Source organism: Canis lupus, chromosome 7 (assembly GCF_048164855.1).
Source record: "Canis lupus baileyi chromosome 7, mCanLup2.hap1, whole genome shotgun sequence".
NCBI classification, from domain to species: Eukaryota; Metazoa; Chordata; class Mammalia; order Carnivora; family Canidae; genus Canis; species Canis lupus.
Window position 1 is genome coordinate 71,290,005 of NC_132844.1, and position 237,569 is coordinate 71,527,573.

The window sequence follows — 237,569 nt, forward strand, 5'->3', positions numbered from 1 at the left end:
TGTCCCTGTTGTCTTCCCAGCCTGTGGGTCTGGGCCACCCCTTGCCCTCTTTTTGGCCAGGTAATTCCTGGTTACTACTCAGAGCCCAGAATTCGGTCTTCTGCACTCTCCCTGTTGCTAGTAGACCGTCCAGCCTTTGTATTTTTATTTTTTTTAAAGCAATTCTTTTTTTTTTTTTTTAAGATTTTTAAAAATTCATTCATAGAGAGGCAGAGACACAGGCAGAAGGAAAAGGGAGCTCCATGCAGGGAGCCCGACATGGGACTCGATCCCACATCTCCAGGATCTGCAGGCGGCGCTAAACCGCTGCGACACTGGGGCTGCCCTGTCCAGCCTTTTTAAATGAAATGTAGAGGATGGGGAGCCAGCGAGGGAGAGGAGAGGATATTCAGTCCTCCTTAACAGCATTAGAAGCCACAGCTGTGATGGGGGAACAGAGGACTGGCTGAGGACAAAGCACAAGCCCAGGGCAGCACATTGACAAGTCCTTGAAACAGGCAGAGGGACCTTCCTCTACAGACTCAACTGCCTGGATATTCATACTTTGCTAAGGAGAAAAGGGAATCTTAGCCCGACCCCCAGGATCCTGTAAGTCTACTTTAACATGTAAAAATTCCTTTAGAAAGTTCCTTTATCTCTAAATCCCCAAGATACATGTTGGCAATCATCCCCCAAGCACATAGCCCACCCATACACATCTGAAGGGTCTCATGACTCAGGTTTTATTAGGCGGTAATAAGTGACCTTTTCCCAACAATAGCTGGTCCCCTCAAGGTCCTGGAAACCTTGCTTCCAAATTCCTTAGAGAGTACGCTATCCTCAAACCCCTCCCAACTCCCAGGTATATAATCAGCCACCCCTCATGGGCCGGGGCAGCAGCTCTTCCTGCCCACGTGTCTTGTCCCCCTCCTTTAAGAAGACGTCTTATTTTGCCCCCAAGACATCTCAAGAATTCTTTCTTGGTCGTCAGCTCCGGACCTCATCCCACCAAACCTCACCTATATTCCTAAACCTCATCAGCTGGTTGCAGGTAGCCCCTTTTATTTATTTTAAAAACTATTTTAGGGATCCCTGGGTGGCGCAGCGGTTTGGCGCCTGCCTTTGGCCCAGGGCGCGATTCTAGAGACCCGGGATCGAATCCCACGTAGGGGTCCCGGTGCATGGAGCCTACTTCTCCCTCTGCCTATGTCTCTGTCTCTGTCTCTCTCTCTCTGTGACTATCATAAAAAAACAAAACACTATTTTATTTACTCATGAAAGACAGAGACAGGCAGAGACATAGGCAGAGGGAGAAGCCGGCTCCCTGCGGGGAGCCAGATGCGGGACTCGATCCCGGGACTCCAGGCTCGCGCCCTGGGCCAAAGGCAGGCGTGAAACCGCTGCGCCACCCAGGGATCCCCTATTTATTTATTTTTAAATATTTCATTTATTTATTCATGAGAGACACACGAGAGAGGCAGAGACAGAAGCAGGCTCCACCTGCAGGAAGCCCGACGTGGGACTTGATCCTGGGTCTCCAGGATCAGGCGCTGGGCTGAAGGTGGCGCTAAACCGCTGAGCCACCAGAGCTGCCCAGGTGGTCCCTTTTAAAACAAAGTGGTGGGGAATCCTGATGCTGGATGGTGGGAGGGGTTGATCCTATTCAAGTTCTACTTACAGCTCTTTTAAAATTTGTCATGCATTTAATTCACCCACTTAGTTTCTTACCCTGGCTTCCAACTCCTTGCATGCTATCCTACTTCCTGCTTTGAATACAAACACATTTGATCATTCATTTAGGCCTTTTTTTTTTTTTAAGATTTATTTATTTATTTATTTATGATAGACACAGGGAGAGAGAGAGAGAGGCAGAGACACAGGCAGAGGGAGAAGCAGGCTCCATGCTGGGAGCTTGATGTGACTCGATCCTGGGACTCTAGGGTCACGCCCTGGGCTGAAGGCAGGCGCTAAACCTCTGAGCGACCCAGGGATCCCTTGGCTTTTTTTTTTTTTTTTTTTTTAATCCTTTGCGGGCATAGAAGAAGACCACGTGTTGGGTGCTTGATTATGAAAACATAAGGGACATTAAAGCAATAGCACCCGGTTCACAACCCACCGAAAATAGACTTCATTGCTGTACACAAATAGTCGAGCACAGAGAACAGAGGGAGAAGACAGTTTTTGTGTGTTTGTTTTTATGAGAAGACAATTTTTGATGAAGGGAAATAATCTTGCTTTTGAACATTTTGGTCAATTGGAATTGCATTCACAATCCCATGTGTGTTTGTGCAGGCAAGTGATAACTTTTTTTTTTTACCCTCAGATGTAGCTCCCTAATGAGTCATCTCCTAATCTAGTCAAACTGGTCAAACTGAAGGAATTTTCCATTTCTTTATGCAATCTCTGGAAACTCCCCAAGCTTCGGTCTTCACTCCCCAATGTATCAACACTTCTAGGGACCCTTAACCTCACCTCCTCCTTTTGGAAGCTTCCTTGTCATTAGCTGCTACTAGAGGCAGTTCTGGATTTACTCCTTTCTCTCCACATCTGAAATTTAAAATACTTTTTTATTGGCCGGAAGCAAAGGGTGTCACCGTACCCACTGCCTGGCAGGTAAACATGGTGATAGAACCTCAAATCTTGCTGCTGTTGGTGTAGCAAAAAAAGATTCACTAGAAATGCTGTTTTCCATGAATCATCAGCTACGCCCTGTAGTTGACTTACCTTTTGAGTTAAAATCTCTCTGTGGACTGGTCTGGAAACCCAAACATCTATATTCCTTACCCATTTCCTGACAAGAAGAGAGTCTCCTGAATTTTGTCTTTTACACTGGATGCTTCCCAAAGCAAAAACCCAGTCACGGGTTTAATTGGTTTCTAGGGTGACTGTAAGAACCCCAAGAAACTTTCCAGAATTTTAACTTGACTAATTTTGTAATTAAGTTTTTATTGGGTTTGGCATTTGAAAGGATCAGGTCTCAAGTTACCCAAGCTGGAGGGGTTGTCCGGTACTTATTTAAGGGTGGGGAATGGAAGAGGCGGAGCCTAGAACTTGGCAGTGCAGAAGTGAGGAGGAGGGGAGCTCATCACCCTGAAGCTGCTGGAGTTTTGGTGTTTTTTTTTTTTTCTTTTCTCCTTTTTCCTGCATTTTCTCAAACAGTACTGCTTTCTCCTCAGTTCTTTTCTTTGTTGTTGTTGTTTTTAGATTATTTATTTGAGAGAGAAAGAGGGCGTGCAGGAGCAGGGGGGAGGGGCAGAGGGAGAAGCAGACTCCCCGCTGAGCAGGGAGCTGAGGCAGACCCCATCCCAAGACCCTGGGATCACGACCTGAGCGAAGGCAGCCGCTTAACTGAGCCACCGAGGCGCCCCTGGTTCTTTTAGTTGTACAGGATGGTATCATTCTAAGGTTAGAAAAAAGCAAAGGAGAGAACTCATAGGAAACCTAGAGCGAGGCCTTTCTAACAAGTCAGTGGCAAATAACATAGTGGCTGGGGAGCACAGCAGATTTCCAGCAGCTTGGGAAAACCTGGGGAAGGATGCGTTTGGAACTGACTCTACTTCCTTAAGACAGTTTTTCTTTTCCTCTGTGTCCTTCTTCACAGTGCAGTACTTGTAAGTGAACCAACACGTCTCTGTATCTCTAAAATAGAATTAACAATATCCATCTTGGGACAGCCCGGGTGGCTCAGCGGTTTAGCGCCGCCTTCAGCCCGGAGCGTGATCCTGGAGACTCGGGATCGAGTCCCACGTCGGGCTCCCTGCCTGGAGCCTGCTTCTCCTCTGCCTGTGTCTCTGCCTCTCTTGCTGCGACTCTCATGAAAAAATAAAATCTTTTTTTTTTTTTTTAAGATTTTATTTATTTATTCATGAGATACAGAGACAGAGCCCTGGGCTGAAGGCGGCGCTAAACCGCTGAGCCACCTGGGCTGCTCCAAACCTTTTCGTTTTCAAAGAGGAACACAAAGGATCAGAAGTTCAGTGGCTCAGTCCGGCCACCCAAACTGCTCATTATAGGACCGGTGGTTGAACCTGCATGTCCCCATATTCACTGGTTTGGACCCCTCTCACTGCTGGCACATGCATCCTAGCCTTTCATTTTCTGAAGAGAAGGAAGACAAATGGCCACAAAAGGGAGTGAAGTGAATGTCAGGGCTCTGTGGGCTCCGTGACCCACCGCAGCTCGCCTCCTGGCTGCACTCCTGACTCCTCGCCCTCGCCTTGCTCCTACCTTTCCCACCTTCCAGATCCCCCAGCCCCGCCTCTCCTCTTCGGTCAGGAGCAGGGGAGCCCTGTGACTCGGGCTAGGCTGAAACAGTTCACAGAATCTTCTGGAAAGTAAATATAGAGCCATGACTAAGCTTGATGTCCTAGGGCGGGGTTGGGGTGTTGGATAGTTGGTTAAAACGTGTTCTTACGAGTCCGTCCCCACCCCCAAACGGAAAACTCCAGAAAGCTCCGGACAGGAGTTAAAAAGGGCCGGAGCGTCAGCCAGCGGGCTTCGGGCGGGGGCGGCGGGGGCTGCGGGGGCGCGGGGGGCGCGGGGCTGCGGGGGTGCGGGGGGCGCGGGGCTGCGGGGCTGCGGCGGCGGGAGGCCGGTCAGGAGGCGAGCGGGGAGGGGCGGAGCGCGCGGGCGGCCGCGGGACCTCACGGGTGGCCGCAGAACTGCCTGGCCTGGACGGCGTTTTCCGATTGTTTCCAAGACGGGGTGAAAAGAGGAGAAAGGCGAGATGGCCACAGTGACTCTCACACCAGCTAACCGGTGCGACGAAAGCCCTGAAAAGTCTGGCAACCCCTACAAGGAGCGGGAGGCACCGGTGGCCGGCGCCGGAAGGGGAGGCCCCAGAGCCCGAGGGGCCGCGCGGCACTGAGGTCCCTGCCGGCCTCGCTGCTCGCCGCCGGCGGCGGCTCCCGGTTCCCGTGGGGAGGCCGTGGGAGGTGCTTCTCGTCTTCTGGACCCCGTCTTCCCGCCGCCCTGAGGCCCCCGGGCCGCATCCTCCCTGCTCGACGCGGCCGGCGGGGCGGGGCGGGCGGGGCGGCCTCAGGCCGAGCGCGGCCGGGGAGGGGCGGGGTTGGCGGCGCCGCTAGAGGTGACCCCGGGCCCACCTAGGCTTTGCGGTTAAAGGTGCAGGATCGTCCTCGTTTCTCATCCTCACCTAAAATAACCCTATCTCCTATTTTAACCGAAAGCTGTGATCCCTGCCCACTTCTCTCATATAAACTTGTTGTTTTGGTTATCTTTGTCTTTCTTTCTTTTTAAAGATTTTATTTATTTATTCATGACAGACACAGGCAGAGGGAGCAGCAGGCTCCACGCAGGGAGCCCACGTGGGACTCGATCCCGGGTCTCCAGGACCACGCCCCGGGCTGCAGGCGGCGCTAAACCGCTGCGCCACCGGGGCTGCCCGTTTTGGTTATCTTTTCATTTTGGATGACAATCCAGTTAAAGGCCAGAAGTAACAGTATAAATGTTCCTAGTAAAGCGGTATCTTGGGTTCAAAGGGCATATAAAGCCAGTCGCGCTGACCTAGCCGCTGGCCTTCCGAGAGCTGCCATGGAGGGAGAAGTGGGATTGTAAAGGAATTAGGGAAAGTATTCTATTTTAAAAAATTATTCCCCTACCCCCCACGGTTACTTTCCCTCCGTGTACCTCCCCTATGGCCAGTTTATTTTCTTACTTGAGACAGCACTTTCTCCAGGATGGCACTGCATTCCTTTTATTTATTTTTTTTATTTATTTATTTTTTAAAGATTTTATGTATTCATTCATGATAGTCACACAGAGAGAGACAGAGACACAGGCAGAGGGAGAAGCAGGCTCCATGCACCGGGAGCCCGATGTGGGATTCGATCCCGGGTCTCCAGGATCACGCCCCAGGCCAAAGGCAGGCGCCAAACCGCTGCGCCACCCAGGGATCCCTGCATTCCTTTTAAATATATAGTTTCATTTGCATGATTTCCTTGACCTTACAAAGTGATTTCAGTCCAAGGAGTGAGGAGATGCGGACTATAAGGTCTTACATTGTTTTCTTAATAAAACACCCATTCAATAACTTGACTAATCTGGCCACAGGAACTTATTTTCTCCAGGCTTATTTCTGGAGATTTCCCTCAACTCTCTTATCAAAGGTGTTTGGTAGGTCCTTCCCAATCTCCACCGTTTTCTATCCACCCTCCCTGTCCTCTACCACCTACTATTGGTAGTGGCTGTTGGCTTGAAGAGTCACTCTGTTATCCGCAAAGGACAGTGACAAACGTTCCTGCTGCTCTAAGGGAAATGAGGTCCTGTGGCAAATGCATATCCTCGCGAAGACTGATGTACATCATGGCAGGAGTCCACACCCCTAGAGTTCAACTGTCTTGAAGGTTAAAGGTGCCTTTATAAGCTGGCCTGGAAGCATAAACATCTCTTGAATCTCCATTTCCATACTTCGGGACAAAGGATAGATAGATAGATAGATAGATAGATAGATAGATAGATAGATAGATAGATAGATAGAGATACAGATATAGATATAAATATAGATATGCCATTCCCATAACACTGATTTTCTTCAGAAGCTATTTACTAAAAGATTTAGTGGGCTCTGAAGACCACCACATAAACTCCGAAAAATGCTCTTATGGAATGTTGACTGAGGCCATTTTATTGATCTATTTAAATATTTTACTTATTTGACAGAGTGAGAATACAAGCAGGGGGAGAGGCAGAGGGAGCAGCAGGCTCCCCGCAGAGCAGGAAGCCCAATGCAGGGCTGGATCCCAGCACCCTGGGATCATGACCAGAGCTGTAGGCAGACACTTAACCCACTGAGCCACCCAGGTCCCTCTAAGTAAGACCATTAAAAAAAAAAGGGGGGGATCCTTGGGTGGCGCAGCGGTTTAGCGCCTGCCTTTGGCCCAGGGCGCGATCTTGGAGACCCGGGATCGAATCCCACATCGGGCTCCCAGTGCATGGAGCCTGCTTCTCTCTCTGCCTATGTCTCTGCCTCTCTTTCTGTGTGACTATCATGAATAAATAAATAAAATCTTAAAAAAAAAGAGATTAAAGAATAAAAAATTAAGAAATTTTAATTAAGACAATTGAGTAGAATTCACAATGATCTATCCAGTATATTCACAATGATCTGCAAACACCATCTCTATCCTGTTCCAAACAACTTTGTAACCTCCAGGGGTTACAAAGGTTAAAGGGGTTCACTCCCCAAGCCTTGAGGATTACTGTAGGGCCTTTTCCAACAAGGGTTGTGAAGGGGATTATTTCTAGAATGCTAGCAGCTAGGATGTGATGTATCTCAAAGGGAAAGTACGGCATGGGAAGGAAGCCTGTAGTAGGTCTTCTCTCTTCTAAGTTGCCCCTGTTGTCAATCCTAGTGTTTATCTAATTGTTTAGGATCCTATATAGACCAAGGGGTACTGACTGTGAAACCTAAGATGGAAACAACCCAGAACTAGGCACATTAAAAAGCAAAAGCCTAGTTTACCTGGGACAGTCTGGCAGAAACTGAAAACCAGAGTTGGAACCCAGGATTAACCCCTTTGCTGAACTGGAATTTTTTTTTTAACTACTTAGGTAATTTTATTTAAAAAAATATTTTATTTATTCATGAGAGACAGAGAGAGGTGGAAACATAGGCAGAAGGAGAAGCAGGTTCTCTGTGGGGAGCCTGATGTGGGACTGGATCCCAGGATCCCGGGATCATGACCTGAGCCAAAGGCAGACCCTCAACCACCAAGCCAACCAGGTGCTCCCACTTAAGTAATTTTAGTTAAGCCAGTAACATTTTTTTCAGGCCAAATGGGAGCATGCATTTATTATATTTTTTAGGATTTTAAAAAATTGTATTGAAATTCAATTAACATCTAATGTATTTTTCGTTTCAAAGGTAGAGGTCAGTGACCCATCAGTCTTATATAATACCCAGTGCTCATTACTTCACATACCTTCCTTAATGTCCATCACCCAGTTAACCCGTCCCCCCACCACCACCCCCAGCCTTGCCCTCCGGTGACCCTCAGTTTATTTCCTATGATTAAGAGTCTCTTATAGGGCCGCCTGGATGGCTCAGCGGTTGAACATCTACCTTGGGCTCACGGCATGATCCCGGCGTGATCCCAGGGTTCTGGGATGGAGTCCCACATCTGGCTCCCTGCAGGGAGCCGGCTTCTCCCTCTGCCTCTTTCTCTCTGATGAGTGAATAAATAAAATCTTTAAAAGTATACTTAAAGGAGGGATCCCTGGGTGGCGCAGCGGTTTGGCACCTGCCTTTGGCCCAGAGCGCGATCCTGGAGACCCGGGATCGAATCCCACATCAGGCCTCCCGGTGCATGGAGCCTGCTTCTCCCTCTGCCTATGTCTCTGCCTCTCTCTCTCTGTGACTATCATAAATAAATAAAAAATTAAAAAAAAAAAAGAATAAAAAGTATACTTAAAGGGGATCCCTGGGTGGCTCAGCGGTTTGGCGCCTGCCTGTGGCCCAGGGCGCGATCCTGGAGTCCCTGGATCGAGACCTGCGTCGGGCTCCCGGCATGTAGCTTGCTTCTCCTTCCTCCTGTGTCTCTGCCTCTCTCTATATATATCATAAAAATAAATAAATTTAAAAAATATACATATATTTTAAAAAGGAGTCTCTTATAGTTTGTCTTCCTCTCTAATTTTGTCTTGTTTTTTTTTCTCTCATCCCATGATCCTGTTTTATTAAATTCCACATATGAGGGAGTTAACATAACTGCCTTTCTCTGACTTATTTTGTTTAGTGTAATATTCTCTAGTTCCATCCACATCTTGCAGATGTAAACCAGTGACTTTTAAGTCTCCTGTGTTCACCTGGACAAGTTAAACACTACCTCACCTCCGAGTGGTGGAATAAAGATTCATAAACACATAAAAGGCCCTAAAACAGCGCCTGGGACATAAAAGCACTGAAATATTGGGTCCTGGGGCACCAAACTAAATGACACTTCCTTGCAGATACTCACTGGATATTTAAAACATAAATAACTTTGGGAGAAATGTGACATTTCTCAGTAACCTCTCAGAAATGAGAACTATAGACTGCGGCATCAAGCCAGACTCTTTCATTTTAATATATGAGAACTAGAGGTCAGAGCGGCCAGTACATAACTGGGCAAGCCAGTGCTCACAGTTCCTCACTACTAATTTAGGACTCACCTGGTTTTTGTTTGTTTGTTTTTAAGATTTTATTTATTTGTTAATGAGAGACACACAGGCAGAAGAGAGGAGGCGGCTCCATGCAGGAAGCTGGATGTAGGACTTGACCCCCCCAGGACTCCAGGATCACACCCTGGGCAGAAGGCAGGCACTCAACAGTTGAGCCACTCAGGCGTCCTGTCCTTCACCTGTTCTTTCATGCTGAAACCATTATGGCTTTGACACAAGTGAACTTACAGGAAAGGGCAGCCAGGAGCTTCCACCTCTGCCTCTCCCTTTTGCCAGCTTGTCCAGGAACATTCCTCATACACCCTTTCCCAGACACCCTTACGAAGGGTCAACACCCTCCCTCCCCAACAAACTTGAGAACACTAGGTCAGTAGCCCTTAAATTTTTCTATACCCACAAACCCAACCCACTCAAAATAAGCTGTTTTTTAAAAATCTCTCAAGAATACCATTTATCTAAAAGAAAGGGATTACAATGGGCTTTACTTCTCCAGATCCCTGGCCATTATCTAAGATACAAAGTACACCATTCAATTTTAAACCAAAGAGAACCTATCCAGACTCTTCTAATCTCAAAATAAAACACAGAAGCAGGCAAGACAAATGATTGAGTTTATTTACTCTGCAAAAATCAGTTATAACAAAGGCCCAGGTTCAACGTCAATACTACAAAAAAGAAAAAAAATGGCAGTATAAATTCTTCCTACATTTGGACTCTAAAAAAAAAAGGAACTTCATAACTTCACCAAAAGACAGTTGAAACTTTGCAAACAACTTGCAGAGTTGAGACTGATGAAACACAGACATATAAGGCAATGTTAGAATCCTTAATCCTAACCGTTTCTGACACAAACAGGAACAATCTGGGGAAGAAGTCCTAATCCACCTCCTCGATGGTGGGGCCAGACCCAGAGCCCCCTTTGGGAGCCTGAGCCCCAAAGCCACCAGCCCCAGGACCACCCGCTCCCTGGTACAGTCCGGTGATGATGGGGTTACACACCTGCTCCAGCTCCTTCCTCTTGTGCTCAAACTCGTCCTTCTCCGCCAAGGTGTTGGCGTCCAGCCAGGAAATCACCTCCTGGCACTTGTCCAGCACCTTCTTCTTGTCGGCCTCGCTGATCTTCCCCTTGAGACCCTCGTCCTCCACCGCACTCTTCATGTTGAAGGCGTAGGACTCCAGGGCGTTCTTGGCAGACACCCTGTCGCGCTGCACCTCGTCCTCGGCTTTGTACTTCTCGGCCTCCTGCACCATGCGCTCGATCTCCTCCTTGCTCAGGCGGCCCTTGTCGTTGGTGATGGTGATCTTGTTGGCCTTGCCCGTGCTCTTGTCCGTGGCCGTGACGTTCAGGATGCCGTTGGCGTCGATGTCGAAGGTCACCTCGATCTGGGGCACGCCCCGCGGCGCCGGGGGGATGCCGCTTAGCTCGAAGCGCCCCAGTAGGTTGTTGTCGCGCGTCATGGCCCTCTCACCCTCGTACACCTGGATCAGCACTCCAGGCTGGTTGTCCGAGTAGGTGGTGAAGATCTGCGTCTGCTTGGTGGGGATGGTGGAGTTGCGCTTGATCAGGGCGGTCATCACGCCCCCGGCCGTCTCCAGCCCCAGCGACAGGGGCGCCACGTCCAGCAGCAGCAGATCCTGCACGTTCTCAGACTTGTCTCCCATCAGGATGGCTGCCTGCACGGCCGCCCCATAGGCCACCGCCTCGTCGGGATTGATGCTCTTGTTGAGATCGCGGCCGTTAAAGAAGTCCTGCAGCAGCTTCTGCACCTTGGGGATACGGGTGGAGCCCCCCACCAGCACCAGGTCGTGGATCTGGGCCTTGTCCAGCTTGGCGTCGCGCAGGGCCTTCTCCACGGGCTCCAGGGTGCTCCGGAACAGGTCGGAGCACAGCTCCTCGAACCGCGCCCTGGTGATGGACGTGTAGAAGTCGATGCCCTCGAACAGGGAGTCGATCTCCAGGCTGGCCTGGGTGCTGGACGACAAGGTCCTCTTGGCTCTCTCGCAGGCGGTGCGCAGCCGCCTCACGGCTCGCTTGTTCTGGCTGATGTCCTTCTTGTGCTTCCGCTTGAACTCCTCCACGAAGTGGTTCACCAGCCTGTTGTCGAAGTCCTCCCCGCCCAGGTGCGTGTCCCCGGCCGTGGCCTTCACCTCGAAGATGCCGTCGTCGATCGTCAGGATGGACACGTCGAAGGTGCCCCCGCCCAGGTCAAAGATGAGCACGTTGCGCTCCCCCTTGCCGGTCCTGTCCAGGCCGTAGGCGATGGCGGCGGCAGTGGGCTCGTTGATGATCCTCAGCACGTTGAGCCCCGCGATCACCCCCGCGTCCTTGGTGGCCTGGCGCTGCGAGTCGTTGAAGTAGGCCGGCACGGTGATCACCGCGTTGGTCACCGGGTAGCCCAGGTAGGCCTCGGCGATCTCCTTCATCTTGGTCAGCACCATGGACGAGATCTCCTCGGGGTAGAACGCCTTGGTCTCCCCCTTGTAGCTCACCTGCACCTTGGGCTTGTCCCCGTCGTTGACCACCTGGAAAGGCCAGTGCTTCATGTCCGACTGCACCACCGGGTCGCCAAACTTGCGGCCGATGAGCCGCTTCGCGTCGAACACGGTGTTCTGCGGGTTCAGCGCCACCTGGTTCTTGGCCGCATCCCCGATGAGCCGCTCGGTGTCGGTGAAGGCCACGTAGCTGGGGGTGGTGCGGTTGCCCTGGTCATTGGCAATGATCTCCACCTTGCCGTGCTGGAACACCCCCACGCAGGAGTAGGTGGTGCCCAGGTCGATGCCGATGGCCGCGCTCTTAGCCATGCCGGCGTCCCGCTTCCCTGCCCGCGCTCAGGCTCACGTTCAGGTTTCCGAAAGGCGGTCGGGCTCCGCGACGAGGAGGAGCTCGGTCTCTTCTCTTCGGCAGCTGCGGACGCAGCGGGTCTGCGAAAGGAAAGGTGCTGGGGCGGACGCCGCCGAGACGGCCGCGGTGCCTGCGCAGCTTCGCTGTGTGGCCCCGGCGGGGCGGCTCCGCGCTTATAGCGCTGCCCAGCCCCGCCTCTTCGGTCCCCAGCCAATCACGGGGCTCTGCGGGGCGGCCGGTCGGGAAGATTCCAGCGGTTTCGGCTGGCGTCCCGCCTCCGGGCTCCCTGGGGCCAATGAGCGTCCAGGACGCCGCCCTCCCAGAACTCTCCAGACTCTTCTAGGGCTCGCTGGAGCTGGCAAGGCTTGGGGAGGTGGGAGGGGCTGGAGGGGCTGGCAGGGCTGGAGGCGGGGTGGGGGCGGTAGTGATGACGCCGCTACCCCAGACGCGTTACAATGAGGGCGCTGCCTCTGACCTCATGGGCTAGCGAGGAATCAGGCTGGTAGGACAGGACCGAGTCCGCTCAAAGTTGTAGGGCGGGGCGGGTGGGGGGTGGGGGAACACCGGCTGCGCAGTTTGGATGTTGACGGAGCCCCCACCGAGAGGGGCTCCGCAATCAGGATCTTATCAAACTGGATCGAAGGCGGCGGGACAATAGGTGAGCCTGGAGGGCTCTCCTTGAAATGGAATGGCAATAGGCAAGATTAATAGATCCATTTGAGAAAGTGCTGGAGGGTTCTGTAGTTTCCGTCTAATACGGGGATATTGACCAATCAGGGTAGGGGAGTCCTTTGGTAAGTGCCAAAGTGCGTGGAACTTGTCAGAGCTGCTGGAAAGAGGTGGAGGAGCTGAAATGTTTGTGTCTTCAGATGGGCGTTTTATCCAGAGGAGACTGGGGAAAGAGATTGCCTGTCGTGCTCAATCTCATTTGAGAAAATTTGTGAAGGGTTTGATCGGGTTCCTAGCAGCCGTTTCAGACTGGCCCAATATTACTCCCAACAAATAGAGGGTGAAGGAGCTGTGGAAGGCAGCGAAACCAAAGGGTGGAGATCAGTGTCTCTTGAAGAGACCAGAACATAATATAATCTTAGTTCTGCAGGAGACAGGTACAGTCTCAGAATAAAATGTCGCAGAAAAGAAATGGGACACTTGAATTAGTGCTGTGGAAATTGAACACAATGTATGCCAATTGCCTCCCACTTACTTCCAGCTTGCTAGGAATACTTTAGTCCAAAAAGCACTGTGTGAAAGAAGGAACTGGAAAAAGATACTTGTACACCAGGAAAATACCTGTACTCCGATTTTATGGCAGCATTATTCACAGTAGCCATAGGGTAGAAGCAGCCTGAGTAGTATTCATTCCCAAGGAGGGCATATGTATTATATACATATAATATACATATAATTCTTTTTTTATATACATATAATTCTTAAGAAATAAACACTGATACATGCTGTAACACAGATGAACTTTGAGGGTATCTTTTTATTTTTAAGAAATTTTTATTTCTTTATTCATGAGAGACACACAGATAGGCAGAGACATAGGCAGAGGGAGAAGGAGGCTCCTCACAGGGAGCCCGATGTGGGACTCGATCCCAGGACCCCAGGATCACAAGCTGAGCCAAAGGCAGACACTCAACCACAGAGCCACTCAGGTGCTCCTGAGGATATCTTTCTAAGTGAAATAAGCCAGGCACAGAAGGTATTTATTATATAATTCTATTAATTTGAAGACTTACAGTAGTCAAATTCATAAAGAGGAAGTACAATAGTGGTTGCCAGGGATTGGGGGGAAGGGGAATGGAGAGTTGTTTAATGAGTATTGAATTTTGGTTTTGCAAGTTAGAAAGATTTCTGGAGGTTGGTCAACAATGTGAATTACCTTACTGCTGAAAACTGTGCTTAAAAAATGGTTAAGATGGTAAATTTCAAATTATGTGTATTTTACCACAATTGAAAGTAATTTAAAAAGCACTCTGCCAAAACTGTATCTCACTTTTTTTCTCAGGCCTCGGAAGACCATGGCTGTTGCTAAGGGAATGGCAATCGGCATCGACCTGGGCACCACCTACTCCTGCGTAGGGGTGTTCCAGCACGGCAAGGTGGAGATCATTGCCAATGACCAGGGCAACCGCACCACCCCCAGCTATGTGGCCTTCACTGACACTGAACGGCTCATCGGGGATGCGGCCAAGAACCAGGTAGCCATGAATCCCCAGAACACTGTCTTTGATGCCAAACGTCTGATTGGCAGGAAGTTTAATGATCCTGTAGTGCAATCAGACATGAAACTTTGGCCTTTTCAAGTAATTAATGAAGGAGGCAAGCCCAAGGTAATGGTATCCTACAAAGGGGAGAAAAAAGCTTTCTATCCTGAGGAAATCTCTTCTATGGTACTGACAAAGATGAAGGAGACCGCTGAAGCTTTTTTGGGCCACCCCGTTACCAATGCTGTGATCACTGTACCAGCTTATTTCAATGATTCTCAACGCCAGGCCACCAAGGATGCAGGTGTGATTGCAGGTCTCAATGTGCTAAGAATTATCAATGAACCCACAGCTGCTGCCATTGCATATGGCTTAGATAAAACTGGTCAGGGAGAGAGACATGTCTTGATCTTTGATCTAGGTGGAGGCACATTTGATGTGTCCATTCTGACCATAGATGATGGAATTTTTGAAGTAAAGGCCACAGCCGGAGATACACACCTGGGTGGTGAGGACTTTGACAACAGGCTTGTGAGCCACTTTGTGGAGGAGTTCAAGAGGAAACACAAGAAGGACATTAGCCAGAACAAGCGAGCGGTGAGGCGGCTGCGCACCGCCTGTGAGAGGGCCAAGAGGACCTTGTCGTCCAGCACTCAGGCCAACTTGGAAATTGATTCACTTTATGAAGGCATCGACTTCTACACGTCCATTACCAGAGCCCGGTTTGAAGAGTTGTGTGCAGACCTGTTTAGAGGCACTCTGGAACCTGTGGAGAAGGCTCTTCGGGATGCCAAGATGGATAAGGTTAAGATCCATGACATTGTGTTAGTAGGGGGTTCCACTCGTATCCCTAAGGTTCAGAGGCTGCTGCAGGACTACTTTAATGGTCGTGATCTCAACAAGAGCATCAATCCCGATGAGGCGGTGGCCTATGGGGCGGCTGTGCAGGCAGCCATCCTGATGGGAGATAAGTCTGAAAAGGTACAAGATCTGCTTCTGTTGGATGTGGCTCCCTTGTCTCTAGGGTTAGAGACAGCTGGGGGTGTCATGACTGTCCTGATCAAGCGCAACTCCACCATCCCCACAAAGCAGACACAGATTTTCACCACCTATTCAGATAACCAGCCTGGGGTATTGATTCAGGTGTACGAGGGCGAGAGGGCTATGACCCGAGACAACAACCTGCTGGGGCGTTTCGACCTGACTGGAATCCCTCCTGCACCCAGGGGAGTGCCCCAGATTGAGGTGACCTTTGACATTGATGCCAATGGTATTCTCAATGTAACAGCCATGGACAAGTCCACGGGCAAGGCCAACAAGATCACCATCACCAATGACAAGGGCCGCCTGAGCAAGGAGGAGATTGAGCGCATGGTTCTGGATGCTGAGAAGTATAAAGCCGAGGATGAGGTTCAGAGAGAGAAAATCTCTGCAAAAAATGCTTTGGAATCTTACGCTTTTAACATGAAGAGTGCTGTGAGTGATGAAGGCTTAAAGGGCAAGATTAACGACTCTGATAAAAAGAAAATACTGGATAAATGTAATGAGGTCCTCTCGTGGCTGGAGGCCAATCAACTGGCTGAGAAAGAGGAGTTTGATCATAAGAGAAAGGAATTGGAGCAGGTGTGTAACCCAGTCATCACAAAGCTCTACCAGGGAGGATGCACTGGGCCTTCCTGCGGGACGGGGTATACTCCTGGAAGGGCTGCCACAGGCCCCACCATTGAAGAAGTAGATTAATCTTATCTGAAGATGGAGGGTTCTAGGGTGCCTCTAAGTTGAATTTTGTTCCCCTCATCTTCAAATATTGTTATGATTCTTGAATTGACTGGTTTTGAACCTAAGTTAACCATCCTTTTCGGATGCTGACAAAAGAGTCTTGTATACCATCTTTTCACAATCCCTGTTTCTGACTCTTAAGAAAACTAGGCCGCCCTTTGAACCATTTGATGAATTTGAATGTCTGTTATTTATTTCCAACCTCCCCATCTTTCTTCTTCTTATGTGGATGGTTATTTGTCACTCAGTAAATTTGTTCCTAAAACAAATTTCTTCTGGTATCTTGATTTATTAATTATTATTATTCAGATTTTATTTATACATGAGAGACAGTGAGGCAGAGACATAGTCAGGGAAAAAGAAGCAGGCTCCCTGCAGGGAGCCTGATGCGGGACTCAATCCTAGGACCCTGGGATCACCACCACTTGAGCCAAAGGCAGACGTTCAACCACTAAGCCACCCAGGTGCCCCAGGTTTTATTATTATTATTATTATTATTATTATTATTATTATTATTATTTAGGTTTATTATTTTTAAAGTTTCTTTTTGTTTTTTTTATTTATTTGTTTTTAAAGACTTTTTATTTATTTGTTTTTAAAGACTTACGAGAACATATGTACATGCACTAGTATGAATGAGCACGCTGAAGGGAGGGGCAGAGGGAGAGAGAAACCCTAGCTGGAGCACACTAGACTCAGATCCCGAGGCAGGGCTTCATCCCACCACCCTGAGATCATGACCTGAGCAGAAACCAAGGGTCAGCCACCCAATTGACTGAACCCACCAAGAGCCACTCTTTTTATTTGTTTAAGTTTATTCATAGAAGTCATCTCTAGACCCAATGTGGGGCTTGAACTCGTGACTCAGAGTTGAAGAGTTGAGTGTTCTTTCGACTGAGCCATCCAGGCACCCCTCTTCTGGTATCTTTAGACTTTGAGTGTAAGGATCTTTATTTATTTTTTTTTTTAACTTTTATTTATTTATGATAGTCACAGAGAGAGAGAGAGAGGCAGAGACACAGGCAGAGGGAGAAGCAGGCTCCATGCACCGGGAGCCCGACGTGGGATTCGATCCCGGGTCTCCAGGATCGTGCCCCGGGCCAAAGGCAGGCGCCAAACCGCTGCGCCACCCAGGGATCCCTTTTTTTTTTTTTTTTTTTAATTTTTTTTTTTAACTTTGTAAGGATCTTTAGACTGAGTTTACCTTGAAATGTAAGGCAAAGAAGAGCTAGCTCATGGAGACAGTGCGTTTGTGGTCTGATTGTGATGATTGTAGATGATTCATTAAACTGGTAAGGGGAAAGTATTCAAATTTTCATGAGCTAATTGTTTCAAGCAGGAAAGGAATTTTTGATCATCAGGCACCTTTAGCTCTGGCCACAGCAATTGCTAACTATAGTTTCTGCTTACACTCGGTGATAGACTAGTTTAGGGGCTTAGGGCTCAGCTGGGGGAACAAACTTCTGCCTGATGTCCTTATGCCACTTATAGGTGGGGCCTAGGAGATCCAACATCTATCTGTGCGCTCAGAGAGTCTGTTATTACATCCTTGACGTGCCAAAAACAGTTTTACGACAAACTGCTAAGGAATGGGTACTTTTCTGCAAGATGAGAAAGGGAGGATTTAGTAGTCATATTCTTGAAAAAAAATTTTTTTCACCTATTGTGTCATAATATCACATATTTATAAAACTCTTAGGGGTGTGAATATAGAAGCCTGTGTAACTCTGCACTTGTGTCCCTGTGTTTGAGGGGGCATATTTGGAAGTGAAATGTTAGAATAGGAATTTCTACCCAAGCAAGCTTCTGTTTGGTTTTATTCAGTCCTTTCCAGGGTAGCCTAGGTATGAGGGTGTAAGAAATATGGACTGAGAGTGCATCCTTGGGAGAAACAGATTTATCGGGAACCTCTGACAAAATCAAGATTAGTGTTCAGGCTCCTGATCTCAGGGTTCTGCAACATTTTATTTTTTAAACTTTTTATCCAAGTGTAACGGATATAGAAAAATGTACAAATCAGGAGTTTTCGCAAATTCCTCGACAGTTTTCTTTGTTTTTTAAGGATTTATTTATTTATTTATTCATGATAGACCTAGAGAGAGGCAGAGACACAGGCAGGGAGTGAAGCAGGCTTCTTGCCGGGAGCCCGACGCGGGACTCGATCCCGGGTCTCCAGGACCACGCCCTGGGCCAAAGGCAGGCGCCGACCTGCTGAGCCCCCCAGGGAGCCCCTCCTCCACAGTTTTCAATAGCGAGTCCGCAGGGGGTGAACACCCTCGACGGCCCCGTCAGAAAGAATCCCCCGAGCACCGACGCGCCCCCCACGGCCCCCGCGGCCGCTCGGACTCGCGCCTGCGCGCTGGGAGCCCGCCACTCGGGAGGAAGCGGGAGGGCAGGAAGGCCCGCCCCCTTCCCGGCTCTCCCCTGCCGTCTCTCCTGGAGCTGCGAGCCAGCCGCGCGCTTCTGTCGCTGCTCGGAGCTCCCGGCCCTTCTTGCTGCGCCTGCGCGGCCCCGTCCGGCTCCCCACGTGGGTCGCCTCCTGGTTGCCGCCGGCCCCAGGCCCGCGGGTCCCGGCCCTCGCCTCCCCGGTCCCGTCGGCGTCCCGCGTCTGGAGCGCCATGGTAGGTGTCGTGACGTCACAAGGGGGCGCCCAGGGGCGCGCGGTCCGGCCGGCCGGTGGGAGGCGGGCGGGAGGGAGCTAGGCTGAATCCTCCGGGGGCGCCGGGGCTTTCCCTCCCTTCCTAGTTCCAGCGCTTCACATTCGGAGGGGCGGGGAGACACGTGGGAGCAAGTGGGATTTTTTCTTTTCTTAAGCGGGAACGAAACAATGAACGCGCGGGAGAGTGAGGGACCGCAGGGGAGGGAAAGCTAGAGCTCTGGGAGTGTTCCCGGGGCGGGGCCGGGCTCCGGGAGGGTGCGAATGGGCTCCTTGAACAGCTCTGCCCAGTGCGGCGGGTGGGCAGGACCCCAGGACTGCAGGGCCATTGAGAGGTGCACCCAGAGCGCCCAGGGCTGCAGGGCACAGCGTCTCTCGGGAGCCTTAAGTCGGGGACTCAATGAAGTGTCGTCCCTGTCCGCACTTTACTGGGAAGTTTGAGAACTGCCGGAGACGGCGGGTTCCCACAGAGGGTGGGACATTCCTCCTCGCTGTGTATCTGCCCGTATCATGGTTTCCCCCCTCTCGCCCAATAGCTCTTCTATTCCTTTTTCAAGTCCCTGGTGGGCAAGGATGTGGTCGTGGAACTCAAGAATGACCTGAGGTAGGTACCTTTTCCACCAAGTCGGTAGGACTTGGGTATATGCCGGTCTCTGGAACCTCTTCGACGAGTAGTATTTGAGGGCTGGCCCAAGTGGAAGAGATAGAGAAGAAATAAATGACCTGTGCCTTAAGCTTAAAGTAGCAGAGAGCCGTCAGAGGGCAGAGGCATCAATAACGTTTTGTTTTGTTCTGTTTTTACAAAAGGAACATAGTTTTTTTTTAATATTTTTTAAACTTATTTATGATAGTCATATAGAGGGAGAGAGAGAGGCAGAGACACAGGCAGAGGGAGAAGCAGGCTCCATGCACCTGGAGCCTGACGTGGGATTCGATCCTGGGTCTCCAGGATCGCGCCCTGGGCCAAAGGCAGGCGCCAAACCGCTGCGCCACCCAGGGATCCCCTGTTTTGTTTTTTCTGATTAAGCTATTTACTCCTTTGACCCAGCTTATAGAAATGTACGAACCCGGCATCTGGATGGCTCAGTCGTTGAGCATCTGTCTTCCGCTCAGGGCGTGATCCCAGGATCCTGGGATCGAGTCCCGCATCAGGTTCCCCACAGGGAGCTTGCTTCTCAGTCTGCCTGTGCTTCTCTCTGTCTCTCATGAATAAGTAAAATCCTTTTTAGGAAAAAAGAAAGAGGGCAGCCCGGGTGGCGCAGCGGTTTAGCACCGCCTTCAGCCCAGGTCGTGATCCTGGAGATTTGGGATCGAGTCCCACGTCGGGCTCCCTGCATGGAGCCTGCTTCTCCCTCTGCCTGTGTCTCTGCCTCTCTCTCTTAATCCTCTCTGTGTGTTCTCATGAATAAATAAATAAAATCTTTAAAAAAAAAAAAGGAAAAAAGAAAGAAAGAAAGTGTATGTATCAGTTCCACAAGTAAAGCTGTATTACAGAGGTGTTTGCAGTTTTATTTGCAGTATCCAAAAATTGGAAATAAATAGCCATCTATAGCAATTGGGTTAATGAAATTAATTAAGTTGTGGCACTTCCATAATACACAGCTGTCACATAGGAGTAAGGTGTATTGGCATGGCTATTCCAGAATAGTAAATGTGGCACAATCTCCATTTTAAAGAAAATGTAAAGGATAAACCAAAGACCAATGCAGTCCCTTATGTCTATTGTTTTTACATCCTCTACCCACTTGTATCATTAGCTCCTAATTATCATCTAGGACTTGGAGCAAATGCTGTATTCTTGGAGAGACTTTTTTCCTGGTCCATTTAGCCAAGTAGTGTCTGTCATGAATTTTCTTCCTAGTGAGTGCTTCTCAAATTGTGATTTTTTTTTTTTAAGATTTTATTTGTTTATTCGTGAGAGGCACCAAGCAAGAGAAAGCGAGAGGCAGAGACACAGGCAGAGGGAGAAGCAGGCCCCATGCAGTGAATCCGATGTGGGACTCAATCCTGGGTCTCCAGGATCACAACCTGGGCCAAAGGCAGCAGCAAACCGCTGAGCCACCCGGGCTGCCCTCAAATTGTGATTTCATAGAATTATGTTTATTGCTTACAGCCTGTCCTCCCTACAGGGCCTCCCTACATGTTTAAGCTCACCTTTGTGTACCTAATGTCTAGCATAGGCCTGGCATATAGTAGGTGCTTAATAAATGTGTGCTGAAAGAAAGAAAAAGAGCCACACCTGGGTGGCTCAGCAGTTGAGCATCTGCTTTCAGCTCCTGGAGTCCCAGGATTGATTTCCATATCGGGCTCCCCACAGGGAGCCTGCTTCTCCCTCTGCCTATGTCTCTGCCTCTCTCTCTGTGTCTCATGAATAAATAAATAAAATCTAAAAAAAAGAAAGAAAGAAACATTGGCAACATTTGAGAACATCCTATCAACGAAGCAATATTCTGAATACTTTACACTTATTAACTCATTTGAACAAAGCACTATTCTGAATACATTTATTAACTCATTTTATTTTCATAACATAGGATATATACGATTGTTGCTATCTTACATATGAGGAACCTGAAGCACGGATGGGTAAAGAAACTTGATCAAGGGATCCCTGGGTGGCGCAGTGGTTTGGCGCCTGCTTTTGGCCCAGGGCGCGATCCTGGAGACCTGGGATCGAATCCCACATCAGGCTCCCGGTGCATGGAGCCTGCTTCTCCCTCTGCCTGTGTCTCTGCCTCTCTCTCTCTCTCTCTGTGACTATCATAAATAAATAAAATTAAAAAAAAAAAAAAAAAAAAAAGAAACTTGATCAAGTTCAAGTCTACAGGGCAGCCCTGGTGGCTCAGCGGTTTAGCGCTGCCTACAGCCCAGGGCGTGATCCTGGAGACCCGGGATTGAGTCCCACATCAGGCTCTGCATGGAGCCTGCTTCCCCCTCTGCCTGTGTCTCTGCCTCTCTCTTCCCTGTGTATTCTCATGAATAAATAAATAAAATCTTAAAAAAAAAAAAAAAAAAAAAAAGCTCAAGTCTACACAACTAGTGAATGAGATGGCCAGAATTGAAGTCCAGTTCTGTCTGGTGTGCGCACATTCATACACTCTCTCTCTTTTAAATGAAAAATGGTCAGTTAGAGAGAGACAAATACCATCTAATTTTGTTCATATGTCGAATTTAAGAAACAAAACATGAACATAGGGCGGAGAGAAAAGAGGCAAACCAGAAGACAGACTCTTTAACTGTAGAGAACAAATGGGATTGCTTAAGGGGAGGTGGGCAGGAGCATGAATTAAATGGGTGATGAGTGTTAAGGAGGGCACTTGCTGTGATGAGCACTGGGTGCTCTATGTAAGTGATGAATCACCGAATTCTACACCTGAAACTAACATTACACTGTATGTTAACTGGAAATTTAATAACTTGGAAAAAATAAAGATAGGGTCATATTCTTTATGCAACTGTGAAACTTGCTTTTCATTTGGCAGTATGTTTTGAATATTTTCCATGTCAATAAAGCTGACCTTTAACATTCTTTTTTTTTTTTTTTACCTTTAACATTCTTTTTTTTTTTTTTTTTTTTTTTATTTATTTATGATAGTCACAGAGAGAGAGAGAGAGGCAGAGACACAGGCCGAGGGAGAAGCAGGCTCCATGCACCGGGAGCCCGATGTGGGATTCGATCCCGGGTCTCCAGGATCGCGCCCTGGGCCAAAGGCAGGCGCCAAACCGCTGCGCCACCCAGGGATCCCTACCTTTAACATTCTTAATGTCTGTATGACATTTCTATTAGCTGGCTGGAACTAATCTAATCAAGACTTTGCTGTTGGATATTTAGGCTATTTCCAGTTCCTTTTACAAATGATGCTGCCCTGGACATCCTTGTGTATGCATCTTTGTACACATTTCTTTCTTTAGAAAAAAAAATCCTTAAAAAAATCCTTTAAATGGAGTATACATTTAAAGTATTGTTAGAGGATCCCTGGGTGGCTCAGCGGTTTAGCGCCTGCCTTCAGGCCCAGAGCATGGTCCTGGAGTCCCCCAATCCTGTGTCGTGCTCCCTGCGTGGAGCCTGCTTCTCTCTCTCTCTCTCTTTCTCTCTCTCTCTGTCTCTCATGAATAAATAAATCTTCAAGAAAATTAAAAAATAAAGTATTAGTTATTATTTGACTGTCCTTTTAAAACTTTTAATTTTTTTCAATTTTTTAATGTAAATTGCAGTTAACATACAGAGTAATATTAGTTTCAGGTATAGACTTTATTGATTCATCACTTTCATACAACTCCTGGTGCTTATCACAGTGTCTTCCTTAATATCTAACTTTTTTTTTTTAAGTTTTCTTTTTTTAAGATTTTGTTTATTTATTTATTTGAGAAAGAGGCAAAGACACAGGCAGAGGGAGAAGCAGGCTCCTTGTGGGGAGCCGATGGTGAGACTTGATCCCAGGACCCTAGGATCATGCCCTGAGCCGAAGGCTTAGATGCTAAACCACTGAGCCACCCAGGTATCACTTTTAAGATTTTATTTATTTTATTTTATTTTATTTTATTTTATTTTATTTTATTTTATTTTATTTTATTTTATTTTATTTTATTTTATTTTATTTTATTTTATTTATTTTTTATTTATGATAGTCACAGAGAGAGAGAGAGAGAGAGGCAGAGACACAGGCAGAGGGAGAAGCAGGCTCCATGTACCGGAAGCCCGACGTGGGATTCAATCCTGGGTCTCCAGGATCGCGCCCTGGGCCAAAGGCAGGTGCCAAACCGCTGCGCCACCCAGGGATCCCTAAGATTTTATTTTTATTTTATTTTTATTTTTATTTATTTTTATTTTTTATTTATTTATTTTTTTACATTTTTATTTATTTATGATAGTCACACAGAGAGAGAGAGAGAGGCAGAGACACAGGCAGAGGGAGAAGCAGGCTCCATGCACCGGAGGCCCGACATGGGATTTGATCCCGGGTCTCCAGGATCGCGCCCTGGGCCAAAAAGGCAGGCGCCAAACCGCTGCGCCACCCAGGGATCCCAAGATTTTATTTTTAAGTAATCTCTACATCCAGTGTGGGGCTCGAACCCACACCCTGAGGTCAAGAGTCATATGCTTTACCTGACTGAGCCAGCCAGACATCCCTCCTTTAGAAACTTTGAATCAGTGTATCCTCCCCTCTCAACAATGTCTTCCGCATTTCTTTGTGAGTTAATTTTTTAGTGTGGGAACATTGATATGGTGTTGATGGCATATCAATTGGGGCCATATAGGGAGAGACAAGTATGGAAGCCAAAATCACCTAGGCAATTCTGTGAGATAATTTTTTTTGGTTTTCCTCTTTTCTTTTTCCTGGGTTTTCTTTTCTTTTTTTAAAAAAATATTGTATTTATTTGTTCATGGGAGACACACAGAGAGAGGCAGAGGGAGAAGCAAGCTCCTCGCAGGGAGCCTGATGCGGGACTCGATCTCCAGACCAGGATCATGTCCTGAGCTGAAGGCAGAGGTTCAACCGCTGAACCGCCCTGGCATCCCTCCTTCATGGGTTTTCTACATGGCAAGAATAACTTATATTATAGCCTCATGTCCTAAAACAGGAACTTACAAGGTTTGAAGGTAGTCTGTTGGGATGGGAGAAGAGCTCTTTCTCTTGCTTGTTGTCAGACCATTGTTGTGGCAGATCTTGTTAAGGGACTGAATGAAAAGACCCCACCTATGCAGTTCCAGAACTTCACTCCTGCAGATGGTAGCAGGGTGTTGTGAAAGTCTTTTCAACAGCTAGGGATGTGGGGAAACCACCCACTGAGGCAGTATGTCTCTCAGTGGATTGTATTTTATTTTTATTTGTTTTTAAATATTTTATTTATTCATTCATGAGACACAGTGAGGCAGAGACTCAGGCAGAGGGAGAAGCAGGCTCCCTCCAGAAAGCCCCATGTGGGACTCAATCCCAGGACCCCAGCATCACGACCTGAGCCAAAAGCAGATGCTCAACCACTGAGCCACCCAGGTACCCTCTCAGTGGACTTTAAATACTTGGAATTTAACAGAAATTGGGGTCCAGCAGAACTGCCAGTTTTATTTTTGGCAAGACAAGGACTCTTTTCTTTTCTTTTCTTTTTTTCTTTTCTTTTCCCCCTCCCCTCCCCTCTCCTCCCCTCCTTCTTCTTTTCTTTTCTTTCTTTTCATCCACAAGAGAGGCAGAGAGAGGCAGAGACACAGGCAGAGGGATGAGAAGCAGGCTCCATGCAAGGACTCGATCCCAGTATTCCAGGATCATGCCCTGGGCCAAAGGCAGACGCTCAACTGCTGAGCCACCCAGGTGTCCTGGCTTTTTTTTTTTTTTTTTAAAGAGAGCAAGAGAGTGCACAGGAGAGGTTTTGTTTAGAAATGGGACAGGAGGAGGAGGAGGGAGAGAAGGCTCCACACCCTGTGCAATCCCCATGTGGAACTTGATCTCAACCTTGAGATCATGACCTGAGCGGAAATCAAGAGTAGGACACTTGACCAACTGAGCCACCCAGGCACCCTAGGGAGAGTGAGCCTTAAGCAGATTCCATGCTGAGCACAGAACCTGACACAGGGCTCCATCTCACAACCCTGAGATCATGACCTGAAAGTGTCCAAAACCAAGAGTCTGACGCTTAACCAACTGTGCCACCCACACAGCCCAGAACATTGCAATCATTTCATTTAAAAATTTTTATTTATTTATTTATTTTATTTATTTTTATTTTATTTTTTTAAATTAAAAAAAAATTAATACCCCCCCAAAATTGCAAGGGCAATTAAAGAGTTATTCTTAGGGAAGAAAATATGGACAACCTTTAGCTTAATATATATGCACTCAACACACTATACTAACCTGTGGTTCTTTTTTTTTGGTCATAGACTTATAAAACCTTGGAGCATACCTCTGTTTGAGAACCACCATTCTTTTTCTTTTTTTAATATTTTATTTATTTGTTCATGAGAGACAGAGAGAGAGGGTCAGAGACACAGGCAGAGGGAGAAGCAGGCTCCATTCAGGGAGCCCAACGTGAGACTCAATCCCGATCCCGATCCCGTGTCTCCAGGGTCAGGCCCTGGGCCCAAGGCGGCGCTAAACCGCTGAGCCACCTGGGCTGCTGCCTGAGAATTGCCATTCTAAGGAATGTAGAATCTGCTGATGACCTGCAAGGTGGTTAGGGTGGGACAGCCAGGATGGAGGCTGCCTTGGATTGAGGTGTAATTAGATCTTGGCTTGTAGAAATCAAACTAGAGGGTGCCTGGTTGGCTCTGTAGTTGAGTGTCTGCCTTCTGCTCAGGGCTTGATCCTGGGGTCCTGGGATTGAGTTCTACATGATGCTCCCGGCATCGGGCTCCCTGCATGGAGCCTGCTTCTCCCTCTGCCTGTGTCTCTGCCTCTCTCTCTCTCTCTGTCTCTCATGAATAAATAAATAAAATCTTTAAAAAAAATTAGAATTATAGAGATGTTAGGAAAATGTCACCAAATGATGGGGACTTGGGTCATGGAGGATTTGAGGTTGTGAGATAGCGTTGAAGCCATTGACAGAAATGAGAGAAGCTGGGAGAGAGGTAACATGACTTGGAGCCCTTCTGAGAACATTGCTTATTCACAGTTCAGAGGGCCCTGGGACGGAGGAAGGGGGAGGACATACATCCCTGTGCCTGCATCAAGAACAGTGTGCAGCTACTTTGTCTAGTTGACATATGGGGTCCCGAAGCAACAAATGTTTGAAAATAGCTGATGGTTTAGGGGATCAGACAGATGTGGATGCAAGTCCTCTAAACTCAGGCATGTTACGTGATCTCTGTGCCCCCTGTTAGTAATAGCTGCCTTGTGAAGTAGCTGTAAAGGTGGCAAACACTAGGTGGACCACGGGCCTAGTCTGTGCAGTTGTTTCATGCTCACTGGTAAGAGTGCAATGGTTTTAGGAGAGGAGATGTGAGGTCTAAAATAACACGCTGCAATAAAAACTTCATCTTCCTTGCTCCTGGGCTTAGGAATGCCCCCTTTTGGTTCTCCTTTTCTGGCTTCCTCAAGTCCTTGACTTTCCCCAACTATGTTCTTACCCATGCTCTGAAGTCATCTCTCCATTTGATTTTGGTGTAAACTGATGTGGTCTTTTCCTCCCTCTTCCCCGACAGCATCTGTGGAACCCTCCATTCTGTGGATCAGGTGAGATACGTAGGAGCCCAGAATGGGGTCTCGGGGAAGAAGAGGGGAATTTCAGGGCTGGGTACCTGCATCTAGTCTTTAGAGCTAATGATGGTGTTCTTTTCTTAGTATCTCAACATCAAACTAACCGACATCAGTGTCACAGACCCTGAGAAATATCCTCACATGGTGAGTTGGCAAAAGTGAAGAGGAAACAAAAGGACATGCCTGGGTGGATAGCTATTTGTTTTTTAAGATTTTGCTTTTATTTATTTGAGAGAGAGCTCATGAGCTGGGCCAGAAGCAGAGGGAGGGAGACAGGTAGACTTGGTGCTGCAGAGTGCAGCATCCAACTCTCCCAACCCTGAGATCCCGACCTGGCAGAAATCTAGAGTCAGATGCCCAACCGACTGACCTGCCCAGATGCCAGATAGCAGACATCCTTAAGGATGTTTTCTATTTATCTCTCTTGTTCTAGTTGTCAGTGAAGAACTGCTTCATCCGTGGCTCAGTGGTCCGCTACGTGCAGTTGCCGGCAGATGAGGTGGACACACAGTTGCTGCAGGATGCAGCGAGGAAGGAGGCCTTGCAGCAGAAACAGTGATGGTTCCTTCTCCCTTCCCTTTCCCTCTTCTGTTAGTGACCTTTCACCTCAAGTCACAGCCTGGGATTCCTCCCTCCCATATTTGAGGGGGATTTTTTTGGTCTTTTTTTTGTTTGTTTTTAAAGAGTGGAGGCTTTTTCTTTAAGGGATGAGTGGATGAGAATATTAATAGTGGGGAGTAGCTCTCCTCTGTTGAGGAGGGGACGATAATAGGCTAGGGAACTGCAAAGCCTGCCTTGTCCTCAGCACCTGCCTTTCTCACTCCTTCCCTGGATATGGCAGGAGAATCTCCTAGATCTCTCCAGGGCAGCATGTGATTCATTTGGGGGATGGAAGGAATCTGTCCCGCATCGGGAATAAACTTATGATGCACATTTGAGTTCTGGTTCTGTGTGTTTTGGGAAGGGGCCCGGAGGGTGAATTCATCTAAACTCTGCTCCTTTATTACCGCAGTTAAGAATCCCGCCCAACTTCCCAGCATTATCTGTCATTCTTCTCCATGGTGTACATCATAATACCTCACCTGGGCTACACCAGGTTTCTTGAACATTCCCCCACCCGTGTGGCCTGCCTACTGTGGTCTTCCTGCACTGGACCCACAAGGAGAACTTGCTGCCTTTCCATCTCTGTCCCGTTCACCTGACAGTTAATCTTATGAGACACCAAAGTGCATTTGCTGCTGCTGGATTGGTTCCTGAACCCAGCCAGATCACTACACTCTTTTTGAATATAACAGATCAATGCAAGTGGTATATATATTTTTAAAGATTTATTTATTCATCAGAGAGCGAGAGAAAGGCTCCATGCAGGGAGCCGGATGTGGGACTCGATCCCGGGACTCCAGGATCACGACCCAAGCCAAAGGCAGCTGCTCAACCGCTGAGCCACCCAGGCGTACCCAAGTGGTATATTTTTATTGCGGAGTTAGGACTGGGAACTAACCGGCTCACTTGGCAAACAGGAGTCTCCTCTAGAGACGAGTTCTCAGCACCAAAGGAGCTGACGGCCGACAGGCGGGACGCCTGCTTCCGCGGGGGGAGAGGCCTCGGGAGGAGGCTGCGCGCCCCAGGCCCCCGCCCGCCGCTTCCCGGGCTGCCCGCTGGGCGCCGCCCTCGCTCCCTCCCTCCCTCCGCCCCTCCCGGCCCGGCCTGGCTCGAGGACCCGCGCGGGCTGCCCGCGGAGGCGCCTGACGGGAGCGGGTCCGGGGCGCTCTCCGCTCCCGCGCCCGCGCCCGCGCCCGCCCTCGTGCGCCCTCGTGCAGCCCCTCGGGAGCGCGGCGGGCGGCGCGGCCGCGAGGGCTGTCGGCGGGCATCGCCCCCGCGCAGGCGGAGCACGGCCGCCCGCGCCACGACCCGCGGGCCCGGAAACGCTCGTTGTCACAAAGGGGGACACGTGGGCGCGCACGGCCGGCGGCGGTGCAGGGAGCCGGGGGCGCCCCGAGAGCCGCCCACCTCGGCCCCGGCCGCAGGTGGCTGTCCGGCTCGGCGTGACCGCCTTTCTCCAGTACGTACCCGCGGATCCCGAGGGGCAGCCCCGGGCGCGCGCCGTTGTGGAGCCAGGCCCTGGGCTCCCGAGGCCGGGTGGGACCTCCGGCCCTGGGGGACCCCGCGGGGTCCCCTCTGCTCGGGTCGCTCAGCCGCCCCCGTCTCTCTGCCCCTAGGTCTCCCTCCACGTCGTTCGGACCCCGGCGTACCCATGTCCGTCCTGTACGTCTCCCCTCATCCCGACGCCTTCCCCAGCCTCCGGGCCCTCATAGCCGCGCGCTACGGGGAGGCCGGGGAGGGCCCGGGCTGGGGAGGAGCCCACCCGCGCATCTGCCTCCAGCCGCCCCCGACCAGCAGGACCCCCTGCCCCCCACCGCGTCTGCCCGCCCTGGAGCGGGGGCCCGGCGGGCTCTGGGTGTGGGGGGCCACCGCCGTGGCCCAGTTGCTGTGGCCGGCGGGCCTGGGGGGCCCCGGGGGGAGCCGGGCCGCCGTGCTGGTCCAACAGTGGGTCAGCTACGCCGACACGGAGCTGATACCGGCCGCCTGCGGAGCAACGCTGCCCGCCTTGGGACTCCGGAGCGCTGCCCAGGACCCCCAGGTGAGCGGGACGGAGGAGGGGAAATGCAGAAGAAGAAGATGAGAAGGGGTAAGGAGCCCCGGAAGGGCGCGGGCCAGGCGTGGAGAGACACTGAGCAAATCCCCGGTGGTCATCTGCAGTGATAACCTCGGCAGGTCTCTTAAATAGCCTTGGTCTTCGTCTTGGAAAGTGGAAGTTTTCCTGTTGAGGAACACGCTGAGATGAGAAGAGCTGTGCGGAGCGCCGACTGGTGCTCGGGGTTCTAGAGTCTGGGAGGAGAATCGAGGAGTGGAAGGCAGCGGAGGTGGAGGTTACTGCCTAGTGGGTTGAGGGAGGGAGGAGTGGCGGGGTGCTGGGGATGGAGGAGAAGGCAGGGAGAGCAGAGAGTGCGCTAGCAGGTTGAGGCGGTTGAGTGCAGGTTGAGGCACTTCCAGAACCATCACCTCCTTGCACAGTTTTGAGCACATGGTGGATCGTTAGTATTCTTTGAATGAATGAATGAATGAATGAATGAAAGCAATGAATCCCTGGTTTACACCCTGGCTTGCTCCCTCATGTCCTACTTACACCGCCTACCATAGAGGGCCCCTCTCTGGAATGCCTCATCTCCCTCAGCCTGATTTGTTTTTCTTCACAGCACTTACAGAGAAAAATAGGGTGATGTACTCTATATTTGCGCATTTATCGTCTCCCCCGCTGAAGTGTAAACACTGGAGTGTGAACACGAGTCAGGGTCTGCTTGTCTCCACATTCCTTAGAGAAGTGCCTGGCCTGTAGTAGGTGCTTAATAAACACCTCTGGAGGCAATAACTGTGTTGCCTCATGCAGTCTTTAACTTCTGGTGCTTAACATATTCATGTGACACATAGTAAGTGTGCAGCAGGAATCTGTTGAACAAATGGAAATATTTTTATTATGACCATTTGGCCTCAGAGGTGGTGATTTTTGGGAGCGGAAGGACTCGTGGATTGAGTGGGTTACGGGATGGGGAAATGAGGTGGGCCAAGCCTAGTCCCTTACCCCTTCCCTTTCCCCATAGGCTGCCCTGGGGGCCCTGGGCAGGGCCCTGAGCCCCTTGGAAGAGTGGCTTCGGCTGCACACCTACCTGGCTGGGGAGGCCCCCACACTGGCTGACCTGGCAGCTGTCACGGCCTTGCTCCTGCCTTTCCGTTACGTGAGTCACAGGGGCCTGGAGAAGAATGGGGACGTGCAGCTCCCATCAGACCTCACTCTAAGGTGATTAAGGATATTTTATTTCTTTTCACCGTCGCAGGTCCTGGACCCTTCTGCCCGCCGGATCTGGGGTAATGTGACTCGCTGGTTTACCACATGTGTCCAGCAGCCAGAATTCCGGGCAGTGCTGGGAGAGGTGGTTCTGTACTCAGGGGCCAGACTCCTCTCTCAACAGCCAGGTGAGGAGGGTTAGGGAGGGAAGGAGGCGTTCCTCTGGACCTTCTGTGGGGCTCATGTTCCTGACAGAATCGCTAGGGAAGGACCCTGAGGGTGGGGGGGGGGTGGGGGGGAGGCCAGCATGGGGAGCCCTTGGGCCGCTGGAATGGCCCGAATGAAACAGTAGTATGGTTCACAGAGGATCCCCAATGGGCTAAGCTGGCATTTCTGTGCCTCTGTCCAGGCCCCGAGGTCCCTGCACCCCCAAAGACGGCCTCTCAACTCAAAAAGGAGGCAAAGAAACGGGAGAAGCTAGAGAAATTCCAGCAGAAGCAGAAGACACAACAGCAGCAGCCACCGCCGGTGGAGGTGAGAAGCTACGGGGAAAACTAGAAGGTTGGTGCCCCAGTGGGTGGATGACCTCCCTGCCTCTATCTTTTCCCTCCCAAGCAGAAGAAACCAAAACCAGAGAAGAGGGGAAAACGGGATCCTGGGGTCATTACATATGACCTCCCAACCCCAGCTGGGGAAAAGAAAGGTATGAGAGGCGGGAAGGGACCCCCCTCCTTAGCTGCTGCTGTCTTTGGCATTGTCCCTTCCTGCACTGCCCTTGCTTCCACTTGGCTTTGGAGGATTTGCACAGCCCCCCGGCTGCTCCCAGTCTCAGACACTGCCCCCTCCCCGTCTCTCCCCCAGATGTCAGTGGCACCATGCCCGACTCCTACAGCCCTCAGTATGTGGAAGCTGCCTGGTACCCATGGTGGGAGCAGCAGGGCTTCTTCCAGCCCGAGTATGGAGTGAGTGCTCTGCTGCCCAGGCCCAGGGGAGATATGGGAGGACAACAACAGGGCCGAAGGACACACTGCCTGGGAGGGGGCCAGGAGGTGATGTGAGGCCTTAGCACGTGCCCATCCTACCCCATCAGCGTTCCAGCGTGTCAGCGCCAAATCCCCGGGGAGTCTTCATGATGTGCATCCCACCCCCCAATGTGACAGGCTCCCTGCACCTGGGCCACGCACTCACCAATGCCATCCAGGACTCCCTGACCCGATGGTGAGCTCCTGCCCTCTTCCACCCATTCCCTCTGTCTCCTTTGCCTCTTCACTCCTCTCCTCCCTTCTGTCCCCTGACCAGCCCTCCGTCCACTTTTTTTCTTTATGGGACCTCAGCTCTGCCCCCTGGTGGTGCTCCTCCTCTCCTCACGTCCTTCCCAGATCCATCATCCATATCCTCCCCTAGTCAAGCAACCAGCACCCCTCACTAGTAGACGCTCTTGTCTCCTTTCTCTTGTTATGAAAAATAACATTATTTTGAATTAAACAAACGTAAATATACTTTTGTAAGAAATGCAAAGCTTCAGGTCTCTTTGACTATGCCCCTGTAGACCTACTCCCTTGCAAAATTTAGCCATTACTACCACTTTTATGTGTGTCATTCCAGGTCTTTCTTGTCTGTTTACTTAAAATTTGTGTATCCACAGTAGTTTATAATTTTCATTTTGGATGGGCTTTTCTTTTTTCTGTCCTTTAACATAAACGACTTAACATCAAACACGTTACTCCATGACTTTTTTTTGCACTTAGTAGTTTATTTTGGAGATGCTTCCTTGTTCTTATGCATAGACTGACTTCATTCTCTTCCTTTTTTTATTTATTTTTTACTTATTTTATTTTTTATTTATTTTTTCATTCTGTTTCATTGCTCCTTAGCGTTCAATAGTGTGGCTATACCTTAAAGGAGTCACTTTCCTATTAATGGTCATTCCTAATTGTTTTCTCTTGAAGATCTGGCTAGAATGCACATTCCTGTATGTGCTCTCTCAAGTGCAAGTGGAAGATTTCTCTGGTGTACTACCAGGAACTGAAACTGCTAGGTTGGAGGGGCATGCTTATATTAAGTTGTCTCCAAATAGCTTCAGTAATTTATACCTCCGTGAATTGCGGGTGAGGATATTCATTTCCCCATGTCCTTTCCAACCCTGGATATTATCAGTGTTTGTTTGCCAAACTGAAGGGCAAAAAAAATGATGCCTCTGTTATTTGTGATTACCTTTTCATGTTTCTTGGCCAGTCAGGTTTCTTTGTGTATGAATCGTCTGTACCTATCTTTGTTTTTCTATTGATTCTGTTTTTTTTCTTTAATTGGCTTGTGGAAGATCCTTTAATATTCTGGATATTGATGTTTTGGTTTGTTATGTATATTATAAATGTTTCTTCCTATTCTAGCACTTGTTCCTCCCCCTGACGTGTTAGCAGTGTTAACAAGTATATAAACTAATATTCCAGATGACAATTTTCTTTAAAAAAGTAATTTTTTAGGGCAGCCCAGGTGGCTCAAGCAGTTTAGCACTGCCTTTGGCCCAGGGCCTGATCCTGGAGACCCAGGATCGAGTCCCATGTCAGGCTCCTTGCATGGTGCCTGCTTCTTCCTCTGCCTGTGTCTCTGCTTCTCTCTCTCCTCTCTGTGTATTCTCAGAAATAAATAAATAAAAATCTTAAAAAAAAAAAAAAGTAATTTTTTAAAGATTTATACATTTATTTGAGAGAGAGGGAGAACAAGCAGGTGCAGGGCCAGAGGGAAAGGGAGAAGCAGGCTCCCCACTGAGCAGGGAGCCCCAGGCTCGATCTAGGACCCTGGGATCATGACCTGAGCCAAAGGCAGCCACTTAACTGACTGAGCCACCCAGGCACACCTATGACCTTTTATTGATTTTTTTTTTTTGTAGCCAACTTTATATAAACCTTAAGAAATGCTTTTAGTGAAACTTTCGTTCCTTGTGTCTTATTTCTTTAATAATACCGAGCAAATACTAGGATTCGTAAAAGATGTTTATGTCCAGTACAACTTATAAGCAACACTCCTGAGGATCTGTTATCTGCAGGAGAATGGAGTCGCTCTAGTCCCTGTCCCCAGGGAGATTTAAATGTAGCAAGGATAAACAGACCCATAAAGTAATGAATATGATATAGTTTGATGAGTTTTTGAAAGTGATGTATGGATACAGTTTTTTTTTTTTAATTTTTATTTATTTATGATAGTCACAGAGAGAGAGAGAGAGAGAGAGAGGCAGAGACACAGGCAGAGGGAGAAGCAGGCTCCATGCATCGGGAGCCCGACGTGGGATTCGATCCCGGGTCTCCAGGATCGCACCCTGGGCCAAAGGCAGGCGCCAAACCGCTGCGCCACCCAGGGATCCCTGGATACAGTGTTTCTATAATTTCCTCTCCACTTCTTTAATGCCCAGTTCTTCTAAAAGTTCACAGTAAAGGTCATTGGGATTTAATGCTTCATGTGCCTCATCAGCAAAGAGCTTAAGCGTCAACTGCACATACTTGAACCAATGTGTAGCAGACGAAGCCTTGCAATACTACCGTCTTCATTTCTCTAATTCATTTTCTGATTAGTTCCCTAAAACATTACTAGCTTCCAGTCATTTCTCCCCAGATGGTCTAGCACTTGCTTTTTACTTGGGGGTTTTGTTGTTTTATATTTTGATCTAGCTGGTTTGCCAGTATTATTATTATTTTTTTAATTTTTATTTATTTATGATAGTCACACAGAGAGAGAGAGAGAGAGAGGCAGAGACACAGGCAGAGGGAGAAGCAGGCTCCATGCACCGGGAGCCCGACGTGGGACTCGATCCCGGGTCTCCAGGATCGCGCCCTGGGCCAAAGGCAGGCGCCAAACCGCTGCGCCACCCAGGGATCCCGTATTATTTTTTTAAATCCATTTTATTTATTTTGGAGAGAGAGCTTAAGTGTGTGTGTGGGTCGGGGGAGGGGCAGAGAGGGAGAGAATGAATCCTCGAGCAGACTCCCTGACCCAGGGCTCCATCTCCCAACCCTGAGATCCTGACCTGAGCTGAAATCAAGAGTCAGCTGCTTGATCGGCTGAGCCTCCCAGGTGCTCTGGTTTGCCAGTGTTCTTTATCTCTGTGTCTTCTTAAAGAAGGCCTCTTCTACCTCAGAGTTACAAACCTTTTCATCTGTGGTCTTTTTTTTCTTCCTTCTTTTTTTTTTTCTTTCAAGTTTTGAAAAGTATGTCACTTTTTTTTTCTAATGTATTTCTAGTAGTGTTGAGTTCATGGATTGGACTAGAATTTTTCTTCATGAATATTGGAAAGTAGGGAACTAATTAGCTAATTGTCCCAGACAGATTTATTCAGTAGGTTGTCCTTTCCCTACTGATAGGAAATGCTACTTACAACAAATATGAATTTGCTCAGATATGTTTCCAGACACTGTTTTTGTTTTCTTAATCTGTAACTCTGTTCTTATGTCGTAACTTATTGTTTGGATGAGAGCTTCTTCTCTGTTCTTTGGTCAAATTTCCTTGGCTGTCCTTGTGCTTCTCTCCCTGACTATAATTTCAGAGCTGGGAGGATCTCTCCCCACCTCCTCTTTATTTCCTGAGTCCATTGACTCTGTGCACAGGAGCCCCTTCTTCCTTTGTTGTCAGGGCCAATGGCCCAGTCACCTCCAATCCTCTTGGCTCTTCCAACAGGCATCGCATGCGCGGGGAGACCACCCTGTGGAACCCTGGCTGTGACCACGCAGGCATTGCCACCCAGGTGGTGGTGGAGAAGAAACTGTGGCGTGAGCAGGGCCTGAGCCGGCACCAGCTGGGCCGAGAGGCCTTCCTCCGGGAGGTCTGGAAATGGAAAGAGGAGTGAGTGTGCAGCGCCCGGTCCCCTGCCCAGAGGGGACCCTCTGTGGCTTCTGGCCTGGGCTGCAGGGCCAGATCCTCACAGAGAGAGGGTCAGAGGGATGAGTGACCCCCATACTGCCCCGTCAGCCCTCATGTCTCCCTCCAGCCCAAGCCTGAGTGCTGATCTGGGCTTGTCTGTCCACTTCCAGGAAAGGGGACCGGATTTATCACCAGCTGAAGAAGCTTGGGAGCTCCTTGGACTGGAATCGAGCCTGTTTCACCATGGACCCTGTGAGTAGGAGGGGTCTCGGGCCTGGGGCAAGCTCCCCAGAGCCACTGACCCACGGATGAGAGTACCTGTGCTGTGGCCCTCCCCTAGGAGGGGAGCTCAGCACCCGTGGGGAACCATGGAGGGCTCAGCTGCAAATAGCACTTCTCGCCCTTTGTCGCGGCCCTTTGTTACCTACCTGGAGCTCAGACTCTTCCTGGTGGCCCATGATGGGCCTTACTCTCCTGTGGAGCCCAAACTCCCAAGATTCTCCTCATCAGCCCCTGTCCTGGCCAGGTGGCTTCCCTGCCATCCCCAGAGGCCTTAGGCTTTGTTGGGCACCTTTGCACTCTCACAGCTCTCTCTCCTCTTCAGGAAAAGTACTTACTCCCTCCGGCCCTCAGAGGGGTCTGTGTGATGGGTGGTGGGACTCCAGGCAGCCCAGGTCTCACCAGATCCTGCTGCCTTGGCAAGTCTGCCTGGATCCCTGGACATCTAGGCCTCCCTCTGACTCTCCCTGCTCCCCAGAAACTCTCAGCAGCTGTGACAGAGGCCTTTGTCCGGCTCCATGAGGAGGGAGTCATCTACCGCAGTACCCGCCTTGTCAATTGGTCCTGCACCCTCAATTCTGCCATCTCCGACATCGAGGTGTGCCCCCACCCCCACCCCCACCCCAGGCCCTCTCCGTCGCCAGCCCCAGCCCCAGCCCCTAGGCCACCTCTTTTAATCCACACCTCACAGGTGGATAAGAAGGAGCTGACCGGTCGCACTCTGCTCTCTGTGCCTGGCTATAAGGAGAAGGTGGAGTTTGGGGTCCTTGTCTCCTTTGCCTATAAGATCCAAGGCTCAGGTAGGAGGCTAGGGGTGCCAGGGGTCCTGGGTGGGGCGGGGTAGGGGGTGAGAAGGGGCCGGAGCTGAGACCACAAGGCTGCGTGTCACTCCAGACGGTGACGAGGAGGTGGTGGTGGCAACAACTCGGATTGAAACAATGCTGGGAGACGTGGCCGTAGCTGTGCACCCCAAAGATCCTAGATACCAGGTGCGGCAGAGTGCTCCCCACAGCTGGGGAGGGGTGCTGGTTGCAGGGTGCTCCCACACTGTGCATGAGGGTGGGACGGACACTGAGCCCTGTGGCTGAGGAGAGAAAACTGGATTAGGAACTCCTCTGCAACTGCCTTCTGGCCCAGAAGATGGTTTTTGTGTTAGGGACAGTAGGGTCCCAGGTAGGAGAGAGCTGGGCCCAGGCCTTCTGGAGTGTTTGATGTCTCCCTCTGTCCCCAGCACCTGAAGGGGAGGAGTGTGATCCACCCATTCTTGTCTCGGAGCTTGCCGATCATCTTTGACGATTTTGTGGACATGGAGTTTGGCACAGGTGAGCAAGGGGCTGTCCTGGGAGAGAGAGGGAGGCCACAAGGTGCACTCCAGTCATTCATCTTCCTTCCCAAAGAAAAAGAAAACAAGCCTTTCCTGGACCAGCAGGACTTGGTCTAGGTCTCAGGGGACGGTACCAAAGAGGTGGGAGATAAGGCTGGTCAGGGAGCCACATCTTTCACCAAAACGGGGTGTGTGTAGAGAGAGGCGCTCCACTGAGTCCCTCGTGCCTCGGGCACCCCTGCGAACACCCCAGGTGCGGTGAAGATCACCCCTGCCCATGACCAGAACGACTACGAGGTCGGACGGCGGCACAGGCTGGAGGCCATCACCATCATGGACTCCCAAGGGGCCCTCATCAATGTGCCCCCGCCTTTCCTGGTAAGACTGCCGGGGCTGGGGTGGTGGCTGAGAGACCTTGGGGTGTCTGGGCCTCGCCGTGATGGAGCCTGTCTCCCACCCAGGGCCTACCCAGGTTTGAGGCCAGGAAGGCGGTGCTGGCAGCGCTGAAGGAGCAGGGGCTGTTCCGGGGTGTTGAGGACAACCCCATGGTAGTGCCGCTTTGCAAGTGAGGCTGGAGGCCTGGGTGGGTGGCGGGGGTGGGGTGGGGTGGATGGAACAGCTCCTTGGGGGCTCGCCACCTGATGTCCCCACCCACGTGTCCTGCAGCCGGTCCAAGGATGTGGTAGAGCCTCTGCTGCGGCCGCAGTGGTACGTGCGCTGTGGGGAGATGGCCCAGGCCGCCAGTGCCGCTGTGACGCGGGGAGACCTCCGCATCCTGCCCGAGGCCCATCAGCGGACTTGGCACACCTGGATGGACAACATCCGGTGCGTCAGGCCCTTCCACGTGGGGTGGGTGTTGGCCGAAAGGCTGTCCGGGGCACACCTCCTCACCCCCCACCCCCCACACCCCTTGACTCACGGCCCCCTCCCCCACCACTTGTAGGGACTGGTGCATCTCCCGGCAGCTGTGGTGGGGTCACCGCATCCCAGCCTACTTTGTCACAGTCAGCGACCCGGCTGTGCCCCCGGGGGAGGTGAGAACCAGGCCAGAGCTAGACCCTCGCCAGTGGGAGGGGTCAGGGCCGAGGCAGAGGGCCCCCCTTGGCACTCACTCCACCTGTGGCAGGACCCCGACGAGCGGTACTGGGTGAGCGGGCGCAGCAAGGCTGAGGCCCGGGAGAAGGCAGCCAAGGAGTTTGGAGTGTCGTCTGACAAGATCAGTCTCCAGCAAGGCAAGGGCGGGCTCGGGGTGGAGGGCAGCGCTGAGGCGTCCCTACCCGCTCTGACCTCTGACCCCTGGCCTCCCTCAGATGAGGACGTACTGGACACCTGGTTCTCCTCTGGCCTCTTCCCCTTCTCCATCTTTGGCTGGCCCAACCAAGTATGTTCCTGAAGGCCCAGCCTGGGATGGGGTGGGGGTCGGGGGGGGGGGGGCTTGGCCCCCTGTCACGCCCTGCTCTGCCCCCAGTCAGAAGATCTGAGTGTGTTCTACCCGGGGACGCTGCTGGAGACGGGCCATGACATCCTTTTCTTCTGGGTGGCCAGGATGGTCATGCTTGGCCTGAAGCTCACCGGCAAGCTGCCCTTCAGAGAGGTGTGAAGACTGCCGAACCCGCCCCACAGTCCCTCCCATCCCGTGCCACAGCTGCAGCCGTGGGTGGGCCTCAGCCAGGGCCTCCTCACAGTGATTCTGTGCCCTGGCTTTGCAGAGGAGGGAGTGCCTCTGATGCCCACAAAGGTGCTGAGTGCGCTGGTAGGGACCCCGAAGCCCCGAGGTTCAGAATGGGGCCGACTAGATGCAGGCCCTGGGCAGGCACTGGGTCTGGGTGAGGGCATACATTGTCACGGGCCCTCCCTGCTCTTCCTCGCCAGGTCTACCTTCATGCCATCGTGCGAGATGCCCACGGCCGAAAGATGAGCAAGTCTTTAGGCAATGTTATCGACCCCCTGGACGTCATCCATGGAGTCTCCCTGCAGGTGGGGCCGCGCTCTGGGCCAGGCCTGGCAGGGCTATGGGGCTGTGGCCACGACTCCTGACCACTCCCACCTCCTCCTCAGGGCCTCCATGACCAGTTACTGAACAGCAACCTGGACCCCAGTGAGGTGGAGAAGGCTAAAGATGGCCAGGTACTGAGGCTGGGCTCTGGGACTAGAGGGTGGGCCGAGGAGGGTGCGGCCACCTCACGACGCCCCCCCCGTTGACTCCTTCCTACAGAAGGCAGACTTTCCGGCAGGCATTCCCGAGTGTGGCACCGACGCCCTCCGGTTTGGACTCTGTGCCTACACGTCCCAGGGTATGGCCTCCAAAACCTCTCATCCAAGTCCTTCCTCCTTCCCTGAGGCCCACCCTTGTCCTTCTACACCCTGGGCACGTGCCAGGAGGGAGATGGGGAGGACTCACCCTTCACTCCCACCCAGGTCGTGACATTAACCTGGATGTGAACCGGATATTGGGGTACCGCCACTTCTGCAACAAGCTCTGGAACGCCACCAAGTTTGCCCTCCGGGGCCTGGGGAAGGGTTTTGTGCCCTCAGCCACCTCTGAGGTGAGGGCCTGGTAGGCGGCGAGGTGGGCAGCACCTGCCCAGGCAGCCACAAGCATGGCCAGTGCTGTGTCAGGATCCTGACCACTGAGTCAGGTGGCCCAGGCCCTGCTTTGGAGGATCCTTCATGTAACTGAAGGGACAGATGGACACAGGTACAGACAGTTACAGTGTAAGCCTGGGGCATTGGGGTCCTCCCTCAAGGAGATGGGGGGGTGCTGTCCTTTCTTTTTCATGTACTTGGCACATGGTGGCTTCAGACCTGGCAGGTTCCTGGGATGTAGAGCTGCCCATGGTTCCTGCCCACCCCCGCCATGGGCTTTTGCCTCCCTGCCCCAGGCGTATGGTACCTCCCAGCTGATAGGCTCTTTCTTCCCAAGCCTGGAGGCCACGAGAGCCTGGTGGACCGCTGGATCCGCAGCCGGCTGACTGAGGCGGTGAGGCTTAGCAACCAAGGCTTCCAGGCCTACGATTTCCCAGCTGTCACCACTGCCCAGTACAGCTTCTGGCTCTATGAGCTCTGTGATGTCTACCTGGTGAGAAGCAGGGTGGGTGTGGGGCGGCACAGCCCTGAGCCTCACTTTGCCAGTGGTTGGCACTGAGACCAGAGCCAGCCTCACAGGCACAGTGGGGGCTGGAGGTAGACGTCCCTGAGGCCTATGTTTCCCGGTCCCCTAGGAGTGCCTGAAGCCCGTGCTGAATGGGATGGACCACGTGGTAGCCGAGTGTGCTCGCCAGACCCTCTACACCTGCCTGGATGTTGGCCTGCGGCTGCTGTCACCCTTCATGCCCTTTGTGACAGAGGAGCTGTTCCAGAGGCTGCCCCGGCGGACACTACAAGCACCCCCTAGTCTCTGTGTTACCCCCTATCCGGAGCCCTCAGAGGTAAGGGGTATGGCTGGGGGGGGCCTCTGGCCTGCCCCCCCAGCCTCCCTCACCACTCCTCCACCCTGCAGTGCTCCTGGAAGGACCCTGAGGCGGAAGCTGCCATGGAACTGGCCCTAAGCATCACACGAGCCGTGCGCTCCCTGCGTGCGGACTACAACCTGACCCGGATCAGGCCTGACTGTGAGCCTCGTATCCTCACGCCTGCCTTGTGCCCCTGTCCCCTCAGCCCACTCTGGGACCATGGTCCTGTGCGGTTGCCTCATGTCCTGTCTCCTTGGGGCCAGATCTCTCACCTTCCTCCCTTCCCCACAGGTTTCCTGGAAGTGGCTGATGAGGCCACAGGCATTCTGGCATCGGCAGTGTCGGCCTACGTGCAGGCGCTGGCCAGCGCGGGTGTGGTGGCTGTCCTGGCCCTGGGGGCTCCTGCACCACAGGGCTGTGCTGTGGCCCTGGCATCTGACCGCTGCTCCGTCCACCTGCAGCTGCAGGGCCTGGTGGACCCGGCCCGGGAACTGGGCAAGCTGCAGGCCAAGCGCAGCGAGGCACAGCGGCAGGCACAGCGTCTACGGGAGCGCCGCGCTGCCTCAGGCTACCCTGTCAAGGTGCCCCTTGAAGTCCAGGAGGCCGACAGAGCCAAGGTATGTGGTGTGGGCGGGCACCCCTTCTCCATTTCCCACACCATGTGCTCCCTCCATCGTCAGACCCCGTCCCGTGGCTGCACTCCACCCAGCCCTGGGCAGTGACCAGGGAGCAGATAGCCCGGACCTCCTGAACCGGTGGGGTTCCCTGAACCGGAGGGGCTCCCTCCTCTTACACAAGGAACAGCTAGGAGCCAGGGCACAGCCCAGGGTCACACCCGCAACGTGAGGACGGAGGCAGACCTAGAATAGGTATCCTGCCTCCCCGCCAGAGCCCTTGCTCCCCATCCCACATGCCAGGGGCTGGTCTGGGGCCCAGTACAATCGGGAAGCCCAGCGGGCTCACCTGGGATCTCCAGGGAGGAGCAGTGGGGTGAACCACATGGACACAGAGAGAAACGAATGGAGGCTGAGTGGTGAAGCCGTAGTGGCTGAGCAGAGCTCTGTCTATCCATTCGCCTGGAAGCCCGCTCAGGGCAGTGGGTATGGCCATTGCCATTTTACAGACGAAAACCCAGTGCCTGCGTAGGAGCCTGCGTCCCTAACTCCTGTGTCCTACTGTCCACCTGGGGGTGGGGGCTACTGGCTGGGGCACAAGGCCTCTGAGGCCCCTTTGTGTTTGGGGACTGAACACTGGCAGAAGGCCAGACCTGAGAGGCCAATGATGCTGGGAGGGAGGGCAGGTGCTGATGGGGGAGGCTGATGAGAATGAGTGGGGGATGGGCTGGCCATGCTCTCACAGTCCCCAGAATACTCACTGTATATGGCCCTCACCCATCTTTCCAACCTGGACCCCCCTGCCATCGTGGGCATTGTGGGTCACTTGTGTGACTCTGGGCTGTGCCCCCATTCCTTTTTTTTTTTTTTCTTTTTGTTGCCCCCATTCCTGACATTTGTCTCCTCTCTTGGGCCTGGGTCCTCATCACCCACCACCCCCTCTCCTTGTCCAACCGGCAGCTCCAACAGATAGAAGCAGAGCTCAAGAAGGTGGATGAAGCCATTGCGCTATTCCAGAAGATGCTGTGATACACCCGACTCCTCATGACCCCCAGTGTCCACCATGGGGTGGCAGCAATAAAATATTTTGCCGCAAAACCCATGTCTTGTCTTGTGTGATTGGGGCTGGGTGCCTGCACCCCCAAGGGCCGCAGGCTAGGCTAGAGGCACGGGGTGGGCAGAGAGGTGCTTCTGTCTGGATCTGCCTCTGGCACTGGGCCAGGTCTGAGTCATGTTGCTCACGCCCTTCCCCCTCCCAGCTCTTCTCCATTCACCTTTGTGCTGCTGCTGAGGGAGGCCCGCCCTGGTGCCAGCTGCCGCTCGCAACCTTGGGTGGACATGAGTAGAGGGGCCAGGGGCTGCCCGTCCTGCACCACCGTGCCCCTGCCTGGGCCTGCCCCACCCCCCTCCACTGAATCCTCCTTAGGTTAATTATAACTCTGACCTAAGTGCCCTGTGACACCGCGCCCCAGTGGCCCTGCCGGAGACCCAGCCACCAGGTAGGGGAGAGGCCTAGAGAGGGGTTTCAGCCTTCCCTTGGGTGTGTGTGTGGCGGGGTGTCCTAGGGGAGGAGCCTCAGTCCCTCTCCTGCGGGTGTCTGTACCTCTATGGCCTCCGGTTGACACCCGAGGGGAGAGGGCAGGGAAGGCAGGCTGGGACCCATCTGGGGCCTGAGGCAGAGCAGGTGCCCCTGGAGACACCGCTGGGCCTGCCCTGGACTCGCAGCTGCTTCCTCCTCCCGAGAGCCTTCTGTCCGGCAGGTGCACGTGGCAGCCATGCTTCCTACAGACGTGCCCCTCTCCCATTTGAGCACCTCCCTGCTGCTGCTGCTGCTGCTGCAACTGCTGCACCCCGCATCTTCCTTCTTCCCCAACGTCTGGAGCCTCCTGGCTGCCCCTGGCTCCGTCACCCACCAGGACCTGACTGAGGAGGCGGCACTCAATGTCACCCTGCAGCTATTCCTGGAGCAGCCGCCCCCAGGCCGGCCCCCGCTGCATCTTGAGGACTTCCTGGTGAGCATCCCTGGGTCCTCCCATCCCAGCGGGATTCCCCAACTCCCTGGGACTTCTCCTCCTGAGGGCCATCCTCTCTTCCATGCCTCCCCACCTCTACCCCCTGCAACAATACCCAAGAGTCCTGATCCAGAACTGCCTCTCTCATATAGGGACCAACACCTTCAATTCCTTGCACGCTTACCCCGAGTGATGGTGGCTGAGGAAACATGGGCAGTGGCCTAATCCAGGGGCCCCTGCCCCCTAACCTGCTCTCACCAGGGCCGCACCCTCCTTGCTGATGACCTCTTTGCTGCCTACTTTGGGCCTGGGTTTCCTTCCCGGCGGTTCCGAGCAGCCTTAGGTGAGGTGTCTCGTGCCAACGCAGCCCAGGACTTCCTGCCAACATCCAAGAACGACCCTGACCTGCACTTCGATGCTGAACGGCTGGGCCAGGGGCGCACACGCCTGGTCGGGGCTCTACGGGAGGCCCTGGTGGCAGCCAGGGCCCTGGACCACACCCTGGCCCGCCGGCGTCTTGGGGCTGCACTTCATGCTTTGCAGGTGAGAACAGCGTGAAACGGTCGGGGGCAGGGGGGTGGGGGCAGGTGGGTGTCTCCACTCTGGGTCTTCCCATCCCCCGGGTAGAGACCTCCCTGCTTAAGAAAGGATGGGGGTGCTGCTTGCCAATGCCCTGAGGCTGGTCCCCAGCTCCCCACCTCCAAGTTGGCAGCACTTCCTGTGGCTGCGGAGAAGCCAGAGGAGGTGAGAGGGAGACGTGGTGTCAGTGGTGGGCCCTGTAGGCCACTGGAGGGCCTTTGGGTGGGCTCTGAGTGCGAAGAGAGGAAACACTAGGAGTCTCCCACATGGGGAAAGCTCCGTTCTGGGCAACGGGCAGAGGGTGTGGAGGGCACTTGGGTTATCTGACAGCAGCAGGGAGGGGGAAGGGGTGGTAAGAGGAGGCTTTGCAGATGAGGGACTCAAAGGAGTGGGAGTAAAGGCTGGAGATCATGACGACAGTGCTTCATCTCCCTTCCTCCCCACAGGATTTCTACAGTCACAGCAACTGGGTGGAACTGGGGCGGCAGGAGCCGCATCCTCACCTCCTCTGGCCGAGGCAGGAGCTCCAGAGCCTGGCACAAGGTATGGCCGTGACCCGGGGCTTGGGGGGAACCCATAGAGCCATGTCCTGGCAGCCCACCCAGCCACTGTGTCACATCCTCAGGTCACATAGGATGTGCCATTGCTTCTTCTCTGGAATGACCTGTGAGGTCACCCAGCTCAGCCAAAGGCCAGGTCAGCTGGATAGCCTCCCCAAGGTCACCCGGGGAGACAGAGCCAGGACCAAGGTCAACAGACCTCGAGTTCTCTTTCATGTGGCTTCCTTCCCCCAACATGGGATGGAGCAACCAGGACTATCCGTCATAGTCGTCTCTTCTTTCCACCTGAACTATGACCGGAAGCTGCCTCCTGTCCGTTACAAGTTCGCCTCCTGTCCTCGGCTCACAGAGGGCTCAGTCCCCGCAGTACTGGTCCGCATGCTTCTTGGTTTCCTAGCACAGTCCCCGTCCCAAATACTTGGTCTCATCACCAGACCACCTCCAGGTGTTTGCTCAGAAAGCCTAGAAGCGTGCCCATATGCTTTGGGCAGCTGGGGGGTAAGCCCAAGTTCGGGTGGACGGGGCTAAAGACCAGTGGTGGCAGAACCGTGGACTCTAGGTTCCTGTCCTCCCTTCCAGTGGGCGATCCTACCTGCTCTGATTGTGAGGAGTTGAGCTGCCCCGGGAATTTACTGGACTTGACGCTCCTCACGTCCGGCTACTTTGGATCTCATCCCTCCAAACCGCCAGGTACCAGGTGGAAGTAAGGGGAGAAAGTCACAGCCTTTCCCCTGAGGGATTTCCATAGGGATCTCAGAACTGCAGGCCCTTGTCCCACTTCCTGTGGCATCAGCTCCTGGAAGAAGGAGGATGTCAGGAATGGGGTGGGTGGATGGAGGCCTGCTGAGGTGGCCGTGAAGGTCAGGTGGGGAAGAGCTGCTCACTCAGCTGGGAGGACTTCCCCATTATCCCACGGCAGCTTTTGGGGACTGACCAGAGAGATGAGGGGATCCATTGTACACCATGATGATGGACCCCTCCAGATTTCCTCCAGATTTGGCCTCCACAAAATGTCATCTTTCTTGCTGATCCTTTGCTGAAGAGTGAAAGGTCAGGCCAGCTCAAAAAAGGGCCTCGTTTTCTTAGGAGGCAGTGTTTTTTTTACATCCTCCCTCCAACTGTCTTTCCTCAACCCAGGGAAATGCAGCCATGGGGGCCGTTTTGACCGGAGCAGCTCCCAGCCACCACGGGGGGGCATCAACAAGGACAGCACATCCCCGGGCTTCTCTCCCCACCACATGCTTCACCTCCAGGCTGCAAAACTGGCCCTTCTGGCCTCCATCCAAGCCTTCAGCCTCCTGAGAAGCCGCCTGGGAGACAGGGGTTTCTCTAGGTGAGTGGCCTCTGTGAGATGTGCTCCCCAATGGGTAGGCGCTCTTGGGGGAGCTGAGAAGACAGGGTTTGGGGGCAAATGGACAGACCCTTCACCATATCTCCAGCTTGCTCCCCAGGCTGCTGGATATCAGCCCAGCCTCCAGCCTGAGCTTTGTCCTGGACACCACGGGCAGTATGGGTGAGGAGATCAGTGCTGCCAAAATCCAGGCTCGCCACATTGTGGAACAAAGAAGGGGCAGCCCCATGGAGCCTGCCCACTACATCCTGGTACCTTTCCATGACCCAGGTAACTGGTCTGGTGAGCAGAGTAGAAGGAAGGAAGTCCAGAGTGAGGGGTGAATGCCACTGGTGGAAAAATGGGCCTCATGGTTCCACTTCCTTAACAAAATGGTGACACTTCCTGTGGTTGAGTCTTCACTGGCACCTGTGTGCATATCGGAAACAATCGGCACTTCTGGTGTTTCCAAAGTGGTAGCACTTTCCTTATGAGGTTAATCATGATCTGTGCTTAGGCAGGGTCCTCTGCCTCCATGCTAATCAGCCATTCTCAATTCTCGCCGCTTCCTGTAGACCGAGATTGGGATGAAGATGGGGGGTTCGTGGGTGCAGGCTCCTGTGAAGCTAGTTATAATTTATTCCCTTCCCTGTTGGGCTGGAAGTCAGACGCCCTGACCTGGGTCGACCAGTCACTGTGCATCCTTAGGCTGATCATTTCACCTTTTTTTGCCTCAATTTCATTATCCATAGAATGGGTCAGTACTTGTCTTATCCTGCCTATCTCCTATGGTTGAAATGACCATCAAATAAAATACCTTTAGGACTGAGAATTAGGGATCCCCGGTTTGGCGCCTGCCTTTGGCCCAGGGCATGAGCCTGGAGTCCCAGGATCGAGTCCCACAAAGGGCTCCCTACGTGGAGCCTGCTTCTCCCTCTGCCTGTGTCTCTGCCTCTCTCTCTCTCTGTCTCTCATGAATAAATAAGTAAAAATCTTAAAAAAAAAAACTCAGAATTCCCTAAGGGTTGGTGTTGCATCCTATTTACCTGTATAAATCTAATAGCTGGCATTTAAGAGGAGCTTAACACATATTTGATGAAGCTTTGAATAATTAAAAATTTAGTATGTCTTATGGATCAATGCACATTCTAAGATTCACAAAATCAACTCATTTAGTTCTAATGACACCCTGAGGTAAGTACTATTATTTTTCTGGCTTTTCTGGTGAGGAACTGAGGCCCCAGGTACTTTTTATACCTACACACCTACCCTGTAAAGGTCCACTCAGGACCACAGGAGATGCTGCCATTTTGCTCTGGAAATGAGGTCCACTTTCCCCCCAAAGGTCACTAGCCTCTGCCCTGCCCTGTGCATATAAGTATAAGGGAATACTGTTGTTTCAATAGTCATTCACCCCTGGAGCGTAGCAGGCCTCTTGACTGGGGAGGTAGGCCTAGGCGGGGATGAGGGGATCCCTCTCCTCACTTGCTTCCTTTCTCCCTCCCCAGGATTTGGCCCTGTCTTTACAACCAGTGACCCTGACAGCTTCTGGCAACAACTCAATGAGCTCCATGCCTTGGGGGGTGGAGATGAGCCTGAGATGTGCCTGTCAGCCCTAGAGGTCTGCCTCCCCCACCCTCCGCCCCTCCCCTTCTTCCTTCCTTTCCAGATCCCGCCACCAAGGGGAACTGGAGCCTTCCTGGGACCTGCACCTCCCTCCCCACCTTCAGAGCCTAGTGCCCCTAGCTTCCCTCCAGGGTTCCAGGGTCATATTTCCTTCAATTCTGTCCCCCCTGGTTCTACCTGTCCCCCTGCCGCTGCTGCCATTTTTAATACCAGTGCTTTCCCTTTCTGCCAGCTGGCTCTGCTGCACACACCTCCCCTCTCAGACATCTTTGTCTTCACTGATGCCTCCCCCAAGGATGCCGTCCTCACCAACCGGGTGGAATCCCTGACTCAGGAACGGCGCTGCAGAGTGAGCACACTGATGGGAGACGCAGCGTCAACTGCCCAGGGATACGGGGAAGCCCATGACAACCACCTCATAATGAGGATCACGCCACGCTCTGGTGGCTGAACCAACTTTGGCAAGGGGTGGGACAAGAAGACAATGAGTATAACATTTGCAGATCCCTTGTCTGATCTGAATTCATATTTGAATCTGTCTCCAACAAACCATTCAAAGAACTGGAGATCTAGTTGCTAATAATCCACTATGTGGGTGACATAGGGTGACAGTTACAAGGGAAAAGCAACTACTAAGTGAAGGCCTAGGGGCTGTGTCACTGGGAGACCCTGCCGTAGAGTCAGAGGCTGACAGAGACCTTACCATTAGTCATCAGCTCCATAGTGCACTTGGGCACAGGAGACCCCCAATTCTGATAGTAGACGGCACTGGGAGTACTCAAGTACTGGCCTCTCTTTTGGGCACAGGTGACATTCTTCGTGACTGAAGACCCACTGAGGGTTCAGGGCCGAGCTCGGCGTGAGGTCTTGTCCCCTCTGCGTTTTGAGCCATATGAAGCCGTGGCCCTGGCCTCAGGAGGAGAGGTCATCTTCACCAAAGACCAGCACATTCAGGATGTGGCGGCCATTGTTGGGGACAGCATGGCAGACCTGGTGAGTATGGTGGCCAGAGGGACTAGTGCTTCCAGCTGAGAACTAAGGGCATGGGCGACATGGCCTTTCTCTTTCTCCTAGGTTAGTGGTTTAACACAGCTGTGTTGCCTCAGCAGTTAGAAGGGTGGGAAAGGAAGTTTCTCTCCCTCTGAGATCCATGGCCCCCCACCTTCCACATTGCTCCTTCGGTAGTAGTACTGCCCCGTCCCCCAACCTTGGCCTCCAGGAATCTGTCCTCGGGGCTACCACAGGAAGTCCTGCCATCTTGTAAGGAGGGACAAGAAGCGATTGCCTCACCCTTAATCCCTTGCCTCCACTTTGTCATTTACTGTAACTTCATCCCTGGTCCTGTGCCCCTCTCTTTCACCGTAGCCCTTCACGTGTGACTTCGTTTCTTTCTGTCTCCACCTTTCTCCTGTCTTTGTTTTTTGCCTTATCTGTGTTCACTGCCTTATCTTCTCCTTCATTCTTTGGTTCTGCACATCCCTCAAGGTTACCCTTCCCCTGGAACCTCCTGTTGTGGTGTCTGGGAGGCCATTTGGCTTCAGTGTGGATGCGCTGCTCCAGAGGGTCACAGTTCGGATCCATGGGGAGGTCAGCAGCTTCTGGATCAGGAGCCCAGCAGGTACACCCACGAGTGTGACTTGAGGCAGTGGGAAGGATGGAGAGTGAAGGGTGAACTACTAAGGGACAGGAATCATCTCATGTGCCAATCTTGCTCTCCCACTGCCATCAGGAGTCTCCCAGGGCCAGGAGGAAGGCGAAGGGCCTCTAGGTCACACGCGCCGCTTTGGGCAGTTCTGGATAGTTACCATGAATGACCCCCCACAGCCAGGGACCTGGGAGATCCAGGTCATAGCGGAGGGCATGCCCCGGGTTAGGGTGCAAGGTAAGGAGGGAGATATTCCTGGGAAGGGAGGACAAGGCTGCAGAGCTCAGAGAGCACTGTCAGTGACATTTGTTTTGGCAAGGTCTCTGATTGCCTTGGCCCTCCTCAGCCCAGACAGCCCTGGACTTCCTCTTCTACTTTGGAATTCCCATGGATGAAGGCCCCCACCCTGGCCTCTACCCCCTGGCTCAGCCAGTAGCAGGTACATCTGTCCCCCCACCCCTACTTTCCCATTATCCCATCTATTTAGCTATGAAATTCTCTATTTAACTTTTTATTGTTACGGCTTACATATACAGAAGTAACTAACTGAAGTAAACAGCTGGATTTCATAATGCACCCATGTAACCATTCCTCTCTCAGTTCAAGATTTAGAACATTTCAGGCATCCCAGAATCTTTCTTCACCCTGCCCAACAATGTCACTCAGAGGTAGCACCCTTTCTCCATCCATACTCCCAGGGGTAACCCCTGTTTCCAAAACCATTCATCCTTTTCTCCCCATGACCGAATCTCCTGTGGACCATCATCCTCCCCTCCCACCCCCGGTCCCAGGCCTCCAGACCCAGCTGCTGGTAGAGGTGACAGGGCTGGGTTTCAGAGGTGACCCCAGAGATCTTCGGTCGCATTTCTCCCATGTCGTCCTTCGAGGGATTCCAGAAGGGGCTGAGCGGGGCCGGGTGCCCCTGGAACCCATGGGACCACGGGAGCGAGGTCTCCTGGCCGCCTCACTGCCACCCGCACTTCTGTCCACCACGGGCCCCTTCTCTCTGGAGTTGATCGGCCAGGATGGAGAGGGGCATGGCCTGCACCGAGTGGCCCCCCAGCCCTGCACCGTGGTCCCAGTCCTTCTGGAGGTGAGATGCCAGAGGAAGGTGCGGGTGGGGCCAGAGGGAGCTGCAGCAGCTCTCCCCTAACCCGCCCTCCTCTGCAGCTCAGCAGCTCCCCAGGGTCCCTGGCCCCCGGCAGCAAGGCCCCACTTAGCCTCCATATTGCCAGCTTCTCAGGCCCTCAGGATCTGGACCTTAGGACATCTGTCAACCCCAGGTTCCCTCTCACCTTCAACCTCTCCAGGTACAACCCCCGAACCCTCCTGCTCAGTTCTGGCCCACCTTTTGGTCCCTCCCGCTCCCCCTCGCATGGTGGCCTGGTGCTTTAAGCCCCACCTACACGGCCTCCTCCCAGGGGCATTCAGATTCTCACCTGGCCTGAGACCCTGGGCTCAGCTCTTCAGAGCCTGGGCCTTCAGCCCACTGTGTGTCCACTCAACAGGGTTCGCCTGGAACCGAATGAGTCTGTGTGGGGCCACCTGTGGTTGGAGGTCCCGGACTCAGCCGCCCCAGACTCCGTGGTAATGGTGACTGTGACTGCGACAGGTCGAGAAGGCAGCCTAGTGCCCCCGACCCATGCCTTCCTCTGGCTTCTGGTGCTGGCTCCGGCCCCGCAGGTGAGGTACCCCCACTTCCCATTGCAGGCCAGGCAGGGTAAGGGGAGGGTGTTGTGGGCTTAATTTGGGTAGAGACAGCCTGACAACCTCTCTCCCCTTCTCCCCAGGACCCACTGGCTGCCACTGCCCACTCATCTGGCCCCATCCTCCACTCGACCAGCTCTGTGTCCACTTTGGTGACTCGGGGAAGGGCTGCAGGAGGGCGGATAGGCAACTGCTGGTGGGGCACAGTTGGAGGAGTACTGCTCCTGCTAGGCTTGGCCTCCTGGTAACACTACAACCCCTAGAGGAACGGGTCTCCAGTGCTATTTTCAATCTTATCCCATTGCTGAGAAGGTGACATGGGCCTCTGGCCCCCACCTCTCCCAGATGGGATGAAGGTTTTCCTTCTCATGCACTTGTCCCTCTCTTCCTTAGTGAGATTGAGATAGAGAGCCATGGATTCTCCCATAGTACACTTTCTCTAACTCTGGTGGGAACCAAAGCAAATACTCCTTTTTGGAGAAAGTTGGTTCCTATTTCTCTGTAGCATCTCTTTTTTTTTTTTTTAATTTTTTTTTTTAATTTATTTATGATAGTCACACAGAGAGAGAGAGAGAGGCAGAGACACAGGCAGAGGGAGAAGCAGGCTCCATGCACCGGGAGCCCGACGTGGGATTCGATCCCGGGTCTCCAGGATCGCGCCCTGGGCCAAAGGCAGGCGCTAAACCGCTGTGCCACCCAGGGATCCCGCATCTCTTTACTCCATTATTTATTCATGCTTTCCCAAGCTCAGGAAAAGGAAAGATGTATGGGGAGGAAACTAAAGTTGGGAGTGGGGTTTATGTATAGAATTGTTCTTATTTGAAATTCTGAAGAAGCTCCTATTTTATTTTTGTATTTAAATTTGAAGGACAGTTTCAGTAAACATATCTGCCCTAGAGAGAGATTCCAAAGAGAGATCATTTATGGATACGGGGACATATCAGGGAGATCAACCTATCAGGGAGAGGAAAGATGAAATGGAAGTTTTCAGTTGCTGAGAAGAAACTTTATACCAAGATGTTTGGACTTCAGTTGGCCCATCACCTGGAGCCATTTATCTGTTAGGTCAAGAGGCAGAATAAGGAGACTGGGGGCTCGGGCCCAGGCCTCCCACCACCACCACCACCTCACCAAATGAGGAAACCCAGAGGAACCTTTAGACACGGGTTGGGCCCCCCCGCATCTTGGGGCAGCCAAGCTGGACGGTCTCCCCTTTTGGCTGAATGCCTGCCTTCTGCCTGGACAGCTCCTGGAGAAGAGGAGAGAAACCGTGGGCATCTGTGCTCCCCGCTCCACTAGGGGGCCAGGCTCCGCCCTCCTGCCACCCCCTACAGCCTACCTGTTGCTGCCAGAGGTTCTGCTTCCTTGGCCTTCCCTTCCAGCCCTGGGCAGCATGGAAATCAGCCTTATTTAAGGGATGTGAGGAGAACTGGGAGGGAGGGGTGGGTGGGATTTACTTTTTCCTCTTAAACCAGTGTTGATCCTAGGTCCCCTCTCTACCCCCACTTCCCAAAAATCTAAGCAAAAACAATAAACTCACCTTCTCCTGAACCAGACTCCGCAAACACATGGTCATCTTTTGAATCTGGGCTAACTGGGGGCCATGAGGCTCTGAATGTAAATCTGCTAGGAAATTCTAAAGGAGGAGTTGGAGGCTGACAACATGGTGAAAACTTGAGGTCCATCTGCTACTCTTCTGACACCACAGGTCATATTTCTTCTCCATCGGGATTCCCTTATCTCAGTAGCCCTCAAGGCAGGTGGGAAAAATCCCCCACTCTCCACTCCCATCTCTTTAACAATCCAGTTCCTCCATCCCCCTCAAACAGCACAGTACCCTTTTCCTTATTTTTTATGGATCCTCCCTGTCTAGTCCTGATCCATTGGAATGATCCAGGCCACTCCCCCATCTCAATGGAGTGATCCTAACCATGTCCCTCTGAATGGAATGCAGACCAGCCTCCTCCAATCCCGACAATGAACACCAACCTAATACTTGGTGGCATCCAGTCATTACAGTGCTTCCAATTCATGATCCCTGCCCATTAACTCTTGCCTTCCCATGGTGGTGTCTGCCGTGTCTGCATCTCCCTGCTCCCCCACACCGCACATCAGCCCCGTACCTCACCAAGAGCCCCTAGATGCAGCTGCTGTTGCTGTGCCTCCCTCAAACGGCCCTCAAACCAGGCCTGGCCATGCTCCAGCAGCTCCAGCCCCTGCCACAGGGCATCCTGCTCCCTCTCCAGAGCCTGCATCCTCTGCAGCTGGGAAGGCAAGAAGCAGAGGCTGACTTGCTCCACAGCAGGGCTCTGGGCCGTGGCACTTCCTCTCAACTCTTGGTTGGGTTCACTGGTCACTGAGTGTGAGCCCAGACTAACCACTGAGCACCTGGAAGGCAAGGGGAAGCAGGGGGGAAGACAGGGGCCCTCAAAATTGGCTGGAAATGGACAGATCTAGGCAGTGGGTTTCTCTGGGGCCTCTTGCTGGACTAATACTCACCCAGAGGAAGAAGCTCCGGGCCCCTGGGTCCTGGCGGCTTGTCCTGAGTGGTAGCAGCATAACTGTGTAGGGAGCACAGACGAGGGGCAGCCCATTGGGACCCTGGCTCCCCATGGCTCTGGAGTGGGAAGAGTGGAGCCACGCCCAGTGGCATGCAGGGCTGGGCCCTCCCCTTCCCTCCTGTGCCCATCCTACCTTGTTTTTCAGCCTCTCAGAGCCTTTCCTGCCATGTCTGAGGCTGGGGTGTTCCTACTTAAGGGGAAAGATCATCTCTGTTGGGGCGTAATCTCTTCCTTCTCATCTGCTTTTGTAGGGTCTGTTAAAACAGCTGTGGCTGGTTCTCATGAAGTCCCCCTGGGTGGAACCCAAGGGTCTCCCTACAGCATAGTTATTGTGTGTGTATGTGTATGTGTTGAAGTTGATTTGTTTTTAGTAATCTCTAAACCTAACATGAGGCTTGAACCCATGGCCGCAAGATCAAGAGTCACACATGAGGTGTGGCTTAGTGGTCCATGTCCCTGTGTTTTTATTTTTATTATTTTTTAAAGATTTTATTTATTCATGAGAGACACAGAGCAAGAGAGAGCAAGTGAGGGATCCCTGGGTGGCACAGCGGTTTGGCGCCCGCCTTTGGCTCAGGGTGTGATCCTGGAGACCCGGGATCGAATCCCACGTCAGGCTCCTGGTGCATGGAGCCTGCTTCTCCCTCTGCCTATGTCTCTGCCTCTCTCTCTCTCTGTGTGTGACTATCATAAATTAAAAAAAAAAAAAAAAAAAAAAAGAGAGAGAGAGAGAGAGAAAAAGGCAGAGACACAGGCAGAGGGAGAAGTAGGCTCCATGGAGGGAGCCTGACGTGGGACTCAATCCTGGGACTCCAGGATCACAACCTGGGCAGAAGACAGTGCTAAACCGCTGAGCCACCCGGGCTACCCATGTCCCTGTATTTTTAATGAGGCAGGGCAGGACCCTCTGGATGCAGACTGCTGCTTGATGTTTCATCTCATTTCTCTTCTTTTGTTTTGTATTAGCTGGGTTAAAGAAACAATAACATTCTCTGAAGTCAACTTTATTCCCAACATGGAACAAAATTTCCAGGAAAACAGAACTGTGGGTCCGAGGGAGATGAGGAAACAGCTAGAGTGTATGCAGCAGGGCCAAGGAAGGGGTCTCAGAGGATGGCAGTGCCAGCAGGCAGCACTTCCTGACTCATGAAAAGGTCCAGGTCCAAGTTGGGATCTTCCAAATCCAGCTTCAGAAATTTATCCACTAACATCTGGCAACTGATGGGAAAGAGGACAGTGGGATTTATTTATGGCAGAATAGAAAACTGAGTCCCCAGGCAGTAGGAGAGAGGCTGCGGCCCAGGGCCCCAGGACAATTTAGGGATTTTGGGAACAAATCATGGGTGTTTGAAGGGCAAAGAGGCTGTCTGGGGTCCTGAAAGGGGAGAAGAGCTGCAGAACATTCTGGAAAGAACCAAGACACTGGGCCACACACTCACTTTTCCATTTGCTTCTCCTTTAGCAACTCCTTGACAGGCTTGATGGGTTTCCCACTGCGGATCAAATCTGAGACCTAGTGATAAGAAGGGGGTGGGGGTGGGGAAGGTGGGTAAGAGAACCAGAAATAAGGATCAGAAGTCCCATGGACCCAGAAACCCAGGCCCCTGAGAGGAGCAGGGACAATAGTAGGGAGCCCTGATGGAGGGTTTGACCTCTGGATCTCACCTCCTTGCCACGAGTAAGGAGTTGGTCAGGAAGTCCAGCCTGGGCAGCTGTGTGGGAGGCATGGCTGGCCTTGGCCAAACCGTCACACACCTGATAGAAGAAAACGAGGTCGTCCCCATCCTCACAGGTCTCCATGGTCTTAAAAGAGACAGAAGGGGACAGAGTATCATCAATCACTCTGCATCTGGCCCTGAAACCCTTGGCCAATCCCTGTGGAGAGCGAGAGAGAGGAAGGATGCAGTATTGTGCTCCGGGCACCCCCATTCTAATGGAGGAGTCTGTTTTGGATTCTGGCAACTGCTCCTCTGAGGGATCCCTAGAGAGCTGGATAGGTATCCTTACCAAATATTGCACAAGGGGTCCCTGTGGCAGCAGCTGGAGCTGAACAAGGCTCAGAAAGTTGGTGGCCACAAAGATGTGGGGGCACGTGGGTCCAAGTGCCAGCCAGTGTCGAAGCACGGCAGCTAGGAGTGCCAACCCGTCCACCTGCGCACAGGGCAGGCATCAGGGTACTGAAGCACAGGCACCCCCGTGTTCACCTGTCCACCTGCCCTAGCCGACCCCATCTTGCACTTCTCTGTTTCTTTTCTGCCCACACACGCCCACTCCTCTCCCGTGGCCCAGCGTCACCCTCACGCCCCTTTGTCCTCCTCTCCTTGGCTTCTCATCAGTTTGTCTCCTCACCGTGTTAGTTCCCTTTCCAAATTCATCAATGAGGACCAGGGACTGCTTGGTGGCATTGTTTACTGCCTTCGCTACCTGCTGGGCAGCGGGTGGAAAGGGAGAGTTTCAGTAGTACTCAAGGCCTGTAAGGAACCCGCTGACCACAGTCTGCCTGTGAGGGAAGCCGCTGTATGTGTGTCCACCCGTCTGGACTGGCGAGACTCGTTTTGTGCATCCCTTCTTTGCCAACAATGCCTCATGCAGAGCAAAGGTTCAGTAAAGTTTTCTGGTATTGATTCTCCCAGTCTCTGAACTCGGTGCTCCCTGCCCCTAATGGAGAAGCATGCAGCAGAGGGAATGTTTTTTGGTTCTGATCGTTTTTCAAGGATAGAGTTCCTTCCTCGTTAACACCCTCCCCCAGTCCCACCCCCCTTTGCTCCCTTTGACCTGGTTGAGGTCGATCATGAAGGTGGAGAGGCCCAGTGAGATGGATTCACAGCTATGGATTCGCGTGAAGATGGCATCTACAGCTCCAATTTCGGCTTCCTCTGCTGGCACAAAGCTGCCCACCAGGGCCATGAATGTGATCAAGCCTACCTAAATATGGAGGAGACAGGGTCTGGCACCTGGTGGTATGGGCCATGGTGAAGGTGAGGCGAGGCTGAGGGGTGAATTACAGATCAAGGAGGGATGGACACCACTTAACAGAAGAGGATGGCCCCCTCAGCTCTCTTTAGAATCAGGCGAGAGGGTGGGGGCGTGGGCAGAGGCACACTTGGGGACAGCATGGACTTATCGAGAGGTGAGGAGAGGCTTTCAGGCCACAGAGAGACCCGTTAGAGCACGACTCTCCCTCAGGTAAAGGATGAGGACATGTGAGGAGCAGGGGGTGTGCACCATCGTCTTTCCATGACGGGTCGGGTTGGAACACCAGGGAGGAGTTGCAGGAACCTGTGTCTGCAGGCCAGTGGGAGATGGAGACAATGCAGAAGATGCCAGAGGCCTAGTGTGCCGGGATTCTCCTCACCTGTTTGAGGTATATGCTCTTCCCTGAGGAGTTGGGTCCAGTGATGACTTTGACTCTCCCTCTGTCCCCACCACATTCTGCAGAGTTGGGCACGAAGGTTCGGGCACAGAGTTCCATCAGAGGATGTCTGCAGTGGGTAGAAAGTTCCCTCACACATGGCCTGTGGATCTAGATGAACCAAGCCACCGGAAGATAGGGCCTTTGGGCTCCATGTGCCCCTGCTTCCACCCCCTGCTGCTTTTACCTGCCATTCTGGATCCGGACCCCGAGGAGTTGGGGTGAGTAACGAGGTCTTGAGTAGCCATAGTCGCGGGCAGCACTGGCAAGAGCCAGCAGGACGTCCAGGCGGGAGGCCAGGTCCAACACCCGGGTGAAGACAGCAGCCCGTGCCAGCACCTGACACTGCAGCTGGTGCATCAGCAGGGTCTCCTGGTCTAGGGGTGGTGGGGGCGGGGAGGGAGCCAGGCATCAGCTCCAGGGGAAAATGAAGAAGAGGCAGAGAAGCCAGCAGAGAGCCCTGGAAAGAGGCTTGCAGATACTGAGTCACCCCGAGACATTCAGAGGAAAAGGTGCAGAGCCCAAGTGAAAGAGCAGGAAGAAATGAGCCTCTGAGCTGGTCACTCCCCTCAAGACTTTGCTTCTCCTCACCCCGGATGTCACAGTGCAGGTCCCCCAGCAGTGCGTCCAGCTCCTTGGTTCGAGCACTACGATAGTGCAGCTTCCCCTCTGACAGAAACTGGAAACAAGAGCTCAAGTGGGCTTTGCATCCTTCATCTCCATCTCCTCTAACACCCCCTTCAGCCCCAGCCTGACTTCTTTTTTTCTTTTTTCTTGTAAAAAAAAAAAAAAAGAAAAAAGAAACCTTTTTATTTAAAAACAGCAGACAGGGACGCCTGGGTGGCTCAGAGGTTGAGCATCTGCCTTTGGCCCAGGGCATGATCCTGGGGTCCCGGGATCGAGTTCCACATCAGGCTTCCTGCAGGGATCCTGCTTCTCCCTCTGCCCATGTCCCTGCCTCTCTCTCTCTGTGTCTCTCATGAATAAATAAAATAATAAAATCTTTTAAAAAATAATAAAAATAGACATAGGAAATTACATAAAACAAATGTATACCTTAAGGAATTACAATGAGGCAAATACCCTTGTAATCAACCACGTAGGTCATAAAGTTGGTTAAAAAACTAAAATTTTGGTGGCTACTCCAGAGAACCATCCTAATCACACCCCTCTCTGACTCCTCAAAATTAACCTCTCTTCTGACTTTTCTGGGAATCAATTCCTTATTTTCTTTATAAGTTTCTCTCTTAAATATTCATTCTTTTTTTTTTTTTTTGAGAGAGAGAGAGAGAGAGAGGGAGAGAGAGAGAATAGGGCAGGGGAGAAGGAGCACAGAGGGAGAGAGAATCTTAAGTAGGTTCAACACACATTCTTTTGTATGTAACTGTCCTATTTTCTCAACACCATTGTTGAAGAGACAGGCTTTTCCCTACAGCGTATTCTTTCCTGCTTTGTCAAAGATTAATTGGGCAGGGCAGCCTTATTTTAATTATTATTTGAGAAAGAGAGAGAGAGGGAGACAGAGTATGCACATGCACGCACAGAAGTGGGGCAGGAAGGGCAGACAGAAAGGAGTAGCACTCTTCACTGAGCAAGGAGTCTGACATGGGGTTCAATCCAAGGATCCTGAGATCCTGAGATCATGACCTGAGTCAAAGGCAAATACTTAACCAACTTAGCCACCCACACACCCCAATAAATAAAATCCTTTAAAAAAAAGATTGACCATATATTAGTGGGATTATTTCTGGGCTCTCTGTTCTGTCCATTGATCTATGTGTCTATTTTTGTGCTAGCATCATACTGTTTTGATTACTACAACTTTGTAATATAATTTGAACTCTGGAATTGTGATACCTCCAGTTGTTTTTTTTTTTTTTCAAGACTGCTTTGGCTATTTTGGGTCTTTTATGTTCCATATACATTTTAGAATGGTTTCTGCTAGTTCCGTGAAAAATACTGTTGGTATTTTGGTGGGGGATTGCATTAAATCTGTAGATTGCTTTGGGTAGTATAGGCATTTTAACAATATTTGTTTTTCTAACTCCAGAGTATGCAATGTCTTTCCATTTCTTTGTGTCATCTTCAATTTCTTTCATCAAGGTTTTATAGTTTTCAGAGAACAGGTCTTTCATTTCTTTCCCACCCTGACTTTTTTTCCCATTTATCTTAGAGCTGGTAAAGATCAAAGTAAAACTATAGCAGAGACATCCCTCATTGGGCAGTGCTGATAGAATACAGCCCTCTCTCAGCTGCGGACTTATTTCTATTAGCACTCCACTACAGAGGTCAAGGGTCTTACCATGAAGTCCAGTCCTTCAATCTCAAAGTCACTGGCCTCTGCCATGGAAGGCAGGCGGGGAATAGAGAGAAGGAAGCCAATCTGAGGAAAGTGAAGAGGAGATAAGACAGGGAGTAAAGTACTGGGCACCCTATCTCTTTGGAAGATGCCAGAGATCCCTGTATTCTCCAGGGCTTCCCTCAGGGGCCTAAAGCTATCATAGGGTGTTCATATTCTTCAGACTTCTCTAGGAGTTTTTCTTATCTAGCAGTGTGTCCTTCATAAGCTTAATATCTCCCATAAAAGATCCATGGGGGTTATGCCCACATTTCTGCCCTCACCAGAGGGATGTAGATGACACTGCATGAAGGAATACGGGAGTCCAGATTCTCTAGCTCCTTCCGGGCCACCTCAGTGAGGAAACTGGGAAGTCCCATTAGCCTTCGTTTTTCTAGGAGGGTAAAAGACATGTGGGTATCAAAAGCAAGGTTCCTGCCCTGTTGGCCATGGTTATCCCCAGTTGTAGTGGCCACCTACTGATGATGGTCCCCAATCACTGGGCTCACAGGCCCAGCTGCACACCCAACACTCACTCTCATCAATGTCAGGATCTATGTTGGGGAGGACTGTGAAGTGATTTTCAGCAAGACTGCCCTCAAAGTCCACCTGAGGAGATAAAAAATCCAGTTGCTCATTGCCCAGAATCATCTGAAGTCCAGTCCCTCACCTCTCCTTGCACCCCTGTTCTCCCTGCATCTCCTGCTTTAACTCTAACTCTCCAAATGCATCTCTGATATCCTGCCACCTCCTCTCACCATCCCATTCTTTGGTCATCCAGGTGACCCTTAACGTCTCCCAGATATGGCTCTCGCCATGTTCCCCAGAGCCCAGGCTTCCTCCATCTGCCAATCCCACCTCCCTCCCCTGGGTCCCCAGGGGCTCTGCCTCTTTCTTCCACTCACCACCTTCCCAATGAGGCTGGCAATATGGTGCAAGTCATCAGAGAACTCTTGGGCGATGTCCTGAAAGAGCTGGATAGACTGGGGCAGGGAGCGGCAGGCATCCCTCAGGCCCAGGGCACTATACACAGTCTACAGCAGAAGTGGACAGAAGGTGGGCTGAGGCGAGGGGACAGGGACGGACTGAGGAGAACAGACAGCATCAGGGGAGAACAATAAGAAAGACACAAGGTCTCAAGGGCAAAGAAGAAATAGTAAGCAAGGAAATGGCATCTGTAAAACTCTGTGTCAGGCACTCCACACAGTAGTGAGGCCACAAAGAACTAGAATGTGGCCCCATCCCACATGAGCTCATAGTCTGTTGAGGGAGAAGAAACAAACCCACAGGATTTCAAAATAAAGTGATAGGTGCCTTAATAAAGGAGAGAATTTCATGTTGAGGAAGGAGAAAAAAACGGGGCAAGAGATAGGCAGGAAAGTACTTGAGCAGAAGAGGCAATACAGCACTGGGGTGAGGGAGCAGGAGGAAAGAAGGAGCGAGAGCCACTGACAGCTAAGTCCCCAGGGTGAAGCCCAAGTTAAGACAGACACCTACTGAGCTTTACTCAGAAGCAGAGCACATACAAAGCATATAAATAAAAGGGCTTATAATCCAGCCCTGATGATAACAAACGAGCAACATAAACAATGCCTACCCACAAAACAGACTGATCAAGTTATGGAACTGACTAAAATTAGTAAGGAAGGGATGCCTGGGTGGCTCAGGGGTTGAGCGTCTGCCTTCGGCTCAGGGCATGATCCTGGAGTCCTGGGATCAAGTCCCACATGGGGCTCCCTGCATAGAGCCTGCTTCTCCCTCTGCCTGTGTCTCTGCCTCTCTCTCTCCATGTCTTTCATGAATAAATAAATAACATCTTTTTAAAAATTAGTAAGGAAGTTCAGAGAATAAGACTAATAAAGGCTAACATCGTTGGGGATATCTTTACAGAGAAAAGGAAATGAGGCGCCCCGGGTGGCTCAGTCAATTGGGTGTTTGACTCTTGAGTTCAGCTCAGGTCATGATCTCGGGGTCCTGGGATTGAAACCCAAGTCAGGTTCCACACTGGGTGTGGAGCCTACTTGAGATTCTCTTTCTCCCTCTGCCTTCCCCTCCCACCTTCACAGGGGCACATGTGCATGGATGGCCCTCCGCACCCGCTCTCTCGAAAGAAAGAAAGAAAGAAAGAAAGAAAGAAAGAAAGAAAGAAGAAAAGAAAATAGAGAAAAAAAAAGAAAGAGAAAGAAAGAGAGAGAAAGAAAGAAAAAGAAAAGAAAGGAAAAATAAAATAAAAGAAAAAAGAAAAGAAAGGGAAATGAATTGGGTCATGAAATGATTAAGGCTATTCAAAGGAAGGAGGGTATTCTGGTTGAGAGCAAGAGCACGGATAAATAGCAGTAGGAATAAGAAGAGCTAACACTTTCTGAATGCTCACTAAGGGACAGGCAATGTTCTAAACTCTTCACATATGTTAATTTCATTAGCTTCTTAAAATAATCTTAGGAGATAGGGACTAGCATTATCTCCATTTTACAGACAAGCAACCTGAAGCACAAAGAAATAACACAATTTGCTCCAGGTCTCACAGAGAGTAAATAAAAGAGCTGGGATTTGAACCCAGGTATCTGGCTTTTAAGCACCACACTATACTGAGCAGAACACAGTGAGTTTCCTCAGCAGAGTGCCCAAATGCATAGCCCACCCTGGCTGAAACAGAGGATCAATGTTAAGTAGTGGCAATGGAATATACAAATAGTTACATATACCTGTTCATGTTCAAATAAACCTGCTATAGATAAGGAGAAGCAAGTTTCTCACTGTTGGAGAAGGAAGTTACAAATGAGGAAAAGAGGAAGACACTTGGCATTGACCTGGGATCAGAGGTATGAGTATGAACTTACGGGTTGTTTAATATATAGATAGATGGATTCAGGAACATGGATATGAATGCATGGGTTAGCATGCATTTAAGACATTACATACATTTATTTCTTTTTTTTATTTTTTTTAAATTTTTATTTATTTATGATAGTCACAGAGAGAGAGAGAGAGGCAGAGACACAGGCAGAGGGAGAAGCAGGCTCCATGCACCGGGAGCCCGACGTGGGATTCGATCCCAGGTCTCCAGGATCGCGCCCCGGGCCAAAGGCAGGCGCTAAACCGCTGCGCCACCCAGGGTTCCCTATATACATTTATTTCTTAGCTCTGTCTGTGGTGAGAAGAACTGACAGATACCCCAGTAGCAATAACCACATCTAGTGTCCAGATCTTGGTTTCTAATACTATTCTTCAAATAGAGTAACCAGGACTTCTTGGAGAAATGGTTGATTCCAGGGCTGGGGCAAGGAAACTACAAGATGAGCCTGGAGCAGCATCTTGTAGTGCTGGAAAGTTAGAAGATGCTCAAAAATGAACTGGGGGCCATGTCAGAAGGGCATTTCAAAAGCCAATCTGAGGGGCGCCCCTAGGTGGCTCAGTTGGTTAAGTGTCTGCCTTCAGCTCAGGTCATGATCCTGGGATCCTGGGATACAGCCCCACATCAGGCACCCTGCACAGTGGGGAGCCTGCTTCTCCCTCTCCCTCTGCCCCTCCCCCTGCTTGTGCTCTCTTTCTCTCTCTCTGTGTCAAATAAATAAATAAAATGGTGGGGGGGAAGCCTATCTGAATCTGAAAAGCCAATCTGGGCATATTAAAAGTCAATCTCAGAAGAACTCTCAAGGATCTAAACTAGAGAAATCCGAGCAAAAATAAGCATTGCATTATAACTCATGAAATTAAGTAGTTATAAGGTAATTGTACTATGATTATATAAGATGTTAACATTTTTTTAATTAGATGTTAACATTAAGAGAATCTGGTTGAGGGGCGCCTGGGTGGCTCAGCAGTTGAGCATCTGCCCTCAGATCCTGGAGTCCCAGGATTAAGTCCCACATCGGGCTCCCTGCATGGAGCCTGCTTCTCCCTCTGCCTGTGTCTCTGCCTCTCTGTGTCTCTCATGAATAAATAAATAAAATCTTAAAAAGAGAGAGGAGACAGAGAGAAGCTGGTTGAAAAGGTATATTAGAACACCCTGTACAATTTTTGCAGCTTTTCTTCACTTCTTGTTTTTTTTTTTTTTTAAAGATTTTATTTATTTATTCATGAGAGACACACACAGAGAAAGAGAGAGAGAGAGAGGCAGAAACACAGGCAGAGGGAAAAGCAGACTCCATTCCATGCAGGGAGCCTGACGTGGGACTTGATCCCAGGTCCCCAGGACCACACCCTGCCTGATCCCAGGTCCCCAGTCCACCCACCCTGGACTGAAGGTGGCACTAAACCACTGAGCCACCCAGGCTGCCCCTTATATTGTTTTTTAAAAAAGAATTCGGGATCCCTGTGTGGCTCAGCGGTTTGGCCACCTGCCTTTGGCCCAGGGTATGATCCTGGAGTCCTGAGATCAAGTCCCACATCAGGCTCCCTGCATGGAGCCTGCTTCTCCCTCTGCCTGTGTCTCTGCTTCTCTCTCTCTCTCTGTGTCTCTCATGGATAAATAAATAAAGTCTTTAAAAATTAAAAAAAATTTAAAAAATCTTTAAAAATTAAAAAAAAAGAATTCATGTGTCTCTCATGAATAAATGAATAGAATCTTTAAAAAAAATAAATAAGAAATTAAAACAAAACAGAATGATAAAGCTCAAAAAAACTTTTTAAAGATTTTATTTATGAGAGAAAGAGAGAAAGAGGCAGGCAGAGACACAGGCAGAGGGAGAAGCAGGCTCCCCACAAGAAGCCTGATGTGGGACTTGATCCCGGACCCCGGGATCACACCCTGAGCCAAAGGCAGGCACTCAACAGCTGAGGCACCCAGGCATCCCAACCTCAAAAAATTTTTTTAAAGAAAATGTTACCTATAGGTAGAAAGGGGCAAAAGATAGAAACTAGAATTAGTTGCCTATTCCTTGTTTGGGAGATTACATTTGGAATTGTGTAAATATTTTACATAATTATACAAGTAAATTAAAATGTATATGTGCTGCTGAAGCGAGTACAAAAGTAAATTAAATTGTAAAACCCAGTCTCTAAGAATCAAAAACAGAATGAAACAAATGAATGTAAATGTATATTCAGATAGTGACACAACCACACAGAGAGGAGCTATTCCAAGTGACTAAAACACAGTAATTTGACTCTATCCTTAGTGAGGACAAAAAGAACTTCCCTCTTCATCCCCAAAAATCTTAAATTACTTTCAATAACAATATCATCGGTAGTAGTGCTGGTACTCCTACTAAGATTGTTGTGGAAGTAATATAAGAAAAGGCAAATGAGTGATATTCTAATCTTACCATTCCTAGTGTTATTGAGAACCAGAATTCCACTATGGAAGAAGGGATGTTGAAGAGGATAGTAAAGGAATATACAAGGTAAGAACCCTGTGCTTCTGAATTTATTTTTTTAATTTTTATTTATTTATGATAGTCACACACACACAGAGAGAGAGGCAGAGACACAGGCAGAGGAAGAAGCAGGCTACATGCACCGGGAGCCCGACATGGGATTTGATCCCGGGTCTCCAGGATCGCGCCCTGGGCCAAAGGCAGGCGCTAAACCGCTGCACCACCCAGGGATCCCTGTGCTTCTGAATTTAAATTGTTGATATCAGTACCAATTTATTATGTATTTTACTTTTTTAAAAAGATTTTATTTATTTATTCATGAGAGAGACAGACAGACAGACCCAGGCAGAGGGAGAAGCAGGATCCACGCAAGGAGCTCAATGTGGGACCCAATCCTGGATCCTGGGATCAGGCCCTGAGCCAAAGGCAGATGCTCAACCGCTGAGTGAACCACCCAGGCATTCCCATATTTTACTTTTTAAAAATCCTAGGGATCCCTGGGTGGCGCAGCGGTTTGGCGCCTGCCTTTGGCCCAGGGCGTGATCCTGGAGACCCGGGATCGAATCCCACGTCGGGCTCCCAGTGCATGGAGCCTGCTTCTCCCTCTGCCTATGTCTCTGCCTCTCTCTCTCTCTGTGTGACTATCATAAATAAATAAAATTAAAAAAAATAAATAAAAATCCTAAATCTGTTTGCAGAAAAGCCTTTAAAGCAATAAAAAAAACATGCTGTGCACCCTCTGGTATTCAAACTGTAATAGAGAAATACTATTTTTTACTAAAAGGAGTCGGGGATCTTTGGAGAAATGTCTGGTTCTGGTTCAGAACCAGATGTAGGGGCGCCTGGCTGGCTCAGTCAGTAGAGCATGCAACTCTTGATCTCAGGGTTGTGAGTTTGAACCCCATATTGGGTGTAGAGATTACTTAAATAAATAAAATTTAAAAAAAGAAGCAGTAGATGTAAATGATATATCTGGTACATAGCGTCAAACCAGAGAGCAGGAGAGAAACTATCAAGTGGGGACACCTACTGGGGTCATGTTTAAAAGGACTCAGAAACCAACATGAAGAGGCTCCCATCGGCCACAGAGGAAATAATCTGAACACGTATAAAGATTAAAAATGCCGTGGATTGAAACACATGTGTAAATCTGAGTTTGTGATGATATAAAAACAGCAACAAAAAACACACTGGCTACCTTGGAGGATGTTAGAGAACTAATAATTTCCTACATGCAGAGAGCTGGTAAGTGAAGGTGGGGGGGAAATCAAGCAATTTCTTTAATATGAAATGTACCACTGGGTAACCAAAAGGCAGTTGAGAGGAAGCTTCTCTTTACAGAAAACATTCTGAATAAAATACATGGGGAAAGAATGATGGAATAACATGACCTTGCAATCCCTAAGGAACTTCAGTATCAAATATCAAAAGCTGCTAACATCGCAAAAGGAGAGACAGACATATAAGGCATTATATTCTTCCACTTATAAAACAGTATTGAAAAAATCAAACTTGGATTTGCTCAATCTTCTAGATTCAACTGTTAATTTATAGAAATGTAATCTTCAAAATCCAAGTTAAGGAAAACTCTACTGGAGAAACAATCCAGCTTCTTCACCACATAACTTGCAAGGGAAGAAAGAGAGCTAAAGATGCAGGTAGAGATGGAGAGAGAACAGTGAAATGAAAAGGAACCCACAGAGGAGGCTTCAAGAGACATCATCCCATCACCATATGTTGAACACATTTGCACTCTAATTAAACAAAAAGTAATTTTTAAAAAATGATGACATTTAAGAGGATTAGAAATGTGAACATCAGATAATTGATGATATTCAAGAGCTGCGCTGTTAGTAAGATCATGGTATTGTTCTTTTTTAAAAGTAATTTTCAAAAAAAAAAGTAATTTTCTTTTTTTTTTTTTTTTTAAGATTTCATTTATTTATTCACGAGACACACACACACACAGATAGGCAGAGACAGGCAGAGGGAGAAGCAGGCTCCATGCAGGGAGCCCAACATGGGACCGGATCCCTGGCCCCAGGATCAGGCCCTGGGCCGAAGGTGGCGCTAAAACACTGCGCCACCGGGCTGCCCCAAAAGTAATTTTCTTGGGACACCTGGGTGGCTCAGCAGTTGAGCACCTGCCTTCAGCTCAGGGCCTGATCCCGGATTACTGGGATCACATCTCGCATCAGGCTCCTTGCATGGAGCCTGCTTCTCTATCTGCCTGTGTCTCTGCCTCTGTGTGTGTGTCTGTCTCTCATGAATTAATAAATAAAATCTTTAAAAGAAAAAAGTAATTTTCTTTTAGAAATTATACTGAAATAGTTATGGGTGAAATGATATGATGGCTGGAATTGCTTCAAAATAATCCAGAGAGGGGAAAGAGGGAGAAGATGTACATGAAACAAGATTGGTATGAGTCAAAGTGTTCAGGCTGCATGGTGGGCATGTAGGGGTTTGTTATATTATTCTAAATATTTTTTATGATTTCTATGATACAAAGTTGTTGTTGTTCAAATGTTGAGATAAAATCGGACCTGGTGAGTAAAGTGCAAAGGGCCTGGATCGCCTGCTGAGGGGCTTAACTTGGAACTCTGGGTTTTGAAGGGGAGCCTTACCTTGTACAGAACCTGCCAATCACTGGTCTTGGTGTGGGACAGCTTCATGCGTTTCAGAATCAGCTACAGTCAGACAAGGGGATGGCCACTGTCTTCTCTCCTCCATTCTAATGCCCCCAAGAATCCCAGTGCTCCTTCCCTACCTCCCTGCCCTGGCCTGGGCTCACAGGCACATTCTTGATATGACCCAGAAGCCGATGCAGCATTTGAGCCATGTCCAGATTCTGAGGTAGGAGGAAAAACTGAATGACATCCAGCCGAGAATTTAGCTCTTCCAGATCCTGAGTTGGACGTGTGAACCACAGCCTGGAAGTGAGGGATGAAGTAGGGAGGGACCAGAAGTTACATCTGTTCTCATCATTGTCTTGATTTCAATTTGTGAAAAATGTGTGTTTGGAAGTCCCTGGGGATTGGGGTGAAATGTATCTGTACTGGCAAGTACGGTGTCCTATCCACATGGGTATGTTTACACATATTCACTAAAAATCTCTGCATGTGAGCATGACTCTGTTTATCGTGGTTTTGATGGATGTGACCATGTGTCACTCCATGTGGATATGCGACAGAGCTTGTCAATATTTAGATGGAGAGCAGCATATTGAGGTATTTGTGTGCCAACATTCTAGCTCTCTCTGCGGCTGAGTAAGAGAGGGTGAGTCAGCATGAGTTTATCTGCATTTGGCTGTAAGTGTCTCTGGGTGTGACAGTACAGACATCTTTTCCTGTTCTGTAAAAGTATATAACCATTCCATGGGGAATGATAAGTCCTCAATTCATGATAATGGTCACTTCTGCAGAGAAGAAAGGGTTGGGAAGGGACACTTAAGAGGTGTCAATAACATTGTCTTTTTTTTTTAAGACTCTTTAAAACTTTTATTTATTGATTTATCTGAGAGAGTGTGCACATGAACAAGGGGAGTGGTAGGGGGAAAAACAGCCTTCCTGCAAAGTGAAGAGCCTGATGCAGGGCTCCATCCCAGGACCTGAGATCATGACCTGAGTCAAAGTCAGACAACCAATTGAGCCACCCAGCGACCCCCTCCCCAACCTTTTTAAGTAAGCTCTATGCCCATCGTGGGGCTTGAACTCACAACCCCAAGATCAAGAGTCACGTGCTCTATCAACTGAGCCAGCAGCAGGGCACCCCTTTAGTAACATTGTTATATTCTTAAATATGCAGGTGCAAACATAGAGGTTTATATCATCATCATCATCATCATTACTTCTACTATTGTGTGTCTGAGGTATTTTCTACTAAATTAAATTAGTATACGGTAATAAATCTCTCATCTGGGTTTGTCTGAGTGTCCTTGTCTCTCTATGGCTATGAAGAGTGTGACTCTGCAAGGACCTGTGAGACAATGAATTCTTTTCTGCATTAGAGCAGGACATTTAGCCATGCTATTTTATATAAGAAGCAACCTGAGGAGACACTGGGGCCTGAGGATATGTATCTCACACTATAGCCTAAGGCCAGTTACCCTGGGTTAGAACACCGCAGGGAGTGAAGCGGAGGGCTGGGTGGGATTCAAGGGTGGGTTTTAGGCACCTCTGCTCCTCAGCCACAGACAGCTCCACCTGCAGCAATGTAGGCCAGACTGTGAATACCTGTCCCCATTCTGGAAAGCACAACCTTCACCAAGCCATCTATCTTGTAAAATCCTGAGGTTTTTCTGACTCATGTACTGCTAGTGCCAGATATCGTAATCAAGCTAAATCTCCTAATTTTACAGCCGAGAAAATGAAGCCCTTAGAGAATAAGCAGCTTGTCCAAAGTTATTGTGCTAGTAAGAAGTATAGCTGGGTCTCCAACTCAGGTCTCCAGACTACTAGGGCAGTGCTTTTCAGAGCACACTGTGACATCCAGTCACCTTCCTGGTGCCCCGTCCTGCTGTAGGCCAATTGGACCCCTAGTTCATAATTCAGGTTATGAGTCCATGCCCTACTGGATCCTACCTGGGGGATTGGCATTCCTTTCTGCATTTAACTCTGTTCTTCTCTAAGAATTCTTTTGCTCTCATCACTGGCTGAGATGAGAGATCTGCACCTGTAGAATGCGAGGGTAATTAACTCATCCCAATTACCTGGAGACAACCTCAGACATTATCCTAAATTAACTGCCAAAAGACACAAAGTGCAGGGCACATGAGGTGAAGAAAGAATTGTGCATCTGTGGGCTAGCAAAGCCTTCAGCTCTGAGCTTGTAGAGACAATGGGACCAATGTGCTTGCATCTGTGTACCGTGCTCACTCGCTGGGTGCTACTACATCCAAGGCCATGTGCTAGACACCGACATTAACAGACATGACCACTGTATGGAGCTCACAGCTATGAGTGAGCAGGTTCACTGACCGCTGACTCCAACCTAATGGAACAGTGCAGCCAGGAAACATAAACAGGCCCTAAGCACGCAGGAAGGTGCAGGTCAGTCTGCTTCCAGGTGCCTGTGAAAGTTTCCCCGAACAGGTGACAGAGGGCTTGCCACCTTGAAGAGGAGGACAGATTCTGACAAGTGAAGAACAAGGGAAAAATCTTTCATAGAAGGAACTGCATAAACACAGGCATGGTGTATTTCCATGGTAGAAAATGGCTCAAACGACCAGAATATAAGGTGGGTCCAGTGAGGAGGGATTTAGGCAGGGCTGGGAAGATAATCCTGGAAATTTAAGTTGAGGTGAATGGGAGGGGCCCTGAACATCATATGGCTAAAGATGCTGATGCTCATCTGACAGGGAATGGGGAAGCCTCCTGAGGTTTGTTATTTTGTTTCTACTTAAGGTTTAAGAAAAAAGTGGAGTGCATCTCCAAAATAGAGATCCACTTTAGAATGACAAGTATTTTGGAATGAAGGGCAGATTAGAAAAAGAAGAGATTAGAGGCAGAGAGACCAATTCAAAGGTGACTGCAATGCTCCAGATTGGAAATGATTAGAGCCAGAATTAGCAGTGGAGAGAGATGGCTGAAAGACATTTCAGGGTGGAATCAATAGGCCTTAGTGAATAATTGAATATGAAGGATGATGGAGAAGCATCAATCAATCCAAGATTCAGTGCTTGAGAAACAGTATTGCAAGCAATGCCATTAGCCAGACAAAAAGGATGCAGGAAGGGGAACAGGCCCAGTGGGCATCAGTTTAGATGCTTTGAGTTTGAACTGCCTATGGAAATTACAAGTGGTGATGATATGCAGTGAGCATTCCACATATGGAGGTCAGAGCTAGAGACACAATTTTGAAAGTCATTAGAGAATAGCTCAAAAAAAATTTTTTTAAGAATAGCTCAAATTTGAAGTATGGTTTTTATAATTAAAGATAGTACCATAAGGGATCCCCGGGTGGCTCAGCGGTTTAGCGCCTGCCTTCAGCCCAGGGTGCAATCCTGGAGTCCCGGGATCGAGTCCCACATCGAGCTCCCTGCATGGAGCCTGCTTCTCCCTCTGCCTGTGTCTCTGCCTCTGTGTGTGTGTGTCTCTCTCTCATGAATAAATAAATAAAATCTTTTAAAAAAATAAAAAATAAAGATAGTACCATATGGGGTGCCTGGCTGGCTCAGTTGGTATAACAGGTGACTTGATCTTGGGGTTGTGAGTTCAAGCCCCACAATGAGGGGTATACTGTACTTAAAATTTTAAAATCTTTAAAAATATACAGCCCTACCATATGAGGTAGAAACTTCTAGTTATTAAAAAAAAAAAGACAATATACAGCCTAAGAAATAGTTAACAATATTGTAGCAACTTTGCATGTGACAGATGGCAGCTAGATTTGTGATCACTTCATAATGTGTATAAATGTTGAATCACTATGTTGTATACCTGAAACTAGTGTTTATCAACTACACTTCAATAAAAAAAAGATACCACCACGTATGCATTAGTATTCTGTGGCTGTTTCTGTTGCCTGTGTATGCAAGTCTGTATGACCAATGGGCATATGTGTATCTGTGCTGACAACATCAAATGAGGATAATACTAGCTACCACATGGGGTTGTTGTAAGGATTAAATGCATTTAGCTAGCATTTGAGAAATAGCAGTTGTTTTTATTACTACTAGATGGAGTGGTGTGTGGTGAGCCCGTAGACTGCATGCATGAGCCTATGGCAGGTGAGACTCACCTGAGCAGCTTCTCTCCCCACTTACAGCGGCATCTGTTGAGGATTCCTGTGGGGAAAAGCAAGGGCAGGGAGCAAGTTTGTTACAAGGCAGGGGCAGGGAAAGGAATGTGTGGATGTGTATAAACCAAGGCATCTGGGCCAGAGGTTTCAGGTGTTGGGCAGGCTGACCTGGGGGCGTTCCCCAGATACAGGACACAAAGGCAGCTAAAGCCAGCGCCTGGCCACAAGTCTGAGCCAGGATTACCTTACATGGGCTTAGGGGAGGAATGGGTACTCACAGGAGCAGTCAGCCAAAAAAATACACAGAGTGGTTGTAGTTGGATTCAACAAAGAGCTCAACACATATATGTAAACATTAGACACAATCCACTGAGATATGCACAGTAAAACCATGTGGAAACTTGGGGTGATGTCCCTACTATACCCTAAAGCCAGAGACAATTGATAAAGACTCAGTGCCAATAAAACATGCAGTTATGCAGTTATGTAACTCTCCTCTATACACAGGGCTTGGACAGGTGCACGACTGGCAGAAACATCCATACAAGCCCAAGGAACAAACATAGAATTGGCAAAGTCAGTGATGATATGCAAATGACACTGGACAATGGTGGGTGAGGGGAGATGCCCAAGCTCAGGGAGGGTACAAAGATGATAAGACAGCTGGACTGGAATGGAAGAGACATCTGGCAGTGGGAGTGAAGTGGAAAGAGAGGGGCTGGGACACATATTTGGAGGCAGCCGCTTTTCTGGCAGGCTTTGTAGTGTGGGATGAAGGAAGGGACATACCTACCAAAGAGGCTGAGCCCCTCCTTCAGCCCGCTGGCCACTTTGTACACCGAGGGATGGGGCTCACTCTTAAATATCTGCAGAACACTGTCAGGGAGAAATGGGGTACCTTGTTTTTTTTTTTTTTTTTTTTTTTAAGATTTTATTTATTTATTCATGAGAGACACAGAGAGGCAGAGACATAGGCAGAGGGAGAAGCAGGCTCCCTGAAGGGAGCCCTATGTGGGACTTGATCCTAGGACGCCTGGATCATGCCCTGAGCCAAAGGCAGATGCTCAGCCACTGAGCCACCCAGGTGTCCTGGTACCTTGGGTTTTTAAAGGGAATTGAGAAAATGGAATGGAGGTGGGGAACGCACTCCGAGATCAAGGGTTGTTGTAAGGTCTGTCCCACACTCCTCTCTGCTTCCATTTTTCTCTTCAGGATAAATGACTCGGGAAGGTAGGATACCTATTTGGCACCTTTGTGATTTTCTTCCTTTATCCTCACTCTCTCTTCCTTTACTTCAAGGAGACAGACTTTAATAACCCCAGGATTAAAGAAACTGGAGCCTCATTAGGATTATTAGAGCATTAAACTTAATCCTTCTCCCTCCCACGAGACAACAGCCTGCTTCCCCTTACCTGTATGTGTCTTGATCTATGCTCACCAGATGGGTCCTGAGGACAGAAAACAAGCAGAAGGGAAGGTGGATGGCGTAGGGGCAGTGTGAATTCACTGCTAGATTCCACTCCTCTCAGTATTCTCCCCAGAGCTCCACCCCCTTCAGGTGCTCTTGTGTGTCCTAGAGCACTTTACCTGATGGGTCACTACCCACTCCCCCACCCCTAACCCTGTCTTACTATTCAGGCCTCCCAATCCCACCTAACTTTGCTTGAGGTTAGAGTAAATCACCTACAATACAAATTTCTTAAAGCCCAGGATGGGGACGCTGATGTTATAGTCTTCCAGTTCAACCCCAATTCTTCTTCGACCCAGGAACTTGAGCAGCCCTCCAAGTGCCCGAACCTGGGAGGGGATCGGGAATGGAGTTGAGGTCAATTCCAATGTCCTCGAGGCTGGATAATGCCAGGGGAAGCTATTATTTTCCAGGACTGGACGAGTATCTCCCAGGACTCAACCCTAGGAATGGATTTCTCCATCCTGCTGCATCCCAACCCTCATCTCCCAGGACCTTTCTCACCGTGAGGAGGCAGTCAAAGGGAATAATGGAGGAAAGGAAGAGGATTTTCTCAGTGGTAGTCATGGAGTAGGGAATGAAGGTGTAGTTTCCTGAAAGGAGGCGCTGTTTGCTTATCTCCAGGCCTATTTGGGGGGAGGCATAGGAGGGAAAGGTCATGTAGCCCCAATTTTCCACCCCATTTTAAGAACAAGACAATAGAAGCAAGAGAGATGATGTGACCAAGCTGCCACAGGCAGCTAATGGAAAGCTGAAACAAGAACCAAATCTTCAGACTCCATCTAAATCTCTTTATTTTTACATTTAATATAAAGATCTTTGGCTCAGAGCACAACCTGAGAAAAATAAGTGACTCAGGAAGGTAGGATATCTATTTGGAATTTGAGATTTGGAGTCAAAAAGATCATATTAACTATTGTCTTAACATCTAATTAGGAAAGAACATTCCCTATTCTTTCTGCAAGCCTGGGAAGCTTATGTTAGTGCCTTAGGGATCATCAGAGTCAGCCTTTTTCTTCCTTCCTTCTTTCCTTCCTTCCTTCCTTCCTTCCTTTCTTCTTTCTTTCTTCTCTTTCTTTCTTCTTTCTTTTTTTTTTTAAAGTTTTTTTTTTTTTTTTTTTTTTTTTTTTTTTTATGATAGTCACACAGAGAGAGAGAGAGAGGCAGAGACACAGGCAGAGAGAGAAGCAGGCTCCATGCACCGGGAGCCCGTCGTGGGATTCGATCCCAGGTCTCCAGGATCGCGCCCTGAGCCAAAGGCAAGCGCCAAACCGCTGCGCCACCCAGGGATCCCTCTTTTCTTTCTTTTTTTAAGGGACAAGGGGCTTTGTCTTAAAAGTGAAAATTCCAACAATCCAAGCTATCCACAAAATGTCACCACTCTTTCTCACGGAAGGCCCTCATCCCTAGACGTGTCTATGTGGAAATTTCACTAGGATTCAGGTTATTAAAGGGTAGAGAGCAGGAGAGATCTTAAAGACACTGGTTATGGGGCTTGGAGAACACAAAGGGTTGGGATGAGATAAGGCTGGGGGAGACTTCTGATGATGGGGCTGGAGTAAGGAGAAAGGGTAGGGAAGCTGGGATGGGGAGCTGGGCAAAGCAAAGAAGTACCAAAATCCACACTTGGCAGAAATATGATTTCAGGTCTCTTAGGCTTGCTGTGCTCCTGGGATGCTGTAGGGGAAGCAAAGAAAGGGCCATCAGTCTGGACATCTCAGTCCCCTGCTTCTGTCCCACTCTGCGCTCACCCAATTCTAGCCTCCTGGCTGTAGCTCCCTCCAAGACCCTTTAGCCTCCTGGAATATTCCACAGATTAGTCTTTCCCCATTTTCATTTTTCCCCCTCACCCAGTCCTTACCAAGCTTCCCTAGAAACCGAGTCATATTCTCATCTTGTTTGGCAGTTGTAACAATAGACCGGGGATTGATTTCATCCAATACTTAGGAGGAGAAAGGAGACCAAATGAGTTAAAGGATCCTTATCCTCTAAGAGGGGAGCCCATAGCCCTCCCCTTATTATCTCTCTCTTCCAAGCCCCTCCTCAAAACAAACAAACAAAACACCCTCACTTCTTCTCTCTAAAAGTAAGGAGTGCTCTGCACATTGGCAGCATAGGTAGGAGCAGACATGAAGTTTTGGAAAAGAGTAGTAAGATGGGCAGGGTGGCAGGAGGGAAGAGAAGTGGCCTGGAGATGTCACTAAACTATAAACCTCTGAAGGACAGACATGACTGGTTTGCCTGGGACTGTATCTCCAGCACCTGATACACTGTAAGTAAACATGTAATAAACGTTCGTTGAATAATGAAATGCATTTCTATAAATGACACAGAGAGCCTCTAGGAGTGAATTGCTAAAATAGATGGAGTCAAGTGAAGATACGGGAATGAAATATACATTCAGTCCCAAAGTAGAGGAACTCAGGCCTCTGCCCCCACCTCTCTGGAGAAGCTTGAGACTCTCGTTGTCCGGAGCATCTGGCATGAAGTGGATGGTGGAGTCACTGGTGTCATAATAGGCAATGCCTAAGTATCCTGAATTCCACAGGATGCACAGATGGATCTGTCCCGGGGGGGGGGGGGGGAACAGGCTTGAACTGCCGGTAAGTGCAGGGTTATGTCACGTCCTGCTTAATTTTAATCATTTTATCTAATCCCTGAGATAGGCATCATCACCCCCCATTCAGTCAGTGTGTAACTGAGCAGAGGCAGCGACTAGCTAGCCCTTTCCAGCCCATTTATTCCAGCATCCCGACGGTCAAACCGGCGCCCCGCTCTTGGGATCCAAGCTCCCGCATGGCCGCCCTGAGACCTCCGCTGGCTCCTGCTCCTCCTCCTCCTCCTCCTCGGCCTCCCCGTGGCCCTGCACGGGGGCTGGGCTGGAACAGGTGGCCAAGGCTGCCTGGGGCCGCGGGCCCTGCGGCGTCCTGCCTGGGGTCGCTCGGACGGAGGCCATGGCCTCGGAGGCTCTGTGGGTGCAGAAGACGAAGTCAGTTCAGGGGCGGGGAGGCCGAGGTCGGGGTGCGCAGGGACGCAAATCCACTCAGGACTTCTGGGCGCGGGCAGAGCCCAGAACTTCTGGGCTGAGGCGCACGGCTGCGAGGGCCGGGCCGGCTTGTTTTTAACACGCCGGGTGGTTTTGACCCGGGACTTCCGAGCTACATCACTGAATCCACTCGCCCCGCCTCCCGTCCGCCACGTGGGGGTGGTTGCTTCTGGCTGGAGGACGGGGCGGGGCCTGCACGGCTCCTCTCTCCGCCATTGCCAACCACACACACCCACGATCGCAGCCCTCACCAAGTGGCGTTCCCACCCCGGCCGTGGCCGACTAGCGGCGTTTTCCCGCGTTTTCAGTCACCTGGGTCGCTACGGGAGCGAGAGTTCGTCACCACAGCCTTACGCGGCCTAGAGGGGCGTCTCCGCGTCAGGGCGGGGTGCGCGTGCGCACGCACACGCCCCGCCCCTCTAAGCCGCTATTGGCCCGAGGGATCCGGATTCTGCCTGGAGATGGAACCGGGGCAGAGCGGCGGTTGCTGGGGTGGCGGGACGCTGATTGGCCCGTTCGCATATGGGGCGGTGCCAGAACGTTCAAACTTCCCGCCGCCGGTGCCGCTGGCCTTCCCCGGTTCTGGCCTTTGATTTTTTTTTTTCTTTCTTTCTCAGTGACTGACATTTATTTAGTACATATAGTTTACCAGGCTGTAGGTTGAGCATTTTACCAGATTTTTTTTAAATAAATTTATTTTTTATTGGTGTTCAATTTGCCAACATATAGCATAACACCCAGTGCTCATCCCGTCCAGTGCCCCCCCCAGTGCCCGTCACCCACTCCCCCCCACCCCCGCCCTCCTCCCTTCCACCACCCCTAGTTCATTTCCCAGAGTTAGGAGTCTCTCATGTTCTGTCTCCCTCCCTGATATTTCCTACCCATTTCTTCTCCCTTCCCTTCTATTCCCTTTCACTATTATTTATATTCCCCAAATGAATGAGAACATATGTTTCTCCTTCTCCGACTGACTTACTTCACTCAGCATCATACCCTCCAGTTCCATCCACGTCGAAGCAAATGGTGGGTATTTGTAGTTTCTAATGGTTGAGTAATATTCCATTGTATACATAAACCACATCTTCTTTATCCATTCATCTTTCTTTTTTTCAATTTTTTTTAATTTTTATTTTTATTTTATGATAGTCACAGAGAGAGAGAGAGAGAGAGAGGCAGAGACACAGGTAGAGGGAGAAGCAGGCTCCATGCACCGGGAGCCCGACGTGGGATTCCATCCCGGGTCTCCAGGATCGCGCCCTGGGCCAAAGGCAGGCGCCAAACCGATGCGCCACTCAGGGATCCCTCCATTCATCTTTCAATGGACACCGGGGCTCCTTCCACAGTTTGGCTATTGTGGACATTGCTGCTATAGACATCGGGGTGCAGGTGTCCTGGCGTTTCATTGCATCTGAATCTTTGGGGTTAATCCCCTCTGGCCTTTGATTGACACGACGTAGAGCCCGCTAGAAAGTCCGAAGCGGAGCTTGAGCACAGGGAACTGGTGTAGGGGTGTTGTGTGGGGCGGGCCAAAGCGGCAGAGGGGAGTTGCGTTTTTTTCTGGAGAGTGGAGATAAGTTACATCAATTAAACCTGTGCCAACAGCTCTAAATTAATATTTGCACCCACTAAGTTAATATTTGTTGAACAGCTTAGGACAGTACCTGGTAAACTGGTAAGAGCTACTACGTGTTTCAAATAAATAAGCAGAAATAAGTGAGACTCCCATCTTAGTCCTCCTTTGCCTATTTCCTTGGTGCAGAGTATTACCACCCCCGCAAGGGCACTACTGGGCCTTTTTTTTTTTTTTTTTTTTAAGATTTTACGTATTCATTAGAGACACACAGAGAGGCAGGCTCCATGCAGGGAGCCTGATGTGGGACTCGATTCCCGGACTCCAGGATCATGCCCTGGGTTGAAGGCAGGCACTCAACTGCTGAGCCACCCAGGCATCCCAACTGGGCCTAATTTTGATTTTGGTCTCCCCAGAGGAGGTAGAAGCATTCAATGGAGAGAAGTAGACCTGATAAGAACACCTACACCCCCACTGAGACATGTCTATACCTCTTCTCCGCAGGTGCACACATACACACACACACCCCTAAAGACAGGGGTGTCATTCATTCACCCAGCAACTATTTAGTGCCTACTCTGGGCCAGGTGGCAGAATCAAAGTACTGAACATTTAATTATGGACTTCATGAAGCTTATTTTTTAGTGTGTGTAAGGAGCGGAGAAGCAAGGAGATTGTCAGGGGGACAGAAATCAATATATACTAAAAAAAAAAAAAAAAAAAAATCCCTTAAAATGCATCTTCCTCTCTAGCTTTGCCTTAGGTACCCTGAGATGGGTAGATCCCATCCAAGAGGTTAGAGAAGATGGTGGGGTAACCTGGCTCTTCTAAACAATGATTGGAAAATCCCCTCTAGCAAGAAAAGTAGGGGAGGGAGTTAAGGGCTAGGTTAATGGTTACCCCTGGCAAACTGTTGAGCAATGAAGCTATGGAAACCTGGAAGAGACCATCACAACTCTAAGGCGTGTCAGGGAGGGACACACCTTCCAATCTGGGGTGAAAAGAGATTAGGGACTGGTTTACCAAGACAAGGAAGGGGAGAGAGTGAAAAAAGAAGCCATCCTTCGAAGGAAAGGGTAGATACTGAGATAGGAGAAAAGCAGGGATAAGGAGATGAGACCAGAGAGAAAATTCTCTGAGGCAGGATTTGGGGGTGCAGCCCAGGAGGCACTGCTGGATAGTACCAAGAGAGGGCAGCATTATCTGTCATCTGGGAAATTAAGGCAAAATACCTTGTGGGTAGCCATGCCAGCCAGCCAAAGTCAATATTGATGATCAAGCCAGCTCTAGCCATAAAGCTGTAGGAGAGGAAAAGCGGCAGAGAAAAAGCTGCCAAAACCTGTTTGAGCTCAGGGCTGGCCCCATTTGTCTGAGGCATCTCCCAGAAGGGAGATCTATGTGGGGCAGATTCTCTGATGGACATCGATCAACTAGAGCAGAAGAGGACCCTAAGAATAGGGCTGCTTTGGCCTCCTTTCCTCAGACAAGGGGTCCTGTGTGCAGAAAATGAGGGTCACCCATGGAGGAGAACCCCCCCCCCCCATGCATACACACACTCAAGGAATCATTCTACAACCTTATAGGACTTTACTATTCAAGGGAACAAATACAATATATCTCTTCTCTGGGGAGGAGAGAGATAGGCCTTCTCCCAGGGAGAAGAAAACCCACAGAAGAGGAAGTAGGAAAGGAAACCACTAACTGCTGGCTTCCAGCAGCACGTCTCTCACTCCACCCAAGTCCTGCCCCAGGTCTCCCTTCCTTTACGTGTCAAAGCCTGTTTTGCTCCTCTCCGTCCTTGCACTCCACCATGTTTTTTCTGGAGCTGTAGATCTCTTGTTAGACAGCAGTGGTGAGGAAGGAAGAGAAGGTATGGTAGGGTAGAAGAGAGATTCAAGATATGGAGGCTGGAATATGTCCAGTTTGGAGGACATATCATTAAGCCATTTTCAGCAGATCATCAGGAGTTGCCAGAACCTCCAAAATCAAGCTACTCTTCCTCTACCTCCCTACTTCTGTGTCTGTGCCTCCGGGGACTCCACTTACATTATTCCGTTTGATCTTTGCTTTTTTTCTTTCATGAAAGGACTAGCTACCATTCCCATCCAGGATCAGTGCAGCTCCTATTCTAGGGCTACAATATCCCTGTTCCCCCCCCCCCCATTCTATCTTCAACCTATCAGTGAGAAAAGGGCAAGGGTCACAGGAAGGGGCCTGGAATGGGGGCAAGAGTGGAAGTGTTCAAGCTAAGGAGGCCAGTGAGGAGGAGCAGACCTCCCCCAGCGATGAGGCCCTTTGGCTTGTTTCCCTAGCAGAAGGCCAGGCGGTCTCTCTTCCCATCCCCTGCCCTAACCTTTCAATACTCTCTTCTCCCAATCTCAGTCTCCACTTCCAAGTCCCTGTCCTGCTGGAGTCTGGAAGGACCATGGAAAAAGGAATAAACAATCATCTTCATATTCTAAAATTCCCTCCCTGGGCCCTCACGGGCTTGACCAAGCTGTTGGTGTGGTTTCTTGGGTGAGGGTGGAGTGGGAGTGTCTCCTGATTAACGCAGCAGGGAAACTGAGGCAGTAAAAAAAAAGTCCTGTGTTCAAGGAGACTGGTGGAGAAACACGGAGGTTCCAGGATTCCCTCTCCTTAGCACCCCCATCTCTTACTCTCTAGGAGACCCAGAGGCTCTCCCTCTCGACCCACTCCCTAGATCGTTGAGTCCCGCCCCCCTCCTGTCCCCTCCCCAGGTTCAGGGCGGAGCCGGTCGGTGAGTCAGCGGCTCCCTGATCTACCCTGGGAGGGGATAGAGCCGGAGGGGCTGGGTGTGGGGTGCGCTGGGCCGTTGGGGAGGCCGTGGGTCGTGTGAGCGGGTCTCATCGGGCTCGTGTGGCGCTGAAGGGACTGCCCTAGGTCTGGGGGACAGACTCCCTGCTTGTGAGACCCGCCTTCCTTGGCCCGGGCCCCTCCCAGTTCCCCCAGCGCCGCCGCTTCCTGGTCCCCGTCGCAACCATGGCTGAAGAACAACCTCAGGTTGAACTGTTCGTGAAGGTAGGAACACTGTCTCCCTCCTAGGCCAGTGTCCCGATCCCTGGAAGGCACCTCTCACCTCTCCCCAGTTCCAGCTTTAACTCCCCAGTCCCTTCCCACCTAGACCCCCTTGCCCAGCCTCAGGTGCAATCTTGGGTGTGCCTGTATCGCGGGGGTGGTCGGGCCGGGAAGGCGATTGTGCCAGCGGGTGATGAGAATTCTGTGCACAACCCTGAAAAGTTTGTACGAGTGCAAGTTTCCAGCAGCCTAAAGGGCCGGAAGGTAGGGAGAAGGGAGGGTTCCCAACAGTTGAGAATATTGTGGAGGAGGTGGGTGGGAACCAGCTGATGGGAAGACAGAGAGAAGGGGGCACTGAAACCCAACAGGATTTGGGAGGGTCAGAGGGAAGGAAACATTGGGACAGGTGGTCCTGGGAGAAGACCAGATTGTGTGTCTTGGGGGAGACTTGGAGAAATGTGAGTGTGTGTGTGCACGCGCCTGTGTTTGGCAGGGCTGGTTTCAAGGAAGAGGGTGTGGTGAGAGAGGCCGAGAGGAAATCCTCGGGGGTGGACTGGTGAGGTGGAAGGAGATGGGAGAATGAGAGTGGAGTTCTAGCAGCGGGGCTGGAGAGGGGGTGGGTGGGGAAGGGTCCCCGGGACTGGGAAGCGAGAGACTGGGAGGTGGCAAGCTGGGAGTTTAGCTGGGGCTATCATGAGGGTAGGTGGGGGAGGGATCAGGAGGAGATCTGGGCTAGGTTGTTGAGGGCTTGGGGTTTTAGAAACAGGAAAAAGAGAGCCACCCCAACTCTGTCCTCTCTCTCTGGGTGTGGATGAGGAACAGTGGTCCTTTGGCCCTTGGAGATGAAAGCGCAGACAGCGGACTTCACTCTTTCTGCTCCGCTCCCCTCCCTGCTGCAGGGGCGTTCTTCCCCAAGCCTGGATCTCATCTCTGTACCTCCCTCTCTGTGTAGGCCTCCTGGTTTGCACATTCTCCCCACCCTTTACTTTCCTGCCGCCTTTCTTTCCACTTACCCCCCTTTGTTTGTCCTCCTTTGTGCGGTCCTGCCACTTTCTCCCTCCTTTCTGCTTGGGGCTTCTAGGGAAGCCTTTCCCGGGCCCAGCCTTGCCTGGCGCCTGGGTCCACCCACCCCCCCTTAGGTGTGGTCCCCACCTCACTCACACTCAGCCTCAAGGGCTGTTTTTATTCCTGGGTGGGGCTGCGCTACAGATTCTGGCCTTGGGTCCAGTGTGAGGAGAGTTATCTGGAGCTGGGGGCTGTGTGCTGGGAGACCCCACAAGTAGTGCGTGGGGAAGAGGAAGGTGGCCCTCCGTTGCCCAGGCCTCTCAGCCTCCCTGGTCCCTGCCCCCACTCCTTGCCAGGAAGGAAGCTGCTGAGGCCAGAGACTGCGAGACAGCCTGAGATGAATCACCCTCAGCCTAGGGGGAGGTCCCTTGGGGGATGAGGTCACCACCTGCCAATTAGAAGGCAGCCCCCCTCTGCAAAGCCCACTACATCTTTAGGGTGAGGCTCTGGGCCCCTTGACTCCCCACCCAGCTGCCAAAAACAGCTTGAGTGGAGGTGTAGAGAACCAGAACTCTGGCTTCCAAAGCGGTCATACCTTGCCCATTCACAGGCTCTATTCAATTCAGGAATCCAGGCCTCTCTCTAGCCTACAACCCTGGCCTCACCAAAGTCTCTCTACAGACTTTAGGATTAAATTTTTGTGGGTAAAGTGCTTAGAATAGCATGTAAAACTACATTACTATTTGTCTGCTCTCTCTAGGGTCCAGATCCTCCCAAGTTCTCCCCAACCCAGTCCCTCTGCCTACTTCCCACCTGTCCTGAACTCTCTGGGGAGCCAGAAGCTGACCTCTGCCCTAGGTTTGCTCCACCTCCAGAGTGGAGAGCCCATGTCTGGGGGGTGGGGAGCTTTTAGTAGTGAGCTGCTTGTCCTGACTAGGCAGAGAACGCTAGATCTGGGAGTAGGCGGTGTAGAGAATGGCCTGGGGTAGGTTGGGTGTACCAGGCCTAACCTTGGGATGGGGGTTGCTTTTCAGGCCGGCAGTGATGGGGCCAAGATTGGGAACTGCCCCTTCTCCCAGAGACTGTTCATGGTACTCTGGCTCAAAGGAGTAACCTTCAACGTAACCACTGTTGACACCAAGAGGTGGGCCAATTTCTGTTCCTCTGAACACCCCTCATGTACACACATATGCACACACACGCTCACCCATCCTCCTCGTCCTTTCATCCTGCACTGTTTTGCCCTCCCTCCATCCAGAGCTCCTTTTTCTTTCCACATCCCTCCATTTCCCCTCTCTGCTTCTCCCTGACCCCCTTTTCCTGTCCTGATGCCTGACCTCTTCTCCAGGCGGACCGAGACAGTACAGAAGCTGTGCCCAGGAGGGCAGCTCCCATTCCTTCTGTATGGCACTGAAGTACACACAGACACCAACAAGATTGAGGAGTTTCTGGAGGCAGTGCTGTGCCCTCCCAGGTACAAGGGCACTTGAAAGGAAGTGGTGGGTAGCTGGGAGACTGTAGGAAAGAGAGAGGTTGTAGAACTGGAAAACAGAAATGGTGGTGGGGTGGAGCAGGGGAGCTGAGGTTCTCAGCAAAAGATATCTTATCCTGTTTCTCCCACTGGCTTTCAGGTACCCCAAGCTGGCAGCTCTGAACCCTGAATCCAACACGGCTGGGCTGGACATATTTGCCAAATTTTCTGCTTACATCAAGAATTCAAACCCGGCACTCAATGATAGTGAGTCTTAAGGGTTGGAGGCCAGGGTCCTAGGAGGAATGGAGAAGATCCAAGGATTGGATCTGGAAATCCCAATATCAGGGAGATGGAGCAGCTATTGGCACACTCTCCCTGCCTCCCACCCCAGCCCCCTTATTTTTGCTTTAACCCCATATTTCCTTGCATTTTCATTGGCTGTGACGTAAGCTTCTCTCGTTTGTCACCTAGCCTCTCCTCCCCCACTAGGACATTAGTTAGGTTGGTTGATGGCCTGTTTTCATGCTTAAGAATAGTAACTCTTGATCCAGACGACCTGAGTACAAACACTACAAGCTATGTAACTTTGGGCAGTTCATTTAATCTCTCTATAAATCCATTTCTAGATCTATAAAATGAGGATAACAATGCCTGTTTATTTCATGGGTTGATTCAGTGAGTTTCTGTATGGGAAGTGCTTAGAATAACTCATGGAAAACTAACTGTGTTTTTGTCAGATGTTATTAGTTTGGTATTAGTATTCATTAGTATTCATTTGGCTCACCATTGGTATTCATTCACCACCACCCCCCCACACACACACACTCCCCAGGCCCTCCTGGACTATGTCACTCCCCTAATGTTCTTACCAATTCCCCTTTCTTGCACAGATCTGGAGAAGGGGCTCCTGAAAGCCCTGAAAGTTTTAGACAATTACTTGACATCCCCCCTCCCAGAAGAAGTGGATGAGACCAGTGCTGAGGATGAGGGCATCTCACAGAGGAAGTTTCTGGATGGCAATGAGCTCACTCTGGCTGACTGCAACCTCTTGCCAAAACTCCACATAGTACAGGTGGGTGGTCATTGTAGGAGCAGAGAGTGGCCACTGGAATGGCTCCTTCAGAAGCTCCCACACTGGTTTCCCATGACAACCACTCCAAAGGTGGTTTCTTTCTTAGGATGGTTTCTAGGGATTGCTACCAATAGCAGACATCCCATTCCTTCTCACCAGTCATTGCTTGAGAGAATTGAACCAGACCAGTGTTTGAGAGAATTACATTCTGTGATATATAGGCTGTGGGTGCAAACAGACTGGCCAGGAGTAACATACCCCTGCATTGCTGTCAAGAGTGTGCTTCCTGTCTCTATCACTGCCAAATCCCCAGATCAGACAAAGCAGCCTTTTCCTAAAATCAGAGCCTTAACTCTTTTTCGAGCATCCATCTTTACTTTGTCTCGTGATGAAAAATGAAAACTACTGGTTCCCATGTTTTTGTCTTAGCCTCAAAACTATGGTTTACTTTATAAAACCTTGGCCTAATGTCAGTTGGCCACAGACCTCTGTACTGAACATCTGTGTACTAGGCACTGAAAGATACAGAGATGTATCACGATTGGCCCTTGTCCTCAAAGGATTTGAAATCTAGCTGGGAAGATAAAACAGTCACACAAAAGTTAAGTAATAATGCATGACTAAAAGCCAAATGAAAAATAGGGACAAAAGTCACTGGAAATTCAAGTGGAGAATTTTATGATTTATGAATTATATTTCAATAAAATCAAGAAGAGAGAAATGGCACCATGGAACAGGTGGTCTGAAAAGGAGCTGGTTATAAATGGCCAGGATTTAAGTAAGTGGAAAGGAAGGGCAAACACCGGAGAAGATAGTGAGGAGTTAAGAAAGCCCTTTGGAGGGGATCCTTGGGTGGCTTAGCGGTTTGGCGCCTGCCTTTGGCCCAGGGTGCAATCCTGGAGTCCCGGGATCGAGTCCCACGTCGGGCTCCCGGCATGGAGCCTGCTTCTCCCTCCTCCTGTGTCTCTGCCTCTCTCTCTCCCTCTCTATGTCTATCATAAATAAATAAATAAATAAATAAATAAATAAATAAATAAATAAATAAATCTTTAAAAAAAAGAAATCCCTTTGGAGAAGATGATTCATATGGGAGATAAGAATCACAGGAAAAGAAGTTAGATAGTGGAGGTTCTTGAATGCCTGGACAGGAAGGCTAGATTTTATCCCATAAGTCTTGGGAGAAGGGAAAGACCAAGAGCCTAGCAGCTAGTGTGGCTTCCTCGAGGCTAACATAACATGTTGGTCCTTCTTCTCTCCCCACACCCAGGTGGTGTGTAAGAAATACAGGGGATTCTCCATCCCAGAGGTGTTCCGCGGAGTGCATCGGTACTTGCGTAATGCCTATGCTCGGGAAGAGTTTGCCTCCACCTGTCCAGATGATGAGGAGATCGAGCTGGCTTATGAGCAAGTGGCCAAGGCCCTCAAATAAGTCCCTCCTGAGGCTCCGTCTCTCCTCTCCATTTTCTCCACAAAGACACCAGCTGGTTTTCACGTGGCTACCCAAAGGACACACTTCAAAATGGCCAGTGGGCAGAGAATCCTGAAGCGCTTCTACAGGGCTGGCTGGGGGGCTGGAGGGGATGATGGGGAATCTAGGTAAGATTTTTATTGTGGGGTGGTGCGGGTAGGGCAGTGTATTTCAGTAATAAAATACAGATTGGAAATACAGTGTCGTTTTAGACAAAGGGGGCTTGAGTAGTGGGTAACACGGAATGAGAAGTGGGTCGGTGACCTTGAGCTCAGGGCAGAAGCCAGGAATTTCGAAGCGGAGTATTGGTGGTCCGACTTCCATTTTTCGCGCCGGTCCACCGTAAGGCCGTCTTGTGGTCCGTGTCGCATTTGCAGCTCAGCCCTCAGAGCCAGCCAGATCTGGATGGGCCTGGACAGCACTTGGGGCGGGGCCGAGTTCGGAGGCGGGGAGCGCAGTCCGGGCGGAGCCGGCGAGGCCTAGCGGGGCGGAGTGGGCGTGGTCTCGGGGGCCCCGCCCCGTCCCGCTTAGACAATGCCCGGGAGCCGCCAGACCGTCGCGCCCCCGCCCCACCGCAGCTCTTGAGCTCGCCTAGCCGGAGACCCCTCAAAAGCCGAGAGGTCCAGTCCCCGAGGCTTGAAGACTAGGACTCCCTTCTCCAACCAACTCTGTCCTCAGGGGGGTGGGGCCCAGCCGAGATCACAGAGCGCAGGAGTCCCGGTAGCCGCGGGAGGTAAGTCTAGGGATTGGAGATGTCCCCTGGACCGTGTGGAGGGCTGGAGTTTGAGGGTGCCGAGCCCGTGCCCGCAGTGGACAAGAGTGCAGGAGGCCAAAATTTGGATGCGGAGCTGAGCGGGGTAGACTTTGGGGAAGATGAACCAGGAGACCGGGTCCCGGAGCCGGGAGTGGCGCCCGCTCCCTGGGACCACGCCCCCGGTTTCCCCGCCCCTTGGATTTCGTTTTAGACCTCTCCCGGTCCTCCGGGACTCGGTCTGGTTTATACTGGGTCGCGCTAGAGGCAGCACGGCCGGCCGGGGTGGAGAGAGGATATTTAACTCCTTAGATTCTAATTCCTCGTTGCCCCTCTCTGCCTCTCCGGTTCGGGCGTTCAGGACTTCCATCTTCCAGACCCCGACCCTCTCCGCAGCTGTCTCCTCCTGGCCCATAACCCCTTCGGGTCCCTCGCCACACTTCAGGTCCCTACAGCAGCGAGCAGCTAAGGGTTAAGGGGGCGGGGCCGTTGCATTTTTGGGGAGTGAGCGCATCCTAGCGGCTGCCAAGAGGGGCGCCTAGCAGGGACCTCGCGAAGCCCCCGAACAGGGGGCAACAGGTGTTTCGAAGATTAGGGGTCCCGATCTTGTTCCTCAGACTACATCCAAAGAAGCCGACCCAGAAGGGTGCGGGGTGGAATGGGGTCGGCAGGAAAGGAAGGTCTGGAAGGGGTGGGGTAAAGTGGGAGGGGCGCCCGGAGGTGGCAGAAGAAGACCCAGGCGCTCTTAACCATCCCCCGATGCCCTTCTGTGCATGTCTCTTTCTCTGCCTCCTCCCCTTTCTGTCTTTTCTCCCAGACAGGTGAAGTAAAAGAGAAAACTAAAGAAATCAGCGTGGCCGGAGGGGGAGACGGTGTGGATGGGATGGGGACGCCAGGGGAGGGGCTGGGCCGCTGCTCCCATGCCCTGATCCGGGGGGTCCCGGAGAGCCTGGCTTCGGGGGAAGGTGCGGGGGCTGGCCTCCCGGCTCTGGATCTGGCTAAAGCTCAGAGGGAGCACGGGGTGCTGGGGGGTAAACTGAGGCAGCGATTGGGGCTGCAGCTGCTAGAACTGCCTCCTGAAGAGTCGCTGCCCCTGGGACCGCTGCTTGGTGACACCGCCGTGATCCAAGGGGACACGGCCCTAATCACGCGGCCCTGGAGCCCCGCCCGCAGGCCGGAGGTGAGGGGGGGCGGGATAAAGGGAAAGGAGGAGCTGGACTTGCGGGGCTTTACGAATTGTGGGTGGGAATGTCTGTGCCCCGCGCCCTCTTTCCTGCCCTAAGGTCGATGGAGTCCGCAAAGCCCTTCAGGACCTTGGGCTCCGGATTGTGGAGATGGGGGATGAGAACGCGACTCTGGATGGCACTGATGTTCTCTTTACCGGTGAGGCTTAGGTGCCTGCATCCCTGGGCTTGGCGCTGGGAAGCAGAGTTGGGGAGTCTGAGCCAGGTGGGGCCTTGTTCAACTCACTGTGGTTCTCAAACCTCCACGGCCTCCCTGGGCTCAGGCCGGGAGTTCTTCGTAGGCCTCTCCAAGTGGACCAACCACCGAGGAGCTGAGATCGTGGCAGACACGTTCCGGGTGAGGAGCGGGACAGGCTTCGCGCTGGGGAAGCGGGGGTGGGGGGGCTGGAGGGGTGGGGAGGGGGGGCAGCGCCGAAGAGGGAGAAGCCCCGAGCAAACGCGGGAATCCCCTCACCTCTCCCGCGTCCCCGAATACTTTCTTTTGTTGCCCCTAGGACTTCGCTGTCTCCACTGTGCCGGTCTCGAGCCCCTGCCACCTCCGCAGCCTCTGCGGCATGGGGGGGCCCCGCACTGTGGTGGCCGGTAGCAGCGACGCAGCCCAAAAGGCTGTCAGGGTGAGGAGGGGCGGGGCTGGGTGCGCGCGGCCAACAAGTAGGCTTGGCTTCTGGGGGTTGGGGGATGCGGAGAGCTGGGAGGTTTGGGGAATTAACTTCAACCCTTGCCCTCACGGAGCCGTCCATCTAGTGTGAAAACGCATCAGAAAGCAAGACGCTACTAAGGACAGAGACAGGGAGTACAGTCGATTACCATCATCTTCCCAAGTTTCAAGAAACTTCCCAAAGGGGGCGTCTAAGCTATGACAAAGGATAGATGAGATTGACCCATGTGGGCTGGAGAAGGGGACAAGAGGGTAGAAAGAACTGCATGTGAGTCCAGGTCGGAACTTAACAAAGGTTACTAAGACCTTTGTCACTAAGAGCAGTGCCTGACACAAACTGAGGGCAAGTGCTTGAGCTCATTATTATACAACAAATGTAAATGTGTCCCCAGCCCTTAATGGTGGTAGGGCCACCAGACTTGGTTGTGGAAAGGCTGTTAGACTTGACTGCTTCCTCCTTCCTCTCCCTCAGGCGATGGCAGTGTTGACAGACCACCCCTATGCGTCCCTGACCCTCCCAGATGACGCGGCTGCTGACTGTCTCTTTCTACGTCCAGGACTGCCCGGTGTGCCCCCTTTCCTGCTGCACCGTGGAGGTGGGGACCTGCCCAATAGCCAAGAGGTGAGGGAAGGCAGGAGCTCCACCAACAACAACAATCAGAGAAAGAAGTCTTAGGCCTTCCTAGTGGGAGGAAGAAGGGGTACCTTCTCTAGAAGCTTGGGTGGTGCCACTCCCAGCTGGCTAGAAAAAGGGCCTGGCTGTGGCCTCAGGTCCTTACTCCCCTCTTCTCACTTCGTGTCCTCCCTGCAGGCACTGCAGAAGCTCTCTGACGTCACCCTGGTACCTGTGTCCTGCTCAGAACTGGAGAAGGCAGGCGCCGGTCTTAGCTCCCTTTGCCTGGTGCTCAGCACACGCCCCCACAGCTGAGGGCCTGGCCTCAGGGTCCTGGCTGGCCATGGGTAGGGCAGCAGAGGGAGTAGAAGGGGAAGGAAGCTTAGATAGAGGACAGGGAATAGGTAGTAGTGGGGAGAGGGCCCCAGGATTGGGGGAGGGAGGGCTTAGTGTGGGAAAAAGGAATAGAGTCCACTGGGTGAGTCCTCTTCCTCAGAACTAATAAAACAACTGACCTTTTAGACTGGGATGTGGCTGGTGTCTTATTGGAGCAGAGGGATAGGGGCAAGTCTGAAATCGGAGGTTGAGGTTAGTGTTTGGGAAAGAGGTCTCTTTCATTCATCAAACCCTTATTAAGTACTTCCTGACTCATTGGCCAGCCCTATCAGGTGTTTGGGCACAAGATGGGCAGGATAGAATTTCTATTGTGGGGAGCATATACAAGGTAAAGAGATTATGGGCAGATCACTCAATTTATCTAAATGTCAGATGTTTCAGAGGCTGCGAGATTACCGACCCACCCCTAGTGGATACAGAGGAAGAAGTGTTGCTTCCAGGGCTCGTGAATTTTCATTCACTCGTTTACTGAGGCTTAGCAGTAATATAAAAAAAGAGTCAGTCTCTTGATATCAGGGAACTCAACAGTACATTGAAATTGAAATACAGGTTGTGATAGAACAATTCACAGGGTGTTGCTATGAGATGAATAAGGAGACTTCCTACAGCATCAAAATATATGCAGGGGTAGGCAAAGAGGATCAGGAATGCCTTCCCAGAAACGGCTATATTTCAACTGAGTCCTGGGGATAAAGAATTGGCCAGGACGGTAGTGGGGAGGAGGAAAAAGGGTGATCCAGGAAGAAGGACTTGCACTGTGTTAAAGGCATATTTGGAGGCTGGGGAGAATCACTCCAAGGTTGGCATGTTGTGTGAATGTGGAGTGACAAAGCAAGCCTGGAGAGTAGGGAGAGTGCTGCCAGCACCTTGTACCCAAAGCCAAGGCCCATGGGTCCCGAACTGAAGAAATACCACAGCTCTGGAATACAGGCTGTGAGAAGGTTAACATTTGGGGAGGATCTCTCTGGCTTCAGGGAGGAGGGCACGGACAAGAAGATGAGGTGAGGCAATGAGTAACCCAGGGAAGAAATGAGGAGAGTATATTCAAGTGGCAGCCAGCTGAATTGGTGTGAAGAAGGGTATGGATTTCAGGACTTGGTTCATTGTGTGGGAGTGAGCAGAAGGAGGTCTACATGACTCCCAGCTTCTGGCTTAGGCAACTGGTTGATTAAGGGAGAATGCAGAGGAGGATTAAGTGAGTGACAATGCTGTGTGCAAAATGCCTACTGCTGACTAGGCAGGGATGTCCCAGGGATAGATAGGAAATCCCATTACTCGAGATCTGAGCTGGAGAGAATTCAGAGGGTTGTTTGCAGAGGTAAGGGCTGAGGACTGGCTGTGGATGACAGGTTTCCAGGAGAGAGGAAGTCAGATAAAGGAAAGGACAATCCTAGAATGGTGGAGAATAGCAAGGCAGTAGGGAGCGAGGAAGAAGAGTTTTTCCAAAAGGAAGACACCAGCCTTAAAGAAAAACAGCTTAAAGAAGAAAATAATCGAAGACCAAGCCCATAAATCTACTGGGTGTGACCATTAGGACCTGACTGGCAACCTCAGGGGGAGTGGAGTGACGGGGAAGAAAAGGTGTAGGCTCCTGGCTCAAAGAGCTGGACTGGAGGGAAGGGAAGAAACAGGACATCTAGAACTTGTTGATTGATATCTTATGGGGAGACAGGGTTTGATCAGGTTTAGAGAGGGCACTGGTGGTGAAGGAGACGTGAAGGTTATAGGAGAGATGAGGTAACTGAAGGAGCAAGATCAGTGGCAGAGAGATAGCCTGGAACTCAGGGTTCCTGACTCAAGCTAGTGCTCAGTTCTATCTCGCGGTGCATTTCTTTTCCAGGTGAGGGACCAGGAAGGGGCCGGGAGTTGTGGAGAACCTCCAGCTTGTGAGGTTTACAATAAGGGCTTCCCTTCAAACTACAACTGCATAGATGGTGGAGGCATCAGCAGGAACCACTGGCGACAACCGTAGTGGCCTTCTGAGGGCCGAATGGTCCAGGTCTGCGTAGAGCAGGCTCTGAAAGGTGGAGAGGGAGGCAGGGGGTCTCAGAAGTCCGACTTGCTGGGAGATACAGGACTCTGTCCTTCTTGGTCCACTGCTCTTGGGGATTCTGGCCGGCCCCCTTCCAATCCCCAGGCCCTTACCGGCTCCTGGTCCAGGTCCCCTGCCATCTTAGGCTCCTCCTCCTTTACTGGCCTCTGGGAGTCGACTTTCACTAGTGGCTCTATATGGGGGAGACAGAGCTGAAGAATTGAGAGAAAGTGACCAACACTGCTCCCAGCAAGGGCTCAGACTCCATGAATTGGGAGGTGGGAGGTGTGGAAGAAGGAAAATGGGGTGGAGTTAGTCTCACCAAATCTGGGGAGTGGTCGAGGCGGATGCGGAGGTGATCGTCTGTAACGGATGTACAAGTCTCTGAGGGCCACCAGTTTTGTCTCGTCCTCCAGCAGCAACCCAGCAACTCCAAGGCTCAGATCCGCACAGTTTAGGCTCCACCCCCACAGACAGTTCCGCCCACGCTCTGACCCGGCTCGGGCTCCGGCTCCGGCTCCAGCTGCGCCTCCCTAGCCGCGGCTCCACCTACCCGCCCCGGGCCTCCGCCCAAGCGCGGACCTCGCCCATTCCCCTCTAGGCCGCACGGCAGGGCTCTCGGTCCAGCTGCGGCCCACGGAGGCCCTGGTCCTGCCCCTCCCGCGGACCCGGCCCGGGTAACCAGGCCCGCCCATGGTGCTCACCTGCGCCACCACCAGACCACGCCCAGCGCCCCGAGTCCCAGCACCAGCCCAGCGCCCAGCAGGGGGATCAGGAGTTGGGGATACACGGACCCTGGGGGAACGGAGGAAGGGGTGGTGGTGGATGCCGAGGTCGGGGGTGCGAGGACAGACAACTAGCTGTCCAGCCAAGGCCTCTGCCCACGAGGGTGTGTGTCCGAGTTAAGTCCGGAGCGCGGAGCCCTGGACCTACCGTGGTCTGGAGCCTTGCAATCTGCCCGGTCCCCTAGCACGTGAAGCACCGTGCGGCTCTCTTCCTCGTGGCGGCCCCTGCAGAAAAAGGTGCCTGAGTCCCCCGCGCTCAGGAGCAGCTCTAGCCACCGGATACCAGGGTCCAGGGCACGTAGGCGACCAGCAAATGGCTGGACGGGAGACACAGTGGGGATCCCGCTCGATGAGGCCCACAGGATTGGGCGGCGTCCCTTGGACAGGCCCTTGCAGGCAGGGAAGCTGGGCGCCCAGACCCAGCGGATGGGATGCGAGACGCCTACGCAGGAGAAATTCACTCGGTCTCCAGGGCGGCCGTCCAGTGAGGCTGGAGTTGGAGGGGGCAGGAGTTAGGGCGAGTCTGCAGGGCGGACAAAGCCCACTCCCACGTCCTCTCTCTCTCTCTCATCTCCTCTCTGCACTTCTGCCAGCCGGGATCTAACCACACTCATCACCGCCCCCCCCCCCCCCCCAGTCTTCCCTCGAGCCCATCCCAACTTTCCTGGGGCGGGATGGCTTACCCCCGGGGTCCCCCTGGACCCTCAACAGGAGCAACAGCAGCAGCTGCAGAACCAAGGCCATGGCCTGGGTGTGGTGGTGAGAGAAGGTGAGTGGATCAGTGGAGGAGGAGACCGGAGGGAAACTAGGGGGAGTTGTGGGGAGGCCTGCGGGTCTGGGGGCTCTGATAACAACAGGGCGGGGCTCCCAGCTGCCAGGATCCTTCTGGGAGTCCTTGCAGGATCGCTCACAGCCCTCAAACCATACTCAGTTGAAAGTGGTGCTCAGACTGGTTACAGAAGCACTTTCGAATACTTTACCCCCCCACTCCTGCCCCCCTCCCCCCGCAGGCAGAGTAGCAGTGGCCTAGAACATCCTGGAGGTCTGAGTTCAAAACCTGTCTTCAGGGGATCCCTTGGTGACTCAGCGGTTTACTGCCTGCCTTTGGCCGAGGGTGTGATCCTGGGGTCCCGGGATGGAATCCCATGTTGAGCTCCCTCCGTGGAGCCTGCTTCTCCCTCTGCCTGTGTCTCTGCCTCTCTCTCTCTCTCTCTCTCTCTCTCTCTCTCTCTCGTGATTAAATAGATAATATCTTAAAAAAAAAAAAAAAAAAAAAAGACCTGCCTTCACCATCTCCTAGCCAGTGATGTTGACAAGTTGCTTAACTTCTCTGGGCCTGTTGGTTCATCTATAAAACAGGGATAAAAGCACCTATGTCACAGAGTATTGAGACATTTTTTTAAAAAAGGAATACACCTAAAATGCCTAGAACAATGGCTGACACACAGGAGCACTCACTCAGTGCTCATCACTATTATGATCATTACAATTTCTATTCTTATTTTAGCTTCTACTTCATCTCTCTATGCCCATCCTGTCCCTCCTGGCCAATGGTGTCCCCACCCAGACTGGCAGGGTTTGATTTGGGAAGCGCCCTGGAGCAGGTGCATATGCCCCACCCTGGACTTCATTGGCCCTCACTGAACTAAAGCAGGCCAGGCCAGGCCTTAGTTTAGCCAGGACAAGTTCTAAGAACCTTCTAAGGGCCTGAGACAGCACCTCAGTGGGCAGCTCCAGCCTATGCCTCTGCTGTTGTGATATCACAGGAGCCCTTGGTGATATCACAAACCCTTCGTCCTTCATCCTGTGGCTGAGCAGTAGTTGGGAAGACCATGTCAGGGCTGAATACAGATTAAGTTGTCCTCTTCTATCCTAAGTTTCTGCTCAGGAGCCCCTACCAATGCCCCCCAGGAAACCCAAACTTAGCAGTTAGTGTGGGCTTCACCCCATTGTCCATTTCCCAGGGTCCAGCAGGCCTTGTGCCCACAGCCAGTGTAACATCACAGGGGCCTTGGTGATGCCTTTTCAGAGGACTGGGCCAGCAGGGATGTCAGCTGGGAACTGGGAGGGGTGTCTTGGCCTGAAACCAAGAACCAAGATGGAGTTGGCCGCGAGTGTACCTACCCTCCACTCTCTCTCTCTCCTATCTCCTATCCCTACTCCCTCACCCAGTTCAGTTTAGTCCCTCCCCATCCCTGGTCATCTGTGTGTAAATGGGGAAGGAGGGGCCACCAGGGGCAGGGAAGGGAGGGACCGTTGGGATTATAAATTCTAAAAAGGCCTCACAACGCCCGCCTGGGAGCAGGAGCTGGGTGCCCGAAAACCTCTGTCCGCTGCTGCCCTCACTACCATTCTCGGGACCCTCATCATGAAAGGTCTTCTGCTGCTCACCCTGTCTGCTCTGCTCTGCCGGGTCTCAGGTGAGCACTGGGGGGCCCCAGGGACTGCTGCACCTTGCCCCCTCCACTGCCCTCCATTGCCTACTGCTCAGGATCCCAAGCACCCCTAGCCCCAAATGCGGCAGCTCTCCTGTGCCTCCAGAACCAGACCTCCTTGTGACAGGGTCCTGGCTCCATTTCTCGAGGACTCATATCTCACACTTCTGCCCACCTCCAAGATCCACTCTTCTAACCTGCCAGGGCTCCAGATCCCCTGTCCCCCACTCCACTACCAAACTCTTTGGGGCCCAGCTTACTGCTTTCTCCTCTCACCACCTGCGCTCAGCAGAGCTCTCTCAGAAACCTAGGCATCCAGCCTGGAGCTTCTTGTGCGCCCCACCCTCCCCATCTACTCTTCCGTATTCTATTCTCAGCCCTTCAAGCAGTGGCCTTTACTAGCTCACCCCTGCTCTTCCCCAGGTATCTGCAGGGACACAAGCTTTCTAGAGGTTCCCAGTGATCTCCTAGAACCTCCTGGGGAACTAGGGAGATATCCCAGCCTTCTAGGGAGGGAATGCCAGGGCTGCCCGCCCCCAGGATGAAGTGGATTTGTTTCACAGAGGTGCAGTCACCAGGTTGCTCTACCCTTGGATTGAACCCCTCCTTCAACAAACTTTGCTCACTCAAACCTGGAATAAGCTGAGGTGGGAACTTGGAGGGTAACACTTTCTGCATCCACTGTCTCCATTCTGGTGAGGTGCTCACACAGCATCTGATGATCTGCTTCCCCGATGTTATTCCTTTCTGTCTGAGAGCTGCCAGAGTGAGAGGATCCCACTCACTCAGGTCTGGTTCCTCTTCCCACACCATGGTGGTTCCAGGTGATGAGAGTAAATTGCTAAAGCCTGCTACAGGTGGCTTTCTTGCCAGCCTCAAGTTCCAAGCCATTCATGCAATGTTGCAACAATGATTTTTATTTTATTTATTATTTTTTAAAGATTTTATTTATTTAGGGATCCCTGGGTGGCGCAACGGTTTGGCGCCTGCCTTTGGCCCAGGGCGCAATCCTGGAGACCCGGGATCGAATCCCACATTGGGCTCCCGGTGCATGGAGCCTGCTTCTCCCTCTGCCTGTGTCTCTGCCTCTCTTTCTCTCTGTGTGTGACTATCATAAATAAATAAAAATTAAAAAAATAAATAAATAAAATAAAAATATATATGGCAGTTCTATAAAAAAAAAAAAAAGATTTTATTTACTTAGGGACTCCTGGGTGGCTCAGCGGTTGAACATCTACCTTCAGCTCAGGGCGTCATCCCGGGGTCCTGGGATCAAGTCCCACATCAGGCTCCCTGCATGGAGCCTGCTTCTCCCTCTGCCTGTGTCTCTGCCTCTCTCTGTGTGTCTCTCATGAATAAATAAATTAAATATTTTTATATTTTATTTATCTGAGAGAGCACAAGTGAGCACATCCATTCCTTGATGTGGGGCTCGACATAGGGCTCAATGGGACCTGAGGACCCTGCGGTCATGACCTGAGCCAAAGGCAGACGCTTATCAGACTGAGCCACCCAGGAACCCCAACAACCATGATTTCTATTTGTAGTATTTCTTCTAATTTGAAGTTTCCATCTGTGACATTTTCTGAATTCTTTATCTTTTCCCACACCTCCTTCCTTGCCTACAGTATCCCCACATTCCATCTATCCCTAGCCCCATGTTTTTGTTGGTATCTCTGCCCCTCTTGACTCATCCCCAAATGGGGTGGGGTAAAAGATGATATTTAGGGTGTAGGTATTCACAGAGTAATGACTCCACCCTCACCTACTTCCACTTTTTCTGCTGCACTCACCTGCTCTGTCACCAGCAAAGCAACCAGGTCAGAACACCTACTTGATTGGCTCTTGTCCCTACCCCCCAGCTTGGCTGGTCTCCAGGTGAGTCAGATTCCCCATCACCTCAGCCTGACTTGTGTCTTCCCAGCTGACATTCGCTGTCACTCCTGCTACAAAGTCCCTGTGCTGGGCTGCGTGGACCGGCAGTCCTGTCGCCTGGAACCGGGACAACAGTGCCTGACAACAAATGTGTACCTCGGTAACATCTTCCTCTGTAGTGGGGAGAGGGGGCTGGTGGGAGACTATGGCAAGGGCTGGGGCCCAACTGTGGCTCAGACTGAGATGGTCACTGCAATGATGACAGTCACAGCAATGATGACATTTGGCCAAGGATTCTTACGTATCAGGCACCTTTCTATGACTTTATGTGGATTGCTTCACTTCATGCTCACAAGAACCCTGTGAATGTGCGTGCTTTTATTATACTGAGGATACAGCCTCAGAAAGAGACAGTAACAAGTCCAAGGCCTCACAGCCAGCGAGTCCTAGGACCAAGACTGGGGCGAGCGGGTGGGGAAGGAAGTGCAGGCAGACAGTCAGACTTACTGAGAAGAGATAAAGAGGGGAGGGCCCTGGCAAAGTCGGAAAGGAAGCCTGGATGGGTGCCTGAGGAGGGGAGGTGGACACAGGCACACCGGGCACCCGTCCCAGCTGACCCCACGGCCCCCTCCTGCCCTCAGGTAAGATGTGGGTTTTCTCCAACCTTCGATGTGGCACACCAGAAGAGCCTTGTCGGGAGACCTTCAACCAAACCAACCACAAGCTGGGTCTGATCTATAATACCACCTGTTGCAGCAAGGACAACTGCAATAGCCCAGCCCCTCGGCCCACCCCGGCCCTGACCCTTGTCCTCCTCACCTCTTTGGCTGGCCTTGGCCTCTGGCTGCTTCACTAAGACTCACTCCCTGGCTGCCCCTCCTTGGCTACCTTGAGCTTAGCCGAGTCTCCCTGTCCCCGGGTTCCCCATACTCGTCTCTCCTTAACTCCCTTTGCTCAGAAAAGCATTTCTCCAGGCTCTTCACATTTCTTTAATTAAGCAGTGGGCTCCTCACCCATCCTTCCACCTTCCATACTCCACTCACCTTTTCCTGAATCCCTTCCCATATCCCTCCAGACCATTCCAAATCTCCCACTCGTCGCCAGAAGAGCTCCTTGCTTTGCCTCCTACACTCCACCATGCCGACTAGGGGAGGGATGGGGATCTGGGCCTGAAATGGGGCTTCTGTCCTGTCCCCCACAAAGGCTCCCAGGAAGGACCCGATGACCTCACTGTATGGGGTTGATTCCCTAAACCCTGGTCCCCGTACATACCTCATCCTCATGCTCACCTCTTTCCATTTTGAGTAATAAATGTCTGTGTCTGATTAATTGTGTGTTTATTGTCAAAAGACCTGTTGTCAGAAGCTCCCTCTCAGGAAATAATACTCTCGGTTCCTGCCCACCCCCAAGAATCCTCCAGGGAGTTTCCCTGGGAGGCTGGGTTGGGGCAAATGGAGAAACGGGTTTTTCAGGCCTCCATCCTTCCTTCCTGAGTCTGGGGAGTCTGGGGATGGCACACAGGTCCCAGTGTTTGGAGCAACAATCCTTATCCCAAATTTAGGCCACACCTCTGATGTACTGCCAAGAAGGAGGTGCAGCCTGGCTTGAGGGTGCCCCCCAAAAAGGATATGCTTGGGCTGAGTCCCAGTCCTTCATGTTTGAGACAAGGGCCTCTCTTGGCCAGGTTGGTAAACAGGGCACTAAGCAACCCACCTATCTCAGTGCTTTCCTTTCCTTTCCCAATCCTATAGGGTCACTTCAGGAACCGAATTGCAAATGGGAGTAGGAGGAACAGATCCAACAAGGTTCTTTGATTCCTGGTGACCCTCACTAAGCCCAGAGCCTACTCCCCTCAGTAGTCTTCACTGCTAAGGAAGATTCTCCCTAGCAGTAGGATCCAGGAGTCACTTGGGGCAGATTCTCCATTGTTCTTTGGGGTTTCATTGGTCAAGGAGAACACTATTGGAACAAAGTCCATGGATACTTGATAAGTAGAGCATGGGCGTCCCCATAATTCTCCTGCAATTCTCCCATCAACCAAAGAGAGATGGCACTTTCCAGTCAGTGCTAAAGTGGCAGACAGATTTTAATGGCTCACAGAGGGGTGTTTGTCTTCTCACCTCAGATCTCCTTTGTTCCCTTACTCCTCCCTCCCGCCCTCCCCACAGCCTACTAGCCTCTCCACAGTGCTGGCAGGAGCCAGGCCAGGGCAGTGGCTGCTGCAGCCACAAATCGTGGTGGGGCCACCATTCTTGCCATGGCATTGTTGCACAGATCTCCGACGCAGCAGTCCCTGTGGGTTGTGTAAGTCACGTCTCCCACCAACTCGGTTTCCACTTGATTGCAATGATGGGCTGCCATGCAGGCTGGATAGTGATGAATCAAGGTTATCGAGGCTAAGAGAGAAAACAAGACTGGGGTGTTGGATTCTTGGCTGGAGGACTTGCCTTCTAGGACAGAGCAGATGTACTTCAAGGAGCCCACATGGATTCTCTGCACCCCCCAGAAAACCACCTCCATGAAACCAAGTGACCAAGATTAACTTAAAAAATGTGAGCCACTGAGTGAAGTAAGTCAGTCGGAGAAGGACAAACATTATATGTTCTCATTCATGTGGGGAATATAAATAATATTGAAAGGGAATATAAGGGAAGGGAGAAGAAATGTGTGGGAAATATCAGAAAGGGAGACAGAACGTAAAGACTGCTAACTCTGGGAAACGAACTAGGGGTGGTAGAAGGGGGGGGGGGGTGGGAGTGATTGGGTGACGGGCACTGGGGGTTATTCTGTATGTTGGTAAATTGAACACCAATAAAAAAAATTAAAAAAAATTTTTTTTTTAATTTTTTTTAATTTTTATTTATTTATGATAGTCACAGAGAGAGAGAGAGGCGCAGAGACACAGGCAGAGGGAGAAGCAGGCTCCATGCACCGGGAGCCCGACGTGGGATTTGATCCCGGGTCTCCAGGATCGCGCCCTGGGCCAAAGGCAGGGGCCAAACCGCTGCGCCACCCAGGGATCCCCAAAAATTAAAAAAATTAAAAAAAAAAGTGAGCCCTCTGATTCAATGCACTGAAAAGAACCAACCTCTCCTTTTGTGGTGTTCTGGTTAAAAAAAAAATTCCATGACTGTAATATAATTATGAGAAAATATTAGATAAACCTAAATTGAGGGATGGTCTCTAAAATAACTTAAGGGGACTCTTGAAAAATGTCAAGGTCATGGAAGACAAAGATGCAGGACTGTCCCAGATTGGAGGAGACTAAGAAGACATGAGACCTAAATGCAATTGCAGGGGACACCTGGGTGGCTCAGTGGTTGAGCATCTGCCTTTGGCTCAGGTCATGATCCCGGCCGGGGTCCTGGGATCGAGTCCTGTATCGGGTTCCTCACAGGGAGACTGCTTCTCCCTCTGCCTATGTCTCTGCCTTCTCTCTGTGTCTCTCATGAATAAATAAATAAAATCTTTTAAAAATAAAACAAAATAGGGATCCCTGGGTGGCGCAGCGGTTTGGCGCCTGCCTTTGGCCCAGGGCGCGATCCTGGAGACCCGGGATCGAATCCCACGTCAGGCTCCAGGTGCATGGAGCCTGCTTCTCCCTCTGCCTGTGTCTCTGCCTCTCTCTCTCTGTGACTATCATAAATAAATAAAAATTAAAAAAATAAATAAATAAAAAATAAAACAAAATAAACGCAATTGTGGGATCCTGGTTTAGGTCCTGGACCGAAGCCGATGTCCCTCTTGTCAGTTCAGGTGGAAAAAGGAACACTACAGGTCCCATCACCTGCAGGCACAGGTGCAGCCGGGTGGGCCAAAGGACACATAGGCCTAGGCTCAACGGATAGGGATGCTTGCTTATCACTCAAAGGAACCTGTAGGACACGTAATTAATCAGCACTATCCTAAAGAGATAATCATAAGATGTACCCAATGAGGGATCCCTGGGTGGCGCAGCGGTTTGGCGCCTGCCTTTGGCCCAGGGCACGATCCTGGAGACCCGGGATCGAATCCCATGTCGGGCTCCCGGTGCATGGAGCCTGCTTCTCCCTCTGCCTGTGTCTCTGCCTCTCTCTCTGTCTCTCTTTCTGTGTGTGTGACTATCATAAAAAAAAAAAAAAAAGATGTACCTAATGAGATCTCTAACATGAAGAATGAAGACATTTCTTTAGATTCCAAGTCTCTGGAGATGGAAAAGACCTCTGGGGGACCAGACGCAGTGGCACCAGAACACCTGCTAGCATGACCTCATGGGCCTCCAATCGATAGTGTCCACCTGCTCAGAAGACCACTATCCCCAATTTTGCCCTCAAAAACTCTCACTTGCAAGCTGTCAGGTGGTGGGGGTGGGACTTTTGAGCACTAGCTCCCTATTTCCTTGTTGGTACCACACCAAGAAATAGCTTTTCTTTACTGCAAAAGCCTGATGTTGGGCAGCCCAGGTGGCTCAGTGGTTTAGCACCGCCTTCGGCCCAGGACATGATCCTGGAGACCCGGGATCGAGTCCCACATCGGGCTCCCTGCATGGAGCCTGCTTCTTCCTCTGCCTGTGTCTCTGCCTCTCTCTCTATCTGTCATGAATAAATAAATAAAATCTTAAAAAAAAAAAAAGCCCGATGTTGGTTTTTATTGGCTTATGCACATTGGGTGGATGAACTCTCATTTGGTTTGGATACAGGACTAGACAAAAAGACATAATTAGAACAGCTAGCTAAACTGAATAAGGTCTGTAGATTAGTTAGTAGTATTTTTTAAAATATTTATTTATATATTTGAGAGAGAGAGAAAGAAAGAAAGAGAGAGGAGGAGGAGGGGCAGAAGGAGAGGGAGAGAATCCTCAAGCAGTCTCCCTGCTGAGCACGGAACTCCATTTAGAGTTTGCTCTCACAACCCTGAGATCATGACCTGAGCCGAAATCAAGAGTTGGATGCTTAACCGACTGAGCCACCCAGGCACCCCTTGTTAGTAGTATTGTACCAGTGTTACTTTCTGATTCTGCTGATCATACTATGGTTATATTACATGTTAATGCTAGAGGAAGGGAGGTGAAAGATATACAGGAATTCTAATATTTTTGCAACTTTTCTGTCAGTCAGAAATTATTTCAGAATCACGCATGCATACACACACATACACACACACACAACACACTGGTTCTTAGCTAATGTCTGCAAGTTTGGTTTAATATTTTGGTCCCAGGTCCCCCGGGTGGCTCAGCAGTTGAGCCTCTGCCTTGGGCTCAGGGCGTGATCCCGGAGATCCAGGATTGATTCCTACATTGGGCTCCCTGCATGGAGCCTGCTTCTCCCTCTGCCTGTGTCTCTGCCTCTCTCTTTCTGTGTCTTTCATAAATAAATAAATAAAATCTTTTTAAAAATATATTTTGGTCCCTGCCTTCAAGGGACAGAATTTTTTCAACCCCTTATGAGTGAATGGCCCTATGAGACCCTGGAAAGTGAAGCAGAGGAGGTGGGAGTATAAGGACCATGGGCTGCTAAGAGTGCCAGAGCCAGAAGAGGCCTCAGAATTCTTTACTCTGCTGTGGGACCATCTGTCCAGAGCCAGACTGGGACTGGAAGGTTCTGGACACCAGAAAGATGGAAGTAGAAGCTGGAGGCAGGAAAGGGCTAAGAGAAGACAGAGAAACTGAGGACTCACGGTTTCTAGACAGCTTGCTCTGTCCCAGGCCTGGTTGGGGTTTGCGCTCCAGGAAGCCACAGCGTTTCCCCTCCCCGCAGGTGGCCACTGTCTCTTTGCAGGAGCTGCTGGGGTCTCCTCTGCATTCATAGCACCGCATGTGTTTTCCTGGCAGGAGAGAAGAGGTGCTTGACCTGGACTGATAGGGAGCCAGTTGGCAGAGGGCAACAGGCCTTGGCTGCCTCCTTACCCAGGGTAGACCCCAACAGAGTGCTGAGCAGGACCCCCATGAGTAGGGAGTTCATTGTGTCTGCCTGCTTTAGTATCATCTCTCTCTCCTGCCCCCCTCCCCTGGCCCTGACTGCCAGCTTTATATCCCCTTGCCTTGGGCTTTATAGGGCAATAAAAAGGGAGGAAAGAATCTCCCCCAGCAGGCACTTGGGCCCCAGTGGGGACAGGGAGGGGCCTGTGAGATTAAGAGCCTTCAGTGTCCTCTGAAGTCCGCAGCAGCCAGCAGCAGCTATAGAGCTGTCGCCCCAGAATTCCTGGCCCTAGACCCTTTCAGAGGGTCCTCCCTGGTCTTCCTTTTCCAACTATATATCTATACGTGGTTGATTTTCTCCGTGTACTTCAACCAAAACAACATATCCCAAGAGACTGAGCCGAGAAGCAGATGTGAAAGTCCAGTCATCTTCTATTAAGCCTGACTTTTATGTAATTCCCCAAAGTGTAGAGCGATACTCCTTTTCTGTGTTGTGGGAGAGAAATGACTTCGCAAACCATATTTTGTTAACACGTAATAGGTTTATTATTTTTATTTTTAAATAAACCAATTTAAAATCCTCTGTTTGGATTTCAAATCTAGTAAATACTATAGTAAATGCCTATATTAACTCACACAAAGAAAAACTCTTCTGGGTCTTCAATGATTTTTTCTTTTTCTTTTTTTATTTATGATAGGCACACAGTGAGAGAGAGAGGCAGAGACATAGGCAGAGGGAGAAGCAGGCTCCATGCACCGGTCCCGGGTCTCCAGGATCGCGCCCTGGGCCAAAGGCAGGCGCCAAACCGCTGCGCCACCTAGGGATCCCGGTCTTCTATGAGTGTAAAGAGGTCCTGAGATTTAAAAAAAAAAAAAAAAAAAAAAGGATATCTGTCTCCTCTCTCTTCTATTTAACCCCTGGTACACCCCTGCTCTGATTCCCCAGATCAGGCTCTCCTCCTCAATGTCTTAAACCCCAATTTTCCAGAATCTCTATCACTTCCTAAATCTTTTCCCTGCATTCCTTCCTAGTCTTTCTGACCGCCCCCACCCACCCAAGTGGAAACGCATCTGTCCCTCTGGCCCCACCCGTGGTTAATTCCTTCCTCCACAATAGTAAATCTGGGAGAGATAATTATGGGGTACAAAAGTTGAGGCTTGGAGGGATCAAAGGGATGTGAAGCTGGGTGGGGTCCCGCTCACGCAGCTGAGCTTTGGGTGGAGGGGCGGGTGGGAGAGGGGATTGTTGATTCCATGTTCAAATGCTGCGCTGGACCAGTTCTAGGAGGGTGACCTTGAGAGACTCCAAAGCACAGAGAGGAGAAAGATGGAGCAAACAAAGACAGGATGCTGAGCTGCCAGAGCAGAGAACAGCTTGAGACAAGGGGAGGTGCAGAGGAGTGCGGGGGAAGGTGACAGACAGAACCCAGAGCGGCAGACACAGCTGCAAGTGACAAGCACAGAACAGAGAAGACCCGAGGCTCAAGTCGACTCAAGCAGGGGGCGGGAGGGTGTGAGAGATGTGGGGCGCAGGAGCGGTGGCCCTGGGCCCCTGCTGCATCAGGCTGGTGGATCTGGTCCCGGTTCCACCCCCCAGATTAACTCCCTAGGTGTGTTTGTTTACTCGTCCCTCCCTGCCTCGCTCAGATGCTCCAGCTCTCGATCTCGGGTGCAGATCCCATTCTTCCAGACGCCTGAGTCCTGGGGCCAGCCATGGGCACCGCCAGCATCTTCCTGGGCCTCCTCTTCCTCTGTGGGGCGCTGGGTAAGGGTGGGCCGGTGTGCAGAGGTGGGGAAGATGCAGAGAGGAGAGTTGGGCTTTTGAGAAGAGAGCTCCTGGGAATGGCCTCAGGCCAGGAGAAAGTGGAATCAGAAGTTACTTTTCTTTTTCTTTTTCTTTTCTTTTTCTTTTCCTTTTTTTCTTTTCTTTTTAAATTTTATTTATTTATTTATCTGAGAGAGAGAGAGAGAGAGAGAGCCAGAGATAGCAACAGAGAGCACGAGTGGGGAGGAGCAGGAGCAGCAGGCTCCCCACTGAGCAGGGACTGGGGCTGCACCCAGAGATCGTGACCTGAGCTGAAGGTGGACGCTTCAAGGACTGAGCCACCTGGGCACCCCCAGAAGTTTCTTTTCAAAGGCATTTGAGAATAACTCTCTCTCTTCTTGGTAGCATCATGACAGGCCTCTGTCCTCTATTGCCCCTGTCTCACATCTTGCTTCTCCGGGGTCCCCGTGGTCAGTGTCAATTCTTATTTGCTCTTCTGTCTGTGGCACCATCTGCTTAATTTCCTCACTGCCACCCTGCCTTCCCCTGTCTGACTTTCTGTGTCACTCTGACTCTTATGGCTTCTGTCCCATCTGTGCATTTCTCACAACCTCTGGATCCCTTTGCCTCTGGGTCTTTTTCTTTTCCTGCATTGTTTCCCCTCCGTTCCCTGCGTCTCTTTTTCTACTTCTGTTTGCCCCTTTCCCTTCCTTTCTTTCCACTTCCTTCTCCCCACTTTGTGTGTCACTTCTCTGCATGACTCCCCATCCTGGATCAGGGCTGGAGCCTCTCAGCGCAGCAGCCCATTTGCCTCACCTGATCTCTGCTGACCCCACAGGTCTCACCACACCCCCGCCCCCTACCCGGGGTGGGCTCCGCTGTTACACCTGCAGCTTTGCCAAACCCTGCTTCCCTGTTCCCACCGAGTGTCAGGAAGATGAAGCTTGTGGCATCAGTATTGGCACCTCAGGTAGGACTCTGGTCCAATGGCCCTTCTCCAGGCCCATCTCCATCCATTTATTCTGTTTTTCCTGCTGCCCCACAGCCCTTGCCTCCTTCCTGCCCAGGCCTTAGCATTCTCTTTGTCCCACAGAGCAGAATGAGATCATCGAACGGAAAGGCTGCCTCCCAAGGGCCCAGTGCCCTCTGCAAGGCCACGCTACCTACTGGTCACGCTCCTACACTCTGCGACACCACTGCTGTGAGCAGGACCTGTGCAACACAGCCACCACGCTGCAGCGGCTCCCCAAAACCCTCCTCACTACCCTGCTCCTCCTCCTCGCCACCAGCTTCACCTGGGGAGGCCGCCTCCTCCACTAGCTTCAAGCCTAACTGCAGCCTTCAACGGAGAACTCTGGCCCCATCATCACCACCCATGGAGACACTTGCATTTGAGAACCAAGAATCTGATTCTGTAGAGACCTCAGATCCCTGGCCTAACACCTTCCCAGACACCCTCCGGAGGCCTGGTTCCTGCGGGCATTGCTCTAAGCCCCTGTAAGCACCTGCCCAGAGTTCTGCCTCATAAAGAACAGCTGTTCTAGGTCTTTTATCTTTTCTAGATGCCCACTGCTGATGCCCTATCTCAGCTCCAGGTCTTGGGCAAGGCGGGTGTGTTGATGGAGCTGGGGTTTCAGGCAAGGGGATTGATGGGGCACCAGATATGGTATGGAGGACAGTCTTACTAGGAAAGATTGATTTGGCAGATCAGGAACTTGGGAAGGAGGTTCTTGGGGGAACTGTGAACAATAAACTATGAACAGTAAAAAGGTGATATCTAGGAGTCCAGGACACTGCACTGTGTGTGTATGTGTGTGTGTGTTCTCTAAAAGCAGACTAGAGCTGTTTGGTGGGTTGTGTTGGGCTGCTGGCCCACCTCATCCTCTGTCTGTGTCATCGAGTCCTCCTTCTTGCTAATAGCTTAGTTTAAGCCACTGTAGCATGAAGGCTTTTGGTGACACTTCAGAGAAAGCTTTTCTCCAGTGAGGCCCAAGCTTGAGCAGACACACAAAAGGTGTCTGGTAGAGTTGCTTGTTAGGGTGTGGTGGGGAAGCCAGCTCCTTCCTGCCTGAGACCAGGGAATGGAGCAGTTAGGAGCATCAGTGCCCTCCCCCGCTTGACCAGCCCAGACTTGTCCATGGTTCTAAGACAGCCTAGCACACACCCCAGGGGGGAATCCACCCACCCTGTGGACACTCCCTCTACCCAGGGAGATAGCATGTGATTCTTGGGGCTCCCAGGATGTCAGGATGTTGATAAGCCTCTCGCTGCTCCGGATACCACCCGAAGTGTTAGGATAAGGATGCTGGCTCAAGGGTGAGGACTGAGCACAGCCACCCCCATCCTGACTCAGTGCCCTCCCTGTCCATGAGAGGAAGTCTGAGGTCTGATTAAAGGTGCTTGTTCTCCCTCAATTTCTTCTCTGTGGGAATGAGACTAGGCAGGGAGGGATGTGGGGATGGGGGGGGGCAAGGGTGAGGGGTTGGGCTTAATTTAGAGACACCCGAGTCTTCTCTCCATTCTCAGCCATCCAGCATCCAGCAGTGCTTCTGTTGTCTAGCTCTGCCCATCTCTTTCTCTACTTCGGGTCCCTCCCCATTGGTTTGTCCTTTGGTGTCTCCAAGACTGAGTCTCCACAATTGCTCAAGTCTCTGGGTTCTTCTGTCTCCTCTTTGCCCACTCCTACTCCTCTTCCCTCCCTGCCATCCACCCCCTCCATCCCCCCAAATCCCATGGTTGCTCAGAGCCGCCTCTCTCAGGCTGCTATGGAACAGGAGACCACACCTTCTTGCAGGTAATATCAGAGAATAATGCTTCTACTTTCCTTCAGTGCACCCTCCCCCGCAATGCGCACATGTGTGCTCGCACCCCCCCCCTCCAAGCTTGACTGCTGGAGACCGAGCTGCACTGTGAAGTAGCACTCTCAGCCCTTCCCCTTTTGCCAAGGTTTTCAGGCGAATCCTTCAGGTGCCAGATGGTGGGAGAGACAGCAGGTCACACTTCCGGCAGAAGTCATGGAGATCATCTGATCTTGGGGGCAGGTGGGCTGTGGGGTTTGTGAAGCACAACGACAGACTAAGCGTACTTCCATTCTCCACCTCCTCAGGAACCCAGACCCCATACCCACCCTGGCCCCAGTTTCCTCTGGGATTTAAATCTTTACCCCCTTGAGTTCCTCACCTGAGTTGGGCCAAATGGATATTCTCATAGACCTGGATTTCAGGTTTGAACTGAGGAATCGAAGCATCTGGGAAGAAGGAGCCATATGGGGTGCAGCAGAGAAATCACCAGATAACTCAGAGAAATCACCAGATAACTCAGAGCTATAGTCCTTACACTAACCTCCTCCCCGAGAGAAGATAGGGCATAGAGGCAAGATGTGAGCCCAAACCTCTGCCTCATACCCACATGTTCTCTTCTTCCCTCTGGCAGAGAGGGACTTACCTTTGCACTGAGCACCCTGGGCCCTCTGTCTGCAGAGCATGATGCTGAGGGCCAGGATGGTGAATCCCTGACCTGCCATGAGCAACAGCATCAGGATCCAGGACACATCCCAGCCCGTGGAAAGGGCACAGAGGGCAGGAGAGGCATCCGTGGAGGCTAGAATAGGGATAAGGAGGGAAGTGGTAAGGAGTCTATTCCTGTTCCCCAAAGAGAGGCTTCCCCACATAGTCAGGTGGGCTCTTCCCACCAGAAGATTTCATAAGCTTCTTTGTCCCCAATTTCCACCAACCCACGTTGCTCATTTTTAAGCCGCTCATGCTGACCCCATCAACCACCATTGGCAGGGAATAGCAATCTACCCCCACCCACATTTGGACAGCTAACTCCAGAGGAGACAGTCAGCCATAACTGCAATCTTTCCTCATATCCTTAACAGTCACCCAAACTTTCAGGAAAAACTAAAGTGTCTTCCATTCATTCATTCTTTCACTCATCTACTCCATAAGCATTCCCTGAGTGCCCGCCAAAGGCCAAGCACCATCTTAGGTGCTGTAGGTATAGAAGGAAATAAGACCCAGTCACTGCCTCACTGCCCATTAATTGGCCTTTGGTTACCAAAATAATGGCCACTTGCCCCTCCCTCATGCCTTATCAATGAGTTATTCAACATCCAATAGCATTCTTTCTGTGTATGACAGACTTCTAGTTGTAAAACAATTATATATTTTTTCTCCTTCTATTTTCACTCTCAGTAGGCCATTATAACAACACCGCATATATCTTTTCTTCAAAAGACAGTTAATTCGACCGTCAATAATTCTTTTCTTCCTCTCTGCTATGAGATATTTCACAAAAGCCATAGATTGCCCTATTTCTAAGCTATGGTATATTCCACCAGAAGCCTTCCCATTCCTCTTGGCCAATGGTCTATTCCACCAGAGAATTGGCTTATGCAACCCCTCTATGTTAGGGGAGTTAGTCAATGAGGACAAAAGCCCTTTTCCTACAGGTGACGGTCTGCTCCACCAGAAATCATCCCTGACCCAAATCTGACTGATTACAAAGTCACATCCTTTTCCCCTAGGCAGCAGGCCCAGAATGTGCCAGAGGCCATATCTTCTCCCTTATTCTCCCTCAGTTTACCTGCCAGGCTAAAGCTGACCCCTTTGTTATGAGGCATGAGACAGCGAATGATTCTTGGTCTGTGTTCCCTGGACTCAGAGAGCCCCTCCCCAGGACACACCAAGAGCAGGGTTGCCCCATCACCCCAAAATGATTGTACATGGCCCCTCACAGGACCACTTCCCTCTAGCCAGGTCACAGAGTCTAGGCGTCTGGCAGGGACCACAGAGCATAAGAGGACAGAGCAGGGGGATCCATCTGCAGCCCTTGCGGATAGCTGGGATCCTGTGGGGAGAGAGGGACCTTAGTTCTTTGCTGGACTTCCTGCCCCCCGCCCCCCGGCCCCTGAGCTGCACGCCTTTGCTCACCTCTGAGTATGGAGACATCATATATCCTCCAGTTCTGGTAGTTGTAGTGCTGACCCAGCACGGCACACCAGTACCGACCGGCATCTCCCTCCTTGGATCCTTCCAGCCACAGCGAATAGTTCCCCAGCAGTTTCAGCCTGGATGCCCTTATGGGCTTCCCGGGGTCTGGGGCTGGCCTGGCCACTTGGACTTGAACTACCAGGGTGGTGGAGGAGCCTGCTGCGGGGCTGTGGAACCAGGACAGGAGTTCATCTCCACTCAGGCGGGGTGGTAAGGGACACGGGACCTCCACTGCCTCTCCCAAGGCTACATAGATGGCTTGGATGTTGTCTGTGGGGAGAGAGTTGTATGAGGCCAGAAACCTCCATCAGATCAACAGCTCCCAGTTGACCTCTAACCCCCCCCCCCCCCGTTTCTGCCTCTTCTGGGGTCTCCCAGCATGGGTCTGGCTATGAGCACATTTCTCAAGTGACAGCTACAAAAAGTGAGGAGGGGAGGAGACAGTAGGGTATTCCTCTCTCTCCTCCAGTGGGTGAGGGAATATGAAGACAAGAGGACAAAAAAGGTTGGAATGGTTGGCAAAGGCCCCTTCTCTCTCATTTCTCCTTTTCTGGACACATTTTCTCATCTATTCTTATTTTCTAAAGAAAACTATATAACCAAAGGAAAAAAATAGACTCTACAAAACAACACAAAACAAATTAAATATAAAACAAACAAACAAAAAAGAAACTGTACATGACCTGGACCCTTATGGTCTCTGGGTCTTCCCCAGAATTAGAGTCTGAGGGCGGGGAGTCAACTGGGGTAAATCTATTTTCTTGAGTCAGATGCCTTCCCCAGGCCCCTAAGGAGAAACATTAGTAGTTCCTTACAATTTTAAAATCATTGACGACTCCCCCACCTCCTGTTTCTTACCTGCAGCAGCCCAGAGGGGCCCACATGGGAACAGAAGGAGGAAGAATAAGACTGCCATGGGGAGAGCCTGCTAAGTTCTCCTCCCCAGAGCCTGGTGCCCCACGGAAGAAATAGAAGCCAGATAAAGTTCCATGCTCCCTGGTCTAGAGTGACATGGGCCTCTGAGGGGATGGAAATGCTGGAGAGATAAAGCCCAGCTTCATGTCTACTAGGGAAAAAGTGACCAGCACCTTGCAGTCCCACGGGAGAAAAGACCCAGTCCAGGTTGTTCTGAAGATTATCTCTTCACAATTCTGACTCTATATCAGCTGAAGGACACAGAGCAAAGACTTCATGATAAAAAGCCTGCTCAGGCAGCCCGGGTGGCTCAGTGGTTTAGCACCGCCTTCAGCCCAGGGCCTGATCCTGGAGACCCAGGATCGAGTCCCACGTCAGGCTCCCTGCATGGAGCCTGCTTCTCCCTCTGCCTGTGTCTCTGCCTCTGTCTGTCTGTCCGTCTCTGTCTCTGTCTCTCTCTGTGTGTGTCTCTCATGAATAAATAAATAAAATCTTAAAAAAAAAAAAAAAAGCTTGCTCAGAAGAGGGCACAGCTATCCACCTATATGCAGTCTGGAAGTATATTCTGTGCTCTCTCCTCCACCCTACAAGAGATGCTAACAAGTGAAGAAGCTGAGTCTTCATGTTGGTCTCCACAGAACCCAGCACAAGACTGCACGCTTTGTCAATACTCCATAAATAATTTAGAATGACTTTCCCTGTGGCTGCCTGGCCCACCAAACCTCTTCTGAGCCCCTGGTGAGTGTGTTGCTACTAAAGGAAAAGGATAAAAGAGGCCTGGAGAACTCACCAAATCCCTTTACTCCAGGCAGGATTCTCAAAGCAGATCTTTATAGAGCTGTGATAGTTTTTAATGTGCTATTTATTTTTAAAGGTTATTTTTTAAAGATTTTATTTATTTATCAATGAGAGACGAGAGAGAGAGAGAGAGAGAGAGAGGCAGAGACACAGGCAGAGGGACTCAAACCTGGGAATCCAGGATCATGCCCTGAGCCAAAGGCAGGTGCTCAACCGCTGAGCCACTAAGGTGTCCTGATTCAGCACTTCTGTACATCACCCAGGGCTCATCATAACAAGTGCCCTCCTTAATTCTCATCACCTTTTTCATCCATGCCCCCCCTACTCTGGTAACCATCAGTTTGTTCTCTGTAATTAAGAGTCTGTTTCTTGATTTCTCTCTCTCTTTTTCCCTTTGCTCATTTGTTTCTTAAATTCCATATATGAGTGAGATCATCTGGTATTTGTCTTTTTCTGGCTGACTTATTTTGCTTAGCATTATACTCTCTAGCTCCATCCATGTCATTGCAAGTGGCAAGATCTCATTCTTTTTAATGGCTGCATAATATTTCATTATGTATATACATATATATAACATCTTTTAAAAAATATTTTATGTATTTATTCGTGAGAGACACAGAGAGAGAGAGAGAGGCACACACAAGGCAGAGGGAGAAGCAGGCTCCACGCAGGGAGCCTGATGTGGGACTCGATCCTGGGTCTCCAGGATCACGCCCTGGACTGAAGGCAGGTGCTAAACTGCCGAGCCGCCCGGGCTGCCCCCACATTTTTTTTTTTTTTTTAAGATTTTACCCACAAGCAGGGGTAGCAGCGGGCAGCGGGAGAGGGAGAAGCAGGCTCTCCATGGGGCAGGGAGCCGAATGAGATACTCAATCCGCAGACCCTGGGATCATAACATGAGCCAAAGGCAGATGCTTAATGGACTGAGCCACCCAGGTGCCCCATATATCATTTTCTTTCTCCAGTCATCAATCAATGGACACGTGGGCCACTTCCATATCTTGGCTATTGTAAATAATGCTGCTTTAGAGGGGTGCATGTATCTCTTTGAATTCGTGTTTTTTAAAAATTCTAAAAGTTTTTTTAAAAGATTTTATTTATTTATTCATGAGAGACAGACAGAGAGAGAGAGAGGCAGAGTCACAGGCTGAGGGAGAAGCAGGCTCCATGCAGGGAGCCTGACATGGGACTCCATCCCAGGTCTCCAGGATCAGGCCCTGGGCTGACACGACGCTAAACCGCCAAGCCACCTGGGCAGCCCTCTAAATGGTTTTTGATGAAATATTCCATGCATACCAAGGACTGTATCGAATGTAACATAATGAGTAAAAGAAGCAAGAAACAAAGGGCATCATTTGCATGATTCCATTTACATAAAGTACAAAATTAGTCAAATCTAATCTATGAGGTTAGAAACTAAGATAGTGGTTACCCCTTGGCGGGGGAGGTAGTGATTTGGGGTCTTGTAGATGTGGTATAATGTATTCTTGATCTGGATGCTGATTACATGGATATATTCAAAAGGTGCACTTTTCTGTATATGTGTTTACTGCAATAAGAAGCGAAAGAATTTATATATCATGTAGGTGTAAGGTACAAAGGAAAATAAACCAAACCTGAATATCTATTAAATGTGTTACTGGGATCCTTGATGGCTCAGTGGTTGAGCATCTGCCTTTGGCCCAGGGCATGATCCTGGAGTCCCAGCATTGAGTCCCACGTCGGGCCCTGCATGGAGCCTGCTTCTCCCTCTGCCTGTGTCTCTGCCTCTCTCTCTGTGTCTTTCATGAATAAATAAATAAAATCTTTTAAAAAGTATTACCATTTCAAAGATCCTCTATGCTGTGTTACACTATTCTAAATTTGCTCTTCAACTTTCACTTGATCATTAAATTTTCTTTTCAAATGTTATACAGATGCATATGTATCGTGATGGTTGCGTGTAATCAATCTGTGGCTTTATTTTTCCCACTAAACAATACATTTGAGATTTGTCTACGCTTAGGAGCAAGAATTCCTCCTTTTTTTTTCTTTTTTTTTTAACCGGTATTTTACACACCCTGATAATACTTAGTCCTCCTATCCATGACTGCGATGTAGCTCTATATTTATTCAAGCCTTTGGTCACCTCTTTCAAAAACTTCTGTAATTTTCTTCATAAAATCGTGCATTTCTTTGGTTAGATGTGTTCCTAGACACCTTTTCTTTGTGTTGCATCTTATCCCTCGTTCCCATTGTCGTTCAAGAGCCTGCCAATATTAAGGGATGGGAAAAAGTGACTTAATCCTGATAATCCCCTACCTCGGCGCGTTCCAAACGCCTCCAACTAATTTCTGACCACGGCTCTACCCGTAGGTCCAACTGCGCGAAATCCGTCTCAAGCAGCGCGGAAAATGTCTCTACAGGGCTCGAGGCGGAGCCGGTACGTGCTGACGTCAAGGGCACGCAATACCTTCGAGGCCGGGGAAGGGCGGGGTCGGAAGGGGGACTTGCTGCTGGGAGAGCAGCGGCGGGAGCGGGGGCCATGGCGAAGCTGCTGAGCTGCGTCCTAGGCCCCCGGCTCTACAAAATCTACCGGGAGAGGGACTCGGAAAGGGCCCCGTCCGGCGTCCCCGAGACTCCAACTTCAGTCACTGCCCCCCCTTCCAGCTCCTGGGTGAGTCGAGTTCTCCCCGGGTCGGAAACATGGTACGGCCCAGTCCCCTTCGCGGCCTCTGCTCCCCGGAAGCGCCCATTATTGGAAATCGGGGGAGCCTGCTTGTCGAGCCAGGTGTCTGCGGAGCGCTCCCTGCGCCTCCTGGGTTAAAGTCACGCCCGCGGATCGCCGGCCTCCTCTGTCGCTCTTCGCCACCGCTTTCCGGTTCCCACTAGCGCTCCTCGCCTTTCCCTCTCGCTGCCCCCACCCCGTCTGTCGTGGTTCGTGCTACTGCCAATTGCCTGAGCCCCGGAAGGGACCCTGCGCCAATTCCAGAGCTGGGTGATTTCTTCTGACTCGGTGCCTTCCCCAGTTCCGTTTTATCTGCCTTCCACACTGTCCGTGAAGTTAGATGGCTTCGACAAGTCACGTACGCGCGGCCTCCCACCCCGCCGCCCAGCCAGCCTTGGAGACCCCAGGGTGGTCACATTAGGGAAAGCTGGGGTGGTGGGCGGCTGTGTCCCTGTAGGCGCTCTGCCTTTTCACGGGTAGTCTCAAGCTGTTGATTGCGCCCCGGGACGGCCCGCCCTCTGCCACATTCTCTTCCTTAATCACCCTGTTATTTCTGGTCTTATTTCCCTCTTAAAGTTGTCATTGTGTCTTTCCTTTCTTCTCTCACTCCTCTCCCCGTTTGCACCTGCCCACGGCCCATTTGAAACTGGGTTGTGAAAAAGGAACACAAATCCTTCGGTGAGGCTTTCAATTTTGCTCCCAAGTCCGGCCTCCTATGTTTTCATGGTCTGGGGTAGGAAATCAGGCTTGGAGGAGGGGTTAGTAAGAGGGATTTCTTTGGGAGCCAGGAATGTCGCAGGAGGGACAGCTTCAGAGGCTAGAACCAGAGGACACAACGTCAGGGCTTTCAAAAGGGAAGGCGAAGGACTGGTCAGTGGACATGGTCCTTGACTCCGCCATCTGTTTTGGCAGGATACGTACTATCAACCCCGTGCCTTGGAGAAGCATGCTGACAGCATCCTGGCACTGGTATGTCTGCCCTCGCATCTGGGACTACTGTGTCTTTTCCCACCCAGTTGCCCTCGGAACTTTCTCCTCCCTAGCATGGGAGAAGGCAGCACCCCTGGGGTGGGGAATGCTCCAGCCTCTGCTGCCAACCTCTCCAACCACATGGACCCACTCTCAAGCACCCATACTTGGCACTCCACCTTGGTGTGTGCACTGCTTTCTCTGGGGCAGCCTGAGCCCTGAGGAGAATGCGTTTCCCCTTGGGACCATCTGCAAGTGCTGAGTCCTGTGGTCCCCAGTGACCTGTCCTCCCTGGCTACAGGCAACTAACCTCCTTGGCTGCAAAGACAGCTGTTTTCTCTGGCAGGGTTCCTATGGTGACGTTTGTGCATCTCTTGGAGACCAGGCCAGGCGCTGTGCTGAGCAGGGCTGATTGGAAAGGTTTGATTGACTTGAGTAGAAAAAGAAACTGGCCTTTAAAAGCGATGAGATTATGTCTGGAGATAAGAGGAAGAAAACAGAACCTGTACCTAATTTCCCCAGCCTCCTTTCTGCTCTGATACATTGCCTTTCAACAGATATTAAGCACCTACTGTGTCATCCACAGAATAGGTACTTGATGTGATTGATCTCCCTCAGGTCCTCCACTTTGCTCAGAGCCTAGGCCTGGAAATGGCAGACTTGTGTGTGGGTGCGTGCGTGTACATGTGTGCACATATGTGCATGTGTGTGCATGTGTACTGATTGCTTGTCCCTGTCTCTCTGCTGCAGGCTTCAGTCTTCTGGTCCATCTCTTATTACTCCTCTCCCTTCGCCTTCTTCTACTTATACAGGAAAGGTCAGTGTGGCTTCAAAGGTGGTGGGCAGGTTGTTGGCAGATGAGCCAACCTCTCCAAAGAGGAAAGGGGACCTACGGACATGGCTTGGCTTTCCTCTTCCATCAGGCGTCTTCTTCCTCCAAGGGCATGGATGTCCCAAAGAGAGAATATGGGGCGGAAATTGGGCCTGACCTGGGAAGAGATGCCAAGGGGCAGTGGGGAAATTTCTCACATAATGCCTCTCCCCTCCCAGGTTACTTGAGCTTGTCCAAAGTGGTGCCATTTTCTCACTATGCGGGGACATTGCTACTACTCTTGGCAGGCGTGGCCTGTCTCCGAGGTAGGTCCAGAGGGAGCCTGGCTTGGATCTATATTTCCCGGGGTAAATATTTATTAAGTAATTTTGCAAATATATGGTTTGGGCCCTGAAAGGGAATAATTGGGAATGGTGAAGACGTGATCTTTTCCTTAAAGGGCTTGGTTGTAAGTATGAAAAAAAACACTCATTGGCAGAAAACTGCTGTTATCTGAAGAAGATGCATATACCCTACAATAATTCCATACATGTCCATGTAGATGTTTGTCATAATCTGAAACTGGAAACAAGTCCATGGCCACAAATAGTAGGATGGATATGTTAGAGGTCTAGTTGTGCAACACAACACAACACAGCATGCAAATGAGCGAATTTAAACTACGCTCAGCAGCAAGAACGGGTCTCACAACTGTAAGGTTGAATGCAAGGAGCAGACTTCCAGAAACCGTATGTGGTTTGTTCCCACTCACGTAAAGTTCACAAGGGATGCATATGTCGGTAGCAGAATACAGGCGTGACTATCTTGAAAGTCAGGGGAGTGATAACCTGGGAGAGGGACGGTCGGGGCTGTGTGGGGGGACGTGACCATGTTCGCTTCCTTGACTTGCGTGATGGTCACATGAATGTTTGCTTTGTATCTTTTAAACTGTGTTGCAGGTGTGTATGTTATAGCTCATGATTTAAAAATGAAGAGATGGTTCAAATCATTGCCCCTTGGCGAGTGCACGTGACAAAAACTGGGCGAGGGGATGCCTGTCTAGAGGGTGGGCGGGTGGGTGGGTGGTGGCAGTGGTCAGGGGTGCGGACCTTCTGCTTGCGGTGTTCTGCCTCCTGATCCCCCATGCTCTGGGCTCCCCCCTCAGCGAGGCCTTCCCTGAGTGCCCGGTCTAAAAGTAGCTCCCACTCCTCAGTTTTGCCTTACTTTTTTTTTTTTTTTTAAGATTTTTACTTATTTATTCATACAGAGAGAGAGAGGCAGAGACACAGGCAGAGGGAGAAGCAGGCTGCACGCAAAGAGCCCGATGTAGGACTCTATCCCAGAACTGAGGGATCATAGCCTGAGCCAAAAGCAGATGCTCAACCACTAAGCCACTCAGGCGTCCCAGTTTTGCCTTACTTTTAAATTTTATTTATTTTTAGTTTGGGTACAGAAATTAAATACAGTATCATAAAGAACTGAAATGCTTGTGTTCTGTGATATTGCTTCAAATACCTTTTATCAATAAAATACTGAAGCATTGCATTCAGAGTTGACATTCCCATTGGAATCTTCCCCAGTCCCGTGTTCCTCTTTTCCCAGAACTAACCAGTGCCACTTGGCGTAGTTTCTTTCCTGGTTCCATATTTGTATACTCTTATGAAAGATATGCCTCGTCTTACCAAATCTAAGCTGTTATGAATTGTAAAATGCATTCCGATTTCAGTTTTCAAATGTAAATAAAATAGACATTTTAGAATCTATGAAGTATGGGAAGTATAAATAATATATCACCTTTTCTTTGTGAGTTTTACATTTTTGGCACAAACGGCATCATTCCACACAATTCATTTTGCTCGTTGCTTTGTTCGCAGTACTGTCTGGGGTCTCTACTCCTGATGATAGATACTAGCCTTCTAGTTCATTCTGGTTTTATTTTCTTTATAGCACTTACCCCTTCCTGAAAAGTTCTTGTGTACTTGCTTCTTCTCTTTCTCCAGCCCCACCCCACCCCGGGCCAAAGTACCAGCTCTCAGGGCTGGAGCCTGTGTGTCTCATTTCCTACTGTCTTCGTGTCAGAATGGTGCCTGGCATGTGAGTGATACCTATCAGATTAGTGGAAGCAGAGAAGTCAGGGCTTGAGACTCCTTTACAGTGAAGAGGGAGCAGATGTGATTTCCGGAAGGGTAGCTCTCCGAGAAGTAAAAGGGAGGTCGGGGGGGTGGGGGAGAGAAGTCTGGGACTCGGAAGGTGGCAAAGATGGACCCAGGAAGCAGAGGAGGATGGAGTCTGGAGGGAGAGGAAGAGTGCTGAGAGGCACCGTAGGAAGAGTGGGGATGGAGGAAGGGGCTCAGTGTCAGTGAGGAAGTGATTCTGGGGCAAGAGGGGGAGCCAGGGAGCCAGATGGCCGGGAGTTAGACCATACAGAAAAGAGCTGGGAAGCGAGCAGCAGAGAATGCTGGCAGGGAAACCCATGTTCACCAGGGTGAATAGTAAGGTTGCATGACGCTTGTAGTAAGACCGGGAAAGTGAACATTCTGGAGGGTGGGAAGTCAATCGCCTATCAAGAAACCAACTGAAGAGGGATGCCTGGGTGCCTCAGTGGTTGGGCACCTGCCTTCCCCTCGGGTCATGATCCCTGGATCTGGGATCCAGTCCCCACATCGGGGTCCCTATGGGAAGCCTGCTTCTCCCTCTCCCTATGTCTCTGCCTCTTTCAGTCTGTCTCTCATGAATAAATAAATAAATCTTAAAAAAAAAAACAAAACAACTGAAGAAGCTGGATAGGAGAAGTATGAAGCCAGTTGCTAGATATGGAGGAAGGGGGTCAGCCCGACTCTCCTGTTTCCCCAGATCCTGGGCCATCTGTTCCTTTTCCTCCTGCTTCTCTTTCCAGGGCCTTTTCCTTGCCCATCTCCAACCCTCTTCCTGAAACCCACTCAGCTTGCTCTTCCCACTTTTCCTAACACTGTTTCCTGTCCTCTTTCTACCAGGTATTGGCCGCTGGACCAACCCCCAGTACCGGCAGTTCATCACTATCTTGGAGGCAACACATAGGAACCAGTCTGCAGAAAACAAGGTGAGCGTTTCCAGGAAAGGTGCCAGACAGGTACCCTGGTAGCAGCTTCCTCAGCTGCCTCCCCAGAGCACCGGGCACCAGCTTCTGTCCTGGGGGAGGCAGTGTGTTTTGCCATCCAACACCCTGGCTTTTTGCTTGCATATTGCTATGTCCCTCCTCCTCTGTGTGAGGAAACCATCTACCCAAGGAATCTTCCTCCCCACCACTTCTAACAGAATATTTCACAGTGTTTTAGAAGGGGGTCTTCTCTCCGAGCAGCTCAGTTCTGTAAATGTTGTTTATTTTGGCCGTGTGCATCGCACACCATGCTAGTTTTGTTCAGGGATGGGACAAGATGGACAGGTATGTCCACTCTTGTGCCTGGAAGCACAATGTGGTGCCAAGAGGGAGAAAAGCCAGGGCACAGTGTCCTTGGAGTTGTGCCAGCTCAGCTGGTGCTGGAGTGTGATTGTCTTTCAGAAGGGGCTTTAGGCCCAGTTGGGCTCCTGTGCGGAGCCTGCTTCTCCCTCTGCCCGTGTCTCTGCCTCTCTCTCTCTCTCTGTCTCTCTCTGTGTCTCTCATGAATAAATAAAATCCTTAAGAAAAAAAGAAGGGGCTTTAGGGCCCTATATAGCTCTTTCCTGTTAACAAAGGGGTTCCTGGGATCAGAGATCTGTGACCGCCATCATCATGTTACTGGCTGCTCTGGCCGCATTTGCAGAGCTATGCGATGATGCTCTACCACCATCTGAGGCATATTTTTTTTAAGATTTTATTTATTCCTGAGACACACAGAGAGAGGCAGAGACACCCGCAGAGGGAGAAGCAGGCTCCCTGCAGGGAGCCTCATGAGGGACTAAGTCCCCTACCGGGCAGGGCAGGGGTATCCTACCGAAGGCAGCCGCAGCCGCTCAACCACTGAGCCCCCCAGGGACCCCCCCTCTGAGGCATTTTGCATATGCCCTTCCCAGTCTTCACAACAATTGCATGAGGTGGTATTATTGTACCTCTGAGGAAACAGACAAAGGAAGATTAAGTGAGGAACAGAGCAAAGGAAGTGGCTGGGTCTGGATCTGAGTCAGGGTCTGAGCAGAAGCTGCCTGAAATGTGCTTTTCTTCATTTTGTCTTGTTTTGCCATTTACATTTTTGTACAGTGTTTCTATTGTTCTCTCTTAGTCAAGTTATTTTTGAAAATGTCAAAAAATTTCTGTGACGGAAAATAAAAAACAGTTCTCAAGATAGAGTGCCAGGTGCTTCGAGGGTGAGGGAGGGAGTACAGCAGAGAAGACACAGCTCCCGCCACCCTCACAAAGCATGTGGATGGGCTCGGTGGGGTGACTGGAGGCATAGATGGTCTGGCTGCAGAAGTTGAGGGAAGGAAGGTGGCCATAAGGATGGAACAGTGAGAGAGGGCCTCATTCAAGAGGTGGGCCCAATGCGAAGGAGCCACTGTAGGCATGACTTCCCTCCATCCATCTCACTCAGCCCTCCAGGACAGCATTGTATCAGGGACCCAGTAGGGGAGGGGGGCATGAACAGCCAACAGACCCCCACTTCCTCCCTCAGAAGCACCAGTACCTACAGCCATCCCTTTTGGGAGTGGGTCAGTTTTATATTTTGGGAAAGCAAGGAGTGTTCTGGAAGCAGCTGGATAGCTGATAAAGGCATCCTCTCTTGGCTGATTTTTTCTTCACTCTGAGAAGGGAGTATGGGGGTGTTGACCTCTCCTTGTCTCCCCATGACGTGTGGGGGCCAGTCCCATGGCTGATTAGGGTGGGTAGGTGGCCTGCCCCAACTTTTCAGTTCCTCTTTACCTCTCCTTGCCCACCACAGAGGCAGCTCGCCAACTACAACTTTGACTTTAAGAGCTGGCCGGTCGACTTCCACTGGAAAGAGCCCAGCAGCCGGTGAGGTCCCAGTTCTCTCATTCCATCCCTGCTCTGTCCTGTCCCCATCTTGGGCCCCAGGGGCTGCTCTCCAGCACCATCTCCTTGTTCCTAGACAGCATCCTCCCCCCTCTCCTGCAGACCTCCGCTGTTCAGCTTGCTGCTCCTGACTGTCCTCCCCTGCATCTTTCCATCCTCAGGAAGGAGTCTCGAGGGGGCCCTTCTTACCAAGGTGTGGCCCTGCTCCGCCCAGAGCCCCTGCACCGGGGGACAGCAGACACCCTCCTCAACCGGGTCAAGAAGCTGCCTTGTCAGATCACCAGGTGGGAAGCAACAGGGAAGAGAGGCCAGCTGGGATGGAGGTGATTCGGAGTGAGGATTCCAGGACAGGGTGCTCCCTTGCAAGATAGGGCCTTGTGCTGCGTAGTTTGTATTATTTGTGGTAGTTTTTTTTTCTTTCCAAAGATTTTATTTATTTATTCATGAGAGACATAGAGGCAGAGGGAGGAGTAGGCTCCCTGTAGGGAGCCTGATATGGACACTTGAACCCAGGACCCCAGGATCACGACCTGAGCCAAAGGCAGATGCTCAACCACTGAGCTACCCAGGTGCTCATATTTGTGGTTTTTAATCTAGATTTATAGGTGAAGAAAAGAGGCCCAGAGAGCTCCAGAGTCTCATAGACAGTGAATGAAAGACTGGGATGTTCACACAATTCTATCTGACACAAAAGTTCTTTCATGTTACTACTCTTTTTGTTTTTGTTTTTTTTAATTTATTTATTAAGCAAGCTCTGCACGAAACATAGGCCTTGAGCTCACGGCCCCAAGAGCAGGAGTCACATCTTCTACAAACTGGGCCAGCCAGGTCCCCACAGAAGCTCTGTTAACCAGGCTGGGAGGGAAGAATGAGGTTGGAGGTGTGGTGGAGACACATAGCCTTAGCTGGAGCAGGGTCTGGTGGCAGCTATCCCTGTCTTGGCCCCTCTGCTCCTAGGCTATCCTACCTTAGCGACCTGCAATCTCTGTGTCCATGATTAACCCACTTCATAGGATTGGCGAGATTAAGTGTAGTAACATCTTCACAAAGCCTTCTACCTTGCCTGGGTGCCTGAGAGCATATGGCAAAGCCCAAGTAAATCATAGTTGTGGACACGGATGGTGTTGGAAGTAGCAGCAGTAATCATCCATATCTTACCGTGGTGCAGATGTCGTGGGAATTTTCTGTTGCTGTGGCCTGGGACGCAGTTTCTGGAATACCGAAGAAAGGGGAGGGCTTAGTGGTCGGTGTCTACAGTATGCTGATTGGTCAGAGGGGCAAGCCAGATTTGCAGTTTTGAGAGGATGCTGAATGGGGTAGTACAGTGTTTTTCTGTGAACAAATCCTACTTCAAGATTAACTGGAAATGGTCTTTCAGGAACAGCACCTACCACAGCTTATCTGTCTAGATTAGTGCATTGGTTCAGTAAATATTTATTAAGCCCCTACTCTGCATTAGGCTCTAGCCACCAGCTACATGGCAGATAAAAGGCATATTGCAGTGAACAGAACAGCCAGGTCTCTGCTTGGTGGAGTGTGCAATCTAGTTTGGTGTCTTTCAAACTGTGGATCTTGGGGCACCTGGGTGGCTCAGTTGGTTGAGTGTCCAACTCTTTTTTTTTTTTTTAAGATTTTATTTATTTATTCATGATAGAGAGAGAGGCAGAAACACAGGCAGATGGAGAAGCAGGCCCAAAGTCGGACTCGATCCCGGGTCTCCAGGATCACGCCCTGGGCCAAAGGCAGGTGCTGAACCGCTGAGCCACCCAGGGATCCCCAAGTGTCCAACTCTTGACCTCGGCTCAGGTCACGATCTCAGGGTCATGGGATGGGCCCCACCTTGGGGTCTGTGCTCACGAGGAGTCTGCTTCACTATGCCTCTGTCTCTTCCCCAGTTCATGCACACACACACATTCTCTCTCTCTCTCAATCTCTCTGCCCCCCTTCCTCCCCCTCTTGCTCTCTCTCTCCTCCCCTCCACTTTCCCTCTCTCAAATCTCAAAACAGAAAGCAAATTATGGATCTTGACCCACTCATGAATCTTGAAATCAATTGAATAAATTATAGCTGTTGTTTATTTAAGTATTATTTACTTGGGGACTTTTAATAAGTTGCATTTGTTTAAGATTTATTTATTTATTTGAAAGAAAAAGATTTATTTATTTATTTGAGAGAGAGAGTGAATGAGCAGGTGCTCATGCGGGTACACCAGGGAAAGGTCTGGGGGAGGAACAGGGAGGAGAGAGAATCTTTTTTTTTTTTTTTTTAAGATTTTATTTATTCATGAGAGACACAGAAAGAGAAAGGCAGAGACCCAGGCAGAGGGAGAAGGAGAAGCAGGCTCCCTGTGGGGAGCCCCACGTGGAACTCAATCCCCGGACCCCAGGATCACACCTTGAGCCGAAGGCAGATGCTTAACCTCTGAGCCACCCAGGCATCCTGAGGAGAGAGAATCTTAAGCAGACTCCATGCTGAGCCTGCAGCCCCATGCAGGGATCCCAGGACTGGAGCTGAAACCAACAGTTCAGACGCTTAACTGACTGTGCTCCCGAGGTGTCCCTAAGTTGTATTTATACATTAAGAGAATCATAGTTAATAACTTTGCTTTTACTTTTACGTAGAAAATATTATTTCCTGAAATTTTCAGTATTATATGTACAAATGCGTGTACTGGGCCACAGTATAAAATGTGCATCTTAGAAAGGCTGTAGTAAAAAAAAAAAGTTGGGAAAACACCAGTCTGGTCCATACAGCATTTTGTTAAATCTTCTAAAAAGAAAACAAAAATGTGAAGGTCAAGGGTGCATCAGGCCCCAGAACCTCTGGGTGCAAGGGCTGGGGTGGTCCCTGGGCCCCCCTGAGGTCAAGGGTTTGTTAACCTTGAGTTCCCCACAGCTACTTGGTGGCACACACCTTGGGGCGCCGGATGCTGTATCCCGGCTCAGTGTACCTGCTCCAGAAGGCCCTCATGCCTGTGCTGCTGCAGGGCCAGGCCCGGCTGGTGGAAGAGGTGAGGCGCCCCTGCCCTTGCGCCCCGATGCTCCTCCCCCCACCAGGGATGTGACTTCCCACTCCTCACATCTCCCTCACTTAGTGTAATGGGCGCCGGGCGAAGCTGCTGGCCTGCGATGGCAACGAGATTGACACCATGTTTGTGGACCGGCGGGAGACATCAGAGCCCCAGGGACAGAAGCTGGTGAGTGGGAGCCAGGAATTCACAGGTCGGGGAGAGGGAAGCAGTGGAGGCTCTGGGGATCCCAGTCCTCCAGCAACCCCAAAGAAGGACAGCTGGAGAAAAGCCCATCTCCTGGCCCCACCCTCAAGACCTCTTGGTGTCAGAAAACCCTGCCATAGCAAAATGGAGGAAGCAAGAGGTAACATACAAGGACCAAAAAACAATCTTGTGACAGTCACCACGTAGCATTTATCACATAGAAGGCATATATTTAATCCTCACCACAACCCTGTAGAATAGGTACTATTTTTATGTCAGCCCATTTTACAGATATTAAAACTGAGGCCAAGAATCGTTTTCCCAGATGACACAGTAAATGAGAGCTGGGATTTGAACCTGGGCAGCCTGGTCTCCAAAGCAGCCTGCCTCCAGGAAGCAGCCCTGGAAGGAGCACTGAGCCAGCAGTCTAGGGAGCTGGCTTCTGGTCTTGGCTCTACCCAACTGCTGTGAGAGTCCATGCAAGCCACCCTATCTCTGGGCTTGGGGTACCATAGAATTAGTGTTTATCTGACTGTATAAGTCTGGAGCCCAGAGATGGAAAGCAGTTGGCATACCACACAGAAGAAACACTCATGGGCAAAGATAGAGCCAAAAACTAGAAAGGAAAAAAGTATCCCTAACCCCATTTCTGAAAGCGAGCCCCCACTGGTCTTCCAAGGAGAAGTGGACACTGTGCTGGGTGGTTGACCAACTTCCCCCTCCTCTGAGGGCTCAGTTTGCTAAGCATTTGCATCCACTTTGCTTCTCTCTGATGAACCTTGTGAAAAGAGAAATTTCCATTCTCCTTAAAGAGAACAGGCCCATTCCTCTACCCTACAAAGCTCCTACCTCTAGCCACATGGGGGATTTTCTGGCCCAGCTTGGCTCCTCCCCAGCCCTCCTCCTGCCTCCCTCCATAGGTGATCTGCTGTGAGGGGAACGCGGGCTTCTATGAGGTGGGCTGCATTTCTACGCCTCTGGAAGGTAGGCCTGGGCTCAGCTCTCTTGTCCTGCCCTTTGGAATGGAAAGCCTCTACCTTCCCACACTGACATAACCTCCCTGGGCCTGATCGCCTTGTCTGTGTGAAGTTTAAACCTCACATTTGGGGGAGAGTGTACTCCCCATTTGCTTTGCTAACCTTACATCCCTCCCCTTGGGCTGTGTCCCTAACATGTTGGCCTTCATTCTGTCCCCACTACACAGTCACGTATCTCTCCCTTCTGCTGCCTCAGAACCTCTGGTGTCCTCGCCTCATTCTGGGAAGGCTTGGGGTTATTCGCCTCTGAGTTTGGGTTGTTTAGAGCTCCAGTGTTCTGTTGCTCTTTCCCCCTGGGCTGGAGTAGGGGAGGTGTGGGTCATGAGGTCCTAGCTCCTCCCCCACTGTTGCAGCTGGATATTCAGTCCTGGGCTGGAACCATCCAGGCTTTGCTGGAAGCACGGTGAGACCCTCTGAAATCCCTTTCTTTTCCTGAATTATGGTGTGTCTCCTCCCTGGTCAGTCACTGGAGTTAGAGAAAGGGGTATATATTTCTGGGGGTCTCCCACTCACCTGTCACCTGGGCGCCAAGGACAGGGACCCAGGTTCCCTCCTCTGGCAGTGGGGAGTTGCAGGCAGGCTGCTTTCTGGAGAGTGCAGCCCCTCCCACCATGCTTTTCTTCTGCACTCCCTGGCTGTTGCAGGGGAGCTAAGAGTCCACACCACAGCAAGCAAGCAACAGGCTTGCAAGAGGGGGGTGGAGGTGGGGGTGGGGGGGTCTGGCCCTCGCCCCCTTTGTGCTGAACCACTCCTGCCTTTGCCCTTCCTCCTGCAGGGGGTGCCATTTCCTCAGAATGAGGCCAATGCCATGGATGTGGTGGTGCAGTTTGCCATCTACCGCCTGGGCTTCCAGCCCCAGGACATCATCATCTATGCCTGGTCCATTGGCGGCTTCACTGGTATTAGCCTACCTCCTAACCACCCCCACAATTTGCGCCACCCCCACCCCACCCCCAGGTGAGGTAGGGAAATGTACTAGGGGCCTGATAGTGGGGTCAAGGCTTAAGGGAAGAGATGATAGAGGTGGGTTATCTATGTGGGTCTAGAAGATGGTATCCTGTTTGTGCATATTTGCATTTCCTTCCACTCTTATGCCCATTATTATTATTATTATTATTTTTTAAGATTTTACTTTGAGAGAGAGAGCAAAGGAGAAGGGGAGAGAGTCCCAGGCAGACTCCCTACTGAGTGCAGAGCCTGACACAGGGCTTGATCTCACCCCCGCCCCTCCCAAGATCATGACCCAAGCTAAAACCAAGAGTCGGATGCCTGACTGAGCCACCCAGGGGCCCCTCCTATGCCCATTATTAAAAGAAGTAAACCAGGGTCCTGGAGGGGGATCAGGAAAGTGAGTCTTTCCCCTGCACATTGTCTCCCATGCACATCCTCTCCAGATAGAGCCCTGGCCAAGTGAAGTGAGAGGTTGAGGGAGACCAGGGGCTCACCTAGTCAGGAGCATGGCGTCAGCCTGCAGGGTCAGTGGGATGAGGGTGGGGCAGTGGACAGGAGGCCAAGGATGTCACCCTTCTTCCCTGTCTTGATCCCAGCCACGTGGGCAGCCATGTCCTACCCAGACATTAGTGCCGTGATCCTGGATGCCTCCTTCGATGACCTGGTGCCCTTGGCCTTGAAGGTCATGCCAGATAGCTGGAGTGAGTGAAGCTCCCAGGCCTGCCTTCCAGGGAAGGGGAGGCGGGGGCTGGAACTGGGAGCTATCTTGACTGGAGATGGATGGGGAGTGGGTCACACCGTTGTTGAGAAGCAGGAGGGCTCCCGTGTCTGGAGCCTTAGTTTTCTCTTTCTGTGGACAGTGGGGACCATTATGTTGGGCAAGGGCTTTGTCTTTGTTATCCCTTCACTTTTATCTCGCTGCAGGGGGCCTGGTGACCAGGACTGTGAGGCAGCATCTCAATCTAAACAACGCAGAACAGCTGTGCAGGTGAGGGCAGGCCTGCCTCTAGCATGAAACACCCTTTCCCGCCTCCCCACTGTACAGGCTCTGCCGGGTGTTCCAGAAGATCCAGTAAGATCAGAGTTTGGGCAGTGCCTATTCTTCAATATTTTCTCTCCCCTGAGTGATGGGCTAGCTCCTGGGCCCCTGCTTAGTAGGGGCTGGGAAGGCAGGGACAAGACAGGCGGGGTGGCCACTTGTCACCTGTCCCCCTCTGAGCACTCCCTCCCACCACGCTGTCCTCTGAAGGTACCAGGGCCCTGTGCTGCTGATCCGAAGAACCAAGGATGAGATCATCACTACCACGTGAGTGCCTAGGAGCCTCTGCCCTCCTGGATCCCAGACAGAGCTAGGAAGTTGCCCCACCCACCTCTGCCCGCCAGAAACCCAGGTATCCAAACCCTTCCTCCCCAACCTCCAGCCCTTCCAGTGCATATTCCTCCCACCCCCAGGGTTCCAGAGGACATCATGTCCAACCGAGGCAACGACCTCCTGCTGAAGCTCCTGCAGTATCGGTGAGCCAGGGTGTGTGTGTACATATGTGTGCTGACACCAGCACCGCCTTGCGGCAGGGGGTGGGGAGTTAGAGGGTTAGGGATGAGGAGTGAAGAGAACTGAAGAGAATGGGGTCCTGACCTCCCACCCCGGTGCTCCCCCTGTAGGTATCCCTGTGTGATGGCAGAGGAGGGTCTTCGAGTGGTGAGGCAGTGGCTGGAGGCCTCCTCACAGCTGGAGGAAGGTGCGAGTAGGATGCGGTGAGGCCTTTGGGTGGGGCCCTGGCAAGGCCAGGTGGCTGACAAGTGCCTCTTCCCTCCCTGCCCCCACTCCCCCAGCAGCCTCGATTTTCAGCCGTTGGGAGGTGGAGGAGGACTGGTGCCTGTCCGTCCTCCGCTCCTACCAGGCAGAGCGTGGGCCTGACTTTCCCTGGAGTGTGGGTAAGGAGGGCCTGGGGCAGGATAGGGTTTTGGGGAGGGGCCGGGGGGGCCCAATACCCAGATGTGCAGCCCATGTGTGAGCACCCCCCTCTGCAGGGGAAGACATGAACGCAGATGGACGACAGCAGCTGGCCTTGTTTCTGGTGAGCAGGAAGGGGGTGCTGGGATGGCCAGGGGGCACCTGTGGGGCTTGAGGACAGCGTTGGAAGTGGCAGCTCGTAGAGAACATGTGGTGGTTTCACGGGGGCGATTGGTGGCTGCTGCTCACTGCATGTTCTACGCACCCTCCCCCGTCCCCATCCTGCGCTCTTTCTTCAGGCTCAGAAGCATCTGCACAACTTCGAGGCCACACATTGCACCCCGCTCCCGGCCCAGAACTTCCAGATGCCCTGGCACCTCTAGCGACCACACTGGCACTTGTTTTGAAAGAGTGGGATGGAGGGAGATGTGAGGAAGGATCCTCGTATTTGTGATTCTCTGTGTTCGTGTTGCTGTTTATAGTTTGTGGAAAGGTGGGGACTGTCCCCCTTCTCACTGCCCTCTTGCACGTTTCCCCTCAGCCATCTGGCAGTACCTAACCTTCCCCAATACACATCCTGCATTCAATGAATGGATTATTCCTAATAATTAATAAAAAGGTATTTTTTCTACAGGCTGGTTAATTGTTTGACTTCCCAGATGTCCACAGGAGCCTGGAGCTGGGAGTGGGGACAGCTGAAGCCACAGAAGGCCGTGCTTTGGGCAACCCAACCCCAACCAGCCAATGTAACCCTCCTCATCCTCACTGTTCCCCTAGGCCTGCAGCCCCCAAGCCGATCTGTCTGCACGTGGTGGGTCCCCAGGCCTCCCCGTTTGCTGGTGTGTCTAGTAGTATCACCACGTACAGCCTCCCCAGGCTGCAACACAGTCCTTCCTGTGTAACCCTGCTGCCACCCCAGGAACTCACGGTTGCCCCCTTTGCTTACAACTCCATGGGTTTGTCACTTACACAGTGTCTTCTAGTACCTGGTTTCCCCTACTTGAGAATCTTCTACAGATTTCCAGATTCAACCCCACATGGCTTCACCATCAGTGTCCGCAGGGTTCCTTGCTCAGCTCTTGCTATTCCCTGGGGCGTGGGGGGGTGGTGAAGATCAGCCCACTCCCCACGTCTCATGCAAGCAAACCCTGCACACCTCAGTGTCATCAAACCTCTCTTCACACATCGGTTGCAGTCTAACAACAGGCCCTGCCAGGGACCTGGCACCCCCTGCCTGGTGCCCCACCTGCCTGGGCACCAAGGGCTTATGTTCTTTTTTTTTTTTTTTTTGGGCTTATGTTCTTTCAGAGCCACCCTTCACCTTTCTGGACAGCTGTCAGAAGAAAATCCTTAGGTTGAACCTGAGGAAATCGGTTTCCCCTAATTCTGTCCTATTTCCAATCCTTGGATTTCATGGAACAGAATGGGCCCCACTTCCACCCATCTGTATGTTGCCTGGCCACCTTCCCCTTTGAAAACCCCTTTTCTAGATGAAACTCCCCCACATATGTGCCCCTTGGTCTACCAGGGTTTGAACAGGCTTAACATGGGCCACTAATAATGCTCTGATGTCCTAGATGGCCTCTGGCTAACTTGAGTGTCTCCTGGAACCCCAGGGCATGAGGCTTCTCTGCAGTCTCTGGGGCAGAGGCTGTCTGCCCACACCAGCTCAGCAGCTCCTTAGGCAGGGGCATTCCAAGTCTTCACTGGAAGAGTGATCGGAGACTTGTCAGGTGATACGATACCTGGTACTTGGGGTTAAAAGAGGAGGTGGCCACAGCTCCAGAATGCTCTACCTTTAGCAAATACTGGAGAGTTGATACTGGCACTGCATTCCTCTGTCCCTGTCCTTGGTGTGAACAGGGTGCAAAGTGTGGAGCATGAAGCTATAGGACCAGCTGCATGGTTCTGAACCTCACCCTCCCTGATCCACCAGAACACTTAGTTATTCCCTTGGAAAACAAGTCTGTTCAGTTAACCACCTCCTTGAATGCAAATAGGGGGCACCTGGACCCACCTTCCACACCCTGGAGACAAAGGACTCTCCCTGACCAGGCTACTAGGGACTCTGGACTCTGTTGACCTGCCTCTACCACCACTCCCCCCACCCCCCTTCTTCCTGCACATACTATAAAGAACAGTGGATAGCATGAGGAACCCTTGGATATTGGAAGTTGGTGAGGAGAGGGGAGGTTTAACATTTGAATCCTGGACCCCCCTCCACCCATGGGCCTCAGTCTACCTCCTTAAATTACGCCCCACCTGATAAATCTCACATCGGGTGTTTGTTTTCAGAACACCCATCAGAGTGGGACCAGCTGCCTGTCCACTCCTCACCCTATACAGATTTCGGAAAAGAACAGCTGAGATGCAGACCGCACATCTGCTGGGGCTTTGGACCTTGCCTTACAGGGGAGGGATAAGGAAGGCCCAGACGGCCAGGCGTCCCCGAGGAGCTGGGCACACTGGAAGGGGGGGGGGGGCTGGGACAAAGAAGAATTAGCGGGAAACCTGGGAAATGGTGGGCCCCGCGCTGGGCTGTCCCCCATCCCTCCCCGTCTCCCAGGCCCAGGCTCGCCCCGGGAGCTGCGGGAGCGGGCTCTGGACTCGGCGTCAGGGCCGAGGATTTGCTCCGCCCCCGCCCCCGCCCCCGCCCCCGCCGGCTGGCTCGAGGGAGGCCGGGCACCTCTGCCCCGTCCGCCCGCTCAACGGGCCATCCCAACTCCCTCGGGAACCGAGTCCGTCCTTTTTTCATTCATTTGCGTTCGGGCTAAAGATCGCTCCTCCAGCCGCTCCCGCCCCTGCTGTCCCGCCGCGGCCCGACCTCGGCCTTCGGTCCTCAGGCCCCACCTCCCTCGCTCGGCCCCTCGGGCCCCGCCGGCGTCCCCACGCGGCCACAGCAGCGCCCCGCCTCCGCACCCCGGGAAGGCCGCCTCCGCAAGGGTCACGAGGCCACCGAGGCCACCGAGGCCACCGACACACGGGGCTCTGCGCGCGGAGCCGGGGGAACAGCACGGAACAGGCCGGAGCGGCGCGGACGGCCCTGAGGCCACGCGCTGCCGGAGGACACGGCTCCGGCCCCCCCCGGCCGCCGAACACCAGCCGCGTGTTCCTCCGGCTCCGCGCTCGGCCTCGGGTCTCTAACTCCTCAGGGTGACTCCGTGGGCGCGCAGCTCACTTATCCCTAACTCCCGAGAGCTGGGACCTTCAGCGGCGATTGTGTTCCAGAAAGGGGTTCCGAGGACTCTGTGAAACTCCCTCCTGGCTGCCCTGGGCCCCTTCGCTCCAAGAGGAGCCGGCGCGGATTCTCCTCTACCAGTCGTTCAGTCCGCATTTAGGCTGCTGCCAGGCGCTCCTCCCCGTCTTCATTACTCTTGAGTTTCCAGCAATACCATTTTCTTCCTTCGTACATCCCAAGGCTCCTGGAAGCGCAGTGGTGTGCTTTCCTTCCGTGTTTCTTCTTTGCCGAGCGTCTTCCTTGGCGCGAGTCTCCGTCCATCTCTTCCCATCGTCCCCATCAGGTCCCCGAGGCCGGGGGGCTCTGGGCTGGTCCGGGACTGTAAGGAGGCAGCGCTCCCTCCCGCAGGGCCGCAGCCCGAAGCCCCAGACTGGCAACGGGAGCAGGCGGTTCGCTCCTGTACTCCCAGCTCTTCCCAGAGCTCTGCACCCCTTAACGTGCAAACCCCGAGTCTCCGAGACACTGACCTGGAGCGGCAGGCGGTGAACCGGCAGGTGGAGGAGCCCGGCCGGCTGCGCCCCCGCCTGCGCTCGCTCCCGCCGGGCGGGCTCCGTAGCGCCGCAGCGCCGCCTTCCGAGGGAGCCGCGGAGTTCTGGGCGCCCGTCGGGGGTGCACGCCTGGGTCCGACGCCGGCCGGTGCTTCCCAGGGTTTCTTCCCAGCCACCCGGCGGGGACCGCAGCTTGGCCTGGGGGCCGCCCCCGCATCCTCCCGGGGGCCCCGAGTGCAGTCAAGCTCGGAGGGCGAGCGCTCGGCGCCGGGCCTGTGGGCGCGGAGATGAGAGCCACTGAGCTGCAGTCGAGCTTCGGCGGAGCGGAGTGGGGCGGGCAGGAGAGAGGTGCGGGCTCCCCGGCGCCCACAGGCCCCTGGACGGAAGAGGTCGCTGGGCACCGGGGTGGCCTCGCTTTGGGATTTCTGACTGTCCCACATTCTCCCCATCTTGGAAATGGTACCACCAATCACCTCCTTGTGCAAGCCTATCCCCGACCTTCCCTCTTTCTATTTTCAGTCTAACTCCAAATCTGTCCAGTCTTCCTTCTAAGGATGCCGGAGTCCTTCATTTCTGGGGGGGCCCTGCCTCCCTTCCGCTAGACCAGGCTGCCGTCTTGTGACTGGACCCTGCAATAGCTTCCTAGCCGGTTTCCCCGGCCTCCGCAGTCTTGGACCAACAGAACAATGATCTTGCCACTCCTTTGGTCAGTGCGTTGGACGCCCCAGGAGCTCCCTTTCCCCCGTTATTCTTTGTTGTCTTCCCCACTAGACTGCTCTGCGAGGGCAGGGATCTTGTGCAATGTTGTATCCCAACACCTGATACAGTGATTCAATACACTTCTGTAGGATGAATATGAAAGTTTCCCTCCCATTCCCCTCTTGCCAGAGTTCTGTTCCCAAGCCAGGATGTTAGGCCTTAGAGTGGCCGTGGGTGAGGACACTCTGTCCCTCTGGCTATTTTGGCACTGATTTCCACCCCAAATGGGTGTTACCTGTTTCCTTCCTCTTGACCAATTTCTCTTCCACTAATATAAGCCCCCAACTGAAGGCTGTTAGGCAGTCATGCATTTTACCGCAGGCCTTGAAGGTAGCCGGAGTATGGGCGCGGAGTATGGGTGCCTTCCCAGCACCTCTCAAGCCCTGTACGTGATCCTCTTAATAGTGCTGGTCAGGATGAGCTTGGTGTTTGGTAAGTGGCTGTAAAGACCTCCTGGTCGGCTGGATAGAGAAACCCACAGACACCAGGTGTCTGGGTACATCTGCCCAGGATGGTCAGGTAAACCCAGGCAGGAGGAGAGGTGGGATGGATGGGCTTGGTGGGATAATGCCTAGGGACTGGTGATGGGCTGATGTTCACTCTGAGGGAGATTTCTTGGTATCACTCCAGGGCTGTCTCAATAGCAGTGACCTGGAGATACTGAAGGAACCCCATTCAAATGTGGGGCAGTGCAGAATAGGGAGGGTTCCGGGAACATGCTAAATGACAGAACCAGGATGGGATCCACAGAGTAGAACAAGCCTCAATCGAGCCTGATAATCTCTTGTTCACTTGGCTGAAAAACAGGACTTATGTAGAAACAGGATTCAAAGTGTTTGTTCTCTATCTGCCTCGCACCAAGTGCTCCGCTGGGCCTGGGGATTCAGTAACATGTGGTCTGGGCCTGGAACCAGAGAAGAGGGAGGTGTACAGACATGTGGTTGGGGAGGGCCTTGGTAGACAAAGTTTAATAGGAATCTTTCCAGTGATAAGACCACCAAAGAAAGAATGTGGCGGTAGGTTGCTTGAAGTCTGCTGTTGGCACAAAGCATGGATTCCTCCTGTCCTGTGATGATGCGATCTTGTTTTCACTTCTGAACATTACAGATTAAGAAAGCATATTCAGAAGCAAGTCCATAGGAGTGGGGGGTCCCAGAGGAAGAACCAATCCTCACAGAACTTCCCAAAGCTGGAATGAGCTGCCCCTGCCTAACCTGTGAATGTAAAAGCTTACAGGGTGCTGGGCACACTTTAGTACCTCAAATATATTGAATGAGTGAATGAATTTTTTATTGAGTTCTTTATTATCCCAGAATGGAGATTTTAACAAGGACTAAAGTCTCTGGTAGAGGATTAAGCCAGATTTTTTTTTTTTTAAGATTTATTTATTCACAAGAGACACACAGACCCTGAGGCAGAGACACAGGCAGAGGGAGAAGCAGACTCCATGCAGGGAGCCCGATGTGGGACTCGATTCCAGGATCACGCCCTGAGCCAGAGGCAGACATTCAACGCTGAGCCACCCTGGCATCCCAAGCTGGATGCTTTTAAAGAATTGGTGGTTTTATGGTTTTCTGAGATGGGAAGATAGAGGGAACAGTGGGGCGATGAGCCTGGAAACTAAGTGGGTTTGGAGTCAGTGTTTCTCTGTGTTCTAGGTAATTTTGATCCTGAATTCCCTCATCCAGTTCAGTTCCCCAAATACCTGCGCTGCTATCGATGCCTCTTGGAGACCAAGGAGTTGGGATGCCTTCTGGGATCTGACATCTGCCTCGCCCCGCCTGGCAGCAGCTGCATGACTCTCCTCATAAAGAACAGTGAGCTGCTTGCCTTTGGCTCAGTCCATTACCAAATTGCATCTCGGCTGCACCTCACCTTGGGGGTCCTGCAACCCCTAGACTCTGTTCCATCATTGTTTCTCTTTCCTTACCTTCAGAGCCACTCACTCTCTGTCTCTGCTTCCAACCTCTTGTTCCTTCAGCCTGCAACCGACTGGCTTCTGCCTTCCTGACAGCACGGAGCCTTGGTGGGGGACCCTTGTGATGACCAGGTCCCCCAGTCTGTCCTCAGGCTGCCTTCTCCCTGCCTGTCAGCCACCGTTGCTACAGACATCTCTGCCTCGTCCACGGCTTTTTCCCAATCTCTTTCACTGGGTCTCGCCTTATTCTCCTTGACCCTTCAGGGTTCATGTTCGCCAGAGTCTGGGCCTTAGCTATCTTGCTGCTCGCTCTCCCCACAGGATTTGCTCTGCTTCCTCCTGAATTTGAATGTTAGGCCAAACTGTCATGTCGAATGGCCTCTGGACAGCTCCATTTCATTTTTTTCTTTTTCTTTTTTAAGATTTATTTATTTATGATAGACAGAGAGAGAGAGGCAGAGACACAGGCAGAGGGAGGAGCAGGCTCCATGCAGGGAGCCTGATGCGGGACTTGATCCCGGGACTCCAGGATTGCGCCCTGGGCCAAAGGCAGGCGCCAAACCGCTGAGCCACCCAGGGATCCCCCCCGCCCCCCCATTTCATTTTCAACTTGCTGAAAATTTACTATATTTCCCTGTTCCTCATGCCTGTTCTTTTTTTTTTTTAATGATTTTATTTATTTATTCATGAAAGACACACACACAGAGAGAAAGAGGCAGAGACACATGCAGAAGGAGAAGCAGGCTCCATGCAGGGAGCCCGACATGGGACTCGATCCCAGGTCTCCAGGATCATACCCTGGGCTGAAGGCGGCACTAAACTGCTGAGCCACCTGGGCTGCCCCCCCATGCCTGTTCTTCCACACAATCCCTCCTTTTTTCTTTTGTTCATTTTTTTTTTTTTTTTAAGTTGGCTCAACGCTAACTGCAGCTTAACTCCCAACCTCTAGATCAAGAAGTCACATGCTCTAAGACTGAGCCAGCTGGGCACCCCTCCCTTACCCTTTTTAACAACCACAAAACATGTATTATATGCGAGCACTGTTCTAAGCACTTACAGCCCTCTGAGATAGGAATTGTTATTATCCCCATTTTACAGATGAGGAAACGGAAGCACAAAAGGTCAGTTACCTTGGCCAAGTCTCTTAAAAGCTGAGTCACAATGTGTGGTGATCCCAGAGATGGTGCTCTCTTTCACTGCATGAAATTGCCTTCAAATCAAAACTCAAATCTTTTTATTATACTTTAAAAAAAGATTTTATGTATTTATTTTATGTATTTATTTATTAGAGAGAGAGAGAGAGGCAGAGACACAGGAAGAGGGAGAAGCTGGCTCCATGCAGGGAGCCTGACATGGGACTGGATCCCAGGTCTCCAGGATCACGTTCTGGGCTGCAGGCGGCGCCAAACCGCTGAGTCACCCAGGCTGCCCCTTCTCTTACTTTTGATCCATAAAATGATGACAAACACCATTTCTTTGCAATCTGACCACTGATAAATACATCTCCCAACTTAGATGGTCCTGAAGTGCTGGTTCTCCCTCAGCAAAACCCTACTCAGCCCCCTCCAACCATCCAACCATTGAATGGCTCTTTCCCACCGACCTTCCACGGAATCCATTGCTGGTGACTCCCGGGCATTCCCTGCCCCCTCCCAGTTTCAGGAATCTGCCTTTTGGGGGTCCAGGGAAGGGTGTGGGAGCAGTGATGGTAAGTCCATGTGGAGTGAGGGGAAGGAGGGGTTTGAGGCTGTGCCCGGGAACTGGGACATCAGTTATCACTGGATGCTGCCATCCTTCCCCACAGGCAGCAGCGGTTCTGACATCATGGTGAGTGACTGCCGCCACAAGGAGCAGATGAGTGATTGTTCATATACCCGCTCTTCTCCAGTGTTTGGCTTCTGGATATTTTCTCGATGCTGCCTCCGGGAGTTCTGCAATAACCCTCAGAACAGAGTCTTCTACATTCCTTAGAATTTCTGCAAAGACTTGTGGAATAAAATCCTGCCAGTTGCCATCCATCTTCTTGATTTCCAGTTGGCTGGCACAGCCAGGACAACTTCCAATCCTTTTTACCAGCCCTCCCTGCCTCTCTCAAGTTACTGGCCCCCAGCCCTGTCTCTTAGTTGACACCCCTCAAGCTCCCCGACTCCCACTCTGCCCCTCCCCCAGGCTCCCTCTCCAGAAGTCTGAGTTTTCAAGTCCTCACGGTCTGACAGCTTTTGTCCTCTTCTCCCACCTCTCAGCTGCTTCTTTGCCCGGCTTTGCCCCATCTCCCACCACAAGCCAGTCTCGCCTCAAGTCCCCAGGTGTTCCTCCCAAATAAATTGGTGTACAAACTCTATGGCTTGTCTCTCTTCTGGTAGTGGTGGAGGCTGAGGTCCTGCCTGACTGCCCCACTGTGGCAGCAGGTAAAGGGCTCCTGCTCTGCTGAGCTCTGCTCCTGCCTGGTCTCCACATCTTGGATTCAGTTCTAGGCACAAAACAGTGAAAAGGAACTGGAAGCTCCACACCGCAGTAAAGGCAAAAAGGGCAGTGGGGTGAAACCCAGAGCTGTGTGAGGATTGGAGGGGAGGTCCACAGGAGGAAAACAGGGATGCTGGTGGGAGCGGAGCTGAGAGGCATGGGCCCAGGCAGAGGGTAGGGGAGGCATTCTGTGGAAGTCGCTAAGTCTAGTGGAGCCCAGGCCTGATCCTGGGCTCAGCTTCCCACTTCAACGGTGTGAGAAATTACTGCAGAATTTTGGGCCTTGGGCTCCTCAGCCTGAGACTGTCCTCTAGTTTGACTTGCTAGAGTTGTGTAAACCCAGACTTCTTTCTACACTGAGGTCAGAGGTGATGAGGAAAGGTGCACCCAGGTTTTTGTACCTCCAACTTCTTCCTGACCTTTCAAATTATATTGGCACTTCCTGCCAGAGCACAGGCCATTAAGGAGCCATGAAGCTCTGTTAACATATGTACAGAATGTTGTGTAAGTGTATGCTGTAGGATGCCATTTGTATCAAATGCCAACCAAATTCCTCTAAGCAGCTATTACTCAGGACAACAGCAACCAGGCTGAATTGGGAGAAGTGCCTGGGAAGACAGGATGCACAAGGAAGCTCTGGGTGGTGATAAAGGCCTTTATACTGACGAGGACTGGTAACACAGCTATGTGGTTTACAAAAACTCAAGTTATAGTATGTGGAAGCTTCTGTACGTTTTGCCAAAAAGGTTTAAAGATCGGCCACAGGGTCACCTTGCCTGGCTCAGTTGGCAGAGCACATCACTCTTGATCTTGGGGTCGTGAGTTTGAGCTCCATGTTGGGGATAGAGATTACTTTAAAAAGTAGGGATCCCTGGGTGGCGCAGCGGTTTGGCGCCTGCCTTTGGCCCAGGGCGCGATCCTGGAGACCCGGGATCGAATCCCACGTCGGGCTCCCAGTGCATGGAGCCTGCTTCTCCCTCTGCCTGTGTCTCTGCCTCCCTCTCTCTCTCTCTCACTGTGTGCCTATCATAAAAAAAAATAGTAGTAGTAATAATAAATATGTACATATACAAATGCCACAATCCATATGTACCTTTTCCCCCAAGGCACGTATCTATTTTGGAGGCTCTAATTTTCACTTGTACACACACTACATGCATTCTTTCAATCCTGAGGTACTATCCCTCCTTGACAGGTGACCAAAGTGAGGCAGAAACCAACTTGCCCAAGTGTCAGAGGAGCTGGGATTAGGCCTCCCAACCACAAAGCTGCATTACTTTTCATAAAAAGCACATCCCCAGCACTGAGTTAGAGATTCAGAATGGCAGGCACCTGGCTGCCCACAGCAGTGTGTTTACCAGCTGTATGGAAAAACTTATGAATATTCATTATTGCTTTCTGTATGCTTGTGCTTTTTTTTTTTTTTTAAGATTTACTTATTTATTCGTAGAGACAGAGAGAGAGAGAGAGAGAGAGAGAGAGAGAGAGAGAGAGAGAGGGGCAGAGACATATGCAGAGGGAGAAGCAGGCTCCATGCAGGAAGCCTGACGTGGGACTCGATCCCGGGTTTCCAGGATCACGCCCTGAGCTGCAGGCGGTGCTAAACCGCTGCACCACCGGGGCTGCCCGTTTGTGCTTTTTCCAAAAATAAAATATTAAAATGAAAGATCTAACCACTGCAGCTCCATCTGTGTATCACCGAACAACGTCCACCCTAACTCCTTACTGAGGGGTTCTGGGTGCCAGGATCCTAAAAAGAACAGCAGGCAAGAAGCCAGGTCCCTCAGTACCAGGTAACTCAGATACCTGGGCTGTTTGCTCTGCTCCTGAATTTTCCTGATTTAAAAGCATTTTTCCTCCTCTCTTAGATAGAAAAGCCATCTAAGGGGTTTAACTTTCTAGGTTTTGTAGGGCAAATTTGTTTTCGTTTTTGATTGAAGATTTTATTTTGAAGCAATCTCTACACCCAATGTGGGGCTTGAACTTAAAACTCCAAGATCGGCAGCCCTGGTGGATCAGCGGTTTAGCCCCGCCTTCAGCCCAGGGTGTGATCCTGGAGACCCAGGATCGAGTCCCATGGGCTTCCTACCTGGAGCCTGCTTCTCCTTCTGCCTCTCTCTGTGTCTCTCATGAATAAATAAATAAAATCTTTTTTTTTTTTTTTAATTTTTTTTTTTTATTTATTTATGATAGTCACACAGAGAGAGAGAGAGAGAGAGAGAGAGGCAGAGACACAGGCAGAGGGAGAAGCAGGCTCCATGCACCGGGAACCCGATGTGGGATTCGATCCCGGATCTCCGGGATCGCGCCCTGGGCCAAAGGCAGGCGCCAAACCGCTGCGCCACCCAGGGATCCCAAATAAAATCTTTAAAAGAAAACAAAACAGGGATCCCTGGGTGGCGCAGCGGTTTGGTGCCTGCCTTTGGCCCAGGGCACGATCCTGGAGACCCAGGATCGAACCCCACATCGGGCTCCTGGTGCATGGAGCCTGCTTCTCCCTCTGCCTGTGTCTCTGCCTCTCTCTCCCTCTCTCTGTGTGACTATCATAAATAAATAAAAATTAAAAAAAAAATTAAAAAAAAAAAAAAAAAAAAAAAAAAGGAAAACAAAACAAAACAAAAAAAAACCCATCCAAAATCAAGAGTCACATGTTCTATTGACTGAACCAGCCAGGCAGCCCTGTGGGGTAAGTCAAAGGCTGAGAGAAGTCATAATCCTCATAGCTGAACAGACCTCTAGCTAAGTGGAAGGTGGGATGGATATAGGCTCTTTGGGAGCAAGCCATGAGGAAGCCACAAAGGCCAAGTGGAGTGGGTCAGGCTGTAGACGGTTTGATCCCCATGCCCAATCAACTTGAACTGGTCTATACTTGCCCATACCTGAGCCTGACCCCATAAACAGTGTGACACAGACTTAGCCCAGTCCATTTATTGTGGAGTTTGTGGAGAACAAGCAGGAGATGTGGAGCAGAGCAGGGGGGACCCTCTCCTCTCCCCTGGCATCTATGGAAGCGGGTTTCAGGACTCAGTGATGCGGAGTGGGACTGAGACCACGGACTGCAACGAGAGGAGAGAAGCAGGTGACCAGGGCAAGGTGACCAGAGAAGCAGGTGGGAGTAGACACAGTGAGGCAGGGACACCACAGTGCCTAGTAAGGAAACGTGCACATTAGTCTACCCTTCTTACTGCAAGTTCAGTCTGGGTCTCAAGGTAGGCGTAGAATGTGATCTACAAACAGATCTGAACAGAGGCAGCAGGGGACCAGATTGGCAGAGGACTGGGAAGATGAGGGGCATGGCTGACTCTGGTGACCAGAAGGGGACCAGGAAGCCACTGTGCCTTCCCCAGGCCAGCCTGGGCAGACTCTGAACTCATTATTTTCTAGGAGGTGCAGCATCCCAGTTTCTAGGAAGAAAATGACACTAAAGCCAGAGACACTGAAAATACAGGGGAATGGAGACCAGAGAAATCACAGAGCAGAGAAAGTAGGTGTTCTAGGACAGCACAGGGAGCTGTGGTGTTAGGGGAGAGATGCTGTAATGGAGTGAAATCCACAAGGCTCAGGCATCAGGGCTTAGTCCAGGGAAGAACCAAAAGTCCCGAACTGTTGAGAAACAAATATATGTGACGCAGGTCAGCAATGGATAAGCTCAGATTCAGGGGCAGGGTGGCCAGGTTACCCAGGCATTCAGGCTCCCCCCCAGCATGGAAGCTGCGGAGGGGAAGCGAGAGGTTCAGGGCCCGGTAGAACCACTGGATCTGGGACTCAGAGAGGGGCAGGCCCCAGGTCCCAGCAGGGGGGTCAAGAGGGGAGCTGTGGAGCTGGGGGCTGGACCAGGAGTTGCAGTAATCATACTGGCAGCACTGGGCCTGGTACCAGTACTCCGGGAAGTAGGTATTGCGTTTTTCTTGGCAGCGGTAGGAATTATACTGTCCACAGCCTCGGATGAAGAAACGAATCTTGGTATCTGGAGAAGAGGGAACAGCTAATAACCCCCACTGTCTCCCACAGTCCCCAAACCTGATATACTCACCCTAAACTCTCCCAATCCCTCACCAAGACCTGACTTCCATCCCAGACTCCTTCAGAAGGGGTCAGAAAAACTGGCTTAGTGGAACCCCCAAAACCCCAGACTCCTCCTTCCGGGATCCTGCTGTCCTATTCCTGTACCACAGGCCCTAAGCAGCCCTCATTTAGGAGAGGAAAGGAGACTGGGCCATGGGCTATCCCACCAGCAGCCCCTTCCTGGGGCTTGACTTACCATAATAGATGGTGATCACCATGCACGGTGACGTGCTGCTGATGGTACACTTCTCTGACCCTGAAATGCACCCTGTAGAAGGGTCTTCTAAGAGGCAGAGGTGGCAGGTCCGGACTTCAGGACCAGGAGCTGCAGCAGCAGAAGACAGGAGGGACGGGAGTGTTGGCTCATTCCAAGTTCTCTGCCTTGCAGGCAACCCGTGAACCAGGGCTACAACCCCACCCCTCTCAGACTCTCAGGACTGTCACCCTTCTCTCCTTGCCCCTGGGCCCCCACTTACCTTTTCCCACTGCGAAGCCCACCATGACCAGCACACCTACAAGCATATGGGCTTTCATGATGGAATTCTGGGGAGAAGGGCAGTCCCTGAGGGGTATTCTGAAACCCCACCTTCCTGTGACCATGCTCCTTGATCCTGAGCTGCAGAGTGGTTTTGATAGACAGTTTGAGCAGGAGCTGCTGCAGGGGCAGAGCTATATTCCTTGACTGGGGGAGGAAGTTATTAACTTGGCTGGAGGACAGTGCGTCCTCACCCACAAGCGTCGGGTTCCTGAACGTGGGAACAGTGGCCCAGACAAAGGACACTTGGGCCTTTATCCAGCTATTGTTGTCCCTCATGTCCTGAAAATATCTATTCACACACCTCAAGGGTCCATGGATCAGCTTCTACCTCTGGTATCACCTGCTGTTCTCCCCATTCAATAAAACCAGTCCCTACAGTGCTGGGAAAACCTGGCCAGGTACCTAGGATCTCCATTCTTCAGAGATGGGCATGTCTTAGCTCCCCCAGCAGGGGGCGAACAGACACCACCCAGCAGCAATTCTGAACCTCATTCTCTCTCCACCCCTTAGAGTTCTGTTTGCCAGAACCAGGGCCCTGTAAAATAAAAACTGGAAGATTTTTGTTGTTGACTATACTCCTTACAGTACAAATATACAGCCATAGGTGGCCAAAAAAGAACAAATAGGTCTCTAGTTTTTGAAATCTGATCTTCCCCTGGGTCTTTTCCTTGTGCCTTGCACATCTCCACATCTGATACTAGAAATTCTGCTCTACTGCTAAGAATATCACCCAAATCCAGTGGGCACAAATCTGAATCTGTGCTGGTTTTCACGTTGAGGGTGGGCTGGGCCATGAGGGTCCCTGGAATGAAGCACAGCAGTACCCTCCCGTCCCCCAACCCCAAGCACCAGCAGACCAGCTCATGGCCTTTTCTTCCACTTTATTTCATATTCCCACCACAATAATGACTCCTTTAATTTAAACTAAAAACCATAGAGGGTTCCTGAAAGGGTGGCAGCAAAGGATCGGAGATGTCAAAGACTGAGGGACAGGTAGGGTGGGGAATCAGCGAATCGTCTTGACTGGGCTCTTGAAGTTGCTGGCGGCTTGGAGCTGCAGCTGGTAGGCCATTGGATGGATCTTGAAACCGTAGAGCCTGGGAAGGGGTAGAGGTCAGAGAGGCAGCAAGGTGAGCCCTACCCTGGCCTTGTCAGCAGCCTGTATTTCCACCTCCCCACCTCAGCTTCTCCATGAGTCTGCTCAGTGATTAAGGACAGTGGCTCCCAAACATCTTCCCTCTAGAATACTAGGAAATGTACCTTCAACAACCATTAAAACTCAAATTCTAGCCTACTTTAAACACACATACATACATGCATGTAATCGCATCTATGTGTGTGCGCATATTCATACTTGTTTCAATATGATACCAAACTGCACTTTTAAACTACTTTCTCCTGGCAAAAGGTTGAGCACCCAAGATGATGACAAGAACAGTTATCATTTGAATGGTGACTTCAAGTGCCAATATGATTCGAAGCACCACACTACTTAAATGTGCCCTGTCAGTCAAGTACTGTCATCACCCCCATTTCATGGATAAGGGAACTGAGGCACAGGCAGGCAAACACCTTCCCCAAGGTTACTCGCTCTGGGAGAAGCAAACCTCAAGAAAGGACCATGCCCTGTCCTCCCTTCTCTCTGGGGAATCCCAAACCTTTCCTTTGACCCTGGGTAACTCTATCCCTGCTCCCCACCTGGGCACAAACTGGTTCGCGGGCCGCTTGGGCCGGTACTCGGGGTGCACCATGAAGAGCATGTGAGGGAAACCGGTGCCGAAGTAGGCGCCATCCGTGTGATGGTGCCTCGATGACTTGGGTGTGTACACGTCCATGCACTTGGGGCAGTAGAGCTTCACCATGGCCTCACCTGGGATGTCCGAAAGGCCTGGGAGACAGCTAGACTCAGCAGGCCAGGCACCCCCGAGCCTGCCCCACCACCCTCCCAGACTCAGGCTCAGACTTGCTGAGCCCCATTTCCTTCCCAGAGGACTGGCCATTTCATGAGGCCTCCTTTCCCTTCTCCAACACTCACCGATGGGAAGCATTGGCTGGTTCTCACAGTACACACGGGGACAGTAGCCAAAGTCTCCCTGCTGGTACTTTTCCAACTGAGGTGAATAAAATGAAAGGGGCCGGTGGGTAGGTATGAAAAGAAGAGGCAATCCCCTCCTCAGTCCAACCCACATTGCTCTGTCCTCCACTCCTGCCTCCTTCCGTCCAGATGCCCATTTTAAGCTGGCCAGATGGGCCCTCCTACTCCCCTGCTTCCTTTTCTCCAGGTAGGCAAGTTACAGACCATCAGAGCCATTTGCTGTTTGTTCCCTGAGGAAGAGGCAGACTGCAAAAAATTCCTGTCCAAGGTCACGTCTCCCTCCCTGAAAATACCTCAGTCAGCACAACCCCAATTAGGATTTAATCCCCAGGCCCAGGTTCTGGGGTTCTTCCCCCTCCTTTTTTTTTTCTTAAAGATTTTATTTATTCACGAGAGACAGAAAGAGAGACAGACACAGGCAAGAGAAGAGGCAGGTTCCCTGCGGGGAGCCCAATGCGGGACTCAATCCCAGGACCCCAGGATCACAACCTGAGCCGAAGGCAGACGCTCAGCCTCTGAGCCACCCAGGCGCCCTCTTCCCCTCTTCTTAGCTATAATCTGTGACAAGTTTGAAAACGTGACTCCTTGCTGCAAGAACCTGTTTCCCTTACTACCTCAGAGGAGTCAAGTGGGAGCAGAGAGGCCTCACCATCTGGGCGATGCCACGGTTGGTGAGGATATAGCGGGCGTGGATCAATCCATAAAGCATCTCGGCTGCCTGCTCAATCAGGTCGCTCTGGTTGGGGTTGTCTTCCAGCTCTTCATCTGAAACATGGCCGCAGCCAATTGCAATCACTTGTCTTACAGCTTTCTTAGGTGCCCCATCCACCTCCAGGGGCTGCTGGCTACTCATCTTTGCGCCACCCATCACCTGGGCATTTGACCCAGAAACCTGGGCCTCTGGCCCTTCCACCCACCCACCCAAGGCAGCTCTGCCTTCTCTCTATACCTCTTCAGCCTTTACTCTCTTCTCTCCCTCCCAACTCTCTCAACACATAAATGAAAAAGATCAACATAGAAGCTGGAACTCTAGACTGAAAGGTGCAAGGCAAGACAGGTAAGCAGGAAATGAGATCCATGAGGAAACTAACATTAAGGGAGAGAGCCAAGTTACAGGATCAGAGTGTAGAATGAGGCTGTCACAAATCCAGGCAAAAGTCAGATGAGAGAGCAAAATAAAGTACAGAACTTAGGACAAAAGCAATCAGAGAACCAAAAGGAAATTTAGAAATTCAAGAAGCAGATCAACAGGAATTTGGGAGAAAAAAGAAAAACCACACACACACACACACACAAAGATAACCCCGAGGATGCCTCACCAGGCTCCAGGTCCAAGATCATGTCTAGAGCTTGTCGATAGTGAGGCACCTGCTCATTGAGTCCAGTGAGATTGAATTTATCCTGGATGTAGTCTTCATCCACCTGTCAGGATGTGGAAGTCAAGAAGAAACCCATAGCAGAATCCTCAGCTTTGATCTGGGCACATTGCTCTAATTGGTGCCTTGTTTCCAACACAACTGCTTCTGTTTTCCCTAATTCCCCACACCAACTCAGCAGAAATCCTTGAGTCTCTCTCCCCAGTTCACATACACTGCCTTCCCATAAAAGCTCTGGCTTTTCTTTCCTAAGGATAAGCAGCTACAACAATCTCTTCCTTAACGAGACACTCCTTTTAAAATCCCTGTTCCTATTCTTGATCCCATCTCTACAGACCAGTTTTGTCCTCTCCTTACCGGCAGCTAGAACTCTAAGAAAAGCAGCGACTAAACAGCTTGGGTCCTGTGGGCAGTTATAATCCATTATATCATTAGCACAAAACTTTGCCTGTTACAAAACATTTTGATAAACGGCATTTTAATCCTAATAGGCTCCCAAATTAAGCACTACTAGTACAAGCCTAGCAATAATAATAAGAATAACAGTAGTAGTAGTAGTAGTAATAAAGTTGACTTTTCCAATATTACACCGCTGGACAGTAACAGGCTTGGGATGGGCAAGTCTTGCCACTTCACAAATTAGTGAGGGGAGTTACTGAAGGGACTCTTCCTTGACAGGAAAAAGTTTCTATGACAGCCTGTAAGAGAAGTAGAAGCTAAATATGTGGAAAAACATACAGCCAAACTTTGTGCGGACATAGCTGGGAGATTGAGAACTCACTTCACAAAAGAATTCATTGCCACGGAGCCCACAGAACCAGGATATCCAAGACACCTCCTCTGAGCTGCTCATCTTCACGTCAGCTGGGAAAAAAAAAAAAAAGAGGGTAAACAAAGGCCAAGCTCCCCCACCCTGTCTCTGGTACCTTCCCTCCTCCCCACACTCTGCTCCCCGACCATGGAAGAATTTGGAGCCCCCTTTTCTTAAAGGATCCTAGACCCTGGCGCACCTGCCTCCAATTCCTCTTATTCACTAGAGGCTCTTTGGAGTCCCACCACTTCTGAAAAACCGACAGGTCTAGGCTCACCCGTCCTACCCACACCCCTAACAATCCCGAAAACCAGCACCCTCTCCTCTTTACGTCAAGTCCCTCCCTCGCAGGGCTCTCGGCTCGAGATCCCTACCCCGCAGGTCTCCGCATGTCCCCGACACCTTTCCCAAGGGTTCCGAAGTTTATCCTTTCCAAGCAAAAGCCAGGACCCTTTCCCCTCACGACCTGGAGGTGGCCCTGGGTCCCTCTCACAGGAGTCCCCACACCCCGCCTCTCAGGCCAACCCTCCCTCCCCCGGTGCCGGACCGGGTCACTTCCTTCCCCACCCCCACACCAACGCGCGGAGACCCCATGTGCCGCGCCTAAGGACGGAAGACTCGATGCGGCAACGACCTCAGACTCACCGGCTGGGCGGGGACCGGGACCGGGACCGGGGTGGGGGAGGGGAGTTGCTGCTTCCAAAGAACCGCGACGGCTACAGCGCAGGCCGCGGACCCGACCGCGGCAGGCGAAGTAGCGAGGGGGGGGGCGGGGGGCGGTGTGTGTGGAAATTGGGGAGGGTGGGGAGAGGGCAACGCGCAAGCGCCAAGGGTCGGGCGCCGCAGTGAACGCCGGGAAATGGAGTCCCAGGTAAAGAGAAACTGGCGAAGCGAAGAACAGGCGAACTACGAATCCCAGGATGACCCACGAACGACCCTGGCGTCGCGAGGCCCAGGAACAAGACGCTCGGGGGTGGGGAGCAGCGGGATACCACCGGAAGCGGAAGCGCAGTACCCCGTTCTGGGCCAGGGAGTATGGGAAATAGAGTCGTAGGGTCGCGCAACTGAGGGGCCGGGAGGGGGCGGGGAAGGAACGGGGCTGGAGGGCTGGATTCCTGCAACTCCCCTCACACAGCGAGGCTCTGCCCCAGGTGTTTGCCGGCAGCCCAGGGTGCTGACCTCGTCCCCGACTACCCCACCGGGTCCTTGTTGCCTGCGGAGCCTCTCGCCAGAGTCAGGCCCGCCACTGGAGGCCCCACCCGGGCCGGTGCTTCACCCCGGGGTCTAGTCTCCTCAGGCGGGAGGTGAGGCCGGGCTCCTTGCTTGCGGGACGTGGGAAGAGTGGGCTGGGCTGAGGTGAGCGGTGTGAGAATTGGGACGGCCTGTGCGCTAACCTGAAGTGGCGCCAGCCATTCTGCTGCTCGTCCCCTTGCACTTTTCCATCTCCTCTCAGAGCTTGAATGGGGCCTTCTGCTGCGGGCACTAAGTGTGACCTTCGAACCCTGCTCAGAATAATGGTGAGGGGTGGCGTGACGTTATTTCACTTCACGGCTTCGGGGCATTCCACAGGTTTCCTCCCGCCTTCTCAGAGCCCTCCTTAACTCGGTGGTTTCGCAGGTCCAAAAACTGCGCTCGGAGTGGGGGGCCACGTTCCGGGAGGCGAAGGGCATTGTGGGGCGTTATGTAGAAGTAGGACCCCAACCGACAGAGCCTCTGTCCTCGCGCTGCCTGGGCACGTGGCATCCTGGAGGGTCCCACCGTGCGAAGGCTCAGCCTGGCGCTTCGCACACGCCCGCACCCTCAAGTTCTGCTTTGTGGTGGTTGATTTTTTTTTCAGTCACACATGTGTGTCTGGGTCGTGTGGCTATTGGACTGGCAGCACCTTTGCTTAGATAAAATTTTTGTGGTACAGAGACCCTGTGGGGTCTCCACAGAGACTGGAGTTTCTCCCCCAAATCTTCTTCTTGCATCCGGAGAAGGTTAAAAGTCTGTTTTTGTTTGGAAAGACCCTACCCTGACATAGGATCAAGGAAGATTTAAAGGGCTAGGCTGATTGTTTTCTTAACTGCACGTCTTACCTGGTGATCAAGTAGTTTGAGAGAGAAGCTGTTTTTACTTATTGGTGAGGATAGGGATGGGCCTCTGGGCAATTCTCATTAAATCTTTGTTAAGTTAACCTTTACGAGGGATATGGGCTGTTATTGTATGGCTCCCTGTTTTTCCACATGACCTATGGTCCTTAGGCCCTGTAGGGTCCTAGGTTGTGGGGTCACTTAGAGTATAAGACGGGTTTTTGACTTGGAAAAGGCTACTTTTCCTCATCCCAGCAGATCTGTGGAGGTGGTTCTGGTCAGTGCAGAGCCACCAAGGGATTGGCTTGCTTGTCTCATACGCCCTTTAATTAGTCTCATTGTCTCAGTTCTCCCAAAAGCCATGTCCAGGCCCTCCCTCATCACCTTCACCCCGGCCACCAACCCCAGTGACCTCTGGAAAGATGGGCAGCAGCAGTCACAGCCTGAAGAGCTGGAGCCCACCCTGAATGGGGCTGCAGCCCGGGCTTTCTATGAGGCCCTGATTGCAGAAGAGAGCAGCATCCCTGCATCCCAGAGATCTCAGCCTGAACCTGACAGGAAAAGAAAGAGGAAGAAGAGAAGAATGATGGGGGAAGCTGCTGTAGGAGCCTCAGCAGGACATGGACAAAGGAGATCCCTTGAGGCAGAGGACAAGATGACCCATTGGATACTGAGGGCAGCCCAGGAGGGTGACCTAGCAGAACTAAGAAGGCTCTTGGATCCCCACGAGGCAGGGGGAGCGGGGGGCAATATCAATGCTCGGGATGCCTTCTGGTGGACCCCCCTGATGTGTGCTGCTCGAGCAGGCCAGGGGGCTGCTGTGCGCTATCTCCTGGGCCGTGGAGCTGCCTGGGTGGGTGTCTGTGAGCTGGGTGGCAAGGATGCTGCTCAGCTGGCTGAAGAAGCGGGTTTTCCTGAGGTGGCGCGCATGGTCCGAGAGAGCCACGGAGAGACGAGGAATCCAGAGAACCGGTGAGAGGAAGCCTTAACCCATGCCCATCTTTCAGTGTGTTCTGCCCTTCCTAGTCCCTCCATGCCAGAGGCTCCGGAACAGACTCAAAGATTCTCTCCCTGATCCCCAGTGTAGGTTGATATGGCAATGGAATCGAGTAGTAGTAAATGTGAGCTCCCTGTTTTTTTTGTGTGTGTGTTTTTTTAAGATTTTTATTTATTTATTCATGAGAGACACAGAGAGAGAGAGAGAGGCAGAGGGAGAAGCAGGCTCCCTGCAGGGAGCCCGATGTGGAACTCATCCAAGGTCTCCAGGATCACACCCTGGGCCAAAGGCAGGCGCTCAACCGCTGAGCCACCCAGGTGTCCCAGCTCCCTGGGTTTAAATTCTGATTCTACTTACTTGGTCAAGCAACCTAATTTTTATGTGCCTCATTTTCCTTATCTGAGAAATGGGGGGTAACAAGAGCACCTGTTAAAGAATTGTGAGGATTTAATGGGTCAATATATGTAAAGTGTTAGGATGACGGTTTACCATATATATATATATATAGTTAATATATATATATAGGGGATTAACTATATACATATATATAGGGGATCCCTGGTGGCGCAGGGCGCGATCCTGGAGACCCGGGATCGGATCCCACATCGGGCTCCCGGTGCATGGAGCCTGCTTATGTCTCTGCCTCTCTCTCTCTCTCTTTCTCTCTGTGACTATCATAAAAAAAAAAAAAAATTTTTTTAAACTATATATATATAAATATACATATATAAATATATATATAAATTGTAGTTATTATGCCTTGCCCAAGATCTTGTGAAGCCTGGTTGCTATTTCTTCTAGCTGTTCCCCTCTGGGTCCCTCATTGCTAAGTGGGTTGGAAAGCAATTTCTTTCTTAGCAGAAAGGCTAGAAGGACTTCCCACCTTGCCACCCCGCTCTGCCTGCCTCCCTCTCCACTCCCTCCACTCTTCCCCTGCCCTCATCTCTTTCTCTTTTTCCCCTACAGGTCCCAATCCCCTTCCTTCCAGTACTGCGAGACCTGCAATGCTCACTTCCAAGACTCTAATCATTGGACATCCACTGCTCACCTGCTGTCACTGCCTCGTGATCTCAGGTCCCCCAACCTGCCCCTTGGGGTGCCCGCCTCCAGCCCAGGCTTTAAGCTGCTGCTGAGGGGAGGCTGGGAGCCTGGAATGGGGCTGGGACCCCGGGGTGAGGGCCGCACCAACCCCATCCCCACTGTCCTCAAGAGGGACCAGGAAGGATTAGGCTACAGATCGGTGCCCCAACCCCGAGTCACACACTTTCTGGCCCGAGATACTCGGGCCATAGCTGGGAGGGAGAGAGCCCCTCGGGTGACCACACTGAGCTGGAGAGAGGAGAGAAGGCAGGAGGAGAAAGACAGGGCCTGGGAGTGGGATCTGAGGACATACATGAACCTTGAGTTCTGACCTTGGTAAGGTCTGATCCTGATCTATTGCTGAAGTCTGAACTTGGACCTAGGCACTTTAGCTTTTACTTCTGGGGGTCTGTCCAGGTTCCAAACACTCAGATTGTAGTCAGTGGGCTCTGCCTTTGGGAGAGAGAAGCTGAGAGCTGAAAAATAAATCAAATTTCTTCTTTTGTGTTTTATTCACTTTTCTGGAAGCTATTGTGGGAAAGGCCAAACAAGTCTGGGGGCCACATGCAAATCCTACCTGAGCCAGAAGGGGTAGCCCTTTCTGGTGGCAGGATAGGGTCACCTACCCGCCCGTCTGGTTCACTTCCAGGTGCTAGCCCCAGCCTGGAATGCCCCCAGCTATTCTTTCAATCCCCTGAACCAGGAATTGCCCAAGCTCTATGCCAGGCTTGCCTGCACCAGTAAGTGTCCCCTGACCACTCCAGTCAATTCAATCACTGTTTTATTTTTTCAAGTACTGACTTTTTTTTTATTTTTAAAGGATTGTATTTATTCGTGAGAGATGCAGAGAGAGGGAGAAGCAGGCTCCCTGCAGGGAGCCGGATACAGGACTCCATCCTGCGCCCGCCCCCCCCTCCCCTCCCCCGTCATGCCCTGAGCCAAAGGTAGATGCTCAACCACTGAGCCACCCAGGTGTCCTTTTGATTACTGATTTTTGTTTTAATTTATTTATTTATGGTAGTCACAGAGAGAGAGAGAGAGAGAGGCAGAGACACAGGCAGAGGGAGAAGCAGGCTCCATGCACCGGGAGCCCGACGTGGGATTCGATCCCGGTCTCCAGGATCGCGCCCTGGGCCAAACGCAGGCGCCAAACCGCTGCACCACCCAGGGATCCCCTGATTACTGATTTTAAACAAGTTCAGATACTATGTGCTAAGAGGTGTGAGACATAGTCCCAAACTTCTAATTGCTCACAGCTGGGGGAGGCAGCTACATGATCAAATACACAATGCATAGTGAGGGGAAGCTTGGGCAAGCTCTGAGGTGATGAGAGTAGGCAGGGTCTTGCAGGAAGAGGCCAATGGGCTGGGAGGGCCTAGGAATTCTCCAGCCTCAATGGTGTTAGCTGAACTAGAGCCAGAACTCTGGCCTCCCAAATGTAACCTTTAAATCAAGGTTCACTTTATTACCTGAAACTCCAGAGGTAGGAAGCACATTATTTGTCTACACTTGTCTCCTCCGCCCTCCTGCTGCTCATACCAGGTTCCTGGCTGAAGGAGAGCTTAACTGTTGTCCGACTGACCCCGGGAAGTAGAATCGGCCTGGAGGGGTCAGGAAGATCAACACGGGTACCGGAGAAGCAGCTTGCTTTTCCGGAAAAGCCTTTCATGAAGTCATGGCCATGAAAAGCTGGCGTTAGGGGGGGCGGGGGGGAGGCAGGGAAGAACCAAGGGTCAGGGAAACACTGGCGGCCCAGGGACCCTCGGGCAGTGAAAACTCACTGCCAGGTTTCCCCTCCTGCCCGGGCCCGGCCAAATCTCAGCGGGCACCCTGCAGAGTGGCGCGTACAAACGCGCGGGGGCGCGGGGGTGGGGGTGGGGGGGTGGATCCGCAGGGCCCGCCCCGCGAGCTGCAGGCTCCGCCCCCGTCTGTCCCTCCAGCCCTGGTGCAGCTGCTTCCGGGCTCTGCGGCTCCAGGCGGCCTGGGGAGGCCGCGGCCCGGGAGGGGTCGCAGTGCACAGTGCCCGGACGCCTAGGTACCCCGGCAGGCCCGCGCTTGGCCTCGCGACGACGATTTCCCGAGACACCTCTGGCCTGACCTTGTGGAGGCTGCGTCTCAGCTGCCGGTCGGGCCGCTGTGTAGGATTCATAACCCTCTGAATCAAGGGAAGAACGCTGCTGGCTGGAGTTTGCTCAACACCTCTCTCCTAACCCCCAATAGGAGATTGATTGCCTGTTGTTGAGCTCCCTTAGGTCAGCAGTTCAGGACTCTCCAGATTGGGATTACCTGAGACCCAGGGCCACCTGCCTTCCTTCCTTCCCTCTTGGATGGAGTACCGCCTCCCCAGTTTCTGGGGCACCTTGGGGCGTGGCCTTGGTGAGTGAAACTTGGGGTGCTGCCTGCAGGAAAGGAAACCCAGAAACCCAGGGAGAACACCGTGGGGGTAACCCAGGCCTTGTCAGGTCCTGGGATTCTTGTCCTGCATCTTGGGTGTGGGGTGGTAGTGGTGGTGGTGAACGAATTTGGATGTGCCTCTCTTCTTTACCTCAAAATTGAAAAGGAAACAAGCCGCTTTCCACACTTGAGGCTGCACAGCATCCCGAGAAGTGGAGAGCCACTTCTGAGTTCAGAGTAGAACTCACAAAACAGATAACAGTTCTTCTGAGCTGGAACAGACTGGCTTCAGAGGAGACACTCAGGCCCCAAACCTGAAAATCTAAGCGGTGCCAGGAAGCAGCCCCAGAATCTAGGGACTCACTACACATCCCAACCATGTTCCTGCGACGCCTCGGTGGTTGGCTACCTCGCCCCTGGGGCCACCGGAAACCAACGAAGCCTGACCTGCCTACCCCAGAACTCAGACGAATGGATAGCTCCTCTGAGAATTCAGGGAGTGACTGGGATAGTGCCCCAGAAACCATGGGAGATGTGGGGCCTCCCAAGACCAAGGACACAGGGGCACGGAGGAGCTCTGGGGCTGCTCCAGAACCAAGCAGAGAGTACCGAGATGAGCAACTGGGGAGCAACAGAATGGATTCCTTCAAGTGGAACAAGACTGCTTCTAACACTCAAGAGTCTGGGAGACTGGAGACTGGAGGGACCATTCCCAAACTGGGCTGGGATCCTGTGGACTCAAGTGGCACCAGACTTGGAGTGTCCCCTGAAGAGGTACTGAGCCCCCCTGTGCCTGAAGCCCCAGTGGAGAAGCCAGGGCAGCGTCAGAAGCTGCTGGGCTGGCTGCAGGGGGATCCAGGTGGAAGAACAGGGGCTCCCTTGCAGTACCTGGGGAGCCCAGAGGAGAGTCTGCAGATATCAACCAACCTGACTCTGCATCTGTTGGAGCTGCTTGCCTCAGCCCTGCTGGGGCTGTGCTCACGCCCTCTGAGAGCAGCTTTGGACGCGTTGGGCCTGCGTGGACCGCTGGGCCTCTGGCTGCATGGGCTACTATCCTTCCTAGCTGCTCTGCATGGGCTCCATGCTGTGTTGAGCCTACTTACTGCTCACCCTCTGCACTTTGCCTGCCTCTTTGGTCTCCTACAGGCCCTGGTGCTGGCAGTCAGCCTCCGGGAGCCCAGTGGGGAGGAGGAAGCCACTGACTTGGAGGATGAGAAGTTGGAGAGGGAGGGTAAGGAATAGAGGAGACCCAGGAGAGGGGTTATGCCTGCAGGATAGGGTGTGACCTAGTGACCCAACCCTGAGTGGGGTGGGAGAAAGAGTAGGTGTAGGAGAGTGGGGGCCATGACCCAGATGTAAGCATAGGGACCTCAGGAATGGGGAAGAAACCCCAGAGTATGAGGGCATGGCCTTCCTTCACACACAGGAGAGTAGAGCTATTTAGGGCATCTGTTTATGTACAATGGGGATATGGCCCTTGAATTCACCAGCTGTTGTTACTTCTTGCTTTTACATTTCTCCCATTTCGTTTATTCTTTCCACCTTTACTTTTTAAAAGAAAAAAAAAAAAGCATAGTGATGAAAAATAAAGACTAAAGAGTCATCGTTACCTTTCAAAACTACCCAGAGGTGGAGACCAGAAGCAGGACAGAAAGGCTTCTGACTAGGGTAAGAGGGTGGTTGGAGACCCAAGGGATCCCTTGGATCCTAGGATCTAAGCCATGTAGGGAAGAATGGGACTGAGGCAGGTGGGTTAAGGGGTGTGGATAGGGGCCTACAGTGATTAGGAGCCTGCAGGAAGGATCTGGATCTTCCCAGGAGCCAGGGGGAGTGGGTATGGTGCAGGTCATATAGGCAGGAGGACCGATTCAGAGGGGTTGGCAGTTCAGACAGGCAGTATGGGGAAGAACTGGAGCTTGGAGTTCCCACTCTGGGACTAGGTGTTTGCACAGTCAGCAATAAATGTGTCACATCAAATCCTAAATATACCACTACAAAGAGAGTTACCACCACTCAGTGTCATTTCCTGACGCCGTCCAGCAGGGGGTTTAGGTAGTAGAAAGTGCAAGGAAGTACTGAGATAGAGGTGGGGAAGACTGATGTCTGGAGACAAACCCGAAATGAGATGAGGACTGAAAAATCATCTTTATTACTCTTGAAAGGGAGTTGGGAGTCTCCAGCTTCTCCTTCCCCCAGCACAACTGTAGCTCTCACCATATCCATTTGGGGCACAGATGAAGCCACAGGTCAGTTACTGGACAGCTCACAGGCCTCTGGTGGGAGGAGGGAGAAAAGAAGAGAATGGAAAGGAAGGAACTCCAGGGAAAAAAGCAAGGTTGGTGATGGTGGGGTAGAGGAGAATGCATTTCTGCTCTTCCCCACATCAAAGAAGGGGTCTCTGAGGTCTTTTTCCCTGTGTCTGACCCCCCCCCCTCCTTTTATCCACCACAAACTCAGGAACCTCTCTTTTGAGTAGCCCAGAGCCCAGCCTGGCTCCCTCAGGTGACATCACAGCCTATGACACAAATGGAGGTGTCAGCACAGCCACTCTAATAATGTCAGCCTTTGGCCTGCCCTCCAGTGACATCACTTGAGTCCCTTTCATCCAGCACCTGCAGAAGACTTGGTGAGTCCTAGTCCTCTTCTGTGGGACTTTACCCCCTTACCTTGATTCCTGGGAGTCCGTAAGAAGGCCTTAAAGTCCAGGCAGGAGGTCAGGGACTGGAACTCCTCCACGCATGTCTCATGAGGGTGTGGTGAGCGATCTGGAAGAGCAGGGCAGGGCCAGGCCCATCAAAGTCCCAGCTTCTCAGCACTGCCCTGGTGAGGGGAAGCACCCAGTCCTTCCTGGGATGATTTCATAAGGCCCAGAGTGAGAGGCTCTTCCGCCCTCCTGTGTTTCTCTCCAACCCTTCCTGTCTGGCATCCCCACTCACTATAAAGGAGGAAGCGCTGGTAACCGTGGCCTGACTCTTTCAGCATGATTCCACCGGGGCATGAGCTAGAGAAGAGCATGGTCCTCATGTCAGGGCGGCCTGTTGGGGGGGGAAGTGTGAGGACAGAGATGCAAAACCAAGCAAGCCCAGGGGACATGGGGAGAGTGAAGGCCGGAGTACACCAACCTTCAGTTCTGAGATCTGTGCTCCCCTCAGTCAAGTGGTAGATCCATTTCCGGGGCACACAGTGTCCATTTTTCCTACAGAAGCGGTGGCAAAGACAAAAGACAGTGACCTCCCAGCCACACAGTACCAGCCTCTATTTATCCCATCTTATTTCTCTCTGAAGTTTCAAACTACCAAGGGATGGTTGGGTAGGCTCATCTCTTTTCAGAGGGAAACTAACAGAATTGTTGAACTTAGTGGGCCAAAAACAGTGGATATCCCAAAGAGCCTAGCTCTTGGTGGGTGGGTGCTCATATTTTGGGCAGAGACTGCACCTCCTGGTGCCCCTGCCTCATCACTCACATGCGGATGGTAGCACGAAGCTGGAGCTGCATGGGGGCAGAGCCTGTAGCCATGCTGAAGACAATGTTGTCTACAGGGTCAAAAGTCACCAACTCCTCCTTGGTGGGAGCTGCCCCTGCGATGAAGTACCACCTGCCCAGGTGTGGCTCTGGGAACTGCAGAGAATGAGGGGATCAGAAGAGGGTGGGTCCCCACCACAGGGCCCATTCAACCTCTTCATCTTTACTCTTAAGACAGCAAGACTTAGAGGAGTGGCGTGGCAGCTGCTTTGTTCTGACTAGGGGTGGGTTATGACATGGAGTCATTAAGGAATTTTTCCTTTTTAGCCCTCTCAATCAACCTGAGTAACCACCCAGCCCCCAATTCTACCGTGTTTCCACATTGATGGCCACAGTACTGTGTTTTTTTTTTTTTTTTTCCACTTGTTCTTGCATTCATTATCACGATACTCACAGCCTTTCTCCCTTTCGTTCCCAGCATGGCTTCTGGTCATCCAAGGCCACCCACTCAAGTCCCTCAGAGCTCCCACCATCAGCTTTCCCCATTCTCAGTCCATACCTCTTTCCCATCCACTCCCTGAGTTGTCAGTTGACTGTACTCAGGGCACTGGTAGATGGAGTTAAGGAGAATACCAAAGAGATAGAGCAGAGCTGCCCATACTTGGTGGAACATCTTCAGGTAGCAGGGAGCTGGTGCTCTTCGTGAAGTGGCTGGTGCCTTAACTGCTCTCCCCCCACCCCCTTGTTACTTAGTCCACTCTGCTTCCAGCCCCCTTGCCTTGACCCTTGACCCTTTCACCTGCTAATGAGTAACTTCAACCTTGTTTTCCAACCCAATCATAGATTACTTACAGTGTTCAGGCCTTCCTCCCCCTCTTCTAAATGCCATCACTCCATAATACACCCTGGCATGTCCAGAGTCTCTTATGAATTAATGGGAGCTGAGCCCTCCAGGTAGAAGCCTGTGGCCCTTCAACCTGTATCCGAGCTGGATATCTGCTCAGTTGTATAGCACTGAAAAGAGGCAGACTGATTCTTTCATTGATTCACTTAGCAGACTGTTGTGAGGCCCAGCTGTGTGCCAGCTAAGCCCCTAGGGACATAAAAATGAATGACAGTCCCTGGCCTTGAGAGCAGTAAAAAGAAAAATAGCTGAGTAAACAAAACAAATCATTGCAGTACACAGCCTGGTAAGTTCTTTAAAACAGGTATGAACCAGGTGCTGGGGCCTAGTGGATGGGAGGCCTTCTTTCTGAAGTAATTGGGGAAACAGTATGTACACCCCTGAGAAAAGTTCACTCACTTAATGTTTATCATTAGAAGAGAATACATGATGTAAGGGTTAGAAGATATTGGTTATTAGGCAGAGTGGGTGCAAACCCTAACTCCACTATGTATTAGATCTTAGATCTTGCAGTTTTATTAATCTCAGTGCCTTTTTTTTTCCATTTTCATTTCATTGATGACCAAATCGTCAATCTCACAGGATTAAACGAGATTATGCACATAAAGCCCTTGGCAAGGGCCTGCCTGTTGTTAAATCCGAAGGAAGTATTTGCTATAATTAATGTTTGTAAAGGCACTTAGTTTCTGGTGGGCTCCAGGTTCTCAAATAGCAAGAAAATAGTTGTCAAGAAGCAGTCATTTGATAGTGCCAAGGGGGTGGGGCAGTTAATGCAATGAAAGATGGGGCTTCCTAATAGATTATGTATAAACCACAGACTGCCAATTTGTTCTGAGTGGTAGGGTTTGTTATGGGATTGTGATTTAGTTAAAAGAAAATTTGGGTAACGGGTATATGAGGGCTCATTATAACATCTGGGAGTAATGTTTGCCATTTCTTTTTTTTTTGTTGTTTAATGTTTACCATTTCTTATAGTAAGAAGCAAATATATATAAAATACAGTAGTTTATTGGGGCAGTAAAGTAGACGTGCTTGACCCGGGGGCTGGTAGGCCGGGGTTTGTCGGTTCTGCCTTAGTTTTGCCTAAGTGTACTCACCTATAAAATGGATGTAATGACCATCTCCGGTATTGAAAGGCTTTTAAACAGGACAGTACGCAAAGCCCTGAGTATATTCCTGTTACAAACCAAGTGCTCGCTAAACAATTATTTATTAGGGCTCTTATGAATCAGTACTGGGAATCGAGTAGGAACGACAGGCCCCACAAAGGCCGTGGGCCCGGAAGGGAGGCAGGCAGGCCTACCCGAGGCCGAGGTTGGGGGCTCAGGCGGTGAGCACTGCCCAGTCCGCCGGGGGACCCCGGCCTGCGGAAGCCCTTCGGTGGCCCCTTCAGTGCTCCAGGGCCGGAATCCTGTGTTTCGGCCCAGTCCAACTCCACTCCCTTCCAATTCCCAAACTCGGAGGCGCCCTTTCTGAGGAGAGTCCTGTGAAGCAGTGAATCCGTAGTTGCTCCACAACATGGCGTGTCCACCGGCCGCACGCTGCCACCGAGGAACATGGCGCCCGCGTCCAGCCAAACGCCCACCACGCAGCGCCGAGGTCGGCCGCAACCACGCGGCGGCACGCCCCGGCTGCTCGCGAACCACCTCCAACGCCTAGAGAAAGGAGGACTTCCGGAGGCGCCGAAGACAGAATTTTAGGAGGCCAGCGCAGTGCCGCCTCAAATTCTCGGCCGGCCAAGACTTTAACAGAGATTCACGAGGCATAATCCCCAGTCGCCAAACCGCTAGAGGCACACAACTGTCCCAAGCCTCTTGAAACATAGTCTTTCACCTGGTAATTATTTTCAGGCATTTAAAGTAGCCACCTCAACCACCTACAGCTCAAGCCCGTACACAGACAAGAACAGCGTTAGCGGGGGTTGGGCGGTGCCTAAAGGTGTACGCATGCGTAGTGCGACGCGCGCAGGCGCAGGACGGCCCCCCGGGCGACGGTGGCGGTGGCTCCTCGGGGTGTTCGGCTCCCTCCCATCCAGGCCGGCCCCGGCCCGTCTGGCCCCAAGGAACTCACTGTTTGGGGCCGCGAACTTCCTCATCGTTCCCAACAAAAGTAAAACTTCGGGACCTGGGGGGAGCCGGAAGTACCGCCTTGCGATCCCCAAATACTATCGGGGAAACGGAAGTGACCATCGGTGGCAAGTTGGGGGAGACCGGAAGTGACGGTACCGTGGGGAAGTCGGGGGCGGAGCCCGGGGTGGTGGTGTGGGTTGCGGTGGGGTTTGTGCGTGTGTGTGGTGTTGATTGCGCCGCTCTCCTGGAGCATCGAGGGAAGGCGGAAGAGGGGGGCAGTCAGCTAGCCAATCTGGCCCCCCGTGCGTGTCCGTCATTTCGGGTCTGTCGTGATTTAGGCGGGTTCGGTGGGCGTGGCGTGGCGCGCGTGCGCGAAACCACTGTCTCCGCAAAATCTGGCGCGACTCCCCCCTCCCCCCGCTCGCGTGTGCTCCCGGGGGTTTGCCGACCTTTGGGGCCTTTGTCGTATCGCGACTGGTGATGACACGAGTCTCCTGCTTCCTACTTTGCCGGCTTCCCAGCCTGACTGGCCCTCCCTTACTGTGATTGGCATTGCGGAGCCCCTCCCACCTGCCCGTCCTCCAGCTCCCTGTGCCGTCGATCTCCTGCCCTTTGTGTTTCTCTCCTGGTGCCTCGGAATCAGAAGGGGAATGGGGGCGGGTGTGAGTGTGTAGGCTCGTGCGGGAAAAACTCTTCAGATATTAGGGCGGAGACTCAAGCCGGTGAGGCTTCCGGGTATATAAAATCAGCTCTGGGCGACAGGAGGCTTCCCTCCCTCTATTCTTTAGAGATCTATCTGCGATGGAGCCCACTGATAGTACCAGTACCACTTCCAGTATGGAGGAGCCTGACAGCCTGGAGGTGCTGGTGAAGACCTTGGACTCTCAGACTCGGACATTTATTGTGGGGGCCCAGGTGAGACCCCAGTACTTTTGGAAGACACCCATTAACTCTTTCTGTTGTAGGTCTGTTATCCTGAGAGAACCGAATTTCTTTGGTCCTTAAATCTTACTTCATTGGTTCCTTTGTTCACGTTCTAGATAGGACGTTTTCTGGTGTTTGTTGTTGAGGGAGAAGGTATGGATTCTGTCGAATGAGGCAGATTTTGTTCTGCCTTTTCCCACCTTGAAAGAATTCAGTGCAGAGGAAAATACGGAGGGAGAAATACGTATGCCAGCATCATGAGTGAACCCCAGCCCAAGAGGACAGACATGGCTCCTGCCTTTGGGAAGGGAAACAGAACAGAGATCCAAAACTCAAGTCTTAAAAATTGGTCAGGTCTGTTTTATGTCCTTTTTTTTTTTTAATTTTTATTTATGTATGATAGTCACACAGAGAGAGAGAGAGAGAGGCAGAGACATAGGCAGAGGGAGAAGCAGGCTCCATGCACCGGGAGCCCGACGTGGGATTCGATCCCGGGTCTCCAGGATCGCACCCTGGGCCAAAGGCAGGCGCCAAACCGCTGCGCCACCCAGGGATCCCTGTTTTATGCCTTTAAAGGCTAGAAGTCAGAGCCTATAATGCAGGTAGAACTCTAACACACTGCTGAGCGGAATCACTAGTGTGTGTGGCATAATTTGAATCTTTTGTTTTTAGCGCCACAGACATGGCTGTTATGCCATTAATTCCTGTGATATTTTGAGACAAAATCATGAGGGGTTGTTCCGTAGCTTTTAAAACATATAGAAAAAATCATATAGGTCCTTGTGATTAGATGTATGTAAACTGGTGCTTCCCAAGAATCACTACTACAGTTAGGAAAGTGTTTGCTCTTTTCTTTCTGCTCTGTTGAACCTTCCTTTCTTGATTTTCTACTCCCGCTTCCTTATCATTGCATTTGTCTTTGAGATTGCAGAGTTGTAGCATTTTGTGTTTGGGGAGGGGTCATTGGTATCTGTAGACACATTCTTTTGGGAGCGGGGAGAGAAGGATATGTCACTCAGTATTTCTGTTTCTCAGCCACATATTTTTCTCTGGGCACATAATCTGAACTTTGTTAATGTTTATTGTCTTTTTTGACAGGTGTTAAAATGTCTTAGTTTGGGGCTTTGCATAATAATTACCTCACAGTCAAGACAAATGGGTAGCGGTTTTATGGTTGAGTGGTTTTTACCCCTCACTCCCAAAAGTCACTTGTTCCCCTTCCGTACTCCTCTCCTCCAATCGCTGCTAGTTTTTTGTCTCTTTTTCCTTGTAGATGAATGTAAAGGAGTTTAAAGAGCACATTGCTGCCTCTGTTAGTATTCCCTCTGAGAAACAACGGCTCATTTATCAGGGACGAGTTCTGCAGGATGATAAGAAGCTCCAGGAATACAGTAAGAGTTTGGGGGAGGCAGTTCAGAGGTTGTTGAGGCAGCTGTCTAGAGAGATGAATTGAGGCATTGGGCTTACCTGATTATATAATGCTTTGGTGTGTGTGTGTGTGTGTGTGTTTTTCCTGCAGATGTTGGGGGAAAGGTTATTCACCTGGTGGAACGGGCTCCTCCTCAGACTCCGCTCCCTTCTGGGGCATCTTCTGGGATAGGATCTGCCTCAGCCACCCATGGTGGAGGACCCCCGCCTGGTACTCGGGGGCCTGGGGCCTCTGTTCATGACCGGAATGCCAACAGCTATGTCATGGTTGGAACCTTTAACCTTCCTGTAAGCTTGTGTTCCACATAGTACAGTTTTTGTGGGGAGGGGTGGTTTGGTTGTGGTAATAGCAGAGAGCTCATAAGAAAGGTGTCTTGGTCTTTAGATTGGGTTTCCAGGGTCCTGCGGTCTGATACGGCCTCAGTCTTTGAGAAAAAGGGTGGGGCTCCAGAGAATGAGTTGGAGGTGTGGGGGCCTTAGTATTTGGCTTCTCCCAGAGCAACTTCCCTTACCCTTTTCCCAGAGTGACGGCTCTGCTGTGGATGTTCACATCAACATGGAACAGGCCCCGATTCAGGTATCACGGGCCTGGGAGGGTCAGGGAAGGGGATCTGGGAGAAGGAGGCCATGAGATGGGATGGACCTGGTGAGGAGCCCACTCGGCCCTGGTTCAGTGGGTGGTAGAGTGCATGGCTTCATCTCAGACGTACCCTGATTGTACTTCTTTTACCGTAGAGTGAGCCCCGAGTACGGCTGGTGATGGCTCAACACATGATCAGGGATATACAAACCTTACTATCCCGGATGGAGGTCAGTGGGCAAGGCTGGCTAGGGTCTGTCCGTTTCTTCATTCTTTCTTAATGGTTTTGTGTCCACCTGGTGGCGAAGGCATGACTGGCCATATCAGCTGGATTCTTCCTGCCTAATCTGGTCTCTTCTCTTCAGTCTTCACTCTTTGGGGTGAAAAAGTATCTTTGTTGGGCTATCTTGTTCCTGCCAATCCTCTGGGTGCCTGGTATCTGGGAAGTTTATTTCACATTGGTCAGATAACTCTCATGGCATCTTTTCTCAATTATAGTTTCTTAATTAGCATATTTGAGCTGAGATGGCCCAATTCCATTCGTTTGTGTTGTGATTGTAGCTTGTGACATTTTTTACTCTTCTTGTGGAAGCTTAGGGAACCATAATTCTTCTATTTTGTTAGTAACCCTTAAGCATTACAGCTTTTTATTATGTGTCTTGTTAAAAGTTTTGCATGGTTGCTAGGGAGTCAGACCAGTGCAAAGCCCTGCCTTCAGGGAGCCTAGTTAGAGTTCCTTCTCCACTCGTTCTGTGTTGACCTGAGTAATCTGCAGCAGTCTCCTCTTCCTCTGGTATCCCGAATCTCTCCACTTCAGTGTCGAGGGGGACCCCAAGCACAGCATAGTCAGCCGCCCCCCCAGACACCAGCTGTGGCCTCGGAGCCGGTAGCCTTGAGCTCTCAAACATCAGAAGCAGTTGAGAGTGAAGTGCCTCCTCGGGAGCCTATGGAGGCAGAAGAAGTGGAGGAGCGTGCCTCAGCCCAGAGCCCGGAACTCACCCCTTCTGGCCCAGCCCCAGTGGGCCCAGCACCTGCCCCAGAGACAAATGCACCCAAGTGAGAACCAGAGGGACCCTCTGGGAGAGTGGTTGGGAGTCCTAAGTGAAGTGTGAGAACCAGGAAGGGGATGATAGGAGAAGAGAATTGCTGGACAGTCTTACCTCTGGGGTTAGCATGGCAGGGCAGAGAGAGTTCCGGACCAGCTGAATGAGGTTGGGGCTGGCAGTTGAGCCAGAAGCTCTTCTCTCGGCTGAGGAAATACAGATGCTGTTTCCTGAGCCCAATCAAGGTTCTCTCCCCTGAGTTCACATAGATTATGTTCCTTTCTGAGAGTTAAGTTTCTTGCCATCGTAGGGATGGGATTGTGCGGCAAGAAAGACAGACGCAATTATTTTTCTTCTTGTCTTCCCGTGGGTGCAGGTGAAGGATAGGTGTTCTGCTAGTGCTAGAAGGGATGGGGCCAGAGGTCTGGGAGGCTGCAGGGGGACAGGGCAGGTGTAGTCTGTCAGCTTGGAGGTTGGGGATCTAAGGAAGGCCTCGGCTCACTGCCTCTTGGGGTTGCCCACAGTCATCCTTCCCCTGCGGAGTATGTCGAAGTGCTTCAGGAGCTACAGCGGCTTGAGAGCCGCCTTCAGCCCTTCTTGCAGCGCTACTACGAGGTTCTGGGTACTGCTGCCACCACGGACTACAACAATAACGTGAGTGCCACCCACCCCCTCACCCCCAGTTGTGTCCCACATGGAACAGGCAGAAATACATCTAACCCTTTCTTCCAAAAAAATACTGTCTGCAACAAAACAGTTCTATAGACTTGTGAGTAAATGACGTGTTCTTTTGTATAGGGAAGGTGATGATCTTTGCGTAAATCTACTGTTTCTGTCTCTTGATTCCTTGATTCAATTACTCAGGAAGCTTAGGTAGAGTGAGGGAGATTAGTAGATGATGCTGTACTGATTTTCTGTAAGGCCTGTTGTAATAGGGAACTTTCTGCGTATTCGATATAGAAGTTATTTGCCGAGACCGGTCTACCTGGAACCTTCCAAGGCTATAGCTGAAGGTATAGAGATAGAGAGTATGGGGCTTTTCAAGGGTGTTACCTGCTTTTGTCGTCAAGGTTTATTGCAACCTAATATGTCTTGCTTTCTTGTCCTCGGCCCTGGGGGTTACAGCAGGAGGGCCGAGAAGAGGACCAGCGCTTGATCAACTTAGTGGGGGAGAGCCTGCGGCTGCTGGGTAACACTTTCGTGGCGCTGTCTGACCTGCGCTGCAATCTGGCCTGTGCGCCCCCACGACACCTGCATGTGGTCCGGCCCATGTCTCACTACACTACCCCCATGGTGCTTCAGCAAGCAGCCATTCCCATCCAGGTGGGTCCAGGGAGCCTTGGAGGGATGGCGCATGACCCAGAGTAGCTGTCAGGCTTGAATTGAGAAGGGGTAGAGACCTCGGAAACACAAAGTGGTGGAGAACGGGGAGACTGCAGCAGTATACCTCGGGATGCTCTGGGTTAAGCTCTTGTTTTACTTATTTCTGACTTCTGTATCTGTCTCTTCCAGATCAATGTGGGAACCACTGTGACCATGACGGGGAATGGGACTCGGCCCCCCCCAACTGCCAATGCGGAGGCAGCTCCCCCTGGTCCTGGGCAGGCCTCGTCCCTGGCTCCCACTTCTACCACTGTCGAGTCTTCAACCGAGGGGGCTCCCCCGCCAGGGCCAGCTCCCCCCCCAACCACCAGTCACCCGAGGGTCATCCGAATTTCCCACCAGAGCGTGGAACCCGTGGTCATGATGCACATGAATATCCAAGGTGAATGAGGGTTGGTTGTCGGTAGAGAAGAGCAGCACGATGTGGGAGGTGGGTTGGCACAGAGATGTGAGAGAGCGAGGGTGGGGATGGAGCAGAGGAACCAGGACAGAAGCTTGAGTGCACATGTGCTGGGAAGGGCAGGAGGGACTGCTTGTCCCTGCAGGTTTGTTTGCGTGGCGAAGGGAGTGCTTCCTCCCTTCTAGGTGGAGGGAAAAGCGGGCTTTCTCATGGGGACGGTAGGGGCCAGCAGGATGCTGGTCACAGGAGGATGTGGTTAAGCCTTGGTGCCACCTGCCTCAGGGCCACTCTCTCTGTCTCCCTGCTCAGATTCCGGCACACAGCCTGGTGGAGTTCCGAGTGCTCCCACTGGCCCCCTAGGACCCCCTGGTCATGGCCAGACCCTGGGTAAGAGTGAGGGTATCAGAGCAGGCAAGCTCTGGGTAGAGAAGGGGTAGGGCCGACTGGGTGGGTTGAAGGGGGTCCAGGTTCAAGGTTACATCAGACCCGCCCCCCAGGCTCCACCCTCATCCAGCTGCCCTCCCTGCCCCCTGAGTTCATGCACGCCGTCGCCCACCAGATCACTCATCAGGCCATGGTGGCAGCTGTTGCCTCCGCGGCCGCAGGTAATAACCCGGAAGGGGAAGCTTGGGAGGTGGGGCACGGTCCATGGTGGCGGGTGCTGTCGGCTAGCAGGCCAGGGCCCGGCCCTCAGCCCTCTTCGGTCTCCCCTCTGCCACCCACAGGACAGCAGGTGCCAGGCTTCCCTACGGCTCCGACCCGGGTGGTGATTGCCCGGCCCACCCCTCCACAGGCTCGGCCTTCCCATCCTGGGGGGCCCCCCGTCTCGGGTACTCTAGTGAGTAAGGATGGAGGAGCTCTCGTTGGGGGGAGTCTGGGGAAAGAATCCTCGTGGGGAATGGGCAGGGCAGGACTGAAAGCTGTTTCTGTCTCCCTCCAGCAGGGCTCCGGGCTAGGTACCAATGCTTCTCTGGCCCAGATGGTGAGCGGCCTTGTGGGGCAGCTCCTGATGCAGCCTGTTCTGGTGGGTGAGTCCTTGTTCTTGCCCGTCTCAACCTGAAGGGATGTCCACCACCCTGGAGGCCGGTGCTCCTCAGTCTCCTGACGAGCGCTTCCCAGTTTTCTCCACAGATCCTTTTTCCTTGCCTTCCTGTTGACAAGACCAGAATGAGATGCTGTGGTGTCTCGTTTCTCTACAGAGTTCAACTTTTCTCTTTTGGTCTCTCCAGCTCAGGGGACTCCAGGAATGGCTCCACCTCCAGCCCCTGCCACTGCTTCAGCTAGTGCCGGCACTACCAACACCGCTACCACAGCTGGCCCTGCTCCCGGGGGGCCTGCCCAGCCTCCTCCCCCTCAGCCCTCGGCCGCCGACCTGCAGTTCTCTCAGCTCCTGGGGAACTTGCTGGGGCCAGCAGGGCCTGGGGCCGGCGGGCCTGGCATGGCTTCTCCCACCATCACCGTGGCCATGCCCGGCGTCCCCGCCTTTCTACAGGGCATGACTGACTTTCTGCAGGTGAGTTGCTGGCTTGCTCTTTGGCTCCCCCCCACACCTGCTGGTCCAGCCAGGTGCTGGTGCCTTGTTTCTGTGATGTTGCTGCTGGGCTACGGTCCCTGGTGGCCTGTCGATGGGAGGGAGCCCTGGGACCTCATTGATTCCGATTCCCCACCTATCCCCATTTGGGAGAAGCAGCAGCTGAGGCTATGAGGACATAGTACTTGGCATTGCTGTTTTGTAACCTAATGCGTTCAGGGGGAGAGGGGCTGGAGCCCCACCTAAGTCTGCTGCTATGTCACCACATGTGTTCATTCTGCTCCAGGGAGGAAAGACCACAGTGGGGCTCTCCTGTTGGGCTTCTCTCAGCCTGTGCCTTTCTGGTGTCTCGTCCCCGTTTTCACCTTGTCTTCTGTTGTGTGTTCTCTGTTTGCCAGGCAGCACAGACAGCCCCTCCACCCCCGCCGCCGCCGCCGCCCCCGCCCCCAGCACCGGAGCAGCAGACTGTGCCCCCACCAGGGTCCCCTTCTGGTGGCACAGGGAGTCCTGGAGGCCTGGGTCTTGAGAGCCTTTCACCGGAGTTTTTTACATCTGTGGTGCAGGGTGTGCTGAACTCCCTGCTGGGCTCCCTGGGGGCGCGGGCCGGCAGCAGTGAGAGCATCGCTGCTTTCATCCAGCGCCTCAGCGGATCCAGTAACATCTTCGAGCCTGGGGCAGATGGGGCCCTCGGTGAGCCATCGAGGGTGCCTTGGTCTTCTCCAGGGAGGGGAGGGGAGGGGAGGTTGATGACCTTTGTCAAGGAGTGTTGCTGGAGCTGGATGAGGTCGATGGGTTGGTGGTGCACAGGCAGGGCAGGGGGTAAAGGCCACTGCTGACTTCAGCCCCTGTCCCTAGGATTCTTCGGGGCCCTGCTTTCTCTTTTGTGCCAGAACTTTTCCATGGTAGACGTGGTGATGCTTCTTCACGGCCATTTCCAGCCACTGCAGCGGCTCCAGCCCCAGCTGCGGTCCTTTTTCCACCAGCACTACCTGGGTGGCCAAGAGCCCACACCCGGTAACATACGGGTAAATGAAGGCCGGGGGCCGCCGCATGCTCCTCTTCAGCTTCTCTTTCTTGACTCCACTCTGTCACCTAAAGTGCCGATCGCTCCAGCCTGAGCCCTGCACTTACTGGAGGTGGAGGGGAGGGCATGTCTCACAGGCCAGGGTGGGGGATCTGAACTCCTGCTGTTTTGCCCTTAGACGGCGACCCACACATTGATCACGGGGCTGGAAGAATACGTGCGGGAGAGTTTCGTGAGTTCCTCATCTCCCGGGGGGCCGGGGTAGCTGCTGTTCCTCCCACCGCCTCGGAGCGAATGTAGTCTTCCAGGCTCCCTGATTTGGGGGTCTCCGTGTGTCTTGGTTTTCAGTCTTTGGTGCAGGTTCAGCCTGGTGTGGACATCATCCGGACCAACCTGGAGTTTCTCCAGGAGCAGTTCAACAGCATTGCTGCTCATGTGCTGCACTGCACAGGTGAGGGCGGCCAGGCGCACAGGGCTGGGGGTGCGAGGCGCGGGGTGCCAGCTGCCAGCATCCCCACCTCTTGTCTTGTCCACAGATAGTGGATTTGGGGCCCGTTTGTTGGAGTTGTGTAACCAGGGCCTGTTTGAGTGCCTGGCCCTCAACCTGCACTGCTTGGGGGGCCAGCAGATGGAACTCGCTGCTGTCATCAATGGCCGGATAGTAAGCACCGCGCAGCCCCCGGGCCTTTGTTCTCTCTGCTGTCCTGCAGTTCTTGTTTTGCCTTCTCCAAATTGCTGTCCTTTACCTTTTGATACTTTTCAAAAGCTGGTTGAAGGTGTTGTGTTCCAAGGCTGCTTTCTGCCCTCAGCGTCGCATGTCTCGTGGGGTGAACCCGTCCCTGGTGAGCTGGCTGACCACTATGATGGGGCTGAGGCTTCAGGTGGTTCTGGAGCACATGCCTGTGGGCCCCGATGCCATCCTCAGATACGTCCGCAGGGTTGGCGACCCACCCCAGGTAAGGGCCTGGATGGGCAGTGTGGTCAGGGGACTTGCAGGGACGGGAGAGGCTTGAGAAGGCCTTTTGTGCTCTTCTGCTTTTTTGTCCAATTTCCTAGCCACTTCCTGAGGAGCCGATGGAAGTTCAGGGATCAGAGAGGACTTCTCCTGAGCCTCAGGTACCAGGGAGAGGTTGAGGGGCCAGATAAGGTGGCGGGGAGGGCTGAGGGTGGAAGGGCTGGAGGCTGGGGATGCTGAAGCCCATGTTTTCCCGCTCCAACTTGCAGCGGGAGAATGCCTCCCCGGCCCCAGGAACAACGGCAGAAGAGGCCATGTCTCGAGGGCCTCCTCCTGCACCTGAGGGCGGCGGCGGCGGCTCCCGTGAAGAGCAGGACGGAGCTGCAGCCGAGACTGAGCCTTGGGCAGCTGCCGTCCCCCCAGTAAGTGTCGGGAGGAGAGCTGGAGCACCAGGGATAGCTGGACGTGGCGCCAGCTCCTCGTCCTCTTTCCCTCCACAGGAGTGGGTCCCGATTATCCAGCAGGACATTCAGAGCCAGCGGAAAGTGAAGCCGCAGCCCCCCTTGAGCGATGCCTACCTCAGTGGTATGCCTGCCAAGAGACGCAAGGTTGGTCTGCCTCTTCCCTGAGGATCTCGATTCATCCAGTTCCCCCCGGGTGGTTAGAATCAGACTAGTTAGAGCTGGAAGGACTTCTTCCTACTTTTGTCCTATCACTTATGGGGTGAGGAAACCTTCCTGGGACTTGATTTGCTCGTGGTGGTTGCGGCACACCCTCACGCTAGCATATGCCAGCAGTGTGGTCGTCCCTCAACAGCCTGACTCCCCTGTGTGGCGAGGGCCTGCTTCCTCACAGGCGGCTTCCTCTCACTGACTAGCCGAGTGCCGATGGCTCCACTTACCCTGTCCTTCTGGTATTGAAGAGTGAGTCCAGGATGCGCAAGTGTCGTGTTTTGGTCAGAGCCAGATAAAATTAGGGAGGTGTTTTTGCCGGCAGAACCACTCGTGAACTAGTTCCCTTCTCTCCACTAGCTTAGAAACTCAGTGGTTGGCTCCTGGAAAGGGTGAGCTGGGTGGTTGGCACTGGATCTGACGTCGATCCTCTTTTCCCTCCCGACCCCCTGTCCCCCAGACGATGCAGGGTGAGGGCCCCCAGCTGCTTCTCTCAGAGGCCGTGAGCCGGGCAGCTAAGGCAGCCGGAGCTCGGCCCCTGACGAGCCCCGAGAGCCTGAGCCGGGACCTGGAGGCACCAGAGGTTCAGGAGAGCTACAGGCAGCAGGTGCCCCCACCTTGAAGCAGAATAGGGATGGTGTAGTGGGAGGGGTCGGGCTAGGGCCTCTCTTTTCTAATTTCTTCAGAGACTAACTGGTCAGTCTGGGGCTACTACGTGATATTTTGAAGTTTTCCCCTAGTGGCATCTGGGAAGGCTCAGTGATGCCGTATTCGGCTTCTGACAGCGTGGCTGGTGGGAAGCGCTAGCTCCTAGGGGATGGCCTCGCGTGCTTGCTGGGATCCTAGGGCCCTGGCCGGTGCCCCTCCAACCTGCTTGTTCTCTCTCTCTAGCTCCGGGCTGATATACAGAAGCGACTGCAGGAAGACCCCAACTACAGCCCCCAGCGCTTCCCTAATGCCCACCGGGCCTTCACTGATGATCCCTAGCTGTTTGCTCTTTGGCCCTCCCTCATCAGGGGACCATTTCCCCCATCTTCCTTCACAGTATTTAAGGAATAAAAGTCAGATTTTCCTGGCTCTTTTGTCTCGGAGTTTTCCTAAGTAATCTAAATACTTGTCTTCTCTAAGTTGTCTAAAATGAATAAATAGTCCCTAGAAACCCAGCTGTGTAAGACCGCTGTCAACCTTGCCGAGTAAGGAGCTGCACGCTACCACATATTCATTGCTCGTGTAGCACAATGCTGACAAGCAGCCCAGCCCAGTGGTTTTCAGAACACACTTTCATGCAAAAGCGTTTTACATGTAAACGAAATGGAGTTCAGAGATGGACAAAAGTGGTTTCAGTGAAAAACGATTTCTAAGCAGCTGCAGACTTCACACACTCTTGGCATGACTTGCAGAGTGACTGGTAGAACTCTGCTGCAGCCACAGCAGCTTTAAAGGCACGTCCTCTCATTTGCAGCTGGAACAAAACCATGAGGAGGCTGCAAATTCTTTGCTGCTCCCTCCTGAGACACACGCCTGCTTGCAGTCCCGTTCCCGTTGGCTAGCTTAGTGCTGGGCTGAGACTGTGTGGCAGAAGCCACACTAAGGCCAGGTCATAGGCTTCACAGTTTCCGCTGGGACCTCTTGGAACACTAACTCGGACGTAGCAGGCCCTGGGACTCTACCACCTTTTTTTTTTTTTTTTTTTAAATATTTTATTTATTCATGAGAGACACAGAGAGAGAGGCAGACACAGGCAAAGGAAGAAGCAGGCTCCATGCCGGGAGCCTGATGCGGGACTCCATCCTGGGACTCCAGGATCACGCCCTGGGCCAAAGGCAGGCACTAAACCACTGAGCCACCCAGGGATCTCCGGGACTCTACCACCTTGCTGGACAAACCAGACACTGGTTGACAACCCAGTGGGATTTTTTCTACCCTTGAGATAAACACCAGAGCCCCAGACACACGACGGTAGACCTGTGGCACCAGCCTAGCCACCAGCTGCAGACTGGTAGCCAGCAGACCTCACTCAATGGCATACGAATCATTCACCAGTGAAGGCCAGCTCTAATTCCCAGCCCGTGAGACTTCAATATACAACAGAACAGATTTGAGACCGCTTGTTAAAACATCATTGGGGGGAGTAAATTCCCTAAAACCTCTCTACAGATCCCTGAGCACTATACTGCCAGAAGAGATCAAAAACCAACCCATCCCCAAAATCATTCCAGAAATTTTTTTTAATCCTTTTATTACTCTTTTTTAACAAACGGCCCCAGGGATAGGGGACCAGGGGAGGGGGGTGGAGGGGAAGCGAGGCCCCAGCCCCACAACCCCTCCCCACCCACCCCATTCCCCCATTCCCCCTTATATATTTATAATCTATATACAAGCCCCGGGGGGTGGGGGGCAAGGGGAACTCCCTCAGCGGGATGGGGGCAATCCAGGCTCCTTGTCCCCTCGGGACCCAGGCTCCTCTGCCCGTCGGGAAGGCCCCTCTCGAGAAGGTGGCCCCGTCCGCTCCCAGGGCTTCGGCATCCAGCGCAGGGCATCTGGTGGAGAGGCCTGGGGAACAGGCACATGTGCAAAAATAAGTCCTACTGGGATGCCAGGGATGGAAAGACAGGAATTCAGATGGTAACTCTTGGATTCAGACTTGGGGCCACAGGGGTCTTTCCTTCACCTGCTGGTAGAGGTCGATGCGCTGGGTGCGGAAGACTCCACTGTAGGTAGAAGGCGGGGCCTTGAGACGGGAATTCAGGCCAGAGAAGGACCTAAAGGAGAAGGGTGTCTGAGGCAAGCCTAACCTGCTCCCTGGTCCCCTAAGAAAGCCATATGGATGGGTAATCTGCATCCCCACACCCTCCTCTTGCCTTCCAGATGGGGGAGTACGTGATGATCCAGGTCCTGCAAGGTTGCTGCTCAGTTTCCGATAATCCTGGAAGGGCTTTAGTTCCACTGGGTGCAGCTGAAAGAAAAAAAAATTCATGAGCCTCCTGCCTTTCAACCCAATTGATCCTGAGATACTGAATCCCCACGCCTAGCTCTTGGGAGATCCCTAACACTTCAGTTCCTGTACCTTACCTCTGCTCGCCCCAAGCTAGGGGCAAAAGGTCTCGCAGGTGAAGGCAGCACCCGAGTAGCAGGAGCAGGTGGGGGTCGTACAGCCAGGCTGGGGGGCTGCAGAGCAGGGCCCACAGGTAACAGAGAAAGGGGCGGTGGGGCAGGAGGTGGCGCTGGTGGCAGGGAGCCAAAGTTCACCACAGGCAGCTGTGAGTCCACCATGGGTAGAAGCATCTACAATAAGAAATACAGGTGATGAGGGAGGGGTGTCGAGGGCAGGAAAGAATATCAGAAAACCAAAAATACAATCAGACAAATAAACCAGAGATTGAATAGAGAAACAGAATGAAGGGTGAGTGGCAGGACAAAAGTTACCTGCTGGGCAGGGGCCCCTGAGGGGAGGAAGCCACTTTGGCCACTGGGTTGCAGAGGAGTAGAATAAAAATCCGAAGGGGATGGCAGATCCTGGCGCACCTGCTGGGGACAACAGGGAGCAATGTCAACTGCCCCAAAAGCATCCCCCCGCCACCCCTAACCCCCCAAAAGCCCAGCACCTGCCCATCTCTCACCTGAAGCAAAGGTGGGTCGGGCAAAGGGCTGGGGCAGAAAGCTGGAGAGTACAGGAAGGAAGGTGGAGGGTACAGGATTCCTCCAGCTGGCAACTTCCCCAGCTCTGTTGCTTGCAGTGCAGAGAAATCCAAAAACTGGCCCTTGACAGCTACCCCAGAAAGCAGTGCTGAGGGGGGCGCTGGGCCCGGGGGGAGGTACAGGGGCTGTGATCTGAAGGGAGGCAAAATTTAGGTGCAGAGGAAGGAGTCAGGAAGCCCGAATCACTTACTCCTTTGTTCTGAGCTAAAAGTCTACCAGCTTCTGGTACCCCTGAAACAGGCCTCCCCACTGAAACACAGTTCATTTCCTTCTGAGATCCACAGGCATCCAATCTTACCTGTAAGGGTGAAGAGAGGGTGTCCCAGGACGAAAACCTCCATTGTTGGGATGTAACTGAGAGTCTATGGCTCCTCCCGAGACCTGCGGGAGGGGCAAGGCTGGAATAGCTCCAGTTTTTCTGGTCAAGAAAAGACTGCCCACCCCACCTACTACAGTAAAAGCAAGAAGCAAAACAAAACTATAAATGTTTTACAACTACACAAATTGGAAGATTGGATTTTGAGGGACAGCAGGCAGAAGGGGTTCATGGGATAGGAAGCAGGCAGGTCACTTACCTGGGAAACGGGAGGCCCGGGACTGCTATAGAAGACCTCTGGGTACAAGCGCTGGCCTGAGGAGCTGGGCTCTGGGCCACAGTGCCCAGAGCCCAGGTTCTTGGATTGTGGCTCAGCCGAGGCAGAAGCACTGGGGAGCAGCTCCCAGTCTCGGGATATGGGGATGGCCTGTAAAGAAGCCTGGTCAGAAGCAAAGTCAGCTTCCCTGACGTCCATCGAGGTCACACCCAGCCATCATCTCCATAACTGAAGACCTTTCCACCAAGCTCTCATTGTCCCACTCACCTCGGTAACTGATGCTGCTAGCTCCTTCTCTGCTTTTAAACTGTCTCCTACCACTAGGCGCAACTCTGAGTCCTGTGGTAGTGATGCAAAGGAGATCATTCTGTGGTTCAAGATGCATATCCTCCACATCCCACCTCCAATCCTTTCCTCCTCTCCACCCAAGGTGCTCAGATCCTGCCCATGCACACCTTGTCACTGGTGCCAAACTGGACGGGGGGACCAGGTCGATGGGATGGCCGGAGGGAGCCAGTCTCTGGGCCTCGGTCTGTACGTTGCAATCGTTCTGTGCCAATGGGGCCGGGGGGCAGAGGCTGCTCCCGGGGCAGCTCCTGGGTTGGGGAAGTAAAGGAAATTTGGGCAAATGAAGGAATGTCCAGGACACACAAGAACAGGAAGGAGGAGAAAAACATAAGGCCAAATTCAGAGTCTCAAGAATATTCCTCTTTTATCTTTTTTTTTTTTTTTTTTTTTTTTTTTTTTTTTACCTTTCTGTCCCCATCATGGGGAGCAGGTGGCCGTCTCCTAGGAGGTTCAGAGGGTTCAGAGCCAGGTGGACCCTCACCAGGAACAGCATTCAGGGATGAGGGGCCTCCAGGCCGCTTGGGAGGCCCCTCTGCTGCCCCCTTGAGTCCTCCATCAGGGGAACTTCGCTGGCTGCAGGGACCTGATGACACCTGAGAATCCCCACTCAGGTCCACCCCACTGTCAGACTGACTCATCTGAGAGGAGTGGAGAAGGAATCAGTTAAGTCAAGGTGGAAAGCACCCTAATACCTGACTGATGTTTGACAAATAACACAACTACGTGACTGCATAGCCCGGACACCCAGAACAGGTGGAGAAGAATCCCAGCTCTGATACTCCCTCCCATTGTCACTTACTTCTGTTCCAGCCACGTCCTCGAAAGGGCTCAGGGGTTCCATCCAGGGTTCCAGGGAGCCAGGCCGGTAACTATTCCGGGTAGTGGCTGGGAAGAGGACCAGACAGAAGTGAGAGACCATCCCGAGGCTGCCCTCTTGGCCCTCTGACAGAGCCCTTCCCCTGCTACCACTCCATCTTACCAGTATGTAAACGGTTCCAGATGTGTGGGGTCAGGGCCTCTGTCCCTGTATCTCTGCACTCTCCCTGAGGGCCTGGGCCCTCAGGCTTGGGGCCCAAGAAACCAGAGCTATGAGAAGGTGGCAAAGATTCCTAAAGGTGAGGAAAGCCAGAAACAAAACATGAATGAGGTGGGGGCCGGGGACTGGAAGAGCCTGGGCCGGAGTGAGGTATGGGGCAGAAAGGGACTAATACTGAGAATCTGGGGTGAGGACACAGAGATGAGAACAGGACAATGGAGAAAAGACAAAAAAGGACTATAGAGCAGTAAAGCACAAGCTCAAGCTTCATCCCTCACCTCCTGCAGCAGCTCTGGTTTTCTGGGAGGCCGCTCCCGTCGTTTTGGGGGGAAGGGATTAACCCCGGCAGAGTCCCGGGGAGTCCCGCTCACCCCCCTCACCATCAGCCCTGGCTCCTCGAAGTGGGGGTCTGGGAAAAAGGCAGTATCTGTCAGCTTCTACTCTGCGCTACCACTGAGCCTAGCCTTTCCTGCTACTTGGCTCCCAATCTTTCCACCCTTGTCCAGTACAGGCACCCAGCGTCAAGGTCCCCTGGCCAGACTCTTCCCCCTCTGCCACCGGATCTTCTTCCCTGGGGATGGAGACATTCCTGCCCTCGGCCCCTCCAGCTTACCTGAACTAACGCTGTTGTTGTTAGCGGCCCTCTCAGGGTCATATCGGGTTGGGGGCCGAGTGGAGGGGCCTTGAGGGGTCTGGGAAGGCCCAGGCTTGGGCCTTGGGTGGCCCACTGGTGCAGCTGCACTCCCCTGGCGGCTGCTGAGTTGGGCCAGAGCCTGTTGGATGCCAGCGGGGTTGCTGTGGATAACTTGGTCCAGGCGGAAGACAGCAGAACTGCTGGAGGGTGGAGGAGGCAGAGGAAGCCCTGGGGGCCGCTCCTCTGGAGGTCGGCTGAAGAAAACGAACAGAACTTTAGCTAGGATATTTCTGGAATTGTTAACTCCTTCCCTACCAGTCAATCTTATAACCCCTTCCTCTTGCCTGTTAAAACCCAGGTGTTCCCAACTACGTCTAATGAAATCCTTGTGCCTGGAGCTATACGGTGAAAAACAAAGAACAGAAAAGACACGGTTGCTCCTGACTCAATCAACTGCTTTCCAGTTACTTTCCCTAGACACAGGTGTTTGGTGCCCAGCAGCCCCTGTGCCCTCACCCTCACATATCAAACTTCACCGCAATCAACTGAACCTTCCCTTCAGGTTCTCTCCCCTCTTCCACCTTAAAAATAAACTGAACAGCCTGTCCCTACCCACCTCCGGTTCTTGGGAGAGGGCCAGCTCCTCTTATCCCCTCGCCCTGGGCCGGTCCTTCCTCCAGGTCCCCCACCACCTCCTCCACTGCTGCTGCCACCACTGCCAGCTTTGTTGCCTGGGCCCGGGCGCCGGTTCTGCCTCTCCATGCCTGGCCGCTGACTTGAGAAGCTCCGCTTGCTCAAATCCTTGGCTCTCTGGCTCAGATCTCCACGGGACACGGTTGAAATGCCTGGTCCGGTTCCACCTCCGCTGCCCCCAGGAGTTCCCACACCTTTGGGGGTCAGCAGTGCTGGTGGGGGAGCCTCCTTGTCCCCCCGGCGCTCACCGGCAAAGTCGCTGCTCTCTGATGCAGTCTCCCATTCCTCATTAGCTTGATCAGAGTTCTGGTTTGACAGATCAGGAGATTTGGCAGCTGCCCGGCGAGGGGGTGGGGGCACAGACACTGTTGTGTGTGTCTCCTCTGCTCCAGAGCTGGGGGCTGGAAGGGCTAAGGAAGAGGCCTTGCCCTCTGCCCCTCTGGCAGCATTCTCTCGTTCCTGTTTCAGCCTCCGGAACCGAGGCGGTTTGTCCTGCTGCTGAGCCCTCCCATGCCGCCTCCGTCGGGGCCGTTCTCCGTCTTCCACACCCATACCCATGTTGCTGCCTCCACTGCTGCCTCCCCGGGTCACGGGGGACAGACGCCCTGGGATCAGCTTCTCTTTCAAAGGCTCCTTATTTGGTGGCAAAGGAGCTGCTGGAGGCTTCTTGGGAGCCAGGGACTTGGTTGGAGGGCTCCAGCCTGGACAAATGGGTGGAGGGGGCCGCCCTCCCCCTCGCCCCCGGCGTGATGGCACTCCTCTGGGAGTGAAGACGCGCCCACCTCGGGCAGTCGAAAAGCGGGCTGGGGCTGGTGAAGGAGGGGCTCCTGATGGTGGAGGAGCAAGAGAGACTTGGGTGAGCACTCTTTCCTTGGTGGGGGGAGCTTCCTTGTCTGAGGGGGCCAGATCGCTCTCGTGGGTCTCACTGCCCGTTTCTGAACCCCGCTGTCGGCGCCGCTTGGGGATCTCTTCGTACTCTGAACCCTCGCTTCGCGTCTCGCTGGCAGTGCGACCTCGAGGAGGATGGTTCAGTCCCCCTGCTCCACCTCCACGCCCATCATCTCCCCGGAACTCTCGGTAACTGCGGAACTCTCGGCTTCGGGCTCCCCGTCCCCGGCCCCCGTAAGTCCCCCGAAAGCCCCTCCCCCTGGCAAAATACTCGCCTCGGCCCCGGCCCCGACAAGAGGCAGGACCCACTCTTTCATAGGAGTAATCCCTCCGAAGCCTAGGGGCAGGGGAAAGATTCCCACTAGGTGGGGTCTCCTTGGGGACCCCCATCTTCCCCTTTGCCGTCTTAAGGAGCTCTGGCTTTGGAACCTTGGGGCTTTCATCACTCTGCTCCAGAGGCTTGGGAGACAGCTCTTCAGCTTTTGTAGGTGGTAGGGGTTTCTTTATAGGCCCAGCCCGGCGGGGAGGGGCCCCTGGTTCCTCTGGAGGGATCCCACGACGACTGCTGCCTGGGCGAGGGCCCCAGCGGGTCTCAGTGCGGCTCTCTCTGCGAGGTGGGGGGGGGCCTTGGCCTCCAACTCCTCGGGCAGGCTTTCGGCTGGCTTCTGTCCCCATCAGCTGTGGAGTCTCCTCCTTGGGGGTATCCTTTTTGGGTGGTGGAGCCTGTATCTTAGTGGCTTCATCACTGCCTGGGGGCCAGGGGAGTGGACGGGACCCTGGGGGAGTGGGTTCATCCAGAGGGAAGCGAGGGATTGGGGGCCCAGTGGCTCCATTCTCAGGAAAGCCTGGATAACTGGCCAGATAGGGTGGTGGGGGAGGTACTGGAGGGGTCTCACTCCTAAAAAGGGACACGCAAAAAAATGAAAATTAAGTAACTTAGAATGAGAAAAATCAGAACTAGGTAGAGAAAGAGAACACTATTAGTACCCCAACACTCCTCTAATGTTTATTCCTGTCACCTAACCAATAATCCCAAGGTCCTCTTTTCCTAGCCCAAATCCTTTCACTGGCAATGCACCCACTTCCACTGCTCAGACTCACCGCATCCCCTTGTCATCCTCATCGGCAGCCTGGCGCAGTGGGGAGGTAAGCGGGCGGGGGTCAGTGGATGTGGTGGTGAAGACATCTCCTACCCAGGCCAACTTTGGATCCACTGGTGGGGTGCCCCGATCCCGTAAGAGGGGAGGTGCATGACGCTCAAATGGCTCTGAGTTTGAACCCCCACTGTCTGAGCGCTCTCGGGGAACTAAGCCTAAGAAAACAAGACGGACGAGAAAGCTAGCCCTCTTCTATGTGATAGGCCATCCAGCTCAAAAAGCATCTCTCCCCCCATCTACTTCTGTTAGTCACGTCGACGTCTACTCCTCCAGCTCTTACTCCCTGCAAGTCTGGTCCTGACATGCTCCCCTGAAAGTGTTATCTGATACACTCAGCTTCCCTATGAATGAATTGATGATCACTTCTTGGCCTTCTGTCTAAAATCAAGTGTATGAATGAATCAATGAATTGCCCCCCCCCCCAATAAATCTGGCCAATGAAAGCCCCCTTTTTCCTTCCTAAGGCCATTCCTGAAACAAAGAGCAATCTCAGCAACATTAAGCACACACCCTCCCTCCTTACCCAGGGGCCCTTCGTCCACAGCAATTTCCTGGGACTGCAGCGTCCCCTACCCACCCCTCAAAGGCCCTTACCAGAGGGATGCACACCAGGAGGGTAGAAGTCCAGAGGGGGCCGGCCCTGGAGGAGCCGGGGATCCACATAAGGAGGTATCATCATCCAGCGGGGATCAAAGTTCATCGGGGGCATGGGTGGGGGCCGGCCCAAAGCACCTGGGTACAGGGCCTTGGGGGGTGGTGGCGGAGCCTGTGGAGCTGGCACAGCCCCCATGGTCACAGGTTGCGGTGGTGATGGTGGTACCGGAGCAGGTGGAGCAGAACCCTGTTGATGCTGCTGCCACTGCTGCTGTTGCTGCTGCTTCAAAAGCTGCTCCTGGGGAAAGACAACAGAGGCCATCAAAACCCTTGCCTCGCCCCTAACAGAAAAAACCAGCCCAGAAACAACGCTAACACACAGACGTAACAAAGATCAGGACTCAAAAAAATAAAAAATAAAAGATCAGGACTAAATAAAAGCCAGGATGACACACTGGAGACAGTAATAGTAGAGGGATTCAAGCTGACACCTTAGAACAGGTACACATGGAGCAGGGAGGGAAATCGCTCTTACCAAGGGAAAAAATGCTCTCACCTGCTGCTGTCGCTGGAACCGTGGTGGCAATGACTTCTGGTATTTGGGGTAGCCCAAGCCCTGGCTGGGGGGCTGTCGGGTGGGACCGACCCCATCACCTTTGGGTTCCACCTTTGGGGCAGGGGTCGTGGCAGGAGAGGGAACCTCTTCTGGTTGTTCAGAACCCTCTTTTGAGGATTGTTGCGGTTCAACTGCATCGACAAAAAGATAATCAGAGTGAACGAGTTTGTGGAGAGACCTGCCACAAAACACCTCCAGGCACTCAACTCTAGAGCACCCTCTCTAAAGATAAGCGCTTACTTCAAGAGCCAATGATGATGGAGTGAACTTCCCAAAAAACCGCCAAAACAGACACTGTCTTCAGTCTCACTCCATGCTAACCTAATGGCAAGTGCTTCAGACCACTACTCATCCAGGAATGCAGATAGTAAAACCTTTCCCACCTTAGATAGATACCCACACGCGCAAAGGGACTCCTTTTCTCTGCCACTGATAATCCAATAAACTGAAACAACTGCCTCCCATCCATACCACCTGCACCCTCAGCCCCAAGAGAAAAGATGTGACACCTGGTAGTACCCTATCCCCATCACCATACCTGGGCTGGCTTCGAAGCTGCCACTGCTGGCGCTACTGGTACTGCCACCACCACTCACCAGGGTGGGAGCTGGAGCCACACCTGGAGTGGGGGTGGACTGGAAAGGGGGGGACTGTGTCGGCTCTTCTGGTTCTTTCTCTGGTGTCGGGGCTGGTGCGGGTGGAGGAGCTGGAGGTGCAGAATTTTCTTTGGGGACTGCAGGTGGCTGAGCTGGGGCAGGAGCAGCAGCAGCAGCAGCAGCAGCAGCAGCAGCAGCAGCAGGTGGGACAGCAGGCTCTGCTTTGAGCCGCTTGTCAGGTGCCCCAAACTTCTCATCAAGTCGCTTGAGCTTTTCAGCGCAGGCTGCCCGGCGCTCCTCCTGCATGCGACGCTCTTCCTCTTCACGCCGGCGCCGGGCCCGCTCCACGGCCAAGGAGATCTCAGATGAAGATTGTTTTCGCCGCTGCCGCCAGGCCTCATCCTCATCTTCAGGTGCTAGGGGCTTGCAAGGAGGGCCCCCCCGATCCTGTCAATGGGCAGACCCGTCAGGGCCAGAGGTATCAGTCATCAAGTTTCTTATCTTTGTCACATACTGATCAACTGTCTCTAGCTGTAGGGGCAGGAACTGGCCTTGGGTTGGTGGCCTTTTTGGGTAGGGACCAACTTGTCCTATTCTTACTTCTTCGCTCCTTTCAGAGACCCAAATACCCAGGCCTCGTTTTTCCTCACTAGCATCCCAATTTCTTTTAATCCAGAATCCTCTAACACCAAAGAGGCTCCAAACCTTTTCAGAGATGCTCCACTGCTTTACACTTCCTGTAGCCCATTCCTGACCCTCCCTCCAGCTTTCTCAATTACTAGTGCTTCAACTTCTCAGCCGACACTCCTCTCCCACAACTGACCCTTCTCAACCCCTCATTGTAGACACTCACTGGGTAGTCCCCAGGGGGGCCCCAGTTCCCGGCGGGGCCCCGGTGAGGTGGGGGTGGGGGAGGCTTTGGGGCAGGAGGCCCCGGCTCTGTCTCTGGAGGCCGAGAGGTCTCTGCCCAGGCCGTCTTGGGAGGGGGCAGTTCGCTGCCGGGGGAGTTGCCCTTTTTGCCATCTGCTTCAGGGGGCCGTTCCTCACCAGCAGCTGATTGGGACTCCTTGCTGTGAGGAGACCAACAGTGGAATTAAAATCAGTTAGAAACCAGCTCCTTTAAGAGGGTATTACTGCAAGAGAAACTGAGCCCCCTAACTCACTGGCCCTCAGCTCCCTCCTCATCAGAGTCTCGCCCGTCTTCCTCATCGCTGAACTTGAGCTTTTCAGTGTAGTCAACCTCTTCGTGGGCCCCTGTGGGGGGAAAGTGAAAACTGATAACCCAAGCATTCTGTTCTCTAATCTCATAACTTTCGGAACACAGGAAGGGGTCTAATATTACACAGTGCGATGCACTCCCAACACCAAACCCCTCTGAATGAAGCCACAGTGTGGGTCTTCGCGTTCCCATATCTCAGTTCTTTACCAGAACTTGGCTTTCCGCCATGTGTCTGCCCTACCCTTCAGCGTCTCTTTTTCTCCCACACAATCCCCTGTTTACTCATCAGATTTTGCCTTTTGAAACCAAAACGTTTCATCCTTCATATGTACTAACCTGCCCAACCATCATCATTCTCCTGGTCCAACTGGTCAAACTCTTTGAGATTATCCTCTTTGAGAATCGAAGGCCGACCCACAGGCTCTACAAGGCGCATTGGCGGCCCTGAACCCCGAGGACCCCCCACACGGGGGAAACGGCTGTGTGTGAAAAGACAAATGGAGAGAGAGTAAAAGATGGCATGTTATAGAACCACATACAAGACTCAGCCTCTAGGCTAGAAGACCATCTTCCTTCCTAAGAGGCTTCCCTTGTCTCCAACCACAAGCCCAGACCTGGATTACTCACCTGGGCCCATCAGGAGTAGGGTATCTGTAAGGCCCCTGGGGTCCATAGGGCGGAGGAAACGGGAGATATGGGGGATACATCTGCAAAAAGGCCCAACAGTAGCTGCTTAGAGGGACAAATACGCAGCCAGCTCCCTAAACCTGTTATCCTCCCTGTCCCCTTCAAAGGCTAAGTCCTAACTGCTAACTCTCCAGCTTCAAGTGCAACCACTCCAAAATAAGATATGCACACTCACGAAGGGCGGCATCATTCCGCGGTAGGGAGGGAACTGGGGCGGGCCCGAAGGCTGTAGCGCCCCCCGGGGATCATGGCTGTGATGAAGTTTGGAGTCTGGGCCCTCCAGCTCATCAGGGCCACGCCCGCCTCCGTCCCTCCAAGTTGTAGAATCTGTATTTTGAAGAAGACAAAGAAGAACATAGCCAAAAATGATGAGGAACAAGGTGAATAAGCCAACACTTAGCTCTGAGATGGACTAAGGTATTGTTCTGGGCAAAATATAACCACCCACCCCCCAATTCAACTCCCAAATGGCAACCACTCACTTTGGGGGCGGAGGCTTGGTCCGGGCCCAGACAACTGTTCGGCAGACTCCCTTTCCTTGGCAGCCTTGTCCTGGTCGCCAGCCGCCTGCAGGGTCGGAAATTCCTCTCGAGAGAATCGTGACAGTAGGCTTGATGCCCTTCCACCTGTTGGCGTGCAGAACAGCAAACCAAAAAAAAAAATCACATTTACTGAGAAGATACTAAAAAACTGAAGGCTGATCAGTACCAAATCATCAAATTTTTTTCAAACTCATGCACTATTACACTGTGTATTCATTCCCCAAGAAACAAGGTCAGTCCTGGGATACCCTCACCCTCGGCTTACGTGATCCATGAAACTGAACATGAGGACCAAAATTTAGCCAGAGGACTGAAAACACTTTGCTAAAGTGAGTGAACACTCCTGCCTACCACAGTGCACAGAGCAAGCTCCCCAAGCAGCCCTGCACTCACCATCTCCATGTGCTCCATGGGTGACGCTGGCTTGTGCCCAGGACTTTACCCCGCTTGGAACCGAAGGAGTGTTCTGAGGAAGCAGAGAAATAATAAACAGCGATGTGGGTATTGGAACTACAAACCGTTCTAGCCACCAGCCCTTTGATGCCATCCAGTTCCTCATACCTCGGGGGCTGCTGCGGGTCGTTTCTGTTGGTTGGAGGCAGGCGTCTGTGAAGCCGGCAGTGGCTGCGATTCCGGCGGCTGAGCGGTTGAGGCATCGGAACTAAGAGGATAGTAGAACAGAAAGATTATCTGGAACCTGAGATGCCTCCCCTACTTCTCCAATTGGTGGAGGACAGAAAGTAGACCCAAGCCCATGTGTTATTATTCGCAAGCACTTGTGACAAAATACTATAACCTAGTCACCCCACATACAGTGTCATCTGTTTGTTGTTTTCCTTCAACCTGACACAAAGCTAAAAGTGTCATTCCTGAGACCTCTAATGGGAGCCCTCGCATTGCCAAGAAAGGAGCTTCCCTCAGTCTCTGGAGCTTAGGTGGCTGGGCTAGACTAGTCTCCGATCCATCCTGAAGTTCAAAGTTAAAATACTTATCACTCTGGGTCCCCCAGGCCTCTGTCTACCTCTTGGGGTCGGACTGCTCCTGTTTGCTTGCCCATCCTGTTCCGTCTTTCGGCACTAGTGAGACGTTGGGGTCATTGCCTTTGTTCTCAGCTTTCAGGCTTGGAAGGTTGGCTGGGGGTGGCATACGCCGGGCAATGGCAACTTTCCCGAGACTCTGCAGGCCATGGCGAGGGGCAACTGGAGAAAAGATGGGGAGGGTAAAAACACCCCAGGTGGGTGATCTGACAGTTTCCTACCCTAGGCCCCATTTATACCTCAATATCGTTACCAACTTCTCTTAGAAACCACTCCTGCCTCTGTCCTCAGCAATCTCTGAAATTCCAGTGGAAACACTAAGATGCATTACACTTGATACTTCTCTGTTGGATGGTTCATCTTGAGCCTGCAGGGAGCAAGCTGGCCCCAGACTTCTCCAAGTCCACATTTCTTTGCCTCCAATTCTTACATGTCCAAAGACAAGGAACTACAGACATGCCTTTGTAGGAGGGTAACTGGTGTCCATCCAAAGCCCAATGTCCCCTATGGGACCCAAGATAAAGCTGGAAAGTCTTTAGTAATCCTCTAGTCTTCAGATACTTGTACCTCAACCGTTTCCCTTCAAAGAACTTTAAAATGTATGCCCCATTCATGCCCAGCCTTTGGGAATTAGGAACATCTTAGGAGGACCCTCACCAGCAGGTTTCTGGATCTCTAAGGACTTGCCCTTATATGTATCAAACAGGTTGAGCGAGGAATACTTCTTTCCATCCTTCCCCTTGGCAGTCGGCCCCGAGCGATCGGACATTGCGCTGGAAGCTCATTGAGTATGTTGGGTCCTGCAGGCACCTCCCCCAAAACGTGCCGGAGCCTGTGGGCCAGACACAAGGTGTTTCAGTCTCTGCTTCCTTTACTGACTCCAAGAGAAATCCAGATGCTCCTTTTCATTTTTCATTACGGGCCCAAATATGTGGCCCTCTGTCTTTTCCTCTAGCCTAATTCAAACTCCCCAGTCCCTTAAAAGCAACTCCCACAGAGCCCAAATGCCATGGTTCCTCTTCCCCCCAGATACCTCTTGCCAAGGAAATCCAAATAAAAAATCCAATATCCTCCTAGTAGTATACACTCTTTTTTGGTGCCAGCCTATAAAAAGTAGCTGCTGCTTCATTATCGCAAGTAATAATCCCTTCTCCCTCCACAAAAAACATTCCAGAGATGTATGATAAAACATGGCAAGTCCCAGTCCCAGAGAAAACCAGAAAGAGGCATAGGAACTCCATCCTGCAAGGAACAGAGCTTTCAATTTCTGACTTATCAGACACCAGCTCCCTAACTGTGCCCTTTCCCAGCAGCCTCACTCCCATCTGGGGAGGTTTGCACGAAGGTATGCCAGGAGTTTAACGATTTTACAAGCTTGCTCAGTCAGACTGGGGGCTAGTGGCAGAAAATTCCTCATGGAATTGGGGCTCTATATACTTCCAAGCTACAGAACCCCAAGTATTTGGAATATTCACTCCATCTTTTCCCACTTGCCCCCATCCCAGCTCTTGGAAAAAAAAATCTGGTCTCCAAACGAAATAAACACTGGTGGGCTCTGGCTTACGCTATGCAGATTTGAGAAAAACAATACATTATGGAGCCACCTCAAGCACATTGTAACCATGGGGCCAAAGCCAGAAACTACTTCATTTTCCTACCCTCAGTAAGAATGTCCATCAGCAGTCATTTCTCTCCCCACTATCCCTTCCTCCCTAAGCAGGCCGAACTCTGCATCGTCAGTCGGTTCCTGAGTGACCAGGCATTCATTTATAGGAAGGAATGATGTACAGGAAAGACATGGGAGGTGGTGTTAAATCCAGGCAGGCCCACGATAAAAACTCGGTAAAATCAGGATGAAAACCAAGAACTTTAAAATAGGTAAGATGAAGGAATGGGGGTTGCCGTGTAGGTGCTGAAAGACTCCAATCTTTGGAGATAAATACATGATGGAAAAGGTTAGGAAAATGGTGGAGTAACACTAATAAAAGATGACAACACGAAAGCAGGTGAGAAATCATACACTCAACCAGAAATGGTAAAGAAAAGATACAAAGCAAAGTAAGAAGGCAATGTCAAGAGACCCAAGAAAAAAAGGGGGGTTCAAATAGAGAAGAGAAAGGAAAATAAAAATAGGGAAAATACAAAAGCAGAGAAAGGCTGAAGAACGTAGAAAGCAACGATGTAGGATAAAAGCAGGGTTTTAGGGTGGGAGTGACTCGAGGCGAAGAGGGGCGTCAAGAACGGGGAACCCGAGCACTGGGTGATGGGAGGGTGGCCCAATATGGAGGAAAGGAGACGCTCCGAGGATCGTCGGGCGCGGCCCACCAGAGTGGCGGCGAGGAAGGGGACCCACAGATTGGGGTGAAGAGGCTAACAGTGCAGCTAGGAGAGGGGAGCCAGGGGCCCAGGAGAGGGGTCGCCCCATGAACCCGGGAAGGCGGGTGGTTAGGGGCACGCCACGGACTCTGGGTGAGGGGTTGGAGGTGCGGGTACCAAGCTGGGGTATCAGAGGGGGAGGGGCAGGCAGGCCCCGGCAGCAGGAGGACAAAATGGCGGCGGCTAATGGCAGCTTCTCCTCTCCCCCGGCCCGCCGCCGCCGCCGCCGCCGCCACCGCCACCGCTCCCGCGCCGGAAAGGGGGGTTAGCACTCGGCTCCCCAGACTCACCTGGCCGGGTGCGCGGGGGTCGGGGACCGGGGCCTAGGGGCTCCCCGAGGTGGGATGGCGGTGGGGCGGGGGCGGATGGCGGCGGATGGCGCCGGGTTCGGCTCCTCCCGTCTCCCTCGCTCACTCCGCGGCTGGGCTCCGACTAACGGCCCATCCGGGCAACCGCCGCCCCCGGGAGCACCCCCCCCACCTCCCGCCTCCCTCGGCGCATGGCACGCCCCCTGATTTGCATAAAGGGCGGGGCACCATCTTCCCTAGCCTCCTTTACTTCGAGGGCTGTCCTTAGTTTTTTTTTTTTTTTTTAAAGCAAGGCGTGCGGAGCAGGCACAGGTTATTTGCATAAAAAGGAAGGACTTTCAGGCGCTAGGACGCCGGTTGGCTAAAGAGACAAGCCCCCGGCGTCAGCCGTTAAGAGGCGTAGAGGGGGCGGGAATGCAGTGCCGGTCGTCCCGGCGGTTAGGGCGCAGGATTTGCACGACGAATTGAGGAGGGGAAGGGGCGGGGCATACGTCGTGTGTTCGTGGAAAGATGAGAGCTGAGAGACGTAGGGACGCGGAGAGTGGAGGGAAACGATGCAAGGGTAGTAGAGCTTTCGGCGGAGTAGACGGAGCGAAAGCACCGGGCGGAAGGGATTAGCAGCTGGGGGGCGGAGCTTACGTAACCAAGGAAGAGTCCCAACTCACGCGTCCTTTCGCGAGAAGTGAAAGCACGGAGAGGCGGGACCTTGTAGTTATTAAATCACGTCATGCAAATGAGGTGGCTAGACGGCCAATCCTAGGGCCCAGGGGCGTGGTCGTCGGCCCCCGGCTTGGGAGATCTTCTTTTGCTAGTTCTATTTATTTGCATAATACGTGCAAATCATTTGAACAAAGATAGGATTGGAACGACCTCTTAATCAACAAATCGGTAGCCCATGAATAAGACACATTTAATTTTATAACAGTTTTCCTGAATATATTTGTATATCTGGTACTGCTGGCAGTTCGTATTCTCTTCACAATGGGTTTCATTCTACGAAATGTGCTAGTTCCCTCCTTTGTCTTCTGTTACTGTACCCCAATCAGACCTGCTACCCATTCCGCAGATGGTTCGGCAACTATGTTTCGAAGGCCCCGGAGATACCCGCAATATGTTATGGAAGTAGAGGAACAAAACCAGATCCTGCTTGGAGAGGTTCAGAGATGATTCTAGAAAAACGTGACTCTTACTAAGATATATGAATAACTAGTTAGGATTTACCCAAGTTTGAGGAGACAGTGCACAGCTCAGGCCTAGTGAAGTGGTGATGAGAGGCATGGTTTTAGGGTCCCGTGCCTAGGCTGGTGTGACTAGATTAAGAGACTGCCTGAGAGGAGAAAAATTAACAAGAATCAGATAAAGAATTTTATCTTGAGGCTTATTAAGATAGTTGAGATGACTTCAGTTCTTAAGCATTCAAAATCATTCCCTTTTCCCCTCTCCCTGGTCACCTACCACAGCAAAATTTCTTGCAAGAGTTATCCATAGTCACTGTCACCAATTTCCATCCTGTCATTCATTCTTAAACCAACTCCAGTCAAACCTTCACCCCAATCTTTTACCACTTGTGTGTGGAGGATATCAGTCTCCTGACTTGAAATAGCATTCATGTGGTAATGACTCCCCACATGCATACCTTCACTGCAGACCTCTCTCCCAAACTCCAGACTTGGATACACAGCCATGTACTTGACACCTCCTCTTGGGTACCTAATAGATCATATCAAATTCAGTACGTCCAACACTGAACATTTCATCTCCAGACCTTCAAAACATTTTATTTTTAAAAAAGATTTATTCATGTGAGACAGAGAAAGAGGCAGAGACATAGGTAGAGGGAGAAGCAGGCTCTCCCCAGGGAACCTGATGCAGGACTCGATAGATCCCAGGACCCTGGGATCACAACCTGAGCCAAAGGCAGATGCTCAACCACTGAGCCACCCAGCCATCCGGGCCCTCTGATTTTATTACTCTCCCTACCTCTACCAGGCATATCACATCTTGGAGCCCTTTGATTCTCTTTCCTCCACCAAGTTGACTCTTCCCCCAGAAACCCCCATGCCTCACTCCTTTACCTCCATGAGGTCTTTGTTCAGTGTTGGTCATCTTCTCAGTGAGGCCTACTCTGATTGCTCAAAATTTTAATTTTCCCTGCCCATCCTGTTACCCCTGATCCCCTTTAACCTGCTCTACTTTATCTTCTAATATCATACACATTTTATTTTTTATTTTTTTATCATATACATTTTAAATGATGTTTGTCTGTCCTCCTCCCACACCATTTTCCACAATAGTATGTAAACTTCACAATGGCAAGGATCTTTCTTTTTTGATTTATGATAGTCACACACACACACAGAGACAGAGGCAGAGGCACAGGCAGAGGGAGAAGCAGGCTCCATGTACTGGGAACCCGACGTGGGACTCGATCCCCGGTCTCCAGGATCGCGCCCTGGGCCAAAGGCAGGCGCTAAACCGCTGTGCCACCCAGGGATCCCGGCAAGGGTCTTTGTTTTATTGACCCTCATATCCCAAGCACCTATGCCCAGTAAACGATTTTTAAAGTCTTTTTTATCAAAAGCATATTTTATTGATCGATTGATTGTTGATAAATTGTCACAAACTAAGCAGAGCATGTAGCCGAAAATAGAACCTTAACTAGTACCATGGAAGGCCTCCAGAGGGCCTCTTCCCGTCACTGCCCTCCCTCAAAACTAACTACTATCTTGAATTATAACAACATATATTAGTTTTACCCATTTTTGTACTTTATACAGATGGAATTATATCATAAGGGTCCTCTTGTGTCTATCTTCTTTTGCTCAACATTACACTAAGGAGGTTCATCCACGTTGCTGCATGTCGTTGTAGTTTCTCGTTGCTGTATAATAATGGTCTGATGTATGAATAGAACCTAATGTATTTATGCTGAATGAATGAGTGTTTTAAGCTCCAGGTCCTTTGTATCCTCCTTGGTATCACCAGGGTTGTTGCAAAGATTAAGAGAATTAATACATAGAAGGCATTTAGGATAATACCCAGTATAGAGTGGACTCTCAATAAGTTTAGCTATTGATTTCATTATTTTCAGATATTTTACCCAACTTGCAGTGATCTTTTCCTCATCTGAAGTCCTATATAGTTACTGTAGCACTTTTTAGGAGGCCAACCTGGCATCACCACTGAGAAGAGCCAACAGTCTGTCCTCAGTATGTGAAACAAGCTGGGCTAATTGGATTATCTCTTTCCAGAATGTCAGGAAATCTGAATAGTATCCAGTGACTGGAGATGGCTAGAGTTAATTCATCTGGACCTGTTGGAGGAAAGGTCCAGGAATAGCTTCACTGAAATTTTAGGAACTCTGAGGTTCCTGCCTTCCCTGAGATTGGCCTTTTAATTCTTTCTGCCATCCAGGGTTTCTTTTTTTTCTTTTTTTTTTTTTAATTTTTATTTATTTATGATAGTCACAGAGAGAGAGAGGCAGAGACACAGGCAGAGGGAGAAGCAGGCTCCATGCACTGGGAACCCGATGTGGGATTCGATCCCGGGTCTCCGGGATCGTGCCCTGGGCCAAAGGCAGGCGCCAAACCGCTGCGCCACCCAGGGATCCCATCCAGGGTTTCTGTATCCCCAGTATCTGTTCTCAATATCCTCCAAATACAAGCCCCCTCTCCCTTCATTAGATTCAGTTTCTGCAGCTTGTCCCCTAAAAGGACCTCCATGACTTATTTAACACTTGAATTATCAGGCTTTACTCAATAACATTAGTTCTTTTTTTTTTTTTTAATAACATTAGTTCTTTTTTTTTTCATTTATTTATGATAGTCACACAGAGAGAGAGAGAGAGGCAGAGACACAGGCAGAGGGAGAAGCAGGCTCCACGCACCGGGAGCCCGACGTGGGACTCGATCCCGGGTCTCCAGGATCGCGCCCTGGGCCAAAGGCAGGCGCCAAACCGCTGCGCCACCCAGGGATCCCATCCAGGGTTTCTGTATCCCCAGTATCTGTTCTCAATATCCTCCAAATACAAGCCCCCTCTCCCTTCATTAGATTCAGTTTCTGCAGCTTGTCCCCTAAAAGGACCTCCATGACTTATTTAACACTTGAATTATCAGGCTTTACTCAATAACATTAGTTCTTTTTTTTTTTTTTAATAACATTAGTTCTTTTTTTTTTCATTTATTTATGATAGTCACACAGAGAGAGAGAGAGAGGCAGAGACATAGGCAGAGGGAGAAGCAGGCTCCATGCACCGGGAGCCTGACGTGGGATTCGATCCCGGGTCTCCAGGATCGCACCCTGGGCCAAAGGCAGGCGCTAAACCGCTGCGCCACCCAGGGATCCCGTTTTTTAATAACATTAGTTCTTTCATCCATCCACCCATCCATCCATTTATTCAAGTTTTAAACATTATTGAGGGCTTATGATATGTCAGTCGGTGGTGTGAGGTCATATCATCCCTATTTTCTGATGAAAGACTCAGAGAGGCTTAGTGATTTGTTAGGTAACAAAGACTAGTGATGGAGAATATTGGTTCAAGATAATCCTTCTTTGGGGTGCCTGGTGGCTCAGTCAATATAGCATATGACTCTTGATCTTGGGGTTGTGAGTTGGAGCCTCACGTTGGGTGTAGAGATTACTTAAAAATAGTAAAATCTTTTTAAAAACAGAGATAAGGGCAGCCCGGGTGGCTCAGCAGTTTAGTGCCACCTTCAGCCCAGGGTATGATCCTAGAAACCCCGGATGGAGTCCCACGTCGGGCTCCCTGCATGGAGCCTGCTTCTCCCTCTGCCTGTGTCTCTGTCTCTCAGTCTCTGTGTGTGTGTGTGTGTGTCTCTTATGAATAAATAAATCTTAAAAAAAAACAAAAACAGAGATGATCCTTGCTCTTCCCCATGGGTCTGGGCAATATTTTTTTTGTCTGTACATGTCCTTTTGTCCCATCTAAATTCCTTGAGATCCAGACTATCATATATCTGGAATCTCCCTTGGAGTATAAAACCATCTACTGTAGTTCACACGTTACAAAATTGTGGATGGATTGCTCATATCGGCAAATCCTTGCTGCTTTTTCGTCAAAGGTGCTTCACTTCTTCCCAAACCCAGGAAAACTATCCCCGCCAAATGGAGACCAAGCTAACTTGATCTGAAGAAGGATAGTTTATTTAATTTAGTGTACCTCCGGCTCACAATTCTGTGTCCTTTTCTATGTGGAAGTCATTAGAAGCCCCATAAATCCCACCACATCTCCCCTACCACAATTCAGGGCAACTCAGAGATATCTTTCTTAGCTGGGGGACCTGCTGGCTTCTCCTGTTCTCTTGCTTTTTCCTCGTACATCAGGATTCTGGTTGAGATAGAAAGAGACAGAGGGATCAGGGGTCAGTCTTCTCGGGATAATAAATCTCAGGCTGCTGTGAAAGTCTGGAAGAGGATAGTGGTCATTATGGTAGGGGGAGGGGGAAGAAGAGCAAGGATGGCAGTGCTGGGGGTGTGTGGAGACCAGAACAACAGATAGGGACAGGAATGTGGAACGGTCCCTCAAAGAAGGAAAGAAATGGACACTGAGTAATGTGTAGGTGAGCCTGGGGATGGGGGAGGGTGGAGGAGAAAACAGGTAAGCATAGTAGAGGTTGAAACTGGACTCTCACATTTTTAGGATGGCAGATTTCTTGCCCAACATCATCTTGAGAAAGTCAGAGTAGCTGAAGGTCTCCCCAGAGCTGCTGGAGACCTCCCTGATTAATTTCTTGAGCTCCAGATGGGTCTTGGGGACACCAAGTTTCTCCAGCATTCGCTTCAGGGCCATGATATCTAGAAGCGCAAAAGGAGGGTGGAAGAAGGGAGTCCCTCTCTCTCTCTCTCTCTGTCTTTACCCTCACATTTCCATTCTAGTTCCTCTTCTAGGAGCTGGACCCTCTCCCAAACCACCAGGAATGTAGCACTCCAGGGGAGACCTCCCTCTTCCTGGGTCCACACACTTCCCTGGAACACCCTTTTCTCACCGATATCTCCGTCTCCATTTAGGTCAAACTCCATGTACTTCTCTGGGTGAGGGGAGAAAGCAGATAGGGTAAGTGCTGGCTGGAGGGTCTCAGGCAGGAGCAGGGCAGGGACTTGAGAAAGGGGCTGCTGACCTAGCACTAGGTAGGGGAAGACATGGAAGGGGGAGATGGGGCAGGCAGGGTAAGTGCTGGATGGCTTGAGGGGCCCTATTAAGATACAGGGAACCAGAGAGGGTGCTGAGAGGGGCAGCCCAAGGGAAGAGACTGCAACCAGGAAGGCAGGAGAGGCAGCCTCTCTTTTCCCCACCATACATGTAGACTCTGTCTCTGCTGTCCTTTCTCTGTTCTTGAGGAAACTGTACCCTCCTCACCCCCTACCCCCCATCTCAGCCCCTGCAGTTTTCCCCTCACTCTTGAAGGCTTCCAGTTTGGAGGGCAGATCCTCATCACTGCTATATTTGGGATCATCCAGGAATTGCTGTGGGAGAAAGCAAGAGCCAGGATAGGTCCCCTGGTTCCCTCCCCCCTCTGGCCCCCTTAGATCTTCCTTTTACCTTGTTGATTTCATCCAGTCTGTCTTCCTGCTGGGCCTTCAGGAGCCCGAAGGCTTTTCCTCCTGAGGGGGCACAAAGGTTAATGTTTCCTTACCACCCCCCATTACCCATCCCTCTTCTTAGCCACACACTGGCCCAGGGTCATCACAATTCTGCCCTCCTGGGCTTGCTCACAACCTTCCTGCCCCCGCCCCCCAGGTCTGTCCATCTCCTTGCCCTCATTTTAGGTGCTGCCTCTTCTACTTTTCCCTACCCTGTAAATCCCTGGTTTGGCTCATAGCTCAGCAGATGCTGATGGAGAGGCCGGTAGACAGGTGGATAGAGATCAAGCCAGTGCTCTCCGTCTGCTGGCTTTCCTCTCCCATCAGCCTGCTTTGAGCCCTCCCCCTAAACTTCCCCTTTCTCCTCATTCCCTCCTCCTCCTGTCCTAGGCCTCACTTCCCCCTCAGCTTCTGCTGACAGAGCACCCCAGGAGCAAGCGGCCGGGAGGGGGGCTCTAGGATGGAGATGAGAAAATAGCATTCTCCCTGGTTCCTCTTAAGGAGAGCCCAGTCTGTGCAGGGGAGGAAGAAGCCACTGGAGGTATGGGGGAGGGGTAGTTACTCTCAGGAACAAATAAATGATCTTTGAACAAGTCAGGAGGGCAGGTAAGTCTTAAGGCTTGCATTTTGTTGGATGTCATGAGTCTGGGCACACAGGTTTGGATACACAGCCTAGGAAGGACTGACTGGGATTTTTCTATGCCGTGAAATAGGAGAAAAATCTGAAGTCCACTGGCAGATCTAGGAGGATGGCAAGATGGTATAGGATCAGAAAGGGAGACAAGCTTCATTCCCAGTCTGGGAGCTCCCCAGAGGCACTCGGAAATATGGAAATGTCTAGCACATTAGTTGTATTTGTTTGCTTTAGAGTGTGCAATGTAATCCACTCATCATATATTCCTTGAAATATTTAGTGAAATCTACAGAGCTCAGGAATTAGAGAATTTAAGTAGATTCTTTGGAAGAAATGAAAGTGGTGCTGAGACAGGCAGCATTTGTGGACACAAAAGCGTGTGTGTGTGTGTGTGTGTGTGTGTGTATAAAGCCAGCCTTAGAGGAGGCAGTGTGTGTGTGTGTATGTGATTTGGTGCCAGTCACCCTGGGTTCAATAGAGTGGGTAAGTAGCCTCTAATAAATGTCTTCCCCACGCATATCATTTTTCCTTTTTTTGTTGCATGGGTAGTACTTCCAGGGGAGGTGAGGATAGCATGTTCCCCTCAAATGTTTGAGACATTTTTGTTCAAACTCCCCACCCAGGAATGCCTGGGTGACTCAGTTCAGTGACTGTCTGACACTTGGTTTCTCAGGCATGTGAGATCCAGTCCTGAGGGGGCTCCCTGCTCAGTGTGGAGTTGGCTTGAGAGTCTCTCTCTCCCTCTTCCTCTGCCCCTCCATTCTCACTCTCTCAAATAAATCATCTTTAAAAATAAAATAAAATAAAAACAAACTCCCCACCCAGAGCTCCACCTACCCTCCCCCAGCATAGATGGAAACACTTTTCCTTTCCCTCTCCCCCCCACCTTACTTCCCCTTCTGCAACTGGGAGTGTTCACTTCTCACTGCCCTCTCCCTGACCCATGCAGGTGGGGGAAGATGCTGGGGTAAACTCTGACTTCTGGACTTCTCTTTACTGTAACTGCTTTGTCCCTTTCAGAGAAAGCTGCAACCCTGCACTCAAGTCTCAATGCCTGGTGAGGAGAATTCATTTCCTTACTCATACATTCATTCATTCAACAAATATTTATCAGATGCGTACTATATGCCACCTCAGTGATCCAAACAAATGTCAATTCTCATCCTCATGGACAATCTAACTGCAGAAGACAGACTATAAACATAAACATATTTAGGCACCTGGCTGGCTCAGTCAGTGGAGCATGTGACTCTTGATCTCGAGGTTGTGAGTTCAAGCCCCAAGTTGGATGTAGAGATTACTTAAAAATGAAAAATTCTTAAAATAATAAACATATTAAAGGTGGCAGGTACCTATACAGAAAAACAAAGTAGGGAAGGGAGGATAGAACGTGCAGTGGTGGACTGCTGGTTTATTCTATTTTAATATTAATATTAATATTAATATTATTTTAAAGATTTATTCATGAGAGACACAGGGAGAGAGAGAGGCAGAGACACAGGCAGAGGGAGAAGCAGGCTCCATACAAGGAGCCCGACATGGGACTCGATCTCAGGTCTCCAGGATCAGGCCCTGGGCTAAAGGTGGTGCTAAACTGCTGAGCTACCCGAGCTGCCCTATTTTTATTATTTTAAAAAATATTTTATTTATTTGAGAAAGAGAGCGAGTGGGAGCATGAGCAGGGGACGGGGCAGAGGAAGAGGAAGAGGGACAAGCAAACTCCCTGCTGAGCAAGGAGCCTGAGATCATGACCTGAGCCGAAGTTGGATGCTTACCAGACTGAGCACCCAGGTGCCCTGGACTGCAGTTTTAAAGAGGGTGATCAGAGAGACTTCTCTAAGAAAATATTTGAGCAAAAATTTCAAGGAAGGGGTGTCTGGCTGGTTCAGTCAGTGTAGCACATGACTCTTGATCTCGGGGTTGTAAGTTTAAGCCCCATGTTGGGTGTAGAGATTACTTAAAATCTTAAAAAAAACTATTTCAGGGAAGTATGGAAATAAGCCATGTGGCTATATGAGAGAGGAGCATTTCAGGCAGTGGGCACAGCAAGTGCAAAGGTCCTGAGGTGAGAACATGTCTGGCTATCTGGAGTATTTGTGAAGTAGCAGGATGGCCCGTGTAGCTAGAGCCAGGTGTGTGAGGGGAAACAGGCAGGATATGAGGCCAGATTGTATAGGGCGTGATAGGCCTTTGGGAAGGCTCTGGCCTGTATTCGAGGTGAGACTGCCTCCCGGACTCTTCTTTCTATCAAGGATGGTTTGGCAGACTACCATAGTGGGATAGAGCTTAGAGGCTCAGAGAAACTTCCTGAGATAAAGCAATAGCTGCTCTCACACAGGGCAAACGTGAAAAGTAAGAGTATCTAGGAGGGCAAAAGGGTGGAGAACAAAACCCAGCATAAACACAAATGTGGAGAAAGCCTATGAAAAGTAACAGGCAAGACATGGCCCATCCAGACCCAGGGGCCCGCCCCCTGGGTCATAGACAAGGCGGCTCCTAATAGTAAGGGTGAAGGGGATGTAGGACTTCTAGGCCAGCAAATTGCTTCAGGGGTGCATTAGAGGGCAGCTGTGAGGAATCCACTGAGAACATGGAGATAAAAGAAATAGATGGTTTGCTGACAGGCTGCAAAATCTAGATCTGAGCACAGATATGTAGAAGCTCCTTAAAATAGCGGCTCTTGGGATCCCTGGGTGGTGCAGCGGTTTGGCGCCTGCCTTTGGCCCAGGGCGCGATCCTGGAGACCCGGGATCGAATCCCACATCAGGCTCCCAGTGCATGGAGCCTGCTTCTCCCTCTTCCTGTGTCTTTGTCTCTCTGTTTCTCATGAATAAATAAACAAAATCTTAAAAAAAAACATGGACATAAACAAACAAACAAAAAAAAGACTTCTGGTTGGCTCAGTTGGTAGAGGATGTAACTTGATCTCAGGGTCCTGAGTTTGAGCCCCACGTTGAACATAGAGTTTAAAAAAGAAAAAGAGCAGTTGTTGGGTGGCTTAGTTGGTTAGGCATGGGCCTTCAACTCGGGTCATGATCTCAGGGTCTTGGGATCAAGACCCACTTAGGGCTCTTTGCTCAGCAGGGACTCTGCTTCTCCCTCTCCTTTTGCCCACTTGCTCATGCTCTATCTCTCTCTCTTAAATAATTAAATAAAAATCTTTTTTAAAAAGGAAGAGAAAAAAGAAATGAACAACGATTCTGTTCTTTGAGAAAGAAGATAAAAAGAAGAAAGATATCTTCTATGAGAAAGAAGGTAAAAAAGAGCAACACAAAAATCTTGCCATTTGCAATGACGTGGATGGAATTAGAGGGTATTGTACTAAGAGAAATAAGTCAGAGAAAGATAAATATCATTATTTCACTCATACATAGCATTTAAGAAACAAAACAGATGAACATAAGGGAAGCAAAAGAAAAATAAAAAAGATAAAAACAGAGACTGAGGCAAACCATGAGAGACTCTTAACTGTAGGAAATGTTGGAGGGGAGGGGAGTGGGGGATGGGGTAATTGAGTGATGGGCATTGAGGAGGGAATGTGATGTAATGAATACTGGGTGTTATATGCACGTGATGAATCACTAAGTTCTACCCCTGACACTAATATTACACTATATGTTAACTAAATTGAATTTAAAATTAAAGAAAAAAAAAAAGAGTGGGGCACCTGGATGGTTCAGCCAGTTAAGTGTCTGGCTTAGGCTCATGGGTTCAGGTCATAATCTCAGGGTTTTGGGATTGAGCCCTGCATCTGGCTTCCTGCTCAGGCGGGAGCCTGCTTCTCCCTCTACCTCTGCCCACCCCCCTCTCTCACTCTTTGTCAAATAAATAAATAAAATAATAATAATAATAAAGGCAACACAATTTATTGACAGATGACAACTCACCAGAGATACATTGCCAAAAGCTGGTGAAAATTGCAGTCTAAAATTCCATCATAAATTGAAAAGCAACAAAATTTGGTGTAGCTTTTTAGCAGTGAAGGAAGGACACATATCAGAAATGCAAGTAATCAGGGACACCTGGGTGGCTCAGTGGTTGAGTGTCTGCCTTTGGCTCAGGGCGTGATCCTGGAGTCCTGGGATCGGGTCCCATGTCGGGCTCCCTGCATGGAGCCTGCTTCTTTCTCTGCCTGAGTCTCTGCCTCTGTCTGTCTGTCTGTCTGTCTTTCATAAATAAATAAAATCTTAAAAAAAAGAAATGCAAATAATCAGAAAACATGGTAGATAACAAGAATGGGAACAGGAAGAAACAAAAAAAATACAAAACTATTTCAAAAATGAACACTACATTTCATGGAAAAACATAGACATAATACATATTTGTAATTTTTATTTTTTTATTTCTTAAAGATTTTATTTATTTATGAGAGACACACAGAGACACAGGCAGAGGGAGAAGCAGGCTCCATGCAGGGAACCTGACTTGGGACTCGATCCCGTGTCTCCAGGATCACGCCCTGGGCTGAAGGCAGCGCTAAACCACTGAGCCACCCTGGCTGCCCTACGTTTGTAATTTTTAAAACAATGAATGACTTGTGAACTTTTCTTCCTATTTTTAAAATCTGAGTAGTTACTATCATGAACAAAAGCAACTAAATGCTTTTACTGTATTGATTGAGAGTCCCATGGATTTTTCTCCTAATCTCTTAATGCAATAAATTGTATGAACAGAATTAGGAATTGCATGAACAGTGAGTTACTTTCCTAGGATAAAGACTGCTGTTTGGGATGCCTGAGTGCCTCAGTGGTTTAGCGTCTGCCTTCTGCCCAGGGCCTGATCCTGGAGTCCCAGGAACCGAGCCCCACATCGCGCTCCCTGCATAGAGCCTGCTTCTCCCTTTGCCTGTGTCTCTGCCTCTGCTTGGTTAAGTTGTTTTATATTATTTATTCAATTCTGGTTTATGTTTGTTAATCTTTTTATTAAGTTCTTTTTTTGTCTTGCATCTAATTATAAGTGAAATTGTTTTATCATTTTACTTTATCAGATTGCTTTTGCCTGGCTTCCATTAATCTTATGAAATAAATTGAGAAACTTTTCCTGTTTCCTGATCATTAGAATCACTAGAACAATCTTTATATGATTGGAATGATCTGTTTTTCTTTTTATTTTTAAGATTTATTTATTTATTTTTTTTATGATAGACACAGAGAGAGAGGCAGAGACACAGGAGGAGGGAGAAGCAGGCTCCATGCCGGGAGCCCGACGTGGTACTCGATTCAGGGACTTCAGGATCACACCCTGGGCCAAAGGCAGGCGCAAAAACGGTTAGCCACCCACGGATCCGCCTGATCTGTTTTGTTTTGTTTTGTTTTTTTAAGATTTTATTTATTTATTCATGAGAGACACACAGAGAGAGAGGCAGAAACGCAGGCAGAGGGAGAATCAGGCTCTACTCAGGGAGCCCGATGTGGGACTGGGTCCTCGGACTCCAGGATCACGCCCTGAGCCAAAGGCAGGAGCTAAACAGCTGAGCCATTCAGGCATCCCTGGAATGATCTGTTTTGAAAATTTCATAACTATCTGGGCTTGGTGATTTTTTTTTAATGGCTTATTTTTTTTCTAAGTTTATTTATTTATTTATTTATTTATTTATTTATTTATTTAACTAGTCTCTACATTCACTGTGGGGCTCAAACTCACAAGTCCTCCTCCCCTTCAGATCAAGAACACACACTCTTCTGACTTAGCTAGCCAGGCACTCCATTGATGATGGCTAAATTTTAAACAATTGATTCAATTTCTTTAATGGTTATAGGTATATCAGGCTTTTAATTTTTTTCTTAAGTCAGTTTGGTCATATGTTTTTCTAGAAAATTATTCATTTCTCAAAATTTACAATGTAAATATTTACTGTTTCTGACATTATATTCCCTTTAAATTATTTATTCGTGTGTGTGTGTGCCCTCTCTCCCTTTCTCCTTTTTTTGTGTAATCAATTTGGTCAGAGATTTTTTTTTTTATTTTTATTTATTTATGATAGTCACACACAGAGAGACAGAGAGGCAGAGACACAGGCAGAGGGAGAAGCAGGCTCCATGCACCGGGAGCCCAACGCGGGACTCGATCCTGGATCCCCAAGATCGCGCCCTGGGCCAAAGGCAGGCGCCAAACCACTGCGCCACCCAGGGATCCCAGAGATTTTTTTAATATTAGTAGTCTTTGTAAATATGTAGAATATTACATATTTTATATATATGTAAAAATGTTTTCTGCTCTATTGTATATTTTTTATGTCCCTAATTTCTAAAAGTATCTTTATTATTTTCTTCAATTTCTTAGGATTATTATGTGCTTTTTTTCTAATTTCTTGAATTATCTGTCCAACTCAAAGATTTTCAAACTGTCTTTTTTTTTTTTAATGATTTATTTGCTTATTTGAGAGTAAGAGACAGGGCGTGTGCTAGAGCATATGTGCATGGGGAAGGGGCAGAGGAAAGGAGAGAGAATCTCAAGCAGTCTCCCTGCTGAGTGTGGAGCCAGACTTGGGTCTCCATCTCAAGATACCAAGAACATGACCTGAGCGGAAACCAAGACCAGACACCCAACAGACTGAGTCCTCCAGATGCCTCACAAACTTTCTTTCCTAATATACACCTTTATTTTCGTCCATGAGTTGTTGTAGCTCATTCCACAGCTTAGATAGGCAGTATTATCACTGTCTTTCAGTTCAAAATATTTTGAATTCTATTATAATATTTTCTTGAACATTTGAATTACTTAGGGTTTCTAAAGCTTAAAAATACATTAGAAAATACTTTTAAAAAAAGAAAATACTTTTAAAACTTTCTAGGCATGTAATAAATATTCTTTGTTATTGCTCTTAAATTGTTATGGCTTTTGGTCAGCAATTGTGTTCTATATGATTTTGATTCTTTTTCTAAATGTCTATGTTGTACCTGAAAAGTGCATATTTTCTAGTTTTTCTAGGATTCTATATATTTCCCTTAGATCAAGCTTGTTTACTATCTGGTTTCATTTTCTTTGTCTTTAGTAATTATTTACCTGTTTGATTTACCAGTTTCTGATGGATGTGAATTAAAGTTTTCCTTTAGGGGCACCTGGGTGGCTCAGCAGTTGAGCATCTGCCTTCAGATCAGGTCGTGATCCCGGGATCCTGGAATTGAGTTCTGCATCAGGACTCCCTGCAGAGAGCCTGTTTCTCCCTCTTCCTGTCCCTGCCTCTCTTTCTGTGTCTCTCATTAATGAATAAATAAAATATTTTAATAAAATAAAGTTTTCTTTTAATAGCGTAGGTTAATTTTCTTTTTTCTTTTCTTTTCTTTTTCTTTCTTTCTTGTTTTTTTTTTTTTTTTTTTTTTTTTGAGTAAAGAACCTGGCACAGAGAATCTGAGGGCATCTGGGAGTGGTCCCAGCCAGCCTGATAGAGTCTGGGAAGGCTTTCCTTGGCTCCCAGAGGAAAAATGCAAGTGCTTTGCCAGCCTTGACTCATTCTCCCACCCAGAAAGAAATGGGGGAGAAAGAGAAATGAGAGATGGGCTGAGGGAAAGAGAGGTGCTGGGAAAATGTAGGGAAAGATGGGGAGGTGGAAAAAGATGTAGAGAGAAATGAGGTAAGAGAGAGGGTTGGAGAGATAAGTGCCTCACAAATAGAAGGTGTTCACCAAATATTTGTTGAATGAAAGAATTAGTGAATAAGCAGATGTACCTGGGGGGACAGAGTAAAGATGTGGAGAGAGACGTGGGTTGTGGATAGAGACATAAGGAAAAAACAAGTGATATGAATAAAGATGTGAGAAGAGAGGCAGCTGGATGGCTCAGTCAGTTGCGTATCTGCCTTCAGCTTAGGTCATGATCCCATGATCCCGGGGTTCTGAGATCAAGTCCCCTATCCAGCTCTCTTCTCAGCAGGAAGGCTGCTTCTCCCTCTCCTCTGCTCACCCGCCCCTCGCTCCCATGCTTGCTCTCTCTTAAATAAATAGATAGATAGATAAATAAATAAATATCTTTTAAAATTTTTGGTGAGAAGAGTCATGTGCAGAGATGTGGGAGATAGGACCAAGAAGGGGAAAGGTGAAGAAAAACATAAAAGAAGAGGTAGATGGAAAGCCTAGCATGTGGAAAGAACTCAATAAAAGCATTGCTGAATAGATAGATGAGCCTCAACACTTGGAACAGAAGGTATGGAATGGATATTGAGAAGAAACCACACTATCCGTCAGAGAAGCAATTGTACTAATTTCATCCTGAGATGACAAGGGCCTTAACTAGCTATGAGAATTAAGAGGTGGGAAGATGCTTGAGATATTTCAGAGGCAGGGCAGCCCCGGTGGCGCAGCGGTTTAGCGCCGCCTGCAGCCCGGGGTTGATCCTGGAGATCCGGGATCGAGTCCCACGTCGGGCTTCCTACATGGAGCCTGTTTCTCCTTCTGCCTGTGTCTCTGCCTCTCTCTTGCTCTCTCTGAATAAATAAAACTTTTAAAAAGAGAGAGAGAGAGAGATTTCAGAGGCAGAATCGACAGGACTTGGAGACTATTTGGATGGGGCAATTGAGGGAGAAGGCAGAAAAATAGAAATCCCAGGTTTTTGCCTTAAGTGATTTAGATGGATTGTATTTCCATTCACTGAGATGAGGAATACCAGGAGGCTGACCCAGTTTGGGTGGACACTGATAATTTTGAAACACCTGTAGAACACTCTGGAGGAGATGTCTAGAGGACAGCTAGATATTCTGGACTTGGCTCAAGAAAGAGGCCTCAGGGGAAGGTATAGACTGTGATGGAGATATAGATTGGAGACTGGACAGAGAATAAGTGGTGGTTAAAACTGTCTATGACAGGATTGCCTAGGTAAGCCTGGTAGATGCTCAATATTTGTTGAATGAAAGTGGGAGAGAAAGAATACAAAAATCCATCAACAGGGATCCCTGGGTGGCGCAGCGGTTTGGCGCCTGCCTTTGGCCCAGGGCGTGATCCTGGAGACCCGGGATCGAATCCCACGTCGGGCTCCGGGTGCATGGAGCCTGCTTCTCCCTCTGCCTATGTCTCTGCCTCTCTCTCTCTCTGTGTGTGTGACTATCATAAATAAATAAAAATTAAAAAAAAATCCATCAACAGTGGAATTGTGTGAAAGCACATATACAGGGTATAGGAGTCTGGAGGGACTCAGACCTAATTGCTTTTATGTTCCTAGGAAAGAGAGGGAAGATTCCAAAGTGAAACAAATTCCATGGTCACATGATCTAAGGTGCAGGCATGTAGAATCAAGGTGATGGCTGGAGTAGACAAGGTAAGCAACTGGGACATTAGTATATTGAAAAATCATTTGTTGGAGTACCTGGGTGGCTCAGTCCATTGAGCATCTGACTCTTGATTTCGACTCAGGTCATGAGTCGTGGAATTGAGCCCCCACTTGGGCTCAACATGGAGTCTTAAGATTCTCTCCCTCTGCCCTTCCCCTCATCTTACACACACTCTCTCTCTAAAAAAAAAAGAAAAGAAAGGGCAGCCCTGGTGGCTCAGCAGTTTAGCACCTGCCTTCAGCCCAGGGTGTGGTCCTGGAGACCCCGGATCGAATCCCACATCGGGCTCCCTGCGTGGAGCCTGCTTCTCCCTCTGCCTCTCTCTCTGTGTCTCTCATGAATAAATAAATAAAATTTAAAAGAAAAGAAAAGAAAAATCATTTGCAAGACATGTACAAGAATGTTCATAGGTGCCTGGATGGCTCAGTCAGTTAAGCATCTGCCTTCAACTCAGGTCATGATCTCAGGGTCCTGGGATGGAGCCCTGCATGGGGCTCTCTGCTCAGCAGCAAGCCTGCTTCCCTCTCTGCCACTCCCCCTGCTTGTGCTCTCTCCTTCTCTCAAATAAATAAATAAAATCTTTAAAAAAAAAAAGGGAATGTTCATACCACCCATTTGTACATCATCAGGTGAGTGGATAAACTGTAGTACACCCATATTATAGAATACCACTCAGCAAAAAAAAAAAAAAAAAAGAAAAGAAAAGAAAAGACAAAAAAAAGAGCAAACTACTGATACATGCGAAATAGATGAATCTCACAGACATTATACAAAATGAAAGAAGTCAGATACAGGAGTATATACTATATGATTACACTTACATGAAGTTCAAGAATAGAGGTATAGAGGTATAATATAGGGGTATGAATCTATAGGGGTACAAATCAGTGATTGCTTCTGGGAGAAGAGAGGGATTGACCAAAAAAGAAGCATGGGAGAATTTTCTGGGGTGATGGAAGTGATCTGTTTCTCACTTGCAATGTTGTTTACAGGGGTGCATAGACATTGAACTAGACGCTTAAGGTCTGGGCGCTTAAATTTTTTTTTTAAAGATCTGTGAATTTTACTGCATATATTTATATCTCAGTGTTTAAAACATAATTTACATGGATATCGTCTCCCAGAAAGATGGCAGAGGTTGAAATAGATAGGAAGCTGGGAAGTTAGGTGCCTGCTCTTGATGAATGGGAAGGAGATTAGTCTGTGTCAGCAAGGAGACTGAAGGTGGTGAGGTCTGATGCAGGAGCCTCAGAGAAGCTGTGGTTAGAGGTTAAAAGTAGAACATGGGAGCTGCTAATTCTTTGAAAATGTTTATAAGGACTTGGCTAAAGGAGAAGGCACCCACATCTCAGCACTACTAACACAAGATCACTGTACTGGGATTCCAGAGTTCCTTCTGTGTCTTCATTTCTGTTCCTGCTCTGAACTCTGAGTTGTGTTTATTGGTCCTGACCACCCACAAGGCAGCTCATAGGGAGATGTTTAAAAAGTTAGACCAGATGGGCACCTGGCTGGATCAAAGAGCATGTGACTTGATCTTGGGGTTGTGAGTTCAAGCCCTGTGCTAGGTGTAAAGATTAATTAAAAATAAAATATTTTTTAAAGTAGGTTTAGAAAGAAAGGAGTTAAATTCAAGATGTGTGTGCATCCACTTCACAACTTTATTGGTTGCCTTTCTTCTTGAGTCCCCAGTAAAAGTTTCTTTGAAAAAAGTCCATCCTTGGGCTAATTAGTGCAACAGTTACCATCCTGCAGGTTAAAGTTCCCTAGAGATCTCAGAGCTATTGAAAAGGACCCCAGGGGCAGCCCAGGTGGCTCAGTGGTTTAGTGCCACCTTCAGCCCAGGACCTGATCCTGGGGCCCTGGGATCGAGTCCCACGTGGGGCACCCTACATGGAGTCTGCGTCTCTCTCTGTCTCTCTCTGTGTCTCTCATGAATAGATAAATAAAATCTTTAAAAAGAAAAGAAAAGAAAAGGGTCCCTGAATCTACACAGTATACTAGGATTTATTCTAGATGGACTTAAAAAAAATCCAAGTACAGGGTTCCTAGGTGGCTCAGTCAGTTATGTGACTGCCTTCAGCTCAGGTCATGATCCCAGGGTCTGGAGATCGAGCCTCATGTCAGGCTCCCTGCTCGGTGGGGAGTCTTTCTTTCTCTCCCCCTGATCTTTCATCCCACTCATGTGCTCTCTCTCAATTAAATAAAATCTTTTTAAAAAACCCAAGTACAATCTTTGGAATCCACATTTTTGGAAATTGGAAATCTTAGGTAGAGACAAGAGGTGGAGAGAGCAGGATACACTTGAGTTCAGACACAGCTGTAACAATGGTCATCCTAGCCCCAAACTGAGGAGGAACTGGGAGCTAACATACACAGAGCATCCCATACAGTGGAGTCTGGACATTGACAAGATATTACTCTCATCGCACAGGTGTGAGTAGTGCAACCAGGACTCCAACTTCGGCTGACTTTACTTCTAAGCCACATTGCCCTAGGACATGGAGCAGTGCCATGTGTGTGTACTGTGAGAGTATGGAAGTTATATCTTTAGGCCAGGTGCCCATCCCAGCCCCACACCCCCATTCTACTGGTGACGATCTCCACTCCCTCCTCAAACTGCAGGCTTCTCATACATAGGTGAGTAGAAGAGACAATGGCCTCTACATTGACTCTTTGGGGGTGGAGATGGGCTGTTGATAGGACGAGAGGGGGCAAGGCAAGGTAACGTACTGGGCGCAAGGAAGCTGGAGTTAAGATCCATCCGAGAAAAACCACCTTTCTGCATCTCAGAGTGAGAAAAACCACCTCCCCCTGCTCCATGACCACCAGGGGGCAGCCCTTGCCTGACCATGGCAGGTCCATTTCCCACCCTCGGGTTAGAGGCCCAGAAGAGGAATGGCTCTACTCTACAGATGGAGAATGGCTGAGACAGTCCTCCCCAGATGATGAGGCATGTGTGCTTGAGCAGGTGGTTTGGAGAGGTTAAATAATTTATTCAAGATCATATAGCTAGTTTGTAGAGAAGCTGGTATTTGAACCCAGGTTGATTCCAAGCTAGTATTTTTTTTTTTTAAGATTTTATTTGAGACAGAAAGAGAGGGAGAGGAAGAGGGAGAAGCAGACTCCCTGTGGAGCAGAGAGCCCGAGACCAAGACCCTGAGATCATGACCCCAGCCAAAGACAGCCGCTCAACCAACTGAGCCACCAACTGAGCCACCTATGCATTCCCAAGCCAGCATTCTTAACCATGACACTGCTGCTTCTCCAAAAGAAAACTCCAATCACTACAGTGAAGAATAGGAATTGGAGTTTACCGATGTATTGTGAAACAGAGCTAGAAACAGGGACACAAATGATGATGTTTTGGAATATAGGTGAGGTCTGGAACTGATGACCAAGAAATAATTCTTGAGACACTTTTGGTGCAAAATGGTGTTTTTTTTTTATTTTTTTTATTTAAGATTTTATTTATTCATTCCTGAGAGACACACACAGAGAGAGGCACAGGCACAGGCAGAGGGAGGAGAAGCAGGCTCAAGACAGGGAGCCTGATGCGGCAATCAATCCTGGGACTCCAGGATCACGCCCTGGGCCAAAGGCAGGCGCTAAATGGCTAAGCCACCCAGGGATCCCAAAATGGTGGTTTTATTAAAGCAGGGGGACAGGACCCATGGGCAGGAAGGGCTGCTGCCCCGGCCCATGAGGGGTGGCTGATTATATACCTGGGAGTTGGGAGGGGTTTGAGGATAGCATACTCTCTAAGGAATTTGGAAGCAAGGTTTCCAGGACCTTGAGGGGACCAGCTATTGTTGGGAAAAGGTCACTTATTACCGTCTAATAAAACCTGAGTCATGAGACCCTTCAGATGTGTATGGGTGGGCTATGTGCTTGGGGGATGATTGCCAACATGTATCTTGGGGGATGGAGATAAAGGAACTTTCTAAAGGAATTTTTACCTGTTAAAGTAGACTTGTAGGATCCTGGGGGTCGAGCTAAGATTACCTTTTACCCTTAGCAAAGTATGACCATTGAGGCAGTTGAGTCCATAGAGGAAGGTCCCTCTGCCTGTTTTAAGGACTTGTCAATGTGCTGCCCTGGCCTTGTGCTTTGTCCTCAGCTAGTCCTCTGTTTCCCCATCACAAAGGGAAAAGATGCGTTAATATAAAAAGAGCCAAAGAGAATTGTATGGTAAAGGCTGGGCCCATACCTCATCTAGTATTGTGCATATAATCCTCCTCTTCTAGGTGCTGTGCTATCTCATATAGGTGTGTAATACATATACAACAATGTGTGGTGTATTCTTTTTTTAAAGATTTTATTTATTTATTCATGACACACACACACACACACACACACACACACACACACACACAGAGGCAGAGACACAGGCAGAGGGAGAAGCAGGCTTCCTGCAGGAAGCCCAACATGGGACTTGATCCCAGGACCCTGGGATCATGCCCTGGGCCAAAGGCAGATGCTTAACCAACTGAGCCACCCAGGGGCCCCTGAGGTATATCCTTGTACCAATCCTTGTATAACCTTGGAGTTACGAACTCAAAGGCTTTCCTTTGTGTCTGTAAGAATATTTTTCATGTAATGGGCACTTGGTAGTTTCTCAAGAAATGCTAGCTAAATAGTGAATAAAATAATAGAGTGGGTTTACCAGTGGGTGACAAGTGCTTGCAGAGCACCACAAGTAGAGTAGACCCCAGCAAGGGGTATATTCCTTTAATGGAGATCTGAATATGAATGAATCCAGACCTCTCCATCCTTCGCAATCACCCAGCCAAACCACTCAAGTCAACAGGATCTAAGTAAAACAGGTTGATTGCTATGCAAATGAAGCTTCCAAGCAAAGACCCTAGCAACCGCCTGCCACCATCACCAATCAGCTTGCTTCTCCTAATCCCCTCAATTATAGAATTTCTAGAGCAGCTCTGGGGACGGCCCAGCCTAAAGGGAAGGGAACAGATGGGGTGGCCTGGGCACCACTGAACTGAGGCGAGGTGGAAGTATGTTAGCTCTGAGCACAGGAGGGTTTCTGGAAGCTTATTATGGTCTTCTTGAACCTCAGGAGGTAGGGGAACCACATCCTGGTCTCACAGACCCACCCTACTGTGAACAGCGATCTAAGCCCCCCTTTCCCTCAAACACTTAGGCCACTTGACCATGTGTTACTTCCGCCTCTTAGTGACCCAGATACTGTCTTCAGCAGCATCCTCTCTCCTCAGTGAGGCATGCATTTGATGCCTGAGGTCCCAGGCAGTCGAAGTCCTTGATAAGAGATATGTGAGTCCTGTGTATCATAGGAAGCTCCTAATCTCCATCTGGTGACCAAAGGCTTGGCCACAAGCAGTAGGTTGCTCTTTCTCCACCCAGACCTTACTTCTCAGGTCCCCTTTGCCAATTGGAATACCCTCTGACATGACCTGGATGCTGTTGCTCATCTTCATTGTGGTCCATCCAGGTGAGAGAGCTTTCTTCCAGAACCCTGGGAGTGTGTGGGCCTGGGAAAAGGGAGGATGGAAGAGGCTGACATTGAGGCCTGAGGTGGGTGGCTGGGAAAGAATGGGAGCGGGTGGGGTCTTCTGGAAGTCGAAGCAGTGTGGACACCCCCAGTTCACAATTTCCTCCATTTCTCCATGTTGCTACTGGGAGAGTCACACCCCAGTTTCCATCCCAAACATCCTTTCTTCCCAGCCACCATCTTGGTAAGATGAAGTTGAATAACCAGTATAAAGGGCTGGAGGGGAGGAAGAGGTGAATTTTTTTTAAGGGGTCAATTTTAATTCGATGAGCTTAATAAGCCTATTAAGCAAGGCTTATTATCTAGAGTCTAGATGTAATTAGGAGTTTGGAAGACCTAATTAACTCTAAGGGAAGTTTTTTAGTGAAACTGATTTTAATTAACTGAGAGACATTAACTATCAGCCATATCCATGAACTTAGTGTGGACATCAGGCCCACAGCTTTATTATTATTATTATTTTTTAAGATTTTATTTATTTACCCATGAAAGACACACACAGAGAGAAAGGCAGAGACACAGGCAGAGGGAGAAGCAGGCTCCATGCAGGGAGCCTGACGCGGGACTTGATCCTGGGACCCCAGGACTACACCCTGGGCCAAAGACAGATGCTAAACCACTGAGCCACCCAGGGATCCCCACAGCTTTATTATTTTTAAAAGATTTTATGTATTTGAGGGAGAGCAAGCAAGTGGGCAAGCATGAGCAGGGGTAGGGGTAGGGACCGAGGGAGAAGCAGACTCTCTGCTGAGTAGGGACCCTGACACAGGGCTTCATCTCAATTGAGACCCTGGGATCTGACCTGGGCCAAAGGCAGACAGATGCTTAACGGACTGAGCCAACCAGGGGCCCCATCAGACCCATAGCTTTAGCATCAGCTGGGAACCTAGGGCAATTTCTCAGGCCCCCCACCCTAAATCTACTGAGTAAAAAACTCTGGGGGTAGGGCCCAGGAACCTGTGTTAACAGACCCTCCAGGTGATTCCAATAGGCCCTCAAGTTTAAGAACCTCTGAAACAGAAGAATGACAGGTAAAATTCATGAACTAGAGAATCTAATCGGAGATTTTACTAATTGCCTTAATTAATTTGGATGAGTTAAACAGGGATTTCAATCAATTATAGCTGTGTCTTCACCCGAAGACTTTATTAGTTTATGTTCTTTAACAAAAAAGCAAAGTAGCCAGGGTGGTGTACTTATAGAGTATGCCATTGGTATGAAAAGAATACCTGGAGTAATATAGTTAATTATTAGTTAACTAGACAGCCACATTCATTAATGAGCTCCAATTTCAATGTAACAGGTTGAGTTCCAGCAAGATACTACGAGTGAATGTAGTTGGAGAATGATGGGATGGGGTGAGGATGAGAGTTGGTATAGGAAAGGATTTGAGAAACTATTTAATAAGCAGTGTTAAGAAACTAGGCTGGTAGAGAGAAAAGGGTTTTATGAGGTACCAAAGTGCTTGTTCCTCTGGATACTCCGTGGGTGGGGACACAGTCGGGATGTTCTACTGCAAGCTCTATTGTCCTTTCCCACCCTATATTGTAACCGGGGAGGTTTCTCTGGGTCTTCTCTCTGCCTGCCAGGATCCCGTGCTCTCTGGGTGTTCCAGCCCCCTGAGATTCATACCCAGGAGGGCACTGCTGCCTTCTTGCCGTGTTCCTTCAATGCCAGCGAAAGGAAATTGGCCATTGGCTCTGTCACGTGGTACCGGGACAAGGTGGCCCCAGGGAAGGAAGTGAGGAATGGGACCCCCGAGTTCAGGGGCCGCCTGGCCCCTCTTCCCTCTTCCCGTTTCCTCTGTGACCATCAGGCTGAGCTACACATCTGGGACATCCAAGACTGTGATGCTGGAGTCTATGTGTGCAGAGTGGAGGTTCTGGGCCTAGGTGTTGGGACAGGGAATGGGACACTGCTGGTGGTAGAGAAAGGTGAGGTGGGAGGCCCCCCTCTTCCTGGAAGTTGGGAGTGTTTCCCTGAGGCCCTAGCTCTCTGTCCCTCCCTGGGCCTGTGCGTGCTTCTTCCTTAGGGCCCCCTCCTCCCCTTCCTTCTATGGTCCCCATGCAGGATCTCCTTGGCTAGGGGCCAGCACAGTCCTCTTCCTTCGGGCTGGATTCTATGCCTTCAGCTTTATCTGTGTGGCCATGGGCAGCACCATCTATTACCAAGGCAAATGTAAGGAATGGGGCCAGGGCAATGGTGGAAGAGAGCTGGGGGGTGGGGACGGAGACCAGCAAGAGGGCTGCGGTGCCCAGCAACTCCTGTCCTCTCTCCTGCAGGCCACGGTCACCTGGGAACACGCTGCCATTTCTTAGGTGGACTCTGATGAGTGATTCCAGACCCCAGACATCCAACCCTCTTCAAGAGACCCTAATAAATCCTCCTCTGCCCCACCACTAATGCCATCTTATGAGTCTCCTGTACTTCTTTTTCCATTCTTGATACCCAAATATGCTCCTCCCCGGGGTCCCCCCACTCTTTTTTTTTTTTCCCTAAGGTTTTATTTATTCATGATAGACAGAGAGAGAGAGAGGCAGAGACACAGGCAGAAGGAGAAGCAGGCTCCACGCATGGAGCCCAATGTGGGACTCTATCCTGGAACCCCAGGATCATGCCCTGGGCCAAAGGCAGACGCTCAATGGCTGAGCCACCCAGGCGTCCCAAGGGTCCCCCGACTCTTTACTCTCCCCTCACCAAGCCTGGCCTGGAAAGGTCCAAGGAGCAAGCTTCCCAGCAGCCATACCTGGAGCCCCTTCCCATCACCATCCCAGGGCTCAACACTTCTACCTCTTTGGGGCATGGAGACTGAGTCTCCTGAGGAATGGGGGCATCAGATCTGGTGAGCCCTATGTGTCAACCCCCACTCCATCCAGGCCCATATGTGTACTCTTTCTGGCCTCCAGGAGAGTTTGGGCCCCTCAACACCGTTCTTTGCCCGAGGAATCACTCCTGGACCACCGAATGGGTGGGGAGATAAGTTGCTTAGGTTTTGACGGTGGTGCTGTTTGGTGGGATGGAGTTGAATTGGACTGAGAAGACTGAGACACAGAAGGTGGCGAGATCATGGTGTTTACTGCATGGACCACAGGGTCCTCCTGGGTTCAGGGAGGCGGCTGGGGGAGCTCGGGGGGCTTAGTTTTTGGCGATGCAGGCATATTCAGTGCCGGGGTCCTCCTTGGAGCCTTCCCTGTGGCTGAGGTCGGGTCCCTCACGGCAGGGCACGGGCAGCAGAGATGCGTAGTGGAGCTCTTGCTCTGAGAGCTGGGCCTGGGGCCAGGGACAAGGTGCTGCTGGGAGGTGGTTGGAGGAGCCCCCTGGGCCGGCCCTCCCCGCCTCCCCGCAGGCTGCTGCCCAGCCCAGCGCGCCTCACGGCCCCCAGCGCCCCCTGCCCCGCCTCGGCCGCCTAAGGCCCCGCTCCCCCCCCCCCCCCCCCCCCCCGCCTCTTCTCCCCGCAGCTCCAGCTCCGTGGCCCTTACTCTCCCTCTCGTTCTCTAGCCCACTCTCTCTCTCTCTCTCTCTCTCTCTCTCTGGTTCTCTGTCTCTCTGACTCTGTCTCCTCTCTCTTGCCCCCTTTTCCTTTCCCTACACCAGTTCTCTCTTATGTCCCTCTGTCTGCCTCTTCCTCTCCCGCCTCCGCCTCCTTCATGCCCCTGCTTTCCCTCCCCTGTGTCGCCTCGCCTCGCCTCGCGGCCCTCGGCCCGTCCTGCCGCCGTCGCCGCCTCCGGTCCGGACTCACCCAGCTCCTCTCCAGCCTCCTCACTGGAAGAAAAGAAGAAGCTCAGCAGGCCGGCGCCCCCGCCCCGGCCCAGAGGGTGTTTCCTCACTTGCACTCTCCGTCTCGGGGCGGGTGGGATGGGATGGGACAGGGACTTCTGTGAAAGGGGGGGGGGCGAATGAGGGTAAAGGTGGGGCTCACCTTTCCGATGAAGCCGACACAGACAGGCGGACAGAATGAGCACAGCCAGGAGCAGGAGCCCCCCCAGCCCCAAGCTCCCGCCATATAGGTAAGGGCATAAACCTGCAGGGAAGGGGAGACCCGTTTGTCCCTCTGGCTTCCCCCATCCTCCTGCTCATCCTCCTGCTCAGCCTTGGGTGTCTCTGCAACCCCCCCAACAGTTTAGAGGCAGAGAAACATGCTGGGATTCTTCAACCTGGATTGGGTTACCTCACCTCTACCAGAGGTGCCCATCTCTCATGGGTTACCTCAGGCCTACGACCTCAGGCCTACGCATGACGACCGCTCACCCCTCGAAGGCTTCCCACTGCCACCCCTGCTGTCCCTGGGTCTCCCCACAGAGGTCCCTTGCCCACCTACTATGTGTAAAAGTACACATACACTGCCTTTTATCCTCTCTCCCCACCACCCTCCCTGGGCAGAGGGTTTCCTTACCCTCTCTCCATTTCTCACAAACTGTCATTAGGTCCAGCACTGAAGACTGACCCGGAGGTCAGGAAATGTAGCCCTGCTCTGCTCAGCTAAGTGGCCTGGGCCACATCACGTGCCTCAAGTTCCTCATGTGTAAGACGTGGGGCCCTTCATTACAACTGTCCCAAGGCTGAGGAGCCCCACTAATGTGTCAACCCTGATCTGGGCACTTTCCATTTGTCACTGCTAATCCCCACAACATAGGTATCAAAAGGTGCCCCTTTTGCCTGATGAGGAACCCAAACTTGAGTCCAGACTCTTAGGAGCAGGTCCAGCCCAGAAGTGGCACAAATGGCCTTGAACCCCAGAATCTAGAGCACACCCCCCTTCCTCTGCCCTAGACTGATGAGGTGGTTCCTAGGGGCCTCTCCAGCACTGGGTAGTTCTAGGTTCTGGTGAGGGGCTGATGGAAGAGGAGGAACAGGGTTTCCAGTATATGTGTGGACTAGTGAAAAGTGGGGAGGGTGGTATCCAGTGCTACCTGGCAGCTGGGGCCGCCCCTCAGCCAGAGCCACTGAGGAGAGCAGGGCCCCACTTGGCTGGTGTGGAGAGCCACTTCCCACGGGCAGACCCTGCAAGGGCTGAAGTGTGGCATGGAGGAGCGTGTGGGCCCCATAACTTCCCCTCAGGCACTTCCTGCCCTGCAACCACTGGTTCCTGTTTGAGGGCAAAGAGGGGATTGCTGACTTCATGCCACCAGAGCCAGCTGCACTGACCAGGGTCTGGCAACTAGGACCCTCCTAGGTTCAGGAGGAATTGTGGGGTGTGTGTGTGGACTGTGGAGCAGAAACACAGGTGGAGAGGAGGGCCTGAGATAGACATGAGAGGAAGTGGGAGCAGAAGTAGATTGTATTTAATTCTTTGGGGAGCAGAGACAGAGGCTGGACAGCAGGTGCCTCCAGGGCTCAGGGAACCTCAAAAGCCATACTCTCTTCCCTCATTTTAGCTTCACTGTGGGGTGTGGCTGCCCCCCCCCCCCATTTTCCCTACCAGGGTGCCTACTCTCTCCCAGCTTATCCAAAGCTGTGGCCTGCGGGTAGAGACTCCAGACTGGCCAGAGCTGTCTGGGTGGAGAGGTGTTGCCACTTCAGACATTCTTGCCCCTCCTCTGGCTTTACCGTCTCCCCCAGTCTGGATACCTCCCTAGCTTTGTCAGGAGAGGAAATTTGGCTTTGAAGGTTGGGGTTATGACATCTTTCCTTTCAGACTCCTAGGACCATAACCAAGCCTATAATCCCCCTCAGCTCCAGCCAGCCTGCTGAGCCTGCTAGTAGTCCATGAGTGTATACCTTCTCTAGGTACCTTTCCTGATTAACTTTCCCTCAATTACTCCTCACACTGCATCCGCTGTGAGCTCATGATCCCAATGTATATGTGTAGACACACCTCCAGGCTCCCACACCAGAATGGGAGCACTGGTAGTTTGGGGGTAACTTGCCTGGTGTTCTGAGGCTGTATCTAGCAGGGCACTTGACTGACTGATTGATGGACAGAGTCAGAGGCAGCCAGACTAGATGCATAGGAGTACCTCAGTACTGCTGAGAGTCTAGGACAGAAAGCTGATGACAAGTTGGGGTTGGAAAAGAAGAGTAGGCAATCTAGGTGGATTTCCTGTAGGAGGCAGCATTCTGATGTTGAGCACAAAAATAAAAGCCGTGATCTGAGAACTTCTGGACAGTAACCTGGATGAAGGCCTGTTAGTGGCACTGAGATAGAGAAGGAGATGGGTGCTGGAGTCCTTAAGGAGGGTGGAGACTAAAAAATAAAATAAAATAAAATAAAATAAAATAAAATAAAATAAAATAAAATAAAATAAAATAAAATAAAATAAATTAAATTAAATTAAATTAAATTAAATTAAAAAAAAGGAGGGTGGAGACTGGAGAACTCATGTTGAGGGAGGAGGTAAGGTGCCATCCATGCCTGCGTTCATATGCATGTACATTTCCTCCTTCACATTCAGAAACTTTCTGGCATTTCTTCCCTCTCCCCCCATCCACAGTGTCCTCCGTGTTGGACAGCAGGATAAGATTCAGGGTTTTATTTCCCCACACATTTTATTATTAAGATGTTCAAACAGAACAAAATTGAAATAATTTTACAGTGAACATATCCCTACCACCTATATTCTAAAATTGACAGTTTTCTATATTTGCTTTATCACATACCTATCAATCTATCTCATTTTTATGGATACCTTTCAAAGTTGCAGACATCAGTACACATCTTACCTCTAAACCTTTTACCATGCTTATCAGTGATTCGAATCCAGCTTTTATTTCCTCATTTCTTTTTTGGGGTTCTGAGGAAGTTAAGATTTACATACATTAAAATGTAAAAACTCAGGGTGTGTGTGTGTGTGTGTGTGTGTGTGTTTAACTGTCTTGTGGTCAAATCTGTGGAGCCAGACTGCCTGGGTTCAAATCCTGACCCTGCCACTACAGCGTGGCTTTCTATAAGTTCCTTTACCTCTCTGTACCTCAGTTTCTTCGTAGAGTTTTTGTCAGGATTAAAAGAATTACTATATATAAAGTGCATGGATCGGTGGCAAGCACATGCTACGTGCTATTTGTATAACAGCTACATTATTATTACTATTACCTAATTGCAGAGATCTTATTTTTTTTTAATTTTTATTTATTTATGATAGTCACAGAGAGAGAGAGAGAGGCAGAGACACAGGCAGAGGGAGAAGCAGGCTCCATGCACCGGGAGCCCGATGTGGGATTCGATCCCGGGTCTCCAGGATCGCGCCCTGGGCCAAAGGCAGGCACCAAACCGCTGTGCCATCCGGGGATCCCCAGAGATGTTATTAAGAAGGGGACATGATCTGGGACCACCTCCAACTTCCTTGGACCTGGTCTTTCCTCCCTTCAACTCCCACTGCACTGTCTACCATACCATTCATTGCTGCTCTATTTTGCTTCCTCATTCATTCATTTGTCCTTCCTTCATTTATTCATAAACATGGATGGGGCCCACTTTAGACAGTGAAGCTCTTAGGAGTTGGGGCCATGCCCCCATCGCTCTCCTGTCTACACTCTGTGGAGCAAGGGAGGTAATACTCATTTCCATCACTCCTCAGTGAGTCAATAGTCAGTGGGGAGGCTGAGGCCCCTTTCACCTACTATTTCTGTGGATTGGCTTAACTCTGCTTCTCAGCAAGCTCTGGGCGTTAGGGGTAAGTGAGGGGATGGAAGGGGGCATCAATCCAGTGCGAGCATAAGTTCTTCTCAGGGACCCAGATATCCATCCCTCAAGACCTCAGTTTTTGTCCTCCTATTGCAGCGCTTGACCTCAAGGATGTGGATACAGCCCTCCCTCCAGCACCCATCACTGGGGTGTAGAAGAATGCAGACTGCCCTAGAAATGCAGTTGGGTGTTCTCCTCATGCAGCTTTCCTTCCTGCCTTTCTGTAAGCTATCATCTCTCCCCGCTGAGCCAGAAGATCTCTAAGGCCCCCTCCAGCTCTACCCTGCAGGCCTGTCTCTTCACCCCAACTCCTTCCCCAGTTCAGAGAACCTGACATCCAGCTGCCCCACCCCAGCTCTGGGTAAACAGGAAGCTGGGTGAGGGGAGCAGGGGTGTGGGGAAAGTCCCAGCCAGGTGTGTGGGTCTATGGGGAGGGGGTGGCCCCACCCCTTAGGTATGAAAGCCCCCCTGCCCTGGCCCTAGCTCAGTCTCAATGGGGGCACTGTGGCTAGAGGGCTGGGGTAGGAGGCCCCAGGGGAAGGGCTGCCTCCTGCTGGCTGTGGCAGGAGCCACTTCCCTGGTGACCCTGCTGCTGGCTGTGCCTATCACTGTCTTGGCTGTGAGGGCCTTGGTGCCCCAGGAGCCAGGAGGAGGACTGGTGAGTAGATGCAGCCAGCCTTAGAAGGGCTGTATGCTAATGCCCACTTACCTCTCTCGATGCCTGGGGGTCTCTTGTGTCATCCTGCTCAGTTGGCTTGGCTGTGCCTGGTGGGGATGCCTTGTCTGTCTCTTTGCTGGTCCTCCTTCCATGTTCTGTGACGCTATTGTGTCCTGCTAGCTCCAAGCTCCTTCCTGCTTGTGTGGCTATCTCCTCTCCTCTCCCCATCACATCCTCAGCCCTCCATCTCTGACCAAGTCCATATGCCTCACTTGCTGGCGCTCTCAGGGAGATGTGTGCTGGGGATAGGACTGGTGGGAATCCACCTCAGGCCTGGAGCTTGAGTCTGCGATGGGAGGGGTGGGGCTGGCGTCAGCTAAAACTGAACTTTGGGCACTGTGACCCCACCTGCTCAGGTAACCAGGACCGCTGACCCGGGGATGCAAGCCCAGGCCCAGCAGCGATTGGGTAAGAGCAGACCATCTTCCCCTCCCCTGCTCCAGCCTTTCAGGGATGCCCAGGTCCCATCTATCTGCACCCCGATGTACTCTTCCTCTGGAATCCCACCCGGACACCCTGTCCTCTCAGGGGCACCACGCATGGATGACCACCCCGGGCCCCAATAGTGGACTCTTCCCCTCTTCCAGGGTCACAGGAGCTGCCAGAGGAGGAAGCAGAAGCAGATTTCAGTTCCAGGCTCCCCGCCGCCCACCTCATAGGTAAGGACCTCATAGGTGGTCCCAGGGGGCCGGTTCTGCTCGTCACAGTTAGACTCCCTTTGCTCTGCTGTTGCGGGGCTCGGAGTGGGACCTGCATCACCCCCCTGGGCCCTACAGCGCCCACCTTCCTCTCCTCCCGCATCCCAGCCTCTCCCGTCCTGGAGCAGGCAAAACGCGGCTGGGTCTCCGCGCCCCGCCCGGCCCCGCCCCGCCCCCGGGGCCCCAGCCCCTGCCCGTCGTCGCCGCGGCGGGGGCGCCCACGCGCTCTCGGGCCGGCCGCTGCCTGCGGGGGCGTAAACGCCCGCGTGCTGTCCCGGGCGCACCCCGACGTCCCCGGCCCGGCCCGCTCCTCCAGGCCGGCCCCGGGCGCCGACAGGCCCGTCTCTCCGCAGGCGCCTGGACCAAGGGGCAGGGCCTCGGCTGGGAGGCGAAGAAAGAGGAGGCGTTTCTGAGGAGCGGGACGCTGTTCTCGGGCGCCGAGGGGCTGGCGCTCCCCCGGGACGGCCTCTACTACCTCTACTGTCACGTCGGCTACCGGGGCCGGGCGCCCCCTGCCGGCCGGGGCCCGCCCGAGCCCCCGGTGACGCTGCGCAGCCGCCTGTTCCGCGCGGGGGGCGCCTACGGGCCCGGGTCTCCCGAGCTGCTGCTGGAGGGCGCGGAGACCGTCACCCCGGCCCCCGGCCCGGCCCGGGCGCGCGAGTACGGGCCGCTCTGGTACACGAGCGTGGGCTTCGGCGGCCTGGTACAGCTCCGCAGGGGCGAGCGCGTGTACGTCAACATCAGTCACCCCGATATGGTGGACTACCGCCGGGGGAAGACCTTCTTCGGGGCGGTGATGGTGGGCTGAGGCCGGGGAAGTGTAGGGGCCCGTCTGGAATCTGCTGGCGAGCCCCAAGAGAATAAAGTCCGTAAAGCTCTAGTGCTGCCAAACACAGGTGCCGCGCTGCGCCCGGGTCTTGTCGGGGCGCTACACAGGTGTCCCCACAGGCTCTCTTTTTCTGGTTGCTTGAAACAATTCGTATCCCTTCCTCTGGCCTCTGCCCTCTGAGAAGCCCATCTGCTCGGTTCCCACCCACCTCCTGCCTCTGAATGAACTTGCCCCAGCATTACTAGCCCAGTGGGAAGGGGGAAGAAGGGCATCTCCTCAAACCCCGAAGCATCTCCAAGCACCTTCTTCTCAGAGCCACCTGGTCCTCCCCAGACTCCACAGGGCAGGCTTTTCTCTGGCGTCCCTCTCATCAGAGAGCAGGATGGTGACAGGGGAAGGTTAGCAGCTTCCCCAGAGCAACAGGGCTGGGGGAGAAGGAATGAAGCCCTGAGGGCCTAGCACTTCTTCCCTGCTGCCCAAAGGCCCCTTCAGCCACTACCCAGTCAACTGCCCTCCAAAGAAAAACTTATAGCTCATTGGGTGTGAGGGAGGAGGTGGAAAGATAGGGGCTGGGTAAGCCTGGAGAGGAAAGGGAGGAGGAAACTCTGGGACCACTGGCCCTGTCCAGGGTGAGATGGAAAGTCCTCACCCCTCGTTCACACTTCAGGTCTGCTTTCCATATATCATTGGCAAGTGTGGGGGCCCCAGGGCGAGTAACAGCAGTCCCCTCACCCCATGCACCCCATGACCGACTTTCAGCTCTCGGCTGGAGGAGGCCCTATCTAGGTCACTCCAGTGAGCCATCCCACCCCTGCGTCATACCACACAGTTTTCCCCTTCCTGCCAGAGCTGTCGGGCTTGAATCCAGTGGGGCTCCCACCCTCTGGATCTTCGACTGTCTCCAGAAGAACCAGGAATTCCTTTTTTTATTTTTTAAAGATTTTGTTCATTTATTCATGAGAGAGAGAGAGAGAGGCAGAGACACAGGTAGAGGGAGAAGCAGGCTCCAGGCAGGGAGCCCAACATGGGTCTCGATCTCGAGTTCCGGGATCACGCCCTGGGCTGAAGGCGGCGCTAAACCGCTGAGCCACCTGGGCTGCCCAGGAACTAGGAATTCCTGAGGAGAGAGGGCCCTTTTCTCTTTCCAGCCCATCTACCTCATGACCCTCCCTCATATTCACCAAGAACATCTGTGAGAGCTGCTATGTGAGTCCTTCACCCGTATCCTATTCCTGTTTCTGAATTTTCTTTCGTCTCTTCAATTCCACTCACTGAGAGATGAAAGCAGATAGAAAGTCAGAATTCACTGAGTGGTTACTATGCCAAGTGCTATGCTACGTGCTCAGATGTAGCTTGGGCCTTCTCTTCTTTTGTGGACCCATTTGCGGGATGTGTTTCTGTCTTTGGTGGGTAGATGAGGCAGAGTAACTGGTTCATGTTGTACAGTTAGGGCTGCTGGGGAGCCTAGGATCAGGCGATCTGAATATCTGGAAGTCCTTTGGCTGTGATTCAGATGCCTGAGAATGTGGCCCTTCCCAGACTCTCCTACAGGCAGCAACAGCAGGAAACCTCACCTGAGCATTTCAGGTGCAGGACTTCCCCATTGGAATTCCCAGAGTTGGAAATTCCCACGCCCTGAGGGAGAGGTATTAGGTTCAGGCTTCAGTTTCCTGGGGGAGGGGCCTGTTTGACAGGGCTTTGTTATACGGAGGGTCTCCTGAGCCTCAGTAGTCCTGTGAGTGGGGACCGTGTTCAGGGATCATTTATTTTTTATTTTTTAAAAAATATTTTATTTATTTATTCATGAGAGACATAGAGAGAGACAGAGAGAGGCAGAGACACAGGCAGAGGGAGAAGCAGGCTCCATGCAGGGAGTCCAACACAGAACTCGATCCCAGGTCTCCAGGATCACGCCCTGGGCTGAAGGCAGCACTAAACCGCTGAGCCACCTAGGTGCCTAGGGATCATTTAAAAAATAAAAACAAAAACAAACTCTTCTCTGCATTTTTTATATGGATTCAGGGATTTAAAAAAAATTCTTCATCTATTTGAGAGAGAGAACGCACACGTGTGAGTGAGCAGAGGGAGAGGCAGAGAGAGAGGAAGAGAAGCGGACTCCCTGCAGAGACATGGGGCTCGATCCCACCAGCCTGAGATCACAACCTGAGCCAAAAATCAGAAGTCAGAGGCTCAACCCACTGGATGAGCTACCTAGGCGCCCCAGGTTCAAGGATCTGAAGGCTTATAGAGAGAGGACTTCAGGGAGTGGCCTCCCACCCCGGAGGAGAGGAAGATTCAGAATTAATTCCAAGAAAGAGACTGTGTTTCTTTTTCAAGCACATTTTATTTCTCGCCACTGACCAGTAGGGCGATTACAGACATAACTCCCCTGGGGAGCAGAGGTTCCACGATGTAGCGACAGTCAGTCACCAAATCAGCATTGTTTAGATAACTCTATCAGATAAATATTTTTGAAAAACATAAGCAAAAGGAGGCACAGAGGCCAGGAGGCCAGGTGGGAACAGCCTAGAGTTCAGCTCCGTTTTCACAGAAAACACGTCTGAGCCAAGGCAGCCCCTACGTTCGGTCTTCCAGGACACCCCAACTTCCCAAATAAATACATCCATCAGTAAATAAATAAATAATAAATAAATAATAAATAATCACAAGTGCAAACATAAATAGGAAGAGCTGGCTCCACGTGGGAGTCACTGGGCTTTCCTTCTCAGGAAGAGTCTGGGAACATATGACGAAAGGGAGGTGTGAGATCCACTCATGTCAGATTCTAGTTGAGATCTTCTCAAGGGTTGTTCTGAAGTGTTCTAGCCAGAACTGAAGGTTCCCTGACCCCTACATTCCAAGAATTCCAAGTTGCATTCAGGGATCCAAACCTGAGGTCTCCAGTGAGTGCTGGAAGCCCTGGTTTGAATTCTTGGTGGTGGCCAGTGCTGTGTCATGTCATCGGGGTCTCACATCCCTGGATCTTAGGTTTCTAAGTGTCGTTTAAAGTTCTAAGCTTGAGGCCCAGCCCTGAGCCCTTAATTCTCTTTCTAAGCCTGAAGGGGGTGAGGGGTCAGAGGAAGTGAGTGATCAAAGGGTCGGTTTGGGCAAGAATGGACGTCCTACCCCCTTACAGGGCAATGATTCCAAAGTACACCTGCCCGGACTCGGCAAAGTCCAGATAGTTAGGCAGATTGATCTCAGCGCTGAGTCGATCACCCTTCTCCAGTTGGAAGACCCCTCCCAGGTAGATGGGCTCGTACCAGGGCTTGGCCTCGGTCCCCTCTGGGGTCTCCCTTTGGCAAGGGCTCTTGATGGCAGAGAGTAGGTTGACCTTTGTCTGGTAGGAGACGGCGAAGCGGCTGATGGTGTGGGTGAGGAGCACATGGGTGGAAGGGCACCCTTGGCCCTTGAAGAGGACCTGGGAGTAGATGAGGTACAACCCATCTGACGGCACTATCAGCTGGTTGTCTGTCAGCTCCACGCCGTTGGCCAGGAGGGCATTGGCACGTCGGCTCAGCCACTGGAGCTGCCCCTCAGCTTCGGGGTTTGCTGGAGGGAAGAAGAGAAGGAGAGAGGGGTGAGTCAGTGTGACCCCTGTCAGTTCCACTCTCCACATCCTGGCCCTCGGGTTCTGCCCCCCCCCCCCACATCCGGTTCCTGTCCCCTCTGCCTTCCCACATACCATCTGGCCATGAGATTCTGAGTATCCGCCTCAAGGCCAGTGAGTCCCTCTCATACCATCTCTAAGGTCTGTTTACCCTCAGCCTGGGGTCAGCCCCCAAATCCTATCCCTCAATAGCCGATGTGCTTCCCCATCCCCCACCCAGTTGCCTCCGCAGAGCTCTTACCTACAACATGAGCTACTGGCTTGTCACTTGGGGTTCGAGAAGATGATTCTGAGGAGGGAAGAGGAAAGAAAATGGTGAGATCCTTAAGCTTCCTGGAAAAGATCCCACTACTTTGACCTCCATGCCTCCTCCCCTCAAACAAGTGCCTGAATCTCCCTCCTGCTTCTCTCCCAGGATTCACTCCCACACAAGGTCAGAATGAGGAGAGAGGCTTTGGAGATACTTACTGACTGTCTGGGCAAGAGGGCTGATTAGTTGGAGGCCATTTGGGAGCTGTTGGGGAGAAGAAGGAGGTTTAGCATCAGAGCAAGTCACCCCTGTAGGAGAAACAGCTTATGCAGCTCAGACTTTAGTTTTCTCTCCCATCCATCCCTTGTCCATTCATCCATATCACAACACTTTCGCGGAGTGGCTTCCATGAGCCAGACACCTTCATCTTTCCTTATCTCTTTTCTCACATTTTTCCTTATCTCTCTCTCATATTGTCCATATCTTTCTGTCTCACCATCTTTATTCATATCACTTGTTCTGTCCCCATCTCTCTACCCACACCCCACATCTCTCCACACATCTCTCTTTACATATGTCTGTCTGCATGCTCATTCATTCATCATTCATTCATTCATTCATTCATTCAAGAAGCAATCCATGAGCATCTTCCATGTGCTCCTCGCTCTCCCTCTTCCATCTCTCCCCATATCTCCTTCTGCCTCCCCATCTTTCTCCACATTTTCCTCTCTCAATGGTCCCCACCAGCACCACCACCCTCCCTGGCGGGAGAATGAGCCAAGTCCTCCGTGGGGCACTCACCTCTTCCCTCTGGGGGCCGATCACTCCAAAGTGCAGCAGGCAGAAGAGTGTGGTGGCCCCTGCGACGAGGAGGAAGGAGAAGAGGCTGAGGCAGAAGCACCTTCTGGAGCCCGGGGGGCCCCCCGCCTTCTTGGGGAGCGGCTCCTCGGCCAGCTCCACGTCCCGGATCATGCTTTCAGTGCTCATGGTGTGCTTCTGAGAGGGGCTCAAGTCCAGTGGGGAGACGGTAGAGCCCTGGGGCCTTGTATATTAGAGGGAGAGAATCGCCTGGCTGCTTGTCTGGGGGGGCGTCGTCTGAGAAGTTATTTCCAGGGGCCTCTGGAGTTGCGTGCTCTCTCCCCGCTGGTCCCCTGGTGTCCTCGCTGAGGGAGCTCCTGCTGGCTGGGTGTGCAAACAGCTGCATTTATATACCCGCGGGGCGAGAGGAGGGCGGGGAAAGGCTCTCAATCAAGCAGCGGAAAACTTCCTTGGTGGAGAAACCCATGAGCTCATCTGGAGGAAGCGGTGGGGCCCTACACCTTCGGTCTCGGTTTCTTCTCCATCGTGGGGGCGGGGGTTTGGAAAGTTGGGGACACCCAGGCATCAAGGATACTTCCTACTCGCCCCCCTCGGATTCTGAGGGAGACTTCCTGGGCCAGTCACTGCTGTGTACATTGTGTAGGACCCTGGAGACTGGACCCCAGTTTCCCTCTGCCCCCAATTCCCATTCCCTCCATTTTTTTCCTGAGGTTCAGGTCTGCGGCCTGTTTTCCTCTGATTTCCAGACTGGACTTGGTAGGTATAGAGCCAGAAAGGTGCAAGGGGTGGGGCTTCAGAAAGCTGAGTCCTTGGTGGGGAGAGAGCTTGGAGGGGGAGCTATGCAGGGTCCTGACACGTGTGTTGGGTCCCTGGGGGGGGGGGGGAGGGAGCTTGAGAGAAGGGAGCATGAGGCTGGAGATGTGGATGGGATCCCTGATGGGCTGGGGAGGGGCGGTAAATGGCAGGGACCCACCCGGGGCAGCCCCTGTGGGAGCGAAATCAAGCCTGGGAATTCACCCCACGAGGGCAGGCTTCTCCTTTCATTCTGACCGGGAACTGAGCAGTGCTGGTTTCAGTCTTGGCTTCCAAGGGACTCTGAGCCCCGATTTTTGCATGAGCTCTCCTCTGTCAGAGCTCCTGTGTGTGGCCTTGTGTCCCAAAGAACTCCATGCCCCCAGATTTCTGGAGATAGCCCTAGCCGTCAGAGCCCCTCTGTGTGACCGTGACCATGTCTCCTAAAATGTCTCCCATGTTCCCCACCCCCCTAACCTGGGGGTCTCCCATTCCTTAGGGCCCTTGCACAGCCATTCTTCCAGAGGGTCCCTGTGCCCAGCCTTCGGTGTGGTCGCTTCTCCCCAGAGGACTCCTGTAATCCCTTTTCCTCTGAGCCTCCACACTTAGCCGTCTGAGCCCACCGGGCCCTGACCTCCACTCCTGCAGACCTTGGGCTCTTATTTTTCCTTTCTCTTCCCAGCTTATCCTTCAGTTTCCCTGAGCAGTCTGGCTGCCTCACCCCTGTGATCCTGCCACATCCCCCCTCGCCCCCCAAGCTCCTTAGGCCCCTTCATCTCCTTGCAGCTCCACAGTTACTGTCTCTTCTGAGGCCCCTGTCCCCCTTCCATTTCTTTGAGACCAGGAAAATTCTCCCCTCCCAGACAGACAGACATAGACAGCATTTCAGAGAAAAGAGGTTTATTGGGCTTCGTTGAAGGTGCAGATGTCTCCTCATGGGATGTCTAGTCAAGCAGTGGTTGATCTGAAGAGTCCTTTGCTTCCTTCTAGAGCTCCCTGGTGTCTCAGACATGCTTGGTTTCTCTTTCACTGGGTTATCCTTATGCCGATGTTCTCTTGCTCTTCATCTCTTGGGCATATTTCTCTCTCTCTCTCTCTCTCTCTCTTCTGGTGGACTTCTATTATTTCCTTCCCTCCATTCTCCATAAATAAATAATTTAATTTTTCCCCTTCATAAATAATCCCCCCTCCCCTGCCTTCTGTTATCCACCCAAGCTCCTCCTGGTGTCTGCCCCCTCCATGTCCATGGCTAGGTCCTCCTTAGACTGGTAGGACAGTTGGAGAACCGGCAGGAATTTCTAGGCAGAACTCGAACTCCTCAGCCTAGCATTGGGGTATGCTGAAGGGAGGTATGGTCCCCTGGAGTGCCTTAGAATTCCTTCTTTGGAAGCTCCAGGTAACTCGAGCAGGGGAGACTTGAGGCTATTGGAAGGGTCAAAAGAGAGGCACGGTGACCCTTGAAGTGGTCAGAATGGAGGCAAAATGGGGAAAAGGTCTTGAAACCAATTTTTTTTTTCTGGATTTTTCTACAGAGCGAAGGCTCCAAAGAAGACACTACTGGGGCTGAGGAGTAGGTGGGAGATGCCATCGGTGTGAGTGGATAGCTGGTCTCCCTGGGTAAGCAGGAACACAGCTCCCTGGTACACAGAGCGCACCCAAGGTCCCTGTGGCCCTGGGCACACAGACTTCTGAGCACTGAGGAGAGGCACATGGAAGGGGTACTGGGAGGAAAAGAGCTGGACCTCATGGGCCAGGTAGAGTGGGGTGGGGGTGGCCTTGGGGAAGCAGCCTTCCCCTGAGAAGACCACCTGGGAGTAGACAAAGTAGAGGCCACTGGTGGGGACCAGGAGGGAATTGTTGCTCAGAGAGAAGCCATGGCGGAGGAAGGCACGATCCGTGTTTGCTCTCCAGCGCAGCGAGTTCTGGATGCTGGGGTCTCCTAGGAGGAGAAAGAGGGAACAGGAGGGGTCAAGAACCTGGGGTGTCAGCAGTCTTAAACCCTGAGGAAGTAGGTACTGGGCTGAGTTCCTGGGGGTGGCTGGGAGGACAGATGGGAGTGGGATACCTCTATGTGGGAGGGTGGGGGAAGTTAGGGGAGAAGTGCACTAGATGCTTGGTCCCTTGAAGGGGGTGTGGGAGGAGAGTTGGGAGCCACATGTCCAGAGCGCCAGGTGCTGTTTACCAATAAGATGAGCAGCAGGTTTGAGGGTGCCTTGTATGAAGTGCTTCTGAGGGTGCTGGTAGGCAGTCCGGGCAGCCGAGGGTGAGATGCCGACACCAGGAAACCCCTAGAGGACAAAAGGGTGGAGGGTGGCTTAAGGCCCAAAGTGTGGCTGGACAACCCCTGCAGCCCCCATTCTCCTGCTGCCTCACCTGGGCCCCAGGCGGCAGTCCCAGCAGCAGCCCCAGGAGGAGGAGGACGGGGGCGCTGCGCACCCTCAGGAGGTAGAGCCTTCCAGGTGGTGTCATGGGGAGAACCTGCAGGGAGAGAGCCGGTGAGTGGTGCGCCGCGCGGTGAGCGTGAGCGGGGCGGGGCTGGGGGGCGGAGGACGGGCCTCCCGCCGGCGGACAGAGCCCGGGAGAGACCGGGCAGCGAGAGAAGGGAACAGGATGCAGTCAGGGAAAGCCCGGCTGAACAAGGGGGGCACAGAAAGAGAAACAGACACGAGAGGGGAACAGAGAGGTATGTGGTAGAAACAGAGAACGTGTGACAGAGACAGAGAAGAAAGTCTGATTGATGAAGCATCAGAGGGAGGGGAACAAACCGACAGTGAACCCACCCAGGCCCAGCCCCAGGCAGGAGGTACTGGGGGGCTGGGGCGCAGGCAGAGGGGCAGAGTGCCCAGCGGGGTCTGCCACCCACGGGGACGACGGGCGGAGAGTCTCACCTGCTAGGCTGGGTGCCTGGGCCGGACGCCTGGGTCCCCTTTATAGAGGAAGCGGCAGTGGCAGCGTGGCAGGCGGGCGGGTTCTAGGCCCCTGGCTGGGCCCGGGGAAGCCCCCAGGGCTTAGAAGATGCTGCCGTTTCAGTCGAAGGCAGGAAAGGCTGAGGCCTAGGACTGAACCACAGGCTGGGGGCTCAGACGACTGAGTTCTGGGAAAGGGAGCAGGTCAGGGGAACCGTGGGCTGGGAGGGCCAGGGAGCGGGGTCAGGCCCAGGAGTTCCAGAGAAGGGACAGTCAATTCGGAGAGGAGGAAGGGAGCAGCTGGGGCGTGGGCTGGAGGCCAGGTTCCTTGAAGAGCCATTATATAGAACACCTCTGCACCATTGATCACAGGCTACTCTCTGTGCCCATTTCCTCCTCGTATACCCCCAGCCTTGTCCCAAATGGTTCAAATCACACTTGTCCCCGTGTGTGTACTTTCCTGGCCGTCTGGCAGGTTTTAGATCAAGAAGTTGCATTATATATCCCTTTGCCTGGGACATTCTGGTTGATGCCTGTTGTCCTGGTGAAAATGTTCATGGATCTCCCTTTTGCTCTCAAAAGTGTCCTGGTTTGGGAGATGAATGTCATGGTTCCCCTACTTAGGGATATTGCCTTGGGCTCACATATGATGAAGTCTCATCTCACTCGTGAAGAATGTCCTTCACCTCACCCCACCTTAGGTGACCTCCATAGATCAGATTTTTTTTTTTTTAAGATTTTTATTGATTTATTCATGAGAAACAGAGAAAGAGAGAGAGAGAGAGGCAGAGACACAGGCAGAGGGAGAAGCAGGCTCCCCATGGGGAGCCTGATGCAGGACTCGTCCCCAGGACCCCAGGATCATTATTTGAGCTAAAAGTAGATACTCACCCACTGAGCCACCCAGGTGCCCCAGGTTTTTTTTTTTTTAATATTTTATTTATTCATTTATTTAGGTGGGGGAGGTGGGGAGAGTGTGTGAACAGGGTGAGGGGCAGAAGGAGAGGGAGAAACAGAATCCCAACTAAGCAGACTCCCTGCCAAGCGTGGAGCTTGAAGTGGGGCTTGATTCCAAGACCTCAAGATCATGACCGAACTGAAACCAAGAGCTGGATGCTTAACTAGATGAGCCACCCAGGCGCACCCCCCCACTCCAGATCGGATTTATATAACGGCAAACAAACACACACTCTGGGATTAAGGAATGTAGCAACTTCCAAAGTTCTCTACAGGGAGGGAAGGCAGGAGGAGCTTGAGGGTACTGAGCTAGGGTCAACTCTGAAAGACTCGTCTGGAAGCTGCATTTGCAGCACCAGTATAATGTTTAAGATTTCCCCCTTTTGGGATCCCTGAGTGGCGCAGCGGTTTGGCGCCTGCCTTTGGCCCAGGGCGCGATCCTGGAGACCCGGGATCGAATCCCACGTCGGGCTCCCGGTGCATGGAGCCTGCTTCTCCCTCTGCCCCTCTCTCTCTCTCTCTCTCTCTGACTATCATAAAGAAATAAAAATTAAAAAAAAAAAAAAAAAGATTTCCCCCTTTTACCTTGGGTACAGTAAGGTACGTATCTGTTAAATTTACAGCCTGATGAGCTTTTCCATCTGTTCATGTAGTCACCACCCAGTTCAACATATTTTTGGGTCTATAAAAGGTTCTCTCATGCTCCCTCCCAGTTGATAACCTCTAAAGATAACCAACCACTTTCTGACCTCTATCACCATAGATTAGTTGTCTCTGCTTTTGAATGTCATATAAATGAAGTCATACAGAATGTACTTGTTGGGTTTGGCTTCTTTCACTCAACATGATGTTTGTGAGATCCATCCATGTGATTTGCATGTTCAGTATGTTGTTTTTGTTGTTGCTTTTCATTATGATGCAGCAATCTATTGTGTGAATATACTCTAACTTATTTGCCCATTTTTCTGTTGAGAGACATTTGGTTTGTTTCTAGTTTTTGGTTACTCTGAAAGATGTCGATATGAACATTCTGATGCATGAGCCAGTTTTCACTTAATTTGTATGTAAAAAAAAGCAAGGTTTCTAAATATAATTTAAAAAAATTTTTTTTAAATATGATTTTTAAAATATGATTTTTAAAAAAGATTTTATTTATTTATTCATGAGAGACACAGAGAGAGGGGCAGAGACGTAGGCAGAGGGAGAAGCAGGCTCCATGAGGGAGCCCGATGTGGGACTCGATCCCAGGACTGTGGGATCACACCCTGAGCCAAAGGCAGGTGCCCAACTGCTGAGCCACCCAGGCATCCCTCTAAGTATGATTTTATCCATGTTTTAGAAGACTGAGAAAATCACAACTGGCTTTCTCAAGTATCACCATTTTTATTGGTGTTGTTATGCTTTCATCTTGAGGGTTTTATTTATTTTATTTTATTTTTAAAGATTTTATTTACTTATTCATGAGAGACAGAGAGAGGCAGAGACAGGAGAAGCAGGCTCCACACAAGGAGCCCAAATGGGACTCGATCCCAGGACTCTGGGATCACGCATGTCCTGAGCGGAAGGCAGATGCTAAACCTCATCTTTGAGGGTTTTAAATGGCTAAAGTCCCCCCACCCCCACTATGGCATTGGGCATATTGCTGTTCTCCTCTGGCACAAAGGTTCTGAGTGGTCTTGGTGCCCTGTGGCACACATAAGTAGCATTCAGGGTTTGTATCAGTCATTTCTCCTGCTTTCCTCCCCCTTCTTTTTTTTTTTTTTTTAAAGATTTTATTTATTTATTCATGATAGACATAGAGAGAGATTGAGGCAGAGACAGGAGAGGGAGAAGCAGGCTCCATACCAGGAGCCCGACGTGGGTCTCAATCCCGAGACTCCAGGATCGCGCCCTGGACTGAAGGCAGGCGCTAAACCGCCACCGAGCCACCCAGGGATCCCCTTTCCTCCCCCTTCTTGAGGCTCTTTGTCTTTCATGCCTTCCTGGTCCAATAAGAGTATTATTTCTTTTCATTCTCCTTCTACCTCTTTAGCTTTCTCTCTATTTCACAAATGTTTATTGAGCATATTGCACAAGGCATCAAGGTTACAGGTTTGAAAGACGGTCCCCATGACCTCTAGGAGCTCAAAGACCAGTGTGGAAAATAGGAAAGTTACCAGATATTGCAATAAAAAGTGTGATAGTGGGCTTATGGCAGTCCATAGAAAAGCCGTTGAACTTGGCCTGGGGGTGGGTGGGTGTCAGGCATTAACTGTGGAGAGACAGCCTGAGCAGGACATAAGGGAGAGGGAGAGGGAGAATCTTAAGCAGGCTCCACATTCAGTAGAGCCCAACATGGGGCTTGACCTCACGACCCTGAGATCATGACCTGAGCCAAAATCAAGAGTCAGGTGCTTAACCAACTGAGCCACCCAGACACCCCTTCATAAGCACTTTAGTAGCACTTGGTGTTCTACCAAGAAGATCTTGAAAAACTTGATTTGGGTAAACTCAATGGTCTCATTCTTAGGGCTTTCTTCTAGGTCGCCATACATTGCAGGAGAGTTATGTAGCCAAAAGAGGCCTTCTCCCTTGCCATCTAACCTCAAAAAGCCCTCAGTATTTCTCAATCCTTCTTTCTTGATTCCCCATTACAGTCCTGTGGGTTCTCTATCTTAGATGTTCTAAATCTCTGTGCCTGTTACACCTCAACTTTACCTCTTCACTCTCAATTGGTGATGCTGTCATCTATTTCATTGAGCTCTGGCCATCCAAGCTGAATTTCTTCACTTTTTTTTTTTCTTTCACTTTATTCACACTTTGGGTACAAATAGAAGGGGCAGAGATGAGGCTTGCGAGGGAAGCTGAGAACACATTCTGAAGGGTTTAAAACCAAGAAAAGTTTTTGTTTCATTCTAACAATGATGGGAAGCCACCAAAATTTTTAAGTGAGAGAGGGACTCACTTGGTACATCAGAAAAATGAGTCTAGAAGCTGCATGAAGAATGGATTAGTGTACAGGAATTGAGGGGCTGGAGGGAAAAGCAAAATGTGGAGAGCAGTCAGGAAAATTGTGTAATAATCCAGCAAGGAGATAACAAAATGAGGAGGCAGCAGGAGGACAGAAAGGACAAGAGAGTTTCTAGGAAAAATCTACAGGTCTTGGGGGCTGACCAGATGTGATGGAGGAAGAGTAGCCATAGATGTCCCTTTTAATTATCTTGGTCTGGGAGGGGGACTGGCTCAGTCAATTAAACATCAAACTCTTGGTTTCCACTCGGGTTGTGATCTCAGGGTTGTGAGCTGGAGTTCTATGTTGGACTCCATGCTCAATGAGGAGTTTGCTTGAGTTCTCTCACTCCCTCTCTCTCGGCCCCTCCCCTGAGCTCTTGCGTACGCTCTCTCTCTAATAAAGAAATCAATCTTAAAAAAAAAAAATCTTAGTCTGTAACTTGGCTTCTTCTTAATTCTTTTAACCTACTGTCTCTGTCTTTTTTTTTTTTTTTATGATAATCACAGAGAGAGAGAGACACACACACACACAGGCAGAGGGAGAAGCAGGCTCCATGCACCGGGAGCCCGACGTGGGATTCAATCCCGGGTCTCCAGGATCGTGCCCTGGGCCAAAGGCAGGCGCCAAACCGCTGCACCACCCAGGGATCCCTAACCTACTGTCTCTTATGTCACTGTTAGTTTCCCTCTTGGTCTCTGCTCCTTTCCTTTCCTCTGTGTGTGTGTCTCTCTCTCTGGGGTTCCTTTTCCTTCCTGTTGTCTCTTTCTGCGTCTCTAATGGTAGGAGCTGATGGACTAAGTGACCTCAGTTATATTAAAATATAAAACAGTGTTGCAATTAATGGTGAGAAACCGAGAAAGGGAGAAACTTAGGTCAGAGAGGAAGACAGGGCATTGAGGAACAAAAAGGGGAAGGCAAGGAGTGATAGGACATGAGAGACAGAGAGGAAGGAAGGGCAAGACTGGGCTGAGGCTCAGTGTCACAGGCGTTTGTGATGTGCTGAAGGACGCTCCTCGAGATGGACCAATCTTGGTTTCAATCTCAGTTTCGGAGGTTGTGTGAAATTTGGTTTCTTTCTTGGGGAGGCCAGCAGTTGGTTTGGGGCTTTCCCTGGGTGGGAGGGGTGATGACTGGAGTCTTGTGCCCCAAACTCAGGGACATACAGTCTTTACAGTTGGCTCTATGGAGAACTAGTGAAATCTCTGAGGCCTTTAAATGAGGTTGAAACTTGAACATTAGCTTCAAACTTGAACTTAGCCTCAAAACCTAAATTGGGATTTAATACTTTGACCCTAACTCAAATTTAACCTCAACCCAAATCGCAACTCAAACTCAACCCTAACCTCAAATCTAAATACATTCCAATAAATAAACCTGAAAATAAACTTATCCTCTAAACTAACCCAACCTTGTTTCCTAGAGCTAATCTTGAAATTAACTCATCCCCACACCTGACCCTATAGTTAAACCTGATTCTTAAAAAAAATAAAATAAAATAAAATAAACAAATAAATAAATAAATAAACCTGATTCTACAGGTAAGTCCAATCTAAGCCTCAAACCTAAAGTTGGGCTTTCTCTTGTTTTATTCCATTATTCATCCATCCCTCCATTTAAGAATTTCTTTTTGGCCCCATTTTTTTTTTTGGCCCCAATTTAAGAAGGTTTTTTGAGTACCTATTATGTGCTGGGCACTGTTCTAGGCAATAGGGATATAGTGGCAAGCAAATCAGACATCCTAGTAAAGCAAAGCATAAAGGAAATACCCTGATGAAGTCAATAAGTAGTGCTATGAGGAAATAATAGAGGACATGTGAGGAGTGGCAGAGAACTACTTTAGACACAGTGGTCAGGAAGTCCTTTCCGAGTAAGTGGCATTTAAGCTAAGACCCAAATGACAGGTAAGAGTGACCAGGTGAAGATTTAGGGGAGAAGCATTCCAGGCAAAGGGAACAGCTACTGCAAAAGCTGGAAGGTAGAAATGAGCAGGGGGTGTTGAAGAACAGAAAGGAAGCTGGTGTGTGGCTGGAGCAGAGAGACAGTGGGAGCGGGGTAGGGGATGGAGTCAGAGAGAGAAGGCAGGAGCCAGATCATGCAGGGACATTCATTTTTTTTTAATTTTTATTTTATTTATTTATGATAGTCATACAGAGAGAGAGAGAGAGAGAGAGAGGCAGAGACATAGGCAGAGGGAGAAACAGGCTCCATGCACCGGGAGCCCGATGTGGGATTCAATCCCGGGTCTCCAGGATAGCGCCCTGGGCCAAAGGCAGGCGCCAAACTGCTGCGCCACCCAGGGATCCCCATGCAGGGCCATTCAAAGGTAAATAAATCATGAGAAGCAGGGTGTCAGTGTGTATGTATCCTTGTGTATAAGGGGGAAGAGGGGAAAGAGGACTGGGGAGGAGGTGGAGGATGGAATGGAGTGAGGCAGAGGTGATTGGATTTGTGTTTTTCAAAGATCCTAGGTTTTTTTTTTTTTATCTACGATAGTCACACACACACACAGAGAGAGAGAGGCAGAGACACAGGCTCCATGCACGGGGAACCCGACGTGGGATTCGGTCCCAGGTCTCCAGGATCATGCCCTGGGCCAAAGGCAGGCGCAAAACTGCTGCGCCACCCAGGGATCCCAGATCCTAGGGTTTTAAAAGATCTAGGGTGCCTCATTGGCTCAGTCGGTTAAGCATCTGCCTTCAGCTTAGGTCATGATCCCAGAGTCCTGGGATACAGTCTAGATCTGACTCCCTACTCAGTGGGAAGTTTGCTTCGTCCTCTCCTTCTGTGTCTCCACTGCTCTTGCTCTCTTTCTCTCACTCACACTCTCTCTCAAATAAATAAAATCTTAAAAAAAAAAAAAAAGATCCTGTGTCTAGATTGGATTGTAGAAGGAAAAAAATGAAAGCAGGGACACAAGTTAGGAGGCAATGGCAGTGATAGGAAGAGAGAAGATGGTGGCAGACGTGGAAATGGAGAGAAGTAGACAAATGTGGGATATATTTCAGGGGTAGAATTGACAGGACTTGATGTTCAATTTGAGTGGATGTGTGTGGGGATGGAAGATAGGGAGACTGGGACACGGATTCTGATGAAGTGGGTGAACCAAAAGTTTGATTTTGAATATGTTAAGTCTAAATCCATTGGGTAGGGATGCCTGGGTGGCTCAGCAGTTGAGCATCTGCCTTTGGCTTGGGTTGTGATCCTGGAGTCCTGGGGATGGAGTCCCATATCGGGATCCCTGTATGGAGCCTGCTTCTCTTTCTGCCTGTGTCTCTGCCTCTGTGTGTGTGTGTCTCTCACGAATAAATAAATGAAATCTTCAAAAAAAAAAAAAAAAAAAAACAACCTTTAAAAAAATCCATTGGGCAGACATCCAAGTAGAGATTTCACTTGCCAGTTGGATAGGAGTCTGGCTTTCAGAGGCAAGGTCAGAGCTAGAGAGACAACATTAGAAGTCATCAGCATGAGGATGGCATTTAAAGCCATGCAACTGGAAGACATATTTTGTCTTGTGCATCCCCCTGAGACCTCCTTCAAGGTATTTATGTTTTGAGACGCCCGGGTGGCTCAGCGGTTGAGCGTCTGCCTTTGGCTCAGGGCATGATCCCCGGGTCCCAGGATGGAGTCCCACATCGAGCTCCCTGCATGGAGCCTGCTTCTCTCTCTGCCTACGTCTCTGCCTTTCTCTGTCCCTGTGTCTTTCATGAATAAATAAATAAAATCTTTTTTAAAAAGGTACTTAATGTTTCTTCCCTCGTAATAAATGCTATGTCCCTTCCATTCTAAATTCCAGAAGCAGCAATCTCCTATCTCCAGAAGCAAAACTCCTCCAGACCTTGTCTTCTCCTGAAGTCTCACTGGGATCTAACCTCTCTGGATTAGACTTCTTACCTGACAGGGACACTTCAGCCAATTTCACAATATTTGATGGAACTCCTCATATATTCAAATTCTCTGTCTCATTTTTGAAAGAGTCTTCCTCTGGCACCACGAAACCTGGATTTACCCTAATGATGCTCCTTTTCTCTTTGGTGAACACTGCTCTTCCTTCCTCCCAATCACAAGGTCCTCTGTCCCTACCGGGGCAGAGGAGAGATCACTATTCAGCACCATTAGCAACCTCCTTTTCTCCTCTTGAAGCCCATGCCTTTTGCATTTGCCATTCTCTTACTATCTGTACAGCACAGTCTTCACCATCTTTATCACACCCTTAACAATTTTATACCTAACTCAGCTCTTCTTCATATTTCATCCCTACCAACATCTTTAGAGACATCAAAACCACGCAGAATGAGTCTCACACTGTCCTCTCAGTGCCTTAAAATTTCTCAATTACAACAACTTTATAGCCTCTTTCCCTGCTCCTGTTTAGGCACCCACGAGCAAGATTGTATTTCAGACCTCAGCATCACCTGGAAGGGCTACATCTTTGAGATCTTGAACTCTGAATTTTCCCTCTCATCATGACCACTCACTTTCATACCCCCTACTCTTCCCCAACAAATTAGTTCCCCATTCTCACCAAGGCTTCCAACTCCTCTTCTTTCCTTGTTTTCCTTGCCCATATGGTTTAATTTGCACTGCATGGTCAAAAATTTCAACTACTTTTACTAGCACTTATTTATGTATTTGGGAGAGAGAGAGAGTGCATGAGCAGGGGAGGGGACAGAGGGAGAAGGAGGGAGAGAATCTTAACCAGGTTTTGCACCTAGGGCAGAGCCCAACGTGGGGCTTGATCTCATGACTCTGAGCCAAAATCAAGAGTCAGGTGCTTAACCAACTGGGCCACCCAGACACCCCTTCATAAGCACTTTAGAAGCACTTGGTGTTCTACCAAGATCTTGAAAAACTTGATTTGGATGAACTCAGTGGTCTTATTCTTGAGGCTTTCTCCAAGGTTGCCACATAGTGCAGGAGAGTCATGTCACCAAAAGAGGCCTTCTGCTAACCCTTGCCATCAGAGAGCTCTCAGTATTTCTCAGTTCAATCCTTCTTTCTTGATTCCCTTTTACATTTCTGCACGCAATGTTCTCTGAGCCTCTTACACCTCAACTTTACCTCTTTCCTCTCGGTTGGTGATGCTGTCATCTCTTTCATTGAGCTTACGGCCATCCAAGCTGACCTCTTCACTTCTTCCCTTTTCCTCTACTTTATATTTCATCTATTTTTATTTTTTTTTATTTTTTTATTTTTTTAAGAAAAAGTCCTTTATTTTTTTTTTTTAAAGATTTTATTTATTTATTCATGATAGTCACACAGAGAGAGACAGAGAGGCAGAGACACAGGCAGAGGGAGAAGCAGGCTCCATGCTGGGAGCCCGATGTGGGACTCGATCCTGGGTCTCCAGGATCACGCCCCGGGCCAAAGGCAGGCGCCAAACCGCTGCGCCACCCAGGGATCCCTATTTCATCTATTTTTAAATTTAAATTTTATTTTTAAAATTTTTTCAGTTATTTGAGAGAGAGCGAGAGAGAGCATGAGCAGGGGGAGGGGCAAAGGGTGAGGGAGAAGGAGAAGCAGACTCTTCTCTGAGCCCGTGCAGGGCTTGATCCCAGGACCCTGGGATCAGTGATCTGATCTGAAGGCAGATGCTTAACCAACTGAGCCACCCAGGCACCCCATCTTTCTTTTCTTTTGACTCCAAGACTCTTTCTTCTGTCCAAGGCTGATCCTTTGTACTCTGTAATCCACTTCCTGTGTCTTTACTATATTCTTTCCCCACATTTTCAGTATGTTTCTCTTCATACATCTTGCTTTCATTTTACAAACATGTTCAGTTTTATTTCTATCTATTTATTTTTAAAGATTTTATTTGCTCATGAGAGACACACACAGAGAGAGGCAGAGACACAGGCAGAGGGAGCAGGCTCCATGCAAGGAGCCTGACATGGGACTTGATCCCCAGAACCTGGGATCAGGCCCTGAGCTGAAGGCAGATGCTTAACCTCTGAGCCACCCAAGAGTCCCCAGTTTTATTTCTTGAAAATAGTTCCCTGGACTCTGTTTTTCTCGCAAATATCCATTCTATCTCTCACCTTCCTTTTCTGTGTGATGTCTTAAGAGAGTAGGCCCCCTTAACTACCCACTTTTTTGGGAACTGGTAAAATTTTCCTCATCTGTAGAATTCGTGGGTTGAACTAGAGATGATTCTTAGTTGTCTTATATATTCACCATTCTATGACTTTGTACCTACCACCTCCCTTTCCTCACCTCCCACTCATTCCTCAACCTCTGTAAAGCGATTTCTGCCCATCTGGTAAGTGGAAACTGTTTTCTCAAAATTTGTAATTGTCTAGTTCCTGAACCCAAAGGATCTTTCAACCTTCCCCTACTAGACCTCTTTGAAGCATTAGATGTAGTTGCCCGGTCTCTGCTTGGCACACCCCTCCCTTGCCCTACTTCTCTAACCGCTTCCCCCACCTCCCTCCCTTAGTGATTCCTCTTGCTTTGACCGTCTTTAGGGGCTATTCTGGTCACCCTCTCTCAGGGATCCTGTCCACTCCAGAGACTGTCTCTGCTAGGAAGGGAATGATGCCCAAATCTACCCCTCCAGTTCAAACTTTTCTCTTGAGTTCTGGACCTGCTTGTTGGAAATCTCCACTTGCATATTATGCTAACACCTCAAACTCAGCAAGCCTTCTTTGAACACTTTATTTCTCTAAGCAGGTGCACCTCCCATTATTACTTGTAGTTGTTACTTTTATATTAACTTGTTATACTGCAAGCCCTCTAATGAGGGCAGTGACTTTATATTTCATTTAAACCTTTTGTCTAGTAGAGTGCCCTGCTCCTCTCAGGTGCTTAATAAAAATTTATTGCTTCAGTGTCTAAAACTGAATTCCTTATCTTTCCCCTCAGCTAGGCTAAGGGCAGCATCTTTCTAATCTTCAGGCTCGAAATTCAGAGTCATCTAAAATTCCTCTTCTAAGATTCCTCCCAGTGTCCCATCAGTTGTCTTGGGCTAATGACTTATCTTCTCAGTTTTTTAAGATCTGTTCCCTCCTTTTTCATTTATTTATTTATTTTATGTTATTTATTTATTAATGAGAGAGAGGCAGAGACACAGGCAGAGGGAGAAGCAGGCTCCATGCACCGGGAGCCTGACGTGGGATTCGATCCCGGGTCTCCAGGATCACGCCCTGGGCTGAAGGCAGGTGCCAAACCGCTGAGCCACCCAGGGATCCCATGTTCCCTCCTTTAATACCACTTGGAATTACTGGGACCCAAGTTAAAGTATACAAGTACCAGAGTCTTGGAGTAAGATGAGCTTTGTGCTCATTCCGCTACTTTTTTACCTGTGTGGCCTTAAGCAAGTTCAGCATGTATATGAGCCCCGGTTTCCTTTTTATGATGGAGATGGACCACCCACCTTCTGAACAGTTGTTGGCAGGATTACTCATGTTAGGAAGGGGCTTGACATGGTAGGTGTTCACAGAATGATAGTTTTTTCTTGACTCCTTGTCTGTAACACATATAGCACTCTCCCGTTCTCTCTCCCTCTTCTGCACAGCTGTCACCAGCACCACAGCACACAGCATGAAGTGTGTCCTAAACCCTTTACCTTGGCATTCTATGGTCCCTTCTTCAACACGTGCTCACTCACACCTGTGTTTGGTCTACCACAGGATGTTCATCTTTTCCTCAGTATGCTGTTTTCTGACTCCTGGTCTCTGCTGAAGCCATTTCATTGATCTACGGAGCTTTTCCATTCACTTACACCCAGAGCCCCACCGCCCCAGTGCTTTCAGATGGAATTCACCTCCCCTTTTCTGGATCCACTAGGATTTACTCTAGGGCATTCACTCCGCAACATGCCCTGAATCACAATTAGGTATGGGCCTCACCTCCGCTGTTGGACTGAAAACTTGAAGCAGTTTGGATTACCAATGGGCTACTTGATGCTTGGTTGAACTACACTGAATAGATTCCTTTCCAGATCCTTTTCTCAATTTAACTCAAACTTGCCTAAACCCCAGTCCCTAACTGACCCTCTTTGATCTCTCTAGTCTTGTTCTCTAATCTTGTTTTTCTAACTGAACCCCAATGCATCGTCCTTCACTTAAGATTCCTCGTTCCAGCTGTCGAGAGCAGAAACACTCACACCTCTCCAGTGTTTCACGGTAGGCACTGAGTCATCCCTTGGGGATCCCTGGGCCCCCCTCCCTGCCCCCGCCACGGTGGACAGGATGCCTGCTGCCTGGCCCCAGGGGGTCAGAGGAAGCTAGGGCCTCTAGGGCTCAGTATTTTTATCAGACTAGGAAACAAGAGACACAGAAGCGGAAACCCTGTGGTCAGAGAAAGTGAACAGCCCTCATCTCAGGGGAACCCCCAACAGGGCTGGGGGCCAGACACCAGGAAGGGACGTTGAAAAGAGGTAGATTTGGGGGTCAGGTATCAGGGCTTATTTTGCTTTGGTTTTATGTAACTTTTGTAGAAGGGCAAAGATGTGCTTAAAAGCCAGAAAAAAAATCTGGATGGAGGAGCAAATTTGGCTGCCAAAGGTTTCTAATGCTTACCTCTCGACCCCCCAGCTTAGGGATCCTAACTCCAGCAACCCCAACTCCCCCCACTCCCAATGTGGGCTCTTTGCATGCCACTTCCGAAATCTCCGGCCTGTGAGAGGAACCGGACGCCTGGGTTGCTCACAGCTCGCAGACTCTTCTCTGAATCACAGCAGCTTCCTCTCACAGGATCTTTCTCACCAGCCCT

At 51.1% G+C, this 237,569-nt stretch overlaps 29 protein-coding genes, 2 long non-coding RNA genes and 1 other non-coding gene across 110 annotated transcripts; 15 read left to right on the forward strand and 17 right to left on the reverse strand.

The window, feature by feature from the left end:
• Positions 1–9,748: 9,748 nt before the first annotated feature.
• Positions 9,749–12,165, reverse strand: LOC140637291 (heat shock 70 kDa protein 1). Its single transcript, XM_072833661.1, has one exon. It carries the CDS (start codon positions 11,956–11,958, stop codon positions 10,033–10,035), a length of 1,926 nt encoding a protein of 641 aa, XP_072689762.1. The 5' UTR covers positions 11,959–12,165; the 3' UTR covers positions 9,749–10,032.
• Positions 12,166–12,426: 261 nt separating this feature from the next.
• LOC140637290 (heat shock 70 kDa protein 1-like) lies at positions 12,427–16,256 on the forward strand. Of its 3 annotated transcripts, none has more exons than XM_072833658.1 (2): positions 12,427–12,500; positions 14,010–16,256. In XM_072833658.1, the coding sequence occupies exons 1-2, from the start codon at positions 12,454–12,456 to the stop codon at positions 15,946–15,948; spliced, it is 1,986 nt and encodes a 661-aa protein (XP_072689759.1). In that variant the 5' UTR covers positions 12,427–12,453; the 3' UTR covers positions 15,949–16,256. The 3 variants fall into 3 exon arrangements, with proteins under 3 accessions (XP_072689759.1, XP_072689761.1, XP_072689760.1); XM_072833660.1 differs by having other exon boundaries at positions 12,430–12,526; XM_072833659.1 differs by having other exon boundaries at positions 12,437–12,656.
• Positions 16,257–18,360: 2,104 nt separating this feature from the next.
• LSM2 (LSM2 homolog, U6 small nuclear RNA and mRNA degradation associated) lies at positions 18,361–27,773 on the forward strand. Its single transcript, XM_072833700.1, has 5 exons — positions 18,361–18,608; positions 19,180–19,247; positions 26,781–26,811; positions 26,920–26,979; positions 27,269–27,773. The coding sequence occupies exons 1-5, from the start codon at positions 18,606–18,608 to the stop codon at positions 27,392–27,394; spliced, it is 288 nt and encodes a 95-aa protein (XP_072689801.1). The 5' UTR covers positions 18,361–18,605; the 3' UTR covers positions 27,395–27,773.
• Positions 27,774–28,741: 968 nt separating this feature from the next.
• VARS1 (valyl-tRNA synthetase 1) lies at positions 28,742–42,297 on the forward strand. Of its 2 annotated transcripts, none has more exons than XM_072833662.1 (30): positions 28,742–28,897; positions 29,055–29,476; positions 30,495–30,629; positions 30,729–30,867; positions 31,089–31,213; positions 31,295–31,382; positions 31,541–31,641; positions 31,770–31,897; positions 35,348–35,512; positions 35,701–35,782; positions 36,288–36,407; positions 36,501–36,609; positions 36,704–36,798; positions 37,041–37,131; positions 37,387–37,511; positions 37,595–37,698; positions 37,800–37,958; positions 38,077–38,167; positions 38,260–38,365; positions 38,444–38,514; positions 38,602–38,727; positions 39,006–39,110; positions 39,192–39,260; positions 39,349–39,427; positions 39,552–39,679; positions 40,057–40,212; positions 40,355–40,561; positions 40,633–40,744; positions 40,877–41,202; positions 42,160–42,297. In XM_072833662.1, the coding sequence occupies exons 2-30, from the start codon at positions 29,090–29,092 to the stop codon at positions 42,226–42,228; spliced, it is 3,798 nt and encodes a 1,265-aa protein (XP_072689763.1). In that variant the 5' UTR covers positions 28,742–28,897; positions 29,055–29,089; the 3' UTR covers positions 42,229–42,297. The 2 variants fall into 2 exon arrangements, with proteins under 2 accessions (XP_072689763.1, XP_072689765.1); XM_072833664.1 differs by having other exon boundaries at positions 31,298–31,382.
• A 47-nt stretch (positions 42,298–42,344) lies between these two features.
• VWA7 (von Willebrand factor A domain containing 7) lies at positions 42,345–52,209 on the forward strand. Of its 4 annotated transcripts, none has more exons than XM_072833668.1 (17): positions 42,345–42,698; positions 42,960–43,211; positions 43,473–43,754; positions 44,237–44,333; positions 44,930–45,040; positions 45,488–45,683; positions 45,790–45,971; positions 47,189–47,301; positions 47,539–47,655; positions 48,114–48,299; positions 48,792–48,924; positions 49,036–49,188; positions 49,298–49,390; positions 49,848–50,044; positions 50,122–50,261; positions 50,460–50,634; positions 50,742–52,209. In XM_072833668.1, the coding sequence occupies exons 2-17, from the start codon at positions 42,975–42,977 to the stop codon at positions 50,904–50,906; spliced, it is 2,577 nt and encodes an 858-aa protein (XP_072689769.1). In that variant the 5' UTR covers positions 42,345–42,698; positions 42,960–42,974; the 3' UTR covers positions 50,907–52,209. The 4 variants fall into 4 exon arrangements, with proteins under 4 accessions (XP_072689769.1, XP_072689767.1, XP_072689766.1 ...); XM_072833665.1 differs by having other exon boundaries at positions 42,408–42,698; positions 49,743–50,044; XM_072833667.1 differs by having other exon boundaries at positions 42,414–42,698; positions 45,802–45,971; positions 49,743–50,044.
• On the reverse strand, positions 51,772–53,896 carry SAPCD1 (suppressor APC domain containing 1). Of its 6 annotated transcripts, none has more exons than XM_072833690.1 (5): positions 53,158–53,895; positions 52,782–52,922; positions 52,199–52,294; positions 51,998–52,087; positions 51,772–51,907 (listed from the first exon to the last, which is right to left on the reverse strand). In XM_072833690.1, exons 1-5 carry the CDS (start codon positions 53,269–53,271, stop codon positions 51,815–51,817), a joined length of 534 nt encoding a protein of 177 aa, XP_072689791.1. In that variant the 5' UTR covers positions 53,272–53,895; the 3' UTR covers positions 51,772–51,814. The 6 variants fall into 6 exon arrangements, with proteins under 6 accessions (XP_072689791.1, XP_072689789.1, XP_072689787.1 ...); XM_072833688.1 differs by having other exon boundaries at positions 51,998–52,042; positions 52,782–53,046; positions 53,158–53,888; XM_072833686.1 differs by having other exon boundaries at positions 52,782–53,046; positions 53,158–53,886.
• Positions 53,897–54,207: 311 nt separating this feature from the next.
• On the reverse strand, positions 54,208–75,990 carry MSH5 (mutS homolog 5). Of its 6 annotated transcripts, none has more exons than XM_072833670.1 (25): positions 75,852–75,990; positions 75,306–75,462; positions 74,933–75,056; positions 74,355–74,435; positions 74,108–74,170; positions 72,998–73,119; positions 72,713–72,822; positions 72,438–72,473; positions 71,819–71,901; positions 71,026–71,071; positions 67,079–67,217; positions 66,912–66,974; positions 59,875–60,003; positions 59,506–59,578; positions 59,254–59,363; positions 58,934–59,014; positions 57,223–57,310; positions 56,819–57,008; positions 56,575–56,701; positions 55,995–56,144; positions 55,569–55,643; positions 55,227–55,370; positions 54,885–55,022; positions 54,659–54,732; positions 54,208–54,437 (listed from the first exon to the last, which is right to left on the reverse strand). In XM_072833670.1, the coding sequence occupies exons 2-25, from the start codon at positions 75,447–75,449 to the stop codon at positions 54,326–54,328; spliced, it is 2,502 nt and encodes an 833-aa protein (XP_072689771.1). In that variant the 5' UTR covers positions 75,450–75,462; positions 75,852–75,990; the 3' UTR covers positions 54,208–54,325. The 6 variants fall into 6 exon arrangements, 5 of the variants coding, with proteins under 5 accessions (XP_072689771.1, XP_072689772.1, XP_072689770.1 ...); XM_072833671.1 differs by having other exon boundaries at positions 54,885–54,974; positions 67,055–67,217; XM_072833669.1 differs by having other exon boundaries at positions 67,055–67,217.
• A 642-nt stretch (positions 75,991–76,632) lies between these two features.
• On the reverse strand, positions 76,633–81,832 carry LOC140637306 (uncharacterized). The gene is made up of 2 exons (XR_012034492.1): positions 81,159–81,832; positions 76,633–77,096 (listed from the first exon to the last, which is right to left on the reverse strand). It is a non-coding gene; the product is annotated as an uncharacterized lncRNA (long non-coding RNA).
• CLIC1 (chloride intracellular channel 1) lies at positions 79,851–85,360 on the forward strand. Its single transcript, XM_072833691.1, has 6 exons — positions 79,851–80,148; positions 82,185–82,294; positions 82,499–82,624; positions 82,782–82,888; positions 83,515–83,696; positions 84,964–85,360. Exons 1-6 carry the CDS (start codon positions 80,110–80,112, stop codon positions 85,123–85,125), a joined length of 726 nt encoding a protein of 241 aa, XP_072689792.1. The 5' UTR covers positions 79,851–80,109; the 3' UTR covers positions 85,126–85,360.
• Positions 85,361–85,508: 148 nt separating this feature from the next.
• On the forward strand, positions 85,509–88,951 carry DDAH2 (DDAH family member 2, ADMA-independent). Of its 8 annotated transcripts, XM_072833678.1 has the most exons (8): positions 85,509–85,897; positions 86,277–86,360; positions 86,733–87,095; positions 87,199–87,298; positions 87,423–87,496; positions 87,654–87,773; positions 88,375–88,439; positions 88,629–88,951. In XM_072833678.1, exons 3-8 carry the CDS (start codon positions 86,799–86,801, stop codon positions 88,930–88,932), a joined length of 960 nt encoding a protein of 319 aa, XP_072689779.1. In that variant the 5' UTR covers positions 85,509–85,897; positions 86,277–86,360; positions 86,733–86,798; the 3' UTR covers positions 88,933–88,951. The 8 variants fall into 8 exon arrangements, with proteins under 8 accessions (XP_072689779.1, XP_072689777.1, XP_072689780.1 ...); XM_072833676.1 differs by lacking the exon at positions 86,277–86,360; XM_072833679.1 differs by lacking the exon at positions 86,277–86,360 and having other exon boundaries at positions 86,737–87,095.
• Positions 88,952–89,272: 321 nt separating this feature from the next.
• Positions 89,273–93,733, reverse strand: MPIG6B (megakaryocyte and platelet inhibitory receptor G6b). Of its 4 annotated transcripts, XM_072833692.1 has the most exons (7): positions 93,363–93,733; positions 92,327–92,991; positions 91,792–92,133; positions 91,563–91,653; positions 91,181–91,221; positions 90,972–91,051; positions 89,273–90,843 (listed from the first exon to the last, which is right to left on the reverse strand). In XM_072833692.1, exons 2-7 carry the CDS (start codon positions 92,385–92,387, stop codon positions 90,739–90,741), a joined length of 720 nt encoding a protein of 239 aa, XP_072689793.1. In that variant the 5' UTR covers positions 92,388–92,991; positions 93,363–93,733; the 3' UTR covers positions 89,273–90,738. The 4 variants fall into 4 exon arrangements, with proteins under 4 accessions (XP_072689793.1, XP_072689795.1, XP_072689794.1 ...); XM_072833694.1 differs by lacking the exon at positions 93,363–93,733 and having other exon boundaries at positions 90,972–91,070; positions 92,327–93,356; XM_072833693.1 differs by lacking the exons at positions 91,563–91,653; positions 93,363–93,733 and having other exon boundaries at positions 90,972–91,070; positions 92,327–93,356.
• Positions 93,420–97,282, forward strand: LY6G6C (lymphocyte antigen 6 family member G6C). The gene is made up of 3 exons (XM_072833699.1): positions 93,420–94,063; positions 96,003–96,113; positions 96,595–97,282. Exons 1-3 carry the CDS (start codon positions 94,012–94,014, stop codon positions 96,807–96,809), a joined length of 378 nt encoding a protein of 125 aa, XP_072689800.1. The 5' UTR covers positions 93,420–94,011; the 3' UTR covers positions 96,810–97,282.
• Positions 97,283–98,021: 739 nt separating this feature from the next.
• On the reverse strand, positions 98,022–102,286 carry LY6G6D (lymphocyte antigen 6 family member G6D). The gene is made up of 3 exons (XM_072833696.1): positions 101,841–102,286; positions 101,612–101,758; positions 98,022–98,349 (listed from the first exon to the last, which is right to left on the reverse strand). Exons 1-3 carry the CDS (start codon positions 101,917–101,919, stop codon positions 98,126–98,128), a joined length of 450 nt encoding a protein of 149 aa, XP_072689797.1. The 5' UTR covers positions 101,920–102,286; the 3' UTR covers positions 98,022–98,125.
• LOC140637303 (lymphocyte antigen 6G6e-like) lies at positions 98,118–105,391 on the forward strand. Its single transcript, XM_072833698.1, has 4 exons — positions 98,118–98,522; positions 103,500–103,617; positions 104,456–104,587; positions 104,711–105,391. The coding sequence occupies exons 2-4, from the start codon at positions 103,566–103,568 to the stop codon at positions 104,935–104,937; spliced, it is 411 nt and encodes a 136-aa protein (XP_072689799.1). The 5' UTR covers positions 98,118–98,522; positions 103,500–103,565; the 3' UTR covers positions 104,938–105,391.
• LY6G6F (lymphocyte antigen 6 family member G6F) lies at positions 102,530–109,627 on the reverse strand. The gene is made up of 6 exons (XM_072833683.1): positions 109,470–109,627; positions 108,552–108,881; positions 108,205–108,468; positions 107,062–107,217; positions 106,798–106,864; positions 102,530–106,663 (listed from the first exon to the last, which is right to left on the reverse strand). The coding sequence occupies exons 1-6, from the start codon at positions 109,525–109,527 to the stop codon at positions 106,639–106,641; spliced, it is 900 nt and encodes a 299-aa protein (XP_072689784.1). The 5' UTR covers positions 109,528–109,627; the 3' UTR covers positions 102,530–106,638.
• A 3,147-nt stretch (positions 109,628–112,774) lies between these two features.
• On the forward strand, positions 112,775–127,582 carry ABHD16A (abhydrolase domain containing 16A, phospholipase). 6 transcript variants are annotated; one of them, XM_072833701.1, is made up of 20 exons: positions 112,775–112,980; positions 113,944–114,000; positions 114,751–114,817; positions 115,051–115,137; positions 117,805–117,890; positions 119,704–119,777; positions 119,957–120,118; positions 122,691–122,805; positions 122,890–122,991; positions 123,930–123,993; positions 124,400–124,449; positions 124,822–124,945; positions 125,594–125,698; positions 125,922–125,985; positions 126,247–126,303; positions 126,450–126,512; positions 126,660–126,736; positions 126,831–126,932; positions 127,029–127,075; positions 127,251–127,582. In XM_072833701.1, the coding sequence occupies exons 1-20, from the start codon at positions 112,849–112,851 to the stop codon at positions 127,332–127,334; spliced, it is 1,719 nt and encodes a 572-aa protein (XP_072689802.1). In that variant the 5' UTR covers positions 112,775–112,848; the 3' UTR covers positions 127,335–127,582. The 6 variants fall into 6 exon arrangements, with proteins under 6 accessions (XP_072689802.1, XP_072689803.1, XP_072689804.1 ...); XM_072833702.1 differs by having other exon boundaries at positions 126,834–126,932; XM_072833703.1 differs by having other exon boundaries at positions 112,776–112,980; positions 119,957–120,079.
• Positions 127,583–131,597: 4,015 nt separating this feature from the next.
• LY6G5C (lymphocyte antigen 6 family member G5C) lies at positions 131,598–135,695 on the forward strand. The gene is made up of 3 exons (XM_072833708.1): positions 131,598–131,868; positions 133,095–133,253; positions 135,159–135,695. The coding sequence occupies exons 1-3, from the start codon at positions 131,742–131,744 to the stop codon at positions 135,323–135,325; spliced, it is 453 nt and encodes a 150-aa protein (XP_072689809.1). The 5' UTR covers positions 131,598–131,741; the 3' UTR covers positions 135,326–135,695.
• A 3,035-nt stretch (positions 135,696–138,730) lies between these two features.
• LY6G5B (lymphocyte antigen 6 family member G5B) lies at positions 138,731–140,620 on the reverse strand. The gene is made up of 3 exons (XM_072833747.1): positions 140,359–140,620; positions 140,079–140,207; positions 138,731–139,784 (listed from the first exon to the last, which is right to left on the reverse strand). The coding sequence occupies exons 1-3, from the start codon at positions 140,480–140,482 to the stop codon at positions 139,384–139,386; spliced, it is 654 nt and encodes a 217-aa protein (XP_072689848.1). The 5' UTR covers positions 140,483–140,620; the 3' UTR covers positions 138,731–139,383.
• A 664-nt stretch (positions 140,621–141,284) lies between these two features.
• On the reverse strand, positions 141,285–146,334 carry CSNK2B (casein kinase 2 beta). Of its 4 annotated transcripts, XM_072833744.1 has the most exons (8): positions 146,304–146,334; positions 146,097–146,204; positions 144,673–144,755; positions 143,835–143,937; positions 143,165–143,280; positions 142,456–142,531; positions 142,119–142,308; positions 141,285–141,517 (listed from the first exon to the last, which is right to left on the reverse strand). In XM_072833744.1, the coding sequence occupies exons 2-8, from the start codon at positions 146,143–146,145 to the stop codon at positions 141,427–141,429; spliced, it is 708 nt and encodes a 235-aa protein (XP_072689845.1). In that variant the 5' UTR covers positions 146,146–146,204; positions 146,304–146,334; the 3' UTR covers positions 141,285–141,426. The 4 variants fall into 4 exon arrangements, with proteins under 4 accessions (XP_072689845.1, XP_072689844.1, XP_072689846.1 ...); XM_072833743.1 differs by lacking the exon at positions 146,304–146,334 and having other exon boundaries at positions 146,097–146,285; XM_072833745.1 differs by lacking the exons at positions 146,097–146,204; positions 146,304–146,334 and adding an exon at positions 145,348–145,505.
• On the forward strand, positions 145,708–149,363 carry GPANK1 (G-patch domain and ankyrin repeats 1). 2 transcript variants are annotated; one of them, XM_072833740.1, is made up of 3 exons: positions 145,708–146,006; positions 147,122–147,746; positions 148,738–149,363. In XM_072833740.1, exons 2-3 carry the CDS (start codon positions 147,136–147,138, stop codon positions 149,180–149,182), a joined length of 1,056 nt encoding a protein of 351 aa, XP_072689841.1. In that variant the 5' UTR covers positions 145,708–146,006; positions 147,122–147,135; the 3' UTR covers positions 149,183–149,363. The 2 variants fall into 2 exon arrangements, with proteins under 2 accessions (XP_072689841.1, XP_072689842.1); XM_072833741.1 differs by lacking the exon at positions 145,708–146,006 and adding an exon at positions 146,686–146,824.
• A 2,113-nt stretch (positions 149,364–151,476) lies between these two features.
• On the forward strand, positions 151,477–153,247 carry C7H6orf47 (chromosome 7 C6orf47 homolog). The gene has a single exon (XM_072833742.1). The coding sequence runs from the start codon at positions 151,624–151,626 to the stop codon at positions 152,485–152,487; it is 864 nt and encodes a 287-aa protein (XP_072689843.1). The 5' UTR covers positions 151,477–151,623; the 3' UTR covers positions 152,488–153,247.
• Positions 153,248–153,371: 124 nt separating this feature from the next.
• APOM (apolipoprotein M) lies at positions 153,372–158,254 on the reverse strand. 4 transcript variants are annotated; one of them, XM_072833750.1, is made up of 6 exons: positions 158,131–158,254; positions 154,710–154,864; positions 154,368–154,441; positions 154,182–154,280; positions 153,912–154,010; positions 153,372–153,518 (listed from the first exon to the last, which is right to left on the reverse strand). In XM_072833750.1, the coding sequence occupies exons 2-6, from the start codon at positions 154,760–154,762 to the stop codon at positions 153,493–153,495; spliced, it is 351 nt and encodes a 116-aa protein (XP_072689851.1). In that variant the 5' UTR covers positions 154,763–154,864; positions 158,131–158,254; the 3' UTR covers positions 153,372–153,492. The 4 variants fall into 4 exon arrangements, with proteins under 4 accessions (XP_072689851.1, XP_072689852.1, XP_072689850.1 ...); XM_072833751.1 differs by lacking the exon at positions 158,131–158,254 and adding an exon at positions 156,916–157,282; XM_072833749.1 differs by lacking the exon at positions 158,131–158,254 and adding an exon at positions 156,710–157,244.
• On the forward strand, positions 153,734–168,697 carry BAG6 (BAG cochaperone 6). 31 transcript variants are annotated; one of them, XM_072833722.1, is made up of 26 exons: positions 153,734–153,871; positions 158,470–158,596; positions 159,879–159,996; positions 160,125–160,321; positions 160,557–160,610; positions 160,769–160,843; positions 161,389–161,669; positions 162,181–162,310; positions 162,782–162,979; positions 163,169–163,421; positions 163,749–163,826; positions 163,937–164,044; positions 164,165–164,277; positions 164,380–164,467; positions 164,669–164,952; positions 165,369–165,660; positions 165,826–165,995; positions 166,173–166,226; positions 166,343–166,445; positions 166,531–166,655; positions 166,804–166,950; positions 167,051–167,110; positions 167,219–167,371; positions 167,450–167,557; positions 168,081–168,227; positions 168,512–168,697. In XM_072833722.1, exons 2-26 carry the CDS (start codon positions 158,483–158,485, stop codon positions 168,605–168,607), a joined length of 3,546 nt encoding a protein of 1,181 aa, XP_072689823.1. In that variant the 5' UTR covers positions 153,734–153,871; positions 158,470–158,482; the 3' UTR covers positions 168,608–168,697. The 31 variants fall into 31 exon arrangements, with proteins under 31 accessions (XP_072689823.1, XP_072689835.1, XP_072689821.1 ...); XM_072833720.1 differs by lacking the exon at positions 153,734–153,871 and adding an exon at positions 157,555–157,833; XM_072833724.1 differs by lacking the exon at positions 153,734–153,871 and adding an exon at positions 157,555–157,833 and having other exon boundaries at positions 161,431–161,669.
• Positions 168,698–169,982: 1,285 nt separating this feature from the next.
• On the reverse strand, positions 169,983–184,770 carry PRRC2A (proline rich coiled-coil 2A). Of its 4 annotated transcripts, none has more exons than XM_072833755.1 (31): positions 184,626–184,770; positions 182,617–182,791; positions 181,944–182,121; positions 181,484–181,583; positions 181,316–181,388; positions 180,863–181,006; positions 180,556–180,707; positions 180,321–180,400; positions 180,030–180,172; positions 179,638–179,728; positions 179,328–179,544; positions 178,417–178,921; positions 177,819–178,009; positions 177,263–177,560; positions 176,613–176,823; positions 174,547–176,409; positions 173,910–174,184; positions 173,575–173,705; positions 173,240–173,369; positions 173,060–173,145; positions 172,665–172,898; positions 172,368–172,508; positions 172,180–172,251; positions 171,895–172,062; positions 171,618–171,700; positions 171,241–171,451; positions 171,047–171,145; positions 170,693–170,905; positions 170,482–170,576; positions 170,292–170,382; positions 169,983–170,173 (listed from the first exon to the last, which is right to left on the reverse strand). In XM_072833755.1, the coding sequence occupies exons 2-31, from the start codon at positions 182,726–182,728 to the stop codon at positions 170,033–170,035; spliced, it is 6,528 nt and encodes a 2,175-aa protein (XP_072689856.1). In that variant the 5' UTR covers positions 182,729–182,791; positions 184,626–184,770; the 3' UTR covers positions 169,983–170,032. The 4 variants fall into 4 exon arrangements, with proteins under 4 accessions (XP_072689856.1, XP_072689855.1, XP_072689854.1 ...); XM_072833754.1 differs by having other exon boundaries at positions 171,047–171,148; XM_072833753.1 differs by having other exon boundaries at positions 171,895–172,074.
• LOC140637445 (small nucleolar RNA SNORA38) lies at positions 182,302–182,432 on the reverse strand. Its single transcript, XR_012034559.1, has one exon. It is a non-coding gene; the product is annotated as a small nucleolar RNA SNORA38 (small nucleolar RNA).
• Positions 184,771–189,784: 5,014 nt separating the features above from the next.
• Positions 189,785–191,613, reverse strand: AIF1 (allograft inflammatory factor 1). Its single transcript, XM_072833756.1, has 6 exons — positions 191,456–191,613; positions 191,203–191,264; positions 191,060–191,126; positions 190,649–190,690; positions 190,295–190,457; positions 189,785–189,990 (listed from the first exon to the last, which is right to left on the reverse strand). The coding sequence occupies exons 1-6, from the start codon at positions 191,478–191,480 to the stop codon at positions 189,906–189,908; spliced, it is 444 nt and encodes a 147-aa protein (XP_072689857.1). The 5' UTR covers positions 191,481–191,613; the 3' UTR covers positions 189,785–189,905.
• A 150-nt stretch (positions 191,614–191,763) lies between these two features.
• NCR3 (natural cytotoxicity triggering receptor 3) lies at positions 191,764–209,071 on the forward strand. Of its 6 annotated transcripts, none has more exons than XM_072833759.1 (6): positions 191,764–191,849; positions 201,030–201,125; positions 206,521–206,608; positions 208,258–208,602; positions 208,739–208,846; positions 208,951–209,071. In XM_072833759.1, exons 2-6 carry the CDS (start codon positions 201,108–201,110, stop codon positions 208,995–208,997), a joined length of 606 nt encoding a protein of 201 aa, XP_072689860.1. In that variant the 5' UTR covers positions 191,764–191,849; positions 201,030–201,107; the 3' UTR covers positions 208,998–209,071. The 6 variants fall into 6 exon arrangements, 4 of the variants coding, with proteins under 4 accessions (XP_072689860.1, XP_072689861.1, XP_072689863.1 ...); XM_072833760.1 differs by lacking the exon at positions 191,764–191,849 and adding an exon at positions 194,980–195,132; XM_072833762.1 differs by lacking the exons at positions 191,764–191,849; positions 201,030–201,125 and adding an exon at positions 206,338–206,430.
• Positions 209,072–209,724: 653 nt separating this feature from the next.
• Positions 209,725–211,214, reverse strand: LST1 (leukocyte specific transcript 1). Of its 2 annotated transcripts, none has more exons than XM_072833763.1 (4): positions 211,062–211,214; positions 210,588–210,689; positions 210,408–210,430; positions 209,725–209,938 (listed from the first exon to the last, which is right to left on the reverse strand). In XM_072833763.1, the coding sequence occupies exons 1-4, from the start codon at positions 211,087–211,089 to the stop codon at positions 209,804–209,806; spliced, it is 288 nt and encodes a 95-aa protein (XP_072689864.1). In that variant the 5' UTR covers positions 211,090–211,214; the 3' UTR covers positions 209,725–209,803. The 2 variants fall into 2 exon arrangements, with proteins under 2 accessions (XP_072689864.1, XP_072689866.1); XM_072833765.1 differs by having other exon boundaries at positions 211,080–211,176.
• Positions 211,215–212,970: 1,756 nt separating this feature from the next.
• On the reverse strand, positions 212,971–215,880 carry LOC140637325 (uncharacterized). The gene is made up of 3 exons (XR_012034500.1): positions 215,791–215,880; positions 214,999–215,293; positions 212,971–213,399 (listed from the first exon to the last, which is right to left on the reverse strand). It is a non-coding gene; the product is annotated as an uncharacterized lncRNA (long non-coding RNA).
• On the forward strand, positions 214,436–216,585 carry LTB (lymphotoxin beta). Of its 2 annotated transcripts, XM_072833757.1 has the most exons (4): positions 214,457–214,947; positions 215,364–215,415; positions 215,595–215,666; positions 216,059–216,585. In XM_072833757.1, exons 1-4 carry the CDS (start codon positions 214,783–214,785, stop codon positions 216,511–216,513), a joined length of 744 nt encoding a protein of 247 aa, XP_072689858.1. In that variant the 5' UTR covers positions 214,457–214,782; the 3' UTR covers positions 216,514–216,585. The 2 variants fall into 2 exon arrangements, with proteins under 2 accessions (XP_072689859.1, XP_072689858.1); XM_072833758.1 differs by lacking the exons at positions 215,364–215,415; positions 216,059–216,585 and having other exon boundaries at positions 214,436–214,947.
• Positions 216,586–218,858: 2,273 nt separating this feature from the next.
• TNF (tumor necrosis factor) lies at positions 218,859–221,594 on the reverse strand. Its single transcript, XM_072831606.1, has 4 exons — positions 221,196–221,594; positions 220,613–220,658; positions 220,386–220,433; positions 218,859–220,086 (listed from the first exon to the last, which is right to left on the reverse strand). The coding sequence occupies exons 1-4, from the start codon at positions 221,379–221,381 to the stop codon at positions 219,665–219,667; spliced, it is 702 nt and encodes a 233-aa protein (XP_072687707.1). The 5' UTR covers positions 221,382–221,594; the 3' UTR covers positions 218,859–219,664.
• Positions 221,595–222,888: 1,294 nt separating this feature from the next.
• LTA (lymphotoxin alpha) lies at positions 222,889–226,390 on the reverse strand. The gene is made up of 4 exons (XM_072833777.1): positions 224,894–226,390; positions 224,379–224,483; positions 224,188–224,293; positions 222,889–223,944 (listed from the first exon to the last, which is right to left on the reverse strand). The coding sequence occupies exons 2-4, from the start codon at positions 224,472–224,474 to the stop codon at positions 223,532–223,534; spliced, it is 615 nt and encodes a 204-aa protein (XP_072689878.1). The 5' UTR covers positions 224,475–224,483; positions 224,894–226,390; the 3' UTR covers positions 222,889–223,531.
• Positions 226,391–237,569: the final 11,179 nt, after the last annotated feature.

Coding starts and splice junctions, on each gene's coding strand:
- LOC140637291 (XM_072833661.1), bottom strand. CDS start 11,958: ATGGCTAAGAGCGCGGCCATCGGCATCGACCTGGGCACCACCTACTCC.
- LOC140637290 (XM_072833658.1), top strand. CDS start 12,454: ATGAGGGCGCTGCCTCTGACCTCATGGGCTAGCGAGGAATCAGGCTG. Junction 12,501..14,009: donor GCTAGCGAGGAATCAGGCTG/GTAGGACAGGAC, acceptor TTTTTTTCTCAG/GCCTCGGAAGACCATGGCTG.
- LSM2 (XM_072833700.1), top strand. Junction 19,248..26,780: donor GAACTCAAGAATGACCTGAG/GTAGGTACCTTT, acceptor CTTCCCCGACAG/CATCTGTGGAACCCTCCATT. Junction 26,812..26,919: donor CCCTCCATTCTGTGGATCAG/GTGAGATACGTA, acceptor TTCTTTTCTTAG/TATCTCAACATCAAACTAAC.
- VARS1 (XM_072833662.1), top strand. CDS start 29,090: ATGTCCGTCCTGTACGTCTCCCCTCATCCCGACGCCTTCCCCAGCCTC. Junction 37,959..38,076: donor ACCTGGATGGACAACATCCG/GTGCGTCAGGCC, acceptor CACCACTTGTAG/GGACTGGTGCATCTCCCGGC. Junction 38,168..38,259: donor CGGCTGTGCCCCCGGGGGAG/GTGAGAACCAGG, acceptor CACCTGTGGCAG/GACCCCGACGAGCGGTACTG.
- VWA7 (XM_072833666.1), top strand. CDS start 42,975: ATGCTTCCTACAGACGTGCCCCTCTCCCATTTGAGCACCTCCCTGCTG. Junction 43,755..44,236: donor CTGCACTTCATGCTTTGCAG/GTGAGAACAGCG, acceptor TCCTCCCCACAG/GATTTCTACAGTCACAGCAA. Junction 49,391..49,742: donor CCTGGCTCAGCCAGTAGCAG/GTACATCTGTCC, acceptor CCCCGGTCCCAG/GCCTCCAGACCCAGCTGCTG.
- SAPCD1 (XM_072833684.1), bottom strand. CDS start 53,252: ATGGGCTGCCCCTCGTCTGTGCTCCCTACACAGTTATGCTGCTACCAC. Junction 53,047..53,157: donor CCCGGAGCTTCTTCCTCTGG/GTGAGTATTAGT, acceptor CTTGCCTTCCAG/GTGCTCAGTGGTTAGTCTGG. Junction 52,088..52,198: donor GGAGTCTGGTTCAGGAGAAG/GTGAGTTTATTG, acceptor CCTCCCTCCCAG/TTCTCCTCACATCCCTTAAA.
- MSH5 (XM_072833669.1), bottom strand. CDS start 75,449: ATGGCCTCCGTCCGAGCGACCCCAGGCAGGACGCCGCAGGGCCCGCGG. Junction 72,474..72,712: donor GGCTTTAAGAAATTTGTATT/GTAGGTGATTTA, acceptor TTCTGTCCTCAG/GACCCATCTGGTGAGCATAG. Junction 59,579..59,874: donor CCAGCCTCATTGGGAAGGTG/GTGAGTGGAAGA, acceptor TTATCTCCTCAG/GTGGACTTTGAGGGCAGTCT.
- CLIC1 (XM_072833691.1), top strand. CDS start 80,110: ATGGCTGAAGAACAACCTCAGGTTGAACTGTTCGTGAAG. Junction 80,149..82,184: donor AGGTTGAACTGTTCGTGAAG/GTAGGAACACTG, acceptor GTTGCTTTTCAG/GCCGGCAGTGATGGGGCCAA. Junction 82,625..82,781: donor GCAGTGCTGTGCCCTCCCAG/GTACAAGGGCAC, acceptor ACTGGCTTTCAG/GTACCCCAAGCTGGCAGCTC.
- DDAH2 (XM_072833675.1), top strand. CDS start 86,574: ATGGGGTCGGCAGGAAAGGAAG. Junction 86,596..86,736: donor GGGGTCGGCAGGAAAGGAAG/GTCTGGAAGGGG, acceptor TCTCCCAGACAG/GTGAAGTAAAAGAGAAAACT. Junction 87,497..87,653: donor TCGTGGCAGACACGTTCCGG/GTGAGGAGCGGG, acceptor TGTTGCCCCTAG/GACTTCGCTGTCTCCACTGT.
- MPIG6B (XM_072833692.1), bottom strand. CDS start 92,387: ATGGCCTTGGTTCTGCAGCTGCTGCTGTTGCTCCTGTTGAGGGTCCAG. Junction 92,134..92,326: donor GGTCCAGGGGGACCCCGGGG/GTAAGCCATCCC, acceptor CTCCAACTCCAG/CCTCACTGGACGGCCGCCCT. Junction 91,654..91,791: donor TTGCAAGGCTCCAGACCACG/GTAGGTCCAGGG, acceptor CCGTTCCCCCAG/GGTCCGTGTATCCCCAACTC.
- LY6G6C (XM_072833699.1), top strand. CDS start 94,012: ATGAAAGGTCTTCTGCTGCTCACCCTGTCTGCTCTGCTCTGCCGGGTC. Junction 94,064..96,002: donor TCTGCTCTGCCGGGTCTCAG/GTGAGCACTGGG, acceptor GTGTCTTCCCAG/CTGACATTCGCTGTCACTCC. Junction 96,114..96,594: donor GACAACAAATGTGTACCTCG/GTAACATCTTCC, acceptor TCCTGCCCTCAG/GTAAGATGTGGGTTTTCTCC.
- LY6G6D (XM_072833696.1), bottom strand. CDS start 101,919: ATGATACTAAAGCAGGCAGACACAATGAACTCCCTACTCATGGGGGTC. Junction 101,759..101,840: donor TCTGTTGGGGTCTACCCTGG/GTAAGGAGGCAG, acceptor CTCTCCTGCCAG/GAAAACACATGCGGTGCTAT. Junction 98,350..101,611: donor GAGCAAGCTGTCTAGAAACC/GTGAGTCCTCAG, acceptor TTTCTCTCTTAG/CCTCGATAACCTTGATTCAT.
- LOC140637303 (XM_072833698.1), top strand. CDS start 103,566: ATGGGCACCGCCAGCATCTTCCTGGGCCTCCTCTTCCTCTGTGGGGCG. Junction 103,618..104,455: donor CTTCCTCTGTGGGGCGCTGG/GTAAGGGTGGGC, acceptor CTGACCCCACAG/GTCTCACCACACCCCCGCCC. Junction 104,588..104,710: donor CATCAGTATTGGCACCTCAG/GTAGGACTCTGG, acceptor TTTGTCCCACAG/AGCAGAATGAGATCATCGAA.
- LY6G6F (XM_072833683.1), bottom strand. CDS start 109,527: ATGGCAGTCTTATTCTTCCTCCTTCTGTTCCCATGTGGGCCCCTCTGG. Junction 108,882..109,469: donor GCCCCTCTGGGCTGCTGCAG/GTAAGAAACAGG, acceptor CTCTCCCCACAG/ACAACATCCAAGCCATCTAT. Junction 107,218..108,204: donor GGTCAGCTTTAGCCTGGCAG/GTAAACTGAGGG, acceptor TCCCTATTCTAG/CCTCCACGGATGCCTCTCCT.
- ABHD16A (XM_072833701.1), top strand. CDS start 112,849: ATGGCGAAGCTGCTGAGCTGCGTCCTAGGCCCCCGGCTCTACAAAATC. Junction 122,806..122,889: donor AGGCCCGGCTGGTGGAAGAG/GTGAGGCGCCCC, acceptor TCCCTCACTTAG/TGTAATGGGCGCCGGGCGAA. Junction 123,994..124,399: donor CATTTCTACGCCTCTGGAAG/GTAGGCCTGGGC, acceptor CCACTGTTGCAG/CTGGATATTCAGTCCTGGGC.
- LY6G5C (XM_072833708.1), top strand. CDS start 131,742: ATGCATTTTACCGCAGGCCTTGAAGGTAGCCGGAGTATGGGCGCGGAG. Junction 131,869..133,094: donor CAGGATGAGCTTGGTGTTTG/GTAAGTGGCTGT, acceptor TCTGTGTTCTAG/GTAATTTTGATCCTGAATTC. Junction 133,254..135,158: donor GACTCTCCTCATAAAGAACA/GTGAGCTGCTTG, acceptor CCTTCCCCACAG/GCAGCAGCGGTTCTGACATC.
- LY6G5B (XM_072833747.1), bottom strand. CDS start 140,482: ATGGTCACAGGAAGGTGGGGTTTCAGAATACCCCTCAGGGACTGCCCT. Junction 140,208..140,358: donor GGGCTTCGCAGTGGGAAAAG/GTAAGTGGGGGC, acceptor CTGCTGCTGCAG/CTCCTGGTCCTGAAGTCCGG. Junction 139,785..140,078: donor GGTGATCACCATCTATTATG/GTAAGTCAAGCC, acceptor CCTCTTCTCCAG/ATACCAAGATTCGTTTCTTC.
- CSNK2B (XM_072833744.1), bottom strand. CDS start 146,145: ATGGAAAAGTGCAAGGGGACGAGCAGCAGAATGGCTGGCGCCACTTCA. Junction 143,938..144,672: donor GCAATGAATTCTTTTGTGAA/GTGAGTTCTCAA, acceptor ACATCCTGACAG/GTGGATGAAGACTACATCCA. Junction 142,532..143,164: donor ACCGTGGCATCGCCCAGATG/GTGAGGCCTCTC, acceptor TATTCACCTCAG/TTGGAAAAGTACCAGCAGGG.
- GPANK1 (XM_072833740.1), top strand. CDS start 147,136: ATGTCCAGGCCCTCCCTCATCACCTTCACCCCGGCCACCAACCCCAGT. Junction 147,747..148,737: donor ACGAGGAATCCAGAGAACCG/GTGAGAGGAAGC, acceptor TTTCCCCTACAG/GTCCCAATCCCCTTCCTTCC.
- C7H6orf47 (XM_072833742.1), top strand. CDS start 151,624: ATGTTCCTGCGACGCCTCGGTGGTTGGCTACCTCGCCCCTGGGGCCAC.
- APOM (XM_072833751.1), bottom strand. CDS start 157,170: ATGTTCCTCGGTGGCAGCGTGCGGCCGGTGGACACGCCATGTTGTGGA. Junction 154,281..154,367: donor CACAGATCTCAGAACTGAAG/GTTGGTGTACTC, acceptor CCCCCCCAACAG/GCCGCCCTGACATGAGGACC. Junction 154,011..154,181: donor CCAGCGCTTCCTCCTTTATA/GTGAGTGGGGAT, acceptor CTGCTCTTCCAG/ATCGCTCACCACACCCTCAT.
- BAG6 (XM_072833722.1), top strand. CDS start 158,483: ATGGAGCCCACTGATAGTACCAGTACCACTTCCAGTATGGAGGAGCCT. Junction 163,422..163,748: donor GATGCACATGAATATCCAAG/GTGAATGAGGGT, acceptor CTCCCTGCTCAG/ATTCCGGCACACAGCCTGGT. Junction 166,227..166,342: donor AATACGTGCGGGAGAGTTTC/GTGAGTTCCTCA, acceptor CTTGGTTTTCAG/TCTTTGGTGCAGGTTCAGCC.
- PRRC2A (XM_072833752.1), bottom strand. CDS start 182,728: ATGTCCGATCGCTCGGGGCCGACTGCCAAGGGGAAGGATGGAAAGAAG. Junction 181,584..181,943: donor GAGCAGTCCGACCCCAAGAG/GTAGACAGAGGC, acceptor CTATCCTCTTAG/TTCCGATGCCTCAACCGCTC. Junction 179,545..179,637: donor GAGGAGGGAGCTGAGGGCCA/GTGAGTTAGGGG, acceptor GTCTCCTCACAG/CAAGGAGTCCCAATCAGCTG.
- AIF1 (XM_072833756.1), bottom strand. CDS start 191,480: ATGAGCCAAACCAGGGATTTACAGG. Junction 190,691..191,059: donor CAAACTGGAAGCCTTCAAGA/GTGAGGGGAAAA, acceptor CCCCTCACCCAG/AGAAGTACATGGAGTTTGAC. Junction 189,991..190,294: donor AAATCTGCCATCCTAAAAAT/GTGAGAGTCCAG, acceptor TATCTCAACCAG/AATCCTGATGTACGAGGAAA.
- NCR3 (XM_072833759.1), top strand. Junction 206,609..208,257: donor CTTCATTGTGGTCCATCCAG/GTGAGAGAGCTT, acceptor TCTGCCTGCCAG/GATCCCGTGCTCTCTGGGTG. Junction 208,603..208,738: donor ACTGCTGGTGGTAGAGAAAG/GTGAGGTGGGAG, acceptor GTCCCCATGCAG/GATCTCCTTGGCTAGGGGCC.
- LST1 (XM_072833763.1), bottom strand. CDS start 211,089: ATGACAGTTTGTGAGAAATGGAGAGAGG. Junction 210,690..211,061: donor TTGTGAGAAATGGAGAGAGG/GTAAGGAAACCC, acceptor CCTTCCCTGCAG/GTTTATGCCCTTACCTATAT. Junction 210,431..210,587: donor GTGTCGGCTTCATCGGAAAG/GTGAGCCCCACC, acceptor CTTTTCTTCCAG/TGAGGAGGCTGGAGAGGAGC.
- LTB (XM_072833757.1), top strand. CDS start 214,783: ATGGGGGCACTGTGGCTAGAGGGCTGGGGTAGGAGGCCCCAGGGGAAG. Junction 215,416..215,594: donor CCAGGCCCAGCAGCGATTGG/GTAAGAGCAGAC, acceptor CCCCTCTTCCAG/GGTCACAGGAGCTGCCAGAG. Junction 215,667..216,058: donor CCCCGCCGCCCACCTCATAG/GTAAGGACCTCA, acceptor GTCTCTCCGCAG/GCGCCTGGACCAAGGGGCAG.
- TNF (XM_072831606.1), bottom strand. CDS start 221,381: ATGAGCACTGAAAGCATGATCCGGGACGTGGAGCTGGCCGAGGAGCCG. Junction 220,659..221,195: donor TCGGCCCCCAGAGGGAAGAG/GTGAGTGCCCCA, acceptor TCTCCCCAACAG/CTCCCAAATGGCCTCCAACT. Junction 220,434..220,612: donor CCCTCTTGCCCAGACAGTCA/GTAAGTATCTCC, acceptor TTCCCTCCTCAG/AATCATCTTCTCGAACCCCA.
- LTA (XM_072833777.1), bottom strand. CDS start 224,474: ATGACACCACCTGGAAGGCTCTACCTCCTGAGGGTGCGCAGCGCCCCC. Junction 224,294..224,378: donor GACTGCCGCCTGGGGCCCAG/GTGAGGCAGCAG, acceptor TTTGTCCTCTAG/GGGTTTCCTGGTGTCGGCAT. Junction 223,945..224,187: donor ACCTGCTGCTCATCTTATTG/GTAAACAGCACC, acceptor TTCTCCTCCTAG/GAGACCCCAGCATCCAGAAC.